Source organism: Homo sapiens, chromosome 12 (genome assembly GCF_000001405.40).
Source record: "Homo sapiens chromosome 12, GRCh38.p14 Primary Assembly".
Lineage (NCBI taxonomy): Eukaryota > Metazoa > Chordata > Mammalia > Primates > Hominidae > Homo > Homo sapiens.
The window spans coordinates 29,865,140-30,153,497 of NC_000012.12; the positions used below are offsets into that span (position 1 = coordinate 29,865,140).

The window sequence follows — 288,358 nt, forward strand, 5'->3', positions numbered from 1 at the left end:
ATTAATGGCAAGCTCAACATAGATTACAATTGTATTTTGACTTTCCGAAAATGTTAATTCAACCATCAATTGCATTAATGAAAGTAGAATACCTTAAAAAATAGGCCGGGCGTGGTGGCTCTTGCTTGTAATCCCAGCACTTTGGGAGGCCAAGGCAAGTGGATCACCTGAAGTCAGGAATTTGAGATCAGCCTGGCCAGCATGGTGAAACCCTGCCTCTACTAAAAACACACACAAAAAAATTAGCTGGGTGTGGTGGTGTATGCCTGTAATCCCAGCTACTAGAGAGGCTGAGGCAGGAGAATTGCCTGAACCCAGGAGGCAGAGGTTGCAGTGTGCCAAGATCGTGCCACTGCACTCCAGCCTGGGTGACAGAGCAAGACTCCATCTCAGAAAAAAGAAAAAAAAAGAAACCCTAAAACAAAAATAAACAAAACAGAGATGACATCTCTGCTGTACTTTATATGGGTCAAATCCTAGTCAGTATTGCATTGAGTTCTGATTTTGGATGAACATAAGAAAAAAACTGACACATGCAAGGGAAGTTAACCAGGAGAGTGAGGATTTCTTAAAACAACATTGCACAAAAAATTGAGGAAATTAGGGGCTTTTAATCAGAGAAAAGAGCAGATGCAAGGGTAATAATAGCTGTCTTCAAATATTTGTGGAGTTGTCATATGGAAGAAGAATTAAATTTATTCTATGTTGTTTAATCTATCTATAGGTAAGAAATGTATGGAATTTTCAAGGAAGCAGAATGTACAGAATTTTCCATTCGATATCAGAAAGAATTTTCAAAGCATAAATATCCATGAGATGAGTTGGTCAGGAGGACAGCAATTTATATCACTAATGCTGTTCAACATAAATATTTGAGTATTGCTTGGGTATATCTGGAATATCTTCGTTGTAACAGAAAACCAAGTCAGGCTAGCTAGCTCAAGCACAGAATACAAATTATAAGCTTATTAATTGACTCAAACGTTTCTCAAGCTCCTACCATAAACTATGCCCTGTTCTAGGTATTGGGGCAGTTAGCAAGACACACACACAAAATTAAATATCTCTGGCCTCAGGTGGGATATATTCTAGTGGGAGAAACAGACAAAAGGTACCAGGATGCAGTATACATTTTTCAGTTTGTAGAATGCCCAATGCCAAGCACTCAGATAGAAGGGCAGTTGGGGGCTGGAATCAAATCTGACCTCTCTAGCCAAGCCTGGAATCCCAGTGGGCTGTATTGTCAGCCTGGAGAAAAGTCACAGTTTTATAATTTGTAGCAAAGCATGAAATGTGCTGATGGTGGTCCCAAGATAAAATAATAAAATACACAGCATGTTAGATCATGACAGTGCTGTGAGGAAAGCTAAAGCATGGGGGAGGATGGATTGACTCTGGAAGGGCTCACTGGAGAGATGACCACTGAGTAAAGACCTGGAAGATATGAAGTTAGAGAGCTAAGGGGCAGAAGAGGGTCCATGGCATGGGGCCCTGTGCACCATGGCAATGAGTTCAATTTTTACTCTTGAATTAAACGGGAGACCATGGAGATATGGCGTGATCTGAGTTACATTCTGAGAGCATCATCTTGGCTGCCTGGCTGAGAACAGTGAGGAGAAGCAACAACAGAGGCAGTCTGTGTAAGAGGCTATGGAAGTGACCCAGGGAGGTGATTGTGGATGAGACTAGGAAACAGCAACACAGACATTCTGGCTATATTTTGAAAATAAAGCTAACAGGATATACCAATAGATTAAATGTATAACTCATTTAACTAGGAAGACCACGAGTGGAACAGGCATCAGGCATAGCTCAATCCAGGAGCTAAAACAATAAAGTCAGGACCCTATCTCTGTTTCTTTTGCAGACGGCTCACTATCTACAGCAAGTAGGATGCTCACAGAATACTTTACACTAGGCTGGGTGTGGTGGCTCCTGCCTGTAACCAATGCACTTTGGGAAGCTGAGGCAGGAGGATTGCTTGAGCCCAGGAGTTTGAGGCCAGCCTGAGCAACATAGTGGGACCCTGTCTCTACAAAAGTAATAATAAAAAAATTATCCAGGCATGGTAGTGTGTACCTGTAGTCCCACCTACTTGGGAGGCTGAGGTAGAAGGACCACTTGAGCCTGGGAGGTTGAGGCTGCAGTGAGCTAGTATCACACCACTGCACTCTTGTCTGGGTGACACAGACCCTGTCTCAAAAAGACAAAAAAAAAAAAAAAAAAAAAAAAAACAGAATACTTTACACTCATATTCCACTTGGTTAAAGAGAACATCTTTTCCCATGGCCCTGCCAGGTAGTCTCATAGTTATGTTTTGTCTTTATCGCCGGGTCAACAATAATGGCCAGGTTTGGGTTATATGCCCACTCCCTGTAAGAGTGGGAGGGTGGGTGGGGTCAGGCAGTGTCAGCTCCAATCAAACTTCAAGGAACATCAACACTTCCTGACTAGTCCAGAGCCAAGCCATAAGATGAGAACAGACTATGGAAAGTGGTAAATAAGCTATGCCCAGCATGGAGTGAAGATGTATCAGTCTATAATTTCCATTAAAGATTTTCTTTTCTTTTTATAAACAGGAGAGTTTCCCAGGGAGAATATTTTGAGGGTCTGTGTATTAGTTTCCTATTGCTGCTGTAACATATTATCACAAATTTAGTGACAACACAAATTTATTAGCTTATAGTTCTGAAGGTCAGAAGTCTGACACTGTCTGATATGGTTTGGATTTGTGTCTCTGCTCAAATCTCATGTCGAATTAGAGGAGAGGCCTAGTGGGAGGTGATTGGATCATGGGGGTGGATTTCCTCCTTGCTGTTCTCGTGATAGTGAGTGAGTTCTCATGCGATCTGATGGTTTTAAAGTGTAGGCACTTCCTCTTTCGCTATCTCTCTTTCCTGCTCTGCCATGTTAAGATGTCCCTGCTTCCCTTTCACCTTCTGCCATAATGGTAAGTTTCCCGAGGCCTCCCAGTCATGTTTCCTGTTAAGCCTATGGAACTGTGAATCAATTAAATCTCTTTTCTTTATAAATTACCCAGTCTCCGGTAATTCTTTATAGCTGTGTGACACTGGACTAATACACTGTCTTACCGGGTTAAATCAACGTATCAGTATCAGCAAGGTCTCCCTTCCAGAGGCACTAGGGGAAAGTCTTCCTTTTTGTTTTCCAGCTTCTAGAAGCTGCTTGCATTAATCAGCTTATTGCCTCTTCTTCCATCTTCAAAGTCATCAGAGTAACATCTTCAAATCTCTCTCTCTCTCTGATCTCCTGTCTCCTTCTTTTACCTTTTAAATCCCCTTGTGGTTACATTGGACACACTCAGATAATCCAGAATTATCCACTCATCTCAAATATTTAACCTAATCAAACTCACAGAGTCCCCTTTGCCATGTGAGGTAAAATATTTTCAGGTTCTGTGGATTAGCACTTGGACACCTTTGGGAGCCATATCCTGCCTATCACAGCATGCCATGTGCATAGCACATTTTGAAGTCAGTTGCTACATCCACTATTCCTTTTTTAGGATTGTAAAAATATTCACAAAATAATGTATTCCTGATAATGTAGCCACACTTACTCACCTAGGAGAGAGGCTCCTGGCCAAAGGTTGACCATCCAAACGACTGCTTCTAGAGTTCTTCCCGATGGAAATATTTTACCTGAGAGGGAGTGTTGTCAAACCAATCAGATCCTTTCATTTGGAATGCTTGAATTGAAGACATACCAAGAGTATGGCCTGTTAGGAGAGTGGTAAAGATGTAAAAATACAGGAAGTGAAAGCAGTAAATAAAAGCCATGAATTTTATTTACTGATAAAGAGAAGAGGAGACAGCCAGCTATGGGTAGTCCAAGAGAAAGACAAAGCAGGAAAGAAGGGACCAGAGACGCAAGAGCACAGTCAGGGATGCAGTGGACTTCTACACCTGGGGTTGGCCTCCTGCTGACCCCCAACCTGCAACAGCGGCTGTTGGACCATTAGATCTACCCGACTGCAACTAAACAGTTACAAATGAGGGTGCTAGTTCTCTACGTATACAGCAGCTTGGGGTTTTTTTTTTCTTCTTTTCATCTATGCCCACAATAAGCGTCCATGAACTGAGGTAGCCTGACTGTATCTCTCTTCCCAATAATCTGGAAGAATGTGACAGAAGGATAAGGCATGCAATCAGTCCAGTTAAGGCATTCAACGAGACACCTGTATCAGCCTGCAAACAATACAGATTATCTCCTTAAAATTTCACTACCACTTTCCCAATAAAGTTCCTCTCCATGTAAACTCTCTCTAGGACTTAAAATAATATTTATTTATTTATTTATGTATTTGTTTATTTATTTATTTATTTTTGAGATGGAGTCTAACTCTGTCACCCAGGCTGGAGTGCAGTGGCGCCATCTCAGTTCAATGCAACTCCGCCTCCCTGGTTCAAGCAATTTTCCTGCCTCAGCCTATTAAGTAGCTGGGGTTACAGGCACATGCCACCATGCCCGGCTAATTTTTGTATTTTTAGTAGACACAGGGCTTCACCATGTTGGCCAGGCTGTTCTCGAACTCCTGACCTCAAGTGATCCACCTGCCTCGGCCTCCCAAAATGCTGGGATTACAGGCATGAGCCACGGTGACCGGCCTAAAAGAAAATTCTTAAATGACCACATAGTAGCACCAAGGCTGCTGATGCTGCTTGGTTGTTTAGGGTGAAAATTCTGCCACCAGCCACACTAAGAACTACATTAGAACAGAGAGGAAGACAATGAAATTTTAAAAGGTGAGGGTTTTTGCATATCGAGGAAAAAAAAGAAATGAGCATTAAGGACTTGAGTAACATTCTTTGTGCATGTATGTGTGTCTTTATGTGCAAATATTTTTAAGTTAGAATCTAAAGCCTGTTGTCTTCAACAGAGGCCATGGAAGCAAGATGAGGGGTCTGGAATGAGGCCAGCAGAATTTGTAACCCCACCTTCTTAAGCCAAAACAATACTGACAGGCATAAAATTGGTATTTATGAGGTTATAAGTCTTAAAAGAGTATGTTGTATATACAAAGAAAAATGCCACCCACGAAGCTAATTCTTTTCCATGTCTGAATTCAGGCTGAAAATCTCTAGGGTAAGAAAGTCAATGTTGCTGGTTTTCAAGTTGTAGTTAACTTTTGGCCAGAGTTGGATAACCACCCTTTTTAGGCAGCAGTTTTTAATCTTTTTTAAAGTTGTAGCCCTCTTTGAATATTTTGTGTAACCCTCTCCTCTGAAAAGTAAGGTTACATGAAAAATTTTGCCTAAAATTTCAAGGAGCTTATCATTTCCTTGAACTACCATGGGCTCAAATTAGCAAAACAAAAGAAAAACTCTAAAATATAAAATGTAAGTGTGTATGCCTAGGTTATTCTACAGGTAAGCTAACTTCCATAGATACTATTTTCTGTAGCCTTATATTTGTTTTCCATTTCCTAAAGCTGCTTATAAGCATTTATAGATCTTTGCATAATTTGTGCATTTAGAGAGGATTTCTAAAAGGACACAACTGGAGGTGCCCTGGTCAGAAATGATTTAAAGAATGCTTCTTAAGAAGGAGGGTGGAGGAATGCTGAATAGGAATCAAATCTGTTTTGTTTTCTATATTTTCCTCTTGGCTATCCCAGCAGGAAGCCTGCCCAATCTAGTTCATCTTCGTTGCTTCATTTTCATAAAAACATTGAAAGTTAAATACTTGAGATCATTTATTCCAATACTTCTCAAACTTTTGTGCATCAGAACCATTTGGAAGGCTTGCTTAAATGCAAATTTTTAAGGTCGATCCTCAGAATATCTGATTGCAATCAGTCTGGAGTGAGGCCCAATAATTTGCCTTTCTAACGAGCTGCCAGGTGATCCTGATGCTGCAACTCCTAGGACTATGTTTGAAAGGTGCCGATTTCATCTGTTTTAAAGATGAGGGACTGAGACCTGCTCAGATTTCTGCTGCTTTCCCCCATTTTCTGTTCTACCCTCAAGATGGACAGATTCAGTTAACCTTTGTTGCTACCTTCAAAACTATTATCATTGAATGAGATGAGGTTATCAAATGCACCAAGCTCATTTCCATCTCAAGGACTTTGTACTTACAGCTGCTTTAGCCAAAAAAATCCTCTGTTCTTATCATCTTATGACTTTCTTCTTTTCTTTGTTGAGATCACTGCTCAAATTCTCCAGACTCTGCCTTTCCTGACCACCCTGTATAAAATAGATCCTATCACTCTTGATTTTCACACATCACATTCATTTTATTTTCAGTCTTTATGTCAACATGAGTCATGTGCTTATTGGTTAATTATCTATGGTTATCTATGGACATAGCTCTATGAGGACAGAGATTAGGCTTGTTCCCTGCTGTGACTCTAGCCCCTAGAACTGGGCCTGGAATATAGTGAGTTCTCAGTAAATACTTTTTGAAAGAATTGATGAATAAAAGTGCTTTCTTTCTTTCCTTTTTTTTTTTTTTTTTTTTTTTTTTTGAGACTGAGTCTTGCTCTGTCGCCCAGGCTGGAGTCCAATGGCGCAATCTCAGCTCACTGCAACCTCTGTCTCCTGGGTTCAAGCGATTCTCCTGCCTCAGCCTCCTGAGTAGCTAGGATTACAGGTGCTCACCACCACGCCCGGCTAAGTATTTTTTTGTATTTTTAGTAGAGATGGGGTTTCACCATGTTGGTCAGGCTGGTCTCGAACTCCTCGTAATCCACCCTCCTTGGCCTCCCAAAGTGTTGGGATTACAGGTGTGAGCCACTGCGCCCAGCGAAAGTGCATTTTTATAGTATATCTTATTCTGCTTTACATCCACTTGGCCTTCCTTGAATTTATAACTTCTCATACAATTTTAGTAAAAATTTTCCAGCCTTCTTTTTCAGTAGTTACTGTAACAATAAAATTAGGTAACAGTGTTTAAACACAAAGGAAGAGAAAAAACATTTATTTTAATGCAATACAAACTTGGCTCATTAGTTGAAGTGATTGGGAGACTACAGTCATCAGAGAAGACCACAAATGAGAGGAGTGATCTCTTTAGAGAACTAGAAGAAATTGGTATCTCACTAGCTGATTGCTTTCATTCATTATTGCAGTAAGTATATATTTATGGATGACTTGCTACATGTTAAGTGCCATTCTAAGCTACGGATACAGAAAATAAAAAAGAAATCACTGCTTTTGGAGAACTTTCATAGTACTAGAAGAAAGGTGGAGAAAAACGTACAATATAAAATATATGGTATACTATTAGGAAACAAGGGCTTTGAGGGAAAGAATGTGGAAGAAGGAATAAAGAGTGTACATGTGTGTGTATGTGTGCATGCGTGCATATGCATGGGTGTGTGTACAATTTTAAGTAGGATAGCCAGGAAAGACCTCACTGAGAAGGTGACATTACGAGAAGACTTAAGTGAGGGAAGGGGAAGAGCCATGTAGCTATCTTGGAGAACAGTATTCTGGGAAGGGAGTAAAATGTGCAAAGGCCCTGAGGCAGAACTATACCAATGGTGTGGAGGGAGCATGGAAGAGGCCAGAGTGGCTGGGGCTGACTGCAAAAGGGTGTAACAAGTAGGAGGTGAGGTTGGAGAGGGTGGGTCTGGACTGTGCCCTTTAGGCACAGTAAGAATGTGGAGCCACTGATGTGTTCTGGAGTTAGAACTTTATCAGGATCCGACTTACATTTTAACAGGCACACCCTGCTGCTGTGAGAAGAGTACTTTTCTCTTATCTAGGCTTTGGACTCCCCAGAAAGAAAATCTGAGTCTAGAAAATTTTAAAAACCCAATTGTTTCAGATTCTTAATGATGTCTGCCACAACACACCCTTTATTTAAAAATATTTACTGATCACTTACTATAAGCGAGGCATTGTGGGAAACTATTTTTTAATGTAGCAGGAGAAAGAAGCGAAAACCACCATTAATTGAGGGCCTTTAGTGCGTCTGCCAGGTAGGGCACCAGGTGCGTGACCGCTGTCATCACAGAATCTTTGCCCTCCTAGAGCTTTGGGTTAGCAGGGGATATAATGTGCACCGAAAACAATGGAGACTCTGTGAAAAGGACTCTGGAGCTTACAGATGAAGTGCCAATGGTTTTGTGAATTGGAACATGTCACATCTGAGGGGATGCTCTGTTTGCTCTTAAAGCAAGAGCAGAAGCACAGATGCAGTGAATCCCAGGGACTAGCAGGAAGTGAACGGTGGTGGGGAGCACAGAGGAGACGAACATGGCGGGCACAGGGGACCTATGAGAAGGGAGAGGAGGGGAAGACAGGAGGCCAGGGGAGTTGGCTTGATCTAGATCCTAAAGAAGTCCTACAGCCTTAGAAATGGGCACAGGAGCCATTGAAGACGTCTAAGAAGGGGACTCCATGGCCAAACCGTAGGAATCTGCAGGCGGGGGAGTCAGATGCTCCTAGATAATAGAACAGCAGAAGAACGATGGAGACGCTGCCTATAGGGAACTCTAGTCTGAAATGACTTCATGTTGATAGGAAGCATTTCTTGCTAACTTCTAAGCATAAGGTAACTTTCAAGTTTCACCTGAGTATTGCAACTTTTGCTTAGGGAAGGAGAGCCAAATGGGAATTTTTACATTGCCATTAAGACTCTGATTAGGGGAAAATTCCTTGGGGCAGACGATTACGTCAGCATAGTTTTTTGATTTATATTTTAAATAGTGCAAGTATTCCCAGAGGCCTGGTGACAGACAGAAATTCTATAAATATATTAAACTCAAACAATCTGCACACAGCTGCCAGCCTGAAGACTCCCACCCTCTTCCAGATTTAACCAATTTTTAAAGGCAATTACTTTTGGAAATTTTAAACATGCAGCTAATCAGTCTAAGGAAAAACAGAGTTTACTCCAATACTATTGCCAAGGAGCGTTTCCCCCTACACTTGTTTCTTTAGCATTAGAGTCTGGGGGCCCTGTTTACATCAAAAGCTCTTTGGAGGAAAACACACAGCTCAGGTAAGGTATAGACCAATAGGGCGGTGCAGTGGAATATAAATAGAGGTGGTGTGAGGTCTGCAGCCAGGGAGACCCAGGTACAAAGCCAAATCCCAACACTATCCCTTCCCAGTAATGTGGCCTTTGCCAAGTTACTTAGCTTCTGCTGTGAGAGGCAGAGTCATGCTTAAGGTCATGGCCTCCGTACCCAGATAAAGGGTTAAAACTCTTCCTTTGCTATTTCCTTGCTGTGTGGCCTTAAGAAAGTTATATAACCTCTATGTGCTTCAGTTTCCTTAACTGTAAAGTAATAATAGTATCTACTTCATAGGGTTGTTTGGAGATTAAATGACTCGAGTTCTGTAAAGTGTTTAAATTACTGCCTTGCAAGTCGAAAACTGCTTGCTCTTTTATTATTACTAAATAAAAAGGATATAATAACTCACAGGGCACTTCTACCAATTAAATGAGATCTTGAGAAAGATAGTATATCACTGTTTAGATGTTTATGTGGCTGGAATCCATAGTAATAAAATCAAATGCGACTTGCAAATGATTTTATTTTTAAGACTCATATGAGTAAAGGTTATTAGTGACTATAGGGAAGATAGTGAACAAATTATATTGTGTGAAAAGAGAAGTGGCTTCGGGTGGAAAATACTGGGTACTCTTTTCGACTTTGCTACTTGCTCTGGCTGTGAGAATGTGAGGAAGTCCTCTCTGAATCTCCATCTTAAAATAGAAATTAGGCTGTACACCTAAGCACAAGATTTCTACAATGATCTAATGTAATAATATATGTGAAAATTGGAGAGTGCTAACTTAAAGGCATCATTTTCGTAATAATAAGTATTATTAAAGATAATATTGTACCATTATTAAACTCCCAGGGCCTGATGTAGGTGCTCTTAGATACATCTGAGCTTTTGGGATAAATGATACTTGGCAAACATTTATCATATATAGAAAGCAATTTTCCAAATGAGAGATACTTTCTCTTTTCGCTGGCTACTGGCCATGTCATGTCTACAGAGAACTCTATTAAGAATGCACAGCTAATGTGAATAGTGCCTAAGAAAATAAATGCATTGTAGGTAGGAAAGTACTGCCACATCCAAGGCCAAAATGAAATGCAGCAAAAAGTCAGAATTGCTGTCTTATACCCTAATAAACTCATAAGGTTAATTTGCACATCTTGTTTTTTAAGCTACTGACAACATTGTGAGTCACACTTAGCAGTTACCATTAGGCCTGGGATTTAGAGGTACGGAGTTGAGACATAAAGGGATTGAGCTCAGTATAGCTGAATCTTTTCCACTGATGGCCCAAGAGAGAGATTCTTTTCATTATTAGCAAGTGCATGAAGGTATGGAAGAAGCACACTAAAGTTCAGAACTAGAATTTCAAATGACATATCTCAATTAGAGAAAATGCAGAGACAAAATTAGCATCCTCTCAGCAAGTTTCCCTGAAATCTGGGAAACTAGAGGGAGAAGAGGTAAAAGAGTCCACAAATGTAAGATGGATAGATCCTGGGGTCCTAGAGACAAGCAGCTGAGTAAGAGAGCACCATTCAGTTTAAGAACAAAAAAAAAACATCACAGAGCAGAGATTATAGGGCCAACCATTTCCCTGGTCATGAATAGGTTCGTTCCGCAACACTCTGTGCAAATTCTGTACTTCACAAATAAGGAGAGAGGTTGGAAACATGATTATAGGGGTTGAGAATTAAATTTGTGACAGAAAGATTAAAAGGAGTACTGGGATTCAGTCTAAAGTAGAGAGCAATGGAAAATAATGGGAAATTAATATTCTTCATATAAAGAGCTTTCATTCTAAGAATATGCCTGGAGGTTTTCTTTGGGAAAATCCTGAAAGGAAATGGTTTAAAGTTGTTTTGTTTTTTTAAATGAAGTTCAACTAGTTATATAATAAGGAAGGATGTAAATGTGACATAGTAAACAACAAACGTTTATCAAGTTCCTAAAATGTGATGAGTCTCTGATTCCTGTCTTCAAGGTCCTCACCATCTGTCCAGGGAGGTGGTGAGTACCGTGTGGACGGTGTTGGGTGAGGGAATGAATGAACTGGTATGGAAAGAAAAGGGGAACATACCTAACCTAGGAAAGGTGCTACCTTAGTCAAATTTTGAAGGTTGTGTAAGGCAAGGCAAGGCATTTAAGGAAGAAGAAATGGCAAAAGAGCTTGAGGTGACATGGGGTGCTTGTAAAATTAAAATATAGCTCAAAAGTATAGGCATACAGAATACAAGACAGGACCAAAAGTTAAAGTGGTCTCATTTATTGAGTTTTGATTTGTACGACATGCAATTTTCTTTTGTACACCATTTTGGTCAATCCTATAATAACTCTTGCAGCGTGGTTTTGTTAATCAAGGTTTTTAATGCAGGGTTAATAATATATAGGCCCTCAATTCTCATTGGTTTAGCACAATAGAGATATATTTTTCATCTCACAAGGTCCAATGTGGGTCATGCAGCCTGTGACACCCAGAACATGTGGACTCCAAGCACTTCTGCTCACAATCTATGGGGTAGAACATCACATATTCCCAACTTCACTGCAAGAGAGGAAGGAAGATGAAGAGAAGCACATGTGCATTTGGTGAGCACTAATGATCTTTGTTCTGGGTAGGAACTTGTATTAGTTATTTATTGGTGCATAACAGTATTACCACAACCTTAATGGCTTAAAAAAAACACATTTTTATTATCTCGCTTTCAGTGGGTCTGGATTCCAGGCACAGCTTATCTGGATTCTCTGTTTTCAAGTCTCAGAAGGCTGCAATCAATGTGTTGGCTGGGGCTGCAGTCTCATGTGAGGCTTGATTGGGGCAGGATCTGTTTCCAAGTTTATGTGGTTGTTGTCAGCATTCAGTTCCTAAGGTTGTAAGACTGAGGTCCTCAGTTTCTTGCTGGCTGTCCACTGGAGGTCCCCATTAGTTTCTTATGTCATGGTGGGCCTTCCCAACATGGCAGCTTCGCTTTTCAAAGGGAGCAAAGGATAGTCTCCCAGAAGACTGATGTTGCAATGTTATATAACAATGGAAGCAATAACTCATCATCTTTGCTATATTCTATTGGTTAGAAACAAGTTACACATCTTGCTGACACTCAAGAGGAGTATATTTCACAAGGTTGGGAGTATCAAGAGGTGAAAACAATTTGGAGCAGTCTTAGAGTCTGCTCATGATCATAGTACTATTATTATATCCCTATTTATCAGAAAAGGATATTGAGGCACAGGAAGATGAAATGATTTGTCCAAAACCTCACAACAAGTAAGGAGTAGAGCTGGAATTGTATTTCATTTTATTGTAAAACCCATATTTTAAACCATTACACTGTACTACCAGACTATGAAGAGTTTTCTGTTGTCATAAGAAGGTTGGATTTTTGTTTCCCATAGATGATGGAAAATAACAGAATCAGATTTTCATTTTAAATAGATCAATTGACTCTCAAGATTGCATTTGAAAAGGTAAGACTAAAGGCAAGAGCCAATTTAGGAGATTCTCACCAGAGTTCAGATGAGAGATGATGAGATCTTCAAGTGGAACACTAATATAAGGGATGGAGTGGAGGAGGCATCGTCGCAAAAATATTGAGGATGTGGGTAAAATTTGCAGGACTTGTTGATTCAGCGTTGGTGGTGAGGAAGAGAGACTATTCAAGGGTGAATCCTCAAATACTGACAGGTTCAATCATGATTTTCCCTCTCTTCTTTTACCACACTTCTCCTCATCCACTATACTCCAATTTTATCTTGTCTTATTCCTATTTCTAGGACACATTAAGCTTATTCTACTTCATGGCTTTTGCACTTGCTGGTCTCACTCCCTAGATCACTCTCTTTCCCTAAATCTCATGGCTAGCTGCTCCTTCTCTCTTAGGCTTCACCGTTCTCTCCACCAAATCACTGTTTTATTTTCTGCATAGCATGTATCATTAGCTAAAGCTATCTTGATATTTTATTATTGGTTTTTCTTTCCTTGCTAGTAACATAAACCCTTTGAACACAGGGGACTCCTTTGTGTTGTTCATCTTTGTAAGCCCAGGACCAAGAACAATGCCTGACATGTAGTAAGGACTCAGTGCACTAGAATGAATAAATAATTGCTTGACCAGGAGCAAATGGAGAGGAAACGTATTGAGGCATCTTAGAGGTCAAACAGCAGGCAAAGCAGGATGAGGTGTAAAAGATCTGAGAGAATAAAATGTTGTAGAGCAAGGGGGACTCCTAGAATGAAAAGTTTTAGAGAAAAATATCTGGAAAATAGTAATGGATAAGTTGTGACCACAGGAATTGATGGCAGATACAGAATAGAGGTGAATGTCACTAGAATGGGAGAGACCAAGGGACTGTGGGGCCAGGCTACTGACTCAGAGCTCTTCATGAAAGGCAATATGTTATGGCAGAAGAGGGGACCCAACAGGACTATGAGCATGGTATGGTCTTTGCTGATTGAAAGGGAAGCATCTGGACCTGATTGATGGGGAAAAGAACAAAGCTGATTGGGTAGGATTGCAATTGTTCTAAATGGGAGTTGATTTTTGATGATGGTAGAAATTCCAAATGGTCTTAACAACATGAGGTAGGCTCTGTTGCTATCCCTGTTTACAGGTGAGGAAAGTGAAGAGTAGATGAAGGAGTAAAGCAATTTGCTCTAGGCCAGACAATCTGAATCCAGGGTCTACATTTTAAATCATTATATAACTTAACCTTGGGAGCTGATCTCAGTTCAGAACTCATGACCCTTGACTCACATCCCAGATTTACTTCGGAAAGTTAAAAAAAAAAATTGTATAGTTTAGAGAGTAACAAGGCTAACCCACTCTTTTATAGTTCATTCATTTATCCCCAAATATCTATTAAGCTCCTACTCTGTATCAGGTAATGTGCTTATCATTTTATATTTAATATCCTTTTAAATAGTCTCAATCACCATATTAGGGCATTGTTAAGAAGTATTATTTATTTAAAAATTATACACTTATATAAATATATATAAAATTTATTTAAAAATGATTTTAGTATCTCCTACAGTGCTTGGTATAAAGTGACTCCTCCATAGATTCCAGTGAATTTACTTGACTTTAACATGTTTACAACAAGAGTGGTTGAACTGAAGGATGGTACCAGCACAGGTACTCAGTCTATGGCCTTTGTTCACGTAGCACTTTCTTCCGTAATTCTAAAAATTTTCTACCTGAGCACCACCTATGAAGGAGCTGCAAAATTCATTTAAATAGAGCCAAAAGTGATAGTTCAGCAGCTTCTGGTCCAAAAAATTTACATTTCTCCACCTATCAAATTATAGAGGGAGAGATGCCAAACTTTTATAGATTTTTAGTTCCATCAAATTAGTTTATTTTCTCTCTGCTTGCCAACCACAAAGTAAATTCTCTATCCCAATGAAAGCTTTATTGTTACAGGTATCATCCAGTCCCTAAAGACATCCTGAAATCATTCTGATCTCAGCAATTCCTGTTCTCTGCATACCCTTTTCAGACTGATCTTGTGAACACACTTCACTATTATTATTGCCTTGAGCATCTGTAACACTTTCTGGGATATGTATGAGATCACGCAGATCACTGAGGCACAAAGCTTCCAAAGTCAATGATGATGTAGTTCAGTTCTAGCATATCAACAACAGAGCCTGGTTCCCAGTAGGAATGTAATGCAGCCTCTTGACTTGCCTTTTCTTTATCTCATCCTTCTCTGTGAGATAGGATAGAAATGCAAATAGAGGTGAGTGTTCCCAGCTTTTCTCTCCACCAAATAAATTCAATTCTCTTTCTGCTACTGCTCATTTCTTTCCCCTCCCTCTCCTCTTGAGAATTCACTGACTGGTCCTATGATTTGTTGTGAGGCAGAATTAGGAAAATGGGTTGGAGGCTAAATGTCCCATCCCTATGAAACACTAGTGAAAAGTAATATGGAATTTTCTTTCCCAGACGCTCTTCTGTAGGGGGCAGCTGGCACTTGGAGAGTATGCAGGGGTGTGATGACAATGACGCGCTTGGGGTGGAGGTTGGGAAAGGGAAGAAAAACAGATGGCTGGAAAGTAGAGAAAATGGAGGAAAGGAGGTGAGTGACAGGCCCTGGGAGATGCAGGGTGTTAAAAAATATGAGAGGAAGAGAATTTTAGCAACAGTTGCCTTTGAATTTTGTCTTCTTCAAGAAATGTGAATATCAGGTTTGAATTCCTATCAGACTCTCCTTTGAATGTGATCCATTTTGAAGGGCCCACGTGGCCCATAGTTATAATGAGTGATGCACACAACAGGCATTTGTGAAACGTGCCTGGTGATCCCAAATATTATTATGCAGCACAGAAGATAAAAGTAAATAAATCACGGTAACAGAGACACGTATAGTTTAGCTAAGGGATAAAATGACAATATTTGTACATCAGTTTATAGCTGAAGAAAGTGTTCATTATTTTAAATTATTTTGGTGGAGGGCTATGTAGGACTGGTTATTTATACATTATCTCCATTTTATTTTATTTTTTCAATAAAGCATGCTTACATTTGCCTTATTTTATTTTATTGAGACAGAGTCTCACTCTGTCACCCAGGTTGAAGTGCAGTGGCAGGATTGCGGCTCACTGCAACCTCTGCCTCCTGAGTAAAAGCAATTCTCCTGCTTCAGCCTCCCAAGTAGCTGGGATTACAGGCATGAGCTACCATGTCCAGCTAATTTTTGTATTTTTAGTAGAGACAGAGTTTCGCCATGTTGGCCAGGCTGGTCTTGAACTTCTGGCCTCAATTGATCCACCCGCTTCAGCCTCTCAAAGTGCTGGGATTACAGGTGTGAGTCACTGCACCCAGCCTATCTCTATTTTTTTATTATTATTATAGGTTCAGGGGGTACATGTGCATGTGTGTTACATGGATATATTCTGCAATGGTAAGGATTGGATTTCTAGTATACTCACCACTCAAATACTTAATGTTGTACCCAATAGATAATTTTTCAACTCTCCTCCTCGTCCCACCTTCCCCCTTTTGGAGTCCCTAATGTCAATTTTTTTCCCTCTATATGTCCACGTGTACCCATTGTTTAGCTCCCACAGAACATGTGGTATTTGATTTTCTGTCTCTGAGTTATTTCACTTAGGATAATGGCCTCCAGCTCCAACCATGTTGCTGCAAAATACATGATTTTGTTCTTTTTAAAGGCTGAGTAGTATTTCATGTTGTATACATACCACATTTTCTCTATCCAGTCATCTATCGATGGACACTTATGTTGGTTCCCTGACTTTGCTATTGTGAAAGTACTGCAATAAACATATGGGTGCAGGTGTCTTTTTGGTACAGTAATTTTTCTTTCCCTTGAGTTATCTCTATTTTAGAGGTAAGGGATCTGAAGGTCAGAGAAGGCTTGACCGTGGCTTTCATCTAGTAAGTAGCAGAGTTAGAACTACAGCCCATTTGGGGAGCACCAAAGCTTGTCCTCTTTCTGCTTTCTCATACTATCTCTGAACTGAGAGGGAAAAATGGAACACTAGACAGAAACCTTCAAGCAGAGGTCCAAATTACGATGTATAAGTTGGGTTTTTTAAGATTACAAGAAGCAGAGGTACCCAGGTTACCTCTGTGATAAGGGTTTGTGATTCAGGGTTATGTCAATTGGCATGAATTGTCATCTCCTTCTTGGCTGTGCAATCACTCCTGGTCCCACCTACCTCATACTTGGCTAGAGAGGCCTCAAGGAGAAGAACAACATCTCTACACGCTTTGGAATACACCTTCCATCCCTGCATACTGTGGGAACTCCTTCTTCATATGAAAGATAATCTGATTGAGTCAGTCTTTTACCATTCCATATGAAAGCCCTTGATGCCAAGATTTCAGCCAGAGTCCAGTGGAGGTTTTTGGTCTCTTTCATGCCCAATCTTACCCATGAGTGATGCTGGCTTAGGCAACAGTCCTGGGTCAATCAGTGGTGACCAAGGTAGCAGAGCTGGTTATACTCTCTGAATATGGCTCAAGATGTAGTAACTCAGTGCACCGAGAACCTCTAGAGCTGTTTTCCTTCAGAAGAGAGCTTGGAGTATGTCATGCAGGTGGCTTCATGAACATTTTGCTAGGGGCTGGACCAATGGGGTACAATGAAGGAAAGACTGACTCAAAGGCTGATGACACCCAGGAGCCCTGCCATAGTGCTGTACTTTAAGAAATAATGAATGCATTATCCTTAGTGTTTACCTAGTCACAATAGAATCTCACTACTTCATGTTCTCTTATATTTTTGTCTTCCAAGCAACACTTATTTGAGTCATTATTCCCACTCTTCTGTCCCTCTGCTTTGCAACTCACAATGTATTGATGCAGATTCAATTTAATAATGGAAGAGCAATATTTATGCCATCTAATTTTAAATGATTATGGATGCAGCTGAAAAGCAGCAAACATTATAAATACATCACTTACCATTAAAAGGTGGCAAATGTCCCTGAAAGAAAAATATTTAGAAACTGCCACTACTTGCTTCACCAGTGTGTTATTTTATTTCCTATATTTTAAGTTTATAAGAAAAAACACAAGCAATCTTGTCTGTACCTCAAAGTTTGATTGCTTCCAAAATAAAAATATGTTTTTAAAAAGTAATACAGCACAAACAAATGAACAGTCACTATTACATTCAGAGTAATTTAATATAATTCAATTCAATTCAATACCACTGTTGTAAAGGAGGATTAAAGTCTCGACAGCTGCACTTGAAGTATAGCAATTAATGTAGTTGGAATTCAGGAATTTAAAAACTATCCCATTACATTTTGTTAAATCAAAGGATCTAAAAAACAGTTGTTGAATCATTATTGGATTAACAGAGGATTGTTGATGTTACATCATTTAAATCATAGGTCTTAATCCCTATAATAAAGTCAAGCATTACAGTGTTTGCAAAGCAGAAAAAAATCCCAGGAGTCGGGAGATCCATTTCAGCAACACTTCCCTGCTGTTGAGTTGGCACCAACTCACAGCAGTCTATGGAATGTGTTGATAATGTGTTTGGCCAGGGACGTCAGGGTTATTGGGGCTAGACTTATGGGCACAAAGTGATGGATAACCCCTGGACTGTGATTTGAGGGATTCTGGAAAGAGTATCTTGATCAAAATAATACCATCTGCCCTATGTCAGGATGTCCAAAATCCAGCCATTGGGGTTATAGTCCTTTGGGTCTTATGGTTTTTCTACACTTTCTGACATTTCTGTTGCCAAAGAGACCTGTTGATTCTTTCAAGATCCAAGCCTTGCAATTCTGGCCATTGTCACTACATAGATGGTCATTCAGCTAAGCATAGTAAAGCAGTGATTTCAGGATGGATAACCCAGAGATGTGATGAAGTTTAACAATCCAGACAGTTAAGCCTTTTCCATAATCATATGATATTTAAAAAAAGACTTACTAGCTAAATTCAAGTGCTACCACATTTAGCAAGATTTAAATGAATAACATGATACCTCTTTACATTAAAATTTCTTATCAATTGCAATTTGACTTATGCTTGGTTTCCAAATTTATGGTAACATTTTTCTTCAGATTGCACAGTTCTGAAGTTGTATTTCTGAACCAAATTTTATGTAATTGCTTTTCTTGGCAGAGGGAGATTTTTTTTCCTGGCTCCACTTAGGCTCAGAACTCATTCCCCTCTGGCACCTTCTACTTCTTTTCACAGGCTTAATGGTAAAGCTCCAAGGTGTCCCCTCTTTCTCTGTCCCTTTGACTTCTCTTGCCATGATTAACTGAAGAAAACCACCAAGAATTTGTGATAATCATGTATCAGATTTGGCTCTGTAAAAGCTTTGCCTGTTCACCCTCAGGATTCAGCTTGCCATGTGCACCAATTCCTACCGCACCAGTCTGCTCCCAACCCCTTGAGAAAACAGTTGACTGAGATGAGCACAAATCAGTCAAAACATCTGCCTCAAACCTCAGGCCAACTTCATTTTTCACATGTCTTTTGAAAGATTGAAAACAGAGTTTGAAATGAGTACAATGGCAGCATTTTTTTTTTTTTTTGGACACAGTTGTAGGACTTCTGGTAGGAAATCCTGCTTCATTCTGAATCTTCCTTCAGCTCCTCTTAAAAACCACACAGAAAAACACAAGGAATTTTTTAGAGTCACAAAATTTGTTTACAGTGAAATGAGGAGACCGAAAAACCTGCTAACTCCATTTACATGTAAGAGCTGCCAAGAGCAGCTGAAGTCAGCAAAACCCTGCAGGAATCCAGGTGGGAAGCATCAGGGAAGAACGGAAAGCAAGGAAGAGTCAGTCCTGGTACATCTCAGAAATCTCCAGAAAATTACTCCCTCAGAAGGGAAGTGTTCTACCCTGTGTCAGCAAAAAGAGTCAAACTCGGTATTTGAAGGGATTTATTCTGAGCCAAATATGAGTGACCATGGCCCATGACACAGCCCTCAGGAGATCATAAGAACATGTGCCCAAGGTGGTTGGGGCACAGCTTGGTTTTATACATTTGAGGGAGACATGATACTTCAATCAAATACATATAAGAAATACATTGGTTTGGTCCAGAAAGGCAGGACAACTCAAAATGGGGACTTTTAGCTTATAGGTAGATTTTTAAATTTTGTGGGTGACAATTGGTGAGTTTCTCTAGAGACCTGGTATCAGGGGAACCTGCCCCTGATAATTCAATGTTATTTCACGTAGGTTCTTTTCTCTTTCCCTAAGTGTCGGCCGGTCTGAGAAATAAAGGGAAAGAGTACAAAAGAGAGAAATTTTAAAGCTGGGTATCCAGGGGAGACATCACATGTTGGCAGGTTCTCTGTTGCCCCCTGAGCCGCAAAACCAGCAAGCTTTTATTAGCAATTTTCAAAGGGGAGGGAGTGTACGAATAGGGTGTGGGTCACAGAGATCACATGCTTTAAGGGCAACAAAAGATCACAAGGCAGAAGGTCAGGGCGAGATCACATGGTCAGGGAGAAACTAGAATCACTAATGAACTTCCACGTCCTGCTGTGCAGGCATTGTCATTGATAAATATCTTAACAGGGTTGAAGAGCAGAGAACTGGTCTGACTAGAATTCACCAGGCTGGAATTTCCTAATCCTAGCAAGCCTGGGGGCAGTGCAGGTGGCCAGGGGGTGTTTCATCCCTATCTACATCTGCAAAATGCAGACACTCCCAGGGTGGCCATTTTAGAGGCACCGCCCTGGGAATGCATTCTTTTCCCAGGGCTGTTAATTATTAATATTCCTTACTGGGGAAAGAATTCAGCGATATTTCTCCTACCCGTTTTCAGTAATAAGAGAAATAAGGCTCTGTCCTGCCCGGCCCACAGGCAGCCACACTCTAAGGTTAACTCCCTTGTTCCCTGAAAATCGCTGTTATCCTGTTCTTAAGGTGCCCAGATTTCATATCGTTCAAACACACATGCTCTACAAACAATTTGTGCAGTTAATGCCATCATCACAGGGTCCTGAGGTGACATACATCCTCAGCTTACGAAGATGACGGGATTAAGAGATTAAAGTAAAGACAGGTATAGGAAATCACAAGAGTATTGATTGGGGAAGTGATAAATGTCCATGAAATCTTCACAATTTATGTTCAGAGACTGCAGTAAAGACAGGCATAAGAAATTATAAAAGTATTAATTTGGGGAACTAATAAATGTCCATGAAATCTTCACAATTTATGTTCTTCTGCCATGGCTTCAGCCAGTCCCTCTGTTTGGGGTCCCTGACTTCCCCCAACAACCTGGGATCAATAGAAAGGAATGTCTGGGTTAAGATAAAAGATTGTGGAGACCTAGGTTCTTATTTGCAGAGGAATCCTTTAAGTACAAGGCTTCAGAGAGAATTTATTGTAATATTTTTTTATCAGACTTAAGGTCTGTGTTGATGTAAATGCCAGAGAGGTATAATGAGGCATGTTCGACCCCCACTTCCTGTCATGGCCTGAAACAGTCTCTCAGTTGGTAACCTTTAGAAGAGCCCTGTCTGCGCCTGGGCACAGTGGCTCACACCTGTAATCCCAGCATTTTGGGAGACTGAGGTGGGTGGATCACTTGAGCTCAGGAATTTGGAACCAGCCTGGCCAACATGGCAAAATCCCCATCTGTACTAAAAATACAAAAATGAGCTGGGCATGGTGGCACACGCCTGTAGTCCCAGCTACTCGGGAGATTGTGGCAAGAGAATTGCTTGAACCCGGGAGGCAGAGGTTGCAGTGAACTGAGATCAGGCCATTGCACTTGAGCCTAGTTAACAGAGTGAGACTCTGTCTCAAAAACAAACAAACAAACAAACAAACAAAACCCTGTCTGAGAAAGAAGTCCATTCAGATGGTTGGGGGGCCTTGAAATTTTATTTTTGGTTTACACTTGCAAGGAAACTGCTACAATAGGTGTTAGATCAAAGAAGTTACAAGTACTGGGAAAGCACGAGAATAAAAATATGGAAGGTTCTTCGGGGATCCAGAGTTGGCATAGTTCAGAAAGCATCAGCAAAATACATACTCTAAAAGTGTGGGGATTGCCTTAGAAGGCAAGCTCTGTCCCTCGGTTGCAGTAACTAGTGAAGGAACTAGAGGAGTGTAGGGCTGGTTGGAGAGGCTATCTTGAACTTCATTAAGTTCAGAGAGTCACAGAAATGTGGCTACACAACTGTATCATCTCTAAAGGAAACAGTTCTCCACTAGCCTAACAGAGGAGGTAGAGCTCTTGAGTTGCTAAACTAGGAAAGCTACTCTGGCACTTCCTCCTCCTCCTCTAACCCTCCACTTCTAACCTCTTGCAGACAGCTGATTCCTGACAATACAACAATAATTAATTTTTTAAAAGGAAATGTATAGTACTTATTGCCAAACACTCTAAGAACATTTGTGGGAAAGAACAGCAAGACCTTTTGATAGACATAAGTTTTTAGGAAAAGGTGCCATAGAGCAGACAATTAACCAATTTTTCATTAATTAAAAAATGAATAAATCCCAAATATGAACACCAAGATAGACAAACTCAGGGAAGAGAGGAACAGAAAACAGAAGGTGATGGCAGACCTCAGGACATAAACCAAGGGAAAAAATTACAGGCATACAAAGTATATTAGAAAGAGCACAAGGGAGATTTGACACTATTGAGACCACATTAAAGGACATAGAGGGTAGAAATAAGAAAAAAATAAAATAATGAGAAATAAAGTGATATGATAGACAAATAAGAGCTATAGTATTACAACTCTATATATGCTATAAAGCATAGCTTTATGCTAAAAAACATAGCTCACATATGCTTAATTGGAATTCCAAAGAAGAAAACCAAAAGAAAGCAACAGAATGAATATTTTCACTTAGAATTAAAGCATACTCAGGGCACACTAAGCAAGAGTTGGCCCAGAACCATCAACACTGAGTCACACCTAGGTAAGGTTGCTATCTTGAAATATGCAGCACAAATCCCTTTTGGAACCCTTTAAAGATGCAGAAAGGCACAAGGGTGAATAAACTCACTTTTAAAAGAAAGAAAATCAGGATGGCTTCAGACTTCTCCACAGAAACATTCAATACCAAAAGATAGCGAAGAACCAGCTACAGTGTACACAAGAAAAGAAAGTGAGTCAAATATTTTACATTCAGCCAAACCTTACTTTAAGTAAGAAGGGACATAATTTTTTTGTTTTGCTTTGATCTCATGTTTTAGAGAATTGGATTAATCAATCTGAGTTCTTTCTATACTCACATCAATGTTCAATGCCCCATCTTATTTTATGGGTGTGTGTATGCATGTGTATGTGTATATCTGTAATTATGTATTATGAATGTAGTTTGCCTATATGTTTCTACATTAGTATTTGGGTAGCATCTGTGTAATAATGTGTCCAGAATTGGTGGATTCTTGGTCTCGCTGACCTCAAGAGTGAAGCCGCAGACCCTCGCGGTGAGTGTTACAGTTCTTACAGATGGTGTGTCTGGGGTTTGTTTCTTCAGATGTTCAGATGTGTCCAGAGTTTCTTCCTTCCGGTGGGTTCATGACTTGCTGACTTCAGGAGTGAAGCTGCAGACTTTTGCAGTGAGTGTTACAATGCTTAAAGACAGTTCGTCTGGAGTTGCTCATTCCTTCCAGGGGGGTTTGTGGTCTCGCTGGCTTCAGGAGTGAAGCTGTAGACCACCTAGGTGAGTGTTACAGCTCACAGAGGAAGCACAGACCCAAAGAGCGAGCAACAGCAAAACGTATTGCAAGCAAAAGATCAAAGCTTCCACGGCATGGAAGGAAACCCAAAGGGTTACTGCTGTTGGCACGGCTGGCCTGCTTTTATTCCCTTAACTTGCCCCACCCACATCCTGCTGATTGGTCCATTTTACAGAGAGCCAATTGGTCCATTTTATAGAGAGCTGATTGGTCTGTTTTACAGAGAGCTGATTGGTCTGCTTTGACAGAGTGCTGATTGGTGCATTTACAAACCTTTAGCTGGACACAAGAGTGCTGATTAGTGCGTTTATAATCCTTTAGCTAGCACAGAGTGCTGATTGGTGCATTTATAATCCTTTAGCTAGACAGAAAAGTTCTCCAAGTCCCCACCAGTCCCAGAAGTCCAGCCGGCTTCACCTCTCACTGACACTTGCCGGACTTTGCGGCACCTAGCCCAGGCACTTTGGCAGCCCAGAGGGAGCTCCTCACAGACAAACAAGAGGAAAAGAGGGGAAGGGAGAAAGAGATGGAGACCCGCCATCGTGGCCAACGGCCCCGTGAAGAGGGAACAGTGGTCCACACATGGGGCCCAGCAGGCACCAGCAGGCTGTGCCCAGTGCGGGGTCCACCAAGCCCATAGCCCACCCGGAACCCCCCCCAGCCCACCAGCGCTGTGCGCAGCCTGGGCTCCCGCCCGCGCCTCTCTCTCCACACCTCCCAGTGAGCAGAGGGAGCCGGCTCCAGCCTGGGTCAGCCCCAGAGAGGGATCCCGACAGCGCAGCGGCGGGCTGAAGGGCTCCTCCAGCGCGGCCAGAGTGGACGCAGAAGCCGAGGAGGTGCCAAGAGCAAGGGAGGGCTGCTACCACGTTGTCACCTCTCAATAACATGATAAACTCATGGCCCCAACTACTAGAACCAGAATATTATACTAACATGCCTACCCACGGGCCCCTCCATCATGCCCTATCTCTCTGCCTCCCTACATCAGAGGTCAGCGCCAACCTCAATCATGTGTATGTGCATGTGTGTTCCTAAAATATATAGTTTTTAAAATTTGTTTTAACTTCTTGCAAAAGTTATTTTGCTACATAGGACCTTCTGAAACTTCAAATCTACTACTGCATCCATTACAAGAAACACAATTATTTTATATATCATCACAATAGTTAGAAACCACACCAGTTACTTGAGCAGAGAAATTTTATATAAAACACCAGTACTAGGTATAAGGTTGTTATCCACTGAAAGGGCAAAAAGAGAACTCTAAGGTATCATAGAAGAAGGAGCTATCATCCCCTATGGCTTAGAAAACAAAGGAAACTAAGGGATAAACTTAGAAAAGGGCCCCTGTGGGGCTGAAACTCAGATGTCTGAGGAGGCACTGCCCAATTGCTGCTGGTGCCTGACCCCAGAGGAGGGGCCTTCCTAAGGCTGGGACCCAGGCCTCTGAGGTGGAGTGTTACCACACTGGTTCTGTAAATAATGGAAGAATTACAAGCTGATTCAGCTGCTGCTGTGGGAATGAACTGCCACTGCTGCTGTGAAGAAAGATTGGCAGGGATGGAGGTCACAGGAACAGGAAGAGCAAATCCTTCTTCCTTCTCTAGCAAGGCAGTCTCCTCTGGCGCCCCCTATTGACGAAAGTCTTCATGGAGTCAGTTGGCAAAGCACACATCTGAATTTGCAGTCTCCTGCCTGCAGTCTCATGCGTTACATCAAACAGCCGATTATGGAAGGTGAATTTGGAGCTGAGAGGCAATCTCTTAATAAGTGGCACAACCAGTAATAAAGAAAAAAGTCCTTACAAGTCAGCTCAGAATTCTAAGATGCTATAAGAAAAACTGCACGTTAGAAGAGATGAAACATGGAACATTGCTGATTGGTTCATATTGTTGAGTTTAGCTGTAGATCATTCATTTTGATGCTATATAAAATTTCATTATGGGAGTATAGCTTAATTTATTCATTCTTTTGTTGAAAAGCTTTTAGATAATCTCCAGCTTTTGCCACTGTAACAATGTTGTTATGAATATTCTTGTTCATGTCTTCTGATAAATTTGTTAAGATTTTCTCTTGAATATAAATGTAGGCATGGAATTGCTGGCTAATAGGGTTTGTAAATGTTCAATATTAAAATATGTTACCAAACTATTTTCCACAGCGGCTGTACCAATTTACATGGCAACCTGCGATTGATAGATCCTATTGATGACATTCTCTCCAGGACATGGTATTACCAGATGGCTTTGAATATGTAAGAGCTCAGTGAAGCATTGCTCACAGGAAGGTGAGATCTAATGGAAAAGTTATTCATTTTGAAGAAACGACAAGAGGACACACTCCAGCCAATACATACATGACTGACTGGGAAAATTTTGGCAAAGGACTGGTGGCGAGAGGTCCAGTTTCATGTATCTGATTGCCTACATGACATCTTCCTTTGGATGTCTGACAAACGCATCACATACTTAGGGTGTTTTGATGGTGAAACCCCATCTCTACTAAAAATACAAAAATTAGCTGGGCGTGGTGGCGTGCACTTGTAGTCCCAGCTACTCGGGAGGTTGAGGCAGGAGAATCGCTTGAACCTGGGAGGCGGAGGTTGCAGTGAGCCAAGATCGTGCCACTGCACTCCAGCCTGGTGTCAGAGCGAGACTCTGTCTCAAAAATAAATAAATACATTAATTAATTTTAAAAAAAAGATGAACTCCTGAGAGTCTCACCAAACCTGTTCCTCTGGTTGTCTTCCCTATCTCAGTTAATGCCAATTTCATCTAGTTGCTAAGATGAAAATCCTTGAAGTCACCTTGCTTCTTTTTTTTATTATTATTATCCAAATTATCCGTAAGTAAAATCTTTTGGATTTACTTTCAAAATGAGTCACGAATCCAGTCACTTCTGATGAACTTCACAACACTGCCACACTGGTTCAAGCTACCATCATTCCCTCCTGGATTATGACAGCCTCTTAACTATTCTCCCTGATTCTGTCTTTGCCTCCCTTCAGTGTTTTTCTATGTCTTAGCAACTGCAAGGATCCTTTAAAAATGTAAGCCAGATCATATTACTCCTCTGCTCAAAATTCTCAAATGGATTCCTAACTTAGTACAAATGTGAATACACTTATAATCTTTTTTTTTTTTTTTTTTTTGAGACAGAGTCTTGCTCTGTCACCAGGCTGGGCTGCAGTGGCATGATCTCTGTTCACTGCAACCTCTGCCTCCCGGGTTCAAGTGATTCTCCTGCCTCAGCCTCCCAAGTACCTGGGACTACAGGTGCGCACCACCACGCTTGGCTAATTTTTGTATTTTTAGTAAAGACGGGGTTTCACCATATTGGCCAGGCCGGTCTCAAACTCCTGACCTCGTGATCCACCTACCTTGGCCTCCCAAAGTGCTGGGATTACAGGCGTGAGCCTCCGCGTCTGGCCATATAATCTTAAAATACATCTTTACAATCCTCTACAAGGTTCATGTAAGGTGGTACCCCATGAGCTTTCAACCTCACCTCCTACTACTTCGCTCCTTGCTGTTTTTCAAATGAGCCAGATATGATCCTGCTTAGGGCCTTTGCACTGGTTGTTCACCCTCCCTAAAATACTCTTTTCTCAGCTGTCTGCACAGTGCAGTCTCTCTTCAAGTCTTATTTAAATGTCATGTTCTCAATGGGTTTTTCTGCTTTCCCTGATTAAAATTACAAACCGCCTACTCGGCATTTGCTATTCTATGCTTTAGTGTTCTCCAGGGTATTTATTACCATCTAATACACAAGTAGCAGGTATCATTAAATATAAGAAACCATCAGTTACAAAAAACACTATAATTTTATGTCCTAGGAAATTAATTAAAAATTGGTGCCAATAAGACTTACATATTGCATTCTTATCACTTCAACATTATTTTATATTTATTGAAAGAGCTATTTTAGACAACATTGATTTTTATTATGTATCACTGTTGTGCAAACCCAACAGAAAAATATCAGCAGAACAAGTTGCTTAAATTGTTTAAGATATTACTAAAATTCCATCACATTTGGAATTCAGCTGTTTTAGATCATGGGACTGGTATTAATTGACTTGGGTGTTTTTCCACGTAGCCCCGTGCTTTGTGCCATCAAGAGCTTTGGTGATGGTGCATTTCTCAAGAGCACTCTACTGTTGTCTCCAGGATCTTCTCCCAAACTGCTGACTTCATTCTACAAGTTCTGATACACATGCTCAGGCAATAGCAACTATGTCCTACAGCTGACAGCCAGACTGACAACTGGCTAACAGCATCATAAGGCATGTATACATCTCTGAGATCTTAAAACGTGCAAATATGTGGATCTTAAAATAAATTAATCATAGCATTTGAGTTGCTTGTTTGTTGCCTGTCTCTCTAGATGAGCATGTAAGCTTGAAAATGGCAGGACTTTTGTTTGTTTTGTTTACTGCTATAATCTCAGCACCTAGCACAATACTTGGCACGTAGTTGTTAATTTCTTCTGCTATGCCAAGAATCATTAAATTAGAATAATGAATCATGCTTTCTGTTAGGTTCCACAAAACACCTGTGAGGTTGTGTTGAATGGATAGATGAATGAATGAATGAATGAATCCTCCCTACCCTGAACTATTCTTTCTTTTTAAAATTGTCAAAAACTTAGGACTTGTTCTTTAGACCACTGTGAGGCTCTTATTCTGAATTAGATATTTGCCATTCATGCTTTTTATAGTTGATAACAAGAGTAGGAAAATGGGTGGATTAAATACTATACTCTGAAATTGTACATCTTTAGTAATACTGTATCTGAGAACGCACTATTGCTTAAAAAGTGAATCAAAAACATTTATAAATAGAAACTGTCAATCGTCAGAGCTGGGAAAAAGATAAACATTGCTCAGATGAATAACTGGAAATTTTATTATGTCAGCATAAAAAAAAACCAAATTGACTTGGTGTAATGTCCGCTGATTTTGTTTTATTGTCAAACTGTCACCTACTCAAATGCCACATATTCTACAAACAGAATAGGGAGACAATTTTTATTAATTTGATTCATTTATTTAGAGATGAATTCTCACTATGTTACCCAGGCTGGACTCAAACTCCAGGGCTGAAGTGATCCCCCCAACTCACCTTCCCCAGTAGCTAGGACTACAGGCCTGTGCTACCATGCTAGGCCAGGAGACAAGTTCTAGCTTGGTTCCTTCATTTGCTGCCTTTAACATCTTGGTATATTTAATTAGCATTTGTTGGGAACCCACAGATACATGATGCATGCAAAATTACAGAAAAAAAGAAACAGAGAAGAGATAAGGACAGCATGCCTAGAGGGAAGATCATTTCAAATTCATTATTTAAGTCTAGATACTGAGACCAGCTCTTTCTGCACATTGTATATGGGAGCTAATCCAGTACATAGGAAACTTAAAATGTAAAAACTTACTTTTCTAGTGTAATCACACAAAACTTATAGTTATTATTTTCATTTTTAGCTAAATTAACATTTAAAAAGTTTTTTGGCAATTATATTATAGCTTTTAGCTGAATTTGCAGGGTTTGACTGAAATTTGGAACCACACATATTCTGTTGATTCCTATTGTATCAGTGAGCAGAGTTGAGATAAGAGAATAGGGATCTTCTACAGGAATCAAAGCAATTTGAGTGATGACTCTTTACTTTTCATCACTCTCAATATTTTTGTCATCTGAAATAGTTAATAATAACACAAACGAAAGCCTCTGGAAATTCTAGCATGCTCATCATGCATAAAACTCTTCTATAAATTTACTTTTCAGTGTATTGTCATTGTTATCTTCAAAAACAGTGAGGTGCATAAGGAATGGATGATGAAGTCAATTTCATATGTATGCCCTTTATGGATTTATCACTTTCATGGTTGTGCTCTGTAGCTACTGAGGAAAGTAATCAGAGAGACTCAGAAATCAACAAGTACTAACTACTTAAAGTGTGTGCCCAGCCTAGGGCTAAGTACTGAAGTGGAGGTGATTTGGGGAGAGGAATAAAGTTTGTATGTTTGTGTGTCTCTCTGTGTGTGTGTGTGTGTGTGTCTGTGTGTGTGTGTGTGTGTACACACATATATATCTCTATATATCTTTAAGCTGCTTTACCACTGAATTCCTAGCATCAATGCCTCCATATTCAATATGATAGGTAATTACATAGCATGCCTCATTTTAGAACCCAAAACATATGGAACTTTGGAATTTTTAAAGTTATTATTATTATTTATTTTAAAGATTTTCACATTTTTCCTCATATCCTAATAGCGTGTTCATTTTCACCATTGCATGTTTTTTACTTATACTTTCTCTTCTTTATGTTTCCTTGTTTTACTTTTAAAGTGCAAATAATCAGAATATATCAGATTAAGAAACTTTCCATCTCAAAAAGTCTAAGTCAGTATTTAATGAGTCTGGGATGGATAGCAAGACTGTTGTTAATACAAACTAATTTTTTAAAAAATAGTGGAGTAAGTTTGTCTTAGTCCATTTGGTACTGCTATAACAGAATCCTTGAGGCTAGGTGATTTATAGTGAACAGAAATGTATTGACTCACAGTTCTGAAGGCTGAGAAGTCTAAGATTGAGGTGCTGGCCTCTGGTGAGGGCCTTCTTGCTGCATCTTCCCATGATGGGAGGCATGACATGACAGAAGGGCAAAGAGACGGCAAGAGAGAGCAGAGAGCCAGCAAGAGGAAGCTAGACTTGTCCTTCTACAGGGAATCCACTTCTGTGATAACAGCATTAACTCAATCATGAGGGCAGTGCCCCCATAATCGAAATGCCTCTCAATTGGGTATCAAGTTTCCAATGCACAAGCATTAGGGTGCATATTCAAACCATAGCATTCTGCCTCTGGCCCCCCAAGTTTATATCCTTTTCACATACAAAATATAATCACCCCTTCCCAATAGCCCCAGAGTTTTAACTTGTTCCGGCACCAAGTTCAAAGTCCAGAGCCTCATCTAGATCAGATACAAGTGAGACTCAAGGTATGATTGATTTGTTTTGAGGTAAATTTCCCTCCAATTGCGAGCCTGTGAAATCAAACAAGTTATCTACTTCTAAAATGCAATGGTGGGACAGGACTAAGATGGACATTTCCATTCAAAAAGGGGAGAAATTGGCAAAAAGGAAAGAGTAACCGGTCCCAACTAAGTCCACAACCCAACAGGGTGAATCCTAAGGCTCCAGAATAATTTTCTTCGACTCTATATCCCTATTCCTGAGCACACTGTGGTGAGGGTTGGGTCCCCAAGGCCTCAGGTGGCCCCATCCCCTAGTTTTGCTTGCCTTAGGCCACATAGCAGCTCTCAAGGGTTGGAGTCTGGTGCCTGCAGCTCTCCCAGGCTGGTGTTGCATGCTGGTAGTTCTACAGTTCTGGAATTCTGGAGGCAGCCCTACCCCTGTGGTTCCACTAGGCATTGCTTTGGTGGGGACTCTCTGCAGTGGCTCTGCCCCGTGACAGGTTTCTGCCTAGGTCCCCTGTTGGATACATCCTTTGAAATCTAGGTGGAAGTAGCCATGCCTCCACAGCTTGCACACTCTGAGCACCTGCAGAAATAGCACCATGGGAACACCACCAACGTTTATGGCTTGCACCTTCTGGAGCAGTGGCATGACCTGCACCTGGGCTTGCTTGAATCATCGCTGTGGCAGCTGAGGGGCACTGTGAGGGAATGAAAGGAGCAGAGTTCTAAGGTGCCCCTGGGCAGGGAACCCATGGAAGACATCCTGGGCCCATCCCCATCCCGCCCCACACATACACACACACTCCAAATCATTCTGCCTTCTTAGAGCTCTGAGCCTGTGATGGGAAGGGCTGCCTTGAAGATCTCCAGCTTTCAGGTTATTCGCCTATTGTCTTGATAAATAGCACCTGGCTTCCTTCTAGCCACACAAATCCCTTTATCAAAGGGTCGCTTGGCTGCAACCTGGTGCTCACCCTTGCATGCTTTTTTGTTCTTTACATGGCAAAGCAGAACTTTTTGAAATCTTTATGTTCTGCTTCCCTTTTAAATATAAATTTTGTCTTTAAACCATTTCTCTTTTCTTTCTCTTTATTATATGCAGTTGAAAGAAACCATGCAGCTCCTTCAATATTTTACTTAGACATTTCTCCTACCAGATAGCCTTGTTCATGACTCTTAAATTCTGCCTTCCATAAAGCTCCAGGGAGTGGACACATTTCAGCTAAGTTCTTTGCCACTTTATAAGAAGGATAGCCTTTACTCCAGTTTCTAATACGATATTCCTCATTTCTGGCTGAGACCTCATTAGAATGGCCTTTAGTGTCCATATTTCTACCAACATTCTGATCATGACCACATAGGTGTTGTCTAAGAAGTTCCATACTTTTCCTACAGTTTTCGTCTGAGTCCTCACCAGAATTGCTCTGAACATTCCATTCAAAGCTTTTTACAGTTTGTCCTCCAGATTCTTCCAACCTCTATCCATCATCCAGTTCCAAAGCCACTTCTGTATTTTCAAGTATTTGTTATAGCAACATTGCACTTCTCTGGTACCAATATTCTGTTTCAGTCCATTTTGTGCTGTGGTAACAGGATACCTGAGACTGGGTAATTTATGGTAAACAGAAGTTTATTGGTTCAAGGTTCTGGTGGCTGGGAAGTCCCAGATCCAGGTGCTGGCATCTGCAAAAGTCTTCTTGTGTTATTGCATGGTAGAAGGACAAAGAGGGTGAAAGACAGCAAGGGGGAGCTGAATTATTCTTTTTATAAGGAACCCACTCCCACAATGAAGAACTCACTCCTATGATAATAGCATGAATCTATTCATGGGGTTGGTGCCCCCATGACTCCAATTAGCCCCCACCTCCCAACACCACAGCATTGAGAATCAACTTTCCTATATGTGAGCTTTGGGGAAAACATTTAAACCATAGTAAGGGTGAAAAAAAGAAACATTCAAAAGTATATTAGAAATTTGAGGGGAAATAGGTGTTGATGAACTCTGAAGGCTTATCAAAACTGTGTTAATGGCCTTTACAAGATCATGTTGTCTCATAAATATACTTTTTGTAATAGACAAGAGTGTACCTAACAAGATTTTAGACGCCCATCTAAAGTTTTACAGATTAACAAGAAATATGTGCCAATAAAAATACTTTATGAAGATTCTGGGGACAAGAAAGCCACCTTCCTCTGCTCTGGGTTGGTAATTGAATCTGAAGGTGGCTGCTGGAGGTTGACAGTGAAGGGCTGATGGTCCCTTCCCTACAACTTACCATGTGCACAGGAAAGGACAAAATTTCGTACTGGCCAAACTTGCATCCATACTTTCATTTTGCACATTCTTCCTTAATAAATGAATCTCTATGTCTAGGAATATATATTCACTGCTATAATTTTCAAAAGAGAGAATTAAATAAAAGTACATTCATACTAACATCTTCCCTTATGACTTGATTTTTTTTTGTTTAGTAACCAAATATTATAAAATTCAAAACTTAAAGTCTGCTATAATAGTGTCATGGAGTTAAATACTTTCCTTTGGGATCACATTTAGAATCTTACAAAGGCATGTAGTAGGAAAGTAGAATTGCAGTAAATCAATAGAAGTGCAATAAAGTAGTAGAATTGCAATAAAGAGATGTGCAAATAAATATTTACACTTTGTAGCATTTTTCTCATCTATTCAGTCATTAAGGTATGTGAGGATATGGAATCTAATTGAAAGTACAATCCGTTATTCTAATTTAGTAGTTCTGTGCATGGCAGAATAAAATTAACAGTGTCACCAAAGAGCTAAAATGAAGTGACGGCTCAACAAAAGACCTGGAGAGTCAAAAGCCTGAGTTATTATGTCACATGAACAATCATGTCCTTGTGTGGACACCCACATCCTATTTTAATCCCAGACGTTTCTGAAAATTAGGTTTCAAGTTGAATATAAACATACGATGTTGAGACGTTGAAAGTAGAAAGAAGAGAAAGGCATGTCCAGTCGTATCAATACTCTTGAATGATTTGGAGTGGGGCCGTTTTGCAGTAATGCCAGTCCTCTGTGCACATTCAACCAATCTATTGAGGAACTGTCTTTGCTCTGCATTTGTAAACTTTTGCAGTTACCAAAGCCAATCACTTATGGAAATAGAGTTGACCCAGTGAGTAAATAACAAGCACATTGAAAAAGATTACCTCGAGATAATGCCTAAAAATGTTTAAAAGAGAATCACCCATGGTTCTAAGTAGGGCTTTATGGCCACATAAATATAACCTATAAATTCAGTCATGCCTTCTCACTAGTAGGAAGTTTCATATATTAAAAACATAAGTGGCTTAATAAACAAAAAGGGGGAGGTAGTCACTGAGACCAAATCATAACAGACATAAACCTGAGTATAAGTTACTGAGTTCATGCTATAGCTATTCTTAAGCATAATAGTTTAAAAATATTCAAGTTACACCACTTAAGAAAAATTTACTTATCATAGGACTTTTCATTTTCAACCTCGCATAGAATTTTGCAAGAGAAGAAATCTTGGAGATTATCTATATCACCTATTTCCTCCTCACATCTGGTGCTAATTTTTCCTCTCCAGTCCTGCATGGGCAATATCTACCCTTCTATTAACAGCTCAGGGGTTGTATGTCTTTATATTACAGAATGTAAGAGAAGTATTGTGACTCTAATTAAGAAGGGTGATACAAGTTCAAGCAGTGCAAGCTATCGATTCTGTAGTTCTCAAATAAATAGAATGAAAGGTAACACGCGTATCTCACTTATTGAAATGAAAATCACACTAGTCATATATAGACTGCATAATTTATCGTTTTTCTGTTGATTTTCTGTTTCTAATGATCTTTGTGACACTTCCCTCTTTCAAAACAAAATGATCTGATTCACTATATGTTTCTAATGTTGATACCTTCATATTGCCCATAAATTACTACATTTCCACAAATTACTGAAGAAAATATTGAATCTTTCAGAATTTTGTAAGATATTTTAAACAATGGCATGGCTCATTAACACTGAATAGAAACCCTTAAAGCAGGTCATTTCTAAAACAAACAAAAAAAAAGTATAAACAGCAGTGATAAGCACAGAAAAATGCCAGAACTCATTTTGGGCTTCTGTTTAAAGAGACATACTCCAGGAAATAGGGGTGGAATAGGGAGGTTTTCCTAAATGTAGGTTCTAGGAAGCAGATTCTCATGGGCTGATGAATGCACCAGCCCCCACTATGATTCCTGCAGTACAGAAATTGTAATTTAAAAAAAATCAGGTTGTAAGAACTGTTTTCCAGTTTCTATTCCCACTCCTTCCCTGAGACCACAGCTCAGCAGCAATTGAAACACTAACGGGAGCAGTAGCTCTGATCCAAGAGAACAAACACATTTCTGAACTAGGGCAGATTGGTTCTCTGCATTCTGTATACACTGATAATGAGTGAAATAGAATGAACTTTGGAATCTTTCTCCACCACACACTAGTAGCACGATTTTATGTAAGTACCTTGACTTCCTGAAGCCTCTGTAAAATGGGAATAATAATGCTTAGCTTACACAATGGATGTCAGAAATTGAGCAGATGTGACACAATGTCTAACAAAGTGCTTCTCAGATAGTAGATGTTCAAAGACTATACTCTCAGAGATCATTTCTATAGCTTATTAAATAGTAGGTGTTCAATAGATTCCAGGTGCCATTCTTAAATTGTCAGATAGGCCAGTCTTTTGCAATGAGCAGTGTGCCCAACTGAAAGTGAATGGTATGATCTTGTTCTCTTTTTTAAAAATTTTACATTATTTATTTTATTATTTTTATTTTTTTAACTTTTAGGTTCAGGAGTACATGTGTAGGTTTGTTATATTGGTAAATTGTGTGTCGCAGGGGTTTGGTGTATAAGTTATTTCATTGCCCAGGTAATAAGCACAGTAGCCAACAGATAGTTTTTTGGTCCTCACCCTCTTCCCACCCCCAACTCTTAAGTAGGCCCTGGTGTTTGCTATTCCCTTCTTTATGTCCATATGTACTCAATGTTTAGCTCCACACTTATAAGTGAGAGCATGTGGTATTTGGTCTTCTATTCCTGGGTTAGTTTGCTTAGGATAATGGCCTTCAGCTCCATCCATGTTGCTGCAAAGGTCATGATCTTATTCTTTTTTATGGCTGCATAGTATTCCATGGTGTATATGTACCACATTTTCTTTAAGCTTGGAGGGCATCACAAATTGCTTCTCAACACTATGAAAGGAGAAAATGCTTCTATCTTATCACAAATTGGGTTAATGAACATAGAATAAAAGTGCATATAGGGCCACTGTTTAGGAGCAAAGTACCAGTTTGTTCTTTGTATCAGTTAGCTTTCCTGATTTCAAGCAACAGAAATAAACTCTGGCTAATGCACTAAGAAAGGGAATTTATTAGAAAGATTTCAGATTGCTCACAGAACTGAAAGGAAGGTGGGAAACTGGGTTGGCAAATAAAAGAAATAAGAGAGCTAGACAGCAGGAACCAGCACTGAAACTGTGTCATCGGGTGTCCCTGGCAGCACCACCTTCCTAGCTACCACCAAACACCATTGCCACCGGGCAGTGGATGCTGCCCTGCTTTGCATACTGCCTTCTCTGGATTCTGCAGCTTGGTTCCTGATGCTGCTGCCGTGAATAATTTCTAACTCTTGAATTTTTGATACATTCCCTTTGGATTTAGATATCTGGGTTGTCAAAATGGCAAATGTCAACTACATCTTCTCGGTGGCTTTCTTGGCAATAATTAGCCAAGTGTTGAAATACCAGTTTTAAATAGGCCTCTCCGAATAAGGAGAAAACGGCAGTTATTACTGTCTCCTCTAGAAAGGGAAGGTCACCTATTTAAATAATCAGCTCTCTCAGACTTCTCCAACTAGAAAGGCCATTTCTATTTCCAGGCATGATCCCTAGATTTTTGGAGAATCCCCTTATTACCTGAGTAAAGTCATTCTCAAATTAGGTGGCAGTGCACCTGGATGTCAACTCCTGAATAGATAAGAAGTTTCGGGGTAGGCACAATGTCTGCTTAGTTCAAAAACAGTACTAACATAGTACTAAGCAAAGAGCAGAGACCCAATAAATATTTGCTGAATAATATACTAGATTTGAAATACAACACGCAATTTTGCATTAGATAGTACTGTAAAAGGTACATTAAACGAACGCAATGCATAAGATGCATTCAAAATGCAATTTCAATTTTAGCTTCCGATGTCCTTTTAACGTGTATTTACAAGATATTTTTCCCTTTCCATTGGATAAAATCTCTGGCAAGCTCATTGACTGTCCTGATCACTATTAAATAGTAGTAAATCCCTTTAAGTTACAAAACATAATCTTGTTTTAGAAATTAGAACATCTCCTCCAATGTACTAATCTGTACTTCAGCCTTTATTTAAAGGTAAGACATCTCACCTCACCAAGGCCTGTCCTGCAGCAGTCAATCAAAGAATACCTGCCAGTGAGGAGAGACATTTGGGTGGGATCATGAAAGAGCAGCAAGGGAAATAGCGCCACCTTTTGTTGCGGCTGTTTTAAGCTATCTCTTTTGTGCGTAGAAAGCTTGGGTAAAAAAGGAGACTCGTACCTTTTTTAGGTGTGGGCACACCTGAATGTGTGTAAGTACTGTGTTCATTTAACTTCTTCTGCCTTCAGAAATGATTTACAGCCTTTTAATTATGAAGGCTTTTAAGGGTCAACCACAGACCAATAAAAAGGCTGGCCAACTGGGGACTGGCCTATGGCACCTATCCCTAACAACTCTAAAACCTTGGGGACTTTTTTTTTTCCTCCCCCTTCACTTTGGAAATATGCTGCTAGTTAATTTAGGCTTTTTCAAATACAACTCTTATTTAACTCGTGAAATAAAAATTTTCCCTGCTTCTACAACTAGAAAATGCCCTCAAGTAGAAATGAACACATCTTGCTGGCATACTTCAGTGTTGAATATGGAAAGAATCGACTCAAAATGAGCAAAAGGAAAACAAGTTTCTAAGTTGGTTTCCATTAGCTTAATGGTCTCTACTGCAGAAAGGGTTTCAGGTTTCTCATATGATTCCAGGAGGGTTGGTATATGAACTGCAGAAATACCTACATCTATGAAAATAACAGAGGAACCTTGGTACTGAATTAGGTGCTTATTCCCTATATTTTATGAAAATATATATTTTACACATAAAATATTTACCACTGATTTATTAGGTGTGATCATTGATAATTCCTGTAAAACAAGAACTTCTCCAGTTCAAAGACTTTCAGCAAGAATCACTACCACATAAAGTCCAACAAATAGAAATGGAGAGTATTTTCTCATCTACTTTCAGAATACAAGCTCTTTGCAAAAACCGGTAAGGTGACTTTGGTTCATCTGTGGTTGAGATGCTTAGTTGGGTGATCCAACTGATTCACTCTCCCTCAGGAAGACTCATGCCAACCCTTACCCTTTACCTTTATTTAAAATAGAAAAATGATGCGAATAAGAATATTGTCAATAAGCATGTTGAACATTTACAGGTCATGCAAAGTTAACCTAAGGAAATAAAAAGAAGAATCAAAATAATAATTACATATTTTTAAAAAGTTGGCACCTAACAATTTTAAAAACAGCATTTAGGTACCAATAAGTTTATAAATTCAGCCACACTGCTTGCAAATATAACACATCTGGAAATTCCTGTGGCTGGCCTGCCAATGCACACACCTTCTGTAATGCCCTGCTCTGATCCTCACTGAGCAGTGCCACCAGCAGCTGGTGGCAAGGCACATCCTAACTTTGCATAGCTGTCAGGTTTTGAGGGGTGTCTTGGAGGGATGAGGAATAAATAAGAGAATCTAGTGACAATTTTTTTTTTTTTTTTGAGACGGAGTCTCACTCTGTCGCCCAGGCCGGAGTGCAATGGCGCGATCTCGCCTCACTGCAAGCTCCGCCTCCTGGGTTCAGGCCATTCTCCTGCCTCAGTCTTCCAAGTAGCTGGGACTACAGGCGCTTGCCACCACACCTGGCTAATTTTTTGTAGTTTTAGTAGGGACGGGGTTTCACCATGTTAGCCAGGATGATCTAGATCTCCTGACCTCGTGATCCACCCGCCTCGGCCTCCCAAAGTGTTGGGATTACAGGCTTGAGCCACTGTGCCCGGCCTCTAGTGACAATTCTTAGAGGATAATGAATGATGTAATCACATCACAATGAAAATGGCTCAGGCAGTAAGATACAAAAATACAGCACCATTACAAACACGAGGCAGTGACACTCTTTCAGAGACATATTTCTGTGTACTCCTTTCAAAACATCAAGCTGTACACTTTAAATATATACCACAAGTTTTAAAATTAAACAATAATAAAAATATTTTTTTAGAAAAGGAAAAGAATTCTTAGTATAGCATTGTATGTTAATGCCAAATGAGTGATTGAATATATACTATAGGAGTTGAAAACCAAGAGAAATTTGTAGATGCTTAGATGATAAGGGCAAGATTAGGGAACAAGTGAGGCTTAATGGTGCCTTTGAAGGACAAACAGAAATTAAAGACAGAGAACAAAAGGAAGGACATTTCAGAACATGGGAAAATACAAGATTAAATATGGATATGGAATATCTGTATTTCAGGGTAGTAGATTCCAAACTTTGAAATCACCAAGGAAGATTTTAAGTCTTGGGTGAGGGCTGAAAATATGCAGATTAAAAATATACTTCAGGTACTTGCTTATTAACTCTGCAGGATAGCAAAGGAAATTTAAGACATTACAAATCTCTGGTTTGCCTAGTTCATTGACTCCTGGTCCCTCACTGTGTACTTAACTTTCTGCTGTTTCATTAACTATGGGTTCTTCCTAAATCAAGATTTTGGGAAGCACCTGTTATCTCTTATTCCCATTCTCTGATGAAAGTCTTAGACTAACTGTAGCATCACCAATGACTCCTCCACCAGCAACTCTTGAAATCAGTTCCTTTAAGTCAAACTTTCCTCTAAGTCTAATGAACTTTTCTGTTTGGGTGATTCACCCTAAATTCAGAACACCCTAAACCCAGATTTAACATTTTATCTAAAAAATGCTCTGTCTCCCCATTTCCATCACCAGTTCTATCATGCTCCCAATGAGTCTAAAATTTTGGCATCTTTGACAATGTCCTCTCTACCATCATTCATCTTGATTTTTAAAATGTCTTTTTTCTATATGCTTCTTTCCAGCCAATGTCACTCCAACACCAGGACAGGCCAATAGCTTGTCCCAAAATTAATAAAGGAGTCTTCTGATGCTCGGCTCCAGAGTCTATCTCCCTGTAGCTGTTCTGGCATGGAATTGCCTGATTGCATTCCTTGTGACACACTCAAGTCCCTGAGGTCATCACCCTTAAGAGAAAACAAAAAACAAAAACACTCAACAATATTCTTTTGGATGTGGCATAAAGATTACCTTAGTCCAGAAGCCCCAGATAACTTATCCAAGCCAACTGTGTTTTATTCTTTTATAAGAATCCATCTTTGGCTTATTCCCTAATAAGCACCTGAAGTATATTTTTAAAATGCACATTTTCAGGCCTCATCCAAGACCTAAAAGCTTGCTAGGTGATTCCAAAACTTGGAATCTACAACCCTGAAATATGCATATTCCATATCTATATTTAATCTTGTATTTTCCCATGTTTTGAAATATTCTTCCTTTTGTTCTCTCTCTTTAATTTCTGTCTGTCCTTCAAAGACTCCATTAAGCATTGCTTGTTCCCTAATCTTGCCCTAATCATCTAGTCATCTACAAATTTCTCATGACTTTCAACTACTGTAGTATGTATTTGATCACTCATTTGGCACTTTCATACATCACCATACTAAATTTTCTTTTCCTTCTTTAAAAAAATGTTTTTTATTATTGTTTAACTTTAAAACTTGTGGTATATATTTAAGGTGTACAACATGATGTTTTGATATATGCAGCATCCCTGACTTACGATGATTCAGCTTATGATTTTTTGACTTAGGATGATCTGAAAGCAATACATAGCATGTCCCTTGATTTATAATTGGGCTAGGTCTGGATAAACTCATCATACATTGAAAATGTCATAAGTAGAAAATGCACTTTTGACTTATAATATTTTCAATGTATGATGAGTTTGTCTGGGCATAGCCCCCATTCTAAGGTGAGGAGCATCTGTGCTTACGCACAGCGAAATGGTTACTACAGTCAAGCGAATTAACATATCTATCATTTTGCACAGTTACCCCCTCCCTTTTTTGTGGTAGGAGCACCTGAAATCTATTTTCAGCAACTTTTCAATATACAATTCTATAACTACAGTCCTGATGCTGTATCTTAGATTACTACTCTTATTCATCCTACTTATCTGCAACTTTGTACCCTTCAATGTATTGTACATCTTCCCATTGCCTTCCCCTTCTTTTCATAAAGTTCTTCCTCCTCCTCCTTTTTCTCCCTCTTTTTTCCCCCTTCCTCTTTGTCTTTGATAAACAAATATATGATACAATTGAGGATTTCTGTAAAACCACTTGCTTTATTTCTGACATGTATCTTTCCTTGGGTCTTCAGCTACTGCTTTAGTACTGGCATTAGGCTCTCTATTTTTTATCTCCCATAGTATACTGCACAGAGTAGGTGCTCAACAAATATTTGCTGAAATATTTAATAATGAGTGAAATAGGCTTGTGAGATATAATTGACAGTAGAAAAGGAAGCCTCTAACATGAAAGTCACTGACTAAAACAGACAGAAGGATCGTAGAGGAAACAGACAGTTAAGAGAAGGGAAAAAAAGCTTAAAATATCATTTACATCCTCAGTGAAATAGAAATAGACGTTGCATCTATAAAAGAAGAGAAGATAACATACAGAGATCATAAAAGAACCAAGAAAACCTTAGACATTGAAAATATACTAGCAAAAATAAAACACTCAATATAATGACTAGAACATAAATTTGAGGAAAATCTCCCAGAAATGACAACAGCATGAAGATTAAGAGATGGAAAATAGTAGAAAAAATATAGAAAAGTAGAGCTTCTGTTCAGGAGGACTACCATTAGAGTAATAAGAATTCTATAAAGAAAGAATAAGCAGAAGAAAAGTGAAAGAAATCCAGAAAATTCTGGAAAAAAATATGCAATACTGGAGAAGATGGAACTTCTATATGAAAATGCCTACTGAAAATTCATACAATGGATGAAAAAGACTCATATCAGGTTATATTATTAGGAACTTTCAGAACTGTGAGGACAAATAGAAGATTCTAAAAGCTTCCAGAGGGGAGAAATTAAAGATCACATATACACATAAAGGCTCAAGAATAAGCAATCCTAGAAACTAGAAGATAGTGGAGTTCTGAATTCCAGAGGAAAAAAATATTGATTTCCCATATAGAAGTTTTATGTAGCCCATATAGCATTTGAGTGTGAGGGTAGATAAAAAGACATTCTTCAACACCAACGATCTCAGAATACATACCTTTCATTCGTCGTTTTCCACTAAGCCTCTGAAGGATGTACTCCACCAAAATAAGGGAGTAAAGCAAGAAACAAAATACAAAGACTCCAGAACAGAAAGTATCTAACACAAGTAAAATGCAAAGGGAATCTCAAAGATGAGGGCAAAGGCAGCTGAGGCCATTATCCTAAGCGAATTAACACAGAAACAGAAAACCAAATACCACATGTTCTCACTTATAACTGGGAGCTAAACATTGGGTACTAATGGACATAAAGAAGGCAACAGTAGACACTGGAGACTACTAGGGAGGGAGCAGGGAGGGAGAGCAAGGGATGAAAAACTACCTGTTGGGATTATGCTCACTACCTGGGTGGACAGGATCAATAGTACCCCAAAAGTCAGCATCACAGAATATTCTTTTGTAATAAACCTACACATGTACTCCCAATTTTTTGTTGTTGTTGTTGAGACTGAGTCTCGCTCTGTCGCCCAGGCTGGAGTGCAGTGGCGCGATCTCGGCTCACTGCAAGCTCCGCCTCCCGGTTCATGCCATTCTCCTGCCTCAGCCTCTCGAGTAGCTGAGACAACAGGCGCCCACCACCACGCCCGGCTAATTTTTTGTATTTTTAGTAGAGACGGGGTTTCACCGTGTTAGCCAGGATGGTCTTGATCTCCTGACCTTGTGATCCGCCCGCCTCCGCCTCCCAAAGTGCTGGGATTACAGGCATGAGCCACCGCGCCCCGTCCATGTACCCCCAATTCTAAAATAAAAGTTGAAAAACAAAAAAAAAAGAATGCTGGAGAAAAAAAGATGATGGCAAAGGGAGATTTCAGGATCCAAGGATGACTTCTGTACAGCAGGCTTGGTGAGCACCCAAGAAAGATGACAGCCAGGGAACAGAAGGCTCTGGGAACAATCTATCCCAGATAAAACTAGTGGAATGCTTAAGGAAATGTAACCACAGCATGCTGCATGACTCAGCTATGTACTGAATATATGTAGACACAATATAAGGATCAAACAGAGGATGAGAGAAAGGTAGCGCCAATGTGTGTATGTTGGGGAGGGGAGAGAAGCATGTTATTTAGAAATATAAAGGTCAATGTCAAAGAGCTAGCTGAAAGAGTTGAATGTGGTTGCCATTCATGAACTTTCAGCTAGTGTTCTTCCACACAACTGAGACTTCTTAGTTGCAAGAGAGGAAAAAAGTATGTAGGGTTGGGGAAAAAGTTATTTTTCATAATAAGCATTAAGATTTACCTTTTAAAACTAAAAATAGATTTAACCTTGATTTTAAAATAATAACCCAGTGATGGCAAGGTGTGAGGAAATGGCCACATGCTGTTATTGAGAATAATATTGATAACATTGACGATGTTTATGGTAATAGCCGCAGGAACTAATATTTACATATCTTTCACTACATGCCAGGCACTAATCTAAATATTTTTAAATTTACTAACTTATTTAATCTTTACATCAACTTTATGGAATAAGACGATTTCTTAATCTCTACAGATGAAGAAAATGAGGCAAAAAAGAAAAAAATACATTTTTGGTGAGGTCATACAGCTAGTAAGCAGCAGTGCCATGATTTGAATATGTACTGATTCAGCACATTTTTGGAGCATTTGGGCACTATGTACTATCATTAAAACTAGCAAGCATTTGAGTCAGTAATCACATTTCAACAATTCAGGTTCAAAAATAACATAAGTGTATAAAGATTATATACATATATCCATATATTCACTTATCTTCCCTTGGTCAGAAAACCATATAGGTGATTTTATGCCATGACCTTCTCAGGGTATCACATTTAATAAGAGGTACATGATGTCTATCTTTCCCGTATTGGTGATGTAAACCTGATCATCCATCAAGCTGTCTGCTGGATATCTCCAATATAGAATTACTTTTTTCCTTTTCTTGCAATTAACAAGAAGTCTATGGAGAGACACTTTAAGATTATGCAAATATTCCACTCATTATAACAAATTTCCATAGGTTTAACATCCATTTGTAACCCTTGTCTGATCCAAGCTTTACTATGATGGTTGCAGAGTAATGATTTTCCAACTCTAGCACTATCGCCATATTTACTATTGACATATGGCAGTCTATTGTGAGCAAGAATACCTCCTTCTACTCCTCCTCCCTTCTTCTGTTCCTCCTTCCCCTAGTCCTTTCTCTTTCTGTCTCTCATTCTATCATCAGTATGGACTCATAAATTCTTATTTTTTCAATAGTTTTAATATATCACTATGCCTAATTATTTTGGTGTTCAAATTATTTGGTGTTCCAAATTTGGACACTGAAAGCCCCTTCAAGCTAGATCCTTTATTCTTGTGACATCTCCCATCAATTTATCGAACATTTATCTACTTTCTGGCATAACAAAATGTTCCAGGTCCATTTTATACCTACCTTTCCCCAGCCTGGAATCAGCCACTTCTACAGGGAGCTTTGGGAGGGATTAGAGTTAGAGATCAAAGTCTGAGAAAAACAGTGTTGAATTGAATGATTATGAAAATTTCTAAGAAAATAATTCCAATAGAGGACTTGGAATGAGAGTCAAATTTTATAGCAATAAATAATGAACAGATGGTGATTCTAAAGTGAGTGGTAGCAGGTGATTTTTCCCAAGTAACTCATAAAGGCAGCAAGGACAACCAGTTCCAAGGAGAAAAATTTATTGGAAAGGGATTCTCCAAGAAAGCTTTATGGAGAAACAATTTAAGCTAAGCCCACAGAATTGGAAGGGCTTAGAACAATGACTCCTGAGCAATGAACATGGTTTTAGGTATCACGTTCTCAGGCCCCTCACAGGGTTCATTCTAGTTTTTTCCATTCCCACATCTGAAACTCCAACAATGAAGAGGTATAGTCGCTGTTGTCAAGGTGTAGTGTTTGATACAAATCCAAGCAATTATTTCACATATTCTTAGCTACAGGTATGACAGTTTGCTTGTTTTGCACATTTATCTTGCCAACTCAAAGGAGGAAGGTCAAAATAAAGTCAATTTATCTTCCCTGTCTAATCCCACGCACATGAACAACAATAGTCCACTACTCCAACTTTGAAGTAAAAAATAGACTATTTCAGTTAATTGTCCTGACAACTGACATTTCCTCTTGAAGGCAAGAAACCTCACATATATTTGAAAATTATTCTTTTTCTTGTCCAAGATGGCTGAATAGAAACAGCTCCAGTCTACAGCTCCCAGCATGAGCGACACAGAAGAAGGTTGATTTCTGCATTTCCAACTGAGGTACCAGGTTCATGTCACTGGGGATTGTCAGACAGTGGGTGCAGTGCACCGAGCGTGAGCCGAAGCAGGGAGAGGCATTGCCTCACCCAGGAAGTGCAAGGGGTCAGGGAATTCCCTTTCCTAGCCAAGAGAAGGGGGGACAAATGGCACCTGGAAAATCGGGTCACTCCCACCCTAATACTGTGCTTTTCTGATGGTCTTAGCAAACGGCACACCAGGAGATTATATCCCACACATGGCTAGGAGGGTCCTCCACCCACGAAGCCTTGCTCATTGCTAGCACAGCAGTCTGAGATCAAACTGCAATGCAGCAGCGAGGCTGGGGAAGGGGCACCCCCATTGCTGAGGCTTGAGTAGGTAAACAAAGTGGCCGGGAAACTCGAACTGGGTGGAGCCCACCGCAGCTCAAGGAGGCCTCCCTGCCTCTGTAGACTCCACCTCTGGGGGCAGGGCATAGCCAAACAGAAGGCAGCAGAAACCTCTGCAGACTTAACTGTCCCTGTCTGACAGCTTGGAAGAGAGTAGTGGTTCTCCCAGCATGGAGCTTGAGATCTGAGAACGGACAGACTGCCTCCTCAAGTGGGTCCCTGACCCCCGAGTAGCCTAACTGGGAGGCAGCCCCCAGTAGGGGCAGACTGACACCTCTCACAGCTGGGTACCCCTCTGAGATGAAACTTCCAGAGGAACGATCAGGCAGCAACATTTGCTGTTCACCAATATTCACTGTTCTGCAGCCTCCACTGCTGATACCCAGGCAAAGAGGGGCTGGGGTGGACCTCCAGCAAACTCCAACAGACCTGCAGCTGGGGGTCCTGACTGTTAGAAGGAAAACTAACAAACAGAAAGGACATCCACACCAAAATCTCATCTGTACGTCACCATCATCAAAGACCAAAGGTAGATAAAACCACAAAGATGGGGAAAAAACAGAGCAGAAAAACTGAAAATTCTAAAAATCAGAGTGCCTCTCCTCCTCCAAAGGAATGCAGCTCCTCACCAGCAAAGGAACAAAGCTGGACGGAGCATGACGTTGACAAGTTGAGAAAAGAAGGCTACAGACGATCAAACTTCTCTGAGCTAAAGGAGGAAGTTCGAACCCAACGCAAAGAAGTTAAAAACCTTGAAAAAAGATTAGATGAATGGCTAACTAGAATAATCAATGCAGAGTAGTCCTTAAAGGACTTGATGGAGCTGAAAACCATGGCACGAGAACTACATGACGAATGCACAACCTTCAGTAGCCAATTCGATCGACTGGAAGAAAGGGTATCAGTGATGGAAGATCAAATGAATGAAATGAAGTGAGAAGACAAGTTCAGAGAAAAAAGAATAAAAAGAAACTAACAAAGCCTCCAAGAAATATGGGACTATGTGAAAAGACCAAATCTACATCTGATTGGTGTACCTGAAAGTGATAGGGAGCATGGAACCAAGTTAGAAAACACTCTGCAGGATATTATCCAGGAGAACGTCCCCAACGTAGCAAGGCAGGCTGATATCCAAATTCAGGAAATACAGAGAATGCCACACAGATACTCCTTGAGAAGAGCAACTCCAAGACACATAATTGTCAGATTCACCAAAGTAGAAATGAAGGAAAAACTGTTAAGGGCAGCCAGAGAGAAAGGTCGGGTTACCCACAAAGGGAAGCCCATCAGACTAACAGATGATCTCTCGGCAGAAACTCTACAAGCAAGAAGAGACTGGGGATCAATATTCAACATTCTTAAAGGAAAGAATTTTCAACCCAGAATTTCATATCCAGCCAAACTAAGCTTCATAAGTGAAGGAGAAATAAAATACTTTACAGACAAGCAAATGCTGAGAGATTCTGTCACCACCAGGACTGCCCTACAAGAGCTCCTGAAGGAAGCACTAAACATGGAAAGGAACAACTGGTACCAGCCACTGCAAAAACATGCCAAATTATAAAGACCATCGATGCTAGGAAGAAACTGTATCAACTAATGAGCAAAATAACCAGCTAACATCTTAATGACAGGATCAAATTCACACATAACAATATTAACCTTAAATGTGAGTGGGCTAAATGCTCCAATTAAAAGACACAGACTGGCAAATTGGATAAAGAGTCAAGATCCATCAGTGTGCTGTATTCAGGAGACCCATCTCACATGCAGAGACACACATTGGCTCAAAATAAAGAGATGGAGGAAGATCTACCAAGCAAATGGAAAACAAAAAGAGGCAGGGGTTGCAATCCTAGTCTCTGATAAAACAGACTAAACCAATAAAGATCAAAAGAGACAAAGAAGGCCATTACATAATGATAAAGGGATCAATTCAACAAGAAGAGCTAACTGTCTTAAATATATATGCACCCAATACAGGAGCACCCAGATTCATAAAGCAAGTCCTTAGAGACCTACAAAGAGACTTAGACTCCCACACAATAATAATGGGAGACTTTAACACCCCACTGTCAACATTAGACAGATCAACGAGACAGAAAGTTAACAAGGATATCCAGGAATTGAACTCAGCTCTGCACCAAGCAGACCTAATAGACATCTACAGAACTCTCCACCCCAAATCAACAGAATATACATTCTTCTCAGCACCACACTGCACTTACTCCAAATTTGACCACATAGTTGGAAGTAAAGCACTCCTCAGCAAACATTAAAGGGCAGAAATTATAACAAACTGTCTCTCAGACCACGGTGCAATCAAACTAGAACTCAGGATTAAGAAACTCACTCAAAACCACTCAACTACATGGAAACTGAACGACCTGCTCCTGAATGACTACTGGGTAAATAATGAAATGAAGGCAGAAATAAAGATGTTCTTTGAAACCAACGAGAACAAAGACACAACATACCAGAATCTCTGGGACACATTCAAAGCAGTGTGTAGAGGGAAATTTATAGCACTAAATGCCCACAAGAGAAAGCAGGAAAGATCCAAAATTGACACCCTAACATCACAATTAAAAGAACTAGAAAAGCCAGAGCAAATACATTCAAAAGCTAGCAGAAGGCAAGAAATAACTAAGATCAGAGCAGAGCTGAAGGAGATAGAGACACAAAAAAACCCTTCAAAAAATCAATGAATCCAGGAGCTGGTTTTCTGAAAAGATCAACAAAATTGATAGACCACTAGCAAGACTAATAAAGAACAAAAGAGAGAAGAATCAAATAGGCTCAATAAAAAATGATAAAGGGGATATTACCACTGATCCCACAGAAATACAAACTACCATCAGAGAATACTATAAACACCTCTACGCAAATAAACTAGAAAATCTAGAAGAAATGGATAAATTCCTTGACACGTACACCCTCCCAAGACTAAACCAGGAAGAAGCTGAATCTCTGAATAGACCAATAACAGGCTCTGAAATTGAGGCAATAATTAATAGCTTACCAACCAAAAACAGTCCAGGACCAGATGGATTCACAGCCGAATTCTACCAGAGATACAAGGAGGAGCTGGTACCATTCCTTCTGAAACTATTCCAATCAATAGAAAAAGAGGGAATCCTCCCTAACTCATTTTATGAGGCCAGCATCATCCTGATACCAAAGCCTGAGAGAGACACAACAGAAAAAGAGAATTTTAGACCAATATCCCTGATGAACATCGATGCAAAAATCCTCAATAAAATACTGGCAAACCGAATCCAGCAGCACATCAAAAAGCTTATCCACCATGATCAAGTGGGCTTCATCCCTGAGATGCAAGGCTGGTTCAACATATGCAAATCAATAAACGTAATCCAGCATATAAACAGAACCAACAACAAAAACCACATGATTATCTCAATAGATGCAGAAAAGGCCTTTGACAAAATTCAACAGCCCTTCATGCTAAAAACTCTCAATAAATTAGGTATTGATGGGATGTATCTCAAAATAATAAGAGCTATTTATGACAAACCCACAGCCAATATCATACTGAATGGGCAAAAACTGGAAGCATTCCCTTTGAAAACTGGCACAAGACAGGGATGCCCTCTCTCACCACTCCTATTCAACATAGTGTTGGAAGTTCTGGCCAGGGCAATCAGGCAGGAGAAAGAAATAAAGGGTATTCAATTAGGAAAAGAGGAAGTCAAATTGTCCCTGTTTGCAGATGACATGATTGTATATCTAGAAAACCCCATCATCTCAGCCCAAAATCTCCTTAAGCTGATAAGCAACTTCAGCAAAGTCTCAGGATACAAAATCGATGTGCAAAAATCACAAGCATTCTTATACACCAACAACAGACAAACAGAGAGCCAAACCATGACTGAACTCCCATTCACAATTGCTTCAAAGAGAATAAAATACCTAGGAATCCAACTTACAAGGGATGTGAAAGACCTCTTCAAGGAGAACTACAAACCACTGCTCAACAAAATAAAAGAGGATACAAATAAATGGAATTATATTCCATGCTCATGGATCGGAAGAATCAATATGGTGAAAATGGCCATACTGCCCAAGGTAATTTATAGATTCAATGCCATCCCCATCAAGCTGCCGATGACTTTCCTCACAGAATTGGAAAAAACTACTTTAAAGTTCCTATGGAACCAAAAAAGAGTCTGCATTGCCAAGTCAATCCTAAGCCCAAAGAAGAAAGCTGGAGGCATCATGCTACCTGACTTCAAACTATACTACAAGGCTACAGTAACCAAAACAGCATGGTACTGGTACCAAAACAGAGATATAGACCAATGGAACAGAACAGAGCCCTCAGAAATAATACCACACATCTACAACCATCTGATCTTTGACAAACCTGACAAAAACAAGAAATGGGGAAAGGATTCCCTATTTAACAAATGGTGCTGGGAAAACTGGCTAGTCATATGTAGAAAGCTGAAACTGCATCCCTTCCTTACAACTTATATAAAAATTAATTCATGATAGATTAGAGACTTAAATGTTAGACCTAAAACCATAAAAACCCTAGAAGAAAACCTAGGCATTACCATTCAGGACATAGGCATGGGCAAGGACTTCATGTCTAAAACACCAAAAGCAATAGCAACAAAAGTCAAAATTGACAAATGGGATCTAATTAAACCAAAGAGCTTCTGCACAGCAAAAGAAACTACCATCAGAGTGAATGGGCAACCTACAGAATGGGAGAAAATGTTTGCAATCTACTCATCTGACAAAGGGATAATATCCAGAATCTACAAAGAACTCAAACAAATTGACAAGAAAAAAACAAACAACCCCATCAAAAAGTGGGCAAAGGATATGAACAGACACTTCTCAAAAGAAGACATTTATGCAGCCAACAGACACATGAAAAAATGCTCATCATCACTGGCCATCAGAGAAATGCAAATCAAAACCTCAATGAGATACCATCTCACACCAGTTAGGATGGCGATCATTAAAAAGTCAGGAAACAACAGGTGCTGGAGAGGATGTGGAGAAATAGGAACACTTTTACACTGTTGGTGGGACCGTAAACTGGTTCAACCATCGTGGAAGACAGTATGGCGATTCCTCAGGGATCTAGAACTAGAAATACCATTTGACCCAGCCATCCCATTACTGGGCATATATACCCAAAGGATTATAAATCATGCTGCTATAAAGACACATGCACACATATGTTTATTGTGGCACTATTCACAATAGCAAAGACCTGGAACCAACCCAAATGTCCAACAATGATAGACTGGATTAAGAAAATGTTGCACATATACACCATGGAATACTATGCAGCCATAAAAAGGATGAGTTCATGTCCTTTGTCGGGACATGGATGAAGCTGGAAACCATCATTCTCAGCAAACTATGGCAAGGACAAAAAAACCAAACATCGCATGTTCTCACTCATAGGTGGGAATTGAACAATGAGAACACTTGGACACAGGAAGGGGGACATCACACGCTAGGGACTGTTGTGGGGTGGGGGGAGGGGGGAGGGATAGCATTAGGAGATATAGCCAATGTAAATGATGAGTTAATGGGTGCAGCACACCAACATGGCATATGTATACATATGTAACAAACCTGCACGTTGTGCACATGTACCCTAGAACTTAAAGTATAATAATAAAATAAACAAATAAATAAATAAATAAATAAAATAAAATAATAAAAAACAAAACCAAAAGTAGATATTAACAAAATTGATTTATAAATTAAAAAAATTATTCATCCAAAGTTTATAACAAAAATGGTTTTGAAAAACATATTAACCTTCTATCCATGTAATAATACAATCATTTAATTTTTTCTGATTCTTTTGAATTTTTGTTCATTTGCACATATTATTTTTATAAGGGTAAGCACAATTTGATATTCTCTACTTTACAATTAAAAACGTTTTCCCTACTTTGTCACATGGGCTTTCTAATCATGTTAGATCACATGCAATTGTAGTAAGTGAAATACCAAATATTCTGAAGAATTTTGCTATTGGTAGGCCTTTTCACCGCTATCAACAATTTGCAATAAACATCTTCGTGTATAAAATTTGAAAAAATAATCATTCCCTTATAATAAAGCTTCTGGAAGAGAAATTAAGCTTGATTGTGGTAGAGATTAAGTGGGGCCACAGTTAATGAGCTGACTTCAACCCAAGAAGTTAGAAGAACAATAGAGGTAACTCAAATAAATGAGAAATAAATATAACAGAAGTTGAAAATAGAAATAATTATACAATAGAGTGGATCAAACCCAAAGCTAGTTCTTTAAAGACTCATGAGGAGTACATGTTCTCTCCCAAAATAATTACAAAGTTGCAAAGAAAGCACAAAGAAACATCAGGAATGAAGCCAGAGATATAACTATAGCTACAGTTTAGAACTATACTACTTTTTAGTAGAATTATATTATTTTCCCCTTAAAGATAACCATATATTGGGGAAGAAACATTTATAACCTTTAAAGCACTTTTGAAACCTTAGAGGAGAACCACTATTCCAGTGATACTTGCAATAAACCCATATATTGTAAATATTTTCATGAAGAAATAGCAGTATCAAGCTCCTTGATATTTCCTATGGGCAAGGGTATTCATCTATGACTTGGACTTAATCTTGGAGTCTGATATACTGGAATAATGGAAAAACTTGCATCAGAGTGGTATTTAGTTTACTTCTTAACAGGGTTCAAATAATACACCCTTGGATCAATTAATACCATCCCTTTCCCCCACATCATCCCAAAGGTGTAATAAAAACTATAGCCACTCTTCTTCTGGTTCTGCAGAATTACATGAACCTCCTTTTGATAGCCTTCACCAAATGATTTACCTTGGAGGATTTATCACTTTTGAAATATCTCACCCCAGGAAGAGTAGAGACTCTGCCTCCATAGTCCTCTCAACTTTTGCATTTTTGGAAATAAATGACTAAGAGTGGAGGTATATCTCCCATTTACAAATGCAGAGCAACATACAAAGGTGAGCCAGGAGCTAAATCAAACATAAATCAGACTAAAATGCTTTATTTCCCCTCCTCCCTCTTAGTCTTTTCTTGCATTTTATATATTCTTCCATGGAAATGTAAATATCTCAATACAGAGTTGAGGGCACTTGTCCAAAATTATGCCACCCTGAACACAGATTGAGAAAAACTCATCATTGGTTTTGTTCCTACAAGGTCAGAATTCAGCCCCTCCCATCCCTTTTTGCTCTGATAGAGGCACCATCCTTGTCTCTTGGGATTGGGCACAAGTGCTGCTATGTCTGATCTTTTTCTTAAATTTCCTGCAGTTGTTGTTTTCCTAAACATTCCAGTTTGGCAAGATTTTCCTTTGTTAATTTGCTATCTGAAACCAGTGGCAAGATTTTCTCATAATAATATTTTGCAGACACTCAGTCCTCTTGTAACAGGAAGGGAAGGGACCCATTACATTTTGATCCATCAGACTGCTCTCATAATGGAACAGGGGAAACAGAAAATGCTGCCTCTGTGTGTAATGTTATCCTTGCCATTTCATGTTCTTGAAGAACTCATTGTTAGTTTTAAGTACCTGACCAGCTGGAGAATGTGAGCGAAAATAGTCATAGGACAAGGTTAAACAGCAGAAGAGCAGATTTTTTTCAATTCTGCTAATGAAAGGTATGAGGACACCAGGTGAACCTTCTGAATAACAGATGGGCTATTACATATTTTGTCATGTTCTAATCAACCAGAGTCTTGGCTAGAGATTCATATTCTTGGAAGGAAGGAAGAAAGCAAGGAGGAAGGGAGGGAGGAAGGAAGAGAGGAAGAAAATAGTTTTCTGAAACTGTAAGAGTGATGACAAAATAGTTCATGTTTTCCATACCCATTGAGTGGGGAGTTATTCCAATGTTCAATGTAAAGTAACTTTTAGAGTCTAGGTTAAGTGAAAATGTGAGTTTTCTAAAAAGAAAAGAACATAATAGTTCTGCAAGGTGTGTGGCAGTGCATACCTACCGAACACCTTAATGCAGAAAGAAAGGTACAGGGCTCTAGCCCCATCTGTCCATCTCTTAACCTGCTTAACACACTGTCCTCATCCTCTGTTGACCCCACCTCTTTTGTTTAATCCCCCTAACTCAGGTTAGGGGTCTGCCTGATCCTAGTTCATTGCCAATTAGTCCCAACTGCTAACTTTCTCCAGGCCTTTTCCAGCTATAAATCTATTTTCTCCCTTCTGTGGCTCACTTATCGTCTGGATCAATTTCTGCAAAGTCTCAGAGTTCATGTCTTTTGGTTTTCTCTATTCCAAAAGGCATGAGTTTTCTCCACTTTACTCTCTGCTTAAACTCACATATGGATGAAAAATGGCTATTCCTTAGATTTCAGTCATAGATTCAAGCAGTATTGCTTGGAGTGGAAGTACTGCGTGCAGTCAACCACTGCCATTTACTACTGCTTGCTGTGTTCCAGAGAAGGAACCAGATGAAAAGAGCCTGACACACAGGGCCTGACACACAGTGAGCACTCAGTGTTCTGCTGCCATTGCTACAACCCAGGCACTGTGTAAAGTGTCTGTTCCTCACAGCATCACTTGTCAAGGAGGTGAAAAGGAGGAATGAACAAAGAGTCTCCCCATGTTGTTGAGTGGAATCCTCAGGCCCTCTCTGTGCCCAAACACAAATAGCAAAGATATTTTAAGATTGCTCTTATCAATGAGGATTGACAAAATCCTGAATAACTGAGAACTTGAGACTGCTGCATTTCATTAGTTATTTTCAAGCCCAAAATTTGCCCTACGAGTATTTTTTAAAAATTTATTTGAGCTTAAGAACTACATGTGCAAGTTTGTTATATAGGTAAGCCCATGTCATGGGGGCTTGTTGTATAGATTATTTCGTCACTCAGGTATTAAGCCTAGTACTCATTAGTTTATTTTTCCTGATCCTCTCCCCCCTCTTTCCTCCCCCTCAAGTAGGCCCCAGTGTCTGTTGTTCCCATCGTTCTGTTCACGTGTTCTCATCATTTAGCTCGCACTTATAAGTGACAATATGCTGTGTTCGGTTTTCTGTTCCTGTGTTAGTTTGCTAAGGATAATAGCCTCCAGCTCCATCCATGTTTCTTCAAAGGACAGAATCTCATTCTTTTTTATGGCAGCATAGTATTCCATGACGTATATGTACCATATTTTCTTTATCCAGTCTACCACTGATGGGCATTTAGGTTGATTCTGTGTCTTTGCTATTGTGAGTAGTGCTGCAATGAACACACAAGTGCATGTGTCTTTATAATAGAATGATTTATATTCCTATGGGTATATACCAGTAATGGGATTGCTGGGTCGAATGGTAGTCCTATTTTGGGGTCCTTGAGAAATTGCCCGCTGCTTTCCACAATAGATGGACTAATTTACATTGCCCAACAGTGTATAAGCATTCCTTTTTCTCTGCAACCTCACCAGCATTTGTTATTTTTTGACATTTTAAAAGCAGCTATTCTGACTGGTGTGAGATGGTATCTCATTGTGGTTTTGATTTGCATTTCTCTAATGATCAGTGATGTGGAGTTTCTTTTCATATGCTTGTTGACCACATGTATGTCTTCTTTTGAAAAGTGTTCATGTCCTTTGCTCATTTTTTAATGTGTTTTTTTATTGTAAATGTGTTTATGTTCCTTATAGACAAATAAAGTCCTATGAATATTAGACGTTTGTCAGATGCATAGTTTGAAAATATTTTCTCCCATTATGTAGGTTGTCTGTTTACTGTATTAATAATTTTTTTCCTATACAGAAGCTCTTTAGTTTAATTAGATCCCATTTATCAATTTTTGCTTTTGTCCTACATGTATTTTCTGATATTTGTTAAGGTTTGCACTTATTGTGCAGTCAATTGAGAGTTTTCAAAATATGTTTCTATTATAGCTGGTTATCAACTGGAAATTTCCCTGAATTGTGGGCTCCAGTCTGGGGCCTTGGCATCTCCTTCTGTGATCACCCCAGGCTTCTCTCTTCTGACCCTTCGCTCAAAACCTAGGTGAGTGTGGCAATACTTACTTTCTCCAATTTCCCTTTAATTTTCTCTCACACATCATGTACTACCAGAAGCCATTAAAAATAGGTTCATAACCTTTCATTTAATATCTTAATTTCCTAAACCCTAAGGAATTTTTATCTTTCAATTTCTAGATGTTATTACTGTCATAGGACATTTTTTGCAGAGAAAATATAGCTTATGCTATGGCCAGGTTAATGCTACCAGTTGTTCATGGAAAATGTTGGTATCACATTTTTAATCTAGTATTTAGCCCCATCTCAAAATGTAAACATACTTCCTTTTATTACCAAATAATAATCTATGCCCCCAGCAGCTTCATTTCATCTCTTGGCGTCACTTCTCCTCAGAGTGGCACTCCCTCTTGTACCCTTACCAGAGTGCCAGCCCATCCCAAGTCTCACCCAGTTTCAGGGAAGGAGCAAAGCTGAGGGCTGGGGCAAGACAGCTTGTTGCACAATGTGCCAGCAGTGAGCTATTAGGTCAAGTAAGAATAATTCCCATCCATTAGTGGCATCAGCAGGACCACATCAGATGCAGTGCACCTAGTCTGCAGGCTTACTATGATTAAGATCAGGGTTCAAGTCATTGCGTCTGATGAAGGTTCTGCTCACATGCACCACTATGTTCTCTATTCGATCAAGGCTTGCCAGCCGCAGGTTAATGCCTACACCATCCTCTCCTTCCCCAGCACTGTGGCTCACCTTTCTGGTCTTGGTGTTTTGTTTTGTTGTGTTTTGAGTGGCCCAGCTTCTGTACAATGTAAACCCTGTCAGCAGGGGAACACTGTGTTCATCACAGCTGTAGGACAAGGGTGATATCCTTATCTCTGTCCTGCCATTTAATTGGTTTACATTTTGTGGCTATAGGCTGCAGAGCACGGAGGATGATAGGGATGAAGCCTAAGAATAGCTCATTTGAACCATATGAGTCCTACCCAAAGTCCTCTAAAGGTTTTCAACTTACCAGGCATAAAAGTCAAAGTCCCTACAGTCTCCTTCTGGGTCCTATATGACCTGGCTCTTGCATTCATAATCTGGCCCCTGTGATCTATGACTCACTTTTTATCACTTCCTTTCACTTGCTGTGTCTCAGCCATGTGGCTGGTACTTAGCTTCAACACAGGGCCTTTGTGCTTGCTGTCTGCTTTGCCTGGAATGCTCTTCCCCTAGACTACCATATGGCTTGAACCTTCATGGACTTTGCTCAAATGTACTTTTCACCAGGACTTCCCTGATCATGTAATTTACACTGTAACCTCTATGGAAGGGGGACGACAGAGAAGAGCACCCCTATTCCCCTTCCTTGCTCTATATTTCTCATGAATATTCATTCATGCACCTTTATGCCTATGTCTGTCTGTATGTACACGCATATTGATTGATAAATCCTCCTCTACTAAATAAAAGTCTCATGATGGCAGAATTTTTATTATTGCTCTATTCTCACTACCTCAAAGACTACCTGACATAAGATACCTTTCATAAATATCAGTTGAATAGATGGATGAAGGAATTGTGGTGAATCTTTGCTCTTATTAGGTATAACCAATATGATCCCCCTATTTTCAGTTCCTCTGAACAAGAAGATTCATCAAGTTTAGCTTTCACTATAGAACAAAGCAAGCTTGTTTACCAGCAAGAGAAAGTATTCTATACAAAAGAAAAGGAACATACTATTTGAAGTAGCACTTTAGTCTTGACATTTAGGTTATGCTGTGAGGAAAACTGAGCCACACTAAGTTCTAACACATGGTTTCTCAACCTTGGCCACTACTGATATTTGGAGTTTACTTAGGAATAAACTTGGTCAAGGAGGCAAAAGACTTGTTCTTTCAAAATTGTGTCAGTAATCAAAGAAATTAAAGCAGACATAAATAATTTGAAAGACCTCCCATGTTCACGGACTGCAAAATTAATATTGTTAAAATGTCCATACCACCCAAAGTGATCTACAGATTCAATAACATCCCTAAAATCCCAATGTCACTTTTACAGAAACAAAAAAACGAACCCTAAGATTCATATGGAATCCCAAAAGTCCTCGAATAGCCAAAGGAATTTTGAGCAAAAAGAACAAAGCTAGAGGCACAACACTCCCTGATTTCAAAATATATTACAGAGCTACAGTAGTCAAACAATATGGTACTAGCATAAAAACAATTGTATAGACCAATGAATCAGAATAGGGAGTTCAGAAATAAACACACATATACGGTCAAATAATCTTTGATAAGGATACCAAGAATATACGATGAGAAAAAGATTAGCCTTTTCAATAAATAATATGGGAAAATTGGTATTCACATGCAAAAGAATGAAACTGGATGGTTATCTTACACCACGCACAAAAATCAACTAAAAATGGATTTAAAACTTAAGCATAACAGCAGAAACTATAAAACTCCTAGAAGAAAACAGGAAAAAAGCTTCTTGACATTAGCCTTGGCAATGATTTTTTGGATGATACTAAAAGCACAGGCAACAAAAGAAAATAAAGTGGATTACATCAAATTAAAAAGCTTCTGCACAGAAAAAAGAAACAATCAAGATAAAAAAACAACCTATGGGATAGGAAAAATATAATGGAAAACCATATATTTTATAAGATGTTAATATGCAAAATATACAAGAAACTCCTATAACTCAAAAGCAAAGAACCTCAAATAAAAAATCCAATGAAAAATGGATAAAGCAACTAAGTAGACTTTTTTTTTGCAAGGAAGACACACAACTGGATAACAGGCACATGAAAAGGAGTTCAACGTCAATAATCATGAGGGAAATGCAAAGCAAATCAAAACCACCATGAACTATTACCTCACATCTGTTAGAATGGCTATTATTTAAAAAACAACAGATACACTTTGGCACAAATGTGGAGAAAAGAGACGCTATTGACAGGAATCTAAATTGCTGCAGCCACTGTGGGAAACAGTATGAAGGTTCCACAAAAAATTAAAAATAAAACTACTATATGATCCAGCAATCTCACTTCTGAGTATATATCCACAGGAATTGAATTCAGGATTTTGAAGAGATGTGTGTACTCCATGTTTACAGCAGCATTATTCACTGTAGCCAAGACATGGAAGCAACCTAAATGTCCGCAAACAGATTAACTGATGAAGAAATTGTGATATATACATAAAATGGCATGTTATTCAGCCATAAAGAGAGGAAATCCTGCCATCTACCACAACATGGGTGAACATGAAGGACACTATGCTAAGTGAAATGAGCCAAACACAGGGCTACATGATTCCACTTACATGATGAATCTGAAATAAAACTCCTAGAAGCAGAAAATGCAATGGTGGCCAGGGGTTGGGGAGAGTGGAAAATGGGAAGATACTAGTCAAAGAGTACAACATTTTGGTTACACAGATGAATAAGTCCTAGAGATATACTGTATAACTTAATGTCTATAGGTGACAACACTGTATTGTATACTCAAAAATTTGCTATGAGGGTAGATCTAATGTTGTGTCTTTATCATAGAAAAAATTAATAATAATAAATAAGAGGGTAAGAGGAAAGTTTTAGAAGTTGAATAGGCTTCTGGGATAGCTTGCAGATTGTGGCAATGGTTTCATGGGTATATACTTATCTCTAAACTAACCAAGTTGTATGCATTAAATATATACAGCTTTTTCTATGTTGATTGTACTTCAATAAAAATAGTTTTTTAAAAAATTTCCAAACATTGCCAATGTTCAATAAAATCCCCTCAGTTAAGAACCAGTGGTTGAATAGAGTCTTAATTCCCAGAAAACATACCTTGATTGATCTTTAATGATACTATCTATAAGTACATACAATTCTCTATGATCAGTAAAATCATAGCACCTATCTTACACAGACACATTCAAAACAAAACAAAACAAGGAGTTCATGCTATTCAGTATCTAGTTAACACGGCAAAGCACAAACTGCACTAATTTCATTTTTTAGAAATCTCTTTTTTTTAGTTTCAAATAACTGAAAGAGAAGATAACCTATGAACATTAAATTATTTGAGAGAAGAAAGATATAAGGAGAGAAAAACAGGAAGACACAGCTCATATAAAAATTACTTTTCATGCCGTGATGTGTTGGAGCCCACCCATGATCATCCAAGCCTGTGGTTGATCTTATTTCCATGACTGTTTTATAGCTCTAAATAAACTTTTAAAAACACATATATTTTCATGTCACAGAACTAGGTCCCAAGAAATTTGTGGAATACCACTCTCTTCACACACAAGAGTTTAAATGATGAATGCAATAATCATCATCATGGAACCAGCCACTACTAGGTCACGAATGACCTGTTTCCTATTATGTTCCAAAGTCCCATGCACAGCATAAGTTGCTGATTGCAAAGTGGATGAAACTGAAACGTGCAATTTCCCTGCAGAGCTAACGTTGTGGACAAAAAGAGGCAGAAGATGCCTACAGGGAATTCAGGCGATTTCTATTATAGTGCATCATTTCCCACTGGCTTTGACCTGTGAGAAAACTGGGATTTTCCACTGTTTTCATTATAAAAGGAGTTTGTAGTAAAAATTTCTTATTACCACAGAATCTAAGGGTGGTTGTCTAACCCAGCTCTCAACACTTGATGCAGTCATGCCTTTAACAATATCACTAACATGGTTATTTAGTCTGTGCTTAAATATCTCCATGTCCTGATGTTCATTACTTTCTCAGAAAGCTATTTCACTGGCAGAGTTTTAATTAATAGAATATCTTTCATTATTTTAAGATAAAATTTTCTACTTAGACTACTGTAACACACAATGAGTTTCTCCTGCCATATGAAAGATATTCAAAGGTTTAAAATGTGTATCATCTCTTCTTCCTATATTTTTCTTTTTGTGTAAAGAATCAGTATTGTATTGAGTACAATGTCTATATGGATTTTCTTTACCTATTTTGTCTGATTACAGTAAAAATATTCTCCCTAACAATTTTCCATTTTCATGGTGATCACCATAAACATATCAATTCAATAGAATAAAGACAAAAGTTAGTAGTTGCTATCAATTAAAATATAGATCGTACATCTTAAAATTAATAAATTCATGTTAATGTTTATTATTATTTTAACTATCAAAGTACAACTGAACAGATGTATTAAATAAGTAAAAATGCATTAAATAAACAAAAATCTTCCTTTACTTTTGTCTTATATAAAACAAGTAAATAATGAGAAAATATTCTCTTAACTGTAACTGTTAAAATAGACTTGCAGTGTGTATCTTTTGATTAATCAATATTTATTAAGGATGGGAGCAAAGTAGACAAAATCTTAGTTTGAAATATTAGTTGTGCCATTTATTATGTGACCTTGGACAAGTTACTTATCCATAAGTTGACTTATCTCTAGGATAGGGATAACAACAATACATGTCTTATAGGATTATTGTGAAAATTAATAATGCATGCAAACTTTTAGTTTTATTTTTAGAGACAAGGTCTCACTCTGTCACCCAGGCTGGAGTACAGTGGTGCAATCAGAGCTCACTGCAGTTTTGAATTCCTGGGCTCAAGTGATCCTTCCACCTCAGCCTCCCAAGTAGCTGGGACTACAGGCAGCCACCATGCCTGACTAAATGTAAAAGTCCTAAAATAGTGTCTGATACACAGTAAGTGATCAGCACAATTTAGCTATTATTACTAGCCCAATATTCTACTCTTTATATATTTATCCTCCATATAGTAATTATTAATATATTTGTTTTCAAAGCAACGTATTAATGTATTTAGTTATTTGTATATACATGTATATTTATATTTATAAAGAAAATTATGCTGTTAATTATAGAACATCAATTAGGAAGGTAGGTGTTAAAATATTTTTTAGATGTGGTATTATTAAAATATGTTTCAGATGTGGTATTGTTAAAATATTGTATACACACACACACACACACACACACCACATATGCAATGAAGTACTATTCAGCCTTAAAGAAGAGGGAAATCCTATCATTGCAACATGGATGCACATGGAGGACATTATGCTAAGTGAAATAAGCTGGGCACAGGAAGACAAATACTGCATAATCTCACTTACATGCAGAACCTAAAAAACTTGTACTCATAGAAGTAGAGAGCAGAATGCTGCTTACCAGAGGCTGGGGGCAGGAAGGGAGGGAACAAGGATTTGTTGGTCAAAGGGTACAAAATTTCAGTTATACAGAAGGAATAAATTTTCTTCTTTCTTTTTTTTTTTTTTTTTTTTTTTTGAGACAGGGTCTTGCTCTGGTGCCCAGGCTGGAGTGCAGTGGTGTGATCAGGGCTCACTGCAGCCTTGACTTCCCACGCTCAAACAATTCTCCCACCTCAGTCTCCAAGTAGCTGGGTCTACAGGTACATGTCACCATGCCTGGCCATTTTAAAATTATTATTATTTTTTGTAGAGACAGGGTCTCACTATGTTGCCCAGGGTGGTCTTGACCTCTTGAACTCCTGGACCCAGGCTGGTCTTGAACTCCTGGACCCACCTTGGCCTCCTGAGGTGCTGGGATTACAGGTGTCAGCCACCATGCCCATCCAGGAGGAATAAATTTTGAGATCTATTGCACAGCATAGTGATAATAGCCAAAAATAATCTATTCAAATCTCAAAATAACCAAGATATTCCAAATGTTTCACCACAAAAAAATGATGAGTGAGATGATAGTTATGTTAATCAGTTTGATTTAATTACTTCTCATTGTATATATGGAATATATATATCAAAACATCACAATGTACCCCATAAATATAATTTGTAGATTAAAAATAATATTAAGAAAAAATATGCTATTGAAAAAAGTATTTTTCAGGTAATAAGTATTCAAATAATTTCTGTTTCAAGACTGTCATGATTTTCTGTGTTGAGAGTTCAGGTTCAAATCTATTTCATCAAACGTCTCTGTACTAATTTTTTGTTAATAATGTTATTAATAATACTAACATTTTTAAAGTAATTCAGTATTTTGTAATGTAATTTGGTCATTTGAAATTTAACATTGCCCAAAATATAATTGTCTATTCATTTTTTTTTTTTCTTTAGACAGAGTTTCACTCTGTTGCCCAGGCTGGAGTGCAGTGGTGCGATGTTGGCTCACTGCAACCTGTGTCTCCTAGGTTCAAGCGATTCTCCTGCCCCAGTCTCCTGAGTAGCTGAAATTATAGGCAGGTGCCACCATGCCTGGCTAACTTTTGTATTTTTTAGTGGAGATGGTGTTTCACCACGTTGGCCAGGCTGGTTTCGAACTACCGACCTCAAGTGATTGGCCCCCTTGGCCTTCTGAAGTGCTGGGATTACAGGCGTGAGACACTGTGCCTGGCCATAACTGTGTATTCTTATGACCTCAATAACTTCAATAACCTAGTTGCTTTAGCAGGAAAAAGGAAAAGGCATGGTGTTTCTGTAACATTTATATTTATCTGTAAATACTAATGTGTGAGCCATGTATGAATCTTATTTCAGTGCTGTTGAATACCAACCTACAAGATGCTTTCCATAATAATGTAAACATAGAAGGAACATTTCCTCTCTTAAGAAACTTCCAGTTCTGTTTAGGATATTACAGACAATGCAATATATGATGGCTTTCAAGTAATTGATATAGACACTAAGTATTTTAAAAGCATAAGAGAAGCAAGGTCATTGTCAACAGGGATGGGCAGGAAGGGCTTCCTGAGAAAGGAGGATGCAACTGTTTCTTGGTGGATAAGTGGGAGTCAGATCAAGGTTGGGGAAACTATTCCAAGGACACAGATGTGAAGATATCCACAACCATTTATGTAATATTTCAGCAGGAGTAGAGTTATTGGGAGGGGAGAGGAGAAGGGAGAGGAGAAGCTGGTTTGAGAACAAAATGTGGAATGCTGTGTATACCAAGTTAAAGGTAGTAATTCTGAAGATAATCCAGAGGTGTTGTGGGAGCTTGAAAAAGAAAACAGAGGCTCATTTAGAGAAGTAAATTATGTCTGCTAATCAGAAATTTCATTTTACAAGCATGCGAGTGATCTTAGGTTTTACTGCATCAGTTTACATTAAGGCTGATAGAGTACTAATTTTAATTCATGGACTTAATGTCTCAATTTTACTAATTGTTTATATCTCAAGAACTTTGTCAAGAAGTTTCTATTCTCTTAGTTGATTTCCTTTTTGTAAAAAATTCATATATGACTCTAAGTTTCTTTGGTTTTTCTTTGGTCTACAGCATCAAGTGACCACAGAGTTTGGAAACTGAGACAAGTTGAGAGCTGATAAAATAAAAATATGCTTCTTATTCCTATGCATTAATTGGCATGGTGTGTGAAGTAAATGCAGTGAGGTGAGAATCAAAACACTCACATTATTCCTGACTTTCTCATTGAGAAATGATGTGGTCCTGGCAAATTCACAAATTTTCCATCTATGAGTGAGTGACAATGAGATATCCCTGATCACTTTACATGGAGGTCATGTGATACACCTGAAAGAAAACACAATTTGGGGTCAGACATTTGCCGTGACCATGTGCCTCTCAGTTCCAGGTGCCCACTCTGCCTCCAGTACCCACTGCACCCCAGCAGAGATCTCTTCAAAGCAAAAATCAGATCATGTTGCTCTTCTGCTTAAAACTACCACAATCTCCACTATTCCAAGGATAATAAACAAACTACGTGGCTCAGCCCTATATTTGCACCTCCCATCATGTTCCTATTCCCTCATTCTCAGTTCCTTAGATAGGCCCCATTCTCACCTTCGTAGGGCCATTATGTGTACAATTTCTTTGAGACTATGTCGTTCTTCATGTCATGATTGAGTACAGTCATAATTTTAATAGGTGATGGTGTGATTGTCTAACATCTGCCACCCATCTGGACTGTAAGTTTCAATGAGGACGAGTGAAGTTCCCTTTGCTTGTTCTGTTAATCCTACTCTATTCCTGTTACCTCCCATGATAATCTAGCACAACAGGCATTCAGCACATTTTTGTTGAACTAATTCATGAATTTAATGATTGTGTGACTTTTATAATGGAGATAATGATGATAGCTACTATAATATACAGGGTGGTTCCTCTGCTCCACAGGGTTTTTATAAGCTTTTTTACAAGGCAAATACAGGGCTATAGATTAGGAAGAACATGGCAAACAATTAAGCACACAAATATGAGTATTCCTCGTAATAAAAATAGCTGAAAACAAATTCAAATAATAACCCATAAAATTTTTATACCAAACATAAGCCAAGAAAATTTTAAGATGGAAATCTAAGGAATTAAGGGGGAACCAGGAAAAAAGCACTTATAAAATAGAATATGTCAACTAATGATATTAAAGATACCTCAGTCTTGTAAATGTGCAAATTGGAGAATCACTTAGGTACACACTACTTTCTACCCATGAATCCAAACAGCCTTAAACAATGCCCTTCCCTTCCTTGCCATGGTTGTCCCGCTTGTTGTAGATTGCTGACAAGGGGCAATAACATTCAAGTGATCCAGTCTCACAATGTGGTTTGTCATCTTTTCAGTTCCTATTGTCTGACCTATCATGGCCAAACCAGAGCCTGCAAAACCATTCTGACCTTGGCTTAGCAGATACTTTGGTATTACCTTACCAAACAAAGCATCCCTGAATAGAAGCATTCAGAAAACGTCCCTGACAAAAATGCTCAGCATCTATTTAGTGACTCACAGGGAGGGCTGTATGTACCACAGTTTATAGTTCAGTATGTATTCACATGCATGTGTATATGTGCATGTGTGTCAAGCATGTGTACAGCACGTGCATAGCATGTGCATGCTAGTCAAGCAAGCATGCCCCAGAAAACCCAGATAAAGTGCTTGTGCTTTTAAATAAAAGTTGACTATGTTAAATCATGATGCAGAGCCGCAGTGCTGGAAAACTTCATATGGTTTAAAGAGAAGAGCACCCTTGTAGGAAAAGCAGTTCATTGACTGCATATTTAATGAGAAGGAAGTGCATGAAACTGAAAAATTGAAATAAAAAAAGCAATTTTGGTGTCTATGGTTTTGGTGAAAGGATCTAATACTGCTGTTACTTTCACATTAATATTTATAAAATAGATCTGTTATGGATATTCTGGCTCCAGTTTTGAGGCTTATCACTGCCTCCCAATATTGCACATTGTACTCATCTTTCCAGCTTTATTTTCTGCAGTCTTCCACTCACCAGTGCCAGGAGGAGTTCCCTGTGTGCTGCAGCCTCCCTGTAAGTCTGCAAAGCATCTTCATATTGTCAGTGTTGTAATATAGTTCTTGCTCCCAAAGGAGATAATCTCACCTGTTTTCATGTCACTTACAGTGCACTAAATTGGCATTCATACTTGTCTGAAAACAATACATTTCTAAATGCTGTTAAAAATTTGAAAAGGACTGTCTGTAGACTGAAACTATGTTTTATTGTGATGTTTCAGCTTATATCTAGAAAAGAGTAAAAAATAAAATGATGCCACTACCTTCTGTATATGAGAATGACTCTCTCTACTGAGTTGCCAATATGGAAGCAGTACCTCAAGGAATCATCATCATCAATAAGGACAGACTTATTCTGCTAATGCACAGTCTTTTATATAAATCCCATTTAAAACAAATGCTAGCTTTTGTTAGACATATAGAGAAAACCACAACCTTAAATAAAATGTAGAAGAATGAATTCCAATTTTAGCTTCATTAACACCACGTTGTAATCAGCAAGCTGATCATCCATTAATTAGAATAGGATTTGTAGTGTTTTATTTCTTATTTTGAGAAAGGGAATCGATACTACTTAAAGTTTTGAAAATTGTTAATACCTAAAGAGCAGGTCTCTTCCAACTAGTGGAAAGGTTAATGGGCAATGTTTAGGTTTCTGAGCAACTTGCAAAGTGAAGAAAACGATCTTTATCATTCTTCGGCCATGAAGTTTTCTTCCAATAACCTGTAGAGTCTCCTCTGGTTCACCAGGACCATGTGATTGCTTGAGCTATGATTGATCGCCCATTAATAATGGAAATTGTGTGCCAGTAAAGTTTTTTTTTTAATACCAGAGCTTCCTTAATTTAAAAATGATTAATTATTTTAATTAATACCATCTCTCTTCTTTAGTGGGTTACACCATCAATTGTTGATTTTCTTCTTCCTGCCATGGTCTAACTTCACACCATCCACTATTTATGTCAATCACCAAAGAACATATATTTGGTCTTCAAACTCGTTTCCTGGCTTACAACTTCTAAAACCCTAAGAAACTCCAAAGTGATGTTCTTGTCTGCTTACGAGTTGACTGGTAGGTGGCAGCCTCTAGGTAGCTTCAGGATGAGTCTGGTCATGCAAACAAACAAACAAACCTCACATCTTTTTTTATTTGTGGAAGTTTAATAAATATGTTTACTGGCCAACATTCTAGTTAATATGATATTCTGAAATCATCAGTGGCTGTTATTTACCCAAGTCATTCTTGTTTTAGGTTAAGACAATTACAGATGGTCCCTGACGTAGGATGATTTGACTCTAATTTTTTGACTTTATGATGGGCTTATCAGGACATAAACCAATAAGTTAAAGAGCTCCTTATGACATAAAATGGAGTTACAGTTTCTACTGAATGCTTATCACTTTCACCATCATAAAATAAAAAAAACATAAGTGTAGGGGTGGGTTGCCCCTCCACACCTGTGGGTGTTTCTCGTAAGGTGGAACAAGAGACTTAGGAAAGAAAAAGACACAGAGACAAAGTATAGAGAAAGAAATAAGGGGACCCGGGGAACCAGCGTTCAGCATATGGAGGATCCCGCCAGCCTCTGAGTTCCCTTAGTATTTATTGATCATTCGTGGGTGTTTCTCAAAGAGGGGGATGTGTCAGGGTCACAAGACAATTGTGGGGAGAGGGTCAGCAGACAAACACGTGAACAAAGGTCTTTGCATCATAGACAATGTAAAGGATTAAGTGCTGTGCTTTTAGATATGCATACACATAAACATCTCAATGCTTTACAAAGCAGTATTGCTGCCCGCAGGTCCCACCTCCAGCCCTAAGGCGGTTTTTCCCTATCTCAGTAGATGGAGCATACAATCGGGTTTTATACCGAGACATTCCATTGCCCAGGGACAGGCAGGAGACAGATGCCTTCCTCTTGTCTCAACTGCAAGAGGCATTCCTTCCTCTTTTACTAATCCTCCTCAGCACAGACCCTTTACGGGTGTCGGGCTGGGGGACGGTCAGGTCTTTCCCTTCCCACGAGGCCATATTTCAGACTATCACATGGGGAGAAACCTTGGACAATACCTGGCTTTCCTAGGCAGAGGTCCCTGCGGCCTTCCGCAGTTTTTGTGTCCCTGGGTACTTGAGATTAGGGAGTGGTGATGACTCTTAAGGAGCGTGCTGCCTTCAAGCATCTGTTTAACAAAGCACATCTTGCACCGCCCTTAATCCATTTAACTCTGAGTTGACACAGCACATGTTTCAGAGAGCACGGGGTTGGGGGTAAGGTTATAGATTAACAGAATCTCAAGGCAGAAGAATTTTTCTTAGTACAGAACAAAATGGAGTCTCCTATGTCTACTTCTTTCTACACAGACACAGTAACAATCTGATCTCTCTTGCTTTTCCCCACACATAAGTTAAACCCATGGTTAAATCTTAGGCTGTCTGCTGCATTGCAAGCATTAAATGAATTTTTTGACTTAGAGTATTTTTGACTTACCATGGGTTTATCTGGATGCAATTCCATTATTAAGTAGAGGAGAATCTGGTAACAGACTACAGTTGTGCCTCAGCATTCATAAGGAATTGGTTCCAGGACCCCCACAGATACCAAAATGTGTGGATGCAAAATTTCCTTATATAAAATGGTGTAGTATTTGCATATAACCTATGCATATCCTCCCATATACTTGAAATCATTTCTAGGTTACATTTAAGATCTAATATATGTAAGTACTATATAAATAGTTGTCACAGTGCATTGTTTTCTTTATATTATTTATTTTCCAATATTTCTTATTCTCAGTTGGTTGAATCCATGGATCCCAAACGGTATTAGTCAGAGTTCTCTTAGAGGGACAGAATTAATAGGATATATATATATATACACACCCATATATAAAGGGGAGTTTATTAAGTATTAACTTACATGATCACAAGGTCCCACAATAGGCTGTCTGCAAGCTGAGGAACAAGGAGAGCCAGTCCGAGTCCCAAAACTGAAAAACTTGGAGTCCTATGTTTGAGGGCAGGAAGCATCCAGCATGGGAGAAAGATGTAGGCTGGGAGTCTAGGCCCATCTCAGCTTTTCACGTTTTTCTGCCTGCTTTATATTAGCTGGCAGCTGATTAGATTGTGCCTACCAGATTAAAGGTGAGTCTGCCTTCTCTAGTCCACTGACTCAAATATTAATCTCTTTTGGCAACACCCACATAGACACACCCAGGATCAATACTTCAATCCAATCAAGATGACAGTCAGTATTAACCATCACAAGTCCACCCCTTGTCAACTTGAACCCATACACATCTCCTGAGATCATACATAATCTTCAAATAAAGTCAATAATAAGGTCATAATTATGCCTAATGTAATACAACTATCCTTCACACAACCAGAAACACACCAATTCCAAATACTATTACATAAAGTTAACAATATTTAAATGCTAATATGAAGTCAATAAATCTCATGTCACCTCATAAAGGAAAAGGCAATAAAATGAAGATATTTTCTTAGTACAAGTGTATACATGCACAAACATGTTTTTAGGCAAAAAAAGAGGAAATACACTTGACAGTTACAGTCCTCGTTTCTGCAGCTGGTCATGTGGTCATAGCTGGTATTGATGACTACCTTCTTCTACTAACCATTCTGTATTCCCTTTTCCTTCAGCAAGAATCTCAACATGTCATGGTATTTTTCCTGGTGGAGTGACCCAAATCTTCATTCCTGAAGGGTCTGTGTCATTTGTAGTTCTGCCTGGATTGGGCTGTTGAAGTTTCCCATTGAATTTTCCCACAGGGCATGGTAATACTAAGAGACTCCCTAATGGATCTCCTGTATTCCATGTGTACTCTTCCTTACCTCTATTGTGGAGTAATAGACTGATTTCATCTTGAAAGTCTGGATCAATCACCCCAGCCAACACTATAACTCCCTTGTTAGCCTGTTGACTTAAAAGTAGGAGGAGCCCAAAGTGTCCAGGTGGCAATCTTAACTTCCAGTTTATTGGAAACATTATTATGTCTCCAGGTGGCAGCATTCCTCCCTCTGGAACTAAGACCTCTAGGCCAGCAGAACGTAATGTCATGGAAACAGGAAGTAAAAATTTTGCTAATGGATCACTAGGGATGATGGTGAATGGTGCCACTTCTACTTCCACCCCTTGATTCCTGAGCCCGTGAATCCTGGCTATATGAGAAATAATACCATATATTGGACGCTGATTCAGAGCATACATGGCCTTCTGGAGAACTTTGCCCCAGCCCTGCAAAGTATTGTCACCTACTTGGCACTGTAATTGTGACTTCAAAGGGCTGTTCCACCATTCTATCAATCTGGCTGATTCAGGATGATGGGGAACATGGTAAGACCAATGAATTCTATGAGTATGAGCCCACTGCTGCACTTCTTTAACTGTAAAGTGAGTGCCTTGGTCAGAGGCAATGCTATGTGGAATACCATGATGGTGGATAAGGTATTCCGTGAGTCCCATGGATGGTAGTCTCGGCAGAAGCATTGCGTGCAGGATAGGCAAACCTATATCTGGAGAAAATGTCTACTCCAGTGAGGACAAACCTCTGCCCTTTCCGTGATGGAAGAGGTCCAATATAATCAACCTGCTACCAGGTTGCTGGCTGATCCCCTGAGGAATGGTGCCATATCGGGGACTCAGTGTTGGTCTCTGCTGCTGGCAAATTGGGCACTCAGCAGTGGCCATAGCCAGATCAGCCTTGGTGAGTGGAAGTCCATGTTGCTGAGCCCATGCGTATCCTCCATCCCTGGCACCATGGACACTTTGTTCATGGGCCCATTGGGAGATGACAGGAGTGGCTGGGGAAAGAAGCTGAGTGGTATCCACAGAAGGGGTCATCCTATCCACTTGATTATTAAACTCCTCCTCTGCTGAGGTCACCCATTGGTGAGCACTCACATGGGATACAAATATCTTCATAGATTTTGACCATTCAGAGAGGTCCATCCACATACCTCTTCCTCAAATTTATTTGCCACCAATTTTCTAATCATGCTTCTTCTAAGTCCCTGACCATCTAGTCAAACCATTGGCTACAGCCCATGAATCAGTATATAATTGCACATCTGGCCAGTTCTCCTTCCATGCAAAGTGCACAACCAGGTGCACTGCTCGAAGTTCTGCCCACTGGGAAGATTTCCCTTCACCACTGTCCTTCAGGGATGTCCTAGAAAGGAGCGGTAGTGCTGCAGCTGTCCACTTTCGGGTGGTGTCTGCATATCATGCAGAACCATTTGTGAATCAGGCCCTAGTCTTCTCTTCCTCTGTCAACTGATCACAGGGAACTCTCTCATGAGACCATCGGTGCAGGCGAGAGAAGACAGGGTGGCAGGAGTGGAGACCATGGGCATTTGAGCCACTTCCTCATGTAACTCACTTGTGCCTTCAGGACCTGCTCGAGCCTGATCACATATATACCACTTCCATTTGATGATGGAATGCTGCTATGCACGAACCACTTTATATCTAGAATGAGTCAGAAAGCACCCAGTCCATGATAGGCAGTTCAGGTCGCATAGGGAGGGCCAACTGTATTGTAGAAAGAAAATCATCCTATAGCAAATTCCAAAGGTGTGTTTCAATTAAGTTTCAATTAAGCTTGAACACATTAATTGATATATTGCCCTAAGTATATATCAGTTGAACCTTGAAAATTTCTTTTCAAAACATACATTTTTGTTTTGCTAGTGTTTCTTCTGATAGGACTTTTAACCATAGGATAAGGCCATCTTGCCTTTACCTAGAGAAGTGTATGGATTTGAAGTCTTTCATTTGTATGATCTCATATGATCCTAACGGTTTTTTAAAAAACCACTTAGCTACCTGAAATTCCTCTTGGGATGCAAAAGATCTAAATAAATAGACAAAAATTACCATTTTACAGACACAGAAACTAAAGAACAAAGAGGTTAAATGCCTTGACAAAGATCTCAGGGCAAGTGAGGTTCAGGGGAAAAGCAGAATCAGTTTTTTCTAGTCGAGATAATTTTCTCCAAAGAAGCATCCTAGTGAGTTGTATGTAGGTAACTGAAATTGCCTACATACAATTTTCCCTAGTGGAATGTTCATTTTCTGTACAGTAATCTTTTCAGGTGTGCTATTTTAGAATGCAAGTTTGACTGGCAGGTAACAAAAACAGGTCTATCTACAGATACACAGTAAGCGGCGGTGGGGAGTTAGGGGAACTTCGTAAGTATACAAACATAAAGGCAAAGAGAAAGAATACTGTTGGCAAGATAAACAGTGAGCTGCTTTAGGGGTTTGTCTGTTATTGAAGTAGAAGAGGGCTAAACTAGTAATTCCCTTGAAGACTCTTCTGGTTTTGATTTCTTAAAGTGCATAACTATTTGTATTGTGTTACTAACAGGTCAGCACATAGAAATATACAACAATTTTAAGTGTAAATCAAGCAAACTTCTTAGGCAGGTCAATATTAAATAAATTAAAAATATAACTTATAATCCTGAAAACAGAAAAAAAACCTTCAAATTTACCAGAAAATAAAAACCTCTGTGTGTAATCGAGGTTGGTAAAATAATGAAAGTAGAATTTTACTGCAAGGCTGAAAGTCCACTGGGTAATGAGAATGATGTTATGTTTTTGCATTAAGCCTAAAATTTGTCTTTTTATTATTTATGAGTATTCATTATATTCAAGAGTATATGTGGTTCTGCCCAGATCATAAAGCAAATAGAATCCCTTCCCATATAGGGTTGCTTTAAATAAACAGCAGCAAGAACATTTTAGAGAGTGCCTGATGTACAAGCACATTCTATCCATTATAAGGTATAGTAAACGTAGTTCTATAATGTATATTAAATAAGAAAAGAAAGAGCAATGCTGGAGGTTTGTTCATCTATAAAAAGCTAGTGTCTACCCTGTTTCTGAGTCTAGATTTAAATGAAATTTCTGCATCATGGTAGAGGAACATTTCCTCATTGTAGATTTATAAAAGCTTCTATAAATGAGGTAAAAAGAAGTCTGCTGCTCAATAAATCATCAATACTAGTTCCTGCAGCCTGGAGGGTTTTCTTTAGGGATATGATTGTAAGAACTGGGCAGATTTTACTGAGCTGAACTTGGAGAGCTAGAGAAATCATGGTCCCAAGGCACAATATGGCTGTCAACATTCTGAGCATCTTGCCGAGCCCTCTGAATTTTATTTCTGATGCATTATTTGGGTTACTGCCATTTGCTAGATAGCTAGACCTGATCAGTGTTATCTAACCTCAACAGAACAGGTTCTTCTTAATCTCACCTGTCAGTGTCAGCTAAGAAACTCCATAGTTGTGTAAGTCTGAGCTCTCTAGACAATTTTTTATTCCAGCATAATTCATGTCTTTGCCTTCTTTAAATTACTTCTTTCAATGAGAACAACAAAGAAAATACATGAAAAACTTAAAAAATTAACACTAAAATCTGCACTGGGGGGTGTGGTGGGGGAGGAGAGAGTAAAACAGGAAAAGAACTAATATTCACCGAGCAACTACTGTGAACCAGGTGCTATGATTCACTCTATAAATATAGTGGACACTTATGTCAATATTAATTATTTAAAAATACCAATAATGCATATCCATGTTTATTTACTTCAGATTCAGTTATTGAAACCCTTCAATGACTTCTGGTTTCAGCTGGAAGATGTAGAAAACTGGAAAGAACATCACTTCCATTCTTACAAATAGAAAAAAACTGGGAAAACTGCAAATTAATGGCCTTTCTTGAACCCATCAGATAACTGAGGTTGCAGGGCAAATAACCAACTCAAACCAGATGCCTACAGGAAGAAACAGGACTTGAGCATGGGGAAGAAGCTGGCAGGTACCCTATAAACCAGCAGGAAAATCAAACCAGAAATGTTCACAAATTACTAAAGGCTGAGCATGGGCCAGCTGGGAGAGTGAAGCCCCTGGGGACCATGGACTTGGGAAGGTGGTCCTACATCTTTGCTGAATTTTCCTCCAGGAACATCACCAGGTTCTAGCATGACAAAACTTCCAGTCCCTGTTTGCGTGGGACTGAAGGGGATCCTGAGATGTAGGATATGCAACTTCATAACCAGGACAAGGGCCGGCCCTATCAGGATTTCACAGGAAAGATTGTGGAGAATCTTGGGGAAACTCTCTATTCCTGGGGAGGAATGAGGGAAACGGAGGAAGGACAGCCAAAACTCATCCAAGCCCCTCTCCCCTTTCTCCCAAGCACTAATCCTACCATTATGTGTGTATAAATATGTACTTAAAAAAATCCACAGGTACTTTGTATCTCAGAAAACACCCTTACGAACAAACTTGCTGGAAGTGTTTCTCTGAACAAATTAAAATCAGTTCTCTCACAAGATAAATTCCTAACACAGAATATGAATAAACAATACTGCAATTATTATTATTATCTGAATTAATTAGTATTGCCTTAATTAGTTAATCACTATTACCTGAGTTAATCTTACTTCCCCTGGCTTTTTGCTGCTCTAAAATAGGCACAGAGAGCACAGATTTTTATCTAGCACCTCTCCCTCCTAAACTGCATTACTCAGCTAGGTTTCAATGAGTAATGCAAATTTTGAAGTTCAAAATTTTAAGAGGGGACTTCAAATTTGCACACATATTAAGATCAAATAACTACACGTCTAAGTTCCATACCCCCAAGAGTAGTCTTAATGATTCTGGTTCAGTGGAAAATGTCCTCATTATTTGTCTTCCTTTCCTTTCACTCATGACTCTGAATTGCAAGAAGGAATTAAGACATCATTTTTAAAAAATATGAAGAGAAATCACTGAAGGGAGAAAATACATGACATATATTTAAAATCAATTTATTGTTTTGTTCTTGGCATAGGCAGTGCATTTATCCTAAGTAATACTATCATCTATGTATTGAAGCTTGATTTCAGGTAGTCCTTCTTTCATTTAATGAAAATGAAATCTGTCTACTGATAGTGCTGTGCTGGATCTAATTGGACACATCTATTCCCTACTTTGTGGTCAGTGATGTCCTATTGGTGTTGCAGGACTTTTCCTTAGTTCAGCTAAATATGGGGTCCTTGTCTGTCCCATGACCATGAAAATTTAGGCTCACAGACAGTTTGAAGGGTGAGTAAAGTAGGATTTTATTGGATGAAAAGGAAAAAAAGGGGGAAACAGGGACTCTCCGCAAGGCCAGGGTCCCCTGCTAGAGTGCTTCCCGCCTCACAGTTTGAATCCCAGGTTTCAACACAGGAAGAGGAGGGACCAGGTTCTTCCCCACTGCAAACTGCATGAACTTCCCAAGGACCTACCCCAGTGTGCAGGCTGGTGGAGGGACCCCCTCCCACCTGGCTGTCTCACTGGCAGACTGAAATAGGCCAGGGCAGGAGTATTTACACCATGGAAATTAGAAAATGCTACACTTAGAAATGTTAACATGTAAATATTGTTTAAAGATACTCTCTAATAACAAATATTTACTGCATAGAAGGGAAGGAGCTGGTATTCCAAGCTCATGAAGGAGCCATAGAAAGTGAGGTGAACCTGAGGCTGTCACCACTGGAAGGTCGTTCTAGTGCCCTGCCATCATGGACATGTGCTGAACCACTTTCCAGAAGTATTTTCACCCTACTTAATGACCGGTCATAAGTTATCTCTCATGAACCAATTTTTTTCTCTGAAATATACTATATCCTAAAATAGTACACTTCTGGTATATTAAGGACTGTAGTGGGTTGAATTGTGGCCCCCAAAAAGATATGTCCACATTGAAATCCATGGAATCATTGAATGTATCCTTATTTGTAAAAAGGGTCTTTGAAGATGTAATTGATTAAAGGATTTGGCATGAGGTCATTCTGGATTACCCAGGTGAGCCCTAAATCCGATGACAAGTGTCCTTACAAAAGATAAAAGAGATGAAGACAGAGACAAAGAGAAGGCAGTGTGAAGACAAATGCAGAGAGTGGAGTGATGGGGCCACAAGCCAAGGAAGCTGAGGAGAGCATGGAGCCACCAGGAGCTGGAAGAGGCAAAGAAGAATTTTTCCTAGTGCCCAGAGGGGGCAATGGCCCTGCCAAAACTTTATTTCTAACTTCTGACCTTTAGAACTGTGAAAGAATAAGTTCCAGTTTTTCTAAGTGATTAATTTGTAGCAACTCATAATGGCAATCACAGATGCCAAAGGGGATTAAGACATTTTAATTATTTCTTTAAGGCACATGCTATCCAAGATCCACTAATTCAAAAGATATAATGGGTATGCAGTCTCTTTCATCTTCTATCTTTTCACTGATTTCCTCTGGAAAACAGTCCTCTCCCTCATCTGTTATCAATATGGGCATTTCCTGAGAAACTCACATTCAGTATCTGCTCTCTACTTCATCTTTCACATATGGCTGAAATGAATCATTTAATCTGGCATTCTCTCCACCCCCCTACTCAGCAAATGTTGGCTCTTTTCTAATTTGGGGTTTTCTCTGCAGCTAGCAGTGTGTGATCAATACAAAACTGTGACAATTTAAGCAAGAGGGAAATATCACTTTAAAGAGGAAATGCCAAACATTATCAAATAAAAGCTCAAGAAAAAGTGTGACATGAGCCAGCAGCCACAGAACTACAGCACTGTCAGGAGAACATGAAAAGGGAAAAACAAAAACAACTTTTTTTCTATATTTTGCATACAATGGAAGTGTCTACTTCTCCAGGCTCATCTCATGCCATTTTGTCCAGCATTCTCTATACTTCCAGGCACAGTAACTGTTCATATTCCTGGACACTTTCAGCTCAGATTTAGTTTAGACTGACTTGGCCATCATAGGATAGTATGAGTGGCTGTGAAATATCTCATACCTTTTAACCCCCAAATTCTACTTTTTGAATCTGTCTTAAGTTAATTATCAAAAATCCATCTTTAAGTTGTCACATTAAGATATTCATTTCCACAGAAAATAGAAAGGGATCTAAATAACCAACAAGAGGATACTGATTAAATAATTTCTAATACATGAATTTAGTAACTACTAAGTAGCCACTAAGATGGTATTTATGAAGGTCATGTAGCAACATAAAAGACATGCAAATTTTATATAATATAAAGACAAGACAATAGAATAGGTTATAGATTTGTAAGTAGTTTAACATATATATGCATATATAGAGAGAATATTAATTTTCTATTGCACTATAACTAATTAGCACAAGTTCAGTGGCTTAAAACAACACTCATTTATTAGTTCACAGTTCTGTAAGTTAGAAGTCCTGGGTTCAGCTGGGTTTTGTGCTTAGGGTCTCACAAGGCCAACGTCAAGATGTTGGCTGGGCTGGGTTCTTATTTAGAGAATCAGAGGATTAATTTACTTATAAGTTCATTCAGGTTGTTGGCAGAACTTAGTTCCTTGTGTCTCTATGGCTGAGCCCCCCATTTCCCTGCTGGTTATGGCTGGGGTCCTGCTCTTTATGGGCCACCCACATTTTTTCTCATGTGGGCCCCTCTATCTTCAAGCCAGCAATGGTGCCTGGAATCTTTCTGACGTTTCAAATCTCTCTGACTTCTCTTTCCTTCCTCTTCTGCCTTTCAAAGATCTCACATGACTAGATCTGGCTTGCCTAAATAATATCTGTATTTTAAGGCCAGTTGACTTGGGACTTAATTAGATCTGCAAAGTCCCTCCATAACAGCAATCCCAAGACTAGTGTCTAATGGAATAAGCAGAGATGGGAGTCTTAGTGGGGCCATCTTTAGAATTCCTTCTATCTATCTTCCTGTACAGGGAGGATGAATTGTACATGCAAAATTTGGTCTAGGTGTGCACAGCTTAGGAAACAATCAAGAAAAATGAAGTCAACCTATGTAATAGAAAAAATATAATGGAAAATCATATCTAATAAAGGGTTACATATATATGCTTGTGTATATACGTATCTCCACAGTACATAAGGATTTCATACAACTCAATAACAAAATACCACAAATAACTTGATTAAAAAAAAAAGAAGCAGAGGAGTTGATAGACATTTTTCCCAAAAAATACATACAGATGGCCAACAGGTATATGAAAAGGTGCTCAACATCATAAATCATCAGAAAAATACAAATCAAAACCATAATGAGATATCACAGGACACATATTAGGATGGCTATTACAGAAAAGACAAGAGATAACAAGTACTGGTGAAGGTGTCGAGAAAAGAGAACCCTTATACACTGTTGGTAGGAATGTCGATTGGTAGCCATTATAAAAAATAATATGATGTTTCCACCCAAAATTTTAGAAAGAGCTACCTTATGATCCAGCAATGCTGGGCTCACCTCCATGCTCTGTATCCATCCGTCTGTCTCACTCCTCCCTTTTGTTCAAGTCTATCAATTTGATGATGCCTTACTCTAGGTCTTCTTGATACTTCCACGGAAATATCTGTGGAATTTCTGAAGACATTAATAAGAACCAATGTAAGAATATACTTGAAGGTATTATGTAACTACTAAGTAATACTATTGTTATAGAACAGCACAATTATTAAATAATTATGGCTAATGGAAAAGGTCTCAGACCATTTAAGCCTAATATTTTTCTAATTTTTAAAAATTGGAAATGTGAGTTCCAGAAATAACAGATTAATGGACACCTCAGTCACAGGCGAAATATTAGAAGGAATTATGATACCCATGGTTTTTTTGGTCACTAAGGGTAGGAAATACGATCAATAGAAGCAATAAGAACAAGTCATTCCAAAGTAACCATAATTTTGATAGACTTTGTTAGCTTAGATTAGGGAAATGCTTTCAGCAAGGAACCAGACCAAAAAAAAATCTCATGGTAATTAGCATAGATGAGACTAAGAACTGTGAGTTGGATGATAATAAAGTAGGTAAATTCATAGCTGAATGAATAACTGCCTCCAAAAATCTTGATTAAAATAGAGGTCAGTTTGAAGAGAAGAGTCCACAGACAAGCCACAAGCTTACCATCAGTGCTGCTCCATTTAATACTTTTAATCAATGACTTAAGTAAATATTCAAAAGGCATTCTTATCAAATTTGTAAATTAAAATAGCTAGAAAAGCTAATTAAGACGATGATGGGCAGAGTAAAAATCAAGAAATCCCAGGAAACATAAAGTTTCAAGCTGAAATCAAGAAACTGAAATGAAATACAGCCAAATGTGAATGCTTTCACTCAGATTTATTTCACCATGGTGGCAACATAGCCTAACAAAAGTTCACATTAAAACAACAACAAGAATAGAGATTTATGTTGGCTGCATCTCCCATCTGAGCCACAGTCATGTGGATGCAAAAAATATTTGTTCAGGGTAGATTACAGATCATTCCAGTGCCAAGCAAGTAAATGTTCTTTCATTCCCTGAACTTACCGAACTACAGTTTGAAAGTTATTTTAGATTCTGTATACCATGTTTTGAGGGGAGAAATAAATAATCTGAAGGCTAGGCAAGGCAATTTTACCAGAAAGATAATGGTATGGAAACACAGGTATATATGGAACACACTTTAAAAAATAGAGCATTTGGTTTAGGAAAGACAATTAGAGAAACTATGTGATAGCTATGCCCCAAAACTTAATAGGCTTGCAGGTGGAAGAAGGGCAGGGCCCATCAGGTGTAAATTACAGGGAGCTTGATTTCAGCTAAGTAAGTATAGGGAAGAGCTTTCTAACCATTTGATTGGTCCAAAAATAGAATATGTTTCTTTGTGTAACAGTAAGATGCATCTTCCTGGAAGTTTTCAGGCAAATGCTGGATAATTCCCTTTGCAGTGTGTTATATATGGGATTCCTATATTTTGTAGGAGGTTGAATTCAGAAAAGAAAAATAATGCTGATGTATGCTATTGTCCTTATAATCCTCTTTTCTCTCCGTAACTGGATATGCACGCACATCTACAGTAAGCATGGACAGTGTATGTGTGGACAGACAGTGTCACTGAAAAAGAACAGGTGGCTAGACAAAAGACTTCACAAGTTGTGACAGATTGATGAAAATTTGTAAACAATGATTTCATATAGTGTGGGTACCTGAAATGCTGGGATGATAAAAAAAAGTGGTAGCATCACAAAAGGAATTGTTTGTTTCTAAAGGATGTTGGGTCAAGAGGGTTTTTTGTTAATAGATTATCTGTACTTTGCATGGGTATAGGAGTATACCCCAGTTATTACAGAATTCAAAACATGATGATGTAATCATGAAAGTCAGAGAGGGGTGGCTGATCCTGAGTCATGCCCACTGGTGGCTATTCTGCCTCTTTGATGCTAAAGTCAATTGCCCAAAAGGCTTAAGAAGAAATCTTTCTGATTTTGCATTTATTTTTCAGATCTCATAGCATTTTAGAGTCACATTTAACATAAGAAAGATTTGCAAGGGATGCCACCTTTGGATATAGAACAGGATTATGGTCTTACTAATTCTCTTTTTCTTTAAATTTGCTTACAACTTCGAATATGTGAAATAAACACTTTCATATCAATTTACATTTGAGGTTCACTAAAATTAAATCTATCATATTATTGATTGTAAAATATGACATCTATCATTTCTTAAACGTAAATGAAGACAAAAATATTTATTTTTTATCTTTTAAAAACTTCCATCTTCTGAAAAGTTTTCAATAGTAAGATGAATGCAAAGATAAGCAAAAAGAAACTGAAATCAATTTCAAGGTCACTCAACTTAAAACAGTAACTTTTCAGCAATGTGGAGTTCACCAACTTAGAATCATAATCATTCCAAGGTTAAGGTTCAATTTTGCATTATCTGAGAAGGTTCGGTTAAAACTTCAGAGTGTTATTGAAGACATAAATCCATTTTAAAATATTTAGACTTTATTTGCACTGGGAATACAGTACTAATTATAATAGAGATTTATGTCATTCATTACAATATTGATTTGTACTGTGTTGATATTGAAGGGGATAAGTAGCAGGAACTGATGAAATTTTGGAACTGGAAGAGAAAAATTAATTTTGAATAGTTTTTAGTCTTTGAAAACTGAGACCTGGAGAGGTCAAACCTCTGCTGTACCCCATGAACCTGGTTACTGGGGGAGCTAGATCTAAAAGCCAGGACTCCAGGTTCACCATCGAATGCTCTGTACATCACATGGAAGGGTAAATGAAATCCAAAGTACACTAAGTCAGGAAAAACTGCACTACAATGAGTGCTTGGCGTATACAACGAACCACATGAAGCTCTTGAGGGAGAAGTAAATACACCAAAAAGCATAGTGCTTTTCTTCCAGAAATGGATCATCTTAGCTCAGGAGACAAGCCTGCAAACCTAGAAATCAATACAAGATTTAAGTCACGGTTCAATATGTTCATACAGAAACTACATGACTAGTTTGCTCATTGATGTATGTACCAGAAATGTTTCAAGAATACTGAACAAAGTTGGCGAGGTGTAAGAATGCTCTTTGGGGGAAAGGGACGTTGAACTGGATCTTGGAGAATGGGTGGAATCATGGAAGATGACATCATAGGAAGATGAATCTGTATGAGTAAATATAAATCACATTCACATCTGTAAAGTATTCCCAAAATACACGAGTGTGTTATCATTTCTATTTGGTAAGAGTAATTTTTGTTTGGGAGAGCAATTACATGTTTATCATCTATCCTTGCTGAGTTCAGCGAGGGAAAAAGAAACAAACTGGGAACTATTAGTTGCATGCTTTACTCATTTTTTTTCTTACCCTTATGTCCTTTCTTTCCGCAAAGGAATTGAAGCAGCATGTGAAAAGCTAGATAAAGATTGTATAAAATTAATTACTAAGGGAAAATAATAAATGCAGGAGTAAATGTAAGACTACCCAACAGAAAAGCACAGTATACAAGGCCATTCATCAGAGTCACAGATCCAGCTAAAAAAGATGCTTATCCGTTAGGGAAAAACAGATCTATAATTCAGGAGAGGGCATTTGTCCTTGTGTTTGCATAGAGAAATCACCTGATGATGGACTAGGTGATGGCCTTACCATCTCTAAACCTATAACTCTAATGAGTAATTCACATGAATATTTCTTATAATGCTTCTCAGCGCAGGACAAGAACATTAGCTGGAGCACAGCCTGCTAAAAGCAATTTTATGAAGGATGCCAAACAGTGTGCCTTGCATGCCCCAGATCTCTGGTGATCTGGACATCTTGATACAAGAGTAAAATTTATAACACCTACAAGAGGGGAGAACTACACATTCTTCAGTCTGTGCTCATTCATTCCTGCCACAAATTTAATTGAGCAGTTATTATGTGATGGTCACTAGGCAGATCGCAGTAAATTATATTCTATTGCAGGGATGAATAAAGCAAATGAGTAAGTGCTATATGATGAATGCTGTGAAAAAATCTAAACCAGGAGGTGGTGTTGCTATTCTGGAATGAGTCTTTATAAAAGCACTTTTACATATGATAATACTTGAGTAGGGACATGAATGAAATGAGGAAGGAAGGTATAGGGATATTTGGGATAAAAGTGAGCATAGAAAACAGCACAAAACCCTAAATAATGGTCTACTGAAATAATAGCAGGAAGACCAGTAGGCTAACCTCTTTATAAATCTTACGTCTCAAAACTGGGTTTTGATGAGAATTTCACAGAAGAGAGTTCCAAGGATGTAGTCTCTGGTGAGAACATGTACTGGAAATCTGCTCAGCTGCAAACTAAGGAACATGTCATGTTCTTGAATATCAGCCAGGTAGAGGGCAGGGTAAGAGTCCTTTTTGAAAATAAAAGAAGGCCAGGTGGGCCTGGAGACGCTCACAAAAGTGATAGATATTGGACAGAACCAATATCATCTGCAAAGAGCAGTTGTGTGTCTACTTCAATACACTGGCAAATGGGTGCAGGAGACCCAGTGGTGTATACCACAGAGCACAGCTGACCTTATTTTAGTTAAGATATATTTTTAAAACACCCTCCTGCTTTAAAATCCCATACCACAGCCATGGAAAAGTCTCCTAAAATATCCATAGACTGTCCCAATTTCTTCCAGGATTAACTGACTACATATTATAGTCTTATGTAACTGACCTACTGCATAGAACCATTTACTAGCTATGAGCTGATTGAATGCTGTGGGGCATCTGTCAAAAAGTTGAGTTCGATTTTAAAGTTATTATCTCTGGCAAAAAAAAAAATCATAGGATCTCTTGTCTATTTGGGGTACTTCTTACTATTATCAAAACTATGTAATTGTTTTAGAGAAGATGATTTATATTTTTAATCTCAGTAGCAGGGGACATGCATCTAGAATATTGAAAAACAGCGTCAAATCATTTACATAAAAGTAAAAAAGGAGGAGAAGTAAACCACACGTGTAGGGGGCCATTAGAAATATTATCTCTTAGGAGGCCATCATCACAACCTTCCATGATCCTCTAAGAGGCATTAAGGTGCAAATTTTATAAGAATATAAAATTCGATCCATTTGAGTTGTGAGGTAACCAATTCCTAAGCAAAGCCTGAAGAAAGATTAATAAAAGCTGCAAGCAATCACAGCTTTTATTGTTCATGAAATACTTTTCCCCAAGATGATAGAGAATATATCAATAAAATGAATTATCCTGACCTAAAACTCACCTACTCTAGAGTGGGAAATATTTGTGTAAGAAATCTAGACTTATAATTTTTATCAAAAGCAAATGATCATGGTGATTAGTGTCAGTTAAGAGCCTCCAAATTAAAGCCATTATATGAAAATGTGTATTTACAGAAATCTTAATTTATACATTTTATAAATCATCACTTATAAAAATTGACAATAAATTAAGAAAATTGTGTGAAATTAAATGGAAACAATTACCTGCTCATCAATAAAGCAGCAGAGCTTGAATACCCATATGCAAACTCTGGACCATATTTAATTAAACACTTTAGTAAGGTGTCTTGGTCTATTTGCACTGCTATAACAGAATATCACAGACAGGGTAATTTATAAAGAGGAGAAATTTATTTCTCACCGTTCTGGAAACTAGCAAGTCCAAGATCAAAGCACTGGCAGGTTTGGTTGTCTAGTGAGGGCTGCATCCTCTGGAGGGGGAGAATACTGTGTCCTCACATGGCAGAGGAGCAGAAGAGCAACCTAACTGAACCCTGTGTGAAGGCTCTTTCATAAGGGCCTTCAATCGCATTCACAAGGGAGGAGCCCTCATCACCTCATCACCTCTTAACAGCCCTACTTCTTAATACTATCCCATTGGCAACACCTGAATTTTGGAGGGGAGCCACTGAAACCATAGCAATAAGCTATCACCTTTCTGCTATGGTTTCAGTGTCTTTTCCTGAGATCTGTAGATTATTAACAACACTTCATCTAAATACTAAGATGTTTTCTCCTGAGATCTGTATATTATTAATAACACTTTGTCTAAATACTTTGAATAGGCTTCAATACTTCATTGCTTTTCTTTAAGGCTAGTGATTTACTATGAATTTCCCCTGAAGTCAATTAAACCAGGCTTTCTCAAGGGGCCAACAAATTCTCTCCCTCTGAATGTTCAGTAGAAAGAGATTTTAAGATTCAAGTGAGGCTGCAGGTAATTCTCCAGTTTTTCTACTGCATTTCTGCTATGCTATTTGGGAATATTGTTTGGTATTATACAAGTTATTCACAAGAGTTTCACCTGACCTTCAGCAGAGCATCTTCCAGGGGCAATACCGGTGTCCTCCAGGCCGGTTCCACAATGCTCTGGAAGATGGTTGGGACCCTAAGGCCGTAATCACACCACTGCAGGCTGTACTCCAAGGGTGCAAAGACACCTGCCAGGGACATGACTGGCCATGTATCAAGGATGGATAAATTTCATGCACAATTTATGAAACGTGAGGCATGTGCAACATCAGCAGAAAAGAAAGATCAGCTATTCTAATGCTGTATTTTTGTTGGAAGAAGCTACCTCTGTCTCCCACTGCTGGCTCAGAGGAACCTGGCCCAAGTCCTAGAAGTGACCACTTTCTTGATGAAGATTTTCTTTTGTTGGTGCTGCAGGGAGCCATTATCCAGGTATTAATAATTGTCTTTACAGCCAAAACATACAGACATTGGTTTCCTAGGCTATTAATTGAACCTCACAAATGCTGCTTGAGCCCCTGCTCAGTGCTGGGCACTGTCGTTGGCATGTAGGGGAGTGAAGGGTGGAGCCCTCTGAACAACAGAGAGCATCTAACCTGGGCTTACTATTTACAGTAAGCAATCATTTACTGAGCATCACTCTGCACAAAGCATGTGCCTACATTGTTACGTCAAGCTATTCGTTTAACTCTCACAAGATCTCATGAGCTGAGTATTACCATCCTGTTGCTATTACGCCCCTTTTCCCCGTGAGATGCTTTGGACTTGGGAAAGTGAAGTGGCATGTATGGTCACATGGCAGTCCTGACTCTGGGTGCAGTGTCTGCATCCCCTGTACCCTTTCATTCTTAACAAACACTTTCTTCTCCCAGCACCTTCACTGCACAGAATGCAGCTCATCAACGTCCATCTTGGCATCACCTGGAGCTTGTTACAAATAAAGGGTCTTCTCAAGGATCTAGAACCAGAAATACCATTTGACCCAGCAATCCCATTACTGGGTATATACCCAAAGGATTATAAATCATTCTACTATAAAGACACATGCACACGTATGTTTATTGCAGCACTGTTCACAATAGCAAAGACTTGGAACCAACCAAAATGCCCATCAGTGATAGACTGGCTAAAGAAAATGTGGCACATATACACCATGGAACACTATGCAGCCATAAAAAACGATGAGTTCATGTCCTCTGCAGGGACATGGATGAAGCTGGAAACCATCATTCCCAGCAAACTAACACAAGAACAGAAAACCAAACACCGCATGTTCTCACTTATCAGTGGGAGCTGAACAATGAGAACACATGGACACAGGGAGGGGAACATCACACACCAGGGCCTGTTGGGGGGTCGGGGGCAAGGGGAGGGAGAGCATTAGGACAAATACCTAATGTAGATGACGGGTTGATGGATGAAGCAAACCACCATGGCACATGTTTACCTATGTAACAAACCTGCACGTTCTGCGCATATATCCCAGAACATAATGGAAAAAAAAAAAATACAGGGTCTCAGGCTTCACCCAGACTCACTGACAGACTCTGTACTTTTATTTATTTATTTATTTATTTATTTATTTATTTATTTATTTATTTTTGAGATGGCGTCTAGCTCTGTCGCTCATGCTGGGGTGTAGTGGCACCATCTCGGCTCAGTGCCAGCTCTGCCTCCTGGGTTCAAGTGATTTTCCTGCCTCAGCCTCCCAGGTAGCTGGGGTTACAGGTGCGTGCCACCATGCCTGGCTAATTTTTTTTTTCTATTTTTAGTAGAGATGGGGTTTCACCGTGTTAGCCAGGATGGTCTTGATCTCCTGACCTCGTGATCCACCCGCCTTGGCCTCCCAAAGTGCTGGGATTACAGGCGTGAGTCACCATGCCCGGCCCAGACTCTAACAAGATCCCAGCAGGTTGTCTGCCTGCTGGATTTCAGTGGAACCACTCCATGAATGATCAAAGCAGCAGAGAGCAGCACCTGCTACAAAAGCCCCACCTCTCCCTTCTTTGCAGGATGAAATTCTGTAGAGAGAAAGCTCATTTTGACCCATATATTTTTGTTCTTTAGTGCCCTCATTACAAGGTGATTGCATGTAGAAGTCAGTTTGCTCTCACAGACCTTGGAAAAAATTGTATTTCCCATAAACAGACTTTAGATGTAATGATTCATTTTAGCAAACATTTATCATGTCTTCTGTGCCAGGCACAGTGTGAGGTGCAGGCCTTAGTGATTTCCCAAAGGAAGTGGCCAAACATGCTACTCCCTGCTTATTGGGATTCAGCCAATTCCTGGTCTTAAAGTTGTTTGTTTATAAGAAAATTGTATCTGCAGTTCCCTTAATGCTGCTTTCTTGTCAATTCATTCATTAGTTAACAGACATTTAAAGAATGTGTGCAAGACACTACAGAAGTCTTTTTTGTTTATACATAATCAGCTTTTACATTAAAGTATACCCTGAAGTAATTCTTCAATGAGCACATATTTTTAAAATGAAGTTTTTTGTTGTTATTGTTGTTTGAGTTCTGGCAATTTTATTATGAATTTTATGGCTAAGAGAGTTCTTCCAGTTTAAGTATTTTGAAACTTTTAACCAATTTCTTCCTTGAAAATCTGTCTCAAAGAAGAGTAAACTTAGAAATCAAATGATGAGGCCAGGCACGAAGGCTTACACCTGTAATCCCAGCACTTTGGCAGGCCAAGGCAGGTGGATCACGAGTTCAGGAGTTTGAGACCAGCCTGGCCAACATGGTGAAACCCTGTCTCTACTAAAAATACAAAAATTAGCTGGGCTTGGTGGTGCACACTTGCAATCCTAGCTACTGGGGAGGCTGGGGAAGGAGAATGGCTTGAACCCAGGAGGCACAAACATACACTGAAAACATGATGCTAATGGCTCTTGCAGTGAGCTGACATCGTGCCACTGCACTCCAGCCTGGATAACAGAGCAAGACTCCATCTCAGAAAAAAAAAAAAAAAAAAGAAAAAGAAAAAGAAAAACAAACAAATGCTGAAACTTTGTAGGATTTATTGGCTCCACAGCAATTTAACTTGAAAGATTTTCAAATTCAGCAGAAAAATAGAAAAGACAGCAATTTGATAGTGTTTAATTTATTTGATTTTATCCAAGGACTGACCTCTTACATAACAAGCCTGTTAGAGTACCTGGCATTTCACAGGGGTGATGAATTTAAATATTTCAGATCCCCATTAAACATTTATTTGTCATATCAAGATGTATTTTCAAAGTCACTCACTGGACACTCTATTTCTTTGGGGGAATCTGTACCTCTAAAAAGCCCATGAAGGACAGATTCACTACAAATAAAAGCATCCCATCACGTAACTTAATTTGGCCTTGGAGTGTTACAGAATGCCAAGCCTTCAGGTACAGAGAATATTTCCTCTTAGATCTACATTGCAGACTGACTCTATGTTGGCTTGGGAGCTTTTGTGGAGTCAATAGATACTGAAGACCAACAAATTTGGTTCACACCACTTTGAAAGATGTTAAAAAAAAATTTTCTAAAGAAGTCATCCATCCCAAGAGGCGTGTTGATGGTAATTGATTATCTTTTAATCAAATGTTTTTAGGTATATTTACAGACAATAAATGTGTGCAATTCTGTATACAGTTCCATGAGTTTTCATAAATAGATATATACCCATGTAACCGTCACCTCAATCATTCCCATCACCCCAGAAATTTACTTATTTACTGTCCATTTTCTTTCTCCCAGATACCATGCTTAGTGATCTATAATGTGTCACAATTCTCATTAAACACTTTGAAATAGACAATAGTACTTCCTTTCCAAAATAAAAAACGAAATGGTTAGGGAGATCATAGCATTTGCCCAGTCGCTGAGCTACTTACTCAGTGACAACACTGAAATGCCTGACTCCAGTTCCTTAATCAGACCTGATCATATTAACCTATTACAACTCCTTGACCCCAGTGATCTGCGCATAGTGGCAAGTCAACAAATGTTTGCTAAATAGATAAAAAAGAGTGTTACAATTTTGTATATTTCTAACTCTTAGTATATCTCCCTATATAAGTTATCCTGTTTTCAAATGATGTTGGTGAACATTTTAGGTACTTTGTTCATGTGTCTGGATTGGTGTAGCCTTGCAAATCGCAGAGACATGTTCCTAAAGAAAGCAAAGTAATCCCTACTTCACTTGGAATAATAAGAAACTAAAAATTAGAACCTCCAATTATTGAGCATTTACTACTTGCCAGGCTCTGCTGTTTACCCTATTCCCATTTAGTGTTCAAGAGCACAGTCTCTAAATCCTGACTTCTTGGGTTCAAATCCCAACTCTCCTTCTTATTAGCTGTGTTTTTCAGGTATATTATTTTAGATTCATATGTTTCAGTTTCTGTATCTTTGAAATGGGGTAATAATAGTACCTACATAATTCATGAGAATTAAGCAGTTGGAAATGCTTAGAAAAGTGCCTGGCATACACTTCTCAAAAGAAGACATTTATGCAGCCAAAAAAACACATGAGAAAATGCTCAACATCACCGGCCATCAGAGAAATGCAAATCAAAACCACAATGAGATACCATCTCACACCAGTCAGAATGGCAATCATTAAAAAGTCAGGAAACAACAGGTGCTGGAGAGGATGTGGAGAAATAGGAACACTTTTACACTGTTGGTGGGACTGTAAACTAGTTCAACCATTGTGGAAGTCAGTGTGGCCATTCCTCAGGGATCTAGAACTAGAAATACCATTTGACCCAGCCATCCCATTACTGGGTATATACCCAAAGGAGTATAAATCATGCTGCTATAAAGACACATGCACACGTATGTTTATTGCAGCACTATTCACAATAGCAAAGACTTGGAACCGACCCAAATGTCCAACAATGATAGACTGGATTAAGAAAATGTGGCACATATACCATGGAATACTATGCAGCCATAAAAATGATGAGTTCACGTCCTTTGTAGGGACATGGATGAAATTGGAAATCATCATTCTCAGTAAACTATCTCAAGAACAAAAAACCAAACACCGCATATTCTCACTCATAGGTGGGAATTGAACAATGAGAACATATGGGCACAGGAAGGGGAACATCACACTCTGGAGACTGTTGTTGGGTGGGGGGAGGGGGGAGGGAGAGCATTGGGAGATATACCTAATGCTAGATGACGAGTTAGTGGGTGCAGCGCACCAGCATGTCACATGTATACATGTGTAACTAACCTGCACATTGTGCACATGTACCCTAAAACTTAAAGTATAATAATACAAAAAAAAAAAAAAGAAAAGTGCCTGGCATATATGAGGCAATTTGGGGGTTGGAGGGGGAGTTACTATTATCTATCTCATTGAAACATTTTAAAAATTTCAATTAAAACCTATCTTTCCACTTTTAAAATTACATTCCAAAATCAAGGAAGATATTGTGGTTCATACTGCCCCACAGAAAATTTAAGTAACACTTCAGAATAGTTTTTCCCTGTGTAAGAATTTTCAAATATCTGAACAGACTTTTGACAGAATCTTCATATTATATCCACGTATAAAATACATGTAGAAACCACAGAATTGCAATAAATGTAAAATAACACCACTAACAAACTAGAGTCATTAACTGTGGAAACCCCATTCTCAAGTAAACACTGAGGTGAGGGAGTCTAAATGGCAAACCAATAGCTCACAGTCCACTCAGCTGACATTAGAGTCAGGCAAAGATGTGAACCTGCATTTTGTAGAGTGAATATTTAGCTAAGAAAAAAATAAACAGGATGGTGAAAGACTGAACATTTTTCCCCTAATATCTGTTCTCGCCACTTCTAGTCAACATTTTATTGCAGGTAACAGCCAGGGCAATTAGGTAATAAAATAAAATAAAATGCATTTGGATTGGAAATGAAGAAGTAAAACTATCTGTATTGTAATATCTGGTAGATAGAAAATCCTATGAAATCCTCTAAAACTATTAGAACTAATAAATGAGTTCAGCAAGTTTGCACCATACCAATATCAATGTACAAAAATGAATTGTTTTTCTATACAGTATCAATAAGCAAACTTGCAATGAAATTAAGAAAACAACACCATTTAGAATGGCATCAGAAAGGATTAAATACTTAGGGGTAAACATAACAAAAGACATGTTAAACTCATATTCTGAAAATTCCAAAACAACATTGTTAAAAGAAATTACTGAAGACCTAAATAAATAAAAAGAGATTCAATGTTCATAGATCAAAAGATTCAATATTGTTACAATGAAAATATTCCCAAAATTAATGTACAGATTCAATGCAATCTTTATCAAAATATTGGCTGAATTCTTTGCTTGAACTGACAAACTGAAACTAAAATGTATATGGAAATTCAAGAGACCTAAGGTAGCCAAAATAATCATAAGCAGGAAGGACAAAGTTGGAGAACTCACACTTTCCAAATTCAAAACTTACTAAAAAGCAACACTAATCAAGACAAAGTGGTACTGGCATATGAGTAGACATGTAAATCAGTGGAATGGAATAGAGAATCCTCTAATAAACTCTCACATTTACAATTAATTGCTTTTTGACAAAGTTGCCAAGGCAAGTACATGGGGAAAGAATAATCTTTTCAACAAGTGATGTTGGGATAGCTGGATAGCCTATGCAAGAAAATGAAGTCAGACCCTTACCTCACACCTCACACCATATTCACAAATTAACTCAAAACAAATCAAAGACTTAAATGTGAAAGCTAAATATACAAAACTATTAGAAAAACATAAGTATAAGTCTTCATGATCTCAGATTTGGCAGTGGTTTCCTAAATATAACACCAAAAGCATAAGCATCCAAAGAAATATAAATAAATTAGACTTCACAATCAAAACTTTTGTACTTTAATGAACACTACCAAGGAAGTACAAAGACAACTCACAGAATGGGATAAAAGTTTTGAAAATTATATATCTAATAAGGGACTTATATCTAGCATATATAAAGACCTTTTATAACTCAATAAGAGGAGACAAGGAACCCAATTAAAATATCTGAATAGGATCCTGCATAAGCAAAGGGTATGACTAGATATTTTCCCAAAGAAGACATATGAAGAGCCAATAAGTACATGAAAGAATGCCAAACATTATTAGTCAATAGGGAAATGCAAATCAAAATTGTGATGAAATACCTCTTCAAACACACTAAGATGGTTATAATGAAAAAGTCATATAATGACAAGTGTTGTTGAGGATATGGAGAAATCTAACCCTCAAACACTGTTGGTGGGAATGTAAAATGGTATGGCCTCTTTGGAAAGCAATGGCAGTCTCTCAAAAAGTTAAACATAGACTTATTTCACCCAAAAATTCTACTCCTACATACCCCAAGAAAACGGAAAGCATACATCCATACAAAACTTTGTCTATGAATGCTCATAGAAGCATGATTAATAATAGTCAAAAGGTGAAAGTAACCCAAATATCCAGTATATCCATACAATGAAATATGATATGGCAATAAAAAGCAATGGAGTGTCAGTATTCATGCTACAGCACAAACATACACTGAAAACATGATGCTAAGTGATAGAAGCCAGTCATAAAGGACCACCCGTTGTAAGATTCCATTGATAAGAAATGTGCAGAATATATAAACCTATAGACACAGAACATAGATTTGTGGTTGCCTAGGGCTAGGAAGGATGGGGGGACAATGGAGAGTGATAGCTAACAGGTATGGTGTTTTTTTCCTGGGGTACCAAAAATATTCTAAAATAGATAGATAGTGGCAATAATTGCACAGTTCTATGAATATACTAACATTACTGAATTTTATACTTTAAATGAAAGAATTGTGTGGTATGCAAATTATATCTCAAATAACTTCTACAAGAATCAGAAACATAAGGGCACAGTAAGTTTAAAACTAAAAGAACAGGAAATTATATATTTTACAAGCTGGAACCCAAAGAAAGATGGCCTGGCTACACTACAATCAGGCAGTAAACTTTAAGGCAATGTATATTACCATCAATAAAGAAGGACATTTAAGTATGATAAAGAGGTCTATCTACTGATGATATCATAATTTTAATTTGCACAAAACCAGTAATAATAGCTTCAAAATATATAAAGGAAAAATTGATTAAAAAAATAGAAAGTGATGCCTCACACCAAAAACAGAAATCTTTAATACTCACAATAGCTAATAGAATGAGCTCATGCACACACACAATCAGGAAGTATACAGATAATTGGAATACCACAATTAACAAACGTACCTAACTGACGTTAGAGAACACCCTTGCCAACAATGACTGAAAATACTCTTTTCCAGTGCATAATAAAACACCTAGCAAAACTGTCCACATGCCAGTCCATAACGTAAACATCAACACATCTCAGAAGATTAAAATCAATCAGAGTATGTTTTTTGATCACAGTGGAATTAGACTGCATATTATTAACAGAATAATAATTAGAAAATCTCCAACTGATTGGAAGTTAAAAGCACATGTCTACATTTCATCATTAGTTCAAGTAAGAATCATGTTGGAAATTAGAAAATACTTTAAAGGAAGTGAAAATGAAGATGCAACATACTAAAATTGTTAAAGTGTAGCTAAAGAAGTGCTTAGAGTGAAATTTTAGTATTAAATGCATGTTAGAAAAGACAAAAGACTAAATTGGTGATTTGAAATTCCGTTTCAAGAAAATAAAAAAGATACAGCAAATCAAGCCCAAAGAAAGTAGACAAAGAGTAATAATAATAATAAATAAAATAAGAAATAACAATAATAATTCCTCTATCCTAGAAATGTATTTTAAAAGGCTGTATGTAAAATGGTTGGCACAGTGCCAGAAGCATAGTTAGGCTGCAATACACATTAGTTAGTTATTTTTATTACCAGCACAGCAACAAGAAAAATGGAAAGATCCATCTCATTTCTCTTCAGGGGCAACATGTGCTTTTGACAGTGTCTGTTTTCGTTGTGATATCCTCTTCCTAGTGGAAAATCAGCTCACAGAGCTTCTGGTGGAAATTTTAAGTGAGCATGGGAAGGAACAAGTGGAACTAACATTTATTGCCTCCTTCTATGTGCCAGACACTCTGCTAGGCACACTGCTCATGTTCTTTTATTCCACCCTTACAAGAACCTAGAGAGGTAGAGATTCATCAGCACATTTCACTTTGGCCACTGAGGCTTCTAGAGGTGAAGCATCTAACCCATCATTCAGCTGGTGAGGGCAGAGGCCGGATTTAGCCATCCGCCTGAGCTTAAACCCAGGGACATGCATGAAACTGAATCATCAAAGTATCCCTTTAGCTATGAGGTAAATGAATCCTGGCTAAATCAGTATATTCTTAGCTGCCTTCCCTTTTGGGTCCCAACCTGGGAGCATTGTTTTTATGCTTCCCTCAATCCCAAAAGCATTTAACATATATATTTGTGTGCATTTTGGAGTGACGTTGGCTTGGGACTAATCTTCCTCCAGCCCACCTCCAGACACTCACAGCAGCAGAGAACTGGCCCTTCATATGCAGGAGCAAGGCACAGTGTGGAAGGTGTCCTGCTGCCTGGGTGCAGAGCAGTGACCTCACCCAGCTGATGATAAAGGTATGAAGAGTCATTCCAATAGAGCAGGAGTGAAGGGGAGACACTCAGGACTAACGTTTCCTCAGGACCTACTCTGTTCCAGGCCACATGTGAGGTCTGTGTGTGAGCTGCATCTCCATGTCTGCTTCTCTATGACTAGACAGGGTCAGAACTTTCCATCTTTCCATTCCTCAGTTTCCAACTGGGGGGAGAGATGTTAAAGGTGGCTGAAGTTTGACTACGCACACAACATAGAGTGAGCACCCCACATCCTCCCATTGTTGCTACAGTGACCCGAATCTGATACTGTAATCCACTGGGGGTGGGAGGGCATGCAGGTAATCGATCACTTAATGGTAATTATAGTAAGTGTGATCTTCAGATTGAAAAAACAGAATTGTTCTTCAACACCACATAGTATGAATCTGTCCCCATACAGTTCTGTGTGGCTTCTGTAAAAGGTCAAAAGCTATAAAAAGCCAATAAACTGGATGCTATATTTCCATTGCATTGGCCAGAGATGTGATACACAGCCTATTATCCATTTTTTCTTTCTGTATGAAGAACGCATTCAGACTATATAGTAGAGTTATTAGAGAAAACGGATGCTTTAAGAAGATACCCTTCATCAGACTGTTTAGAATTTAAATCTCAAAATTTGGTATTTTAGAAAAGTACTAATATCTAATTTAATCAATAAGTTCATCTGTCAGACAAAAGAAAGCAATAATCTTTTTTGATTGAAAGCGACTTTGTTTTGTGATCCAGCCCCTCCTTCTACCACAAAAGAAAGACAACCAAGATGTAGTAATCTAGAGGGCTTCCCAGCATGCCAGGGTTGCTGCTGCCAAGCCCATGACCAAATCCTTTTATTTCTGCTACTGGCATTTCCTAAATTCTCCCCAAATGTCAATATTTTTACAAAACAAGCTATGTGCTGTCACTTTAAATAAATGTGTTAACAGCCTTAAATAGAAAGCTAAACACTTTATCTAAATTGATAAACTAACAAGTCATCATAACCAAAAGAAAATGTGAAGAAGCTGCTTTTGCTAAATTTCTTGTTCTTAAGACAGAGCCAGGGAACTGAGATGGTGCAAATGCTTTTAGTCATTCAACACATGAGAAAGAAGATTCACTGCTGATAACCAAAGGCAAAATTCCCTCTGAAACCCTCTGAAATATTTACTGGAAAAATTTGCACCGTGTGATCATAATCTAATTTCTAGTAATTGCTCCTTCTATAAAATCTATGATGGAGCTGTTCCTGGTCCCAGTACCCAGCTTTCAGAGATGTGACCTTTTGGAAGTCTCTGGGGGAAACACAGAGAGTGGGATGTAGAGGGTTGCTAGCAAAACATTGGGAAATATTTTATTTATGTCATGATAGACATTTGGATTCATGGGACCAAGAGCATGATTATTTCTCACCTAACCAAAGGTGGACAATCAGAACAGAATTTTTATACGAAAGAAAAATTTATCTTGCCATTGCAACATTTCCCAGTGCCATGGTTCCCCCCCACCACCTCCTCTCATCACCAAGGCAACCAGAGTTATTATGGAAAGTCAGCCAGCCACTGTGCCCTTGGCTCACATTTCCACAGAGAAGTTTTTTTTTTTTTTTTCCTTCGTTAGCTCTTAGCATCTTGATACACTGTCTGTTATCAAGCATAAAATGATCAGGAGAATCCTACTTAGTAGTGTTTCTCAGAATGTAGTCTCAACCCCACTTACATCAGCATCATGTGTGAGGCTTACGAATGCTGATCCCCAGATCCCTTCCCCAGACCCGTTATATCATTGAGGGGCCTAGGGATATGCATTGTAACAGGCACTCCAAGTGATACTTAAGGCTCTAAAATGTAATAACTGCTGATATAAGGGAAAGGTCATAGAGGATTATAATTCCTTACCTATTCATGCTGTTTAACTGATAAGGAAATGCAGCTTTCTAGAGGGAAATCACATTGCTTTATGCCGGAGCAATTTATACTTTTAACCGCTTGTCTTGTTGAACCAGGATCCCTGGTTCCACCCAGTGCCAACTGAACACTCTTAACAAAAGTCCTGAGAGTCATTAGTGTGTTGTCCTCGATACCACATAGGGCAGAGATTAAAAAGCACATTTCACTTCAGCCACTGAGGTTCCTAGAGGTGAAGCATTTAACCCGTCATTCAGCTATGAGGGCAGATCCAGGATTTAGACAGCCACCACCCTAAGTCTAAACCTAGGGACATGCACTAAACTGCATCATCAAAGCATCCATTTAGCTGTGGGGTAAATGCAACCTGGCTAAATTGGGATATTCCTAACTGCCTTCTCATCCAGGTCCCAATGTCAGAGCATTGCTTTTATGCTTTTCCTCAGCCCTGAAAGAACGTAGCACATATATTTGCACACACTTTCAAGTGGCCCTGGCTTGGGACTTGTTTTTTCTCAGCTCACCTCACACACTCCTGGCACAGAACTGGCCACACATATGCAGAAGCAAGGAACAAGGACAGGTGTCCTGCTGCCTGAATGCAGAGCAGTGACCACACTGAGCTGATGATAAAGAAATCAAGAGCTATTCCAAAAGGAGTGAAGGAGAGGGACTCAAGAATAACATATCCTCAGGACCTACTCTACACCATGAATCATCAACGATTCAGGGCATTCTTTTCTCTGACTTCAGACCAAAGTGGGCCTGTGGCTGACTGGACAGAGTACGTACTGAAGTGTTATGTACTTGTATAGCCATTCAACCATTTTTATTGTATTTATTTTTTTCAATACATATGGCCTAGAGATTTCAGATGTTATTAATACGGAAAAACGACCATTAGACTTTGTTACCTATAACATTTACCTGGCCAATTAAGACAGTATTTTAGTTTACTACATTTTCTTTCTGACATCTGCTAATCCAGTTCAAATAGTTAATATGATACTCCTTACAGATGGAGTCTAAAACCATATTTGGCTTCTGGTTTTCTTTAATTATTTATTACATAGTCAAAATAAATGCATTAGGAAGTTTTAATGCAATCTGATACTATCCCAGAGGTGATCTGTATTGTCACAGTGAACAGTCATTCATATTATTAAGAAATTGCATAATCTTTTTCTGAAATTAAAAAAAAATTACAGGTACATAGTAGGTATATATTTTTATGGGGTACACGAAATACTTCGATACAGACCTGCAATAAGTAATAATCACATCATTTTATATGATTTTGAAATATCCTTTCTCCTTTTACATTTAAGTAACCCTTGAAAAACTAGTCCAAGAAGCTTGCTTATCTCCCTAAAATAGAGGTTCCAAATGGCTCCTGTGTTTTCTTTTTTGAAAAAACAGCTTTATTGAGATATAGTTCACATACCATACACTCACCCCTTTGAAGTGTAAAATTCAGTGGCTGTCAGTATATCCACAGAATTGTGCAACTGTTACCACAATTTTAGATTATTTTCATTAACCTCCAAAGCCCTGCAGCCCTTAGATGTCACGCCCCAATTATCCTTCCCCTACCCTCTCTGCCTGGGTAGCAACTCCTCTACTTTCTGTCTCTAGAGATTTGCCTGTTCTAGATTTTTCATGTAAATGGGATCTTGCAATATGTGATACTTTGTGACTGGCTTCTGTCACTTCACATCATGTTTTCAGTGCCTATTCACGTGGTGACATGTATAATAATAGTCCACTTGTATTTATTACTGAATCATATTTTATTACTGCATCGCATTCCCTTGTATGTATACACCACACAGACTCTTTGTCTATTCATCAGTTGATGGGACATTTGGGTTGTTTCTACCATTTGCATATTATGAATAATGCTTCTTTAAGGGTTTGTGAACAAGTTTTTGGGTGGATATATAGAAAAATAAGCATTCTTGTTCTTTTATAGATAAGTCAGGTTTACAGAGAAACTTGAATATGAGGAAATTAAAAAGATTTAAATGAAACACATTTTAGATGACCCAGAAGAGTTCCCACTTTAACCAAATTCTTCAATGATTTCCTTTGTATTCCCTCAAGTTGTATTTAGGTAGATTTGTTTTTCCACTGCCAAGTATTCGGTTTGGCCGGAGGGCTGGGTTTATGCGGTTTCAGAGTGTAGTGAAAACATAGCCACAGAAAGTGGCTGGATTATTGAAATCCTTAAACGCTAAGGCTTTTTTTCTTTCTTTATTATTATTATTATTTTTTTGGCAAGGTCTTGCTCTGTCACACAGGCTGGAGTGCAATGGTGCTATCTCAGCTCACTTCAACCTCCATCTCCTGGATTCAAGCGATTCTACTGCCTCAGCCTCCCAGGTAGCTGGGACTACAGGTGCACTCCACCACACCCGGCTAATTTTTATGTTGTATTTTTAGCAGAGACGGGATTTCACCATGTTGGCCAGGCTGGTCACAAACTCCTGACCGCAAGTGATGTGCTCGCCTCGGCCTCCTGGAGTGCTGGGATTATAGACGTGAGCCACCGTGCCTGGCCTGCTAAGGTTTTTTATGTGTGCAGACAATGGGCAATCATGGATTATCTCTGATGCCCCTACATTTAGAGGTGGTAGAAGAAAAGTAATGACAAGATGCAAAGGCTGCAGAACAGTAACACCGCATGAGCAAAGGAGACAGCTTCAAAAGGAGGGCCATTCAACAACGTCACATTCTTCATCTCATAAAACTCAAGGATTCTGCGGGCTGAGAGAACTTACGTATTCACAAGGGATGTTCAAGAAAGCAGCTTGAACTGAGTGGGTGGGAGGAAGGAGAAGCAATGAGTGCTGACTCCTCTTCATGCCAAGATAGCAACTTGGGAGTGTCTTCAACATTTTGAAGCTAGGAAGGGGGACAATCTGAAGACATGAGAAAAGGAGCAACCATCATGGATGGTGGGGTTGTGGGGAGGAATAGAGAAAGGAACACAGGTGGAAGTGCAGTCTTACAAAAATAAGACAATTTGTTCTCCCAATAAAGAGCAACAGAAGAGGGACTCAAAAACAGGGACACTTTGAGGCAGAGTAAAGGTAAAATGCAATTATTCAGTTTGAGTAACCTCAATATTTTTAGTTAAAACTAAGAGTGATTCTTTCTGGTACTACATGTATGTATATGGCAACAGGAGGTATATATACCAAACATATATCAATATGCTAGACAATACTTGGGAGGTACCAAAAGCCCACAAAAGATGAATTGATAAGAGTCCTAAACCGAATTCTATTTATTATTAGTGTTTTTTTGGGGGGGACATTGTGAAAATCCCATGCACCTCAAATTTGTGATTTTGATTCATTACTAGTTGGAAGCTCCATTGAGGGTTAGGGAAAGTAGAAAGCAGGCAGTGGGGTACTCACTAGAGTCAGAGGGCTACTGTGACAGTTACAAGGACAGGTGTGACCCTTCATGGGGGACACCATATGTGCTACTCAATGGCCAGGTAAGATGAGAGATGGACTTAGAGGTTGCGAACACAAAGAAATGTTGAGGCCAGAGATTTGGACAGTTGGAAAGAGCGTGGTAAAAAGCAGAGATGATGGAGTGAGGAGGAGAAACACAGGTGCTTCGGGAAGGAAAGAAGGAAAAACAAAGTTAGGGCCTGAAGGAGGAAAAATGAGCACAGAGAAGTTGAGAGGGTGAAGATATTAATCATAACCCTTTTAAAGATCCAGGTCAATAGGAGAGAGGGTGGTGGAAAGGAAGAAACAGGAGAGATAGGGGGTGAAAGTCAAAGAGGAGCATTTCCATATTTAGTCATTAAGGAAGAGAAGACCTCAGTAAAGAAGAGGTCAGTGCCTTGGCCATGCTGGTGAGTGCTTGAAATGGAAGAGATGAAAGGCCATAGCGTGCAGAGTGTAGAGGAACTGAGGGACCAGGACTGGTAGCTACTAAGGATGACAGAATAAGATAGAGAGCAACAGAAAACTATGGCCCTGATGCTCAAGTCTGTGAGGATAAAAGGAGAAAGTTCAGGACACTGTGAGATGGCACTGATAAGGACTGTGACTGCTATGAGATGCTGGAATAATCTTCAAAAATGCAGGAAAAAACCCTAGAAAGGGCAGGTGTGACTTGGACGAGGAGGGGAGAGGAACATAATGGGAGTGAGATGAAGAATAAAGACGACTGGAGGCAACCTGGATATTCACGTGTCACTGTGTGTGTGTGTGTGTGTGTGTGTGCACAGAACTTGCCAATCCCAGAGTTCTAATTAGAATGTTGGCATGACAATGTGGTCATATCCATTGGGTCTGGAATTTTGGATTCTTTTGAGTCTTCAGGAAGACAGCAGGGAAGAAGAGATCTGCTGTCTTGTTTCCAAGCTTCCTTTTTTGAAATGAAAAGGTTGTATGGCTTGTTCCAAAGACAAAAAGAAAAATACTCCCCCAAATACTTAAACTGATTTCAAAAATAATGGTTGTCATTTTTTTCTTGATCCTTCATTCTCGTTAAAATCAATTTGCTAAAGAATCAGATTAAAGAAGCATTAAATATATTGCATTATCAAATCAGTCTTCTATACTTCTTGATTAATTAACTGCTACATTTTCTTCTGAATTTTTTCTAAGGTTTATTACAACTACCACCTTTTATATAACAAAAAGATTGTTTTTCTTTCATCTTTGGTTTCAAAAATAAACCTTAACAAATATTTTACCCGAGTATCCATAGGAATGATTTTCTCATGTCCCAAATTTAAAAATTCTATTACATTTTCCTGGCCTTTATGGACTTCTGCTTAGCCATACACAATAATTTTAATTTTGCCTATTTTCAGGAAAAGATTATTTTGCTATAGATTTATTTATAAACAAAGCCAACAGTGATTAATGTAAAGTAAGAATATCAACATGTGGACGTAAGGATGGAAACAGTAGACACGGGAGCCTCCACAAAGGGGAGGGAGGTAGGAAGGCAAGGGTTAAAAACCTACCTAGTGGGTGCTATGCTATTTGGGTGAGGGGTTCACTAGAAGCCTAAACCCCAGCATCACCCAGTATATGCACAAAACAAACCTGCGCATGTATCCCCTGAATCTAAAATTAAATTAAAAAAAGGAATATCAACATGAAACCTATTCTTTATCAGTCTGGAACTATGTTGTACAGAATCTTAGCAGACTACCTTCTAGGTTCATGGACGAACCCAAATGTCTGTGGAAGAAGTTAAAGTGTTTGGATAATATTCAGAGTTCAGTTACTGTGAAAATATTCAGACCTAGTAAATTGCCGTGTGGTTCCAAGGACCCAGTGAAATGTGCCCCCAGAGCTCCAGATTTTTTCCATAGGAATGGAATGTTCTGATAGGCCCTCATCTTTAGAGTTTCTAGGCTGGTCAAAGCCTCACATTTATTTCCATAAATGTCATTAATCTTGGACTCTGGGAAGTATTCTAGCCTCAAGGTGGCTGCAGGGAAACCGCAGAGCATGATGGTGAAACAGAGCTCAGAGTGAACAGATCTTGGTTCTATTCTCACATCTTCTTTCTGGGACCTCAGTGCACAATTTCCTTACTTATAAAAGAAAAACAGGCACAGTCCTGTACCTTGTGGGGGTGTCCAAATCTAATCTAAACTGCTTACATCCAGGAGCTAACTTTAATTCTTAGAATAAACATGAGGGTTCAGTTATTTTTTTAAAAAAAAGGACAATAATTTTACAGGACACAATTTAAAAAGTAAGCAGCATTCTGTTGTGAGGTACAGGAATAAAAAAAGCCAAAAGAGAATCAAGTCAAAAATCAATTTAAGATATAGTCATTGCTTTCAGACTGTGATCTACTGCTACTTAGAAGGAAATATATCTTTAAAAAAGGTGGAAAGAAAGCTCAGCATTATTTAAATGTTGTTTAGCCCTGCCTGTTTTCTGGGTCACCTCTCGCTGCCATTCAGAGGTGGTGGCTTGGGGAAATATAAATGAAATTCAATACCTCCTTCAGGAAGACACAGTTTGAAGGATGCTTTCTTCCAAAGAGGAAAACACAAATCATTCAATTTAAATACAATTTTTGGATGGGAAAGCTACTTGGGCAGCATGGATCATGGAATGTGAACAGGACGAGGAGTCCAAGGGCAGTGATTCCATCCTGGTCTGCCACAATCTGCACCAAGGTCACATGAGATCTCTAAGTCTTGGTTTCTGAAACTGTAAAATGGGGAGAAGGATGATAATAATTGCTATGACTGAAGTTACCCTAACTCTTAAATAAGGTAAAAGACATGAAATAACTCTGGAAAGCAGAAAGTATTACATCCATCTTAACTATTATAACCATTCTAATCAACTGGATTAAATTCTACACTGAAATGTACCCATTCTACTTAAAAAGCAAAACCAAACCAAACAAACAACAAAACCAACCAGACTGTAAACCAGGTGACCATCCAGGTCCTGTCACCAATTAGTTGTGTGAGTTTATACCAGTCGTTTATTCTCTCAGGGCCTCGGTTTCTCTTACAGGATCATTCTCACAGACTGGCAAGATCCTCATGACATACAGACCAATCCACACTTTGAAAACAACAAAGTGCTATGTAGCAGGGATAGTCATCAAATTGACTTTACCAAAATAGAATTAGAAAAAAAAAAATTCCTATGTTTTGTTTGAACTGCTTTTTATTGTCAAAAGGAGACATTTTCACCATCCAAAATATGATATTTTTCTAAGTTGGACTCACGTGTATTAATACAAGAAAACAGTTACTGGCAATTTGTGTTAATTGAAAAAGAAAGAGCATAGTATCGATCTCTTGCTTAGGTCTTGGCAAAATGAAATTTAAAAGAATCTCTGCCATCCTTCTCCTGTACAGCCACACTCAGCACAGTGTTATATCATCACTGCAGGGGCTCTTTCCTAAGAATGAGATGGCACTTTGTAGCCAGGCCATTAAACCTGGCTTTTTTTGAAAAGAATTAGCCAAGAAAAAAAATGCACATTTACATGGTACTTGAAATCAATTTTTTCATTATATTATGTGATCCGGGGACCCAAATAGGCATGAGAAGAAAATTTTCCAGCCTTCTTGTTACTTGGGCTTTAAGTAAAACATATTGAGAAATAGCTATAACTTTAAAAAATAAGCCCTAAGAACTACAGATGAAGAAATAAATGGCCATAAAACCTAAAAGCAGTAGAGTAAAATAATAAACACCATATAATCTTACAATCTAAATAAATGCTAAAATTGCTGCACTCATGTTTTTCATCTGCTGATTTCCTTTTATTCTATGAAGGAGGTTTCTGGTGCTGAAATGGCATTTCTGTCTCAGTATGCATTTCTTCATCCATCCTCAGTGTTCATCCTTCTCAATTTCTATCAAATAGTACCGAGTTTTCAACTTCAGTTTTTTAAAAAAATTACTGATTTGTATTGCTTAAATCTTCTTTAATAGTATAGTAATGGGATTTTTCAGTGTGTGTTGCATCCCCTTCATTTTGTATTGCATCAGGAGAGCTGAGGCCATTTTTGAACTTAAAACTTACTTCACATCCATGATAAATGTTATTGTCATGCACGATAGTAAAATTATTTCATAATTAGCCAACAGCAATGTTTCCACTTAACAGGATTAAAGAAAAACGTGAACACGCACACACACACAGACACACACACAAACACATTAGTAAAAAGCACATGCCTCTCTGTGAATATGATCCCAAGATTCAGGGAGTAATCCAGCAGGTGGAGAAGATGCATTTATACTGCCATAACCAAGGCAATTTTGTCAATTCCATTATGGAGAGGCTGGAAGAGCACAAACAACCCATTAAGCTTACGCGGGATCTGGTGAGAGCCCTTGACAAAACATTAATGAAAGACAAAATTGAAGGTAAACACAATAATTAACGCCAATGCATACTGAGCTAGGCAACCATGACCTTATAGGAATGGACTGGGATAAGATTATATCTGCTTAGAATAATGACAATTTTTAGAATAATTATTCATTCTGATGGGATAAAAGCATTTATAGGCTAAAAATAAAAACCAATTTTATTGCCTTACCAATATTAGTTTATTAAATTTCAAATTTTAAAAGAGAACCCTTTAAAGTTTTTTATTTTTGTTTCTGAAGCTTTAAACTCAAAATACATTTTAGAGAACACTTTATTGTTACTTTTAGTTTTCTACTGTGTAGATAAAGCAGGATATTACAGTTAGCATGGTATGTGATAACTGAATTTCTAATGAGTTATTTCAATTCAGTTAAAAACAATCATCGATGTATCTATTAAATACAATTGATAATTAAATCATCAATTATCTGTTAAATAACTCATCTATTGAATGGATTATTTGAATGCAGTTAAGAGCAATCACCAATTATCTATTAAATACCAGGGATCCCTGGGCAAGTACTGGAGGATATGCAAAAATGAAGAAGCATATTTCTTTTCCCCTAGAAGTCTGTAAATACAGAAATAATTTCATTATTTGTGTGAATTCTCAGTTTCTCATGAGGCATATATAAATATATAAATAATCCATTACTTTTTTTATTCCCACCATTTTGTTAATGTTTCTGTCTTTTTGTAGTAGTTGTTTTCATTCTGACTAGGTTACAAGTTAAATATCATTACTGTTACTATTATCACTAACAACATCACCCACACACCTAAGGTTTATATTGATAAATATATAAGATTCAAGACTCCAATCTAACCCATTCTGCAATGACGTAACTGCATTATCAACTCATAAACATGGCAGTAAGCAAAAACCAAAACTCTATCCCTAAAGGCAAAGTTATCACTTATGATCTCAGCTCACTTGTTTGTTACTCATAACATAAGCTGAGTATGATAACTGAATTATAATCCTGAACGATTCTCCCAAATTATATCCCTTGGAACACTTGTTTTGAGAAATACTTTTCCCCCAAAAGCATTCCTTGGGCAATGCTGTATTCATCTTTTCTTCTTAAAAAGTTTCACATGGCTACTACAATAAAGAAATCTATTTATCTTTGTTTAACCCGCCATTTTCTAAATTTCTCTGACCAATGGACTTTGCATTTCCACCTCACTCACTTAAGAACAGCCATGGACAACCCTCAGAAGTAGTATTTTCAGGAAGCCATGTTAAGAAATGTTGACTGAGAAGAGAAAGAATTAATTCAGATGGATATTACAGTCCCCAAAGCTTGAAAACTCTAATTATTCTGCCTGAAGAAGAGACTGTGACACCATAATTAAAACTGTTGAAATTACAGCGCCCTTGACATTCCATTTCCTTAAAGATACTTCCAAGATGTAAAATGTACCTAGCTGAAGGACACTGACAATATCTCTTTCTCTGTTGTGCCCATTGTTCAGGACACTTGTATGGTGGGAACAAAAAAAAAAGTGAAAATGTTAAGCCATTTGATTGTACATCAAGCTTTAAGGTAGGCACATTTGCTTTTTCTTTTGTCTCTCCATATTCCACTATCAAAATCAAACAATGGTGAGTTTCATCTCAACAAGAAAATTGTTGACATAAAGTATTAAAATAAGTAACCATCCAATCATGTATGATTTGGAACTACTAGGCAAAAGCTACCAGCATTAAATACATTTCAAGTTCTTGCATTAGAATATCCTTCTTGCCTCAGGGGCTGAGTTCTGGGCCTGGTGGGGCTGCTGACCACTACTCATGTAGTGCTATTTGTACAAGATGGCAGAAGTTCCTTGGGTAAAGAAACTACATTACTCAGAGAGAAAAATGTACACAATGTCTGCCAAAACGATTCTTAACTTTTGATTTTCTTTTCTGTTTTATTTCACTTCTCCTTTCTGCCACTGGACTCTGCCTGGAATGATATATTTTTAGAGCACTGAAATCCTACTAAAACACTTTTAAAAACACTTAAGCGATGCACAATTATGTGGGTAAAAAAAAAATCCAATAGGTCAACATTCCCATTGTTTAGAAGCAGCTGCAAAGGAGGACTGGCTGTACGTCCACCGGTACACCATGTTTGCAGGAGTTGAGGAAGCAAAGGAATTTGCTTACTTCCTTAACTCAAAACTAAAAAGAAGCCAAATCAGCACCATTATATGACTTAGCTGTTTTTGCTGCATTTAGAGTAGATGTAGCTGGCATTTAGTAAGTTCCTCCCATCTCTGTCACCCACCATACTAGAAATAAGCTTATGAGGCTAGCTTTTAACGCAGAAATCTAAGATAATGCCTAAGTCATAAAAACAAGATCAGTCCTTGTCAAGTTCCTAGACAATTAAATGCCATACTTCCCCTGACACACACTTCTGCCCCATCTAAGATGAATTTAATTTGGGGGCAGAAGGAGTTTCTATTAAAAAGCCAAAGAAGACAAGCTGCATGAGCTTAAAAGGACTACACAAGAGCTTAGGAAGCTGTTTTGGGAGACATAGGAGAGGCAGCCAGACAAAGAAAACACATTGAGCCTTAGAAAGGCTCACTGCTTCTCTCTGGACATCTTTAATTGGCAAAGAAAGCTCAAGGGCCTTTTTATCCCTCCAACCACACTGTAGGAAGTAACTAAGGGATAGCAAATTTCAGGTGCCATCTCTGAGAGGCAGCTAGTGGATATCATAGCTATGGCTACAGCACAAAATACTCTTGTGCTAACCCACTCTGGCCTTGCCCTAGAAACTCTCCTGGACAGTTTGTGTTTAAGAATTCCTTTAGTGCTTCTTGGCCATAGTTATGACTATAGTGCAGCCAGGACTGTAATTCAAAGTTTGATTGATTGATTCATTGATTGATTGATTGATGTATGCTAAATTCAGCTGTCTGGCCACTGACAGATTCAAGGAGTATCCAGGAAACGCGGTGAGTTAATCCCTATGCTGGTTGTTTCCTTCAGATGCACAGTAATAGAAAGCATCCCTGGGACTCTTTCCTCTTTCATCATAGAAGAGCACAGAAGGCCTTTCATATATCCTGAGCTCAAAGACTGACTGCAGCTGCAGAATCATGAGGCTTACAAGGAGAGGACTCCAGCATGGCCATAGTTAAAGCAGGAACTTTGCTTTAACAATTAGCCCTGACCTATTAAAAGTGGGACTGCTAGTATTTATAGCAACTTCCTGATTCTATTACCATGCACAGCCCTCCATCTGAATAATGTGCAGATATTTTTTATTCCTGGTAATGGTAAGGGTCTGGAAGCAATAGCCTCTCTCACTAGGTATCTGATTAGGTGAAAATTCCTTTGGGTTTTATGTGATCATCGTGGTGGCATTGCATTAGTTATGAAACAAAGCCTAACTTCATTTGAAGAATTCTTCAATAATCAGGTTAAAAAATTACTTTTAATTTTGATTTTCTATAAAATATATATATTTTTAAAACAGCCACCTTTTAAATGTACTGTAGACCCATGCAGACACAAAACACACTTTGTGTATTTATCCTTTAACTAAGCCTTTGAATTAGATCGGGGCTTGAGGTCTTCAGAAGTGTCAAGGGGGTATTTTCTATAAAAACGATGAATAATTCAAGAGATGTCTGTCAGAATAAATTTAAGTTCATCTTGATTTTGACTGCCACAGGTATGTCACACAAAATCCTGCTGGTAATTATCCCCTATCCCATCTTTAGGAAAAAAAACAAAGTGTTTCATCTATATAACTCAACGAATGCTTCACTGAACTGAAACAGAATAGTGATTTTTAAGCTCTCTTTTGAAGACCATTGTGAACAGCCACTGTGTAGTTTACTTTTCACCGTCCTAATCAACATTTTTATTGTTTATTGTGACTCTCTTACTATTGCTTTTCCATTTTTTTCCTGCGAATTAAGATTTTAAAATTAATTATAAGATACTGTGTTTGATGTTTTAAGGAGTCTTGCAGTGGAACAAAGTTTATTTTCATTTAAAAGCCACAATAAATATAGAAACATAATTGAGTGGCTGAAGGAAAAGGAATAAGTTAGGAGTCATAGAAATAATCTCTAATCCACTGAGAATTTTAATCTTTTAAATTAAAGCATTAGAAAACTTAAAGCCTTAATATACACAACTCCGGTAATTTAAGGTGCTCTTTATTTGTACCTAGTACCATTTCCTTAATCACAACTAGTAAAATTAGCAGGCAAGGGCACTGTTATGCCCTTCTATCCTAGCCACAGTCTCTGTGACGTATGAATAGGACATAATTCTTGGGAGGGAGGAGGTGCCTAAGGGAAAAACGAAAGGAAGGAAACACAACAACAAAATAAGTCCAAATAAACTATGACAATAGGGCTGATACTTTATATTTGCATTATATTTTACAGTTTATGAAGTGTTTTTCCATTCATTCAATTATTTAGTCTTCACTATTCTTTAAAATTATTATTGTCCCTACCTTACAGGTGAGGAAACCATAGCTGGAAGAAATTAAGTAAACTATATATCATTTAAAAATACATAAATTATTATTTTACTCATATTACTAAGAACTAGTGTTCTTTAAAGAAAGTATAAGGAGGATAGTGTCTCTAGTAAATCTATGAGTTTTTCAAAAAGATGATTCAGTTAAACTTTCAGGGATAATAGCCCACTAAGGGGATGATAAATACATAGCTACTAATTAAATCTTCCACTGGGATAATTACTTAACTTCATTTCATTGGCCAATGTATTCAGCTTTTAGGGGCCAGTTCTCAGAGACAGAAGTGAAATCAACTCACATTTCAAGAAACTGGGCTACTGAAATCTCATTTCTGACATAGTATGAATTTCTGTCCCTGCCCAAATCTCATGTCCAATTGTCATCCCCAGTGTTGGAAGAGGGGCCTGGTGGGAGGTGACTTAATTATGAGAACAGACTTCCTCCTTCCTATTCTCATGATAATGAGTGAGTTCTCAGGAGATCTGGTTGTTGTAAAAGCCTGTGGCACCCCCAATCCCCTCGGCCTCTTCCTCCTGCTCTAGCCATGTAGGACATGCCGGCTTCCCCTTCGCCTTCTGCCACGATTGAAAATTTCCTGACGTCTCCCCAGCTATGCTTCCTATACAGTACAGCTTACGGAATTATGAGCCAGTTAAACCTCTTTTCATTATAAATGACCCAGTCTCAGGTAGTTCTTTACAGCAGTGTGAGAATGGACTAATACAATTTCTTCAGTAGGAGATTTGTTTCCTATTATACAACATGAATATTACATCCCTGAAAAATATGGCATTATGGAAAGCCAGTTCAGAATAGATGACATTAAGAAAGTGTATAAAACTTGGCTTTCTACATCTTATAGAAAATTGTAAATAAAAATACATATTCATTCAGCTCTATTATTCTTAATGTCAACCAAAAGTCCACAGGCTGAGGTCAGAAAACAATACAGTGGGACTATAATCCAGACAATAAACAAAGATTACTTATTGATGAAACCTATATAATTAAAGTTTAATTATATATTTGATTTCAGTCATTTTCTTTAGATTTTCAAATAATCTTTTCAAAACCCAAAGAGTTTGGTCATTTTTTATTATTTCAGCAACTTTCTTACTCCTGTTTGCAATTTCCTTTCTGAGTGTACACACCATGATTTGTCTGATTGCCATTCTTACACATTAATTTATTCAAAGTTAACTATGCTTAAAATAAGATATTTATTTACTATTTCATATTGAAAAAAATCAAAGGGAAAATATGACTAGTCTGTGATCTTAAACTGAACCTTGTTCCCGCCATAACATTTGAATTATCAAGTCAATAAATCTCCCTTTGATAAAAGTAGGTAATCTTAATGGCCTGCCTCTTAATCATTATTAATAATTCAGATAGTCACTTTCTGCTATAATTGTACTCCTTCTTGGTCCATAATAGACAGATCCAAGAAAATTCTTAGGTGATTTAGGAAAGTGTGACACATTCTCAAATGAGAGGTCGGTCCACTAAATAACCTGACCTCACACAATGAGTTAATACAGATGACTTCTAGGAATGACCTAGAAGGACTCTGTCCTGTTTATTTTCCAAGACAACTTACACTTAGACCATTGCTGTCTGTTTCCCTCCAGGGAATGAATTTTGATAAATAACTGAATTGGCCTGATAGCTGAGGGGTTAACTAAGTACCAGTGGGTAGGAGAATTATTGAATGAAATTCTATTTTTAAATTGTACTTCTCTGCTCTTTTAAATGAAAAATAGTGACCAGTTTCAGCTTTCTAAATATGGCTAGCCAGTTTTCCCAGCACCATTTATTAAATAGGGAATCCTTTCCCCATTTTTGTTTTTGTCAGGTTTGTCAAAGATCAGATGGTTGTAGATGTGAGGTATTATTTCTGAGGGCTCTGTTCTATTCCATTGGTCTATATCTCTGCTTTGGTACCAGTACCATGCTGTTCTGATTACTGTAGCATTGTAGTACAGTTTGAAGTCAGGTAGTGTGATGCCTCCAGCTTTGTTCTTTTGGCTTAGGATTGACTTGGCGATGCGGGCTCTTTTTCAGTTCCATAGGAACTTTAAAGTAGTTTTTTCCAATTCTGTGAAGAAAGTCATTGGTAGCTTGATGGGGATGGCATTGAATCTATAAATTACCTTGGGCAGTATGGCCATTTTCATGATATTGATTCTTCGTACCCATGAGCATGGAATGTTCTTCCATTTGTTTGTATCCTCTTTTATTTCATTGAGCAGTGGTTTGTAGTTCTCCTTGAAGAGGTCCTTCACATCCCTTGTAAGTTGGATTCCTAGGTATTTTATTCTCTTTGAAGCAATTGTGAATGGGAGTTCACACACCCCACTGTCAAGGTTAGACAGATCAATGAGACAGAAAGTTAACAAGGATACCTAGGAATTGAACTCAGCTCTGCACCAAGCGGACCTAATAGACATCTACAGAACTCTCCACCCCAACTCAACAGAATGTACATTTTTTTCAGCACCACACCACACCTATTCCAAAATTGACCACATAGTTGGAAGTAAAGCTCTCCTCAGCAAATGTAAAAGAACAGAAATTATAACAAACTGTCTCTCAGACCACAGTGCAATCAAACTAGAACTCAGGATTAAGAAACTCACTCAAAACTGCTCAACTACATGGAAACTGAACAACCTGCTCCTGAATGACTACTGAGTACATAACGAAATGGAGGCAGAAATAAAGAGGTTCTTTGAAACCAATGAGAACAAAGACACAACATACCAGAATCTCTGGGACACATTCAAAGCAGTGTGTAGAGGGAAATTTATAGCACTAAATGCCCACAAGAGAAAGCAGGAAAGATCCAAAATTGACACCCTAACATCACAATTAAAAGAACTAGAAAAGCAAGAGCAAACACATTCAAAAGCTAGCAGAAGGCAAGAAATAACTAAAATCAGAGCAGAACTGAAGGAAATAGAGACACAAAAAACCCTTCAAAAAATTAATGAATCCAGGAGCTGGTTTTTTGAAAGGATCAACAAAATTGATAGACTACTAGCAAGACTAATAAAGAAAAAAAGAGAAGAATCAAATAGATGCAATAAAAAATGATAAAGGGGATATCACCACCGATCCCACGAAATACAAACTACCATCAGAGAATACTACAAACACCTCTACGCAAATAAACTAGAAAATCTAGAAGAAATGGATAAATTCCTCGACACATACACCCTCCCAAGACTAAACCACGAAGAATTTGAATCTTTGAATAGACCAATAACAGGCTCTGAAATTGTGGCAATAATCAATAGCTTACCAACCAAAAAGAGTCCAGGAACAGATGGATTCACAGCCAAATTCTACCAGAGGTACAAGGAAGAACTGGTACCATTCCTTCTGAAACTATTCCAATCAATAGAAAAAGAGGGAATCCTCCCTAACTCATTTTATGAGGGCAGCACTATCCGGATACCAAAGCCTGAGAGAGATACAACAAAAAAAGAGAATTTTAGACCAATACCCCGATCAACATCAATGCAAAAATCCTCGATAAAATACTGGCAAACCGAATCCAGCAGCACATCAAGAAGCTTATCCACCATGATCAATTGGGCTTCATCCCTGGGATGCAAGGCTGGTTCAATATACGCAAATCAATAAATGTAATCCAGCATATAAACAAACCACATGATTATCTCAATAGATGCAGAAAAGGCCTTGGACAAAATTCAACAGCCCTTCATGCTAAAAACTCTCAATAAATTAGGTATTGATGGGACGTATCTCAAAATAATAAGAGCTATCTATGACAAACCCACAGCCAATATCATACTGAATGGGCAAAAACTGGAAGCATTCCCTTTGAAAACTGGCACAAGACAGGGATGCCCTCTCTCACCACTCCTATTCAACATGGTGTTGGAAGTTCTGGCCAGGGCAATCAGGCAGGAGAAGGAAACAAAGGGTATTCAATTAGGAAAAGAGGAAGTCAAATTGTCCCTGTTTGCAGACGACATGATTGTATATCTAGAAAACCCCATTGTCTCAGCCCAAAATCTCCTTAAGCTGATAAGCAACTTCAGCAAAGTCTCAGGATACAAAATCAATGTACAAAAATCACAAGCATTCTTATACACCAATGATATGGATATGATTTCTATAAAACCACACACCACTATGTATTTGCAATATGTGCATTAATTGTGATTGCAGTTGTTTCCATTCTGATCCTACCCCTGGGGGTTGTGGGGCTGTGGAGTTTGGCTCTGTCACCTGTAAATGGAGCAGAGCTTGTCCAACTGCAGAACCTCTGGGTGGTGGCACTCAGCTGCCTCCACAGCCTTAGTGAACCCACACGACGCTGAAGCTCCATGCTCTGCTTCTCTCCTATCCTTTTTTCATTTCCCAAAATGATTTTCTTCACTGCTGTTAATGGCTTTCTACTTCCTCCCGTCAGTCAAGATATCATCCATTATTTCTCCGTCACTAACCCAGTGACATTCGGTGACACTCGACACAACTTTCTTTTACACTGTGTACTTTTGGGTGTGAAAGATGAGTAGCTGTCTCTCTGTATTTCGAGACTATAAGAGAATGTGTGTTGAGAACACTTTAAGGTGTGTCAATCCTTCATTATCCAAAGCAGATGATCTCACAGGCACCTGAACAATTTTTCTTGAAGCCTCTCTAAAATGCCAGCATCAAGTGGAATTCCAGGCATGCTCAATTTAAAAGTCTACATCTAGCGTTATAATATTCAAAGGTCAGTCAGGTTTCTATGTGATAGGTCAATGTGCTCATGAAACCTTTCTTGTTATAACACTTTGTAGCATAAATAGCACTTTGGTTAGTGGCCTGACTCAGGGAACAGACAGTGGTAGCAAGAAAAGTAGGTACCCAGTCAATAACCATCCTTTGAAAGACACAGGGAGGAGGCGCATTTCCTGCATTCCTTCTCTAGCAATTTGGACAGGGCAGAGGTTCTGCTTTGGGCAAGACTAGATTAGACCTCCTATCTGGAACCCCAAGTAGATAGGTTAGAATAGCCACTTATAATCCTCACAGAAATCTTGAGTTCTGAAAAGTTCTTTCACGGAAAAAAAAAAATGAAAAAAATCAACCAAAAAAAAAAAGAGTCTTTGTACATCTATACACAACTATAAGGAATATCAAAATAGCACTTTTGAATATTCTGGGATTATGAAGTTTTCAATCACCAAATATTATCCTACATGAGAACCTAGAGTGTTGGAACATACAGGAACATGCAGACTTTCCTTGTTTTTCTTACATTTTATACAATTTGATTCACTGGCAGGCAGGGCTATACCTGTGGTATGAGTTCCAGGGGCCTCACGGTGCCCTGTGTGGCTGGAAATGAGGGACCCCAGAGTTAGCAGCAGACGATGGGGACAGAGAAGGGACAAGTCAGGCAGGGCTGATAGGGCTTTCACTCTGCATGAGGTGGGGGTAGGCAGAACTCCATGAATGGAAGAGTGACTTGAGCCTTCACTTGGAACCTCACACGGAAGAGTGATCCATGAATGTCCATTCAACTGTGCAGTGAAAGAAAGGTATGAGACCAAAACCAAAACAAACCCTTTAGAATAAAAAATATGTGATTTACTTTACAAGTGCAACCTTTATGAATTTAACATTCTAGTTCATTTTTAAAATGAAACACTTAACTTCTTTTTTGTTGTTTTTGAGGCGGAGTCTCACTCTGCTGCCCAGGCTGGAGTGCGCTGGTGCAATCTCAGTTCACTGCAACCTCTGCCTCCTGGGTTTAAGCTATTCTCTTGCCTCAGCCTCCTGAGTGGCTGGGATTACAGGTGTGTGCCGCTATGCCCGGCTAATTTTTGTATTTTCAGTAGAGATTGGGTTTCCATGTTGGCCAGGCTGGTCTAGAACCCCTGACCTCAGGTGATCCACCCACCTCCGACTCCAAAAGTGCTGGGATTACAGATGTGAGCCACTGCACCCAGTCTTCATTTCTTTTATTTGATGAACATCCATTTACTAGTTTGCTAGACTTGATGCAACACATATATTTATGAACACGAAGAGAAAAATAATTTCAAGTCTCTAATTGTAACATCATAAAGGATATTTGGGGGTCTCTGTAGATGAATCCAAAAATGGCACCACCACTCCAAAGGGGAACTCCTCTCTGCTTGTTAAACCCTGCTAACAAATGGCATTGGTATTTTAGTTCTTCCAGAAACACATGGCAGCTGGGATCCAAGGCCACCTATAGCTATAAGAGGGCTATTTTAAATGTTCTTCCAAATAAGCAAAGACCTTTTAAGAATATTCAGTTAATTTTAATCTTTAACATTCATATCAGTAACTTCATTGACTGAACTTTTGCATTTAAAGTTGTAATAAAATAGTATTATTAAGTGATATCATAGGATATCATTGAAGAGCAGATTAATTTATAACTGAGATTAGATTTTTGGAGATTGCATTACAATACAAATAATATGGTGTTTTTTCAATATCCAATCATTTGTTACTTTGTTTACTAAATCCACATTTATCACAGTTTAATAGAATTTTTTTACAGGAGAAATGACAAAGTTTAATATTAATGGACACTGTTCTCATGGAAAGTCTCTACCTTATGTATTAAATTAATTTTAATCAAAACAATTTCAGTCCTTTCCTGTCTCATGTGCTAGCAAATTAAAAATGGAAATGAAGACTCCTTACTCAAAAGCATTATTTCTTCCTTTTAGTTTACCAGTAGAAAGTCAAGGACTTGAAACTCTTTGAACACATTTTTCTTCCAGCTTTGTTGTTGTTGTTGTTGTTGTTCAAAAACTCAGTAACAGATAGATAGAGAATTGACCAGACATTTCCAAAAGCCCTTTGGCTGTGCAAGTACATTTGGGTTTCCTTCAGAGCATGACAGCATATCCCTTATTTGTCCACAACAAACAAATCTTATTTAATCTATACATTTTTGTGCTGAAATAAATACTTTTGCAGAAGGAAATGACCTTCTAGGTTGACTGAGGATCACAGACATTTTATCAGGTTGCCCATGGCTGATAACCAAATACTGTGGCACATGAGCAAATTGTGTAGACCCTGGGTACAACACGATCTTACGGGAGCAGAGTTGGAGAAAGGGCATCTAGATGAACAAATGTTTAATAGAACCTAGACAATCTGCTGTTGCAGCATTGAAACCTTCGTAACCACTCAAGCAATAGAGAATTTTATTTTACATTCCTGGATGCAAGGTTATTGATGACCAGCCCATATGAATCAACCAAAAATTGAGTCACATGGAAGAATCTGAATAATAGTGAAACTCATAGTTTGTACTACTAATTTACCTAGGATGTATTTCACCTATAATAGAAACTCTTAAACAATTCCACTTATCATGTCACCAGATTAACAGACATTCTCATTTCCTCTGTAAAACATACTGTGGTTGCCCACAACCTAGTAAACATTCTCTAGTAAGCCTGTGCACTTCTGCTCCCACTGTATTGAGTTGTACAGTTGCTAAGAGTCAGCTGAGTTGGTTCCCAAAGTTAATCCTGTTGTACTTCCTATCAATATTACATAAATTAAATTATCTGAAAGTTGGTAAAATATAAATGTAAAAAGGACTAATTGCAATTTTTATGAAAATTATGCAAGTGAAATGGAAAGATAACATCATGATGAGGAGGTTGCTTAAATATTTGTGCTATTGAAGCAGGTGTGGGTAAGATAACTGTAAGAGACTGGAAGAAAGTATAAAAATCGAAGTTTTCTAAACAGATTGAGATGCAACTGTGTTTCTCATTCCACTTCAAAGCTATCAAAATTGATAATCATTAGTTATCATTATTGGTGGGGTTTTCCAAGAAAGATGAAGTGGTATTGTATTAGTTCGCTTTCACACTGCTAATAAAGACATACCTGAGACTGGGAAGAAAAAGGTTTAATCGGCCTTACACATGGCTGGAGAGGCCTCAGAATCATGGCAAGAGGCTAAAGGCACTTCTTGTTTTGTTTGTTTGCTTTTTTGTTTTTGAGACAGAGTCTTGCTCTGTTGCCAGGCTGGAGTGCAGTTGCGCAATCTCGGCTCACTGCAACCTCCATCTCCTGGGTTCAAGCTATTCTCCTGCCTCAGTCTCCTGAGTAGCTGGGACTACAGGCGCACGCCACCATGCCCGGCTAATTTTTGTATTTTTAGTAGAGATGGGGGGGTGGAGTTTCACCATAAAAGTACTTCTTACGTGACGGTGGCAAGAGAAAATGAGGAAGATGCGAAAGCGGAAACCCCTGATAAAACCATCAGATCTCGTGAGACGTATTCACTACCATGAGAACAGTATGGGGGAAACTGCCCTCATGATTCAAATTATCTTCCACGGGGTCCTTCACACAACACATGGGAATTATAGGAGTACAATTCAAAATGAGATTTGGGTGGGGACAGAGTCAAACCATATCATGTATTCTAACCAATAGAATTTTATTCAAAGAAAAGCCCTTGGCCTTACATTAAAATGTTCATGAATAAATGTCTGTTTGCTCATTTTAGGTTAAAATGAAATGAAATGTTTAAGGTCACATATAATTTGTTTCATCATTCCCTACTTTAAAAATTAATCAGCCAACTGTTGGCCAAGTACACATCACTTAGGGGGTTACTTCTGTATTTTATTCCAGCAGTTTTTTTGTATTACTTCTGTGGTTTTCTTGGATGACTATTTTGAAGTTCTTGTGTAGGAATAGTGAGTTGATTTTGAATGGTAACTGGATGAGGAAGATATGTTTAATTTATTATTTGCATCCATTGTAATGGAATGATAGAATGATAGAAGCATTTCTCAGGATGACTGACTTTTTATTATTATTATTATACTTTAAGTTTTAGGGTACATGTGCACAACGTGCAGGTTTGTTACATATGTATACATGTGCCATGTTGGTGTGCTGCACCCATTAACTCGTCATTTAGCATTAGGTATATCTCCTAATGCTATCCCTCCCCCCTGCCCCCACCCCACACAACAGTCCCCAGTGTGTGATGTTCCCCTTCCTGTGTCCATGTGTTCTCATAGTTCAATTCCCACCTATGAGTGAGAACATGCGGTGCTTGGTTTTTTGTCCTTGTGATAGTTTGCTGAGAATGATGGTTTCCAGCTTCATCCATGTCCCTACAAAGGACATGAACTCATCATTTTTTATGGCTGCATAGTATTCCATGGTGTATATGTGCCACATTTTCTTAATCCAGTCTATCATTGTTGGACATTTGGGTTGGTTCCAAGTCTTTGCTTTGTGAATAGTGCCGCAATAAACATACATGTGCATGTGTCTTTATAGCAGCATGATTTATAATCCTTTGGGTATATACTCAGTAATGGGATGGTGGGGTCAAATTGTATTTCTAGTTCTAGATCCCTGAGGAATCGCCAAACTGACTTCCACAATGGTTGAACTAGTCTACAGTCCCACCAACAGTGTAAAAGTGTTCCTATTTCTCCACATCCTCTCCAGCACCTGTTGTTTCCTGACTTTTTAATGATCGCCATTCTAACTGGTGTGAGATGGTATCTCATTGTGGTTTTGATTTGCATCTCTCTGATGGCCAGTGATGTTGAGCATTTTTTCGTGTGTCTGTTGGCTGCATAAATGTCTTCTTTTGAGAAGTGTCTGTTCATATCCTTTGCCTACTTTTTGATGGGGTTGTTTGTTTTTTTCTTGTAAGTTTGTTTGGGTTCTTTGTAGATTCTGGATATTAGCCCTTTGTCAGATGAGTAGACTTTTTTTTGTTACACAATGGCTCCAAACGAGTCACTCTGCCCTGATTTCATAAACTTGGGTAGTATCTTCTAATATTAATTTCATGGAGTGATAGAATATGACAAAAGCAATGCTGTACAACTATGAGGCCTAGGCTTTAAGGGGATTGGGACCTTCTGCTTTTGCTTGCCTGCTTCCCTGAGATGCTGTGCAAAGATGCTCAAGCTCTCCTCATGGATCTCTAGCCATGTACAGAGAGAGACTCTGGAAGATAAAAGACCACTTTGAAGAAAGAAAGACCAGCCAGCATCCATTCATTCCAGTCACCATAGATGAGGTGCTAAACATATGAGCAAGTCCATCTTGGATGCCCCAGACCCAGCCGTGACATCAGCTCACTGCAAATGCATGAGTTTGCCCAACTGACACCACAACAAGTAGAGACGAGCTGCCCAGCTGAGCCCAGACTGATTGTAGAATTTTCAGCAAATAAAAAATTGTTTTTTTAAACCACTAATTCTGGGAGTCGTTTGGTACACAACAGCATGTAACTATCCCCAAACTAAATAGTTACAAAGCCTTGAAGCCTCTGGCAGATGGTTCTCTGATTTCCTGAAATATATAACCACAAGCTATAATGCGCTAGCATCAGTAAAAATAAGAAAGTTTGCCCCCCCACCACACACACAAAAGGAAAGCTAGTACTTATGCTTGTTAAAGCTTTAAGAAAAGAGTTCTGATATTTTTTTAAATTTAGGTTTTAAATTAAATCCATAACCGTAGGGGCAACATTTTCCAGGGGAGATTTTGCTCATACTGCAGAAATAAAATATGCTATGCTAAAAAGGGAACGGGCAGCAGTAATTCTGAAATATTTTTAAAATAAAGTAAAAAGTCAAAGAAGCAGAATGGTCATCCTGTCTATCAATATTGTATTAATTTGAAAAAATATAAGCAAGGCAACAGATTGATTATTATAGATTACTATAAGCATGATGTCAAATCTAACTATTGTCTTTGAAATCAGTGTGTCACTGTAGCGGTAACAAACGCATGTTAGAACTGGTTTTTGATAGTATAATCTTAGCCCTGAATTTCCCCAATTATTATCCTGCCTGCTGTGTGTGTATATGGAGAACATAAAAAATGCTGTAGTTAAAATGGGAATGGGACAAATAGGAAGGGGTATAATCTCTCCCTCAGGAACCTCTACAAAACCAGTAATATCAAAGTAAAGACAATCTTCCAATTACTTGTGTAAATAACCATTAAAATGATTAATAGTCCTTGTGTTTTTTCCATTCTCTCTAGTGCATGTTAAAAGGTCATGTTTTATTTAGAAAATGACCAACATCATTTGACTATTTGCAATAAGGAGCTCCACACAAAAATGATGTTGTCAAAGCAGAAAGTATTTTCATCCTGGTATGAGAAGATAAAATATTTCAAAAATTACTATGCAGTATATTTCTAGCTTTTTTTTCATTTCTCGAGAGACATGTTTCTTTCCAGGAGCATAGTTGATAAAACATGATTTATTTTTATAATGTAAGCAGAGAAAAATTGAGAGTACCTAACCAGCTTCAATAATCCTGTAAAATTAACTACTGGTGATTTTTGCTAATTTTATATCCTTATTCTGAGCTTTGATTTAAGGATAGCATTATTTTTCTGTTTGAATCTGACAGAAAAATACACTTCAATAATAAAAAGAATTTACTAAAACATTTCTTTCCATTCTATAGTTTTCAGAGGAACATAATACTCTTCTATTCACTCAAGAATGCCATTTAAATGACTAAATTTTAATTAATTGTTAAAGTTAATATCACCTACTCTGTGTCCGTTCAGTTTAGAATGACATTCTCTAATAGCCAAAGTATGAGATATTCATTACAGAACATTTGGCAAATAAAATACCTTAAAGAGAAAATAGAAACAAGAATAATCTTATAACCCTGAGATAGTCATGTAAATTTTGGTAAACTGTCTCCCAGTGAAGATATATGAATGTTTAATACATTTTATATATATGTTTTACTCCTCTATAAAACATGAAACTTTGGTCTGATTTTTTTCTTTGTAATTTATATTTCTCTGACAGTTGGGAAAATTTTTGATGAACACTTTGTTTTTTTGAAAGAGACTTTATTTATAAAACAGTTTTAGATTCACAGCAAAACTGAGTAGAAGATATGGAGATTTCCTGTATACTGGCTGCCCTCACATATGTCTAGTCTTCCATGTTATCAACATCCCCCACCAAGTAGTATATTTTTTACAACTGATAAACCTACACTGACACATTGCTGTGGTTTGAGTGTGTCCCCTAAAACTTCATGTGCTGAAAACGCAACCCTCTGCCTTCATGAATGGGTTAACGGATTAATAAGGGCTGTGCCCTCAAGAATGGCTTAATGCTACTATCACAGGAGTAGGTTCATTATTGTGGGAGCGGCTTTGTCATCAAAGCAAGCTCTCTCTGGTTCTCTTGCTCTTGACCTCTTGCCATGTGATGCACTCTGTCATCTTATGATGCAGCACGAAGGCCCTTGCCAGATACCAGTGCCAGGCCTTTGGACTCAACAGCCTCCAAAACCATAAGCTAAATAAACAACTTTTTTCTTTATAACATACTGTGTCTGTAGTATTCTGTCATAGCAATAGAAAATGGATGAAGACATACATCATTATCACCTAAAGTCCATTGTTTACATAAGTTTACTCTTTGGTTGTAAATTTTGTGGGTTTAGAGAAATATATAATGATATGTATTCACTATTATATTATCATACAGAGTAGTTTCACTGCCCTAAAAATCTTCTATGTTCTGCCCGTTTGTCTCTCCCTCTCCCCCTACCCCTTGAAAACCACTCATCTTTTTACTTCTTCATAGTTTTACTTTTTAAGAATATCATATTCTTGGAATTATACAGTAGGTAGCCTTTTCTGACTGGCTTATTACACTTAATAATATTTACATGGCTTGATAGCTTTTTCTTTTTAGCAATAAATAACATTTCATTGTTTGGAGGTACCACAGCTTATCTCTTCACCTATTGAAAGAGATTCCAGATGCTTCCATGTTTTGCCAATTACAAATAAAAGTGCTATAAACTTTTATAGCACATGCAGTTTGTGTGTGTGTGTGTAGACATCAGTTTTCAACTCCATTGGGCAAATCCCAAGGGCCACAATTGCTAGATTGCATAGTAAGTGTATGTTTAGTTTTGTAAACAAACAAACAAAACCCTGCTGTCTTGGTCCATTCTGTGGGTTGCTATAATAGAATACTTAAGGCTGGGTAAGTTTTTAAAGAAAAGGGGTTTCTTTGGCTCATGATTCTGATGGCTAGAAAGTCCAAGAGCATAGGACTGGCATCTGCTTGGCTTTTGGTGAGGGCTTCCTGCTGTCCCATACATGGCAGAGAGTGGAAAGGAAAGCAGGTGTGTGTAAAGAGACCAAACTCAAGAGACGACCTCACTTTAAAACAACCCATTCTCATAGGGATTAATTCATTCTTGTGAGAACTAATTCAGTCTTGTTACCTTCTTGGGTGAGGCATCTTAAGGTTTTTGGTCCAGTTTTAAAATTTGGTGTTTTTTTTTTTTTTATTGTTGGGTTTGCAAGAGTTCTTTGTGTATTTTGGATAGCTGTCCTTTATCAGAGGTCTTGTGCAAATATTTTTCCCAGTCTGTGGCTTCTCTTTTTATTCTCTTGAGAGTGTCTTTTGCAGGTCAGAAATTTTTAATTTTAATAAAGCCTAGCTTATTATTTTTTTCTTTCACAGATTGTGTCTTGGGTGTTGTGTCACTGCTGAAGCCTAAGTCATTTAGATATTTCTCCTATGTTACCTTCTAAAAGGTTTATAGTTTTCTGTTTTCAGTTAGGTCCGTGACTCACTTTGAATTAATTTTTGTGAAGGCTGTAAGTACTGTGTCTAGATTTCTTTTTTTGCATGTGGGTATCCAATGTTCTAGCATTATTGGTTGAAAAGACTATCTTCTCCATTCTATTACCTTTGTTTCTTTGTCAAGATTAGTTGGGTCTAGTTATGGGCTCTTTATTCTGTTCCATTGATCTAGTTGTTTATTACACTGTCTAATTACCGTAGTTTTATAATAAGCCTTGAAGTCAGATAGTGTCAGCCCTCCAACTTGGCTTTTCTTTTTCAGTATTGTGTTGGTTATTCTAAGTATTTTTGCCTTTTTTCCACAAAATTTAGAATCACTTTGTTGATATCCAAAAAATAACTTGCTGGAATTCTCACTGGGATTGCATTAAAATCTATAGATCAAGTTGGGTAGAATCGACATGTTGTCAATATTGTACCTTCCTATCCATGAATATGAAATATATCCTTCCATTTATAGTAATCCCCCATTATCCTTAAGGCATATGTTCTAGGAGCTCCATTGGGTGTCTGAAACCATGGATAGTACAAAACCATATGTATAAAGATGCTCTTAAACTTATAATACAGTTAAGTCATGATAAACTCATTGTAAGTTGAAAATATCGTAAGTCAAAATGCATCTAATACACCTAGCCTATGGAACATCATAACTTAGCCTAGACTAACTTATATGTGCTTAGAACATCAATTGGGCAAAGTCATCTATGACAAAGCCTATTTTATAATAAAATGTTGAATATCTCATGCAATTTACTGAATACTGCACTGAATGTGAAAACAGAATGGTTGTATGGATACTCGTAGTATGATTTCTACTAGATGCATATTGCTTTTGCACCATCTTAAAGTCAAAATATCATAAGTGTAACCATCATAAGTCAGGGACTGTTTTGTACTATGCTTTTTTCCTAACAATACATACTTATAATAAAATTTAATTTGTAAATTAGGCAAAGTAAGAGGTTAACAACTCATAAAAAATTGAAAAATTATAACAATAAACCATAATAAATATTAAGTGAAGGTGGTCTCTCTCTCTCTCAAAATATCTTATTGTACTGTAGTCATTTGTTTTTAGACTGTGGTTTACCACAGGTAACTGAGACTATAGAAAGTAAAATGATGGATAAGGGGGGGTCTACTGTATTTGAATATCTTTTGATTTCTTTCATCAGAATTTTGTAGTTTTCTTCACACAGATCTTGTACATATTTTATTATATTTACATCTAAGTATTCATTTTAGGGGTATCATAGATGTCATTGTGTTTTTATCTTCAAATTCCACTTGTTTGTTGCTGGTAAATAGGAAAGCAATTAACTTTTGTATATTAATGTTGTATCCTGCAACCTTGCTATAATTACTTTTGAGTTCCAGGAGTTTTTTTTTTTTTTTCAGTTCTTTCAGATTTCCTATATAGATAATTATGTCATCTGCAAACAAAGACAATTTGATTTCTTCCTCCTCAATATGTGCACCTTTTATTTTGTTTTTTGGTGCTATTGTATTAGCTAGTACTTTAGTAAGATATTGCAAAGCAGTGAAACAAAAACATCTTTGCCTTGTTTCTGCTTGTTTCTGATAGTATTAAATGCAGAAGAGGATTTACCCTGCTTCGTCTTGCTCACATTTGCATGATTCAAAAGCAAAGTTTATGTATCAAGTTGCTACAAGTTCAAAATTAAACACATTAATGATCTGAAACATTTTCAAGATGACTGCCATGAAAATTCAGTATTGTGATTGTGATGGTTAATACTGAGTGTCGACTTGATTGGACTGAAGGATGCAAAGTATTTATCCTGGGTGTGTCTGTGAGGATGTTGCCAAAGGAGATTAACATTTGAATCAGTGGGCTGGGAAAGGCAGACCTACCCTTAATCTAGGTGGGTACCACCTAATCAGCTGCCAGAGTGGCTAGAATATAAAGCAGGCAGACAAACATGAAAAGACTGGCCTGACCTAGCCTCCCAGCCTACATCTTTCTCCCGTGTTAGATGCTTCCTGCTCTCGAACATCAGACTCCAAGTTCTTCAGTTTTGGGATTCCTGGCTCTCCTTGCTCCTCAGCTTGCAGATGACCTACTGTGAGACCTTGTGATCATGTAAGTTAATACTTAATAAACTCTCCTTTATATATTTATCTATCCTATTAGTTCTGTCCGTCTAGAGAACACTGACTAATACAATGATGTAAATGGAGTACCCAAGAGCTTTACATTCAGTTGTGGATTAACGCAGTATCCAAATCTTTGCTTCCCCAATAAGTCATATCATGTTTTCTATACTGCCTCCAGGTGGAAAAATATGAGGAGAGTGTCAGAACTATTCATTTTTAATCAATATAAATATGCATATGGATTTTTAAAAAGTCTCACATTTCCAGCATGGCAATAAAGTACTATCTCATTTTATTTTAAATCTAATGTAACGAATCTGGTAGAATATTTTAATTGCTATAAAGTATTTCCATGTAAATTCTTCTCAAGCTGTGAGTGCCTACTGTATACTGAATTGTGTCATTAGTGATTTTTCAGAAAAATATCCTGAGAACTCACCATTTTTTTTGAGATAGGGTCTTGCTCTATTGCCCAGGCTGCAGTGCAGTGGCCTGATCATGGACCGAAGTGATCCTCTCACTTCAACCTCCCAAGTAGCTGGGACCAGAGGCATAAGCCACCATACCTGGCTAATTTTTAATTTTTTTTTATAGAGATGGGGTCTCCCTGTAGTGCCCAGGCTGATCTTAAACTCCTGGGCTCATGTGATCCTTGCACCTTGGCTTCCCAAACTGTTCATATTACAGGTGTGAGCCACCATGCATAGCCCCAAAACAACCACCTCCTGTTTACCTCCATGTATTCAACTGGATGTTACATTTTCATTTCTTAAGGAATAACTACAGAAATTTTTATATATAAATACAGAAAAACTAAAATACAAGATAAGTTGGCACATTTAATAACAGACTTAAATACTGAGCACAAACTTGAAGTGCAAGAACTATGCCACTTCCAAGGGCATATTCATTGTCAAGAAAGACAAACAAACAAAAAAACATGTCATATACTGGGAGGAGATGAGTGAAATACACAATGGTCTGAAAAGTATAAATGTGTATCATGCACTTATTTGAGGGCAGTGGTAGACTGTTTCCCTGTTCAAAACCTGGGCTTTCAGGAAATTACCATGGAAGTAGTGTACTTAGGCATTACAGGCAGAGTGGAACTTCTGAGCAAAAAAATAATGAAAACAGACAAAACCATAACAATTAGAAATTTGTTATTTTACATTACGCCTTTACTCATGGCTTTATGAACTTGCATTTGAAATGGTACTTTATCTCTATGAAAGCCATGACTTCCAAAATAAGTGAAAATGTGATTTATTAAATAAGCCTGTACTCAAAACCATGGAGAAGTTGTGCTCATTCGAACAGGCCTGCTACCTGCATATGAATAAAATGCCTTAGCTTGTAAATATAAGTTTCTTTGTATGTGCCAGAGATGCAGATAGAGCTCACACAGGGTTCTGTCATCTTACCTGAGGCATCTTCTCAGAACACGGCAGGGCCCAATTATAGATCTGACCCAATTATAGATCTGAGGGCACACAAGGGAAACGTAACTCTCCAATTATCAGGCCAATCTGGCTTTCCTAATTTAGGGTGCATTGGGCAGAAGACGCAACAGCACTGCTTCAGAGTTAGATCCTGCAGAGGATAATTATAAAAGTTTATCCTTCTAGGGGGAATTCCAGCATTAGGTAAACGCTTTCTTCTTTTCATGTCTATCTTTTCTAAAAGGGCAGCCTTTTTAATCATGGATATTTGATGAAATGGTCTCAGTTAATCAATGTCAGTACAATGAAACAAAGGATTAAGTTATTTTTAAAAATGAAAATAGCTTGTAATCACAACCTCCTCTGCAAAATAAAAAAAAAATTAGCTATAACATGCAGAATAGCTTTAGTCTCTGCTTTTATTAACTTGATTATTTCCTCAATTCAAGTTTCTTCCATTATTAGAATCAATTCAATGGTGAATATGAAGGTTCAAGGTCTCTCTCCACCTACATGTTTTTGCTTTCGTTTGCACAAATCTCAGGGTCTCCATGTTTAGAAAAAAAGCAAATGTATTCCAGACCTTGAGGCTGTGCAGGGGATTTGTGAATCATCTCAAGGACACAGTTATGGTGGGAGGTAAAGTAGGGCTTAAATGAGGTAATTATGACATGCCTGGCCTGGACAACAGTGTGAAGAGTACAGTTGTAAGTAATGAGAGAAGAGAGGAAAAGCTAAAGGCATCTGTGAGCCCTTCTTGAACAATTAGAAGGGGGACACGTCTGAAACCAGATGGTTTAGCCAAATTAATTTCATGCATTTCTCTGATCTGAAGTAATGGGTACAGTCATTCAATATATATGCAGGTCCCATTACGTGCCAAACACTAAGCTACATGCTGGGGACAGTCAGAGTTCTGTAACTGAACCCAGGATCAGCTGCGCTGTGCTCAAAAGTGAAAACCCGAGACAAAAGTTAGTGGGAGGAAAAGCAGGTTTATTTGGAAAGCCAAAACCTGAGAAGGTGGTGGACTAGTATCCTCAAGTACCATCTTAAGTCAGTGCAAATGTCGTGTTTATGAATTTTGTTGTTGTTGTTGTTAAGGGCGAGGGAGAGGAGGGGGTTGAGATCAAGAGGTGACCAATGACTGCAGACATCTGGGCACCAGTGGGGATCCAAGGAGGTTGGGAACTTCTTTGTCCTTTGTCAGGTCACAATGCTCCTATAAATCTTCAGCAAAACATAGTTAGTTGTTGACGTACTTCTCCTTTAATTTCAGAGTTAGATAGTTTTAAAAAGGACATGGTGTTTGCATAGTATCTCAGGGCTCTAAAATTATCCTAGCCTATATGCAGGAATGGGTAAAGGCCCCTTAAAAAATGGGGTTAGCTCTGTTAGATCTTTTGTTGTTTCACTGTTATAGTTTCTACCCTCAAAGAATTTACATGAGGACAGGAAATATGGGCAGTTAGAAAATGGCCTGTCAGGATGGGTGATCAAGGTCTTTGGGGAGCAGGGAATAGGATACCTCACCCAAACGTGGGGACAAGGCAAGTCTTTCAGGAGGCAGTGCCAGCCAAGCTGAGACTTGAAGAGGAGGTAGAAATTGGCCTCTAGGGGAGGAGCCTTTGGAGGGCGGAGAATGTCTATAGCAGAGGAGCCAGAGAGAAGATAGCATGAGGTGGTTGAGGGACTGGAAGAAATGGTGGATGGCTGTATCATAGGGGAAGGTCTGGAAGTGGAGCAGCCCAGAAAGGACCTTATGAGTCACATTAGAGAATTTGGGATTTATTTTGCAGGGTGGAGAGTCACTGGATGACGTTAAATAAATGAGTAAGACTTCTTGTATACCCTTCTAGAAAGGCAGCTGTGACTGCAGGTAGACATGGATCACAAGAAGACAAGACTGAAAATGACATCAGGCCTTATTTCAGGAATCTAGGAAAGAAAGGTAATGTCCAAAAGAATTACCACAATCTTAGTGGCTCAAGACAATGCAAGTTTATTATCACCTCATTCTGGTGGCCTGAAGTCAGTCAGCAGGGCTGTGTTCCTTTCTGGAGTCTGTAGAGAAGAATCTGCTTCCCGGCTGCTTCCAGGCTGTAGAGGCTGCTGCATTCCTTACCTCATGGCTCCCTTGGTCTTCAAAGCCAGCAGTGGCTGCCCACTGTTTCGCATAGTGCCTTCTCTCTGGTTCTGGCTCTTCTGCCTCCCTCTTCCCCATTTAAGGGTTCTTAGATGACATTGTGCCCACCTGGATAATCCAGGCTAATCTCCTTATCCTAAGGTCAGCTGATTAGCAACTTTAATTTCATCTTCAGCCTTAATTCCCCCTTGCCATGTAACAACATATTCACAGGTTGGGGATTAAGGTGTTGACATCTGTTGGGGGGCATTCTCCTGCCTCCCACAGTGAGATAGAGAAGTAGAAGATTCAGAAAGCAGGAGTAACAAACTTAGTGATAGATGATTTTTTGGAGAACACTCTGCCTGCTCGGTCAATTCAGTTTGTTCCTCTCTTCTTTCCTTCATTTACTCATTACTTAGAGGCTTGCACTATTTTTTCTTAAATAGGTGGCTGACCATTCTTTACAAGAGGGAAAATATAAAGAGATCAGAGCAGAAGTGACTTAAGGGAAAACCTGAGTAAATGACCAAGGTTTACCTCTAGAAATTGTTCTGGGATCTCCAACGCACCAACAAAGTTGTGATTCCTGTGTTTTAGTCATAGTCTTGGTGACTTTACTCTGAAACACTTTCAGGGAATCATTACCATTCACCTTTAATAGCTCTTTAGAAAAATCCCAGTAATTACCCATAAAATATCTAGTTTTAAACAACGTAACTCCCTGGTGATATGTCCAATATAAATTACCACATTTCCTCAATTCTAAATATATATTTTCCCACATTATAATGTTTCTAAAATCAGGATTGATGTGGACATTTAATATAGTCGGTGTTTTCTTTCTCTCTCTCTCTCTCTCTCTCTCTCTAAAGCTGTTTATAGCTGATGAGTTCTTACAATTAAGGGAATATGGTAATTGCGAAATGTACTTCTAGCTTTCCTGTTGTACTAGTTTATTAGTTATATAAGGGTTCTTTTTTGTCAAGACTGAATATTATTTTAGAGGAATTGATCTAAAGACAGTTAAATATAAGCTGAATAATAGCCCCAAAAGATATGAGGTCTCCATCCATAGAACCTGTGACTATTACTTATATGTCAAAATCTTTGCAAATGTGATTAGGTTAAGGGGCTTGAGACAGAGAGATTATCCTGGACTCTCAGGGTGGGTCCTAAATGCAATCCCATGTATACTTATAAAAAAGATATTTGACACACATAGAGGAAAAGGTCATGTGAAACAGAACAGAGAGAGATTTGAAGATGCTGACTTTGAAGAGTGGAGTGATGTGGCTACTAGAAAAGGAATGCCAGCAGCCACCAGAAGATGAAAGAGGCAAGGAACAGATTCTCCCCTTGAACTTCCAGAGGGAGTATAGCTCTGCTGACACCTTGATTTTTGGCCCATTGATACTGATTTCAAACTTCTGATCCATAGGACTATGACGGAATAAGTTTCTGTTGTTTAAAGCCACCAAATGTGGGGTAATTTGTTACAGCACCCACGATAAACAAATACAGCAGCTTTTCTGACAGTAAGTGTGACGCAGAACATTCCTATCTTGTGATAATAAAACAATTCCATGGGGGCCTAGGAGACTTTTATGTTTAATCTTAGTTATGCAAATTACAGTTTTTTCCTTAAATAATTCAGCCATTACAGTGAACTTTGTGATTGTCTCTCTGGTAAATATTCCACTGCACCCCTCACCCTGCCATGATGTAATAGGCACAGAATCTGTACAGGGAAGTAAACTCCACCTGCAATTCTAGGGTGGGCTCTATCTATCCATTTATTTATTTATTTATTTATTTATTTAGAAACAGACTCTGTCACCCAGGCTGGAGTACAGTGGCATTATCTTGGCTCACTGCAACCTCTGACTTTTGGGTTCAAGTGATTCCTCCCAGGTAGCTGAGATTACAGGTGTGTGCTACCACACCAGGCTGATTTTTTTTTCTTTTTGTATGTGTATATTTTTTTTTTAGTAGATACAGGGTCTTGCCATGTTGGCCAGGCTGGTCTCAAACTCCTGGCCTCAAGTGATCCACCCACCTTGGCCTCCCAAAGTGCTGGGATTACAGGATGGGCCACTGCGCCTGGTCAGCTCTATCTATTATTTAATCTACCCATGTTAAACCCATTTCCCCAACCACAGTGCTTGTCTCGGTTATGGCAGACAATGTTAATAAGCAAATGAAATTCTCTTGGACATAGACGATGATATAGAAATATGATCCAAATCCTACTAATAAGTTATGAGATGTTTGAGAAAAATGGTTCCTCACCCTTTGCAAGAGTTGTTTTTTTTTTCTCACTGGATATGAACAAGGAAAAAGTTGATGGCATGGTAGGCAGAATGGAGAGATGCAAAGATATGGGTTCTGGATGACAATGTTGATATATTAGATTCTTTATTGAGTATCTATCATGGCATAAAAGCTGCTTCATACAGATTATATGATTATTTAATCCCTATAACAATGCTTTGAGGCATGTTACCAATCTTGAATCCTGTTACATAAACAAATGAGCTCCCTTTAGTATACATACAATACATACATTCACACTGATACACCTAGATACTTTTGTGTGGGGTAGGTGGGGAGGTATGCATCACTGCCTGAAGTCACCAAGCACTGAAATCACATTGTAGCATGAGCAGAAAAGTCCTCCTTGATTTTCTGCAGTACAAGCCTAATCAGTCCCCAACTCTGAATTAACCCAACTTTCTGCTTTCTCCTGGATTGTTTATATGGTTTGGATATTTGTCCCCTCCCAATTGTATGTTGAAATTTGATCCCAGCATTGGAGGTGGGGCCTGGTGGAAGGTATTTAAATCATAGGGGCAGGTCCCTCATTAATGGGTTGGTGCTTTTCTCATGGCAATGAGTGAGGTTCAATGAGTGAGGTTCATCTATTAGTTCATGAGAGAACTGATTGTTAAACAGAGTCTGGTGTCTTCTTCCTCTCCCTCTTTCCTTCTCTCTCTCCAAGTGATAGCTGCTCTCCTTCCCCTTCTGCCATGATTGGAAGCTTCCTGAGGTTTTCACCAGAATCAGAGGCCAGAACCATGCTTCTACAGTCTGCAGAACTGAGAACCCGAAAAACCTCTTTTCCTCATAAATTACCCAGCCTCATGTGTTTCCTTTATAGCAATATAAATGGACTAAGGCAGATATCAAATATTGTTAGTGAAAGCTATGTAACTGAATAATATGACACCCTATAACCCCATCGTTTTCCACTTCATTTTAGACATGAGTGCTGCTCAGTTATTCCTTCACTTGCTACTTGCCAGCTAGCATTCAATTCTCTAATATAATTCCAAACATTTATTGCTTTCCTCTATTGCCCCAACCCACCTGATTTTCCTGTTCTCAGCAGAAGACCTTGCTTATCATGTCATAGAGATGAAGGTGTCACTTGTGAACATCCTCAACAAATTCACCCATCCTCCTTTCTCACTCAGTCATGGGTTACAGCTGGGTTCAGCTGTTCAAGGTTCTCTAGCTCTAAATTAGTTCCCATGGTTGTCTATTAGCCCAAGCTCCGACATTCTGCAGGGACTGTGCACTAACAAGGGAATACTGAACTCATTAATAGCTCTTCCCCTCATTAAAATCTTGCTTTTCTCCTTGTATTCCATATTGCTGTGGTAATTGGAAATTAAGGAAAATGGAGGTAGGAATGAATGGGTGTAGGAGGCAAAGCATTGAAATAGCTAAATCAGAATTCTCTGTCTTGAAAGACTCAGGAAGTTATGGGAATTGTACTGATTTCTCCCTGACTGAATTAGGAAGGTGGAACTAACCTATCAACAAGGACAGCAACAGAGCCATGTCAGCTCCCTCATTTACATCTTACATAGTGGGGAATTATCATGGGTGGACTAAGAAGCCTATCATCTTTTACTGGTATAGAAACACTCCAGAGCACTATACAGGAAATACCCTAAGCTTTGCTAAGTGAATAAATAACAGGTTTTCAACCACTTTTCATTGAGGGTATCAAGATACAAGAAGGCAAGCATCACATATTTTATACAGTTCCCTAATTCAATAATCTTCCTTAGATTTTCCCTCTCCACAGCCCCCTGTCCACTGATTACCTTCCCCAGAATCATTGCCCAACTACTGTTCCTCCTCTTATTGCTGCTGCAGACATTAGCCTCAACATTCCTATGGCAGACAGTACGATCTTCCCCGATCTCCATCTGATGAAATCCTGCTCACCTCTCAAAGTCCAACCCAAATGTTATTTCTTCCATGAAAACTATGGTGACTTCCCTTTTCTGCTCATCTTATCAGAGAAGATTGGTCATCTTGGTCACCAGCCTAGTGCTCCTACTCCCAATTACATCCATACATGATTAGTCAGTACAGGCAAATCATTCTTATTCAGCTTTGCACTCTGGAAGTGGAGGGGCAGAGACATGATATCTTCGTCTTTATAGCTCCTCTTCCTAACACTGCTGTTGACACTATTATGTTGAAATGAGTGTTCTAAATATAAGAATACACATATATAGGCATATTCCCACAAAGGTTTGTAAGTTGTTCATAATTCTCAGGAAACACAGCAAGTATAGGTGCCGGGCATTGTTGTGTTGCAAAATTCCAAGAGGCAATGCAGTTTGAGTTAGGGAAGTTGTGAATGGGGAAAGACAGAGGTGCCACACACTGAGGCCTAAAGAAAAAGCACAACCCTTGCTACAGCCCTTTTGCTATCCCTTCAAGTCAGTCCTGAAATGACCTGGGAGAACAGTGCCAGACAGAGAAAGTTGCAAATTGGCTCATCTCCACTGTGGACTAGGAATGCAGTGAGCTGAGATACATACATGAAAAGGGCACAGAGATGATTACTTTTCAAAGGTACATAAAACACTTAAGTTGAATAATACACGAATATTTCAGTATCACTAAATTCCTCACTGCGTTAAAATCTGTCATCCATTCAGCAATAGATGGTTTTGAACTTATCATTCTCATATTTCCAAATTGGCAAATATAAAAAGGGTTCTGCATGTTTACTTCCTTGATTTTCTTTATTTTAATTTTTTAATATTAGACTTAAAAATGTTGTGGGTACATAGTAGGTGTATACATTTATGAAGTACATGAGATGTTTGATACAGGCATGCAATGTAAAATAAGCACATCATGGAGAATGGGGGTATTTGTCCCAGCAAGCATTTATCCTTCGAGTTACAAACAATCTAATTACCTTATTTTATTTTAAAATACACAAATAAGTTATTATTGACTATAGTCATGCTATTGTGCTATCATATAGTGCCCAGTTCTGCATCTTTGTTTAGACAAAACTTTGCTAGTCACAGCACAGATTGTGCTGATAGTGGACTATTGATAAGCTTTACTTGGAGAATCGAATATTGCCACCTTTCGTTATCACTTCCGACATGCCAAGCACTGTGCCAATCACTCATATAAATGCAAGTAGGATTGTCCTTGGACTCACAGGTAAGGAAAGGAAGGCTTTTCTCTAAGAGGTTGGATGATTTATTCAAGGCCACAATCCAGCAAGTGAGAGGCCAGGATATGAAACTCAATCTGATGAATGTTACAGCCCCTGCCCTTAATTACCAGGAAGAGCATAATGTTCTCTAATGAGGTGCAGGAGGTGCAGCCACCCAAATGCTGCCAGAGGTTGCTGCTGGCAGGAGGGGGATGTGAAGCTTTCCTCGAGTAGAGGAACTCCCCTTCTCCAGACCTTTCTCAAGTCTCACAGAAGCATGTGTTTCATTTTGTCCTGTTTCCTGTGGAATTTTCCATCAGCAAGGACACAGAAATAGGAGGTTAGAACTTTCTCTGTCTGCACCTCCATGCTGAGGCCATCATTCTTGAAGGCAACACAAGGGAGGTCTTTTGGTCATTTGCAGCTGCTTCAGCTTGAAGGGCCCTGTTTGCCTTTTCCTGGGTATCAAGCCTTGGGATTTGCACTTCCAAAAATGCCCCTCCTGCCATCTCTCATGGTCTTCAATCTCTAGTTTCACCTCTTTGAGGCTGTCCCCTTTGCTCCCATAGGTTCCCATCCTTACCCCAGTTAGAGTCCCTACACACCATATCCAAATCACTGGTTCACTGATTTCCCTCAGCGGAATGGAAGTTCCTTGGGGTCATGATCTCTGTCTTCTTCACTGTCCTATCTCTGACACCTAGCACAGCGCCTGGCACTTCGTGTGAGTTCAGCAAATAATATTTCCTTTATGAATGAATGATTATTTCGTATTAACTGTTATCAGCTATTGAGGATCTGAGGAAGGAAGGATCAGAACTGGTAGGTGTTATTTTATGGAATAGGGAGAGGATGGTCATCAGGGAAGATTCAGGACACAAACTGCTATTAACACTAAAATCAAGGAGGAGCATTGCATCAGGTTTGGGGAGTCATAGGGCTAGGTTAGTGCAGAAAATGAGGTATTCTCCATAGTCATAGGATACATGGTGCCTGTTGTGATGGGGAGGAGGCAGCATGAGAAGGAATGGAATAACAGAAATCAAGAAGAAAATACTAGAAACAAATTTTAAACATAAAGTATATATATTCTCTCTGTCTCCCTATATAGGTATATATATAATATATATGAAAATAATCATATGTATACGATTATTGGCTCATGTGATTAGGAGGCCAAGAAGTCCCATGATCTGCCATCTACAAATGGAGAAAGCTGGTGGTATAATTCAGTCCAGGTCTGAAGGGAGAACTGGGGTTGGTGGTGGAGGTGGGATGTGCTTGTGTAAATCTTGGAGTCCAAAGGTCCAAGAACCAGGAGCTCCAACGACCAAGGGCAGGAGAAGATGATGTCCCAGCTCAAGAAGAAAGAGAAAATTTGCCCTTCCTCTGCCTTTTTCTTATATTCAGGCCCTTGAATGACTGGATAATGCCCATGTACATTGTAGAGGGCCATCTGCTTTACTCAGTCCACAAGTTCAAATGCTAATATCTTCTGGAAACACCACAGATACACCCAGAAAAAATGTTTTGCCAGCTATCTGGACATCCCTTAGCTTAGTCAAGTTGACATGTAAAATTAACTACCAAATTAGTTAATTTAATGAGACCATGTTTCTTAGACCTTTTACAATAAGGTAAGAACGATGGCAGTTTATATGTGTCATGCCCTGCCCTATTCTAAGTACTTTTATACATTCTGTTATCTTTATAACTCTGTGAACTATGTACTATCATTTCCAAATTGCAGATTAAAAATGGAGCACAGAGAGGCTGAATTATTTGATTGAAGTCACACGCTGGTAAGTGGTAGAACTGCAATTCCAACCCAGGGAGTTTGATTCTAAGTCTGTTCCCTGGCGCAGACTGAGATAGTCACAGTGGGAAATATAAAAGTAGATAATTTTGAGAACTACATGGGAGGAAAGAGTTTGGAATTGCTGTTGGTTGGATTTGAGGGGGCAAAGTGAAAAGGGCAGGCAAGAGGGAAGGATAGTTAATAAGAAAGAGGAAAAAATGAAAATGTTTTATTTTTGTTTACCTGGTATTTTGAAGATTGGAGAAAAAACATTTTCAAATTCTGTCATCTTATTTTACTCCAAACAAACGTAAGGGAATATAAACTATGACTGTAACTGGCTGGATACAGCAGTCATCACTGATGCTAGGAGATAACAAAACTAGCTTCTTGCTAATAAAAAATAAAGCTCCTTTCAGCTATGATTATAAATATATACTTTTACTTACATTGGGCATAGGTTAGGTTGGAAAATGTCCTCCTTTCCCAAGCAAAATAAGTAATGAAGTTTAACATCTTTTACCTTTAAATAACATATGGATTAAACCTTGGCTCCTCTTTTTACTAGCTTTGTTAATTTGAACAAGTTAGTTGCCTTATTCTTCATGGGATTTCATAGGTTAAATTTACAATATGTAGAAATCATCAAGTACAATGCTCACACACAGTAATTGCCCCCATAAATGGTATCTATAATTAGCAATAGCCAGCTTGATGAAAGCCAAGTACTCTGTTCTTGTGGTCCTTGTAGTTCTTGCCAGTGGAAGCGCATCACTCACAAAGTTGAAGGGGGGCCTTGTGGCTGTCTCTCCTGAAAATGCATCAGACAGTGGGATTTTTTTGTGTGTGTTCAAAGAAGCTCATTTGAAAAGGCTGAAACTTTACCCAAACTTGGATTTTCTCCAACACAAAGGCTTATGCTAAGGTATTCAGTAAGATTGCATCTAGTATTGCCAAACAAAACCACTTCACATAATTAGAGAGGCCTTGGTGGAGCCTTATGTCCCAGGAATGGTTGAGTGGGTTTATAGTTTGAAACAGAAGAGAAACTGAAGTAGGGCTTCACCCAAAATATCATCTTCACCCAAACGGTTGACACTTCTGCTACTTTTTTGAAGTGGCTCATGAAAAAATTGGCAGGTAGCTCCTCAACATGCAAGTGGGTGGAATCACTGACATATAGTACTGCAAGCTATTGGGTTTTGTTCATCATGTCTAATTTGAGGTATACTCATCCTTCAAATTTTAATTCATGCTCACAAATAACCTTGAAGACTTGGTTGGACTTGCCTGCTCTTTCACAAACCCTGACCTTGCTTCATTTGTATCACCTGCTATCTCATTACCTGAAACGGACTCAGAGGTCTGTGCCCCAAATTTCCATCTCCCACAGGGCAGGAACACTGCCTCACCTGTTTTTGTATCTTAGTGGTTACTTCATAGAAGTAGTATTAATAGCTTCTATTCTTTTTTTATCATATAGCAGTTCCAAATATGATTTCATTTTATGTTTCTATGAGGTAGACACTACTATGACCCCAACTTACGTATGAGAAATGGAGGCACAGGTGGCTAAGCTAGAAAGGAAATTCAGGTCAGGTTATCCCACTCCAGTCCCTACATAAACCAATGCACTAGATTATACTTCACAGCCTGTGTGGATTAATCCTCACATTACTCTTCCTGAATAAAATAAGAGGGCTTGAGAGAGTAAGTTTACTTAAAGTCTCAGGACTTGGAATAAAAGAAAAAGATAGGTTTAGTTTCTAAAAATATTGATAACCTTGCTCTTCACATTATACAAAATTCTTTCATTTGCTCATAAGCAGCCTTTTGGGTTACACATTCTCTTTAATCACATTATATGTAATGGTTGGGTTTCTACAATCAACTTTGGACTTACTACATATTTCCATCACAAAGAACAGAACCATACTAGGTGCAACATTGATGAGATATCTTTGGATTATTGGCATCATCTATGGAAGATTTGAATAGCAATCATTAATCCTTGACATAAAATGTGGCTTGCCAACAATTCAGTCCCCAAGGCATGGCTGCTGTTAGACTGTGGGTACCTTTATTGAGACAAGAGTCTACCATGAGACAGAACTATCGTAAACTTTCTTTTAAAGGCAGCAACATGTAAAATATGAAAGAAAATCTTAAGCAGAGCCTTAAAAAGGTTGAAGTACTGAATGTCAGCATATCTATGTTTACTGAGTGAACTCGGTACTGGATAACCTGAGGGAATGAGGCCATTAGAGTCTTTGAGAACTGAATGGAGACCTACAGTGTGATAGAGACCAGACACAACCCATGGCAAAGGGCTGGGAGAGTCATCTTAGGTGATAGGCCCAGCTGAACCCCTATCACACTGCTTCTCCCACTGCATTCCTAAAGACTCCTTTCATAAAATCTCAACAGTCATTAAGAAATAGAGCTGGTATCTGACAATACATGGAAGGAGCTGCTTTTCCACCCACTTTAGAGAAATGGCTACATGTGACATAGAGCAGAAGATGATGAGGACAATAATGATGATGATGGTGGTGAGTGTTCACTGAGTTCTTACTATGTGTCACTTACTCGCTGGTTTAATTACTGTCACCCCAGCATTTGTAGGGTCTGGGGCAAGAGTAGAAATGGAGGTCACATGACCTATTTTGGTCTACTTCAAAATTATTCATCAAGATAAACAGTTATAAACTACGTTCTGTTTTCCTATTTGACAAATATTCCTTCATAAAAACCTGAAAGGCCATGAGTCTGGGAGTTATGCCTTCTCACCCTCCTGAAAGCTCTGTATAGGAGTGTGGGAGCACAGGAAAAGACAACCTCAGTTCACCTCTTTCTCTTCCCACTCACTCTGTGCAACTCTGCAAGGGGACATAAGTGTGTACAGGTCAACATCCAAGTCCACAAATCCAAACACCCTTGCTAACTGCTCCTCCTTCAGGAGGAGAGATGGTCGCACAGGCAGGGTAGTCAGCTGATATGGTCTGGCTCTGTGTCCCCACCCAGATCTCATCTGGAATTGTAATCTCAATTGTAATCCCCATGTGTTGGTGGAGGGACTCGTGTGAGGTGATTGGATCATGGGGGCGGTTCCCTCATGCTGTTTTTGTGATAGTGAGTGAGTTCTCATGAGATCCAACAGCTTTATAAGGGGCTCTTCCCCTTTCACTCTCACTCTGTCTCTCTTCTGACACCTTGTGAAGAAAGTGCCTGCTTCCCCTACCACCATGATTGTAAGTTTCCTGAGGCATCCCCAGCCATGCGGAACTGTAAGTCAATTAAACCTCTTTTCTTTATAAATTACGCAGTCTCAGATATATCTTTACAGCAGTGTGAAACAGACTAATACATCAGCCCTCAGGAAGCCAGATGCAAAAAAGAAGCCTGCAAAGGCTCTGAAGCAGATGTAAAGGCATTAGGGCAGGAAGCTAGAGTTCAGGTGCCCAGAACTCGTTCTAGAAGGAGTAACATGAACATGAACTGGAGGATGGGGCAAACAGTTTTTTGACACCTCTCCACATTTCCTAGATTTCTCACCTTGGAGGAAAGAACACTACTATGGGAAGGTAAAAATGGTTCCCTCTGAATTCCAGAGCCCAGGATGAAAACCTCATGCCCGGGTCTGAAGTATACTGGCTTTATATGAATCATCTAATTGAACATTTTACTGCTTTTAAAATCCCATGAAATCTCTACTGTTATTATCCTCTTACAGATGAGAAAACTGAGACATACAGGAGCTCAGTAACTTGCCTACTAGTGATGGCATCTGATAAGGGTAATCTGACACCAGAACATGTCCCATAATATGCTGTAACTTAAGAACACTGATATAAAATAAAAACTAGATAATTTCTTCAAAACCACTGCTGTGGTTAGAATGTGTCCCCAAAGTTTATGTGTAGGAAACTTAACCCACAGTGCAACAGCGTTGAGGGGTGGGACTTTTAAGAGGTGATTGGCTTATGAGGGCAGAGCCCTCATGAATGGGTTAATGTCATTATTGTGGGAGTGGGTTCATTATCATTAAGAGTAGGTGTGTTATAAAAGTGTGTACAACTCCCATCTTGTGCTCTCATGGTCTCTTGTCTTTCCACCTTCTGTCTTCTGTCAGCAAGAAGGCCCTCACCAGATGGCAGCACCTAGATATTAGACTTTCCAGCCACCAGAACTGAGAAATAAATTCTTTATAAATTACCCTATCTGTGGTATTCTATTATAGCAACACAAAATGGGCTAAGATAACCACTGAATTGAGATATTGTTTAAAGAAATCATAAGTCATATAAAATAATTTTTACTCAGATTTGAAAATATCTTGGCAAGTTTCACGTTGCTTAAAATCCTAAAATAAATCAGAGATTAAGTTGCTTCTCCAGTGCAAAAGATCTTTCAATGTCAAGTTCAATCCAGACCTCGTCAGTTCAAGGTATTTGGAGAAGCACTCTCTCTTCATCCTTAAGGGCAAGGCAAAGTAAGGCTTTCTTTAGAAAATAGAAATTCAAGTCAATAAGAAACAACGTGTTTTTCTGGGAGATGAAATCAGAGTTCAGCTGGTCCTGGTTATAAAGAAAATGCTAGGATGCTGACCAGAGCCTTCCATACACAGCACAAATGAACCACTAACATGCAAGAACCAAAAGACAAGCTCTGGTTGCCAAGTGTTTAGTTTTGCCCCATACTGTGAAGATGCATTTAAAATATATTTTCAAAGTATGTTTGAGAAACACCACTGCAGTCCGAGGGAGTGGAGTGATCCCTGGCACATAAACATAATCATTCATTTGCCAACTAATCGTACCTCTAATTTTGGATATGTTCTTATTGACAAGCTGCACAGAATACAGTACTTAAAATAAATAAAAATACTGTGCTTTCCTTTCTTAAACTTTTATGATGCACAGCCAAAGATGATGTATCAAAACAAGCAAATTAGCAACATTTGACTCTTCAAGTTAGAATAAAACAATTTTTAAGCCAAGTTTTAAAACCTGTCATTTTAAAACTTTGTGAGCATTTAATTACTGTGTAAATTGTACAAATACACTTCCATTAATTACTCTCAGATGTTTTTAAGTGATAAAAGAACACTACTTTCCATTTTAATTTATATAAACCACTTTCTAATTTCGGTTCAAGTATTTCAAATTTTTATGGTTTCGCTATGGCTTTCCTTTTTGATTTAATTACATGCAGCTAAAATATCCTTTTTTTCTACTAAAGAGTACTGGAATTCTACCTTTTTTCATGCTAAGAAGTTCACAATCTGCTGAGAGTACCTATAAATAGCATTAATGATATGAGACAGATACAGTACTACCATTTTATTGTTTAAAAAACAAATCAGTTAGGAACTGTTCCAGACTAAAGAGACACTTCAAATATATGCAATATTTGATCCCAGCCTGGATCCCGTACCAGAGTGATAAAAATGCTATAAAGGACATTAGTGAGTCAATTCATAGAATTAGAGTGCAAATGGCATGTTAAAATATCACATGTGTATATATATAAAGGAGAGATCAGGCACATGTGTGGGAGAGTTCAAATGATAAAGAAAATGGAGTTAAGTATTAGCAAGAGGTGAATCTGGGTAAGGGGTATATGGTTTTCATTTTACTATTTTTATTCTTGCAACTTTTTGATAAGTTGGAGATTATTTCTAATAAATAGTTTTCTAAAATGGCAGGTTATAAAATTTTTTTCTCAGCACTTTTTTCCCTGGAAAATTCTTTCGTGGATTCACAAGCTTAGTTATGTAACTGTAAATAAATGTTTAATATTTACTGCCCTTGGCTTATTACAGTCTTATTTGGTTCCAGCTGAGTCTAGGGAAACCTAAGAGCCTATGCGGCAGCAGGCTTAGCTGGAACATTGGAGAAGTCAAGGAGAAGTCGTGCTTGGGGAGAAAGAGGCCAGGCCTGGCTTCCCTCTCCCCCAGAACCTTTCCTCCCAGCACTAACCGTTGGAAGTGCTGAGTCTTACTGCACCGAGAGGCGGCAAGTGGTTTGCACTTTGTCAGTGCTACTACATGAATGAGTGAGTGAGCAAATAAAAGAACAACTGCAAGAACAATAACCAATCTTTTAAGTTATTTTATGTAAAATGTAGGCAATTGACTTTCACTTCTGGGAAAACAGAATAGACATACTTTTTCCTATTCCTACTGCTAAACACAACTAAAAAGCCCAGATATTATAAATAAAACAAATCTAAGAAGACTCTGAAAGGTGGTGAGATAAAGGCAGAATGACTAGGAATTTTGGGACTCAAGGAGTGACACAGTGGTGAGATCTCTGGCTTTTCTCTCTGCTTTATATATCCCAGATTTGGAAATAGGAAAGTCAGCAACTCAAAAATGCCAACAAGGATGAAAAAAAGAAAAAAATAAAAAGCCCAATGAAAGCCTGCTCTCTCTAGTTAAAGGACAAGGAAAGAGGCAGCCAGATAAAACAGAAAACTTTTAGCCATTGCTCTACTCTAGCCAAACACCACAGGAAAAAAAAAAAAAAAACTGGCCCACCACCCATGCCAACAAATGCCAAGTGGAGAGTCTAGACTTTAACCTTCTCTGGGCTGTTAGGAGCCGATTCAGTTTGCCCCCTACCTGACCTGCCTCCCATTGAGGTGGTATCAGAGAAGGCCAAATAGGGAGCTGGGACATTTATCCCCTCTGAGTGACAACAAATCCTGTTTTTCCCCTTACCTCCTATGTCAGTGGAGACCACATGCATGGGGAGGCTGGGCTTCTACCTCCACCCAGCAGTAATGAGGCATCTCTCCGTCTTCCCCCTGGGTGGAGTCAGGAGAGGCCTAATGGAGAGTCAAGAGTTTTCTCACCAACCAGTGGACATGAGGCAGCCCCGACTCATGTAGTGTCAGGCAGGCTACAGGGGAGCAGTAACCAGGCACTCTTTTTCCTCCCAGCTAGGAAAGTGTTAGTGGAGACCTAGTGGGGAGTCAGGAGTGCCACCTCTACCCAGCAGTAACGAGGAGCCTTCCACCATTACCGCATTGGGTATCAACAGAGGCCCACTAGTATATCTGGAATTCGAATCCTACCTGGCATTAACAAGATGGTGCCCCCACTTCCCTTGTCAGAGAGGTGTCAAAGGAAGACAGCTCAATCTGAAGGTTGAAATAAAATCCAGAGTCTTACAACATAATACCCCAAATATTCAGGTTCAATAAAAATTACAAATCAAATAAAGAACTGGGAAGATCTCAAAATGAGTGAAAACTGACAACTGACAGATGCCAACACTGAGATAACAGCGATGTCAGAAGTATCTGACTAAGATTTTGAAGGAACTATCATTAAAATGCTTCAGTGAGTAATTATAAACATGCTTCAAGGAAATGAAAAAATAGAAAGTTTCAGCAAAGCAATAGACAGTTTCAACAAGGAAATACAAGATGCAAATAAGAACCAAATAGAAATTTTGGAACTGAAAAATACAATAACTGACAGAAGAAACCTCACTGGATAGGTTTGAGGAATGGAGGGGACAGAGGGAAGAATCAGTGAACTGGAAGGTAGAAAAATAGAAATGACCAAATCTGAAGTTCAGAGGAAAACATAGACTGAAAAAGATGAACAGCCTCAAGGACCTGTTGGATTATTCCAAAACATTGAATATTCATGTCATTGGGTTCTGGAAGGAGAGGAGAAAGAAGGTGAAGCTAAAAAGGGATTTGAATAAATTATTGCTATAATATTTCCAAATTTGTCAAAAGACCTGAACCTATAGATTGAAGAAGCTGAGTAAATCCAAAACATGATAAAAACCAAAGAAATTCACACCAAGGCATATCAAAAACTTCAGAAAACTAAGACAAAGAAAAAAACTCTTGAAACCAGCCAGAGGGAAAATATGCATTACCTATAGGGAAAAACATAATTTGAATGCCCTTAGATTTTCCATCAGAATCTACGTAGGCCAGAAGGAAGCAGAAAAACATGTTTCAAGTGCTGAAAGAAAGTGCAGAAGGAAGTAGAAAAACATGTTTCAAGTACTGTCAACCTACAATTTTATATCCACTGAAAATATTGTTCAGGAATAAAGGGGAAATCAAGGCATTCTCAGAAGAAGGAAAACTAGGACAATTTGTCACCAGCAGATTTGCACTAAAAGTATGGCTCAAGGAAGTTTCCTAAACAAAGGAAATGATAGAAGAAGAAAATTTGGGACATAGGAAGAAAGAAAGAACATGGTAAGCAAAAATATGGTTAAATAAATAGACTTTCCACACTCTTCTTGAGTTTTCTAAGTTACACTGAAGCAAAAATTATAGCACTGTCTGATATGGTTCTAAATGTTTGCAGCTACAAGATCTATGAGTTCGCAGCATCTATGCAGAGGAAAGCAATGAATTGTCTGATGAACTTGAGAAAAGAAATAAAAAAAAACTTCAGAGGGAAAGACCAAACTAAAAGGAATACATAGAAAATGTAAATTTAGCCATACACATACACATACACATAGGTATATACAGATACAGAGGGTGATCCAGTGGACCTCAGAACAATGAAATTGTATACGAAGTCACTTAAGGATGTTTTCAATAGAATGGCTGTTTGACAAGCCTGAGCTACTTTTCCTGCCCAGGGAAGAACAAATGGCACTGTGAGATATCAGACAAAGCATCCTGCTCAAATCTTCTACCCGATTCCTGGGCTTCCTACTGTACCTATGACCTGCCCCTTTTAATCCGGGACTACTTAAGTCATTTCAGAAGGCTCAGTCTTGTACAGTTCCCAACAAATATGCCTTATACAGAGGATCATAGTCTAACTCAACACTCTAGATAGAGCACCACTCACTCTCTTGTGCAGTCTGACCCTGGTCTGGAGCCTCTGCTCAGTTAGTTATTAGGCATTAGGCTTCAGCCTGGTTGTGGAGTCCACCTCATGACCTTGTATGGACAGATAGACATCTAACCTGTTCTTGTGAACTGCAGCCTCTTTTGGTAAGCCACCTGTACTGTCCTCTCTAGAAGAGGGGCATCTGACATTGCTTGTATTGTCCTCCTCAGTGGCCAAAGCCCCATCTCCTCCTGAAACATATTCCTTGTTGCTGCTTGTCCATGTGAACGTCTAAGCATTGCCTGTTCCTGCTGCTTATAGGGACACCCCATAACCTCACAGTGGAGGCTCCACACCAAAGCTTCCTGACCACTGTCAGGCCCTCCAGAGAGCCTATCTTGTGGCAGATGGATTTCCTCTCTTTCCTGCCTCACCTCAGAGGAAGCATCGGATTCCAGATCCATGCCTTTCCCTTCTGAGTCCATCTGGCTTAATCTAATCAAACATAGGCAGACATGTCCAATGTATGCAGTGGGGAAATCCCACATATTCTCGACTATATTACTTTGTATAACACACATACAGACACACACAAACACACACAGATACACACACACATTGAACTTTGGAGATGGAAGGGGCCTTAGAAGTTAGACAAAGTGGTGGTTCCCAGAATTTTAGATTTTCCACATAAGTAGAATGAAGAAAAAAAAAAAAGAGGAAGGGCAAGGAGAGAAAAGGTATTTTGCCCTAACAAGGGACGTCAGATTTTACCATTATTTAATAAGAGAAAGGGCATTGTTAACAACGTAGGATAAACAATCTCAGAATGTAAAAATGACATAGATAAACTTTATAAAAAATTCACTATATTGTCTTTTTCTTCTTGTTTTCATATTTCACTTGGTCTCACACTCCTGAAAACTTTTTCATAGCCTAAAAATGTTACTCCAACCAGCAATGGGGAGTCACTGAGCAAGGCCAAGCCTCTTGTTTCATAGATGAGAAAATGATTCATTTATTCAGGATTACTAAACAACCAATGGCCTACTGGGGCGCACCGATTTCTAGTTCAACGTTTCTTTTACTACATTTGCTAAATTCGGTTTCTGATCATGATAATGATTTCCATTTTGGTGGTGATATCAGCAACAACTATATTTAATCTCAATTAACCATCTATCTCCTCCAAGGATTGTGAAGAATCAGGGGTTCACATTCATCATTTATAGAGGTCTCACCAGAAGAGGTCTTGCATTTCAAGTAACAAAAATAGTGTGACTTCAACAGTAACATCCCTGATTATGTATTGTAATAAATAGATACTGCAGCATTGTTTTTGTAGAGATTCTTATTTGGTAAAAATTTGCTCCTTAAATTGATTACCAAGGTTTGAAGATTTTCTCGTAACTAAGAATAACAGAGCTCACTCTTCAAATTTTTCCATGTCTCGTGTGCATGAATTTAAAAACTAAGCAGTCAAATGGCATCTCTTTCTAAGCTTATAGCTATTTTTAATTTTTCTCTTTCTCTAGCAATATTATCCAATTTCTACTCTCATATTCTGTGTTATTTTTGATTAATTCTATCTAGAGATGTTGTTTCAGTTTTTCTCATTCCAGTCTATTTTTCCATTCCTCTCAGCCATGTTTTCCCAAAGTAGCTTAGGAATTTGCTCTTTGGCACTGAAGTGAATAAATCACCCTTAATCTGGCATGTGAATGCATATCTGATCACATTCTATAATTTTACTTTGAGAACCCTCATCAACTATTTCTGCTTCATTAATCCTAAGAAATTTTGGACATTTAGCACAGTGTAATGTGGGTTTTATAAAAGACAAAAAGAGGCATAAATATGTAATCTTAGCATAAGAATAAGAGAACAAAGTTTTGGAAAGAATAATCCAAGCCACAAAGATTCCTGCCTGTTCAAACAGGACACTCATAATTCCTGCTCTTTTCTTTTTGGTTTTAGAAAGATACACACAACTCTTGATGAGAAACCAGTTTGCTCACTAGCAAACTTTGCCACACAAAACCAGACAACATGAGGTTTTGATCACAAGACTGTTGGAAGGATCAAGTTTTGATCACTTCACAGAGTTGAAAGAAATTAAATATTTTACTAAGTTTTACAATATAACTATACAGGTTAAGTGAACTATATAAATTAACTGGATAATTTCCAAATATAGTTTGGAGGTTAAGGAATTTGGCATTAAACAAAAATAAACATTCCAAGTAGGCTATGTAAGAGTGGTGGCACTAGGCAAGTTACTCGACTGATCAAAGCCACACTTTTCTCTTCAGTATTACCTACCTGATAGAACTGACCATAACAATGGCAATTATAATTAATGAGCATTTATGGAAACTTTACTATTCTAGACAGTGTGCTAAGTATTTTAACCCTCAAAACACCTCATTATGATGAGGCTTGAAGTCATTATCACAGCTGGTGAAGCTGGGGTTTGAATCTAGAACCTCTGACTGTAGAAGCCATGCTCAAAACACCCATTAAAATGGGTATTATTTGAGGTAATGAACATAAAGTGCTTAGTATTATATCTGACATTATAAGGGCTTAGAAAAAGTTTGTAGTTATTTTTAATATCAGAATTGTTTGAATTATACAAAAGAAAATTAATATAATAACATTTTAAGGGATATTATAGCTTATTACGTGTTCTGGTTAAGTGTTGACAACCTGACAGCCACTAGATTCCTTGAGGACATGCACTGAGTGCCATTTTCTTTCTTAGCCCCAAATTCTAGTACTGAGTGCCTATTTTAGAGTAGGTCTATAAATATAAGTTGAAATAAAAGTTTTCAGAATGGTCATAAATATTTAATGAAGTCCACATTTAATCTATCACAAGCATCGAAACTCCCAAAGAAAATCTGGGCATTAGCAGCTGGCCTAGAACAAAAGTCCCTGTCTCCTTTCGCCTGTATGTAATAAGGGTACAGCCCTCATTACTGGCAAGGGTTCCCAAAACTATTATTCTAAGACACATTTAAGATGCAAAGAACTTTGTCTTATTTTTGCCCTTATCAAATTGTATTGATTAAGTAACCATCTGTTTCCAAAATTGTAGTGAAGTCATATAAAACAAGGTAAGGGCTGACTGCTCCCTAAATAAAATCATTTGAATAAGACACTGAAAAGTCTCAAGGGAGTTGGAGTAATTGATTGTTAGGAAATAAAAAAGTTTTGATATCCATTTAATAAATGGATAAATTTGATAAATTTGAAAAAACTTGATAAATTTACGTTTTAAAAGTGTCTTAAATTTTTTTTTAAGAGGCAGGATCTCACTATACTGCCCGGGATGGACTTGAACCCCTAGGCTCAAGCAATTCTCCCACCTTAGCCTCCCAGGTAGCTGGGTTGAAATCCATTTCAAAGTAAAATATATGGTTTTGTCATTTCTAATTCCTAGTTCAACATCAGAATAAAAAATTATTTCTTCAAATTATTTTGGTTTATAGCACTCTCTTTCAGTAAATGTCATTCTGATATATCATTCATAAAGTAAATCATTACAGAGATTGTTTAGTCAAATGACCCCATTCCAGTTTGCTGACTGGAATGAAAGAGAAAATCAGGAATTAACAAGACAATTAAAATTTATTTACAAGGCACAAGGAACTTTTGTGTCTTGCTTATAATCATACAGCCGATTAATGGAAGAACCAATTTATCTCCTGATTTAGGAATTTTCTAGGCATCTGAAGAGGAACTCAGGATGATTGCAGGTTAATGAGACAAAAGACAAGCTTCAGAACAGTACAAATATTCCAAATCTAAGTGGCATTATGTAATCACCAATATCTGAACACTGTTGTAACTTTAAAACCTTATGTTTGTCAAGGCCAAATTGGCATGAGATTTTCCTTGTTTTTTTTTTTTTTTGGAAAAAAGAAAGATTAGTTAAAATGATACATAATCAAACACAATCATTTTATGCAAATCAACATAGACAACTACTTCAATTACATTTCAGAAAATGTACATGTCTGCTGAAAAACTTTGCAAAAACTTTTGCTGCTGAAAACCTACATGTACTCAAATCAATATTTCAAATTTGCTATAAATCTTTCAGTTGTGCACAAACCATTATAAATTAAAGTGAATGGGCTTGAATTTCATCTTGTACAACAGTCTGTGAGGCTGTTTTTAAAGCCATTGTAATAAAAACCTTAAATCCTTATAGACCTAATTTTTATATGCACAAAAGTTGTTCTCTCTGAACAAATAAATGATGGTGATGGACAGCAGATCTCATTAAAGAGGAAATCAAATGCAATAATTATGTAGGCATGTAAAAGACTCTCTTGGCCACCACAAACCTACCCGAAGAAGAGTTTGCTGACTGGAATGAAAGGGAAAACCAGGAATAACAAGTCAATTAAAATTTATTTATGCTCCAGTGTAGCAGATTGTATTTTCTAAAAATGGCACAGCAGTATTTCTGGTCCCATATGCTCCTTCTTGAATTTGAGTGGAGCTTTGTGCCTAAATGAATGGAAAGTGGCAGAACAGATTCTGCATCATTTTTAAGGCTGGGTCATAAAGGAGATAGGGCAGTTTGCCTGATCCCTTTCTCAGGATGCTTGCCATTTGAACTCAGCCATAACTGAGGAAGCGCGAGCCCCTGGAAGAGGCCACCTAGAGGTAATCGCGCTGACAGCTCCAGCCCAGCCCGACCTGTGAGTCAAGGAGCCCTGGAATGTTTCTAGTTCCCATCTTAGAACTGCCCTAGCTGACACCAAATGGGGCAGAGATGAGCTATCTCCACTGAGTCCAGCCTAAATTGCAAATTCAGGAGCAAAACAAATGTTGTCATCATAAGCCACTACTTTCATGGTTTGCCACTTGTTTATTGATAACCAGAACATCCAGGTTTTGAAAGGTACAGTCAGGAAGGAAAAATTAATTTTTATTTAATTCTTTATTGGCTTTCAACTGTCTCCACATTTTTAAATTTTCATTGAAGGGCAGGATAAGTAAAGACCAATGTAAACCTTCAGTGTGCTGGATTCAACAGAGAAAGCCCTCAAATGAAAGCCTGACACCTCAACATTCACATGTGGGACACAGACACAACATTACCATCCAAAAACATCAGATATTAGTATAATAGAGTCCCTAGGCTGAGCCTAAGTAAAACCCTAATCAAAGGAGACCCTACCTTCAACAGCCTCATTCTTTGCTTCCTGCTCCTTTCAGCCTCACTGTTCCCAAGGCACCTGGTTCTTCCTGGCAGCAAAACAGCTGGAAATTTGAGTCACACTAAGGCAGCGTGGAATATTTAAGCAGTCTTCTCAGATGACTTATGGGGGAAGAGGAGAAGCACAAGGAGAAGCAAAGCTGTATATAAAGAAAATTGATTATTAATGTTATTGGTTTAGGTGCCAGTCTGGGAGAGTGTTTGAGCTGGAGAGTTTGCTTGCCACCTGATATAGACTGAATAATTTTATACCCTTTAATTTCATAAGTTGAAATTCTAACCCCCAATGGGAAGGTATTAGGAAGTGGGGCCTTTGAGACATAGTAAGGTTTAGATGAGGCCATGAGGGTGGGACCCTCATGAATGGAATTAGTTTCCTTATAAAAGGGATCTCACAGAGCTCTCTCTCATTCTGTCTGCTGCGGAGGATACAACGAGAAGTCAGCAGCCTGCAGTCTGGAAAAGAGCCCTCATCAGAACCTGACCATGCTGGCACCCTGATCTTAGATTTCCAGCCTGTGAGAAATAAATTTCTGTTGTTTATAAGCCATCCAGTCTATGGTACTTAGTTACAGCAGTCCAAATGGACTAAGACAGCACCTCTCAATTATATCCATAAGTAGGAGCATACTAGGCAGAAGTCAGAATGTACAAAGACAGGAAGACATAAAATGCCACAGTGCATTTAGGGGCTATTCTGTATTTTTTCAGTGTAATGTGGCAAGAGAGGAATGGCAGAAAATTGAACTAGACATGTGGGCAGAAGAGAGAAAGTAAGGGTCTTGCGTTCCCTGCTGTGGAGTTAACCTTTCTGCAGTGGCCATTCAGAATCTGCCCAAGAGTCCCATTGCATAGGAAGAAAGTGCACAGATCAAGAGGCAGCAGGTCCAGAAGCAAGTCGTGGGTCTGTACTTTTTCTCTTCCTGTCTTTAGATGCCTACGGAGGCTCAGGGCTCAGTGGGGCTGAGTGATTGCAGAGACTCTTCAGCCCTGAAAGTCCGTGATCTGTTATGTTACGCCATCATGTGTGGCCATGATGAGACAAGGAGGGTGGAGATTTCAGTGTGAGCTGTGAGCTGTGGAGGCCACCAGTCTCCACTTTTTCTAGGGCACTGGCATGAAGATGCAGGGAGTGAATCTGTGTTTTTCTTTACTTTTAAAGCATTCAATTAAAGACCGTGACAAAATACCCAAATTCCATGAGGATAATTTTGGAAAATAATAATAGTCATGAATTCTTCTTTAACATCACATTCTACTTTTCACCACATTATTTTTCTTCCCTCCTCCCCAATTAGCCAAGTTGTTTTTAAAATATTTAAGATGATATTTCTTTAAGTTGCACATGCAACTGCCAAGTAAAGAATTGGAAAATTAGGCAAAAATATGTCACTGAGATATGTCTGCATATTCAAGGATAAGGAACACTGGGAGGAGAGCCCACTCTTGCTACTGGGATCAAACTTTGATCAAAAATTGGTTAAACATTTTTATATCTTATTTTGACAAAACCGTCTAAAAAATTACAGCTTATTTCAGCCAAATAAGTTCAGATGAAACTCAAACACACTGTGAGGGACCAGAAAGAAGGCATTTGTGGCATTTTCCAAAATAAACATAGTGCATTCATATCAGATAAAAGAGACCAATGGAAATGTACATATTCCTAATTACACTAAGAAGGGAAGAGATATGAGAATTAAAACAGCTAATGATACAGCCAACTTTGACACAGTATTTGTCTGCCCTTGATTAACCATGTGACTTTTAAATTTTTTAATACTTTATTACCTACATATTAACAAAGTTGATCATTGCTGACCTATTGTACCTCAAGTAAGCCTGTGAAAATAAATGGTGTGATATTCATAGATGCCCTGTAGTAGGTATTAGCGAGCTTGAATTTCATTTTCTAGCTCTGGCAAGTCTTTCTGAGCTGTAAGGAGGTAAATATTTTTTCTCAACACTCCTGTCAGGGTTTCCTAGGTGACTGAGGATAAGCCCAGAGAGTCGCTCAGACACCAGCAGCACAGCCACACATCTGGCCAGGCAACTCAGGGAAGAGCAGCAGGTTTTCTCAGGCTGTAAATCACTGCAGAGGAAGCCCAGCTTGGGGCTGAAGAGTCACCTGAAAGCACAGCTTGCAGAGCACAGGGCACATTGGGGAAACACACACAGAGACACAGACACAAGCAGACAGACACACAGACACATACACAGAGATATAAAATGTGTCTGCATATGTACACAAAGGTACACACACACACATACACATACATATGCACAATCCTCCTACACATACACAGACAATACAGACATGGACAATCAGACAGACACACACAGATGCGTACACACCCCACACATCTCCATTCATGTAAATGATGAAGGCAGACACAGATCCATGCACATGCCCACACATGTGCACAAAGATAGGCAAACAAACAGATGCACAGACTTATACTACCCCACACGTATATAGACAAGACAGACATGGACAGACACACGTACATATACATCCACACATGTACACAAAGACATATATGCACACAAACGTGCAAACCTGCACAGAGACAGAAACAGACACACAAAAATCCACATAGACACCCAGACCTACTCACTCTTCCCAGCCACAAGTCATGGCCTGCAGTGTGGGGTGCACGTACAAGAGAAGCAGCAGCCACCCTACCCCATACAACATGAACTTCATCCACTGCAGGCTGCTGCCTTCCCACAAAGGCAGAAAATAGGCCTCATAATATTAATTAATATTATTATTTCTAATACAACATGTTCTAACTCTAAACGGGATCCGGATGTATTTGGGGTGTGGGGTTATTTCTCACAGTTGTGCGCATAGCACAGTTATATTTCAGTCTTAAGAATTTATTTGGCAGCTCTAGGCTCTAGCTGTCTGCATCCAATTTATCCATCTTCCCGTGAGCTGATGACAGTAAAGCTTCTCCCTTCAGGCCCTGGATTAAGACACTTGCCAAGCTGACAACCAGTACGGCGAGTCTCTGCTTACTTAGACTCCCCACTGGATTTACTTCAAAGCCCACATATTCTGAAAATTCGTAATCTGTCCCACCAACATGTATTAGACACAGCGGTTCAGAAAAGGTTTGCCCAACAGGTATGAGGCAAAACCTCAACACACAGACAAGCCTGCAATTAGGGGGTCACAGCATGCCTCTCTTGGGTCTCCTCTCCTTTCTGCCTCTCTTCTCGCAGCAACGAAGATACTGCTTCTTTCCTCCTTGCCATCGATTACAATCCATAGAGTGAAACTCGGAGGATACAGATCTAAACAGCATATTTGAGTTTTTATGTTGTAGCAAGACAGTGGTGACTTTGAGCAAACAGGTCATGGAAGCTTTAGATCTTCCACTCGTCCTTTGAGACTCACCTTCCCTTATCCAGGAAAGCTTCCTTGACTACACTACTCCACACACACCTCCCTCTCCACCACCCACCTCTTCAAGGTATTTCCAGTACCCAGTACAAAATTCTATTGTTGGTCTTAACTCACTGCTTTCTATCGTTTATGTTGCTGTGTTTTCTGTTACTATGTAAGTTTCTTTGGGGCATGCACCATCTATTCAAATTTCTCATCTCAGGAGCAGGCACATACCTAATAGGTCCTCAATAACGATCGTCCTACCACATCAATAACAATGTGATATGCTAGGAAAAATCAGTGGCTCAGGTTGTACGTTTATCACCAGGATTTTCAGGCACTAGTGTGGCTCTCTGGAACTTCTCACTAAGGTTCTCTTCCATCTCTGTAATCCACTAACACACAGTAGATGTGACATGAGTTGAGGTGGCATCTTCTCAGGCTGAGTGCACAAGAGTGTCTCATAATAGTTTAACAGAATTGACACTTGCAGAAAATATTTTTCATCAGCGTAATGCATGTGCTGTTTGAAATTTTTTAATTGTATTCATAGTTCTTTGTTACTCCTTATTCCCTAATGACTATAATAACTTTTTTGCTTAGAGGAATCAACATGTCTAAGAGATATTTCTTGTTTTCATTAATCAAAACAAGCTTTTAAATAGAAAATGATAAGTATTTTTGATCAACTGAAACTCACCATACATCATCAGATTGTACAATTCTTTCTTGACATTCTTGAGAAATATGTTCATAAATCCAGTAACATGAGATTGAGCCATCAAATAGGATATTTGCTAGTTAAGTGACTCCTATTCATGAATCTTGCAGCCTGGCAATCTAAATTTATGCCAGGTACTTAAATTCTTATTTGATCCTCGCAGCAAAGTGATAGAAGTAAGTATTATTATCTACATTCAAAATTGCTATATGTCTTAGTTCTTTGGGTCCTATTAATTGAGTCAAGCAGAGGGCCAGGTTTATTTAAAAGATCACAAAACTTTTAATTCACTAACCTTATACTTGTTAATACCACCAATGAATTAGCCTTTACAATTTTGCAGATTTTATAATTTACAAATTTTACAATTTAGCTTTTCCAAAGGCCAAATTTCTTCTGCAAGAGGCACTACCACATGCAATAATGATCAGAAAGCTGAAGATAGATGAAAATTCAGAGTGTTCAAACAGTGATACTTTACATTGCTGTTCTTGGGGCCAGAAGCAGATCTCTATGTATCACCCTTTTGGTTTGGTCTTATTTTGTTTTAAATCAGTAGGATTAAAATTCTCAAAAACTAGGTCATGAGTTTAAACTCCTTACCTCTTGAAAATTACAATCAGTACATTTTATTATGCATAAATTATACCTCAATTAAAGATAGAACTGTTGATCTTCCAAGAGCAAAACATGACTTTTCTGGGTAAAGTAGGGTGGGATAGTGCAGCTATAAATTTTTTTTTACTACAAACATAAATAAACAAGTAATAGCTCTTTATAGAAATGTGAAATATATTCTGTTTATATGTTTTCGAACGTTCAAAGGGAAGCAAGATGCAGCCTTTTTCACTTCTCTAGAAAAGGCAAGATGGGAAAAGGACAGAGTGCAGCACTGAAACTCCACTCACAGGTTGAGTTAAGCAATTGCTAAGGAGAAGCAGGAGGACTTTAGTGAATTATAAACATGAATAAATCTTTTTCCAATTGGAAAGAAACCATTTCAGGGCTTTGTGGACATCAGGGGAGTATCTGATAACATGAAGTTACTTTATCGTCATTACATGTGGTTACAGTCAGAAATGGGGAAGCAAGCAGAGAACTCTGTGCATGTGCAAACGCACACACATGTGTGTTTTAAGAAGACAGAAAAAGGAGATGAAAGGAGGAGGTTGGCCTCAATGTCCTATCAGATCTCTTCCAAATTATAAATTCTATAAGTGCTATGAGGGTTAGACTCAGACAAGTCAAAGGGAAGAAACCAAACCCAACAATAAACAAACAAATAAAAACAAAACATCTAATAAGCTGCAACTGGTAGACAGTAAGAGAAAAACTATCATCTCACAATATAATTCTTATATGCCTTATACCTTCATGGTAAACTTACCGGGTAAGTAAAATTATTCCTACTTTAAACATATAGAAACTGCAGCTTAAGGAGATTAAATAATTTAGCCAAGTTTATCCAAACAGTGAGAGACAGTGCTGGTTTCCATTTGATGTTTGCGTGACTCCAAAGCCTGTCTTCTTCTCACAGCTTTCTGACTTTAGCCCCCAGAGCCATTCTCAAATATGGAAAGTAATTTCAGTCTGTCTACTGCTTGTCTGTTATGTAGCCAACATGCACTCTGCCAGCAGATGAGACACTGCAATGCAGGGGCTGCGAGGCAGACTGGATCATGGTGTTTTAGGAATGTCTCTATACTGTGTGTCTCTAACATGGAACATTATGGCTTTACTTTCCCAGCTGAATGCAGACATAGCAATGCTATAACCTAGCGAGATGCAACTATACTACATGTCAAGAATATGAGATCGTGGATATTAGTCATTTGTTGGATGCACAGTTTGCAAATATTTTCTCCTGTAGTTTGTTTACTCTGTTGTTAGTTTCTTTTGCTGTGCAGAAGCTCTTTAGTTTAATTAGGTTCATGCTCAACATCACTAATCATTAGAAAAATGCAATTTGAAACCATAATGAGATACCATCTCACACCAGTCAGAATGGCTATTACTAAAAAGTCAACAAAATAACAGATGTTGGCAAGGATGTGGAGAAAGGGAATGTAAATCAGTTTATCTCCTGTGGCAAGCAGCTGGAGATTCCTCAAAGAACTAAAAATAGAACTATCATTCAACCCAGCAATCCCATTACTGAGTATCTACCCAAGGGAAAATAAATTGTTCTACCAAAAAGACACCTGCATTTGTATGTTTATCACAGCACTATTCACAATAGCAAAATCATGGAATCAACCTAGGTGCCTATCAGCAATGGATTGTATAAAGACAATGTGGTACATATACACCATGGGATACTACACAGCCATAAAAAATAATAAAGTCAAGTCCTTTGGAGCAGCATGGATGTAGCTGGAGGCCATTCTCCTAAGTGAATTGACGCAGAAACAGAAAACCAAACACTGCACATTCTCACTCACACATGGAAGATAAACAATGGGTATACATGGACATAAGCAATATGACAGTAGGGATTCCAGAGAAGGCAAGTGTTGAAAAACTACCGATTGGGTACTGTATTAGTCTGTTCTCATATTGCTATAAAGAAATGCCTGATACTGGGTAATTTATAAAGAAAAGAGGTTTAATTGGTTCATGGTTCTGCAGGCCGTATAGGAAGCATGGCTGGGAGGCCTCAGGAAACTTACAGTGATGGTGGAAGGTGAAGGGGAAGCAGGCAAGTTTTATATGGCCAGAGCAGGAGGAAGAGAGAAGACGGGGGAGGTACCACAGACTTTTAAATAACCAGATCTTGTGAGAATTCTATCATGAGAACAGCACCAAACAGAGAAATCCACCCCTATGAACCAATTACCTACCACCAGGCCCCACCACCAACTTTGGTGATTACAATTTGAAATGAGATTTGGGCAGGGACACAAATCCAAACCATATCAAGAACTATGCTCATTATTTGGGTGATGGGCACAATAGGTGTCCAGATCTTAGCACTCAGAATTATGTAATGTATCTATGTTACAAACCTGCACATGCACCCCTTGAATCTAAAAACAAAACAAAACAAAACAAAAGAATATGAGGTGTTTACCAATTAGCCTGTCCCATTAATTTACAGGATTATGTTAGCACTCAGCATCTGGAATAACAGGCACAGGCATGTGTCTGCAGCCTTAATATTTTACCTTAGGAATAAAAACAATTATATAAGAATATTCTTCTCTTTTTATTTATCTTAACATACATAATGCAAATATTCTGTTGAAATTGCTCTTCTCAATAAGAAAAGCTAGAGAAGGCTGGAGAACATGTACATTCCAGTAACCACAGAGGCTCTAGGAACAAACAGCATGGTTGGAAATCAGCCAGGCGGGATAAAGGTCTTCCTAAACATTGAATCCATACAAACTCCATTACTTGTCATCACAACTACAATGTTTCCCTTTAGTACACAATTCTTCACTCCATAAAGTTTTTTTGTTAATTTCTCAGTAATACCTTATGATAATCTTCTCATGATCTCTCAATCTTGTAACATATTTGTTACAGGGTATTATACTTTTCACTAGAATCACATAACGTTTGCTTTAGGATTCTGACTTTGCTCAAATTAAGTAAGCAAGCCTTGGGCCAATTATTCTACTACTAATAAATAGAAAGTGCATCCATTTATTTGCTCACTGAACAAATATTTTCCAAAATCTAGTCTATGCAAATCCCTCTCCTGGCACCAGGGATACATTGGTGAACAAAACAAAGTCCATGGACTTTACATGATACAGGGGAGCTAGACAACAAATAAATTCACACATGCACAATAAAATGTCAGATAGCTGTAAGTGTCATGACAGAATAGCAATCCAGAAAAAGCTATGTGGGATGACAGAAAGTGCTATTTTAGGCAGTAGTTAGAGAAAGCTTCTCTGAAAAGATCATTCAAGTATAGATCTAGATTAAAATATAGGAATAACCAAACAATTATAAGGGGAAGAGGGAAGAGCATTTCAGACAGAAGAAACAACAACTGCAAAGATCTGAGGTCTGTTGCTAGATGGCATTTTGGCTGACTCTCTGCTATGATTATAGAAAATAAAATCATCTATCAGACCTCTAATCCAAAGTCAATATGAAGCTTCATTTTCCCACAGTAGATAATGTACATATACAGAGGCAAATATGAACACATACAATTATTATAGTGTTGCAGTTTGAGGGACTCCAGCACAAGGTAGTGTATTCATCAAAACTCTCCAGAGAAACAGAGCCAACAGGATGTGTACATATATAGAAAGGGATTTATTATAAGGAATTGGCTCATGGGATTACGGAGGTTGACAAGTCCAAATCTGCAGTGTGGGCTGGCAGGCTGGAGACTCAGGGAAGCCTATAGCGTACATGAGGTCCAAAGGCAGTCAGCTGGAGAATTCCTCCTTGCTCAAGGAGACTAATTTTTGTTCTCTTTAGGTTTTCAACTGTTTGAATGAGAACACACACACACACACTATGATGGAGAATCTACTTTACTCAGTGTTCACTGATTTAACTGTTACTCTTATCCAAGAACATCCTACGAGTTGACACACAAAATTAATCATCACAGGCAGTATGGCTTCTGGGGCAACAGGAGGGGAATGTGTGCTGAGACCAGGCAGTAAATGCCGGGTATTCATTCACTCAGGCAGGTGGAATTGGGAAGTCTAAATGGTGGTATTGGTCTAAGAGAGATATGTTCACATGTGGCAGGAGCAAAGACAGCTGGGTACACTAAGCATCGAGCAGGAGATGGGATGAAATACCAGGACCCCTGTCACATCCACATGCCAGGCCTGTGCTCAGAGCCAATCCAGAGCTCAGTGGGAGGAGGAAGGTGCACTACAATTGAGGAGCCGCTTAGAGACCCAGGCCTTACATCTTGTTCAACACACCTCAGTCTGGTTGGCAGCAAAGGAGATGATGATGGTCAGGCAAGTCCTAAACCATGAAATCGTAGGTTCAGAATGCTTAAATTTGCAAGTGGAGCCATTGGTGAAGTTAGATTTGATTAAATGGAGAAAACAGGGGTAGAGAAAATGAAGAGAGCTAATGTACATCTGTGCAAATTAGACGCATTCATTAATAGTTTTGTTCCTATGAAAATGTATATGCCTGGCACAAGTAGCCTTCTGTCATTACTTAGTACTGCTCAGGAAAATATTTGTCCACCAAAATCTTCTGGGTCACTCTCACTTGAGTCATTCATTTGTCACTAAATTTCGACACATAGAAAATGTCTTTATTCTACCAGCTAAAATCAACAAACGACAGAGACTAAAATTCTAGTTTTATTCACTTGGTGAAGATACTAGTAATTTGGAGCAATGTTTCCTTAAGGCAGATAAGAATTCAGCAAGCTTTATTCAACAAACTTGCAGAGAAATTTCTGGTTTACTTCCAGGACACATTGTATGAAAGAAACAATAAATCTGCTAAGCATCTATCTTAGCTGCTCAGAAAAATGTGGGAGATTTATTTGTATAACTGAGCTTTGCAGGGAACTACTATTAATAGTGTAGTTGATTCCTATTATGAATCAAAGTATTATCCAAAAGTAAAGTATCTCGTAAATCAAAATATAGTGTATCTCTTTGGACAAGATCTACTTTCCTACTTCTAAGTACATGGTGATAAAGTATGATGGATTGCTTAGGTGCTTAAGAAGTAGTTAAAAAGCTATTTTCAAAATAAACTCACTTGAATGAATAGTCTCTCCACTTTTAATTGTGCCCTCAAATACCTGCATTCTAATGCTTAGACAGGAAATGTTAACAGACTAATAAAATAAAGAAAAGATCCTGTGTTTTAAAATGTCTCAAATACAATCATGTGCCACATAATGGGACTTTAGTAAGTGACAGACCACATGTATGATGGTGCTCCCTCAAGATTATAATACTGTATTTTTACTGTATCTTTCTCATGTTTATACATGTTTAAATAAGCAAATACCATTGTGTTAAAATGGCCTACAGGATTCAGTGCAGTAACATGCAGTGCAGGTGTGTAGCCTAGGAGCAATAGGCTCTACTATAATATTAGTCTATTTTCATACTGCTATGAAGAAATACCTGAGACTGGGTAATTTATAAAGAAAAAGAAGTTTAATGGACTCACAGTTCCACATGGCTGGGGAGGCCTCACAATCATGGTGGAAGGAGAAGGAGGAGCAAAGACACATCTTACATGGTGGCAGGCAAAAGAGTGTGTGCAGGAGAGCTGTCCTTTATAAAACCATCAGATCTTGTGAGACTTATCCACTATCATGGGAATAGCATGGGAAAAATCTGCCCCCATGATTCAATTAACTCCCACAACATGTGGGAATTATGAGAGCTACAACTCAAGGTGAGATTTGGGTGGGGACATAGCCAAACCATATCATTCTGCCCCTGGCCCCTCCCAAATCTCATGTCCTCACATTTTGAAACCAATCATGCCTTCCCAACAGTCCCCCAAGTCTTAATTCATTCCAGCATTCACCCGCCTATGAGCCTGTAAAATCAAAAGCAAGCTAATTACTTCCTAGATACAATGGGGGTACAGGCATTGGGTAAATACACCCATTCCAATAGAAAGAAATTGGATTGGCCAAAATGATGGGGGAACAGGCCCCATGCAAGTCTGAAATCCAATAGGACAGTCATTAAACCATAAAGATTCAAAATGATCTCCTTTGACTCCATGTCTCACATCCAGGTCACAACGATGCAAGAGGTGGGCTTCCACAGCCATGGGCAGCTCCATCTCTGTGGCTTTACTGGGTACAGCCCCGCTCCTGGCTGTTTTCATGAGCTGGCATTGAGTGTCTGTGGCTTTTCCAGCTGCATGTTGTAACCTGTCAATGGATCTACAATTTTGGGGTCTGGAGGACAGTGGCCTTCTTCTCACAGCTCTACTAGGCAGTGCCCCAGTGGGGACTCTATGTGAGGTCTCTGACCCCACATTTCCCTTCTGCACTGCCCTAGCAGAAATTCTCCATGAGGGCTTCACCTCTGCAGCAAACTTCTGGCTGGACATTGAGGCATTTCCATACATCCTCTGAAATCTATGTGAATGTTCCCAAACCTGAATTCTTGCCTTCTGTGAACCAGCAGGCCCAACACCATGTGTAAGCCACCAAGGCTTGGGCCTTGCACCCTCTGAAATAATGGCCCAAGCTGTACCTTGGCCCCTTTTAGCCACTGCTGGAGATGAAGCAGCTGGGATGCAGAACACCACATCACAAGGCTGCAAAGAGCAGGGGGGCACAGGGTCCAGCCCAGGAAACCATTCTTTTTCTCCTAGGCTTCCAGGCCTATGATGGGAGGGTCTACCATAAAGGTCTCTGAGAGGCCCTGGGAACATTTTCCGCGTTGTCTTGGCAATTAACATTTGGCTCCTCTTTACTTATGCAAATTTCTGCAGCAAGCTTGAATTTCTCCCCAGGAAATGGGGTTTTCTTTTCTGTTGCATCAGCAGCCTGCAAATTTTCCAAACTTTTATGCACTGCTTCCTCTTGAATGCTTTGCTGCTTAGAAAACTTTCCCCCCAGATACCTTAAATCATCTCTCTCAAGTGTAAAGTTCCACAGATTTCCAGGGTGGGGGCAAAGTGCCACCAGTCTCTTTGTGGAGCAAGAGTGACCTTTGTTCCAGTTCCCAACAAGTTCCACATCTCCATCTGAAATCACCTCAGCCTGGACCTTACTGTTCATATCACTATCAGCATTTTGGTCAAAGTCATTCAATAAGCCTCTAGGAAATTCCAAACTTTCCCACATCTTCCTGTCTTCTTCTGAGCCCTCCAAACTTCTCCAACCTCTGCCTGTTACTTAGTTCCAAAGTTGCTTCCACATTTTTGGGTATCTTAATAGCAGTACCCCATTCTACTGGTACCAGTTTACTGTATTAGTCCATTTTCATACTGTTATGTAGAAATAGCTGAGACTAGGTAATTTATAAAGAAAAAGAGGTTTAATTGATTCACACTTCCACATGGCTGGGGAGGCCTCACAATCATGGTAGAAGTCAAAGGGGGAGCAAAGGCATGTCTTACATGGTGACAGGCAAGAGAGCCTGTGCAGGGGAACTGCCCTTTATAAAACTATCAGATCTTGTGAGATTTATTCACTATCACAAGAACAACACTGGAAAAACCTGCCCCCATGATTCAGTTACCTCCCACTGGGTCCGTCCCATGACACTTGGGGATTATGGGAGCTACAGTTCAAGATGAAACTTAGTGGGGGACACAGCCAAACCATATTAACTATATAGCCTGGGTGTGTAGTAAGCTCTCTACTACCTAGGTTTGTGTAAGTCCGCTCTATGATGATAGCACAAGGACAAAATCACCTAACAACATATTCCTTAGAACATATTCTTGTCATTAAGCCACACATGACTGTATCTTTATTTTTCTGAATTCAGACATCCATACACCTATTTTCACTGTTTCATGACATTAAAAATGCATCTTTAAAAGGACTGCCTTTTATCAACTTACATCTCTTAAACATATATAAAAAAGAAGTTTTTCACAATTCATATGAGTCTTAAAATTGTATTAAAGAGTGAACACCTAACACATTAATTACTAGTTGACAGTTATTTCTTTCCTAGAAAATCCCTCTAAGAACTTTAAGAGTTTCAGACGCAGGAAAAAATAGGGTAAGACTGTTTCTCCCACAACTCTCGGCATTCAATTATTTCTACATAAAGATATTTAGTACATAGTGAAGACCTAAATCTATAGGAGTGAGAAGAATGACCCAAATCATCCAAAAAAAAAAAAAAAAAAAAAGACTGTAGTGAACTGGAATAGACAGGAAATCCCCAGCATTCCTTCCAATGAGTCACTTTTTAATATAGAATACCAAAGTTCTCCTGTTGTGAACCAAGATAAGCCAATTTGACCATCTGCAAAAGGCCAATGCCTTTGTGAAACCTGTAGCCTCTGGCCATGAGTCAGTTGAGATATAAGAATGAAAGAAAGTCTTAGACAAAATTCTGCTGGAATGGAAACATTTATTAGCAAGTAGATACAAAAAGTCCTATACCACCTGCTTTTGTAAGCTCAAGAGCAAGCTCTTGTAAGCTCTTGTCAGCCTGCTCTGCCTTCAGGCTCTCTTACAAGAATCTTGAATGACAGATTCACTCTGAGATTGTCCAGTACTCTGAGGCAGTACCAGCTCGCCTTCTAGTCAAATCTGAGCTCCAGCTCTATATCTATAAGGCTGCTGGGCCTTTCTCTTTTAAGGGCTATGGTGCCGGTACACTCTTGCCAGTCAATTGCTTGGTTTGCCCAGTACTTATTTCAATAATATAAGATTATTTTCTAACAACCTTCCTACTGAGGAACATACTCTGGGATGGATTGGAAGTGCTCGTGTAGACTCTGTGATGATTAATTTCATGTGTCATTTCGGCTAGCCTATGCTGTCCAGTGGTTTGGTCAAATGCCTGTCTAGATGTTACTGTGAAGTTATTTTTTAGATGTGATTAACATTTATAATTAGTAGACTTTAAAGAAGATTACCCTCCATAAAGTAGGTTTGCCTCATCCAATCAATTGAAGACCTTAATAGCGAAGACTAAAGTTTCCTGAGGAAGAAGTAATTCTGCCTCAACCCTGCAACATAGAGTCCCTCCTTGTCTGAATTTCCAGTCTGTCCTAAAAATTTCAAACTTGCCAGCTCCTAAAATCATGTGAGCCAGTTCCTTAAAATCTCTCTCTCTCTCTCTCTCTCTCTCTCTCTCTCTCACACACACACACACACACACACACACAGTTTCTCTAAATAATCTAGGTTAATTTAGATCCCAAAGGAGCACAGACTTGATTTGGGTACTTCACATGCTAGCTAAATGCCTCTAAAGTGCACTTTATTAAAGATAACTTATTTCACACACTTTCAACATAGTGTTAAAGTAAATGACCACACAGACAATATACCATCTCATTTGTGTGTGTTTCTTCCCTCACTGTACCTTCTATTTACTCTTTTGGCCTCATTTCAAATTGAGAGTTAAACAGATACTGAGAGAACTTCTATTCAATGTATCTTTCCAGGTACGTTTGTGTAGTTCTTAAAAGATTTACTCAAGAACTTGAAAGCTTACTACAGTAATAATAAGTATGTGAAGAGTATATAAGGTGAACCTTTGGCTTTTCGTGGAGAAGCTACCATGTAATATAATAGAGAGTAAAACTCTCCTCTGCCTATTATAGCATCTCATGAATGGCCTTGGAGTTGCCTCTCACTTTATTGTGAGTCTGCAGAGCCACAATCATTACTGTAGAAAAAAAAAAGCTGTGCTTGTTTATAATTATAACTTCTGCCTCTACTCCTGGTATCAAAAGTAACGTACTCAGAAACCAAAATGAGAATTATCTTTCCATTCATTTCTGGTCCTGAACACTAACTGTTGTCACTCCACTGCAGCTCACTGGAAACGTCTAAAACTAGAAGATATATGGTTCCAAAGAAATTTTTATTTAGGTGACTCTTTAAAAAGTGATATCTGCATGGAGTTTTGTGTTGTTGTTTTTGAAAGCAGGAATATGCAAGTGAGAAAATTTTCAAACATTGCACTAAAGTCCACTAATTTATCTACTACCTTCAAATATCAACATAGCTCAAAAATGTCACACAGAACACCAATCCCAAAAGATGCCTCTAGAAAAATGGGTTATAGAATCAAGTTGATTTTAGAAATGCTTTCACTGTACATGCCCCTACCTCCATCAGAAATGCACAAAGCAGAGACCATAGTGAAGGCCCTGTGAAACACTTCAGTTAAAAAAAATCTGCTTACCTTTTTTAACTATATTTTAAATATATATTTTATAACAGAATACTTTGGAAAACTTTTCTTAACAGTCCAGAAAGTGCTGAAACATACTTTGAAAAATGTTGACATAAACTATCCCAGACACAATGAGGTTAAAAAGAAAAGTTTCCACATTAGGAGATTCTATAACTTCTCTGAAGAAGTTATCTCAGTGTCTGGCAGACAGAAAATCTTTTCTGTGTCTGAGATAAATCTTCCATGCATCCTTTTAAACATTTCCTTCTGTTTAGAACTCAGGGAGAAGAACAGCTGGTCACCATTTTCTATGCAAGAAATCATTATTCACTTAGAGACCTTTATTAGGATATCCATCTACATTCTTTGCCACAATGGGAATAAGTACAATGATTGAATCTTTACTTTTCAACATTATTATTTTACAGATGGGGTCTCCCTATATTGTCCAGGTGGTCTCAAACTTTGGCTTCAAGCAATCCTCTCACTTGGGCCTCCCAAGTCACTGGGATTACAGGTGTTAGCCACCATGTGTAGCTGAGTCTTTCTTGGGTATTCCTCTCTCATAAGTGTTAACTATCTGTTACCCTACTCAGAGCCATCTACTTTTTCCATTACCTTTTAAGTCAAACAGACCATAAATTTACATATTCTACCAGAAATGTGGCCTGCACTTGGTACTATGATGCTTACAGGTTACTGTGGAGTGATACCTTGTATGGGAGTTAAGTTCAAAAGTCAGCAAATAAAGCAAAATCATGTAGAGTCAAAAGTACTCTTGAAACCCTATTAGAAAGCTTGATGGTGGAGGGGGACAGGCCATATGTAAAGATGCCCCAAAGAGATACCTCGCCCTCTAGATCTGGAACACATGGCTATATCAAATAAAATACAGGAATTGGCTTTCTTCTCAGAGGTCATGTTTTATGAAAAATGCATATCTTTAAACACTAGAATCCTGCTTATACTTTGAGGGCTCACAGGAACTAAAATTGACTAAGAGAAGGACAATTCCATATCTCTCACCTCCTGCCCTCTCCCAGGGTTGCCTTCACTAAGGGCAATAGCAACAAAGTTACCCACACTATTTAAGTTGTTATTTTGTTCCCTCTCTTTCTCTTTTATTTCTGCATTTGGTTAAAAAATGGATCTGGTATGTTGAATTTGTATAAACTTGCATAGGATGCAGTCACTCTATGTCAAAATGTATTTTATTGTTATTGTAGTTTAATTTTAAAAATCTATTCAGCATCTTCTAAGTACAAGGCAAGATGAGTCATTATTTTCTATTTAGTTTTATTTCAATACAATAACATTTAACAAGCACTCACTATATGTAAGGAGTAGACAAAAACATGGCTATGACTCTACCGCTTAGGCTCGGAATTCATATCTTTAAACTATACTTTAATTTCTAGGACACGTGTGCAGAACGTGCAGGTTTATTACATAGGTATACACGTGCCATGGTGGTTTGCTGCACCCATCAACCCTTCATATACATTAGGTATTTCTCCTAATGCTATCCCTCCCCTAGTCCCCCAACCCCCAACAGGCCCTGGTATGTGATGTTACCCTCCCTGTGTCCATGTGTTCTCACTGTTCAACTCCCATTTATGACTGAGAATATGCGGTGTTTGGTTTTCTGTTCTTGTGTTGGTTTGCTGAGAATTATGGTTTCCAGCTTCATTTGATGGTGATATGCATAAACAAAACTAAAATCCAAATAGGACTGTATTAAGTCCTATTAATAAGTATTAATATCATATTAGGTATCATAACAGGACAGGAAGGGAAGAAATTCATTTTGCTTAAATCAAGGAAGTGTTGCAACAAGAAAGGACACTGGAATCAGGTCTCATAAAACAAGCTGGATTTTACTAAATACAGAAGTGTGTGTGTGTGTGTGTGTGTGTGTGTGTGTGTGTATGTATGTCTGTAGATGTAAGGGAGGAGGGTAGAAAAATTTTATGCCAATGGAGCAAAGAGAAGACAAGTAGACTTGAAATGAAAAGTCCAGGTAAGAAAGAGCTCAAAACCTGGAACTTCTGTGTTGCTGCAAGGTTGGGTAAATGAAAGGAAATAACCAGAACTGAAACTGGAAAGATGGTTGGGACCAACCAGTGAAGGCCCTGAATGCTCTGCTAAGGAATATGGAATCGAAAACAAAGGAATCATGACTATCTCTTGGCAGGGGAGTGGCATGTTTAGATCCTACTCATAGTGGAGTGGATGAAAGGCAAGTAGGGAAAACCAAACTCCTCAAGGCAGCTAGTAGGGCTTATTCTAGCTTTATTTACTACACTTAACATAAAATCGAGTACTTTGTCTTATAATTTTCCACTGGTTTTCTTTTTTCTTTTTTTTTTCTTTTTTGCTTCCTGCAGAGGCACTGCCCTGCATATGTATATTCCTCCCACTCCCATAAAAGCTGCCTGCTTTCCTTGAATTCTTTGCCAGTTTTATGGTAATTTTTCATTTCCATCAAGTTCTCAGAACTACCATATGGTTCAGCACATACAGCTACATATGTAGCTGCTAACTGCAACTAGTCATGCTACTGAGACGCTGGTCTCTGTCCATGGGAGACACAGAAAACATAAGGGGGAATGAATGATTAATGGAAATAGTGGACAAAACCCTTCCACCTCACTTCTGTGTGAATCTTCTTGAAAACTTTCCTATTTCCAGCAATAGTGCTCCTAGTAATATAGAACCACTAATGATTTATCCTCTATCCTCCCAAGAAATACACATCCAATAGCAAATAAATGCCAGGTTCTATTCTAGGTTCTCTAGGATACATTAACAAGGAATAGAGAGAAAAATTCCCTGACAACAATCTAGCTGGGAAGGGAGATTGTCAGGGAGTCAAAAATTAGCAATAAATATAGTAAGTCAATTTTTCATCATGTGACAAGGTGAGAAGTATAATGAAAAAAACAGAGAGAGAGAGCAGATAAGGAGTATCAGGAGGGTGGCATGGGAAACCTGATCAACATCATTAATGATAATGAAAATGAAAATTACAATGACATGCCACTTCAAACCCACTAGATTAGCTAAAATGAAAATGATTGATAATAGCAAATATTGATTAGGATTAGGATTTGGAGAAACTGCAACTCTCCTACATTGCTGTGGAGATGTAATGTAGATCAACCACTTTAGAAAACTGTCTCAGGCAAGAAATGATGGTGACTTGAAATAGGGTGACAGTGATGGAGGTTGAAAGACAGAATGTATTTTTAAAAACAGTCAAGAGGATTAATGATGGATTAAATGTATTAAGTTAGATAAATGGAAGTCTATGACAATCTACAATTTTTGATCTGAAAAACTAGAACAATTGGCCTGGTAATTACAGGTTTGGGTAGTGGGAATCAGAAGTTCAGTTCTGAATATAGCAAATTTGAGATACATATTTTATATGTAATAGGAGATGGAATGTAAGCAGTTAGATATGAATCGGGAGTTAAGGGGAGAAGTCTGAACTAAAGACATCAATGTTGAGACTGACACTGCGTAGATGATATTTAAAGCCCTGAGACTACATGAGATCCTCAGAGAGAGAGAGAGAGAGAAGATCATTGAGAGGTTAGAAGCCCATGGACCCTGGGGTGCTATTGTTCTGTGTTACTGTTGAATTTAGAATTCAGGAAAATGAGGATGCTACTGAAAAAAGGTGTCCAGTGAGGCCCAAACGAAACCTAAGTGGACAGTGAAGACAAGGGAAGGAAGTGTCTCAAAGAAAAAGGAAAAGTGAGCTGAGGCTAATAATCCTGAAGGGTCAAAAGGAGGCTGAGAATTGGCCACTGGATTTGAAAATGAGATGGCTGGTCACTTCAGTAAAGTTACTTTCATGGAGTGGTGAAAAGAGAGCCTGCCTGGACAATAAAAGAAGGGAATGAGAGGTATGAAGGCAATATATATATATACAATAATTGTGAAGTTTTTCTGTAAAAGTGGAAATTAGATATGAGGTGGTAGTTGAAGGATGATGTGAGACCAAAGGGTGGTTTTTACAAGTGTAAGATATTGCAGCATGCTTGTATGCTAATAGTCACGACTCAATAAGTGCAAGAAAAGCAATGATGCATGACGTTTGAGTAAGTGAGAGGGAATGGGCTGTAGCACACAAGAGGAAGGAGAATGCATGGTCCAGATGCAGGTGAGCTGGGACATTTGGTGGTGAGAGTTTGTGAATGTCCCATTTTGATTATTTATATTTTTGTGAAAAAGAAAGGAAAATCATCACCTAAGAGTGATATATGTTGGAGATTAAGAAGGGATGAAATTATTGTCTAAGAACGAAGGAGAGTGAGTGGGCCAAGGCAATGGGCAGGGTATCAAGGGAGTACCAAGGGCCCACATGAAGTCTGTGGTCATGGATTTAAAGTGAGAGTATCATAGAAAAGGCAAGTGACGATTTGTATCACATAGCAAAACATGACATAAACACTATTTTGGATGGGCAATGATGTAAAATCTTCAGATATGATCTCTTTTAAGATAAGATGCAAATCTATGTTCTATATTTTCCAACAGAGTCAAGTCTACCCCACCAAAAATGATTTAAAATAACTTCAGCTTTGGAATATGCAGTAACTACTAATAGGAGAATGTATCAATAACAGAGCAGAAAGTTAATCACATAAATGATAGACCGGCAGATGGAGAAGTCAACTGAGTCTGAGCTAGGTAGAGAAAAACAGCAGTGAGCTGGCTAAGCATGAAACCAAGAGGCCTCATTGAAGCCTAGTCCAGAGACACAGTAACAATTACAATGCCCAAGGCAATGGTGGTTGTAGATGACCTGACAATGACAAGTCCTGGTCACAGCTTTCTATACGATAAGAGTCGTTACATGACACAGCACCTGGGCCGACTGATGTATAAACTATAAAAGCTCTACATGTAATAGCATGGAAATAATTTTTGTTAACTGATGTTACAAAATACAAAGTGTGGTTCTTGGATAGTGAGGGAATTGCAGAGGAACATAGGCTGGAACGGAAAATATTATCAACTTTGTCATGGAACCATCACTACAAAATGTGGAAAATATATTCATTCTCTTTCCCTAGGTAAGACCTTTTTTTTCTTAAAATATGGTATTTATTCTATCAGGTTTCCCAATGGCTTATTCTGCAATTTAGAAGTACTACAAAGTATCCTACATGCCATAAAAATATATAAACCTTTAATATATTAGATCCAAATACAAGGTGTCTTCCTGGCAACATCAATGTCCAGTTTCATTCTGCATGTCTTTGGTCATACAATAGTCTATTCTATTATTCTATAGGCATTTTTCTAACCCACTCCAAATCCATTTTGCAGTGAGGTACGGATATAAATACAAAGGTAAACAATGTAATTGTATTACTTGTGTATGCATGTATGTTCTTGCATGTGTGTATTGAGAGGAATGTTTGTCTGACTACCTCCATGTGCCAGTCTGATCTTCTGGAGAGAAAATTGCTGGGAGGCTGTGACATGAACCAGTGTGGAGGCAAATTAATGACAAGACTGAGAACTGGCATGAAGAGAAATCCATGAGATGACAAAGCCACCTCTTTAAGTGAGGAGATGTATTAGCTGCACCCAACCTCCACCTACCATTTCCACTACATTGTTGCTAGTGGTCCCCTCCATTGGTCAAGCTGCAGATTTGTCCCCACATGGACATAATAATTGGCTTGTTTCCCCAGTGCCAAAGCTATAGCTAACGATTTGTGCTAGTTATGAAGGGAATGATGTGAAAGAAGATGAATAGATGGATGGATAAATGGATGATTGAATGAATGGATGGATGGGTGGATTGATGGATGGATGGATGGATGCATGGATTTGGACAGATGTTCACCTCTACTAGGAAAAAAAGCCTTCAAATCACTTTTCCAAGGGGGACTTCACTGCCTCATACCATGAGTAAAGGACATTGTTTTGGTCTTTATAAGGCAAGACAGGTCTTCTCTTCTACCCCTAACCCACCCAAGGCTCTCCATTTACAAGTACACCCATGATTGTAAAATACATAATAATGAAAAAAACCCAAGACACCATGTGAGACTGTAATGAAAACCAACACCAAATAAATTACTCATAAGTGAAAGTTAATTCTGTTTCTTCTTGTTGTGCAGGGAAGCCACATTCAATGACGTAGGCAATAGCAAACTATAAAAATAGATCCAACGACATTAATTTTCCCAATCAAAATTACAGTGGCTATTTTCATGATTTATGTCACTATTTATTGCAAATCAACATGGCTAGACCAGCTTAAATCTGCAAGAGTCATAAAGAAAATCCCTAGTGCATGTTCAGACTATGGTCCTCATGGGGTATAAATATTAACTGCTGGTAGAAGAAAATGGAATAATCAACTTTTATATCTTTAATTTCCCTTTATCACCATAGTACAGACATTCCAATGGAGTGATTATTCTAATCCTAATAGTCAACAGCAAATTAGTTCATTTTAAAAAGTATTGCTTACAAAGAACACAACCAAAATCTAAATTCCTAAATTACTGTTTTACACAATGTAATACATGCTTGAATTCAGTCTTAGTGCATGTAGAATGGGTATAGGAGGAGGATCTGACGGAGAAGTATGGAATAAGCCAAATTCTGTACCCAAATTCTCATTGTTATTCCCGCTAAAGGGCACAGTTTCTAGAGATGCAGCATGGAGCTGTTTTGCGACAAGTAAGAAGCTGAGCTTGAGGTCTTAAATTTCTAATGCTATGAAGAAATGATACAAATTAGAAACAATCCCTATAATCAATCTGCAACTGTTTCCAGAGAAAAGCTAACATAGTTAGTTCTTCGACCCAATCATGGACAATATCTTTTTTGTTCTATGAATAGAATGGCAAAGCTTTATTGAAATACAACAGAGAAGGCTTAATTACAACATATACCATGTTCATGGATTTGAAATTTCAATATTTTTAAGGACAGTGTTCCCCAAATTGATATTCAGATTCAATATGATTTCATTAAAAATACCAAAGGGTTTTTTTTCTGTGAAACTAATATTTATATGAATCAAGGGGAATTCAGTTTAACAGATATCATCATTTATAATAAATAATAATTGATTCAATATCTTATCAGTTTAGGAATAGTCAAATTGATCAGAGAACAGAATATAGAATCCAGGAAAAATATGTATATGATATATTAGTCTGCTTGTGGTGTCATAACAAAATATCATAGACTATGTGGCTTACAAAACATTTACTTCTCACAGTTCTAGAAACTGGAAATCCAAAATCAAGGTGTGACTAACTTGTTTCTTGTAAGGGCCTCTTCCTGGCTATCTTTATTTTATTTTATTTTATTTTATTTTATTTATTTATTTTTATTATTATTATACTTCAAGTTTTAGGGTACATGTGCACAATGTGCAGGTTAGTTACATATGTATACGTGTGCCATACTGGTGTGCTGCACCCATTAACTCGTCATTTAGCATTAGGTATATCTCCTAATGCTATCCCTCCCCCCTCCCCCACCCCAAAACAGTCTCCAGAGTGTGATGTTCCCCTTCCTGTGTCCATGTGTTCTCATTGTTCAATTCCCACCTATGAGTGAGAACATGCGGTGTTTGGTTTTTTGTCCTTCCGATAGTTTACTGAGAATGATGATTTCCAATTTCATCCATGTCCCTACAAAGGACATGAACTCATCATTTTTTATGGCTGCATAGTATTCCATGGTGTATATGTGCCACATTTTCTTAATCCAGATAGACTGGATTAATGATAGCATTGTTGGACATTTGGGTTGGTTCCAAGTCTTTGCTATTGTGAATAGTGCCACAATAAACATACGTGTGCATGTGTCTTTATAGCAGCATGATTTATAGTCCTTTGGGTATATACCCAGTAATGGGATGGCTGGGTCAAATGGTATTTCTAGTTCTAGATCCCTGAGGAATCGCCACACTGACTTCCACAATGGTTGAACTAGTTTACAGTCCCACCAACAGTGTAAAAGTGTTCCTATTTCTCCACATCCTCTCCAGCACCTGTTGTTTCCTGACTTTTTAATGATTGCCATTCTAACTGGTGTGAGATGGTATCTCACTGTGGTTTTGATTTGCATTTCTCTCATGGTCAGTGATGATGAGCATTTTTTCATGTGTCTTTTGGCTGCATAAATGTCTTCTTTTGAGAAGTGTCTGTTCATGTCCTTTGCTCACTTTTTGATGGGGTTGTTTGTTTTTTTCTTGTAAATTTGTTTGAGTTCATTGTAGATTCTGGATATTAGCCCTTTGTCAGATGAGTAGGTTGCGAAAATTTTCTCCCATTTTGTAGTTTGCCTGTTCACTCTGATGGTAGTTTCTTTTGCTGTGCAGAAGCTCTTTAGTTGAATTAGATCCCATTTGTCAATGTTGGCTTTTGTTGTCATTGCTTTTGGTGTTTTAGACATGAAGTCCTTGCCCATGCCTATGTCCTGAATGGTATTGCCTAGGTTTTCTTCTAGGGTTTTTATGGTTTTAGGTCTAACGTTTAAGTCTTTAATCTGTCTTGAATTAATTTTTGTATAAGGTGTAAGGAAGGGATCCAGTTTCAGCTTTCTCCGTATGGCTAGCCAGTTTTCCCACCACCATTTATTAAATAGGGAATCCTTTCCCCCTTGCTTGTTTTTCTCAGGTTTGTCAAAGATCAGATAGTTATAGATATGCTGCGTTATTTCTGAGGGCTCTGTTCTGTTCCATTGATCTATATCTCTGTTTTGGTACCAGTACCATGCTGGTTACTGTAGCCTTGTAGTATAGGTTGAAGTCAGGTAGCATGATGCCTCCAGCTTTGTTCTTTTGGCTTAGGATTGACTTGGTTATGTGGGCTCTTTTTTGGTTCCATATGAACTTTAAAGTAGGTTTTTCCAATTCTGTGAAGAAAGTCATTGGTAGCTTGATGGGGATGGCATTGAATCTATCAATTAACCTTGGGCAGTATGGCCATTTTCATGATATTGAGTCTTCCTACCCATGAGCATGGAATGTTCTTCCATTTGTTTGTATCCTCTTTTATTTCATTGAGCAGTGGTTTGTAGTTCTCCTTGAAGAGGTCCTTCACGTCCCTTGTAAGTTGGATTCCTAAGTATTTTATTCTTTTGAAGCAATTGTGAATGGGAGTTCACTCATGATTTGGCTCTCTGTTCGTCTGTTATTGGTATATAAGAATGCTTGTGATTTTTGTACATTGATTTTGTATCCTGAGACTTTGCTGAAGTTGCTTATCAGCTTAAGGAGATTTTGGGCTGAGACAATGGGGTTTTCTAGATATACAATCATGTCGTCTGCAAACAGGGACAATTTGACTTTCTCTTTTCCTAATTGAATACCCTTTATTTCCTTCTCCTGCCTGATTGACCTGGGCAGAATTTCCAACACTATGTTGAATAGGAGTGGTGAGAGAGGGCATCCCTGTCTTGTGCCAGTTTTCAAAGGGAATGCTTCCAGTTTTTGCCCATTCATTATGATATTGGCTGTGGGTTTGTCATAGATAGCTCTTATTATTTTGAAACACGTCCCATCAATACCTAATTTATTGAGAGTTTTTAGCATGAATGGTTGTTAAATTTGGTCAAGGGCCTTTTCTGCATCTATTGAGATAATCATGTGGTTTTTGTCTTTGGTTCTGTTTATATGCTGGATTACATTTATTGATTTGCATGTATTGAACCAGCCTTGCATCCCAGGGATGAAGCCCACTTGATCATGGTGGATAAGCTTTTTGACGTGCTGCTGGATTTGGTTTGCCAGTATTTTATTGAGGATTTTTGCATCAATGTTCATCAAGGATATTGGTCTAAAATTCTCTTTTTTGATTGTGTCTCTGCCCAGCTTTGGTATCAGGATGATGCTGGCCTCATAAAATGAGTTAGGGAGGATTCCCTCTTTTTCTATTGATTGGAATAGTTTCAGAAGGAATGGTACCAGCTCCTCCTTGTACCTCTGGTGGAATTCGGCTGTGAATCCATCTGGTCCTGGACTCTTTTTGGTTGGTAAACGATTGATTATTGCCACAATTTCAGAGCCTGTTATTGGTCTATTCAGAGATTCAACTTCTTCCTGGTTTAGTCTTGGGAGAGTATATGTGTCGAGGAATTTATCCATTTCTTCTAGATTTTCTAGTTTATTTGCGTAGAGGTGTTTGTAGTATTCTCTGATGGTAGTTTGTATTTCTGTGGGATCGGTGGTGATATCCCCTTTATCATTTTTTATTGCATCTATTTGATTCTTCTCTTTTTTTCTTTATTAGTCTTGCTAGCGGTCTATCAATTTTGTTGATCCTTTCAAAAAACCAGCTCCTGGATTCATTAATTTTTTGAAGGGTTTTTTGTGTCTCTATTTCCTTCAGTTCTGCTCTGATTTTAGTTCTTTCTTGCCTTCTGCTAGCTTTTGAATGTGTTTGCTCTTGCTTTTCTAGTTCTTTTAATTGTGATGTTAGGGTATCAATTTTGGATCTTTCCTGCTTTCTCTTGTGGGCATTTAGTGCTATAAATTTCCCTGTACACACTGCTTTGAATGTGTCAGAGATTCTGGTATGTTGTGTCTTTGTTCTCGTTGGTTTCAAAGAATATCTTTATTTCTGCGTTCATTTCGTTATGTACCCAGTAGTCATTCAGGAGCAGGTTGTTCAGTTTCCATGTAGTTGAGCAGTTTTGAGTGAGTTTCTTAATCCTGAGTTCTAGTTTGATTGCACTGTGTTCTGAGAGACAGTTTGTTATAATTTCTGTTCTTTTACATTTGCTGAAGAGAGCTTTACTTCCGAATATGTGGTCAATTTTGGAATAGGTGTGGTATGGTGCTGAAAAAAATGTATATTCTGTTGATTTGTGGTGGAGAGTTCTGTAGATGTCTATTAGGTCCACTTGGTGCAAAGCTGAGTTCAATTCCTGGATATCCTTGTTAACTTTCTGTCTCGTTGATCTGTCTAACGTTGACAGTGGGGTGTTAAAGTCTCCCGTTATCATTGTGTGGGAGTCTAAGTCTCTTTGTAGGTCTCTAAGGACTTGCTTTATGAATCTGGGTAGTTATTTAGGATATTTAGCTCTTCTTGTTGAATTGATCCCTTTACCATTATGTAATGGCCTTCTTTGTCTCTTTTGATCTTTGTTCGTTTAAAGTCTGTTTTATCAGAGACTAGGATTGCAACCCCTGCTTTTTTTTGTTTTCCATTTGCTTGGTAGATCTTCCTCCATCCCTTTATTTTGAGCCTATGTGTGTCTCTGCACATGAGATGGGTTTCCTGAATACAGCACACTGATGGGTCTTGACTCTTTATCCAATTTGCCAGTTTGTGTCTTTCAATTGGAGCATTTAGTCCATTTACATTTAAAGTTAATATTGTTATGTGTGAATTTGATCCTGTCATTGTGATGTCAGCTGGTTATTTTGCTCATTAGTTGATGCAGTTTCTTCCTAGTCTCGATGGTCTTTACATTTTGGCATGATTTTGCAGTGGCTGGTACCTGGCTATCTTGTAACAATCAAAAATCTACCATTTCAATATCCAGCTTATGTTAACAATTCTATTGATTTTGGAGGAGTTAAAAAAATGAGGAGACTGGCTCTTCATTTCTTTTCCCATTCCTGTATCCTTCTGCCTTCATTGAGTACCACTCTACCCCTGACACTCTGCTTCAGCCATCATCTCCCTCTTGCTCCTTGACTATGTCAGCCATGCTGCTTCTTCAGAGCACTGGCACTTTCCCTCTGCCCGGAATACCCTTCCCCACATGTATCCAAATGACTCATTCCCACACTTCCTTCTGGACTTGTGCCAAGTGTCATCTTGAGAGCCCTGTCTTGACATCTCTAAATCATTTATCAGCACTTAATTCTGAGACACATATATAGAGTTTTCTTTATTGATTATTCCCCTCCACTATAATCCAAACTCATGAGGCTAGAATCTTTATTTTACCCAATGCTCTTATCCCAGCAATTAGACAAGTACCTAGCCCACAGTAGGCTCACAACAAATATTAAGTGAAGGAAAGAGAGAGAAAGACTTCATTGGTCAAGGCGAATTTGATAGGATTGAGAATGAAAGAAACATTTTGTCTAATCTTCAAGACTCTATGTATGTGCTTTCTCATCCAATAAAAGAAGGTCTTTCTGGTAATGGATTCCCCACCTTCTCAAAAATTTTAAGGATTATAAAATAAATCTAACCCAATACACTAAACACAGTGTACATATTACTGAAAAATTTCTAGATCAAAAGAGTTGTGCTTATTTTGCTGACAATTTTGCACATATTTCACTTTTTTTTAAACAGAAGAATGTCCATAAAGCAGAACCTTTATTTTCCTAAAAGTTTAGCCCAATGGATGATAAAAAATAGAGCTCTTAAAATCATCACCTTAATAACTAGTCACTGCACATGAAAAATAGCATTGTCAGAAATAACAATTGAGGCAAAAAATAACCCACTGCCAGAGGTTAGTAACTAGCAGGAGAATCTGACATTTAAGGGCCGATTCTCGTCTCTCTTTCAATGTATAAATAAACCATGAAAGACAGAGATCTGGCCACAAAAACATGTGAGAGAAGCCAAACCTCTGTCTCCAACCTTTGAACAAACAAAATACAGAGAATGTAAGTTGCCTCCAAGGATTGCCTGAAGCATTAGTTAATCTTTGCAACAAAATTTCAGGATGAAAGCCACCATGGAAGGGCTAAATCTTACCATCTCAATAAAGAATACTTTTCTTTCTTTCTTTGTGTGTGTGTGTTTTTGTTTTTTGTTGTTTTGTTTTTTTGAGTCAGAGTCTCACTCTGTCACCCAGGTTGGAGTGCAGTGGCGTGATCTCAGCTCACTGCAACCTCTGTCTCCCGGGTTCAAGCGATTCTTGAGCCTCAGCCTCCCGTGTAGCTGGGATTACAGGTGCACACCACCAGGCCCAGCTAATTTTTTTGTATTTTTAGTAGGAACAGGATTTCACTATGTTGACCAGGCTGGTCTCGAACGTTTGACCTCAAGTGATCCACTGGCCTTGGCCTCCCAAAGTACTGGGATTACAGATATTAGCCACTGCACCCAGCCACTTTGCTTTATTTTTAAACACTGCATTAGAAATTATTTTAAAAAGATTCCACCAAAAGCAAAGCCTTATTGCCTTCCAATGAGAAATTTCCATTCAGTCATCATGGTAACAAAGACACTCTGGGGAGGGCCAAAGCGTGCCAGAATGTGAGTTTGCTGCCATCATAAAGTTCCACATTTAACACACCTGACCAAGATGACAGCCTGTGGGGACTCACTACTTTACTTAATTAGCTGGAGGGAGTCAAGGAAACCACTTATGGCATAGCAGTCCAGTGTTCCACTCTATGTGTTCCTCAGGTTCATTATAATATAGCAGATGTACCAAACCAGGAGCTCAAGTCAGATGTTAACAATTCATATTTATTCCCAACATTTCAAGATGTTGTTGCGTGTTGGTTTCCCTAAAGCAATATTTTTCAAAGTGTGGCTTCTCTACTCTCAGAATCATTAAAATCCAGGAATGTGTTAGAAATGCATATTTTCAAGGGTCACCCCAGATTTACGGAACTGGAAAATTTGGGAGTGGAGTCCCCACAATCTGCTATAACAAACCCCACAGGTGATTCTGATGCACCACTTTATAGTTATATTTAGCTTACATCACAAAGAAAAGATCTGGCTATCCAAATCCCATTGAACAGATAGTTGACGTTGCTAATTTATGTTTGTTTAGCAAATGTATATTGAATGCCTGTCACATGGTAAGCACTGCTCTAGAGGCTGGAGATTTAGTAGTGAACAAAACACACAGACCTTGACCTCATGGATCTTATATTCTAGTTGGAAGAGACAAACAGTAGACAAGATACACAAATCATATGATATTTCAGAAAATGGTAAGTGTTATTGAAAAAAGAAAAGCATGAAAAGAAGATGGGTATTTTGGGAGAAGAAACATGAATCCATTTTAAATAAAATGGCCAGGGTCTGCATTACTGGGAAAATTAAATTTGAGCTTTGGCTTATATAACTAATTAGTATGACAGAGTTTATTAAAGGATGGGTTTTTTAGCATTATTTCAAAAAGTCCATTTATAAATAGATTTACAGAAGTATTTACATTATGGTTCCATTTAAGTATGGATGTTCTAAGTACTTTACAAAACTTTCAGAAATAAATATTGTTTTTATTCAAATCTTAGTTCTAAATTTATCCCTGCTCTTGCTCTATTTGTATCTGTTTAACTTTATTTTTAGTACTTAAAATTATGTTATCATTATATTAAGTCAAATATTTAACTTAAAAGTTAGACAATTGCAAAATAATGCATATATATTAATTTCAAAGTTTTGATCTAATTCTCCTAGAGTTGATAATAAACAGACAAAAGAATGCTACAGTGAAAGTGATCCTTTAACTACTAATAGAGCCTTTTAAAATAGGGGTTACCTATCAGTGACAGCCAAAAGAGAAAAAGTTTTGTAGTTAGGAGAGTAGACTCCATTTAGACCTAGACCCCTAGGGAAAATGTTAAAGAGTTGTTCTGGAATGAATGTGTCCCTCCAAAATCCAATGTGTCTTAAATCCCAGTGTGACTCACAATGGGAAACAGGGCCTTTCAGGAGGTAATTAAGGTTAAATGAGGCCATAAGACACTAATCCAATATGACTGATGTCTCTATAAGAAGAGGAAGAGACACAGGAGTGTGTCGCACAGAGAAAAAAATTATCTGAGGACACAGCAAGAAAGCGGTCATCTACAAGGTAGGAGGAGAGACCTCACCAGAAACCAACCCTGCTGGCATACTGATCTTAAACTTTTGGACTCCAGAACTATGAGAAAATTAATTCCTGCCGTGGTATTGTTATGGCAGCCCAAGCTGACTAATACATGACTATAAGCATCTCTTTTTACATGTAGAGAGAGTTCATTTGCATTTAGAGAAAATCTCCTTGAATGCTGCTAAGCATTGCAGACTTCACCAGGTCATCATGACCAACAGAAGGATGGTGGCAAAATCCCACTGGTCCTGTATGGCACCTCACAGACGGATATTTATGGCCTGCTGGTAGTATCATGGAGTCGTGGTAAAAGTAACCACGAGTTGAAGGCCAGGAGGTAGGAATGAAAAAGAGAATAATTAAAACACAACTCATAATCACCTCATTTGTATTAAATAACATTTCTGGAACTGATAATATTATCATAAAAGGGAAGATAAGGGAAGATAGAATTTATTTATTAAATAGATCCATTTAAATTTGTGAATTTATTTATAAATTTATTATTTTTTGGTACATCTAGTAGTTACGATGTTAGGTACTGACTATTCAATAGTACACTAAAAGAAGACATAGGGTTTTTAAAAACACATATTAAATAATTTGCTTACAAGCAAATATGTTACAAAGATAATTGCTAAAAGATAAAAAGTTCTATAAGAGCATATGATGGGGTCTTACCTTGATCAAATAAAGCTTCCCTAAGAAAGAGACATTTGAGCTGAGCAGTGAAAGGACATTCTAACTAGAGAGAATGAATTCTGGCGTGGGCAAAGTACAGAAAGCTCCTTGTGAGATGAGATGGAAGAATCAGCCACAATAGATCATGCAGTTGTAGATGAAGATAAATGTTTGAGGCTTTGTCCAAAGAGCAGCTGGAAACCACAGAAGGAGCACGGTGGTGGTGGTTTGGGTGGTGGTGTTGAAAGGAACTGATACGATTGAATGGGCATGAATTTATGTGAATAATAGTGACTCTAGGTGACGAATGTGTAGAAAGAGGCAGAAGTAGACACAGGAGCAAAGGTAGCTTGGACTAGAGATGGGGCAAGGAGGAGAGGTGGGCTATCCAGTATGTGTGTGTGGTTAATGTAAAACAGGAAAATGTGAATTAAACCTGTGAGAAATTTTAGTGGGAAAATATGTAAATGGAGGCAAAAGGCACCATGGTACTCAGAAAGCAGGAAGAGAGGTTCAGAAAAGAGAATGGTTTGATATTGGTAAGTGATGTGTCACTCTGGGAGATGTCCTCAGTACAGTAGTTTCAACATGAGATGCTTTGGGGATGAAAGTGCCGTAACTTATGCAAGTTGTCTATGCATCACCCTAAGAATAAAATGGTGACCTTCGGGGAAAGGAGACTAAATCTATATGATAAGGTGGTTTAGCTAATGGGAGCAGGATTAACCATTGGGTCACCCATGGCAGTAGAAGCCAGTGGCACCCCTTGAAGTTCCCACTAAGTCCAGGTTCACATGTGTCCTTGACATTACTTGTCTTATCCAAATTGTCCGCCTGGTGGAACAATCTGCACCTCTGGGTTGCCACTTCTGACCTGGGTTCCTGTATCTCCCATCCCACTATAATTCCTCTCCCCACTGGCCTCTAAGCTTCCCATAATGTGCGACCTATTTGGCCACTGGAAACAGCAATTGTAATAAGAAAAAGCTAAGGAGAGATTAGTGGGCTTGTTATGGTCACTTGAATAGTATCTGGAATACTGAAATTGAAAACTCAACTGAATTTTTAAAAAATTCTAAATAGGTCAGTATGGGAAGGGGGATAAAACCCACATGTGGCATAGCTGGCCTTCAGAAGCGTGTTATCAACTCCTGACATCACTGGTAAGAAAGGGCAAGTGAGTCCAGAGGCAGAGGTTGATGGATAGCAGGGGTAGCTTGAAGTGTTTATCTCATTTCTGTCTTCTGTCTGTGATTAGGCACTAAGGTGAAGTGGAAGACATTCTAAGAGCCCCACCCCCACCCCCTTTACAGCTGAAAAGATATTAAATATCTGTATTTAATTTTGATCAGTTGGGACAAGCTTAGTAAGCATCTGTAGTAAGCTAAACAGTACTACACCCTATGAGGAATGTAAAGATTAATTAGACTAAGCCCTTGCCCTCAAAGAACACATGAATCAATGGTGAAAAATAAGAATGTTCAGCAAATAAAAAGGCAGAGTGTAAAAACAGGTCAATTTGCATCTAACAGAGATTCTTTGGGAGGGATTCCTGAATTGGGATATATGTCAGACCAGATTATTCTAACTTACCTTTCACACTTAACAATCAATTTATCTATGAATCAGCTTCACACATAGCTATAGATTTGGATCATTACTCTCAGCTCTTCCCACCTGATCTCCTCTCATTTTCTCCTAGTCCTCCAGGGTGGGCAATGGAAAATCATCAATGATTATCAGGGTAGGAATCAATGCATTGGATTATTCACTCCCCCATCCTCAAAGTCTAAGAGTTAAATCAATTGAAAGATGCAGAAGGTGAGGATGTTTCAGTAGTGTTTCTCACTGTGGTATTATTCTTTATAAAAATATTAATGTATAAATAATGCAGTATATACTGATTCCAGTTTTTTATTATTATTTTTACATCTTACCTTTTTTTAGACTTGGAGCTATGTTTTCCTCACTGACTCAGGGGTCACTCTGGGCTTGTTTTTGTACAGACTATCTAGACCAATATTATGTGTCTACCAGTTAATTCAAGATTCCTTGTGAGTTCGCATTAAAATCTACAAAGATAAGGGTTGAACCACAACAAACTCTCAGAAAAACCACATAGTTTTGTCATTAAGTCATTACCTGAACCCAAAAATTGTTTTTTTTAAATAATAATCTACCCTTCTTCAAACAATGGATCAAGAGTAATGGCTACTGAATTTGTAAAGTAAAAAACTTATGGAGGATTTATAATAGATGGGTAAGGCTGACAACACCTGAACCCAATGATCAATAATAACATTACAAAAAGTGACACAGACAACCAGATATGTGCCTCCTAACAGGAGTTCAGAATAACATCTAGGGAGTAGTCTTGCCAGAAGACTGCGGTCAAGCCTCCTGATCTACAAACCAGACTGTAAGAAATACAGGACACAGAACAAGATGTTAAATAAAACCATGAGAATACAACAGCAAAATCTAGACTGGGAAAATCTATAGAAATAAACGATCAGTTTCTCCAACAACTATATTGTGATGGAAAAAAAAGAGCAAGAGAGAAGGGAACCTATAATTACAAGAGAATTAAGTGACATATAGACCAAATACAAAATACAGATCTTGTTTAAATCCTGATTTGAATAAACATCTATAAAAACTATATGAGGCTTGAGTTGGATATTTGATGAAGTGAATAATCTCAATTTTTTAAGATGTAGTAATGGCAGTTGGATTACATTTTTAAAGAAATCCTTGTAATTCAGAGATCAAACTAAAATATTTATACATGAAACAACTTAAATGTCTGGAATTTGCTTCAAAATAACTCAATGTTTCAGAAAGGAAGAAATAGGTAGGAGTATAGAGAAAATAAGATTGGTCATGAGTTGATAATTCTTGAAGCTAAGTATTAGAGTACTTGGAGGCTTACTATGCTGCTCTTTTTTTTGTTGTTTATGTTTGGAATTATCTATAATAAAAATTATCCAAAGGAAAAAAAACATTAGGGGAAAAACGGAAGAGAGATACAGATATACTAGGAAGAAACAGGAATATCCTTTATCCAAATGGATGTCCCCTTTCATTACATGTATACTGTGCTGAGAAAATTCAAGACACAACCTACCTTTCAGTGCATTTGATGTCAGATTAATGTTGCTTAAAAATTCTTTCAGTACTATTTGAAATATGATCACAGCATTTGGAAAATTTTGAAAATTTAAACAGATAGAAACTGCAGTGATTAATTTTATGTGTTAATTTGACTGGGCTAAGGGACAACAAGATATTTGGGAAAACATTATTTCTGATTGTTTTTGTCAGGGTGTTTCTGAAAAATATTGGCATTTCTATCAGTAGACTGAGTAAAAAAGATCTGCTGTCACCAACATGGGTGGGCAAGAACCAATCCGTTGAGGAAAATCTGTTGAGACATTGTTTTCCTGATGATCTCAGGAATTTGAGTCACTTAAAAAAACAGAAGATTTGGGTTCTGTTCTGGCTAGTTCTTTATCACCTCTGGGCTCCTATCCAAATACAGCAAAAAGGCGAGCAAGGGCGTATTCTCTCTCTCTTTTGGAGCTGGGACATCCATCTCCTCCCGCCCTTGAACATCGGTGCTCCTGGTTCTTGGGTTTTCAGACTCCAGAGTTTCTACCAACCACCCTCTCTCCCCCAGTACTCAAGGGGAAACCCTTTGTTTCTTCACAAATCCTATAGAAACTCTTTGTTTCTATGAAGACACAGTAGGTTGATCTATTTTATAAGCTTGCTTCTTGAATTACACCACTGACTTTCCTGGTTCTCCAGCTTGCAAATGGCATATTGTGGGGCTTCTCAGCCTCCAAAATGGTATCAGCCAATTTGCATGATAAATGTCCTCTTACATGTCTCTCTATATATCCTGTAGGTTCTTTTTCTCTGGAGAAGCCTGACTAATACAGAAGCCATTTGGAATCACTCCAAGAGTGAATTACATTTCAGGGGGTCTATTTGAACTAGCTGTAATCAGCAACTCAAGTATTTCTTTTTAACTCATTGCCTATGAATTACATTTCAAACTAATCAACTTGTTTATTTCTGCTAAAATTTCAGAAACTAAGTGATTAGCTTAAAATTTCTGTCCTGCCCGGTCTTTTTTTTTTTTTTTTTTTTTCTTAAAAGCAATTTTCTACCACAAATTCTGCTAAGGGGAAGAAAGCCATTAAAATATATTGCCAACAAAACAGAATATACAGCAAAAATAAGCCAGGAATTAAGCATAAACGATTTAGTCATGCATTTTCGTTGGTTAGTCAGAAAAAAACTAAAGAAATTCACAACAAAAATACATGAAAGGAAAAGGGAGGATGAAACTGTGGGACAGTTGGCATTCATCCACTGGCACTTAATTAAATTGTCTGGCCCCCTTAAATTCAAATCATTTTAATCAAGAAAATAAACATTAAAAATCCAGAATGAATTAAATTCAAAAAGATAATCAGAGCTCTGTTGTTTTGCCTTTGAGAAAACTTTTCAGTGAAGAAATAACAGAAGCCCAAAATAAATATTTCCTTGTCATATGAATATGCCTGTGATAGGTACATATGCAAGTACATTTTAAAACATTCAAGCAGTAATTGTTTGCTATAGATAAGAATATTGCTGCTCAAAATCAAAAGATCCTTGTGATTCTTTCACTTATAAACCCTTTGTTTCTATAAAGACGTAGTAGGTTGATATATTTTATAAGCTTGCTTCTTTATGGGGGAGCACATTGTCTACTTTGTCAAGGACACCAGCCTCAATTTCAAATAGCTTTAAGACCAGCATGCAGCAGCTCACCCTGCCCCAGCTCCTTCTGCTCTGCTCACCAGGCATTGGCGATCTGACCTGCCTGCCTAGGCTGCCCTCTGTTTTTGCCCTCACCACTCCAAGTGTTAGCACAGATGCTTTAAAGGGCCTCCAGATCTCACCTGGCACCAGCTGCAATAGGTTGATGCAGGTCTCACTTGCTTTCTGCTCATGAACATCCTTGGCAACTCATTATCTTGTCAGTAACCTTCTCCAAGACCAACCAAAGAAAGTTACTATCAGCACCTTTCTTCTCAATAGAACCACAATATTAAAATAATCCCTTCAAGTTTGGAAATACTTCAAGTCTGTACTTTTGCTCTTGCTGAGGTCACCTTATTGTCTACATTTCTGCAAAAGTACCTGCGATCCTTCCAGAGCAGGCAGATTGCTGGAGTTCAGGAGTTTGAGACCAGCCTGGCCAACGTGAAATAAACTTCTACATCTAAGAAATTCTAAACCACACACTTACCAAAAAGCAAGTGAGCCCCTCTGCAAAACGTATAGTTGGTTCATTTCTTACATAGAGTCTTGTTCTGCTCTATAAAGCATTTAACATTTATTTTAAATCTATATATTTCTTTTCTCTCTGTTTTCCTTCAGCAACCTTGTACTAATATACACTCAGCATCAGGCCCAGGCCTCCAGACTTCTAGAAATGAATCTTGTTTATCTATTAAACAATGCAGTAAGTGGGTCCCATGTTTTCTGGTTTACAAAGCACTTTCGTATAAGAATCATCTGATACCAACAAAACCCCTTAAATTTTACAGTGGAGGAAACAGCCAAAAGAGGTTGTTGTGACTTTCTCAAGGTCACTCCAAGCACACAGCAGGGTCCCATGTAACACTAGGTTGTCTGGCTCCAAATCCATTCTCTCTTCACTGCATCATGTGGCTTCTCATTCCTACTTCTTAATTCTTATGGAGAATGGACAGGGAATATGTTGTGTCAAGTATTGCTTCTGTGAAGGTCCCTACCTAGACCCTGGCTGTTCATTTAGCAGTGCAGTCCAGGTGAACTTGAGCTTCCCTGGCACTCAGTCAGGACTGACAGGAGTTGACAATGAGCATAGAATCGCCTTTAACATCACAGCCAATAGAGAACGACACAGCTGAAAAGTTTTGTTAGAGCCTCACACAGCAAGAAATACAATTTTAAATTAAGAGCTTTACACAGTGTTCACTAAATCCTGGCATTCTTGTCATTATGAGAACTATTTTTGCCATTATGTTCCAATTTTTGAAGAAAAGGATTTTCTCCTCAACTTCCGTAGGCTTCTCAGCAGTTGAAGATTTTAATGGAAACATAATACGTAGGATTATGTCATTTTCTTAAAGAAGTAAAAAACCAATTACATTGGATCAGTATTTTCCAACTTCTGATCCATTATCCAGAGACAAAGTTTGTTACCTTCAACATCTCCTTCTCAGACACCTTCTGCAGAGGCAACTGATCTCCTCTTCACCTTATCTTGATTTCCTTTCATTTCTAGGATTGAAGATTTTAAAAAATGAATAATCCACCCTAACACTGTGTCATGTGAGTTTTAAAACTAAAAGAGCAAACAAGATTACTTCTGTGAATACAGCACTAACTATATGAATACAGAGCTGCACTCATATCTTAGAGGATGTTGTTCTACTCATGGATCCCCAAAGGGGTGACTCTAGAAATCCCAGAAACAGTTAAGCATCTTGTTAGATACACAGATTCCCAGGCCCAAGCCCAGGATGTACTGGTCCAGGGACCAGCAGCATCAGCATCACCACCTGGGTACATTTTAGAACCACACATTCATAGGTGTGAGGCCCAGAAATCAGTGCTTTATCAAGTCCTCCAGGTGATTCTGATTCATGGTGAAGTTTGAAAAGCACTGATTTAAACAGGAGAATAATCTCAATTCAAAAAAGCGTGTACTGAGACCCTCCTAGTAAAGGCCCTGGGTTAGTTGCTGCAGGGAAAAGGAGAAACTCATTTTGTACTGTATTATTTTTTGAATGTTATTTTTCTTCAAACGTTTATTGAGAAGTTACTACGTGCTAAGCAGCCTGTTACAGGTTCCTTAAGATGTAAATGTTAGAAAGATACAATACCTAGGCTCAAGGAGCTTACAGTCTACTAAGACTTAAAGCAGGGGCTTGGCAAATTTTTTTCTGTAAAGGGCCAGAGAGTAAATATTTTAGGCTTTGCAGGCCACATGGTCTCTGTCGCGATTCCTCAGCTCTGCTGCTGCGTCGTGAAAGCAGCCATAGATAATATGTAAATGAATGAGCATGTCTGTATTCCAACAGAACTTCATTTATGGATACTAATGTCTGGATTTTATACAGTTCTCACATGTCATGAAATATTATCCTTCTCTAGAGTTTTTCAACCATTTAAAAATGTAAAAACAATTTTGGGGGCCTTACAAAAAGACATGGGGGCCAGATGTGTCCTGTGAGCAGTTGTTTCTGGTAGAGTGAAGCCAGTAAAGCAGTCACAAAGAAAATATGAGGGTTCGAGTCTCTGTGACATCATCAATAGAAAATGGAAAGTCAGGGGAAAGCTTTTTTCCAAGGAAAAGTGGTGAATGCTTTCTCAGTAAATAGTATTTCCTGTCATTTCCTATCCTGTTGTTTTCCTACAAAATAGCACAAGCCATTTCTTATATTTCTCTAGAGCAGAAACAGATCCACCCACTTAAGCAAATCTATTCCATCTCCTCATCCACACTATATTTCAAAAATATAACACAGTATTAAGGGAGGTCCTTATGTTCTTTCCCCATGGATCCAATTGTATCCATTTATTTAGATACAAAAGACAACGTTTTCAATATTAAAAAAGGCAGAACATCTTCCATCAAGCATATACCACACTACTTACATTCTCCCTCAATCACAAGGAGGCGGAGATTGGCCATGTTACACACAACGTTCGCGTCTGTCTGTAAAACTGCTGAATTGTGTTGTCTACTGCTGGCTCCAACATTTTGCAGGATCATAATTAACTCAAGATTTTTGTTTGTTTGTTTTTCATCTGAGCTTCCCACTGTTAAGTGTCTAAGAGTCCAGTTTTTAAAGATTAATATTCACAGAAATATAAATGCTGCTACTCTGACAGAGCAAGTGACATATGATAAGAAAGTTCAGGCAAGAAGTCCTGGAAGCAACAGAGAAGCAGCAGTTGCTAGGAGTAAAAGAAAGGATGTTCCCAGAAAAGGAAGAAGCTCATGAAACAGCTTTGAGCAGGATGGACCTTGGTATATTTGGGACACTGAAAATAATTTAGGATGGATAGTGCCTAGTGGTAAAGAGGAAGGGCAAGGGAGGAGTTGTGTCAAGAGATGAGCCTGAAAAGATCAGCAAAGGCCAGATTACAATCACATACCTTGCCAAGAAATATTAATCTCTACCCTAAAGGTTACATGAAATCACTTAGTATTTTAAGCCAATTAGAAAAATCAAGTGGCAGCAGTGTGGAGATGGATCTGCAGAGGGACAAGAGCTGGGGCAGGGAGACCAGTTAGGAAGATATTTGCAGTAATCCAGGTGAGACAGGATGAGGGCCTTCACTAAGGTGTTGGCAGTGGGGAAGGGGATAAGGGGTGAAATTCTAGAGAAATTAAAAAATCAAAACTATAGGTCCCGGTGATTGCTTGACTGTGGCAGGTGTGAAGAAGTGACAGTAGTCAACATGATTGCCAGGTATTTTGGCCTGGACAAGTAGTAAGATGATGGAACCCTGGCGGCTTCTGTAGGCAGGAGGAAGTTGTTCAGAGACAGCAGTTATTCCTTGCAGGTTGTTAATTTGTAGACTGCCTTTCACTTTTGCTCTAACCAAAATACAATGACTCCTTTATCCTTTAACTTTTCATTACGGTTTTCTACACAACTGGAAAGTAGACACACTTATAATTCAATGTCATGTCATTCAATTAATCAGCATGCTCTATTCACTACAGCTTGGAAAAGTTATTGATCAAACATGTGGAAATGCTGACAGCCTACAGTTGGCTGCTTGAGATAAAACAGAAATGTGAAAGATGAAATGATTCTTGTCACTAGCATATTTTGAATAATTGTTCTTGATTAGTAGTGGTCCCCTGTGTGGTTCGACAGGCTAACTGATCAAAATTAAGAACGCAAGTTCCAAAAGTCATCCAAACTTTTGGGAACATAAACTCCATCTAAGTTATGCTGTTAACTCTTTTTAGGAAGTACTCATGCTGCTGGTCTTCCGAGTGTCCCACTTATAAGTGAGCAGTGAGATCAGTTATCAACTCAGCACGACTTCAAAGGGTCAGGAAGATGCTCTTAGAGTAACATTAATCTATCTCACTGGAGGAAGAGAGAATCTTTTCTGCTTAATTAAAAGCTGTAGCATTAACTTAAAAGTTAGGATGTGATAGTAGAATGATTTCAAATTTTATAGCCAGGATAGCAAAGTTCAAGGACTGACAATGCTATATGACTAACAGCAAGTCACTGAACCTCTTGGACTAAGTTTGCTCATTTGTAAATTTGGAAACCATTTGCCCATCCCACTAAACACCCAAGGGCTTTGCAAGGTTAAAAAATAGGTAACAGTTGGGAAAGCACTCTACACTTGTAGAATTCCTATGTGTATACAAATTATCACAATTACTATTGCCATTATTATTATCACAACTCTTTTGGTTAAGTCCTATAGTATGGAGAATTATTCTAGAATAATGCATCTGAGATGAACATGAGGGAAAGATGAATTGGGGTGAAGGACACTCTTTGCCTTCTCACATAAACATGACTCAATAGTTTCCCCCAGTCTCCCAGTTCAGCTAAGGCAAAAGAAAGAAAGTTTTGAAAAGAATAGACAAACAGGTGACAAGCTACTTCCTCCTAGCTAAGTGCAAAAAAAGAGAAAATCCAAGAAAGAAGGAAATCCAGAGAGAAACACACAAGATGATACAACTAGAAACAGGAAAACACAGCAACAGCAGCAAATGTCAACAAGCTACCCTAGAACACAAGTTAGATTTTTGAAAACCCTTGTTTTAGTAGTAGGGCAACTACTACAGGGACAAAAAAAAAAAACTAGAAAAACACCGATCACCTGAAAATGACTTTACATGATTGTAGAGTAATTTACTCTGAATACTTAAAAGATTACCAAAACAGATTACAAAAAACGCTATAAAAACTTGTGTGAAATTTATAAATCCTATAAAAGATGTCACATATCAGAGCAGTCCAGTAGGAGCAAAACCAACATCCTGAAGGAAGAAATTATGACGGTAAAAACAGACTAACAGAGCAAGTGAAAGCACAGCTAAGTTACACAGCTAATGACAGAGAAAAAGAAATCACAGAACTCAGGAACAAACCAACAAAATCCAAACTGAGAATAATCAGAGTACCAAAAGACATAGAAATGCAAGCAAATTGTCAACCTTTCACAGGTAGTGAATTAAATATAATCTTATAGAACGTCAAGACATCAAATTTTATAGAACGTCAAGACATCAAATTCTAATACGGAGATCTTGAAGGAATATGAAAATCCATTTGGGGACAATCCTCATTGAAATGCATCCCAGCACCTACTTGTCACATTTTAAAAGTTTGAAACAAAAGAGCAGAATAATATGAGGTCTTGAGAAGAAAGGAGAGAAAGATGAAGATGTAATTAATGGGATATTTTGGATTGGTTTCTATAGAATGCATTGCCTGAGTACATACATTTAGAGAGACTGCTATAGAGAAGTCAATGGATAAAATTTTCATGAGAGCCCTCTGCTGAGAAATACTATTACTTTTGTTTGTTTGTTTTTTGACAGAGTCTCGCTCTGTTGCCAGGCTGGAGTGCAGTGGCACCATCTTGGCTCACTGCAATCTCTGCCTCCTGGGTTCAAGTAATTCTCCTGCCTCAGCCTCCCAAGTAATAGGGATTACCAGCGTGTGCCACCACACCCAGCTAATTTTGTATTTTTAGTAGAGAAGAGGTTTCACCACGTTGGCCAGGATGGTCTCAATCTCCTGACCTCGTGATCTGCCCATCTCAGCCTCCCAAAGTCCTGGGATTACAGGCATGAGCCACGACACCCAGTTGAAATGCTATTACTTTTATAAAGTGTGTATGTCTGTATTCTTGGGAGTTAAAAGTAAGGTCTGGCAAATGAATGACCCGAAGTATTAATTTTGCCATAATTTCACAAAAGCAATAATATTTTTTCAGGCCACCAGATGAGAAGAAATCATAACCAAATTTATTTGGCAGCTAAGATGTCACAGTTTGGAAAGCAGTGAGTCAGAGATCAAAGAACAGCAAGGCAGGCACTTCCTTACTGATGGTGTGTCTGGAATTGGTTCCTTCCAGTGGGTTCTTGGTCTCACTGACTTCAAGAATGAAGCCGCAGACCCTCGCGCTGAGTGTTACAGCTCTTAAAGATGGTGTGTCCGGAGTTTGTTCCTTCAGATGTTTAGATGTGTCCGGAGTTTCTTCCTTCCAGTGGGTTCGTGGTCTCACTGACTTCAGGAGTGAAGCTGCAGACCTTCGCAGTGAATATTACAGCTCTTAAAGGTGGTGCGTCCAGAGTTGTTTGTTCCTCCCCATGAGCTGGTGGCCTCGCTGACTTCAGGAATGAAGCCACAGACCCTCACGGTGAGTGTTACAGCTCATAAAGTTAGTACGGACCCAAAGAGTGAGCCGCAGCAAGATTTATTGTGAAGAGCAAAAGAACTAAGCTTCCACCATGCGGAAGGGGACCAGAGTGAGTTGCCCACTGTTGGCTTGGGTGGCCAGCTTTTATTCCCTTATTTGGCCCCACCCATGTCCTACTGATTGGTCCATTTTACAGAGTGCTGATTGGTCCATTTTACAGAGCGTTGCTGGTGCATTTACAATCCTTTAGCTAGACACAGAGCGCTGACTGGTGCGTTTTTACGGAGTGGTGATTGGTGCATTTACAATCCTTTAGCTAGACACAGTGCTGATTGGTGAGTTTTTAGAGTGCTGACTGGTGCATTTACAATTCTCTAGCTGGACAGAAAAGTTCTCCAAGTCCCTACTCGACCCAGGAAGTCCAGCTTGTCAGGCCTCTGAGCCCAAGCTAAGCCATCATATCCCCTGTGACCTGCACATACGCATCCAGATGGCCAGTTCCTGCCTTAACTGATGACATTCCACCACAAAAGGAGTGAAAATGGCCTGTTCCTGCCTTAACTGATGACATTATCTTGTGAAATTCCTTCTCCTAGCTCATCCTGGCTCAGAAGCTCCCCTACTGAGTACCTTGTGACCCCCACTCCTTCCCGCCAGAGAACAACCCCCTTTTGACTATAATTTTCCTTTACCTACCCAAATCTTATAAAACCGCCCCATCCCTATCTCCCTTCACTGACTCTCTTTTTGGACTCAGCCCGCCTGCCCCCAGGTGATTAAAAAGCTTTATTCCTCACACAAAGCCTGTTTGGTGGTCTCTTCACACGAACACGAGTGAAATTTGGTGCTATGACTTGGATCGGGGGACCTCCCTTGGGAGAGCAATCCCCTGTCCTCCTGCTCTTTGTTCCATGAGAAAGATCCACCTACGACCTCTGGTCCTCAGACCAACCAGCCCAAGGAACATCTCACCAACTTTAAATCTGGTAAGCGGCTTCTTTTTACTCTCTTCTCCAACCTCTCTCACTATCCCTCAACCGCTTTCTCCTTTCATTCTTGGCACCACACTTCAATCTCTCCCTTCTCTTAATTTCTGTTCCTTTCCTTTTCTGGTAGAGATGAAGGAGACTCATTTTATCCATGGACCCAAAACTCTGGCACCAGTCACAGACTCGAAGACAGTCTTCTCTTGGTGTTTAATCATGTGGGGACGCCTGCCTGATTATTTACCCACGTTTCAGAGGTGTCTGACCACATGGGGACGCCTGCCTTGGTCCTGCACCCTTAGTGGCAAGTACCACTTTTCTGGGGGGCAAGAACCCCTCCAACCCCTTCTCCTTCACCCTTAGTGGCAAGTACCACTTTTCTGGTGGGCAAGAACCCCCCAACCCCTTCTCCCTCACCCTTAGCAGCAAGTACTGCTTTTCTGGGGGACAAGAACCCCCCAACCCATTCTCCTTCAACCTTGGAGGCAAGTACCACTTTTCTAGGGGGCAAGAAACCCCCGACCCCTTCTCTCTGTGTCTCTACTCTCTCTTTTCTCTGGGCTTGCCTCCTTCACTATGGGCAGGCTTCCGCCCTCCATTCCTCCTTCTTCTCCCTTAGCCTGTGTTCTTCAAAACCTAAAACCTCTTCAACTCACATCTGACCTAAAACCTAAATGCCTTATTTACTTCTGCAATGCCGCTTGAACCCAATACAAACTTGACAGTGGTTCCAAACAGCCAGAAAATGGCACTTTCAATTTTTTCCATCCTACAAGATCTAAATAATTCTTGTCGTAAAATGGGCAAACGGTCTGTGGTGCCTGACGTCCAGGCATTCTTTCACTTATCGGTCCCTCCCTAGTCTCTGTTCCCAGTGCAACTTGTCCTAAATCTTCCTTCTTTCCCTCCTGCCTGTCCCCTCAGTCCCAACCCCGAGCGTCACTGAGTCTTTCTAATCTTCCTTTTCTACAGACCCATCTGACCTCTCCCCTCCTCACCAGGCCGAGCTAGGTCACAATTCTTCCTCAACCTCCACTCCTCCACCCTATAATCCTTTTATCACCTCCCCTCCTCACACCTGGTCCGGCTTACAGTTTCGTTCCGCGACTAGCCCTCCCCCACCTGCCCAGCAATTTCCTCTTAAAAAGGTGGCTGGAGCTAAAGGCATAGTCAAGGTTAATGCTCCTTTTTCTTTATCCCAAATCGGATAGCATTTAGGCTCTTTTTCATCAAATATAAAACCCCGGCCCAGTTCATGGCTCATTTGGCAGCAACCCTGGGATGCTTTACAGCCCTAGACCCTAAAAGGTCAAAAGGCCGTCTTATTCTCAATATACATTTTATTGCCCAATCCGCTCCGGACATTAAATAAAACTCCAAAAATTAAATTCCAGCCCTCAAACCCCACAACAGGACTTAATTAACCTCGCCTTCAAGGTGTACAATAATAGAGTAGAGGCAGCCAAGCAGCAACATATTTCTGAGTTGCGATTCCTCGCCTCCACTGTGAGACAAACCCCAGCCACATCTCCAGCACACAAGAACTTCCAAACGCCTAAACCGCAGTGGCCAGGTGTTCCTCCAGGCCCGCCTCCCCCCAGGAGCTTGCCCCAACTGCCAGAAATCTGGCCACCAGGCCAAGGGATGCCTGCAGCCAGGGATTTCTCCTAAGCCATGTCCCATCTGTGTGGGACCCCACTGAAAATCGGACTGTTCAACTCACCTGGCAGCCACTCCTAGACCCCCTGGAACTCTGGCCCAAGGCTCTCCGACTGACTCCTTCCCAGTTCTTCTCGACTTAGTGGCTGAAGACTGACACTGCCCGATCACCTTGGAAGCCCCCTAGACCATCACGGATGCCGAGCTTTGGGTAACTCTCACAGTGGAGGGTAAGTCTGTCCCCTTCTTAATCAATATGAAATCTACCCACTCCACATTACCTTCTTTTCAAGGGCCTGTTTCCCTTGCCTCCATAACTGTTGTGGGTATTGATGGCCAGGCTTCTAAATCTCTTAAAACTCCCCAACTCTGGTGCCAACTTAGACAATATTTTTTAAGCACTCCTTTTTAGTTATCCCCACCTGCCCAGTTCCCTTATTAGGCCCAGACACTTTAACTAAATTATCTGCTTCCCTGACTATTCCTGGACTACAGCCGCATCTCATTGCTGCCCTTCTTCCCAATCCAAAGCCTCCTTTGCATCTTCCTCTTGTATACCTCCACCTTAACCCACAGGTATGGGGTACCTCTACTCCCTCCTTGACGACCAATCATGCACCCCTTACCATCTCATTAAAACCTAATCAACCTTACCCCGCTCAATGCCAATATCCCATCCCACAGCATGCTTTAAAAGGATTAAAGTCTGTTATCACTCACCTGCTACAGCATGGCCTTTTAAAGCCTACAAACTCCCCTTACAATTCCCCCATTTTTCCTGTCCTGAAACCAGACAAGTTTTACAGGTTAGTTCAGGATCTGCGCCTTATCAACCAAATTGTTTTGCCTATCCACACTGTGGTGCCAAACCCATATACTCTCCTATCCTCAATACCTCCCTCCACAACCCATTATTCTGTTCTGGATCTCAGACATGCTTTCTGTACTATTCCTTTGCACACTTCATCCCAGCCTCTCTTCCCTTTCACTTGGACTCACCCTGACACCCATCAGGCTCAGCAAATTACCTGGGCTGTACTGCTGCAAGGCTTCACAGACAGCCCCCATTACTTCAGTCAAGCCCAAATTTCTTCCTCATCTGTTACCTATCTCAGCATAATTCTCACAGAAACACCTGTGCTCTCCCTGCCGCTCATGTCCAACTGATCTCTCAAACCCCAGCATCTTCTACAAAACAACTCCTTTCTTTCCTAGGCAAGGTTAGATACTTTCGACTTTAGATACCTGGTTTTGCCATCCTAACAAAAACATTATATAAACTCACAAAAGGGAACCTAAATGACCCCATAGATCTTAAATCCTTTCCCCACTCCTCTTTCCATTCCTTGAAGACAGCTTTAGAGACTGCCCACACCCTAGCTTTTCCTGACTCATCCCAACCCTTTTCATTACCCACAGCTGAAGTGTAGGGCTGTGCAGTCAGAATTCTTACACAAGAACCGGGACTGCACCCTGTAGCCTTTTTATCCAAACAACTTGACCTTACTGTTTTGCCTAGCTCTCAAGTCTGCGTGAGGCAGCCACCACCACCGTAATACTTTTAGAAGCCCTTAAGATCCCAAACTATGCTCAACTCACTCTCTACAGTTCTCATAACTTCCAAAATCTATTTTCTTCCTCATACCTGACACATATACTTTCTGCTCCTCGGCTCCTTCAGCTATACTCACTCTTTGCTGAGTCTCCCACAATTACCATTGTTCCTGGCAAGAACTTCAATCCGGCCTCCCACATTATTCTGGATACCACACCCGACCTTCATGACTGTATCTCTTTGATCCATCTGACATTCACCCCATTTCCCCATATTTCCTTCTTTCCTGTTCCTCACCCTGATCACATTTGGTTTATTGATGGCAGTTCCACAAGGTCTAATCGCCACTCACCAGCAAAGGCAGGCTATGCTATAGTATCATCCACATCTATCATTGAGGCTACCGCTGTGGCCCCCTCCACTACCTCTCAGAAAGCCGAACTAGTTGCCTTAACTCAAGCCCTCACTCTTGCAAAAGAACTATGCATCAATATTTATACTGACTCTAAATATGCCTTTCATATTCTGCACCACCATGTTGTTATATGGGCTGAAAGAGGTTTCCTCACTATGCAAAGGTCCTCCATCATTAATGCCTCTTTAATAAAAACTCTGCTCAAGGCTGCTTTACTTCCAAAGGAAGCTGGAGTCATTCACTGCAAAGGCCATCAAAAGGCGTGAGATCCCATTGCTCTAGGCAACGCTTATGCTGATAAGGTGGCTAGACAAGCAGCTAGCTTTCCAACTTCTGTCCCTCACGGCTAGTTTTTCTCCTTCACATCGGTCGCTCCCACCTACTCCTCCGCTGAAACTTCCACCTATCAATCTCTTCCCACACAAGGCAAATGGTTCTTAGACCAAGGAAAATATCTCCTTCCAGCCTCACAGGCCCATTCTATTCTGTCATAATTTCATAACCTCTTCCTTGTAGGTTACAAGCCACTAGGCAGTCTCTTAGAACCTCTCATTTCCTTTCCATCCTGGAAATCTATCCTCAAGGAAATTACTTCTCAGTGTTCCATCTGCTATTCTACTACCCCGCAGGGATTGCTCAGGCCTCCTCCCCTCCCTACACATCAAGCTCAGGGATTTGCCCCCGCCCAGGACTGGCAAATTGACTTTACTCACATGCCCCCAGTCAGAAAACTAAAATACCTCTTAGTCTGGGTAGACACTTTCACTGGATGGATAGAGGCCTTTCCTACAGGGTCTGAGAAGGCCACCACGGTCATTTCTTTCCTTCTGTCAGACATAATTCCTTGGTTTGGCCTTCCCACCTCTATACAGTTTGATAGCAGACCGGCCTTTATTAGTCAAATCAGCCAAGCATTTTTTCAGGCTCTTGGTATTCAGTGAAACCTTTATATCCCTTATGGTCCTCAGTCTTCAGGAAAGGTAGAACAGACTAATGGTCTTTTAAAAACACACCTCACCAAGCTCAGCCACCAACTTAAAAAGGACTGGACAATACTTTTACCACTTTCCCTTCTCAGAATTCAGGCCTGTCCTCGGAATGCTACAGGGTACAGCCCATTTGAGCTCCTGTATGGACGCTGTTTTTTATTAGGCCCCAGTCTCATTCCAGACACCAGACCAACTTGGACTGTGCCCCAAAAAACTTGTCATCCCTACTATCTTCTGTCTGGTCATACTCCTAATTCACCTTTCTCAACTACTCATACATGCCCTGCTCTTGTTTACACTGCTGGTTTTCACTGTTTCTCCAAGCCATCACAGCTGATATCTCCTGGTGCTATCCCCAAACTGCCACTCTTAACTCTTAAAGTAAATAAATAATCTTTGCTGGCAGGACTATGCTGAATCTCCTTAGGCACTCTCTAATTAGATGTCCTGGGTCCTCCCAATTCTTAGACTTTTAATACCTGTTTTTCTCTTTCTCTTATTCCATTTAGTTTTTCAATTCATACAAAACTGTAACCAGGCCATCACCAATAATTCTAAATGACAAATGTTTCTTCTAACAACCCCACAATATCACCCACAATATCACCCCTTACCACAAAATCTTCCTTCAGCTTAATCTCTCCCACTCTAGCTTCCCACGCTGCCCCTAATCCCACTTGAAGCAGCCCTGAGAAACATCGCCCATTGTCTCTCCATACCACCCCCAAAAATTTTCACCATCCCAACACTTTACCACTATTTTGTTTTATTTTTCTTATTTATATAAGAAGACAGGAATGTCAGGCCTCTGAGCCCAAGCTAAGCCATCATATCCCCTGTGACCTGCATGTACACATCCAGATGGCCAGTTCCTGCCTTAACTGATGACATTCCACCACAAAAGAAGTGAAAATGGCCAGTTCCTGCCTTAACTGATGACATTCCACCACAAAAGAAGTGAAAATGGCCTGTTCCTGCCTTAACTGATGACGTTATCTTGTGAAATTCCTTCTCCTGGCTCATCCTGGCTCAAAAGCTCCCCTACTGAGCACCTTGTGTCCCCCACTCCTTCCCACCAGAGAACAACCCCCCTTTGACTGTAATTTTCCTTTACCCACCCAAATCTTATAAAACGGCCCCACCCCATCTCCCTTCCCTGACTCTCCTTTCGGACTCAGCCTGCCTGCACCAAGGTGATTAAAAAGCTTTATTACTCACACAAAGCCTGTTTGGTGGTCTCTTCACACGGACGCGAGTGAAACAGCTGGCTTCACCTCTCAATGGTATGTAATATGTAACATATAATAGAAATTGTTTGGTAAGTCAAGTCCAATCTGATGTGGCAGATAACACTTGTTCTTGTCCATCTGTGTCTTTCGACTGTCTTGTTTTTCTGGAGACTGAAAGCCTCAAGGAACAAGCTATGTCTTACTATAGACGAGAATTACCTGATGCTCAGATTTTAGGCACAAGGCAGGCTCCCAAGGAAATCAATCAGAAAAGACAATTTTTCTATTGAAGACTAGAGGTACATTTTTAAAATGGTAGCAAACCTTAAAAAATTATCTATAATGTCTCACAGCTAAAAAATATCCCAAAAGAATAAATGGAGAGTTTAAAACAATTAAAGATTTCAAGGACTTGAAATCTACTTAAGGACTTCTTGAATGCAAGATTAGGAAAAGAAATGGTTAGAAATATCAAACAAAACAGTTAATTAGATCATATTTTGAGAAGCACAAAATATAAATAATATTTTTAAAGTGCTCCAAACTATGTCAGAGGTAAAAGCCAGCATGGAATTTGGGTTTCATATCACACCCAAAAAGATATTCAAGATTAACTTACTCTGTTGAAATATATATTAAAAGTAATGATAACTACGTCAAAATATGTTGTTAAGGATATATAATCAGATTGGCAGATGATCATTTCAATGGAAAATAAAAAGTTTCAAATCAACTGCAGAACCATCATAATAAAATGGAATAAAAAATAGTAAAGAAAAAGTAACAGGGCAAAGGAAGTAGTAGAAAGCTATCACTTAAAACGTATAAAGTAAAAAAATTAAACTCTAATAACAAGCATAAGTCACTGAACAAAATTCAATAATCTGATGTCTATAAGAAACACACTTAAAATTAAAATGTAAACGGAATAAAATCCAAAAGGTAATTTAAAGCCAGCCATGCCTGTAGAAATACAAAAATAAAAATAAAAAAATTTAAAAAGGAGATTTCTACTGTGGCACAAAAATTTTAGACAGATTAACAAGTTACTATTGTATTTTTCACAAGAAAAACCTGAGACAAATTAGATTTAATAGGGCTTATTTGAACAAAGAATGATTCATAAATAGGGCAGCACTCAGAATGAGAATAGTCTTAGAGAGCTCTGCCTAGCAGTGTGATCAGTGAGATTTTATAGCCAAGATATAGGAGCAAAGTAGGTAAATCACCAGATTGGCTACAGCTAGGCATTTGCCTAATTTGGGCATGATGGAATAATGTGGCTGCATGTGATTTGTTGAAACTTGGCTGCTTGTGATTGGCTGAAACTCAGCTCTTTGTTATATCCCTTAATTAGGTTTTGGTTTGTTTACCTACTAAGATAGCAGTTTGTTAAGTAGGAGTTCAAAGTACAGAGCTAGCTCAGACTGATGTGTTCAGGAAAAGCTGAGTGTTGGGAGGGAAACTGAGGCAGGGCTTGCATAATGTCCTCTGGAACGTGTTTAGACTTGCTGACTCCTTGCTTCTAGCCTTGCTAGGCTCCTAGATCGATTGTATTTCCATTACCTCAAGTAGCAGAACATGTTCCTTATAAATGCTGAACCATCACAGCTGTAGATCATGCACCTGCCCTTTTGACCGCCACATTTTCACCACCTGTTTACCTGTTGGATTACCAGTAAATAGCATGGGCTCCCAGAGCTCAGGGCCTTCACAGCCTCCATGATAGTGATGGCCCCCGGTCCCAGCTTTCTCTCTCAAACTGTCTTTTTCTCAATCCTTTGACTCCGCAGGACTTTGTCACCCCCATGACCTGGTGTTGGGTCTGATCACCCCAACACTGATGGCTTCCTGCTTAAATATATATTAAACAAGTTAACTTGCATATAAAGTTATATTAAACAAAAATATTTTAACAATGTTGCATTTGTATATGCTAACCAACATAGTAACAATATATTCTGAAGAAAAAGGATTAAAAATGGCAAATATATTGTTCCCGAAAACTTCATTAGTTTATAATGTTAGGCTTAGTAGACACAAAATTAAAATAAAAATATGAAAATTTCAAAATGGAATCAAACAATAATATACAATAACTGTAATAGTGAGAGCTTAATGACAGCAGAACCTTTTTTTATTAAGTTGACAGACTATTTTTCAAAAATTGCTCAGATATTGAGATAAGAAAAACACAACTGATAAATATTAGAATGGCTGAAAATCTGTATGTTTTATAATTTTTTGTTTTAAAACACTTTAAGGTGAAATTTACATAATGTAACTAATAATTTTAAAGTGAACAATTAAATGACAACCACAATTAGTCATATGTTTTGCAATCACCACCTCTATCTAAAAATTACAGAAAATGAAGCCCTGTGGAAGCAAGAGCCAGATAAGGCTTTTTTTCTTTTGCCATGTGCATATGTGACTATGTATTTTATAATGAGGAGGATTTTTTTCCAAGGCTTTAGGGACCAAAAAAAATTGTAAACATAATAACATTAAAAACAACCATCTATGGAACACTTCCTTTAGACCAGTCACAGTGTACAGGACATTACAGGTTTTATCTCATTCAGCCTGTGTGGAGCCTTCAGCTATCCGCAGTCTAAACCGCTATTACTCTCACCTTCTGCTAAGCCACATGTGATAGAAATTGTGTGGCCTATCAGATAACTAGGGTAAAGTTGGAGGATTGGCATAACACTCCTGGAGGCTTTTGTTAAAAGTCCAATTTGAAAATAAATTTGTATGACAAAATAGAAAGCTTATCATTTAAATCATTCTAAAGTGGCTAAAACAAACATCCAAAGAAGCTATTACTACTGTCTGGTTTTCAGATACAAGGGAAGAAATTTGAAGTTTGACCATTTTATCAAGCGTGGCATCATATTATTTGTATTATGTGAGACATCATGTTTTTATAAACAGTTTTAATGATGTAGAAATTAAGATGTTGAGCTTCATTAATACTTGACTTTATCCAATGGGATCTAAATCTGCTTTAGTTTCACTTTCAGATAACTGCCTCTAGCTCTTGATATGCTATTCAGAATTGGTTTTAGATGTTTTAAAAGAGCATAAAAGAGAATTTATCGAATGTCCATAAATATATTTTTATAATTATTGTTACAATCATTATTGTTAGCATGGTGACAATAAACATCCTTCAAAACTTGTCCCTTACAAATGAAGCCCTTCTATTCCTAGTAGACCTCAAAGTGAAGATGAATGGAAAGGAACAAAATGTGTCCCCAGATAAGCTAGTTTAGCATTATTTATACAGCCCTCATATGCGTTCAATATGTCACATATGATATACAAATATACCCTAATATATCTTATGGTATCATTCAGGTTGAATATTCCTTATCTGAAATGCCTGGAACAAGAAATGTTTCTGATTTTGCATTGTTTCTGATTTTTGGAATAGTTACATATACATAATGAGAGATCTTGAAGATGGGACCCAAGTCTAAATAAAAAATTTTTGTATGTTTCATATACACTCTATACACATAGACTGAAGGTAATTTTATACAATATTTTAAATGATTTTGTTCACAAAACAAAGTTTGTGTGGATCAAACTATATACAAAAGGAAAGGAGGCCGGGTGTGGTAGCTTATGCCTGTAATCCTAGTACTTTGGGGAGGCTGAGGTGAGAGGATCACTTGAGCCCCAGGAGTTTGAGACTAGCCTGGGCAAATAGTGAGAATCTGTCTCTACAAAAATAAAAATAAAATTCAAAAAAAGCAAAGGTGTCAAATCTCAGCCACTCAAGTGAACAGTCTATGACTGTTAGGCATCATCATTATTCCTGACTCTAAATTCACATGCCACCAATAATCAATCATTTTTTGTGCTTATTCATACGTAAGTACTTAACAGTAAAAAATATGACATACCATTAACACACTGAAAAAATCACGTGCTCATGGTAACTTACCAGCCCGGTGACTTCACCGGAACACGTGTATCAGCTGTGAAACAACAACAACAACAAACAACAGCAGGCTTTCAGCCACCACCTACAATGCTGTGTTTTGATTAATAGGTTACTGTGCACTGTATTTTATTTTTTTAGGTGAGAAGTAACATCAGAAGCAGTTGAGACACCAGGAATTGGGTGCTCTAGGGATGATGAGAGAATCTGCTGGATGGCTTTTAACAATGTTTCCTCCAGAGCCTTCTGCCTCATTAACAATGGTTTTTATTTTAGAAATCTCTCTTTGATTTTATAAATGGACATGATTTCTTGTTCTGTTATGAAGGCATTGCTGCTCCAGTCCTTCAATACGTCCATCACATACTTTAACCATGTTGTCTATAGACACTTTATCTGCAGTGTTAACAGCATCATCTTCATTGTCGCTATTATCACCATTACCTTAATTCAGAATCTTTTTGGCTATTTCACTATTGGTCAACGAATGAACAACTGGAGTCTCATTCAAGAAAGTTTTTTATGTTTATTCTCCATCAATCTAGGGATAGCCTAGTCACATGGCTGAATTAATGAAGTCACACTTAAAGGAAAGCACACAGTATAAACTTTATTTTTGATAAGAATTTCAGCGGAAAGATGAGCAGAACAGCTGTCAAGGAATAACAAATCTTGCAGTTATCATCTAGTCCAGCCTCCTCCCTGCAGAGACAGCAAGCTGCTGGTATAAAATGATTGTGAAACCAATCAGAAAAGGTGTCACTGGTGATCCATGCCTTTTTGTTAACATAATAATAGACTGGTAAGAAATTCACTTCTTGAAAACAGAGAAGGCACAAGCTTTTGCATATTACACCGATTTTATTCTTACGCATGCCTGACACATTAGCACATACATCCCAGCATAGTTATTCTGTCTTTGGCATTCTTGTAGAAGCTGTCTCATCAGCTTTAGTCAGTGTCTTTCTTGGGCAATAACACTAAAACAGTGATGTTTCATCAGCATTATAGAGTTGTTCTGGTGTCAGATTTTCATCAGCAATGATCTTGGCAAACTCATCAATGAATTTTTTCACAGCTTCATGAACAACAGATGCTTTATCACCACAATTTTAAAAAAAAATGTAATACCATGTCTTTTCTGAGCCTGTTGAATATTCAAAGCTATCTTTTATTCTCAGTTCATCTTGATAGATCTTTGCTTGTTTCATGATCAGCATACCATTAAGTGGCATATGTTCACTGCAACCCTGACAGATCCACTCTTTCAATACACGATTGAGATCTTCATGTTTAGCTGTATACGATTTTCTAATGTTTATTAACTTCGGTTCATCATTGTCAGCATAAAACTTCAACAATATGTCCTTCTGTTTCTTCAGGTCATATGTAGTGGTCATTCCAACACCATACTCTTCTATATGATATTTCACTCTTACACTGCTGTCTAGTTTCACCAACAGCATGACTTTCTGTGCTTTCAATAAACACAAATGCTTCCTCTTTTCTTATCACTGTTACCCCTATGGGTATCTGCAGACATTTGTGACATTTTCAACAGTATCTTTGCACCACAGAGGAGAGAATAGGCAAAAAACACAGGGAGTAGTCCATATAGGTCTTGGTCCCACGTGAGCCATCGTGGGGAATCCGTCATTGTTGTGCCTGGCTTGCACATGTGCCAGTTCATTACCCTTTTTGGATGCACTTGCATGTGGGAATCTGGACATGTGCAGAAAAGATATACTGTAGCTGAATGGAGTTGGACGGGTTTTTTTTTGGTCCTTGGGGACTTTGAATAAACTGTGAATAAACAATAAGATAATTCAATTTCATCTTAATTTCACCTTTTAACAATGCCCTCCTTCAGAGGAATCAAGGTAATTAGCAAATTTGTAGTGAGCTTGCGTTTTGACTCCTACCCATCGTATGAGATCAGGTGTGGAATTTTGTACTTGTGGCATCATGTTGGTTTCAGATTTTGGAGCATTTCAAATTTTGAATTTCCAGATTAGGGATGCTCAACCTGTTGTTTAAACAGTCACTTAACCAAAGTAACAATACCACAAATTTCTATGAAATCATTATCATTGATCTAGAACCATTGGTCAACATTATTCCTTGTTCTAATACTTCTAGAACTCTTGAGCACAAATAACGTATCTTTGCAAAAATAGCTGTTCATTTCTATTGCCACTCTAACCTCTTTACAACTTGAGTTGAATGTGACTATTTTTTTCCTTACGTTACAAAACCAAAATATAACATAGTAGGATTATAAAAAACTATCCAACAAATACCTAGATGAGGTTTCAAAAATGTTATTTTTACTAACTTTGCCAAACTGTAAGGCAAAAATGAAATGAGATTTTCTTGCTGTGAAAAGAGTAGCCTGAGTCCTTCCATTGTCCACAGACAGAATACAGCAGCACAATGCAATCACCTTCAGAGAACAAAAAAATGTGGCTAATCAATAACCACATTTAAGCACTGATCCCAGTCCAGAAGCACAGCCTCACCAAAGACTGAAACCTAATCATAGACTATAGAAGGCTTTCCCTCCTCCTCACCTTACCACCACATTACTAAAGACCTATTTACAGCGATAGGTCTTAGAGACAGAGCAAGCATCAGAACCAGACTCAGATAAATCAGGGATGTTGGAATTAACAGACTGGGAATTTAAAACAACTATGATTACTGTGCTCAGGGCTCTAATGGGTAAGGTAGACAGCAGGCAAGAACAGATGGGTAATGTGAACAGAGAGATGGAAATTTTAAGAAGGAACAAAAAATGCTAACAATCAAAACCACTGTAACAGAAATGAAGAATGCATTTGACAGACTCATTAGCATGCTGGACATAGCTGAGGAAAGAATTTCTGAACTTGAGGATAGCTCAGTAGAAACCTCCAAAACTGAAAAGCAAAAAGAAAAGACTTTTTAAAACACAGAACAAAATATTCAAGAATTGCGGGACAACTATAAAAGGTGTAACATACACATAATGCAAATACCTGAAAGATGAGAAAGAAAGGAACAGAGGAAATATTTCAAACAATAACGTTGAGAATTTCCACAAATTAATGTCAGACATCAAATCACAGCCAGGAAGTTCAGAGAATGCCAAGCGTGATAAATACACCTGTTAGGGGTGGCAAATATCCGAATTACTGACCGGCCTGCAGCAATCTCACTTCTTGCCTCCTCAGAAGAAAGAATTTGACGGAGAGACATAAGTCAGAAAAAGAGACTGAGACAAGTTTCAGAGCAGGAGGGAAAGTTGATTGAAAAGCTTTAGAGCAGGAAGGCCGGGCGTGGTGGCTCACGCCTGTAATCCCAGCACTTTGGAAGGCCGAGGCTGGCAGATCACGAGGTCAGGAGATCGAGACCATCCTGGCTAACACGGTGAAACCCCGTCTCTACTGAAAATACAAAAAATTAGCTGGGCATGGTGGTGGGCGCCTATAGTCCCAGCTACTCGGAAGGCTGAGGCAGGAGAATGGCATGAACCCGGGAGGCGGAGCTGGCAGTGAGCTGAGATAGCACCACTGCACTCCAGCCGGGGTGACAGAGAGAGACTCCATCTCAAAAAAAAAAAAAAAAGAAAGAAAGAAAAGAAGAGCTTTAGAGCAGGAAAGAAAGGAAAGTACAATTGGAAGAGACCCAAGTGGGTTCTTTGGAGGCCAAGTGCCCTGTTTAAACTTGATGCTAGGACTTTATATGCTGGCCCACTTCTGGTGTCTTATGCCCCTTTCCCTTTCTCCTCCCCTGGGGTGAACTGCCCACGCGTGCAGTGCCCTCCATACGCTTAGAAGGTGGGCATGTGCAGCATGTTTAGGAAGTTGTATGCATGCCCACCTGAGGCTTTCTTCCCTTTTCTGATGGAATGCCCCCCGAAGGCCACACTCTGCCATTTTGTCTCATAATGTGCATGCTCGAACTTATTCACCCGATTCCTAAGATGCTATTGAAAGGTGATTATCAATTTCAAGTGTTTTTATCTGTTCAGGAAATTGCCTCTCCCTAGTGCCCGCTGCCAATTATCATTTTTAGAGACACAGTGTGATAACTGCTGAACCATCACCTGATGGTCACCTGACATTCCTGGTGAGTGGTGGAGGAATCCCTTTCCTGCCCTGTTCATGTCTCGCTAACTAGCTACTGTAACACACCTAGGTGTAGCATTTTCAAACTATAGAAAATCAAAGATAAAGAAAAAATCTTAAAAGAAGTCAGAAGAAAAAAAAAGAGCAAAAATAAGAAGAATATCTAACTTATCAGAAACTATGTGTATTAGGATTTTCCAGAGAAATAGAATTGATAGGCCGGGCACGGAGGCTCACTTCTATAGTCCCAGCACTTTGGGAGGCCGAGGCAGGCAGATCACGAGGTCAAGAAATCGAGACCATCCCGGCCGACATGGTGAAACCCCGTCTCTATTAAAAATACAAAAATTAGCTGGCCATGGTGGCACACGCCTGTAGTCCCAGCTACTCAGGAGGCTGAGGCAGGAGAATTGCTTGAACCTGGGAGGCAGAGGCTGCAGTGAGCCAAGGTCTCACCACTGCACTCTAGCCTGGTGGCAGAGCGAAGACTCTGTCTCAAAAAAGAAAAAAGAAAAGAAAAGAAAAGAAATAGAATTGATAGTATATACATACACTCACATATATATATATACATACGTGTGTGTGTGCGTGTGTGTATTGAGATATTGACAGGAACAAAAAGAGATTGAGATTTGTTATGATAAATTTGATCACACAGTTTTGGAGGCTGAGAAATCCGTAATCTGTCATCTGCAAACTGGAGATTCAGGAAAGCTGGTGGTATAATTCTAGTCTAAATCTGAAAACTGACCAGGGGAGCTGATGATGTAAATCCCTGTCCAAGTGCAGGAGAAGATTGATGTCCCAGTACAAGTAGGCAGGTAGGAAGATAAAAGGAGAAAATTCCTCCTTCCTTTACCTTTTTGTTCCCTTCAGACCCTCAATGGATTGCATGATGCCCACTTACATTGGGGAGGGAAATCTACTTTACTGAGTCCACCTATTCTCATGCTTATTTATAAACAGGAACAAAGGACAAGGGCAATGAATAGAAACGGTAACAAATATGGTAGATATTAATTCAACTATATCGGTAATCACTTTTTATGTCAATCGTCTAAATGTACTAATTAAAAGATAGAGATTTTTAGTGTGGATCAGAAAAACAAGACTCAACTATATATTGTTGATAAGAAGCTTATTTTAAATTAAAAAAACACTTAAATATTGAAATTAAATGGGTGGAGAAAATATACTATGCTAACACTAATTTAAAAAAAGCAAAAGTAGCTATATTAATTTCAGGCAGAGCAGACTTCAGAGCACAGAAAGCTATCAGGGATAAAGATGGGCATTATATAATGATAAACAGTTAATCCATCAAGCAGACATAGAAATCCTAAACATGTATGTGCCTAGCAACAGAGCTTCAAACTATGTGAGGCAAAGCTGACAGAACTTCAAGGAGAAATGAATCCACTATTATAATCAGAGACTTCAACCCCTCTTTACCAGAAATGGGCGGATCTAGCAGGCAGAAAATTAGTAAAGACATAAAGTAACAATATCATCACCTGGATATAATGAAAATCTATAGACTACTTCCTCTAACAACAGCAGAATATCCATTCTTCTTAAATTCACATGGAACATTCATCAAGATAGAGCATATTCTGGGCCATAAAAAACACCTTAACAAATTTAAAAGAAGAGAAACCATACAATATCTGTGCTCAGACCACAGTGGAATTCAACTAGAAATTGATAATAGAAAGATAGGTGGAAAACCCTAAAGAACTTGGACATTAAACAGAATACTTCCAAATAACACCTGGGTCAAAGAATAAATCTCAAGACAACATAAAAATAGTTTGAACTAAACGAAAATAAAAATTAGACTTAAAATTTGTGGAATGCAGTTGAAGGCAGTGCTTATAGGGAAGGGAAATGCGTAGCACTGACTATTAGAAAAAGAGAAAGATTTAAGATCAATCACCTAAGTTTCCATTAGGAAACTAGAAAAAAAGCAAGTTAAATCCAAAGTAAGCAGGACAAGAGAAATAATTAAAAAATTGAAGCAGAAATCAATGGAAATTAAATCAGGAAATCATTAAAGAAAATCAACAAAACCAAAAGCTGGTTCTTTTGAAAAATGTTGGGTTAATAATCATATTATGTTAGCAACTGACATTAAAAATAAAAAGAAATGTTTTTATATGTAACTTGTGAAAGGAAAACAAAATCTTGGGACCCCAAACTCACTGTGCCAAAGGGAAAACTTTAAGTGTGGACACTGAGTCATGCAGAAAACTGCCTTTTCTTTTGTTCCTGAACAGATAGCTGCAAGATAGAAGGCCACATATCTCCCAGGTGGCCTCCGTAACCCTGACAAGGTAAGTTAACAGCTTTTCTTCACAAGTATGGGACAAAGACAAGACTAGAAAACTTTCCTCTACCCACCCTGAGACAAAGGCATATTTGACTTCTTTCTCTACTCCATGTTTACTTTATCTTATGTAAATTGCAGATTTACTGAGCATTGGACAAATGCATAATTGACTGTTCCTCTATCTCCTCCTTCCACACACAACATGTGGATTCAGTGAGCTTTAATCAAAGCCTCACAAGCATGTGACCACTTACTTTACTACATACCCTCTCTCTTTTTTCCTTTTTTCCCTTTAAATATTGAAGCCCTCTAAACTCTCTTTGGAAAAAGTGTTGGCCACAGATCCTACCGTGACTTGTGTCTTTTTTTCCAGAGCACGTCCTCAACCTTGGCAAAATAAACCTGTAAATTACATTACATACTTTTGATAGAAAATATATGAGAAAGAACAATATCACACAAAACTAGCTTCCTAAACTGGCTGATCATGACACTTCAAGAACACAAGAGAATGACTAGTTTTCTGTGACCATTATTATTAAAATTCAGAATCATGAAGTGGACCAGCAAATATCCCTTCTAAGATCAAGTTATTTGCCAGGTGCCATGGCTCAGGCCTATAATCTCAGCACTTACGGAGGCCGAGGCGGGCGGATCATTTGAGGTCAGGAGTTCAAAACCAGCCTGGCCAACATGATGAAACCCCCTCTCTACTAAAAATACAACAATTAGCCAGGCGTGATAGTGGGCACCTGTAATCTCAGCTACTCAGGAGACTGAGTCAGGAGAATTGCTTGAGCCCAGGAAGTGGAGGTTGCAGTGAGCTGAGATCATAGCACTGCACTCCAGCCTGGGTGACAGAGTGAGACTCCATCTCAAAAAAATATAAAAAGTTATTAGACTCCATTGAAGAGCCTATTAAATACCCCAAATCATGTCTGTGAGCCAAATTAAAGTATGAACATTCTTTATCAGACAATTCAAAAGCACGTATGTGCTTACATGGCTTATGACCAAAATAGCCCTTTAAAAAAATAGCTTCATGGAAGCAGAAATTTCTATTGCTGCTTATAGCCATATACCTGCAACAGAAAAGAAAAATTTTCCCAAGCAATGTTAAGCATCTACCACATACATCACATTATTCTTTCATAAGCAATATGTGTTTGCCTTGAAATATGTTTCATTCAATTCATATTATTTGTGGGAAGCTGTAAAGAATTGAAACTAAGAGAGTGTGGCCTCGGGAGCCAGGCAATGAGGGTTTCAATCCTCAGCTCTGCTGCTTACAGCCTGGGAAACCTTGGGTCAGTTTCACCTCTCTGCACCTCTATGTTGTTCTCAATTGTAAAATGGGAAGAATAATAGTATTCATTCCATAGTACTATTCTGAAGACTTAAACTGGTATTTTGTTATTGTATGTCACCCAAACAGATCTATCTCTTATGCTTACAAAGAGGGGATACCTGTGAGGAAGAACATGTGGTGTTTGGTTTTCGGTTCCTGTGTTAGTTTGCTGAGAATAATGGCTTCCAGCTTCATCCACGTCCCTGCAAAGGAAAGGAACTCATTTTTTATGGCTGCATAGCATTCCATGGTGTATATGTGCCACATTTTCTTTATCCAGTCTATCATATGGACACAGGGAGGGGTACATCACACACTGGGGCCTGTCGGGGGGTGGGGGGCAGGGGGAGGGAGAGCATTAGGACAAATACCTACTGCATGTGGGGCTTAAAACCTAGGTGATGGGTTGATAGGTGTAGCAAACCACCATGGCACATGTGTAACTATGTAACAAACCTGCGTGTTCTACACATGAATCCCAAAACTTAAAGTAAAATGAAAAAATAAATAAATATTTTTTTAAAAAGAGGGGATACCATGGTTGGGTGAGGTTATGTGATTTCCCTGTAGTCGCAAAGTGAGTAAGCATCAGAGGTTGGCTCGGTGTGCACCTGCTTTACAGCATGTGTCCTTATTTTTTCTGGAATCTTTGGGACCACACTTGCTTAGCAGAATATGATCTTCCAGAGAGAAGCAGGAAGACTGTGTGGACCCTAGACCTGACACAGCACACAAACACTTGGTTTGTGTTCAATATACAGGCTGGCTGAACAGGAACACTAATGGGAAGAGGAAGGAGGCTACGAACAGCACAATTGCAGGTTATGTGATCATTTACTTTCTATTCAATGTCAAATTTTGCATAAATTCTTTGGCTATGCCCTGAGGTAATTACTATGCACAAACTACTTGCAAATTAACTACATATTAAAGGGCATAGAGCAGACAAAAGAGTTATATCTTACCATAAAAGTCTGCAACCATTTCAGTCCACCTCCCTTTTGCTGTCCATGCATTTTTACTCCATCACCCCCCACCACTCTTTATTTAATCCAATTTTTCTTCAGAAGATTTTTTTCCCACCTCTCTCAAAGTTTTGCTCTTGAATGAGGTCTCTCTGGGAAAATGTTTCTGTAAGACTTCACTTACCAGAGTGAGTTAATATAAAAGAAACTTCTATTTTAGTACTTAGAAAATATACGGGGCCTTGTGTATAACAGTTAAATGTACCCAAATGGCACTGAGAGGTGATGACTAATTTACTCAGATCTCGTGTCTTCGTTCCTCATTCTTTCTCCCTCACGTTCCAATATCAAATTCCTTGTAATCATACTAATAATACTGACAGAAATAATACCTACCTAGAAAACTGACTATTTAAATATTTAAGAAATGGAGAAAATGAGGAGAATCTGGAACAAACTAAACTGAGTCCCTTTTAGCAAGCTCTGGACTGAATTCATCCCTGACCACCATGTTTATTTGTTTTTGTTTTGTGTTTTCTGTTTTTGTTTTTGTTTTTTTTGAGACGGAGTTTCACTCTGTCGCCTAGGCTGGAATGTAGTGGTGTGATCTGACTCACTGCAACCTCTGTCTCCCGAGTTCAAATGATTCTCCTGCCTCAGCCTCCCGAATAACTGGGATTACAGGCGCCTGCCACTACACCCAACTAATTTTTCATATTTTTAGTAGAAATGGGATTTCACCATGTGGGCCAGGCTGGTCTGGAACTCCTGATTCACCCGCCTCGGCCTCCCAAAATGCTGGGATTACAGGTGTGAGCCACCATGTCAGGCCTCTGACCACCATGTTTATTAATTATCTCACCTTTCTTCTGTTAGCCCCCTACAGTGGGCTTGGTAAAGAGGAAGCTCAGAGACACTGCCAGCTCTCCCCAGACAGGTGCAGCTCCTGTCCCAAGAGGGACTTAGGGGAGTCAGCAATCTCTGAAATTATAAGTAGCAGTTTGCATATGTTTTCATCTATGTGTTTTTCTGAGGTAAAAGTCTCGCACTGATCTTCAATCTCAACATGATCTGTGATCTCAAATGGCTGAAGCCCCACCTAAGTAACCTCTTCCTCTCAGCTCCGGCTCCTTTATGGTACCATTTTCATGTCAACACCACAAAGACCAAACTCTGGGTACTTTGCAATTTCTTCACAGTATTGAAATAAATTATAGCAGGCAGGTCCAGAGAATGACAGTGTGGGAAAACGTGCTTGGGAGGACTGGAGTTGAATGGGAAAATGCTCCTGAAAGCTCATTTTCTCAACTTCTTTTGTTTATTTATTTTAATACAGTGATGAAATTATAAGGGCTTCCTTTGTTCTAGGAAAACAAACTTTATGTTTGGGGATTTTGTTTAAAATGTTCTATTGAGATAAATTTCTCAAACTCTGGTTCTCTGACAGCTTACTGGGATTGTCACTTTAGGAAGTTTTATTTAGGAGGCTCCCCCTTATTTAGCAATTCTTCTTCCTTGAGAAATTCCATTTCCTCAAGAAGTGAATCTAATGTGACCAAGTAATTTACTCTTAATTAAAAAGTTAGCTTCCCATAGCAATGAAAGTCTAGAATAATGGAAAGATTTGTGGCTGAAGAAATTACCTCTGTTTCAACATTTCTATTTCTATTTCTATTTATTTAGCAACCTATAATAAAATAGAAAATAACCCAAAATGGCATGGTCTTTTCCCCACCCTACATCAGAGGGTGAAATTCTTAAATTCCTATAGAGAACACTCCAGGGGTTGAGTTCTCTAAATCTCTTTCATCTCCTGTCTTACCCCTACAAAATTGGTCAGTGGGATTTTCCTCATCATTCTATCGTATATGATCAGCACACCTGGAAATTAACAACAAAAGCAAAAATAATAAGGAACTATTTGTATATACCAGACACTGTTATAAGTAATTTAAATATATTAACTCACATAATATAATTCCAGGAGCCAAATCATTATAGTTCCCATTTTATAGATGAGAACAAATACCTAGAAATAATAATCACTACATCAGATATTCTTAGCTACTTAATGCAATCATGAGATAAAGAACCTGAATGCGCTGTGTAAACATGAGGTACTATTTAAATGTTATTAGTTACCTTTCTATTTCATTTATGTTTTATAGGGTTTGCTGCTGCAAAGGCAGCCAAGTTGCCCCCTCAAAAACCATCTCAAGCTCTCTGAGCGTGAACATTCACCTTCCTAGTTCATCAGATTCCAAACTTCAGGGCCATATATTGCTGCTTCTTAAAGTTCCCCCTCCATAGTTAATCAGTACTCCCATCCCATTGATTCTACCTACACCAAGGCTCTTGAGGCTCTGCTCCCTTTTGTATTTGCCCCGGAAGTTATTCAGTTCAGGTCCCTGTTATCTCTCACCTTAATTACCTCCAAGGCCTCCCTCACTGGCCTTTCTTTTTTAAAAAGCAAATGAACAAACAAAGAACAGATCTAACCAGGCCCTCTCTCCCCTGAATATCTTCAGTTGCAACCATTGCAATCAGATTGGGCAAGACATTTGTCTGGGTCAAAGCATTTGAGACCTAGTTCTAATTCCACTTATTAGGGATTAATTATTGATTCTTGAACGTGTTATTTCACTGCTTTAAAGCCAAATTTCTTCTAGTATGTAATGAGATTATGTAGCATTTGCCTTGTTTATCTCATAGGCTGTAAATATTAAAACAACAATAATGTATAAAAAAAGCTCTTTGAAACTATAAAATGTATTTCCAATGTGTAGTTTTTACTGAAATTGAAGTCCAGGTTTCTTGACGTAGCATTCAAAACCTCCAAAATCTGACTATGAGCAGTATATCCAAATAATCTCCCAAGTCAGATATGTCCAAATCCTCCATGTCTTCTGGGTCCTCCCTCTGTACTTTGAGACCTTGGAATATACAGCTTCCCCTGCCCAGAATGCCTTTTCATTCCATGGCCTCTTTCAGATACTTACTCATTCTTTAAGACCTAAATAAAATCCAATTTTCTCCAAGACACTGTCTACAATTCCTCAGCAGGAATTAATCTCTCCCTTCCCTGGACTTTCATACCACCTAGTTACCATCTGTGAGCTCTTACTATATATCTGACATTGTGCCAATGCATTTATCTATCTCTGCATATTATCCTTGATGCATATAACTATATAATCCTCTATGCATAATCTTCACAGTGACCCTCATAGATGTCATTATTTCCATTTACAGGGGAAGAAACTTACTATTAGAATGGTCGATACCTTGGTCAAGTTTACATGAAGTTTAAAGAGCAGGGCTGGGTTTGACCAGGTCTGTCTCCCCTTGGAGCCTCAGATCTTGACTCATCCTTTGTGTCTGTGTAACAGTCTTACCACAATCAGCCTCAGAATAGTAAAAAATGCAATTCTCCATCTCTCTCACACAAGTTTGTGAGTCCCTGGAAGGCCACTCTTATTTCCTATTCATTTGTACCACCAAGTGACTAGTATTTTCCTTCCACATAACAGGATGATCAATACATCTGGACTGAAATGAACTTATGAAATCTTTATTGCTCCAACTGTAACTTTCTCTCCTATCCCTGCTAACCCTCTCACTCTCTTCTTTTTTCTTTTCTTGCTATCCAGTACTAAACCCAAGTGAATAATTCTCCCAGTTTAGAAAATGGATAGCAGGCAGAACTACTTGGAATTAGGGTGAAAGTTTTTCCCACCTTAATTCCTGGTGTTTAAAATGAAAATAGTCTATTAGAGTCTCAAATCCTTCACAAAATATAGAAACACTTGATAATTTTTGCCTAAATTTTGAGTAAGGTAACCAACATCTCATTCATTACAAAGAGTTGTTACCATTTTACATTATACCCATAAATCATAAAGAACTTTATATAAAATTTCTTCCAAAACATTAATCATACAAACATAATTTTTCTTATTTTTTCACCCAATAAAGGAGAAGAGTCACATCTTCTAATGAGAAAGAGTTTGAATTCAAAGTTTTTAGAATAAAAATTCAGAAGTTCTATTTTCTTGTGAATAGTAGGAAAAGAGATTTCTCAGCTGACCAAAGTAGCAAAGACACAGCTCACATTAGGAAAAATTATAGCTTAACGAAAAAGAAAATTTTAAAGTCTATGGGTTCTCTCTGGAATGCATTCCGTTGAATCAATGAAGTGCCTCACAAAAACCTTAATAACCAATGGTATTGTACAGAGGAGCAGAACAACCTTTGATGTCTCCTTTGATTTTCAAAGGCAGATTCTGAAGGGAGGAAGAGGTCCAACCAGTCAAAGAAAGCACTCACAAATGTCTAGACTACACCAAGGATCAAATTAACCTTCAATATCCCGTTCCATAGCTATGATAAAATTTGTCTTCCTGAAACATTAGATTGTTATTCCAGCATGTTACTTATAAAGAAAGGATTGTGCACAAGAAAATATTTCCTTTTGTCATATCAGGAAATGTAGAAACAGGGAATATGGGAGGCATGTGGAAATATAATTTCAGTTCTCTAAACCAATTTGAAAATCATTAAAGGGATGGCAGTGGAAGTTTCAATATATTATAATTAGAAGGGACCATAGCCTTAGAGATAAGAAAAATGAAGCCAGAGATATCAAGTGACTTGTGCAAAGTCATACAGTCATTTAATGTCAAAGTGTCGAAAGTCAAGGTGAAGTTAGGTTCTTTATGCTCAGTGCAGTGCTTTTCTCAATACACCATACCATTAGGTTAGTCAGAGAACCCAGACTAACAATGTCCATTCCCTCTACAATCGATAGCTTTAATTGGTTTTGGTGATAATGGCCATACCTATCATTAATAGTCTCAGAGATGTTTCGATTTAACAACAATGTCTGGCATTGAGTGCATTTCATATGTACTTGTCCGTGTGTGAAGCACGTTGTATGTTTTGTCTCATCTAATCCTCACAATAGCCACTGAGGCAGAACTCTTCCCCTTCTTGCAAATGAGGCTTAGAAATGTTCTCCTTCAGGAACCCAGAGCTGGTAAATATAGAGGTAGAACCCAAACCCAAATTCAAGGCCATCCACTAATTTATACCCTATAGAAGTAAAATAAAAGCCACTTTACCCAGCATTTTTCAACGTATCTTTTATTCACTGGCATTTCTGCATGTCTGTAATGTGATAATTATTGGTTTTTATTAAAAAACAGCAAACTCACGCATCTTTGATGTCTCCATAAATGGTTCCTCGCACAAAATCAGTATACAATAAATATCTGTAAAATGAAGAACAAACTGAAGCAGTATGCAGTCCTGAAGGGACTTCTGAAAAATATTTTAAAAGATAAACGTATGTCTTGGCTACTGCAAGGTAAAACAGAACCCCATGTAGAATAAGCGATTCAGAAACCCTATGCGAAAAACTGTTGACCACAGGGAGGGGGGCACACAGCTAAGAAGGCAAACCCTAGACCAGCTCGCTGCACTTTAGTTTAAGACCCACTAGTCAGCTAGCCCCAAGGGTGCAGATCTACAACCCAGGCAGAGAGGAGCTGCAAGCAGAAGATGAGATCGCTCAGGAACAAATGACCTGAAAGACTGACGCTGAAGCTAACGCATAAGGGATGATGAAGAATTCATGATGTGACTAGAAGACAATTTAGAGGGAAGAGCATATACAAAAGCCTAGTCTCTAAAGAAGTCAAGGCATGGGGAAGAAACGGAAGGAAATTCAATATGAAGATCAACAACTGGCATAGTGCTGAGAGGTGAGACTGGAGAGATGAGGAGGGATCAGAAGAAACTGAGCTGTGGAGGCTTGATAAGGAGTCTGATGCCCTTTATTTTGAGGGGAGTGGGGAGCAAAGGAAGAGCTTAGGCAGACAGATTACATGATCAAATCTCAAGCAAGAGAACATTAGCAGCACGTAATATTTATACAGCACCACTCTGAGGACCATGACAGGGGGCATCATCATGATGCAGAGTAAGAGGTATCGAAGCAAGGCCCAAGGGCCAGAGAGTAACAGCAGTGACAGAAGCCAGAATAAGAGGTGGACAACAGTACCTTGGGGGATCACCTGAGATATAATCAGTAGAACTTTTAGAAATATCGAGGAGGCTCCAGAGGTAAGAAGTAGAGATTCCCTTAATTGTGGATAAGCCTAAGTGAGAAAGACATGTTATATGCATATATCAATATGATTTAAGTGCTAAGTATTTTCTCAGTGCATTTTAATCTTTTGCCATTTGGTCATTAATTTGTTAAGTATGAGATTTCTCTATTATCTGAAAACTTAGTTTGCCACAATATGAATCACTCACATAAGTATATACCTTATGTATTTCTATATCATTTTGTAGGTTATATAGGGCTTTTCTGTCCATTTTCTTAATCTTTGAAAGATCCTTGTGAAGTTGACAGGACAGCAAATACTGTCTTTATGTTACAGATGAGGCTCACAGAGGTAATGTGGCCAGGGCCAGTGAAAAATGAACCAGAATTTGAATCTTGTCATGTCCCTTTAGCTACATGATCATAAGTATATAGAATTTAGTGGGATTTTTCTTCTATCTCATCTGTCTAAGCTTGTTGCAAACCAGAAACTTCAAGGATCCCATGCAAACAATATTACTACCACTTGCAGCACGTACTCATGCAGGTATCTAAAGTTAGTACTAAGACGATTAAAAACAGCCAATGCTGCTGTAATTATATTTTCTGAATCCCTAGTTGGGACATAAGGGCCAATACATTATAGCACAATGAAGCTACTGAAACAGAATATTTGACATCGAGGCTGTCTTGGAAAATTGGGAATATACCACCTTGCAATAATAGTAATAATAAAAAATAACATTTCTTGAAAACTTACATTTTGCAGGAGAATTTCCTAAGTGCTTTACTTGTATTAATACATCAATCCTCAATATAACCCTATGATGTGGGTACTACTATTGTCCATATTTTACAGAGGGAAAACTGAGGCACTGAGTTGTCAGTAACTTGCCTGAGATCCCACAGCTAGTAACTATGTAAGTAGAGTCAAATTGAAGCTTAGGCCATGCTGAACCAGAACCCTTGCTCTTAACCATCAATACTCTACTACCTCTCTCCCATTCTTGGCAGCAAAATCTCTGTTTTAACCCTCCTAGGAGGATACTTGAACTTCAAATACTATTTCCAGAAATACAAATACATCAATGATGCCTGTTAGAAGAATGATAACTCAGGATAGCAGAATATCGCTGCTCAATTTGGTAAACCAACCAAAGAATGGCTATAATTTCATTGCTCTGAAGATGACGAACAATCCAGATGCAATATTCAATTTGAAAAACAAATATTGAGAAGCTACTCAGTGCTCAGCCCTGTGGTAGACCTAGAGGTAATGCAAAAGACAAAAATTGCATTTATGAATCTCTGACCTCAAGGAACATCAGGCATGCATGAAAGAAATGCACGAAGCCAATATTTAAATAACAATGGTTAATATGTAGTGAATGCATACTGAGGTGCCAGACACTGTTCTAAACACATGTACTTTTTAAAACCTAACAACATCCTAGGAAGCAGTTGCTATTGTTAACCCCACTTTATAGAAGAAAAACTGAGGCACCAAAAGGTAAATCCCCTTGCCCAGGGTCATGAATCCAGTAATTAGCTGAACTGATACTTGAACCTGTGCAGCCTGGTTCCTGAACCCATATGCTCAACACTAGCTCTATTTCTCTCTATCTATCCCAATTTTGTGCTTACAATAGGGTGAATAATTTAGGTTAGAGGTGGATCTACAATCCAAGGCATCTTAAGTTTAAGGCAGGAGGAAGAGAATGCCTCACCTAAGCCTTAAGCCCAAGTCAATTTTGCCAATAAAGCTTTCAATAGAGGGTCCCGAAGCAGGAATATGTAGTGGTTATCTGATTCCCAGTTTGCTACTGTTTCTCTTATTTACCTTCAGTAGCCAAGAACACTGCTTGGAAAAGGAGCAAGTAGCAAGGCAAGTGTGGGTTCACCTTCCTATCAGTCCTCCTTTGGGTACCTCAAACCCAGAAACATTCCAAACATTCACCAACAGGTGAACAAATAAACACATTGTGAGACATTTCCATGTAAAAGAATACTCAGCAATAAAAAAAGAACTGATGCAACAACATGGATGAACCGCCAAGCAGTGATGCTAAACAAAAGAGGCCAGATGCAAAGAAGTACACACTATATGGTTCCATCTATTTGAAATACTAGAAAAGCAAAATTTCATCTATAGTGGTAGAAAGCAGGTCAGTTTTGGGGTAGTCTGGGGACCAAAAGAGGGTTGGGGGGATTGACTAGGAAGCGGCATAATAGACTTTGTGAAGTGATGGGAATGAGATTCTTTTGGGATTGTAAAAATGTATGTATTATTTTAGTAGTGGTTATATGGCATATAAATTTATCAAAGCTCATAAAAATGTACACTTAAGATGGGTACATTTTTTACATGGGGCTCTGGATTTGATTCTGGACCAGAAAAAAAAGACATTACTAGGAACACTGCAAATTTTGAATAAGATGTGTAGATTAGTTAGTATTATCGTATCAATGTTAATTTCCTAGTTTGTATGATTTTTTTGTAATTTGTCTTTAAATCTAAAATAATTTCAAAATAAAGAGTTAGAAAAATTTTAAAGCATGGTTTTCATACACTGAGTTCACACCAGAGCCAAAGAAGATCTTCTGGAGCCTTAGCTTCCTTGAGACCACAGCTCCTCCTCCCATAGATTCCCTCATAGTTGTGTTCAAAGCCTGTCAGCAGAGTAGGTAACCATAATAAAACACGGCTCAATTAAACGGGTGTAAATAATGTTAATAAAAGAGAAAAGAAGCCCTTTCTTAGCCCAAACAAAACTCATGCAAAGAACAGGTCACATCCCTCCCTCTCCTTCCAATGGGGTTTTATGGCATGAGAATTTGCCTATCATTGTAGATGGGGCCGGAAAGTAGAAAAGAAGTCATTCTCTCCACAATCTTACCAAATACCTTTAAAATTCACTCTTCCTACAAAAAACAAAAGTCACCAGGCAATGAAGGATAGTGACCCCTGAATGATGGAAAATAATTGCCCTAGCTTACTGGCCTAGAGAGAGAGTCTCTAGGCAACAGTGCTGAGGGTAGAGGTGGTACCAAGGTAGAGCCCTGTGGTCTCCCAGATGGACTTGGAGCTGGGAGTCCCAGGAGGCTACAGTGGCAGTGGCAGTGGCTAGAGATCAAAGGGCACAGCGAGGAGAAAGTTGTGTGGAGAAAGAGCTCTGTAGATCTGTAGCTAGACCTCTGATTATTTTTACCTTAGACCAAACTCTACAATGTTAAAAACAGCCTGTGGATTTATTTTAAGCCTTCACGTTTAGAATATCTAGCATGTGTTTTATTTTATTTTTTTATTTTGAATTTCACTCACAGATCCTTGGGGGAAAGCCACGCGTAAGATTTTAGAGTACAAATAAGAACCACATTGACCCTAGCACAGAGTATTCAAAACATGTATACCAACATTATCCATAGCAGGATTTTAAAGTTCAATTAATGTGTCTATCAATATCATGGAAATCATGTGTATATCATATTCATGGTATGTGAAAATGAAATACATATTCCTTTTGGTTATACAAATGTTGAAACCTTCTCCTAATTTTTCTGTAGACCTGGGCATCTATATTCAAGACACGCAAAGAAAGTTTAAGTTGGAAAGTTGCTGAGGAAACTAGAAATTCTGGTCTGTCCTATTATTTAATATGTATGCATCCTTGCTGGTAATTTAATATTCTTAATCAATTCAACCAAAGCATAAGATATTTACAATGCAAAAATCAGAAATCAATAAAAAATACTATGGTTGAAGTTGATCCACATCTATGATGCATCCTGAAATGAGGAAGTCTGTCTGCAGAATCCCAGTCATTCACTCTGGTCTTCAGGTGGCCTGGGTATGGGAGTGAGCAGTGGTTATATGCCACATAGACAATTATGAACAAAACAGAAATCAAATTAATTCCCAAACTACTTTTCTGTCCTTATCACAAAGTAGATTTTTTTTTCTTTTTCATTCAGATATTGTCCTGGGTTCTTGTATGTATTAGGGTTCTCTAGAGGGACAGAACTAATAGAATATATGTATATATGAAAGGGAGTTTATTAAGGAGAATTAACTCACATGATCACAAGGTAAAGTCCCACGATAGACTGTCTGCAAGCTGAGAAGCAAGGAAGCCAGTGGTGCATCAGTCTGAGTCCCAAAAGCTCAAAAGGAGGGAAGCCAACAGTGCAGCCTTCAGTCTGTGGCCAAAGGCCTGAGAGCCCCTGGCAAACCACTGGTGTAAGTCCAAGAGTCCAAAAGCTGAAGAACTTGGAGGCTGATGTCCGAGGTCAGGAAGCATCCAGCACAGAAGAAAGATGAAGACTGGAAGACTCAGCAAGTCTAGTCCTTCCACGTTCTTCTGCCTGCTTTTATTCTAGCCCCACTGGCAGCTGATTAGCTTGTGCCCACTCAGATTGAAGGTGGGTCTGCCTGTCCCAGTTCAATGACTCAAATGTAATTTCCTTTGGCAACACCCTCACAGACACAACCAGGAACAATAGTTTGCATCCTTCAATCCAATCAAGTTGACACTCAATATTAACATTGTATTACACAGACTACAATTCATAGTAGTGATTATATATTGATGGTCCCATATGATCTTCACTCTATCTAGATAGGAGCTATTATCATGGTTTTCATTTTCTGAAATGGAAATGGAGGCAGTCACACAGCAAGCCACAGACACACAGCCCCAGCTGATTCCCACAAGCACAAGCCTTTATCCACCGCACTGATCCACCTCTTCCTAACCCCTGAACAAAAACTACAAACTGGTCCATGCTACTCATGGACTGGGCTTCCTGATGACAGCTGTTTTGATTCTTAAAATGCTTTAATCAGGACCCCTTTGGGCCAACCGTTTAGTTTTGGTTGTGTGACTGTGCATGTTTCTGAACCTTTTGGGCCTCTGTTTCCAGAGTGACCTCTCAATCTAAGCTCTCAAATAAAAAGGTGGCCACATTACTACAGGGGCAGCTTGATGTGGTGAATTCATCACAATTGAGGGAGGGAGACAGGCTAGTGTTGGCATCCTAGCAGTTAAGTATGAGCTGGGAGACTGGGCTTACCCAGGTCTCAGGTGACACAGCTGTAAAATGCTCAGCCTGATTTATCCCTTAAAGACTGTTAAAAGGAATTAAATGAGACAATGTGTGGCTCAACACAATGCCCAATCATTTAAAGGCACCCAAAGTAGCCATTATTAGAACAGTTACCATGGCTCTACTAAACTTACTAAATCTATAGTCTGTGCCTTCTGGGGCCACACATAAATAGAGAATCGCCTTCTACAGCCTGGGAGTGAAGAAATCCCACTCGGGTAAGTACAGAAATGAGACAATCCCTCTTATGTCTGTCAATCTCCTCTTTCCTGGGCAGAAAAAGAAAATGTAACACAGAAATGTCCTAAAAGATAAAACTTAATTTGGCTTTCAACAATCTTTGTGTTAATTCAGCTTGCATGCTGAGGTCAGACCACCACAGCACGGTGGGGTGAAGGAGCCCAGCTAAGATGACAAATAGGGATAGAAATGCAACCCACGTGCTCCCACTGGAGGCTGCATCTGTCTTGGAGAGGGGAAGACTTCCTGATAATGCACAAGGGTGCCCTGCCTACCAACTCATGGGTCCACCAAGCCTCATGCTCACACCTCATTCTAACTCACACACCAGTGGCCCTGAATATTATTAGGTAACACTTAAAGAATATACAGTTTCATATTGTTAAGGAGCCTCACAGAGGCTTGTTAGCCTAACATTTCCATTTTGTTTACAGCCAGTTTCCTTTTCTCACTGATGTACCATCACATTGGTGCTGTATCAATCACCAAATCACATGTAAATTGAAGTTCAAATCGAGAAAGTGTTGGGTTTGTTTAATTATGTAGGGACAGTGCCTTTCTTGTTTGTGTTTACTGTCCCAACACATTGCTTTGCACAGTATGTATTTAATTCAGCAAATCGAATTTATGAAAGAAAAATTCCAATCATAGCTTGTTTTCTAAAAATCTGACTAATATCATGGTCATATTTGTTTTTTTAAAGATATATTTTTGGCCTAAACCTGAACTTATGCCCCAATCAAATTCCTCTGTAAAATTTTCTCTGTAACATTTCAGACTCTAGAGACTAAATTGCCTTCCACCAACAAGTTGATACAATGCAAAGAGTAAACCAATAAAGACTAACACAAAATTAAAAAAAAGAAAAAACATGACTCTCTTTATCTTGCTCTTAACATGTTTCTGAGATCCATGACTTTTCTACTGTGTATAAAAAGTTTAACCAAAAGCAAGTGTGTTTCCAGTGGAAAATGAACACTAACTGGTTTCAGCACATTAATTCTGAAAACAGGAGAATAGTATTTTCTTATGCACACTTTATGGCTGACAGACAAATTTTTTCATCAGATTGAAATCAGCCAATATAACATTTTTTACATTTTCATTTTATTAAAATAACAAGAAGAAAATGAAGAGATGGAACAAGAATCTAATAACTTCTGACACTTCTCAGAATAAACTAGTATGTGCAACCAAATAAGTTTCAAAGATTTTAATTAGTGGTCTGAAAAACCACTTGGTTACATACTGTGGAGGTTCATATTTTAAGAGCTGAATTCAAACATTGCTCACACCATTAACTTAAAGGATTTTGTCATTAATTTTTAATTATACCAAATCTAACTACACAGGACATAGAGTGACCCATAACATTAATCTTATTTAAAAAGACAAAGCAAAATAAAATCATAAAAGTTGCATATAGATCATGATTTTTAACTTTTTGAATCACCTTTCTTGGATAACATTTACATGAAATAACATGGACACATTTCAGGTCTACACTTAGGTAGACGTTGACAGATGTGTACATATTCATCTCCTTCAGAAGGTACCCTGTATCCCCCAGCAGTCATTCCCGACCTCCCCCTGTGTGAGAACCATTCATCTGCTTTTTGTCAGTATAGATTAGTTTGATTCTTCTAGATATTTGTACAGCACATACTTTATTGGGTCTGGCTTCTTTTACTCAGTATTATGTTTTTAGGACCAATCCATCTTGTTGTGTGTATCAGTCATTTGCAATCTTTTATTGCTGAGTAGCATTCTGGTGTTTGTCTGTGCCACAGTTTGTCTATACTTCACCTGTTGATGGACTTTTGGATTGTTTCCACTTTAGCTATTATGAGTAAGTCTTCTACAAACATTCACATACAACCCTTACTGTGGACACACTTTTTCATTTCTCCCGGGTAAATACCAAGGGAGTGGGGTTGCTAGGACTTACGTTAAATATAAGTTTCCCTGTGTTAAAGACTACCAATTCTTTTTCAAATAATTTTACTATTTTACACTTTACCAGAAATATATGCAATCCAGGTGCCTCACACCCTCACCATTGCTATTGTCCTAATTTTGACCATCCTAGTGGGCGAACTGTGCTCTAGTGAGGTTTTATTTTGTATTTCCTTGGTGACTCATCATGTTGAGCATCTTTTATGTGCTTATTGGCCACTGCCACAAATAGATCTAGTTTTATGAAATGCCTGTTCAAATTGCATGTCCATTCTTTTCAGTTTGGTTGTTTGGCTTCTTATTATTGTGCTGTAAACTTTATATAATTAGAACAAAGTCTTATGTCAGACACATGCACTGTAGATATTTTCTTCCAGTTTAAGGTTTGCCTTTTCATTTTTATTTCTTGAAGCTTTATACTTTAGTGAAGGACGGTTTATCAGATTTTCCTCTTATGGTTAGTTCTTTGTCCTGTCTAAGAAATCTTTGACTGTTCCAAGGTTTTTTATTTCTTCTGAAAGGTTTATAGATTTTGCTTTTGTGTTTTTGTCTGTACACCATTTAGGATTAATATCTGAATAGGGTGTAAGGGAAGGACTGAGGTTCTTTTATTCCTCTTATTAGGATATTCAATTTTCACAATACTATTTATTGACAAACCTATTTTGTTCTCCATGAGATTCTCTTGATATATCGATTGACAAATCAGGTGTGGGTGCTTCTGGACTTTATTTGGCTGCACTGCTCTGTGTGTCTGTTATAGGCCAAAACCACACTCCTCTGGTTACCATATCTTCATAGTAAGTTTTAAAATCACAAGTTGTAAGTTCTCCAACCTTTTCTTCTCATCAAAATGTTTTTGCTATTCGAGGTTCTTTGAATTCCCAAAACTTACCATTTTAAAATTTAAAAAGAAATTTTTTGTAAATAAAAATCCCCTGCTGGAATTTTTATTAGAATGTTGTTGAATCTTTAGATCAAGTTGAAGAGAATCAACATCTTAACCATATTGAAATTTTTGAATTATGAACACAACAAGGAAGCCTTTCCATTTATTTTGTCTTTATTGATTTTTCTCAGCAGAGTTCTGTAATTTTCAGCATACAGGTCTGGTATGTATTTTGATAAAATTGTGTGTAAATATTTTATGGTTTTGCCTATCAAAAAATATTATTTTAATTTCATTTGCAGTTGCTCATTCCTAGTACATGGAAATATCATTGGTCTTAGCATACTAACTTTCTATCCTATTACCTTCCTAAACCTATTTACCAGTTGTAGTAGGCTTTTTTTTTTTGAAAGAGAGAGAGTCTTTTAGAATATCTAGGTTCATGGTCATGTTGTCTGTGAGTAACTCTAGTTTTACTTCTTCCTTTCCAACTTGTATGCATTTTTTTCTTGCCTTATTATACTTTCTAGGACCTCTAGTACAATGTTGAATATAAATGGTGAGAGCAATGATTTATATCATTTGTCTAATTTTGTTCAGGCTTTCCCCACTAAGTAAGATATTAGTTGTAGATTTTTTCTAGTTGCCTTTTATTAGATTAAGGAAGTTCCCTTTAATTTCTAGTTTGCTGAGAGTTTTTTAAAATCATAAATGGATATAGCATTTTGCTAAATGTTTTTCTACATCTACTGAGATGATCATAGGTGTGTTTTCTTTATTTTTTACCTTATTATATTTATATGGTTAATTTCATTAATAGATAAAACAACTATTTATGGTGCATGTGTATGTGTGTATAATTTAGTGGTGTATTATCTTTATATATATATATATGGCCAGATTCAATTGTCTAATACTTTGTTATGCATGATGACTATAATCTTGAGTATGTCCTACTTTAAGCTGTGTTCACATTGTCCAATTCGTCATCCACACTCAACTGAAACTGCATGTTCCAGTCACTGACAACCTCCAAATAGCTAAGTGCAATTACCTTACTTATTTTTAGTCTTTGATTTCATTAACTTTGCTGTAATAATTTATGCTGTTGGTCATCTTCTCCTTCCTGAAAATTCCGTTCTTTGCTTTGCAGACCTTGTACTGTACCTCTTATTGATCCCTGTAATTCTCTCTGATTCTCCTATGAGTTCTCCTCTTTCCTCCTGCTTTTTTAGCACTTGGCATAAGATCTATCTTGCTGTGTCTTTTACCCTTACATGAACATGTCCCTCCTCCCTGGATTCTACTTCAAGTCTCTCTTTACGTAGTATTTAGAAATACTATTGAATCAATAGTATGGACCAATAGTATTTCCATATATTAGCCATGAGCAACTGCAAAATGAAATTAAAACAATATATTTATAATAAGCAAAATATAAAATATTTACAGACAATTTTATCAAAATACATACCAGACCTGCATACTGAAAATTACAAAACGCTGCTGAGAAAAACATGGTGTCCTGTCACAACAGATGTCCAGAAAGGATTTGTGCATGACAACAAGAATGGATTCTGAAGACTTCTCTAATATTTCTGGGGGATTTGGTCTCTACGCATGACTTATATTATCTCTGCTCTGAGGACATTTATAAATAAACTCTTCATTATTATGTTTTTAAAAGAAACTTCATAGGAAAACCAAGAAGATACCTTTCCTCTGTAGCCGTTCCAGTCTCTGACTTGGTTGACCCCCACAAAAAGCAGTCAGACTTCTGCATGGACATTCTTGCACAAACATGTGATACGAACCGTTATGTTATCAAATTCAAATCAACATCTCAGTCTTCCCAGCATATGAACAGATCTTCAGTATCATGAACATCTGATTTTGGTTTAATATGGATCCTGAGAGCCCAGCTCCTATCTGCAAAGTCAAGATATGGGGAGAGAGAGGGTTAACATGTCATGGCTGGAACCAACCCTACACTCTATAGCTGTGAACAATTAGGCCTGTCAATGTTCCCTTTGCAGAAACTCCTGCTACTTTATCGGGACTAATAAGCAACAGAATTTTGACTTTTTGATAGGTGGGGTTATAAATCTACCATCAAGGCTGAGAGAGGACAAGATGAGTTTATATGTACAAGTAGAATCTTTAACTCTGGACCCTACAAGATACTCAAGCTAGGAATGCCCTATTTGTTCCAAGACAGGAGTGGCATGAGATGGAGGAACTAGATCTGGAACAAGAAATTATTTTCTTTTAACAAATTTCACAGTAGAGTATGTAACAGCTGCACAGAGCAAGACCCCTGAATTTCTCTGATAGGTCAACCATATAATATTTGCTCATGTGAAATTCTTCCTTTCACATGTCTCAACAATATTTTATTGCTTTCACTGTATTTTGTAAGTTGCTTTTTACACATTTTTAAATATGAAAATTGATACTTGAACTCTTGGAAGAGAACACAGAAAAGATTAAGAAAACTTGAATTTTGGTGTATCTTATTACTAATAAAATTCTATGTGTGAGAAAAAAGTTTTCTTAAACCATAAAATATTTTCAATGAATATCCTTGAGTGCCATTTTATTTGTAAATTCTCCATGTTTAATTGAATAAATAGATAAGTAAAGCTTCTCACTGCACATTAGTTTAACAAAATGCATAGAATTATGACCAAAGTTTTGTTTGCAAAATTAATTCCTTTCTAAAAGCCATTAAGTCTCCAGTCGTTTTAATCCATCTTTGATATGAGTGACCGAGAAAAAAGTTTTAAACTGTTTCAGTATTCATCCAGAAGTATTTACTGTTTCCTCATTGTTGGTCAATATCCCTGTTCTTAAAGTGTTCTGTTTGGAGAGATTTTCTTGAATATCTTGGTCTTTTCTGATGTCCCTTTATAGAAATTTACTCTGCCACATCTCTGCTCCACTATTATCACCCATCATGATTCCAGAAAGATCTTTCTAGACCATGAATCATTCCTGTTACTTCCTCACTTAACAGCTCCACATTTTCCCGTAAAATTAAGAATAAAATTCAAATGCCTTCCTATGACATACACAGTACTTCGTGATTTGGTTCTAACATCATTTCTGTCCCTCTACATTTATAGAGATAGTGATCTCTGTGAGAGCAGGAACTTCGTCTACAATATTTTTTATATCTGTGTCTCAACATCACCACTAGCACTTAATATTTCTGGATGGATGGATAAATGAATGAATAAATGACATTGTGTCTTTCAGGGCCTCCTTATTTGATGGTGTGCTCATTAGAAAGAGTTAATATGATGTTTGCAAAGATGAGTATTCACTTCTGGATGGGAACCTGGGTACTATGGTAGATTTGCATATCTATTGTCAATTACATTCTGTATACATAATAATTCCACAAAAAGTGAATTGTTGAACAAAATAGAATGTTGCCTATGTCCTCTACATATTCTTTTCCTATGTGTTCTAGGAAAAAAAAATCAATCTATTAAGACCATTTGTGTATGGCAGTTAAAGAAAATGTAAAATGAATTAAATAACTCAGTTTATGGTGCCCAGATAATGCCACCAGCTTTCAGAGGAAGATGCATCTGGTGGCCAGGAAGAGTTTCATGGAGAGACTGAAAGCTGCTCTGGCATCTGCAAGAAGGGAATAGGTTAGGTGTGAGGCGAGTGTGCATCTCCCAAAGGGCAAGAGCTTGAGCAGCCAGGAACACTAAAAGCAGAGACAAGAGCAAAAGTAACACAATCCCAACCATTATTCCCTTTATGTTGAGACATTAGTATAATAGGATTACATATTCCTTCTGCCCAACAATTCCACTTTAATTTTATTGCCATTCTAAACTCATTAAAAATATACTCTGGCTCCTCTCTGAGCCACAATGCTAATGAGGTAGCACGATTAGCATCAGAGCTCAGTCTGAAGTAATTACTTCTAGCCACATTTTGGCTTCTTCACTGAATATGGAAAAGCGAAGAAGTGATTCTGGAAGTACTTTAACAGGTTTTAAAACAGATGCTTTCATTTGGATCACTGACTCTAGGAATCGTCAACCACTTGGGAACAGTCATCCATAAAAATAATTATTTCTCTTCAAAATGAATGACTAGAATCAGTTTCCTAGTTGCCAGAATTTTATCATTAACACTATTTGATGACACTCTCTCTTACGGTGTTTTTGGTAAACTTCAGTTCCTGTGCTGTGGTTTCTCATTCTACAAAGCTGGTCTCTTTCTTTCCTTCTCTCTTTCTTCCTCTTTTTTTAAGTTGATGGTTTGTTGTTGTTGTTGTTGTTGCTCTTATTGATTTGTGACAAAAAAGAAAAGAATAAGGAAAATGAATCCTAAAGGATACGGTTAATTTATGATTTGTAATGAGGGGAAGGAGCAATGATAAGAGAAAAAAGTGAACGTGCTTATTTGTGGAAAGCATGTAATTGGGAGTAGTGGCACACGAAGGTTATTCTATTCCTATTCCCGTATTCTTAAGAACATAAAACAGTTACACCTTGGGCCATCTTGAGTCTCATGAGGCAGACATGCTGGGGCATTAGGGGAAAAAATTACTGGGCAGAAGGCTAAATGTCCCAAAGTAAATACAATGTGGATGCCTGGAATTATGCTGCGGATATCTTGGTTTTAGAACCACGCTACATATGTGCAACACCCCAACTCTAAAGGCCCCTCTGCCATGATGGGCATGAAGATTCTCCTTGCTTGGCTCTGTTTCTGCTCCAGCCATCCTCATTTTCATTACGAGGTTCATGGGAGACACATATGCTACTTGGCCCACAGATATTCTGTCTCCTAGAATGGGCTTGCTTAGCTGCTATTATGTAATTCCTCAGCATCTCACCATTTGCCCACCTCCACATCTCACCCTCCTCTGCTCTCCAGCTGGAGCATCCTTGTGTCACAAGGCCATGTATCAGAGCTCTGCTACTCCTCCCCGCACTGCCTTTACTCCTGTTTGAAAATCATTTCCCCACCAGGTGTGGTGGCTCACACCTGTAATCTCAGCACTTTGGGAGGCTGAGGCGGGCAGATCACGAGGTCAGGCAATCGAGACCATACTGGCTAACACAAAACCTCTTCTCTACTAAAAATACAAAAAAAAAGAAAAAAAGAAAAAAAATCCTTTTCCTATCACAAATTTCCAACAGCTCACTAGCCTGGCCCTAGTGGGCCCCTTGCCCACTTACATTAGGCCAAGCACTTGTTTTTTGTGCCTGAGGGGAGAGGAAATGGAAGACTGCACTGCAACTGGGAAAGTCCACAGACTCTTATGTTATCCTTGGATTGGTCTCTGCGTCTTGTGGTCTTCCTCTCTTTTCTTGCTGGTCTTGCTCTTCAACTGAACTTGAGATGTTCTCTCCCCAGTTCTCTCTACAAATCCTCCTCCAAGTCTCCTCTGCACTGAGAAGCCTTCCTTTCCTGCAGCCCGCTCTCTCCCCGCTCCTTCTTCTTCTCCTGCAGTACTTCACTGGGAAGTAGCGATTTGATATTCCCTTTTCCTCTATGAAACTGTAAACACTGGAGGATAGCAATCATGTTGTATTGTATTTTTTTTCTATTTTCTATTTTCTATTTCTACAGTACTTGCATCCATGATGATAAGTGTACTTCTTTACAACAGATATAAAATGAGCCTCAGTTAGACACTAGGCACTACAAGACATACATTCATTCAACAACTATGTTTGGGCCCGGGTGCAGTGGCTCACGCCTGTAATCCCAGCACTTTGGGAGGCTGAGGCAGGCAGATCACGAGGTCAGGAGATCGAGACCATCCTGGCTAACATGGTGAAACCCCATCTCTCCTAAAAATACAAAAAATTAGCCGGGCATGGTGATGGGCGCCTGTAGTCCCAGCTACTCGGGAGTCTGAGGCAGGAGAATGGCATGAACCCAGGCGATGGAGCTTGCAGTGAACCGAGATCGCGCCACTGCACTCCAGCCTCGGCTACAGAGCGAGACTCCATCTCAAAAAACAAAACAAAATAAAACAAACTATGTTTTAAGATTCTATCATGCGTCAGGCAGTGTGCTCAACACCGCGGTGACCCTGGCATCCTGCAGTTTCCAGTCCAGTGAGGAAGACATCACACAAATACATAATTTGCAAACTGTGATGAAATTGCCACGGAGAATACAGAATACCATGAGTTTATAACTGGGTGATTGTACCTAGTTTGAGGAAACATGGTTTTGCTTTGGCACAGTGAATTCAGTAAACGAGTGAGTCAAGGAACAAATCCTTATGCAAGACATAATGCTTGTGCAAGGATATGCCCAACAGACTTAATATACTTTATTTACTAATTAAATCCATATGAAAGACAAAGAGAGGAACTACTAATCATAATCAACGAAAACCATAAAGTAAATAATTTGATTGGAAGTAACTTTAGAGATCATCTAAAGCAGTGCCCTTAAAATGTCAGAGACTCCCTTGAACTTCGATAAACAAATGTTGCAGACAATTGCAATGAGACCCCCTAAAGCCCATGGATGCCTTGTTAAGGACTGCTGCTCTAAAAGCACTTTTTCCCACAATCCTTGTAGGTATATGGCATAACGTATAGTCAGAGCATGTTAGAATTTTCCAATCAGAGCTATAGCATACCCAGAATAGAAAGTCCTCTGAAAATCTTTGATTTGTTCAATAAGTTCCAAAAAAAAAAGATCCTTGAAAAAAAATCCACAATAGTTGAAACCTAAATTCAGAATATATTCTCCTAAGCCTTGCTTTTTGGGAGATGTAATAAAGGAGAAGTAATCTATAAAAAGACACATCCACAATCTTTAGAACCTTTGCGAATCAAATCAGTATCCTAAATAGGAACAACGTCAAAACAAAATGTTACCTTAGTTTTCTTCTGAATAAAGTGAGCTAGTTTGTGTCTCTAATAAAGAGGGGAATAAAATAAAGTGCTGTTTCTGACAAGTGCACATCCTTCCAGATCAGTTCTAGAAGCAGGAAAAAAAATAGCGAGGAATGCTATTGAACAGGTGTAGATCAGCAAAATGAGAAAAAAAATAAATCGTTTTTGTTTCTTTTTGCACAATATAACAATATCAATTTCTATTCCATCTATAAAGAGAAAGTACATGTATGATTTTTCAAATTTACAGAAAAGTTTCAGCGTTTAGAGATGACATTTTGTAGAGCTGTTTTAAAAACATATGACTATGTTCTATGGAGCTAAAATGTCTGGACTCAAATAAATGAGTCTGAATCCTTTCCTAACTAAGAAACTTTAGATCTACACGTTTAACCTTCATAGCCTGTTTTATGTTCTATAAAATGGGAGAGATAATAATAACAACAATAGTAAGAATAATCTCATAGGGCTGTGTAAACATTAAGTAAGGTAATCCATGTAAAACATTTGGAACAATACTTGGCATGAAAACAATGCAAGAAAGACAGTAGAAAGGAAAAAAAGAACAAGAAAAATAAATCTTCAAATTAAAAAGGGTTGAGTGAAAACAGAACTTAAAAATACAATTTACGAGAAATAAAAGCCCTGAAGAGTTGTGAGGATTTTACAGATGTCAAAAAGGAAGAGGCAAAATATGAAAAAGAAATCAGAGAAACTCCTCACCCGTACCGGCTTGACTGAGCCTGTTTACCTGTTCTGGGGACTTCTTTCAGAATTCAACCCCCAGATGGCAATAGAAACCATGGTGATTGGATGATACTCTTCTGGCTCTATTTCTGCTTTACAAACTTTGCTTTAAAATTTACAAATGCCTTTCGTGTCCATTTTCCAAAAAATTTAATAACTTAACTCAATGTTTATTGACACTGACCTGTAAGATACGTTTCCTGGGGTTGCTCTGAATCTGACATAACATCTGCAAAACATAGTAAAAAGCATAAAATGCTATCCAAATACCTCACCATCATGTGAAAATATATGTGAGGAAAATTATGCACAGAAAGATAGGCACTCAGCATGAGGCAAGTTGTCTTGAACAAGTATGACACGGTTAATTTGCTAAGAGAAGGACCACCACCAAGTTATGATCAGCTCCAAAAAGGTTGTTTTAACAACTTTGCACCAAACAGAACAGGCCCCTCACTGGCATAGTGTGCACAAACATACTTTCTCCTTCCTCAGACAATCAGAGTTTAGAGTCGTGTTCTGTTCCCATCGATTCTACAGAACAACATTCTTTAATCAGTTGCTGCCACAATCTGACTGGCTTCCAAGCTGAGCTACTCCAAATGCAGTCTGCACCACCTTGCCAGGGTCTTCAGACAATCTTCAGGCCTGTTAGGACACAGCGGATCCCTTGCAAGTCATTTGGCTCCTAGCACTTCCTGTGCATGCCAATTTAGTCTGCAGGTTGCTCTTTCTCTGCAGCCATTAGAACCCCATTTCCATTCCAGGAACCACGTGACTGAGAAACAAAATGATGCTGATGCCCAATGTTTGTCATCAACCTGGCCCTCAAATGTCCTTGGCAAAACCTACCTGAACTCTTAAGAGGCCATTTTCAGAGCAAGAAATATAAAAATTAAATATTTTACAAGGTAAGAAGGGAAAGTATTTACATAGCCAGTAGTTTTACATGATCATTTGGAGGGAGGAAATAAAGGAGCGTTCGAGGTAAACAGATTTCTGTTTTTTTCTGTTCAAAATGTTGTTTCTCTATTCCTGTAAACCTATGGAAATGATCTGCGTTGTCCTGCAAGTTCTCATGCCAAAAATTTAAATGCACTGGAGTAGGATGTTGGAGATTGTTTTTTAACTCAAGCTATAAACTGCACATGACAGTATATTTATAACACAGCTATAATGAGGGAGGCTAATGGAGTAGTTGGAGCATACAAGGGAAATATGCAGAAATTTGGGGTCCGGAGGCAGGGCATGAAAACAACATGTTGAATTTCTGCATGCCCTTAGCAAAATGCTCCTGAAGCCAATTTACAAAGCGGTCCTGTATCTCCCAGCTCCTCTCAGATACTCTTTCCATGAGGCTCCCCTACTCTCAAATATATTACAGCCATCCCTGAAAAACAAACAAACAAATGAACAAACACTGCATGGAAGAGAATCCTAAAATTAAATGCCATTGAATGATCATTCATTTTACAACCGAAAAACACTAAAAATATCATGTGTTTGAAAGCTACTTTTTATGTAAAAATGTCCAAACAGGTTAACCCCCTGCAAACAAATTTTAGTTCATAATATGCGCTCAGTCATAACAGCAATGATTTTCTTCCCCATCTTATTTCCTTCTGTTTACTAATAGGCCCTGTCTGAGTGCCCCTACCCTATAGGAATAAGAATAGAGAGCTCAAGTCAGGAGACATTCCTGATTCAAATGCCTGGTGGAAAAGAGGGCCCCTAGACCAAATTACTTAATCTAAAGCCCTCGTACCCAGGCCACACACAAAGACTTACCACGTGTATTGTTTCCTTAAAATGACTTGTCTGAGGTCAGCATTTCAAGCACCACACTGTTTCTCCTTCCCAATAGCTATTTCTACCACTTATAAAAGGAAGGCAAATCTTTCCTTCTCCCAGGATATCACAAAGGTCCACTGTCCCATAGGGTAAAAACCTCCTGAGGCACCAAATAGATGTATGTATAATCCAAAAATTGGTGTTCTGGTTACAAAGAAAAATGTCTGGAAAGAGTAAGGAAAAAACTTTGATTAGTGAGGTGGTCTCTAAATCTTTGCTTTCATTAAAATTGAACAAGGTCATTTAGTGAAGAATCATTAAAAATAAAACACGAAGAGATGGTAAACAATTTTTTTTGGCATGTGTATCAAATTGAGTGATTTTGTTATACATTAAGGGAAGAAAAGCTTATTTCATTTCCATCTGCTAATTTATGTAAAAACATTTCTCTGTGCAGTGTTACAATGGAAAATAGAGATTGCACTGACGCTGAGCTCATTCTAGCAATAACTGATGTTCATGAGACATTTCCAATAAAATTTTACCTTCTTTGTATGGCAAGTATCAACATGAAAATAACAGCAACATATATTGAGGCTTACTATGGGCCCTAACTGTTGTACCTATTTTAACTAATTGAACTCTGTTAACATCCCTATGAACTAGATATTATTTTTACCTCATGTTGCAGTTGAGGCAATAGCTGCCCAGGGCGGTTAAGAAAATTGCCCAAAATTACACAGTAAGGCAGAGCTGAGTTTTGAGTTTAGGCAGTCTGATTTCAGAATCCGTGTTCTTAACCATAACCCTGTGTTGTCTCAATGCATGTATAATAAATATATTTAGTTTGCATTCAGAACCAAATCCAGAAACTTTTTTTGTATTTCAAGCCTTATGATCATAGTTAATTTGAAATTTGAAAATGGATATATAAATTTTTATTGCAGAAAAATATGATAGTCAATGAAAGCTATTCGATTAAAAAAAGTATTACATTAGAGTAAAGAGTATAATGGAAGTGAAATGAAAATATAAGTTCAAGGACAAAAAAGACATAAAATTTTAATTGTAAAAGTAACAGTCTTACATGTTTCTCTTTTTAAAAGGATTTTATTGTGAATACCTATAAATCCATCACACACTTTATTAACATTTTATTGTACTTGATTATCACAAATATTTCCATCTGTCCATCCATACATCCTTACAATTTATTTTTTAGAAATGGGGGTCTCGCTCTGTGGCCCAGGCTGGAGTGCAGTGGCACCATCATAGCTCTGAGCAGCCTTGAACTCCTGGACTCAAGCCATCTTCCCACCTCAACCTTCAGCGTAGCTGGTATTAGAGGTGGAGCTACTGCACCTGGCTTCCCAATTTATTTTTAAAGCTTTACTAGGTTACAATTTACATACCACAAATTTTTCCCACTTTAATATGTGAATGCAAAATTTGAGGTTTTTTAGTAAATTTATCACAATTTCACAACCATCTTCACAATCCAGATTTAGGACACTTCCATCACCTCCAAAAGTTTCCCTGTGCAGTCTACAGCCAGCCTCAATCCCATCCCTAACCCTGGATAACCACTCACCTGCTTTCTGTTTCTCTACTTTTGCCTTTTCTTTTCATATGATTAGATTTCATATAAACGGAGTCATCTATTATGTGTCTTTTGTGGCTGTTTTTTTTCACTTAGCACACTGTTTTTGAGTTTTATCTGTGTTGTTGCATATATCAGTAGTTCATTCCTTTCTATTGCTGAGTAGTTCCCTTGTGGTGTAGATATGCCAAATCTTCTGTATCCATTCACCAGTTGATGGATATTGATTTGTTTCCAGTTTATGACTGTGAAAAATGAATAATGCAGCTATGAACATTTATGCACAAGACCTTTTGTGGGCCTATGTTTCCATTTCTTTTCGGTACATATTTGGGAGTGGAATTGCTGGGTTGAATGAGAAATGTTTAACTTTTAAGAAACCACCTGCCTATTGGCTTTATCATTCCACTGTACATTCCACCAGCAATGTCAGAGAATTTCTGCACTTCTTCACCCAAATTTGGCATTGACAGCCTTTTAAATTTTAGCCATTCTAGTGGTATGTAGTTGTATCACATTGTGGTTTTAATTTGCTTTTCAGTAGTGACTAGTTATGTTAAGCATCTTTTCATGTGCTTACTAGTAAATTATATACTTTGTTTGGTCTATTATAATCTTTGTCCCATTTCTTAAAGAATTTTTTGTCCTCTTCTCATAAAGTTATATGAATTATTTGTGTATTCTGAAATTCTTTATTAAATATATAATTTGTAAATATTTCTCCCAGTCTTTAAATTGGCCTTCATTTTCTAGTGGTGTCCTTTGAAGAGCAAAAGTTTTTAATTGTAATAAAGTACAGTTTATCAATTTTTTCTTTTATGGATGCTTTTGATATCATACCTAAGAAATCTTTGCCTACTCAAGGTCATCAAGATTATGTTCCTTGTATTAGATTTATACTTTTAGATCTATTTTGTGCTATAATCAATTTTGTGTTAATTTTGGCTGTGGGGAAAGAAGGGTCTAAGATCTCTATTTTGAGGGAAAGGCAGTGTATACATGTGGTTAGCCAACTGTTTCAGCAGAATTGGTTGGAAAGGCTCTCCTTTCCCAATTGAAATCTCTTTACATGTTTAGCAAATCAATTCAACATCAAACTTTTTTTCCTGGTGTGTCCATTCTGTTCTATTGCTCTATAGGTCTGTTTTTATGCTAATACCACAGTTTTGAATATTGCAGCATTATATAGTGAGTTTTAAAATCAGGTGGTATAAGCCCTCAAAACTTCTCTTGTTTCTCAAAAGTAATTTGACAATTTTAGATCCTGCTCATTTCCAGAAAAATGTTAGGATCAGATTATCAGTTCCTAGAAAAAAGCATGCTGGGATTTTGATAGGAATTATATGGAATCTATAGATCATTTTGAGAAGAACTGCCATCTTCACAATATTGAATTCATCAATCTACAAAAATGATATCTCTCTCTATTATTTATATATTCCTTAATTTCTCTCAGCAATAGTTTATAGTTTTTGGTATACAAGTCTTGCACTTCTTTTGTTAAATATATTCCTAAGTATGTTATTCTTTTTTAAGTTGTGATGAATGTAAGGGTTTTCTTAATTTTGAGATTGTTGCTTGGTAGTATATAAAACCACAATTCATTTTTGCATATTGATCTATATTTTGCTACCTTGCTAAACTCTCTTGTTAGTTCACTTTTTTGGTAGATTCCTTAGGTTTCTCTACATACAAAATGATATTATGTCTATATAAAGGCAGTTTACCTCTTTCTTTTTAATCCCTATGCCTTGAATTTCTATTTTTTGCCCTTCGCACTGGTTAAATTTCCAGTAAAATAGGCAATAAAAGTAATCAGAGTGGACATCTTTGGCTTCTTTCTGGCCTTGTTTAAAAGAATTGTCTTTCACTATTAAGTACAATGTAAATTGTACTCCACTTATCTGTTGGAGGAAGTTCCCTTCTACTTGTCATTTTAAAGTTTTATCAAAATACATATTGAATTTTTTTCAGATGCTTTTCTGTATCTCTTAAAATTATTGCATGGTTTTTGTTCTTTATTCTATTAATATGGTGTATTATATTTATATTATTTTATTTTCAGATATTAAACAATTTTGCATTCAAGGGATAAACTCCACTTAGTCATGGAGTGTTCAATTTAATTTGCTGATATTTTGTTAATACATTATGTGTCTATAGTCATGAAAAATATTGGTTTATAGTTTCCTTTTCTAGGATGTTTTTGTCCAGTTTGATATCAGATAGCTATCTGAAACAGACTCATAATATGAGTTAGAATGTGCTTCTTCTATTATCAGAAAGAGTTTGTGTAGAATTGTTACTTCTTGGTAAATTTTTGATGAAATCAAAAGTGAAGATATCTAGACCTGGGCTTTTCTTTTTGTGAAGATTTTCAGTTAGCGATCTAACTTATTTTCTTTTTTATTAATATTTTTAATGGACAAATAAAAACTGTACATATTCATCACATACAACAATTTTTTTGAACTATGTGTACATTGTAGAATGGCTATATCAATACCTCACATACTTACTTTTTTGGTGGTGAGAACACTTAAAGCCTACTCTCAGCAATTTTCAAGAATACAGTACATTGTTCTTAAATGTAGTCACCATGTTTTACAACAGATCTCTTGAACTTATTCTTCTTATCTAACTAGAATTTTGTATCCTTTGACTAATTTCTCTCCAGCCTTTCCTTTTTGCTCCAGCCCCACCCCATCCCCTGGTAACCACCATTCCACTGTCTATTTCTATGAATTAAACTTCTTTATATTCCACATACAAGTGAGATTATGGAGTGTTTGTCTTTCTGTGTCTGGCTTATTTTACTTAATAGTATATCCTCCAGGTTTATCCATGTAGTTGCAAATTATTTATTTTCTTAACATAGATATATTAAGGTTTTCTGTTTCTTCTTGTGTCAGTTTCAGTAATTTGTGCTTTTTAGCAATGTTTCCATTTCACCAAAATTATCTAATTTTTTGGCATAAAGTTGCACTTAATAGTTCCTTGTATTCCTTTTAATTTCTTTTTGCAACGACATCTCCATTTTCATTCCTGATTTTAGTAATTTGTATATCTTTTTTCTTCTTCATCAGTCTAACTAAAGATTTATTAAATTGTTGGTCTTTGTAAATAAACAATTTTTGTTTTCACTGACTTCCTCTATTTTTCTGTTTTCTGTTTTATTGACTTCTACTGTAATCTCTATTACTTCCTTCTTACTACTTATTTAGGGTTTAATATGCTCTTTCTTCCATAGTTTCTTAAGGTATTTACTTAGATTACTGATTTTTAGATGTTACTTCCTTTCCAATATAATTATGCAAATCTATGAATTTCTCACTAAGTACTTCCTTAGCTGCACCCCATAATTTTTGATATGTTGTATTTTTATTTTAACTTAGTTCAAGATATTGCATAACTTTCCTTTTTATTTCTTCTTTTACCCATGGGTTATTTAGAAATGTTTCTGTTTAATTTCAAAATATTTGGGAATTTCCCATGTTTCTTTTTTGTTGTTTATTAATTTAATTCCGTTGCAGTCAAAGAACATACTTTTTACAAGCCAATCCTAAAAAAAACTATTGAGACTAATTTTATGACCTAATATATGGTTTATCCTGGATAATGTTCTGTGTATGCTTGAAACAGAAGTACATACTGTTATTATTGGGTGAAGTGTTCTATACATGGGAGTTTTGTCTAGTTAATAGGGTAGTTTATTAAAATAGGGTAAGTAGTCTATTCTGCCTGATCTTTTGTATAGTTGTTTTATCAATTACTCAGAGATGAGTATTGAAATATCCAATTGTAACATTTGAATTGTCATTTTTCTCTCTTCAAGCAGGTCAGATTTTGCCTTGTATATTTTAGGGCCCTTTAAATGGTGCATGTACAATTATAATTGTCATATATTTTACATATACTTACCCTTTAATCAATAGCAAATGTCATTCTTAGTCTCTATTAATCACTTTTTCTTAAAGTTTACTCTGTCTGATACTAATATAGCCACTCAAACTCTTTTTTGGTCACTGTTTCAATGGCATATCTTCTTCCATCCTTTTATTTTCAACCTATTTGCATCTTTGAATCAAAATGTGGGATTTATAGACAACATGTATTGAAAGTGCATCACTTATAGACAGCATATAGTTGAACCATGTTTTATTTAATTTACTCTGATAGTCTCTGCCCTTGGATTAGAGTGCTTCATCCATTCATATGTAATGTCATTAATGATATAATTAGATGTATGTCTGCCATTTTGCTATTTTTTAATATTTGAGTTATTTTGGTGCATCTGTTTCTTGTTTCCTGCCTTTTATAGAATTAAAAATATTTTTAGTTTATCTTGTTAATTTTTGGACAATCTTGTAGCTATATTTTTTAAGTTATTTTTTAGTGGGTGCTCTAAGTACTAAAATATTTTCTATGTTTTTAGTGTAATTCAAAAGCAATTCATGTGAAAACTGCTTTCATAGAAGTAGGGGACATTTAATACAGTATTTACCCTGTTAGTAACAAAGTCTCCACCACCTTCACAATCTTAACACAATCCCAGAGAAGAGCTTTCTAAGATTTCTAATAGCTCTCTTCCACCTATTCCAGATTTTCAGCTCAAACAGTAATGGAGCATTAGCCAAGAAAGACATATGGACAGAGACAGAGACCAACTGTGTTTCTCGTCAGGATTTTTGTAACAGTTGTGCCTTATAACACCCATCACCAGATTTATAACATTTTCAAATACACTGCACCTTAAATTTCTTAATAATCCTGAAAGTTCCATTCCTGTAAGTGTTAGGCATAATCATCCTAAATCACAACTGGGATAATCATTGAGTATCCGTGGCACATAATAAAAACATCCCTGAACACAGACCAGGAAAAAGTAGGAAGCCAACTTATTCAATAACCCAATATAGAAATCACTCTAAAGATGGAAAGATTTGTTTCTACTTGAAGATTAAATATACACTTTAAAGAGAATCCTGTCCAACTGTCGTCATGACTTGTAATTAGCCCTGAGTGTAGTTAAGACATAATGAACTACACAACAATGGAACTAGGGAAGGAAACCACCTTCTCCACCACCTTCCTGGAGACACTGCTGAGCATGATAGCGTGTAACACTGCTGCTCTGGCCTGGTTAGACTGACAGCATCATCAAATGCAATTAAATTTCACAAAATGTCAAAATACAGCAAGAAAACCATATCACATAATGTCACAGTAGCTCTACATCTGAAGAAATTCTTTGCATAATTTATTGAGCATGTGCTATTGCACTGCATGATCAAAGCAAAAGGAAGAAAAAGAAGCAAGGGCCACTAATGTGGGCCCAAACTGACCACCTGAAACACAAAGCTGTGATTTGCATAGTGATCATAGGGCTGTGGATTACAGTACATCAGAGCCCTAAATCAGAGGTACAAGCTTGGGAACCATACCAGTGAAACTGTCTTTGGAGCTTAGGTTATAAGAGGGTTTATCACTTTCTATTCACGGGGCCTCCCAGCTATTATCAATGCAACGCAGTGAGTCTGAAGCAGAGCACTGACTGGCCACAATGAGTTATGTATTTTCTTTTGGTCTAATAGAAACTTTCTTTGAAAAGAAGGAGCTTTATTAAGATGCTGGAGGTTTCTTCACAGGAATATAACAATATTTGGCTGAAATTACAGGATGTTAAATAAATGACTCAATGTGGTACCTTGAGCATCAGTCTCCATTGTTAGAGCCAGCACCCTAATCAGCTGTGACAGGGAGTGAGGATCCATGGGGCAGAAGGGAGCAGAGCCAGATGCTGAGAGATCTCAGAGTTGGAAGGAAACAGCTGACAGCAGAGTACATCCTGTCAGTCCAGAAGCTCAGGAGCTGTGATCTGAATTCAGCACGCGGGGAGGAGGAGGCCACGCACACCAGCTTCCTTCTCTGTAGCCTCCTGGACAGTCACCGCCAGGGAAACGCCAATGACAGCTAAAAGGAGCTGCCCACATGTGGGAAGCCAGGGAGTGCAGGGTTTTACAAGCTTGAACAGACCTTAAGAATCACCCAACTTGCTCATTTCACACATCAGGCAAAGGGATGGCAAAGAGATTAATTGCACTGAGCTACCCAGAGGCTTATCCTTAGGACGCAGACCCCACATTTATAATCCAAGTCGTCTATCCCTTGCCACTCAAAGCAGACGAGCAGCATTTGGTAGAAATGCTGACTCTCAGATCTGTCTTGGGCCAAATGAACCAGGAATTATTTTGAAACATCCCCAGAAAATTCCCATGCATATGAATGTTTTAAAAGCACTTATCTACACCACAGTTTAACTCTTCCAATCCAGCAAAGCACAGATTCTGGAGACAAACTCCGCCAGTTCACATCTCAATTCCTACACTTACTAACTGGGTGATCTAGGCCAAAGTCTTAAACTCTCTGTCTCTCAATTCCTTCTACAAACGTGAGGCTTAAGTAAACAAACGTGTAGAAAGTGCTTAGCACGATGCCTGGCATAAAGTCAATTCAATGTAAGTTTTAGTAATTATTGTGTGTGTGTGTGTGTATATATATATACACACACACACACACACATTTTTTTTTTTTTTTTTTTTATGAGATGGAGTCTTGCTGTGTCACCCAGGCTGGAGTGCAGCCGCACTGTCTCCGCTCACTGCAAGCTCCGCCTCCCGGGTTCACGCCATTCTCCTGCCTCAGCCTCCCGAGTAGATGGGACTACAGGTGCCTACCACCGCGCCCGGCTAATTTTTTTATTTTTAGTAGAGACGGGTTTTCACCGTGGTCTCGATCTCCTGATCTCGTGATCCTCCCGCCTCTGCCTCCCAAAGTGCTGGGATTACAGGCGTAAGCCACCGCGCCCGGCTGTGTTAATATTTTTATTTATAACGACTTGCAGAAAAAGCACAGCAGAAAAGTAAGTTATCAACTATTTTAGCATTATATGACTCTGTTTCAAAATACGGATTAAATTATGCAAGGATTTTAAAGCTTGATTGGGTGACTCCCCTGTGTTTTTAAAGAATAGCATTGTCTTCTGGCACACTGTGAAAGGCTGCATACTATCTTGTCCTTGCTTCGTACTGCTGTCTCATCTTTGCCACAATGTCCACAAGAGTTCGGGATTACCCAGCAGGGCAATTCAGCATGTTTAGGACGCCCACAAAAAATGGCTACACTTCCATCCCAACCACCATAGAAATGAGAAAAGTACAGCTCTATTTTAATTTTGCAATCAGAAAATCTGGACAAAAATTGATTTGACTTTTTGCATATGGGTAAATTTTGGGTTACTTCAAAACGTAAGATCTCTTTCCAATTTGTATACATGTTGTTTCCCTTCCTCACCTAATTACACAAGCTAGGAAAAAGTAAAACTTATTTTTAATTACATGCCTTGGGGGCATATTTACAGCATCTAATGGACTTAGATAGCTGCAACCATTGCGAACTATTAATAATTTTGCCCCGGTATTATATTATCTCCCTTCTATTCGTTTTTATATGATGCACTGCCAGCCTAAAATGTCTTTCTCAGTTATAGCCAGTGTCAATACCCTACAACCATAACCCACCAGGAACACAGCTGTGACTGCACACATTGAGTTTATTGCTCCTCATTGTGGAAAAGGAGAGTGCACACCATGGGGAGACGTGGGGCATCTAAGTCCGAACGTTAGAAAGGACTTATTATAAGATTTGGGCTAGTATTTAGTGAATATGGGTAGAAAGGAAGGGCTTTGCTCAGGACTGAACGCTGTTAGAAGTGAGGGTAATTCCATGATGGAGCATCTCAATAAATCTTATCTATAAGGCGGGAGAGATGGAACAAGGCTAAATCTGTAATTTGTAAAGCAGCAGCAGTTGGCCAGGTGTGGTGGCTCACGCCTATAATCCCAGCACTTTGGGAGGCCGAGGCAGGTGGATCACCTGAAGTTGGGAGTTCGAGACCAGCCTGACCAACATGGAGAAACCCTGTCTCTACTAAAAATACAAAAAAAATAGCCAGGCGTGGTGGCGCATGCCTGTAATCCCAGCTACCCGGGAGGCTGAGGCAGGAGAATCACTTGAATCCAGAAGGTGGAGGTTGCGGTGAGCTGAGATCGCGCTATTGCACTCCAGCCTGGGCAACAAGAGTGAAACTCCATTTAAAAAAAAAAAAAAAAAAAGGAGCAGTCACTCATATTATCTAGGATAGAGGAATATTTGACTATTTTGTGGTTTGGACAATCTTCATGCATCTGTCTGTGTTCAGACATAATTACAGAGTGCTATTGTCTTTGGCTTGATCCATCCAAGCACAGATCCATCAACATTGTCTGATGTTAATGTTGTGTGAAATTGTTCATATGCAACAGAATGTCAAGGCCCAGCTGTGTGTGCCCGGCCAATTCCTCACTCAGGGGCTAGTTTTCTCACCAGGCAAACTCTTCATTATTCAAAGTTCAAAAAGGTCTCCCAAAAACACCACCGACTCCTCTCCCTCTGAATTAGGATTTGTTCTTAGGCCTCCAATTGCACAGTGTGTGTGCCACTTATGGAGCTCATGTCAACCAGCCTATCCAGTCTGTTTACTGCCCTGTCTCCCTACTACATAAGGAACTCTTGCTGGCAGGACATTTAATCTGTGTTTGCTTGGTGTCTTTGTTTCTCCTTGAGATCTTTCCTCCATCCTGGTTCACTCTGCTTTTTGTCCAGAAGACTACCCTATACTATTTACAACGACAAGCTCCCATGTCCTCTGGCTTGCAGTTTGAGTGCAATGGAATGCCCTGACAAGACGTGAGAGGAAGGGAGGAAAGGAAAGTCAGTGTATCATTCGTGTTGCCTTAAGATGGATGTGTCACTCCTTGCACTTCTCAAGGGGACATTTCTACAAGACTCTCTCATTCCAGGTTTGGGTAATTGTTGTGTTCTTTCTTCCTGTTAGCTCTAGGGGTGATAATGTGTCCGGAATTGGTGGGTTCTTGGTCTCACTGACTTCAAGAATGAAGCCACGGACCCTTGCAGTGAGTGTTACAGTTCTTTAAGGCAGCGTGTCTGGAGTTTGTTCCTCCTGATGTTCGGATGTGTTCGGAGTTTCTTCCTTCTGGTGGGTTCATGGTTTCGCTGGCTCAGGAGTGAAGCTGCAGACCTCCACGGTGAGTGTTACAGCTCTTAAGGCGGCGCATCTGGAGTTGTTCGTTCCTCCTGGTGGGTTTGTGGTCTCGATGGCTTCAGGAGTGAAGCTGTAGACCTTCACAGTGAGTGTTATAGCTCATAAAGGCAGTGTGGACCCAAAGAGTGAGCAGCAGCAAGATTTATTGCAAAGAGCAAAAGAACAAGACTTCCATAATGTGGAAGGGGACCCGAGCATGTTGCCACTGCTGGCCCGGGCAGCCTGCGTTTATTGTCTTATCTGGCCCCACCCACATCCTGCTGATTGGTCCATTTTACAGAGAGCCAATTGGTCTGTTTTACAGAGAGCTGATTGGTCCGTTTTGACAGGGTGCTGATTGGTGCATTTACAATCCCTGAGCTAGACACAAAAGTTCTCCACGTGGGTCCCCACTAGATTAGCTAGATAAAGAGTGTCAATTGGTGTATTTACAAACTCTGAGCTAGACACAGAGTGCTGATTGGTGCATTTACAAACCCTGAGCTAGACACAGAGTGCGGATTGGTGCATTCACAAACCCTTAGCTAGACATAAAGATTCTCCAAGTCCCCACCAGATTAACTAGATACAGAGTGCCCACTGGTGCATTCACAAACCCTGAACTGGACACAGGGTGCTGATTGGTGTGTTTACAAACCTTGAGCTAGATACACAGTGCTGACTGGTGTATTTACAATCCCTTAGCTAGACATAAAGATTCTCCAAGTCCCCACCAGACTCAGGAGCCTAGCTGGCTTCACCCAGTGGATCCCGCACTGGGGCCACAGGGTAGAGCTGCCTGCCAGTCCCGTGCTGTGCCCCCACACTCCTCAGCCCTTGGGCAGTGATGGGACTGGGCACCCTGGAGCAGGGAGCAGCGCTCGTCGGGGAGGCTCCGGTCGTGCAGGAGCCTGCAGCAGGGGCGGGGGTCGGGGGAGGCTCAGGTATGGCAGGCTGCAGGTCCTGAGCCCTGCCCCCTGGGGAGACAGCTAAGGCACTGCGAGAAATCGAGCACAGCAGCTGCTGGCCCAGGTGCTAAGCCCCTCACTGACCGGGGCAGGCGGGGCCGGCCGGCCGCTCCAAGTGTGGGGCCCGCCAAGCCCCTGCCCACCCGGAACTCCCGCTGGCCTGCAAGCGCCACCCGCAGCCCCGGTTCCCACCTGCGTCTCTCCCTCCACACCTCCCCGCAAGCTGAGGGAGCAGGCTCTGGCCTTGGCCAGCCCAGAAAGGGGCTCCCACAGTGCAGCAGCGGGCTGAAGGGCTCCTCAAGCGCAGCCAGAGTGGGCACCAACACCAAGGAGGTGCCCAGAGTGAGCGAGGGCTGCAAGGGCTGCCAACACGCTGTCACCTCTCAATAACAGCAACTCTCCACTTACTAGCCTAGGGTACTCCACCATCACACCATCCTCTCTATGGCTATAAACCTGCCTTTGTGAACAAATCCTCCTCCAATTATCTTTACGTAAGTGTGCTTTCTTTTTCCTACTGAGGATGTGACTCATACATTATGTTTCCATCTGATTACATGCCTTCTTTTCTGTCAGCTGCTGAGAATAAGACTCTGATTTCACGGGTATACATTCTAGACCTAGACAGTGAATGGCACTCATTTGACTGGATGAATACATTTATTCTTTGCATTAAATCTTTCCTTTTTTTCTGTATTTGGTGTCTTCTAGGAGGGTGTCGAAGAGACTGTTTGTTGTGTATGGCAGATATTCCTGAGAGGTGTAGGGCCAGTGTGTGGAACAAGCCACTCAAGGGGAATATTCCTGGAATCAGTGGCTGGGTGTCTTCAGGGAGCAGGAAATCCCAGAAAGCATGCTGTAAATTGAATCAAAAGCTGTAATTATTTTAGTCTAAATCCACTTAGCTGTATCTAATAAATTCAAAGACACTGAATATATATTACCTGAGTCGATGAGACTTAAGAAATGAATAAAGAAAGGCGGTTTTCGTCGCTTGCCAGTCAGATTGAATGGCCACATGCAGTAAAACCGCCAGAAGTGGCTTTTCCAAAATGCATTTTGTAGAAAACAGCCACATTTCTTCATCAAAGAGAAAGAAGGGTTGTGCTAAGTGTATTATTATAACATATATGACTTAAAATCCCGGGCTTGAGCACCTTACAGAACCATTTTTCCACATCTGACTAGTTTCAACAAAATAATGCCCATACCTAGAGAGGAGGAGATACTATCATGTCCTTTCCCCCACTTATCCTTTAAAACAGTCAGAGTTGCTGCAAACAAGCAGAGATTCCACATTTAAAACCATCTCTGGGACAGATCACTGAAGGATGACAGCTCTGGCATCTGCAGCTGAGGACGGTGGGTATCAGCAAGAAGATGATTTAATTATTTCTTGATGCCAAAGGAGGTTTCACCTGATTGTTTTCCAGCTGTTCCATATTAAAATAAATTGCACACATTTAAAAGAGCCAGTAAACAGGGTAGTAATGATTCGTATGCTCTCACATCTTAATAGTAAACTTTGTACAGAATTATTTTGGGTATAAATAAGGCAGAAAGCACATAGAGAAATTCCACTAATAGGTTCAGAAAGTGAGAAAAAGCCTGTATGAAAAACATATGTATATATTATTTACATATAATTTTTGTATATTAATTTATATGTATAAATTATACATATGTATATATATATACCCCCATATATATATATATATATATATATTTTTTTTTTTTTTTTTTTTTTTTTTTTTTGAGACAGAGTTTCGCTGTTGTCACCCAGGCTGGAGTGCAATGGTGCGATCTCAGCTCACTGCAACCTCTGCCTCCTGGGTTCATGCAATTCTGCTTCAGCCTCCCCAGTAGCTGGGATTACAGGTGCCCGCCACCACACCCAGCTAATTTTTGTATTTTTAGTAGAGACAGGGTTTCACCATGTTGGTCAGGCTGGCCTCGATCTCCTGACCTCAGGTGATCTGCCCTCCTCAGCCTCCCAAAGTCTTAGGATTATGGACATGAGCCACTGTGCCTGGCGGAGAACGATATTTTTAACTATCTCTTTTATGCAAGGAAATATAACAGTTATATAAAACAGATACATTCTTTTTTTAAATTTCAACCTTTACTTTAGATACAGGGGATACACATGCAGGTTTGTTACATATATACACTGTGTGATGTTGAGGTTTGGAGTATGGATCCTGTCACCCAGGTAGTGAGCATACTATCCAATAGGTAGTTTTTCTACCCACTCCCCTATCCCTTGATCCCTCCCACCTCTAATAGCCTTGATGCCAGCTGAGGCTTCACCTGATTGTTCTGCAGTGTCTGTTGTTCCCATGTTTGTGTCCATGTATGCCCAATGTTTGGCTTTCACTTATAAGTGAGAACATGTTGTATTTGGTCTTCTGTTCTTGTGTTAATTCACTTAAGATTATGGCCTCCAGCTGCATCCATATTGCTGCAAAGGACATGATTTTGTTGTTTTTTTATGGCTGCCTAGTATTTCATGTTGTATATGTACCACATTTGTCTTATCCGATCAACCATTGATGAGTACCTAGGTTAATTACATGTCTTAGCTAAAATAGCTGCATTCTGTCTTCTAACAATATGTGAAGGTAAGACAGGAAGATATTCCAAAAAGAGGAAAGTCATGGTATACCTGGAAATCTGAGATGTTCTTACAAACATCATCTCTGTTAGTATATGAAATAGGAATGGATTCTCCCTATTTCTAGGAAATGTTTAGAGAAAAGATTGAGAAATAAAAATCTAATTTTTTTCTTTTTTTCAAGACAAGTCTTGCTCTGTCACTCAAGCTGGAGTGCAGTGGCATAATCTCGGCTCACTGCAACCTCCACCTCTCGGGTTCAAGCGATTTTCCTGCCTCCGCCTCCTGAGTAGCTGAGATTACGGGTGCATGCCACCACACCCAGCTAATTTTTGTATTTTTAGTAAAGACAGGGTTTCACCACGTTAGCCAGGCTGGTCTCGAACTCCTGACCTCAAGCAATCCACCCACCTTGGCCTCCTAAAGTGCTGGAATTACAGGCATGAGCCACCTTGCCTGGCCTGATGTTTTCAATACTTGATCAGTGAACTGTAGTTTCTACTAAAAGATTTAATTCAGCAAGCACAGCAATGGTGTGAATAGAAGCCTAAATGTTTAGCAAAGCAGATATATATTTAAACACACACAACAACAACAACAACAACAGCATAATGGCAAAATATCAGGGAGTAAATATTAAGTCCTTAAAAGAAAAATGTTTTAAACTAGATAACAATTTTAACCTACACGGCTACAGAGATAGCTTGCTTCTTGTGCAAACAACTGCTGGAATAAGACACAATAAAACTATCAAAATCTAATATCAATTTTACTTCTAAATTATCTTTCTCTCATTTGTTTGGATGAAGTCAGGTAATTAAATAATATCACAATTTATACAAAATGTTATTTAGCATGAGGACTACTAAAAAGATACATAAGAGAAATGAAGTGCTGCTTAATAACTATCTATGGTATAGATGATTTTTCTCACTTTGGCTGCTGCACTTTGTTTCACACTCAAGGATTTGGGGTCCCCAGTTGACCTAAGTCTTCCAAACTGGTGTGTCAACTCCACCATGATCCTGGCATATCCCTTTAACTTTCTGCCTTTCGGTTATAGTTTTTTCCTTGGCTATATATTTTTTGCATTAATTTACTTTCTTTTCATTGAAATAAGATGATGAAGGCTTTTTATTCTAATATCCATAAACTCTGACTCATGCTATAATTTTACAATAAATGTGTTTTGTGTGTCTTAAAATTGTTTTTCCAGATTATTATATTCTTTTCCTGAAATTAGTCAATTTCAATTAGTCAATATTTATTAAGTTAGACAGTGTGGAAAGAAGGATTGATGGGGGTTAAAAATGGAAGACTTCGAGGGCTTGTTAACCTAAGAATACAAACTGGCAAATGATAATTGCTGAATAAGGAAGGCAATAATAAGTGCTATAGGTTTCCAGATAGGTTGCAATGAACTGGACAGGTGTTTTTGTTTTTTGTTTTTTGTTTTATTATTATACTTTAAGTTTTAGGGTACTTGTGCACAACGTGCAGGTTTGTTACATATGTATACATGAGCCATGTTGGTGGGCTGCACCCATTAACTCATCATTTACATTAGGTATATCTCCTAATGCTATCCCTCCCCCCTCCCCCTACCCCATGACAGGCCCCAGTGTGTGATGTTCCCCTTCCTGTATCCATGTGTTCTCATTGTTCAATTCCCACCTATGAATGAGAACATGCGGTGTTTGGTTTTTTGTCCTTGCGATAGTTTGCTGTGAATGATGGTTTCCAGCTTCATCCATGTCCCTACAAAGGACATGAACTCATCCCTTTTTATGGCTGCATAGTATTCCATGGTGTATATGTGCCACATTTTCTTAATCCAGTCTATCATTGATGGACATTTGGGTTGGTTCCAAGTCTTTGCTATTGTGAATAGTGCTGCAATAAACATACGTGTGCATGTGTCTTTATAGCAGCATGATTTATAATCCTTTGGGTATATATCCAGTAATGGGATGGCTGGGTCAAATGGTATTTCTAGTTCTAGATCCTTGAGGAATTGCCACACTGTCTTCCACAATGGTTGAACTAGTTTACAGTCCCACCAACAGTGTAAAAGTGTTCCTATTTCTCCACACCCTCTCCAGCACCTGGACAGGTGGTTTAAAAAAAGTATTAAATGGATTGTTTTATGCCAAAAGAAATTATTGGGGAGAAGGTGTGGAGATGGATGGCAATACTAAAACCATTACAAGCAGAAAGGACAGATACATTACATAGCAGAGAGGAAGGGGATGTGGTGAGAGCAAAGTACTGCAAAATGGCAGTGGGAGATGAGACTGGAAATGTGGACACGAGGCCAATGAGTGTACAGCTGCCGGAGAAAGACAGTGCAGGGGATGTCATCACAGGCTCTCAGGTGCCTATGATGTCCCTTCCAATCCTGGTTCTTCCACCTATCAGCCTCAGTTTCCTCAACTGCAAAATGGAGATGATAACAGCAAGTAGCCTCAGAGAATTCCTGTCAGTATTGAATAGGAGAACTTCTTCCACAGTGCATACTGTATCAAGGGATCAAAAAAGCATGAGTTCTTATTATTCACCACATTGGGTCTTGTTGGGTCTTGTTGTGTCACCATTAGTGAGGTCTTGCTCTACTGTGACATGACAAATCACACATCTGGAAAACAATACCCATTACCCTTTTCAGATGGAGGAGGCCACTCTTCCCACATCCCTTTCATGCAGGTTTCTCAACACAGTTTAAAGTCAGTCCAACAACACAGATTTGAACTGGTCTCCTCTTACCCAGCCACAACATCCCATTATCCCCAACAGCCTCCAGGACGAAGCCTCTCACCTCTGTACTCAGCTGGAGGTTCCCAACAGTGCTCCAGTACCATCTTTTATATATGCTGACCTTCCCAGTACAGTGAACAAGACTTGAGTCAAGAAAGACCTGGATTCAAATAGTGACTGCCTGTGTTACTCTTGACAAGTTATCTTCTCTGAATTCAACTTTCTTACATTTAAGACATGTAAATAATAAAAGCGTTTGTGTATGCTGTTGTGAAGCTTAAATGAGATAACTAAAGCAGAAGTATCTTACCAAAAGAGTCAGACACAGTGGCTACACTACAAACACTTCAGAGCCCACTTCATGCCGGGTCCTAGGCATTGTCTACTTTAGTCATCATAACAATCCTATGAGAGAGATGCTGTACTAGCCCTATTTTCCCTGTGAGGAAGCTGAGGTCTAGAAGGGTTAAGTAACTTGAGTCAAAGATGGAGTGGGTGCAGCACTGCATCTGAACCAGGCCATCTGACTTGGCTTCATTCCCCCCTTCTGAGAACCCCAAGGAGGAAAGTGCATGCCTGAGTGTCAGCTCCCCCAGGCCCAGGGCCTCCCTGACTTCATCGATTCATCCATGAGAATGCCTTTGGTTAACAGAAAAGCCATAATCAAGGGAAATCCCTTGTGTCATTGTGAAGTTGTTTACTTATGATCCTGTGTTTTATCCTTAAGGTCAGAAGCTGCCAGCCATTGCTAGTAATACAGAGAGGCCGCAAGAGTCAGGCTAAGGTCTCAGCTGTTCCCCCCAACTCATGTCTCCTTTCCATCTAAAGGAATGAATTTTGATCAAAATTACCATTTCTAAACACGACTGCCTCCACTTTCCTAGCTGTAACCTGACAACATTTGCAATGAAGTTGGCTGTATGCCTCAGCATGAGCCTTCACCATTTAGGAGCTACTTTCCTAGTTGACCCCTCACTCCCTAACAGTCCTTCCCTCAGGTTCTGCGCCAACGGTAGGTTTTCCATCCTCCACACCTCCTACTTATTCTCACACATTTCAATCTTGCTCTGCTTACTCTATCACGTATCTGGGGAACTTCCCATTTCTTTGATCTGACAACACAAGGCCTAGCTTTCTTAAATGGCAATTTCCACAGAATATTAATGGAACTGAAACTGTTCTCTTATATTTCTTTGAAGACCTATATCCAGCATATCACTGGGGAAAATAAATATAACTTATTTCTGAGAACAGGGCTCAAATATTTGTACTTTTTTTGTAGTATGGTAATCAACTACTCTGTTTTACTCCCTTAAGTATATGACATGTCTTAAAACATATGTTGAAACATCTATTCCTTCACCAAGTAGTGAAAAGCGAGCTGTTTAAAGTAGGAGTCACTCTCTAACTGATCCAGGATAACATTTCATCTTTTTTCCTCTTCCACGTGCCTCCTGTACCTAGAGAGAGGGGAAGTATGATTCCGTGGGGATGATGTGTTTCTTCTCAAACACTCAGCTGAGTTGGTCTCTCTGTGATGAGGCCACACACCTGCGCTGGCCTGAATAAGTGTGGTTGATCTGATTTTGCACATGGTCCTAGAGACACAGCATATTTTTCATATAAATGAATGAATGACCTCCACCAAGGATATCAGAACGTCTTACATTTCCCTCACAATTTAATTTTTTTTTTTTAGGGCTGTCTCAGTAAGCAGATGGGTGACCTACATCCCTAAGTGAAAAGATCATGAAGTATTTTGAGAGTTCCACAAATCAAACAAAACTAAAATAGTATTTTGAATCACATTATGGAAATAGCTGAAGAATTAGTCTTTATGCATGTGGCCCATTCCCCATATTCATGTTGAATTGCCATTATCAATTTTTAACGAACTTTAATTTTCTTTAGTTTTATTTTACTTCAATTTCACTAGTTGGTAATTTGTGTTTCTATTTTCACTCACTTTGCTTTTTACAACTGAAACAGTTATAATAGATGTTTCTAACAATCACAGACCCTCTGCCTCAAGACATTTAGTGGTTTCAGTACAACCACTTCAAGCCACACTGTTTATGGAAATGACCTGAGACCTCAGAGATTATTTTAATTCGGTGTAAACATTGCCAGACATAATTTGATGGATCTGTATGTGAATTTTGTTTCTTCACGGTATTTAACTTCTGTCACCAGCGTTAGCCTATTCTAGGCTAGTAAAAAAATGTGTAATTGTTAGATAACCAATCATATCACCTCTGTGGTTTCCTGGAACCCAGCACCAGGCTGAGCCTGGGTTAGGTGGGAATAGGTGAAGCCTATGGCAGAGGGAGAGACCAATACCTGCTCAGAAGCCTGATGAATGGCACATGACCCTCAAAATCCATTTAGGCAGTACCATCTTTAAGGTAAAAATTCGGCCCACCTCTGGAATTATGAGATTTCTTGCCACAACTACTTTCTCTTTATGTAAGTTGAGTAAGCTGGTCATGAGAATAGACTAGGGGGTCTACCCTACTGTGTGGTAGAGATTTCCAGCTCTACCACACACTAGCTGCTTGATCCTGAGCCTCAGTTTTCTTGTCTGTAAAATGCAGATAATAATATTACCATCCACATGAGATTGTGGTTAGGGTTAAATAAGTGTGAAGGCATTGAGACCAGTGCATCAATATTGTGAAGACTCAGTAAATGTTAGCCAGTGCCATGGTCAGTTTTATGTGTCACCTCAGCTGGGCAAAGAATCTACTTACTCAATCAAACAATAATCTAGTGCTGCTATGAAGGTGTTTTTGTAGATATACAATTAGTTGACTTTAGGTAAAGGAGATTATCCTTGATAATCTGAGTGGGCCTCATGTAATCAGTTGAAAGGCCTTATGAGCAAAACTGAGGATTTCCCCTGGGAAGAAGTAATTCTGCCTCCAGACTTCATTGCCAGCCCCTGCCCCAAATTGTCCAGCCGCAGGCCCGCCCTACAGATTTTGAACCTGTCTAGCCAGAGCCCACAGTTGTATAAACCTATTCAAGTACTTGAGAAGACCGGACATGGTGGCTCACACCTGTAATCCCAGCACTTTGGGGGACTGAGGCAGGAGGATTGCTTGAGCCCAGGAGCTCAAGACCAGCCTGGGCAACATAGAAAAACCCCGTGTCTACAAAAAATACAAAAATTAGCCAGGTGTGCTGGTGTGCACATATAGTCCCAGCTACTCAGGAGGCTGAGGTGGGAGGATCAATCGAGCCTTGGAGGTGAAGACTGCAGTTAGGAAAGTTATCATCCAGCCTGGTTGACAGAGCAAGACTGTCTCGAAAAAAAATCTTGACAAGAAGTTGCATCTCATTATTCACTAGTTATGTTCTGTAAAGTTGCCATGAACACTGAATTAGTGAATACAGACCCATTGCTCCTACAGAAAATACAGGGTTAGGTTCCTGCAAGCTTCTGGTCACATTTTCATCAACCAATCAGTACATAGCTTTGTTTACCTGTGTTTCTGACACCTTATTTAATATATATGTATTAAAAATAATGAATTGCACAATCTTTGAATGATTTAAAGCCAGGGGCTTTGGAAGCCATTTGCATGATATAGGTTCATTTGCCAATATCCTGGTAAAACAAACCAGTAACACTGGCATTGAAAGTCTTCTCCTTCACATAATTCTTTTGTATAATATTTAGCAGATTTTTTTTTTTTTTAGCTTTTGTGGGTACATAGTAGGTATATGTATTCATGGTGTATACAAGATGTTTTGATAAAGGCATGCAATGTGTAATAAGCACTTCATGGAGAATGGGGTGTCCATCCCCTCAAGCATTTATTCTTTGAGTTACAAACAATCAATTTTCACTCTTTCTTTTAAAATGTACAATGCGGTTATTATTGACTGTAGTCACTCTGTTGTGCTATCAAATAGTAGGTCTTATTCATTATTTCTATCTTTGTATACCCATTAACCGTCCCCACCTCCTCCCCCAACACCCCCACTGCCCCTGCCAGGCTCTGGTAACCATCCTTCTACTCTCTCAGTTCGTAAGTTCACTTGTTTTTAGTTTTAGATCCCACAAATAAGTGAGAATATGTGATGTTTGTCTTTCTGCATCTGGCTTGTTTCGCTTAACATAATTATCTCCAGTTTCATCCATGTCACTGCAAATGACTGGATCTCATTCTTTTTATGACTGAATAGTACTCCGTTGTGTATAAGTACCACATTTTCTTTATCCATTCATCTGTTTATGAACACTTAAGTTGCTTCCAAATCTTAGCTATTATAAACTTGGTAGATATTTTAAAAATTATTCTATAGTCTCTTGATCTACAGAATCTGCTTTGCCTGCAAGTTTAACATTTTTCACGCTATACTGCTTTTTACATGTGTGAGCCAGCCAGCTCTAGCCAAGAAGGGCTTAAGGTTTTCCTGGTTCTGGGTAACATAACCTTACCTTAAGTTTCTCTATTTTCGGCCTCACAACAGTGTTGTCCGGTATGTTTGTTTGTTTGTTTGTTTGTTTGGTCTGTCATTATCTCATGAAGCCAGAAGTTTAGCCACTTTTCCATTTTTTCTATAGCTTCATCAAAAACTATAGATGTTATTTTAGTACTTTTCAGAGTGGCCTCATATACAGAGCAGTGAATGTCTTCTTTTTGCTGGATGTACTGTATAGCTGAGTCATTAACATTGAACTCACAGCCAATAGCACTATAACTCATGCCTGAAGGAAGCTTATCTAACACATGTATTTTCTCCAAAAGGCACATTGTGGCCTTCTTGTGCACTTAGGAACAGGAGGCAGGCAGCGCTTCAGCACAAGGTTTGGGGGCATTTTAAACAGTGAAATCACCCAAAAAAAGCATAAAAATGTGAAAAACATGGCACTAAATTGACTGCAAAAAGGATACATTTATAGTGTTAGAGCTGGAACAAGAAGGCAGAGTATTGCTTCATTCAACCTCAGCTGTCCTGGGCAATTCAAACTTTTCTCTGCTCTGTGTATGTCTGTGAATGACCATGAAAGAACCATGAATACGAATTTGGAGATCACAAAAACACTTTAGTAAGTATTGATACAGGAGGAGAGCAGGGAAGTACTGGGAGGAGAAGGGTGGGGTCTCTGGCAAGGGCTCCACCCTCAGGCCTATGCTCACAGATCTAGGTGAAGACAGGCATTCCTGCCTTTGCACCCAAATGTTGCATTTTCTAAGACCACCCTGGCCTGCCATTCCCCCATCCAGTGCCCATAAAACCCCTGAGGCCCTAGCAGGCACAAACATAAGCAGCTGAATGTCAACAGGAACACACTGGTAGAAGAGACACAAGTGGCTGCACGTCAAGAGGAACACATCAGCAAAAGGGCACACAGGCAGCTGGAAGTCGAGAGGAGCAGAGGTGCGGAAGAGCGCACTGAGAGGCACCAGAAGACGCCGGCCGGCCATTGACCAGCGGAACGACATGGACCCTGAGGGGAATATGGCTGGGGCGGTCAGAGAAGAGTCAGGCCACTGAACACCCGACTCCAAGAGAAAACCACCTTCCCACTCCATCCCCCTTTTGGCTCCCCATCCATCTGCTGAGAGCTACTTCCACCGTTCAGTAAAACCTTGCACTCATTCTCCAAGCCCACGTGTGATCCGACTCTTCCAGTATACTAAGGCAAGAACCCTGGAATACAGAAAGCCCTCTGTCCTTGAGATAAGGCAGAGGGTCTAATTGAGCTGATCAACACAAGCCACCTACAGATAGATGGCAAAACTAAAAGAGAACATGGTAACACATGCCCACTGAGGCTTCAAAAGCTGTAAACATTCACCCCTAGACACTGCCGTGGGGTTGGAGCCCATGACCACAACCTGCCCGTCTGCAGGCTTCCCCTACAGGTTTGAGCAGCAGGGCACTGAAGAAGTGAGCCACACCCCCATTGCATGCCCTGTGAGGGAGATAAGGGAACTTTTCCCATTTCAGTGCGTATATTTGCAAATATGGAATCTGTGAATACTGAGGATTAAGATATACATATGTTTCTTCTCCTGGCTCTATTTCTCTGGTAGAATCCTGATGCAGCTAATATTATTAATTATTCTCAATATTCCTGTAATACCTCAGAGGATTTTTTAAATTGGAATTAAGTATTGTATTTGAATAGCAGGTATTGAATAAATATGAATAAATGTTTGCATAATTAAACTGACAGAAACGTCTATGTTTCATAAAACATTCTGGCATAAAATGTGATGGGAATAAAGGAAAGTTCAGCCACATGTAGCTTGGATGTGCATCTCACCCGGTGAGGTGCATCATTCAGTCACGGTTGGCTCAGTTGGGTCCTCCAGGACAGCATGATCAGAAGAGTAGCATCCACCCACCCAGATTGAGAGTCCACTATGCAGCAGATATTGCCCCACAGTACATGGTAAGATAAGTGGGGGAAAGAAGAACAAAACATCTACAAGAAAAATAATGTCATAAACAATAACTAATCAGCATAATTGAAAAAGCAAAGTACATGGGTAATATGATAAGTAAAGGGAAATGTATCGCACCTTAGAAGGGAAGGAGATTTTAAGCTAAGGGAGATTAAGGGTGGGGTCTCATAAGGTGTCTGAATTTCAGGGTCATTCTAAAGGAACAGCACAGTGGCTTGCAACAAAAAAGGGTGGTCATGCTGAAGACAACCTGTGGTAGTTTGCTGAGAAAATGACCACTTAAATGGTTTCTTCACAATATGGATCCAGGTTAACAGTAATTTGGACAATAAAAAATTGAGAAACAGAGCTATCAAGAAAAACACTGCAAATGAAAGAACTGTAGCAAATAGCATAAAGGGACATACGTTTTCATTAACATAAGATGCACCCCGAAGGTATAATTATCTATAACTGAAATTGCAACATTCTTAAAATGTAGGCAAATTTTCCTACAAGTACTAAGAGCAATAAAGAGAATTCTCACAAGAGAACATATAAAATGAAGGACAGATGTTTAGTATAAATATATTTGTCTTACAGAGTCAAAGAAGATGTCTTTTCATTTATTTTATTTGGATTAGAACACACCAGAGGGTTGTTCATGCTAAATAGCTTCTACATAATTTTTTCCATTCTGATAATCTAAATATTCCAGGGGTAACTCAGTAAATATGATACCTAGAAGAATGTCTTAGTGAATGACCAGTTAACAACAATTCATTTTTCTCATTCAGCAAACATTTATTGAGCATTTAACATGAGCCAGCCACTATCCCAGGAGTTGGGAATGCAGTAGTGACCAAGAGACCTAAAGCCTCTGAATTCATGGAGTTTACACTCTACTAAGTAGTAAAAGCAACAAAGAAGCAAGAATTACAGGTGGTGTTAAGATTAATGAGGAAAATAAAACAGGGTGATGAGATAAAGAATGACCTGGTACTGCTTTAGATTGGGTAGTCAGGGATGGCCTCTCTGAGGCTGAACATTAGTTGAGACCTGAATGATAAGAAGGACCTGAGCACACAAAGATCCAGGGGAAGAGCATGTCAGGCAGATGTAAGTCAGCACAAAGGGCTCTGTGCAGGGATGAGCTTGGCGTGTTCCAAAATCAGAAAGAAGGCAAGCATAGGTGGAATGTTGTGAGCAAAGAAAGGAGTGGGGGAAAATGGCATCATAGAGGTGTGCAGACACCATTCAGGAAGGCCTTTTTGGAAGGATGAGGAAGAGACATTAATTCCAAGTGGAAGCGGAGTCAATGGAAGTATTTCAGCATGATATTGATTATTCTTAAAGATCATTCTGAAGGGTGAATAATGGATTGCAGAAATTGAAAGACCAATTAGCAGCTTTTAATTTAAATTCAACAAACATATGATAGCTTAGGTTAGGATATTGGCAACAGAAGTGGAACAAATTAGACAAATTTGGGATACGGTTTGAAGGTATTGTTAAGAATTTGGTCAGGAAAGGGGGAAATTTAATATTATTCTCAGATTTTTGACTTGAGTGACTGAACAGATGTTGGTATAATTTTTGAGATGAGGAAACTATGAAAATATTTGAGGAAGAATTTGGAAACATCTATTATATATCTGACTAGAGGTATCAAGTGGACATTTGATTGTATGGATCTAGTGTTTAGGGGTGGAGATAAACTTGATGATCAATAATTTGTAGAGAATACGTAAAGCCACAAGACTGGATGAGAGCACTAAGGAAGAGAGTATAGAAAAAGAAGAAAAGAAACCTTGCTTCAGAGACCTGTGGAATGCCAACATTTAGCAGTCAGACTGATGTGCAGTGGTGTGCAGCACCTAAAATGGCTTCTAGTGATCTTCATCTACTGGTATTCATGCTGTTACCTTGTCTCCTCCAACAATGAATAATAGCTGGCAAGCATGACCAATACAGTACCGTAGAGGTGATAGTGCATGACTTTCAAGGTTTGATCATAAAAGGAATTGCAGTATCCACCCAGCTCTGTTTGTCAGCTCACTTAAGGGAAAGCCAGCCACCATGTTGTGAAGACACTCAAGCAGCATCACATGCGGGTGAACCAGGCCAAGTTAGGCTTCAGATGACTGCAGATCTCTGTGACATCTGACTGGCAACCCCATGGGACCCCAAGTCACTCCCAAACTCATGACCCACAGAAACTGAAGAAAATGAATGATTATTGTCAGTTTAAGCCACTAAGTTTTGAGTTAACTTCTTAAGCAGAACAGGTATTGATAGAGTAACAAGCAAAACAGATCAAGGAAACGAAGCCAACGTTTCAGGAAGACGACTAGGAAAACCGAGGCAGTAGAGAAAGAGTTGTAGGTTTGAAGAGAGAGGAGATGTGAAATAATCATTTGGGAGAATGGGAAATGGATCATACTATAAAACTCAGTAGGACTGGTGGGTTGCATTGAGACCCCATTTGAGATTTTCCTTTATAAATCTTCAGACTCATGTGGGGTTTTTTTCCCATAAATATTTAATGGCTTGGATTCTGACAGAGTAGGCAAGAATTGGGGATAGAGTGGTAGTTTTACCAGATGAGTATAAAGAAGGAACAGAGGAAGAAGAGAGTTGACATTATTGCAAGAGAGGGATTATAAAGATAGACCATAAGCTTGAACGTGGGTAAGAAAGATAATGAAAATATGGAAGGCAACTGAAAGTGAAAGGTAGGAGGACTCGAGGCTTAGAGTCCTTGTTGGAATGGAAGAATGCTGGAAGGAAGTATCAGAGGAGACAAGCTAGAAGGAAAGGAGGCAGTGACTAGACATTAGTTTGCTTAAAGCTGAGATTTTAGATGCACTATAGACATCGATGGAGATGTCTCCACCATTATAAGGAAATAATGACAATTATTTTGAAAATAACGTTTAATATTTATTAGATATGTACTAGATGCCAGACCTTCTTTTAAAAACCACTGATGGGCCAGGCGTGGTGGCTCACGCCTATAATCCCAGCATTTTGGGAGGCTGAGGCAGGTGGATCACTTGAAGCCAGAAGTTCAAGACCAGCCTGGGCAACATGGCAAAACCCTGTCTCTACTAAAAATACAAAAATTAGCCAGGTGTGGTGGCTCACACTTGCAAACCCAGCTACTCAGGAGGCTGAGGTATAAGCATTGCTTAAATCTGGGAGGTGGAGGTTGCAGTGAGTGGAGATCACGCCACTGCACTCCAGCCTTGGTGACAGAGCGAGACTCTGTCTCAAAAAACAAATAACAAAACAAAAACCATTCATGCAGTATCATTTCTCCTCACAAAACCTTAATTTTACAGATAAGGAAACTGAGGCATGCCCCAAATCATACAGCTAACAAGTAGCACTGTTGGGGTTGAAACCCAGGCTGTCTAATACAGAACATACACCCTTAACCAGTCTGTCACAATGACTAGAGGAGTGGGTAGCTAACAACAGCAACAGAAAGAGGTATTGTATGGTGATTTTCTTTTTGAAGGAATGTAGAGGAGAGAGAATGAGGTGCAAATATAGGATGGCTAGTCCATATCCAGTTGTTGAGATATGTCAGCAAGGTCAGTCTGGTTGAGGGATGTCCAGGATAAGGATGAGATGAGAATTTGAATGTTGACACAAAATCTGGAAGGCTTGGGCTTCTGAGAGCAATGGAGGCAAATGGAAATTAGGTGCCTACTAGACTGGTCCTGTCATTCTCTTCAGATGGGGGAATATGGTGCCCCTAGGCAATGTTTCTCATTTGCAGTTCCAGGGACATGATGACCCAGGGATGAGTGAAGGATATCTGCTGATCAAGTGTTAGGGACTCTGATAATATCAAGTCTAGGAATTGCTTCCATGATATCTTTGCATGAAGATGCTGAAAGGGGCTAGAAATTTAGGGACAAGTTTAAGGATTATTGAGACTCTTGTAATCTGAGAAACAACTTCCTACTCTGAGTCAATCATTAGGAATTCAGGGTTATTACAGCATAGATGAGTAAATAAAAATTGATATTCGGAGAAACTAGGTCATGTGATACCTTAAATAATTAGGGGACCAAGAAAGGGTAAAATCCGGGGAGTCCTATAGTGTATTTTCTTCTACTTCCAATACATTATTTTGAGGAAATTGTTTGTTTTGACTAACCAGAGATTGAAGCAGTTTCCTGGGTAATTTAGGAAAAATAGACAAGTTCGCAAAAAAATAACATATCAGTGGGAGTCTACATGCCAAACTCGTCAAAGTTCTTATCCCTGAAAAGGGAAAGAAATATGATTTGTAAAAATGTAGTTAATGGAGACATTAGATGTACCTGCCGTGTTTCATTTCCTGGAGGGACTTGGGAAGAAGAATTATAAATGTTCAAAGTTATTCTTTTGGGGTAGTAAGAATGTGAGTGTTTGTTTTATTTTTCTGTATACTTTTCTTCAGTTTTTTAACTCTTCAGAAAAAAATAGGAAAAGCAGCCTGTGAAATAATTATTAAAAATTATTAAAAATATATTTCAATAAGGAATCATATGTTCTAGGTAAAAAGCTAAAAGGAAATGTTTTATGGAAACATAAAAATTAGGTTACAGGACATTTTATTTCAAATAGGAGATATGGAAGACTACATTTGTCTTTTCCTCTTCCTTAAATTAACTGCCTCACTTTTTTTTAAACTTATGACACATGAGTGCACAACCATGACCAATTGCAGTGAAACGTCACTTACACATGCCCATAGTGAATGCTTGCACAGGCATGCATTCACTTTAAAAAGTGAATGGCCAAAAGCCCTAAAGTAATCATGACCTTGCAAAAAAAATTAATCCTCCAAAAACGTTACACATAAATTTATTTCACTGGGAAACAAAACAATCCAACAAAAAAAACGCATCATATATATAATCAGGACCCAGGTTTTTATTTCATCAGCAAGCTGGCCATCATTCTATAGTCCTTCAAAGATGTATTTGAGGGCTGCTTAGAAATGGAGTGTGACACATACACATTTTACTTCCAGGTGAATAAGGCTCTTCTGAAAGGTGCTGAGCCCAAGGCCCTGGACAGGGAAATTTCACTTATCGCCACATAATGATGACTTGGATAAGAGCAGAGCATATTATCAGTGCCTAACGGGTGTAATATGTAGGCTAAAGCCACTCAGAACCCACAGGATAGGCAGAAAAAAACAGATTAGAACAATGCTCTTCATGTCTGTTGAGCACCTTCAGCTGTCTGAGGAGATCATGAGGGGGTTCTGTCTCTAGGACTTGGGCCGCCTACAGAGTGGAATTAGGATCTGGGTTCAAACCAAGGTTTAGGTTCAAATCCTGGATCTTCCACTTTCCATCCATGCAACGACTGTGCAAATTACACAATCTCTCTGAGCTTTGCCCTTCACATGTTTAAATGTGGCAAAAAAGGCCTGCTTTGTAGGGGCATAGTGATACTGAAATGCATAAATTTCCTAGTTTAAAGTAGACAATCCATAGAGTTCCTCTTCCTTCTCAACAGCAAAGAGCTAACAAAGCATTCATCCAAAACTCTCAAGAAATTAAGTAATAACATCTTAGATGTATTCGGCAGGAAGCTTATCTGATACTTTACTCTCTCCCATTCCCTATTCCAGAAAAAATTAGTCAACTTCATGAGGATTATTGTACAATAATAATAACAACAACATCAATAAATGTGTATTGAATGCTTTAAGCTGTGCTGGGCCTTTTGCTAACTATTTCTATATTTTATTCCATTTAAACCTAACATCTGCCTAAGGAGGATGTACTCCAGTATTCCCATTTTTGGAGGAAGAAATAACCTAAGTTTACACTACTAATAACGGAGAAAGCTGAGACTTGAACCCAGTACTTTTTTTTTTTTTTTTTTTGAGATGGAATCTCACTCTATCGCCAGGCTGGAGTGCAGTGGCACAATCTCGGCTCACTGCAACCTCCACCTCCTGGGTTCAAGTGATTCTCCTGCCTCAGCCTCCCAAGTACCTGAGACTACAGGCGCCCACCACCATGCCCAGCTAATTTTTGTATTTTTAGTAGAGACAGGGTTTCACCATGTTGGCCAGGATAATCTCAATCTCTTGACCTCATGATCTACCCACATCGGCCTCCCAAAGTGCTGTGATTACAGGCGTGAGCCACCACGCCCAGCCTGAACCCAGCACTTCTGACTCCAGAGGCTACCTGCCTAATCACTAGGCTATGCTAGTCCATCATAATTAAAAATAAATGAGAGGAAATTCCAGGACCACTTTTCAGAAAAAACAAAATATGCAAGGGCACCTCTTCAAATCATTATGTAAATTTTCTTATGTGAAAACTAAACATTATTTCTTACTGTTTAAGTCCTAATTTTAACAGCTTTGATACCACAGGTTTTGTCACATCATCTTGATCAAAGTGAATTACCTACAGTTAATAGCTGCAAACTGATGTTGAGCTGCACTTGCTATATCACTTTTGAAAACACAGTCAACATATAAGTAGAACTTCTCAAGGAACAAGCCAGAAAAATACCTTTGTCTTGCATCTGTTCATTTTCATTGCCAAGTAAATAAATAATCATCTGCTCTAGTATAAGGTTTATCAACTGCCTGGATGCAACAAGAATGAGTTAAATTCCAAGCCAAACCATGTAATTAGTTGAGTCAGGTACACAAGGATAATCCAGACAGAAGTGGGCTTAATAAATGGCTTTTATTTTAATTTTCACTGACAGAGCCACTAACGAAATACATTCTCTACTCTCTTCCTCCTTCTTCAAGGAAATTCAGATATGCCTTTATCAGCATTAACTAGCTGCTATTTCACTATTAAAATTATCAAAACCAGGTATATCAGGCTTTGAAAATGAAGTTATGAATGTTTAATGCCTTTGTAATTAGAAGAAAACAAGACATTGGTGCCAATGCATTCATTTTATTCCCAATTACCAATTTTGTGGGGATGTATTTCTCCTCTTCTGACCAATGTCTCATATCTTACTGGCCAGTAGACAGCTCTCATTTTACCCAACTAGAAGTGTTTAGAAATGATGATATTAATTAGAAGCTAAAAACCAAATTATATACTTATCATATTGAATAAATATGAAGGTGTTTATGAATTGGTGTGTTCTTTGGAAGAAAATTAATTGTTTAGATGCATAATTCAATTAACAGGTATGAGTAATGGCATAGTATCTTCATTTTGTGGAATAGAAAAGCAATTGCACCCTGAAAGCTCTTGACACCATTTTTTAAATATTAAAATTCTCTCAGGCTATGAACAAGTATAAGGAAAATTTTAGGTGATAATCAATATTGAGCTTTCACAAATATGTGGCATTCGATTATGGTAAAAATATGGGAACTATTGCTCTGTCATTCTCAAAAAAGTTACCATTAAGTGGCTTGAATATTTTTAATTTTCACATTTAAACAATATGTTTCTTGGGATTTATGATCACTTTTTGCTACATAGGTATCTAAATCAAAGATGACCATGCCACTGCACTTGTTGCCAGGGACAGGCGGCCCCTTGGGATCACACTCAACATTGTCTATGACAGAGTTCCTCATTCTGCCCACCACTCCTATCCTGAACTCTTTGTTGTTACGTTCACACATTTTGCAGTTGCATACTCCTCATGTTGTTTGTGCTATGCTTTCTGCCTAGAGACTTTCCCACCTTTCTTCAGTTCACTATCTTTTAAGAGTCAGCTCCAGCTAAACTTCTCAAGTTGGGTAAGATGCTCTGTCCTGTGGTTCCATAGCACTTTGTGCATACTTCCATTATTGCACTTTTTATTTAGATGGCTTTCCAACTAGGGTGTGAACAATACCTGACTCACGCTGGACCAATCAGTCTCTTCTCTGAGAACCTGGAATCAGGACACAGAAATTCTATTTCATCTTTTTTAGAGACTCAATCTGAGAGGCCTTGAAAAGCTGGGATGGAGGTGACTTTACACTTACCAATTTAGGGAAAGCCAGTCTTTGAAGAGGGGAGGAAAGAAAGACAACATGGACTAAAAGCAAAGAGAAGCCACAGTCCATCAAAAGGTGAAAAACAAATCAGTTTGACATTACTATTTGCTGTGTTCAGAAACTAAGATTATATACCCACCCTTGGTTTCTATGAGATTCTCCTGTTTCCTTCCAATAAAGTCTTCATTTTTGCTTAAACAGTTTTGAAAGCATTTTATTTTCTAACAAGCAAATGATTACTAAGACATTATAAGCAGAAAGTGATAAATATATGTCTGATAACTAAATGAATCAATGAGTGCCTTTTAATGTATTAGGTCAGCAGGAGGAGTCCCTCTCAGCTCCCAATACCCAGCAGATCTTCAAACTTTTTACCTGCCATTGAACGAATAACAATTTTTAAAAGAAGAAAAATGGCAGTGCAGTTTCATAGAATCTGGATATAGAAGGAACTTGGAAGGTATGCAAAAACATTACCTCCTCCAACTGCCACCACTTTAGAGTTCATAATCATCCTATATCATAATAGAGCTCAGGTTTCCTAGCAAACAAGCCATTTTTTTTTCTCTTCCACCTAATGTGCTTTCTTATACTTTTGACTGAACCACAACCAGGGAAACATCTGTGCTGCGATATTAGCTTTCAGATGAGTAAAACCAGAGTGGTTCTACAACCTGCAGTTTTTGAAAAAGTAGCAATGAGTGTCAATGATAAGAGTTCAGATCTTAAAGACATTCTATTCTCTTTGTTTTCAACCATGATAACACCAGTACCTTCTGATTAAAGGATCAGAGGGCCTCTCAATCTCAGCCTTTCTAAGTGTTTCTCCATCATTTAGAATTACAAATTAGAGTGGTTTAATGAAGCATTATTGGAGTGAAATAAGCTGCATTGGGGATAAGATTTTGCATAAAAACAAAATTACAGTTATCAAATTAAATCCTATGAAACTACTAATGACACTCTTCACAGACTTAGAAAAAATGATTTTAAAATTCATATAGAAATAAAAAATGTCTGATATAGCCAAGGCAATCCTAAGCAAAAAGAACAAAGCTAGAGGTATCACGTTACTGACTTCAAACTATACTACATTGAATACGTGTGGCTACAGTAACTGAAACAGCAGGGTACTGGAACAAAAACAGACACATAGACCAGTGAAGCAGAATACAGAGCCCAGAAGTAATTCTGCACACCTATAACCATCTGATCTTAGATAAAATTGACAATAAAAAACAGGCAATGGCAAAAGCACTCCCTATTCAATAAATGGTACTGGGATATCTGGCTAACTGTATGCAGAAGTTTGAAACTAGACCCCTTCCTTACACCATAGACAAAAATTGACTCAAAGTGGATTAAAGACAAATCTAAAACCCAAACTATAAAAACCCTGGAAGATAACCTAGGAAATACCATTCTGGACATAGGACCTGGCAAAGACTTCATGATGAAGATGCCAAAAGCAATTGTAACAAAAATCAAAATTGACAAATGGGACCTAATTAAACTAAAGAGCTTCTGCACAGAAATATAAACTATCAGCAAAGTAAACATCCTAGAGAATGGGAGAAAATATTTGCAAACTATGCATCTGACAAAGGTCTAATATCCAGCATCTATAAAGAACTTACACAAATTATCAGCAAAAAAACCACAACCCCATTAAAAAGTGGATAAAAGACATGAATGGACACTTTTCGAAAGAAGACATACAGGAGGTCAACGAGCATATGGAAAAATGCTTAACATCACTCATGATTAAAGAAATGCAAATGAAAACCACAATGAGATACCATCTTACACCAATCAAAATGGCCATTATTAAAAAGTCAAAAAATAATAGATGCTGGCAAGATTGTGGTCAAAAGGGAACACTTGTATACTGCTGGCAGGAATGTAAATTAGTTCAGCCATTGTGGAAAGCAGTTTGGCAATTTCTCAAAGAGTTTAACAGAATTACCATTTGACCCATCAATCCCATTATTGGATATATACCCAAAGGAGTATAAATCGTTCCACCATAAAGACAAATGAATGCATATGTTCATTGCAGCACTATTCACAATAGCAAAGACAGAATCAGCTCAAGTGTTCATCAATGGTAGACTGGATAAAGAAAATGTGATATGTATACACCACGGAATACTATGCAGCCATAAAAAAGAATGAAATCATTCACTTTGTTTGTAGCAAAATGGTTGAAGCTTGAGGCCATTACTCCAAGCAAAATAATGCAGGAACAGAAAACCAAACACCACATATTCTCACTTACAAGTGGGAGCTAAACACTGAGTAGATATGGACACTAAGAAGGGAACAACTGTTACCAGGGTCTACTCGAGGGTGGAGGGTAAGAGGAGGATAAGGATCAAAAACTCCTATCAGGTACTATCCTTATTGCCTGGGTGATTAAATGATCTGTACACCAAATCCACATGACACACAATCTACATATATAACAAACCTGAATATGCACCCCCTGAACCTAAAAGTATTTTTAAAAAACATTTTAAGCCAAAAATATATACATTCTTCATACTTGTTCCTCATGCAGATCACATCACAATTTCTTTCACAGTCACAAATAAAAATTACTTAAAGGTAAATGCAAAGCAAAAAATAAAGATCTATGATAAAGAATTAACTCAGTTACATAAAAAATCTATGATAAAGAATGTAACTCAGTTACATAAAGCTCTATGATCAATAACTAAAATGCATTGATTATTCATTAGGTTCAGAAAGATGCCTGATCCTAACCTAATACTGACATTATCCTTCCACTCACCCAACTCTAAATGGTTGTTTTTGATTTGTTTTGCTTCTTTTTCAAATTGTGATAAATTAATTGCCTCCATCTCCTAGAAATCCAGATTTATGTTCTCTTTAAATATTTTACCAGTACTTTGGAGGTTAAATTTTTAAGGGCAAATATTTAATGTGGGTCTCCCCATGCAGACACCTGCTTAGAATGATTTCAAAATAAATGTGCATTTTATAGATTATATATAAATAAAGATAACTATGACTTGCATAATGTAAACAGTATTAGTATTTGTAAATTCTAGCTATAAAAATATCTTCCTATGTCAAAATAAGGTTCATCTACCTAAAAATGGGTAAACTATGTCTTTGTTGATTTCTTGCATTTCAACTTAGTGATTTGTTTATTTAACTAATGCTGTTTTATTCAGCAGAGACTTTAGAGATGTCAAACAGGGTATTTTTTTCAAGCTGTTAGTCATAGAAAAATAAAGAATAAACACAAGCAGGTATTTTCAATCAATTCTCATCTGTTGAATAATTACAACCTTCTGTGAGGAGTTAGCATTAGCATAAGCTTCCCATGCACATTCTAAACACTGGACTTTATAACATTACCCCAGAATACTTTTCTTTTCATTATCTATTTCTTTATACTCTGTGTTTTCCCTTTCAAAGGTAAAAGCTCATAGAAAGAGTAAAATATCTTATATCATAAACATGTCAAACCAAGATTATATTATTTTCCCTACTTAATTCAATAAGTAGAGAAAGAGGAAACATTGTAGAAACAAAATGGTTCTTAACAACGATTCTTCAACGTTGATTTGACACAAAACAAACATGGGGAAATCCTAGCACTACCGCTTATAAGCTGATTTTATGTACCAGGTTGTTTGTTTTAATTCTTTTTTTTTTTTTTTTTTTTTGGACGGAGTCTTGCTCTGTCACCAGGCTGGAGTGCAGGTGCACGATCTCGGCTCAATGCAACCTCCTCTTCCCAGATTCAAGCGATTCTCCTGCCTCAGCCTCCAGAGTAGCTGGACTACAGGTGTCAGGGGCACATGGCAACATATTCAAGCTTATGTACATGACATTTGAGTTCGGGGCATGGAAAAATACTGAGGCACTGTGTGTATGTTATTTGTGCATGAGAATGTAACTCCTTGACCCTGAAAACAGGACAAGAGTGGAGTGTGTGATAAGGAACGCTGAAAACAGCCTCCTGAGAATGAGGTTTGAGCGCTTTTACGAGGCCATAGGTGTCTCAGGACCTGACCTCAAAAAGCCATCTAGCGGATGTTTGTAGTTTAACAAGTTCTTTCAATAAATACTTGACAGAAGGATGGATTCTGTGGTGGCACTCTCTCAGAAGAGCTGTCCCCTCCCCACTCAGCTGGAATTGTCTGAGAACTCATTCTTGGCGTTCTCTGCAAGCTATAAGCTTTGCAACAGGTGCGCGCCACCAAGCCCAGCTAATTTTTGTATTTTTAGTAGAGTTTCACCATGTTGGCCAAGATGGTCTTGATCTCTTGACCTTGTGATCCGCCCGCCTCGGCCTCCCAAAGTGCTGGGATTTCAGGCGTGAGCCACCGCCAGTGGCCGGCCAATCCTTTTTACATACTACTTCATTTATTCCTCACAACAACCCTAAGGTGTAGGTACTAAAATTTTTGGCATTGCACACGTGAGGAACTTGACACACAAAAAGTTTAAATGATTCTCCCTAGATCATGTTTCTGGTAAATGGTGGTGCAGAATAAAAACCCAGGCATTCAGGCGTGAATGAGTCCATGCTCTCAAACACTGAATACCGCCTACTTCATAGGCTTTTGTTAAAAAAAAAAAAAAGAAAAAAAAATTTAAATACAGTTGACTGTTGGATGACTTGGATTTGAACTGCGTGGGTCCACTTCTAGGTAAATTTTCTTTTACCTCTGCTACCCGGACACAGCAAGACCAATCCCTCCTATCCCTTCTCCTCCACAGCCTACTCAGCATGAAGATGATGAGAATGAAGACCTTTATGATGATCCATTTACACTTAATGCATAGTAAATATATTTTCTCTTCCTTATGATTTTCTTAATAGCATTTTCTTTTCTCTAGCTTATTTTAATGTAAGAATACAGTTTGGGAGGCCGAGGCTGGTGGATCACGAGGTCAGGAGATCGAGACCATCCTGGTTAACACGGTGAAACCCTGTCTCTACTAAAAATACAAAAAATTAGCCAGGTGTGGTGGCACACGCCTGTAGTCCCAGTTACTCGGGAGGTTGAGGCAGGAGAATCGCTTGAACCTGGGAGGCAGAGGTTGCAGTGAGCCGAGATTGTGCCACTACACTCAAGCATGGGTGACAGAGTGAGAAAAAAAAAAAGAATACTGTATGTATTAATAATACATATACAAAATATGTGTTCAGTATGGCTTCTGGCCATTAGTAGGCTATTAGTAGCTAAGTTTTTGGAAAGTCAAAAGTTATACATGGATTTCCAACCATGCAGGGGGTGGGGATCATCTCCCCTAATCCCTGTGTTGTTTAACGATCGATTGCATATGTTAAACAATCAGCATAGCTTCTGACCTTTAGTAAGTACCCAGTCCAGGGTAGTTATGGTGGCCACCGTCATGGTTATAGGTTGATAATTATGATAGTTAATCACAATTCTTGTTACTGGATTACAAACTAATTTTTATATTTTAATTCGCTTTTATATCCACAATCTCATTTTCTGTCTGCTGAAAAAGAATGGCCCTCTTTGTGATTTTTAAAATTGCTTCAAGCATGTGTTATTTTTGGCATTCTGTCACAAGCCCTCTACAAATATAATATCAGTCAATGGTCAAAGAATGTGATACATAATTTTTAAGAAAACAAAAACTGTAGAGTTTTTTAACAAAGTAATTTGGTACTATAGGCATTTGCTGCCTGATCTAGAATTACATTAGCATGAGAAAACTATCACTATATCTCCTGAGTTTTTACAATATAAAGATAAACTGAGATTATTTTCATTACAGTCACAACTTTTCAGCATACTACATTAGAAAGAAGAAATAAGGAGAGGAGAAAGAGACAGACAGACAGACACACACAGACAGAAGCTGAACAAATTATAAAATACAAATCTCTAAGTTGTATTTTGCAAAAAGGTAGAAAGATTTTTGATGATCTTAAAATCACAGCTTTTAATCAAAGATTAAGAATTCCAAATAGTAAGCATTTAGCTGATGGAAAAGCTTGAAGCGTAGGTTACTCCACAAAGAAGCTATTCTGACACTGATGAAATTGCATGTCAACCAGAAATGCCTACATTCCAGTAGTATCTCTTTAAATATATGCTCCTGAACATATATTAGAAAGTGGATGCCTAACTTTAATCATTTTCAACTGAGAACAGAATGAATTTATCTTCCTTTGTCTGAAAATCATATGGGTGTTGAAAATTGCCAAGCTTCAATATCCAGTCAACATTAAGCAAAATGAACCAAGGATAGCAATAGCTAGAACCATTACCAAATGCTACCCATAAATTAAAGAAATGTTGTCTCCTTAGCATGTGATTTACTTGGAAAGCTTTTAGTGCTAATTTCTAATGGATGCCAAAAGTTATTTTATTGAGACGAAGCATTTTAGTGTTGAGTTCAGTTCCAGTACCAATGCTGTTTCCAATAAGCTTTCAGATGAACACTTCAACATAATTCCTGTTTTGCTACATATTCTGGGGACTCAATTAGAAAGAATGACAACATTCCTGCATTCTCTGGATTTCACTATAAAGGAATTTGAGAGTCCAGCTTGGGTAAATCAACCAACCCAAAAAGCACTGGAAGCAGGGCTCTTTAAGACTAAACCCTTTCCCCTGATGATAATCGTCAAAGGAAGTTATCTCATAACTAAGAAAGCTAGCAATACCAATATAATACAGGTTTTATAAATTTCCTAATGGCTTTCTTCATTTTTGTTTCTCCTATGATACAATAAGGTCATCTGGGCATGATCCTAGTTAAATATTTCCTTCCCTACTTAAGAACATTTTCCTGGGCATCAGTAATCACCCAAACCCCTCCCCAGCGCCTTCACATACACTAAACATGTCTCCGCCTCAAGGTACTAAGTGCTAACAAAGTCTATAGGCAGCTCATTTTATTTAAAATAATTAAATTATAAATAATATAAAAATTTTGTACACTGGATAAAGACTGGAAAAGCCTATAGAAAGATCTGAATTATTGAATGAAAATGATAAGATATATTATGAAAGGTGTTCTGAAAAATTATATATATGTATATACACACATACATTTTTCAAGACAAGGTCTTGCTCTGTTGCCCAGACTGGAGTGCAGTGGCAGGATCATAGCTGCTGTAGCCTTGAACTCCTAGGCTCACGCAATCCTCTGGCCTCAGCCTCCCTCTCAAGTAGCTAGAAATACAGGCAAGGGTGCCCACCTAATTTTTAAAAATTTTTTTTGTAGATACGGGTCTTGCTACATTGTTCAGGCTGGTCTTGAACTCTTGGCCTCAAGTGATCCTCCCACCTCAGCCTCCCAAAGTGTTGAGATTACAGGTGTGAGCCACTCTACCTGGCGGAATACATGATTTTTAAAATAATCAGGTTATACTGACATCCAAAGAGTGACAGCTTTTCTGAGAATAAATGGACATACATATTTGCCTATGGCACAGTAATGGAGGAAGAGACCACTATTATAAAAGAAAGAAAAAAATAGATGAAATTGTAACAAATTTTCATATGCTGATTGTGGACTAGTCTGTCAGTTGGTAATCTCTGGGAGACCCAGAATTAAAGCGCCTGTTCATTCATCAAGTTTTTTCCAGAAGTCTCTATCACATGCTCACAAGATGGGGCAGAGATGGTGCCTGGAATAGCCCTCTCTCAATGGGACATGGACACTAAACCCCATCTTACATGAAGTAAAATCAGGAAGACAGTGGGTATAGAGTAGGAAACTCTCCTGCCCCTGGTCTCTAACAAAGGTACACTGGGGTGGAGGGAGGGCTAGCAGCAAAAGCCACCTGCAGCTGAGTGAGGGATGGGAAAGCTGCTTGAACCCAGCGTCCCAAGCCAATATTAATAAAAAGAGAGGCCTGCCACCACTGGGAGAGTGGTCGGACACTTGCCCTCACTCAAGAGCTCCTTCCAAGACCCCTCATTCATAGAGAGCAGACTACGGCTGTAGAGGATGAGGAGGGTGTGTAGTGAGGTCAGAAGTCTGAAGCACTAAGAAAGTACACCTCCTAAAAGCATGCGAGCAAGGCCTTCCTAAGACTGAGGCTAAATAGAGAGAACCAAGAGAACCTTGAATCTCCACCAAATAACATGCAACAGCAATCCACTGCTTGGGATGGAACAAGACCGTGGGAAAAAAAAAAAAAAAAAAAACATGCAGCTCAGGCATGCAGGGCCTGCAGAAAGCTGAGAGCAGAACAGAAACACTGAAAAGAGCCCTGCAGTCATACAGGCCTCACTCTAAGCACAAAGAAGCAGCAGCAGCCACCGCTGAGGAATTTGAAGACTGGTGCACTGAGAGTAACTACAGCAGCATCAACAACAAACCCAGCTCAACCACTGATAACAACTGAGGGCCTGCCAGAAGAAGCAGTGTGCTCTTTTCAGCTGTCATTAACCCAGAAATGACTGAGATGTTGAAACTATCAGTCAGCAACTTTAAAAGAACTATAACTTATGTGTTAAATGGTTTAGTGTAAAAGGTGGACAACATGTATTAATAAATGGGAAATTTCATCAGAGATGAAATCGCTAAAAAAGATTCAAATAGAAAATCCAGTGTATACATAATGGAGAATTCTTTCCAGGCTTATCAGCAGACTGGACACAATAGAGAAAAGAATCAGTGAACTTGAAGATAGGCTGATAGAAATTATCCAAACTCAACCACAAAGAAAAATAGTAAGGAAAAAAGAACAGATTATCCCAAAGATGTGGGGCCATCAAATGGTCTTGCATACATATACTTGGAGTACCAGACAAAATATAGAAAGGGGAGGACAGGACAGAAAGAGTATCTGAAGAGGTAAGCTTCAAAATTAATGAAAGAAAACAAACCATAGATCCAAGAAGTTCAGAGAATCTAAGCAGTATAAATACCAAGCCAAGCACATCACAGTCAAACTGCTAAAACCATACATAAAGGGAAAATCTTGAAGGTAACCAGAGAAAAAAAGAAACATTTCCAGCAGAGGCACAAAGATAGGAATTAGCACAATTTTTTTTATCAGAAATCATGTAAGCAATAGACAATGGAATAACATCATGAAAGAATTGAAGGGAAAAAATCTGTCAAGCCAGAATTCTGTTTCTAGTGAAAATACCTTTCTAAAATGAGGGTGAAATGAATTTTTTTTTTCAGACAAACAAAATCTGAGAGTAATTATTTGCCAGTAGTCCAGCATGACAAGCAATGCTAAAGGAGGTTCTTTAGGCAGAATGAATGTGGTATAAGATAGAAATTTCTATTTACACAAAGAAAGAAAGGGTACAGGAAAATAAAAAATGTGGGTAAATATAAAAGACATTTTTCCTAATTTTAATATCTTTAAAAGATGATTGTCTGAAGTCAAAATAGGCACAGTATCTTTTGTAAAATATATGGGAACAGTAGGACAAAGGACAAGACAGAGGAAATGGAAATAAATGATAGTAAGATGCTTACACAATACGGGGAAGGCCATATTATTGAATCTGGACTGTGGTAAGATAAAGATATGTAATGCAATAGTTAAAAAGGAGACTAACTAACAAACTGATATAGTTTGGATATTTGTCCCCTCCAAAGCACATGTCAAAATGTGATCCCCAGTGTTGGAGCTGGGGCCTGGTGGGAGATGTCTGGGTCATGGAGCGAATCCCTCTTGAAAGGCTTGGTGCCATCCCCATAGTAATGAGTGAGTTATTGCTCTATTAGTTCATGCAAGAGCTGGTTGTTTAAAAGATCCTGGCATCCCTCTTGCTTCCTCTCTCATCATGGGACATATCTGCTCCCCTTTCACCTTATTCCATGAGTAAAAGCTTCCTGAGGCCTCACCAGAAGCCAAGCAGATGCTGGTGCCATGCTTGTACAGCTTGCAGAACTGTAAACCCAATAAATCTCTTTTCTTTGTAAATTATCCAGCCTCCAGTATTTCTTCAAAGCAACACAAAGCAGACAAATACATAAGCCAATAGGAGAGGTGAAATAGAATCATAAAGAATTCAAAAGAAGACAATAAAAGGGAAACAAATGAACAGAGAACAAATAGGGCAAATAGAAGACAACTAGTAGGATGGTAAAATTAAATATAAACATATCAACAAAGAAATTAATAGTATAAGCACCTCAATTAAAAGGCAAAGATTGTCAGATTGGATGAGAAAAAGCAAGACCCAATTACGTGCCGTCTAAAGAAAACCCACTTTAATATAAAGACATAGATAAATTAAAAGAATGGAAAATATATACCATGCAAATACCAATCAAAAGAAAGCTGGAGTGGCAATATTAATAGCAGAATATTCCTTAATGTTCTGAATAAGGAACACTACTGTTGATAAAGAGAGGCATTTCATGACACAGGAGTTAATTCATCCAGAAGAAACGATAATTCTAAATGTATACACATCTTATTACAGAGTTCAAATACACAAACAATAGGTGATACAACAATAGTTTTGTTGATTGGTTTGGTTTGTGCCACTACTCAAATGCTGTGACAAAGTGACTGCACCCTTGGTACCCATCACCACCACCACCTTTCTGCTTCCCCAAGTTAAGTGATAATGGTCTTGACGTAGCCATCAGAAGCTCTACAACTAAAGACAAATATTTTTACCTCCCAAGAAAAGAAAAATTTTCATACAAACATGTGTCCCTGGATGTCTTTAAACAAGGAAATTTTGAATCAAACTGAATGAGAGGAAATGCCAAGAAACACAGATAGAACTGTGGGGGGAAGAGATAAAACTTCCAAAATTAGAAATTTGATCTACCTTTATGACATTGAGTTCTAAGAACATTTACTTATTAAGTAGGCTTAAATTTGTATCAAGATACTTTAAAATGAAGGGATTAATATGTTAAGCAAACATGAATCCACAGACATCACTTATCTGGTGGCTATCTTGTCTGTGGAGACTTATTGTTTAACTTCACGCCTATGCATTCCATTATTTCATTCTCACAGGCAGGAGCTGAATGAAGTCAGAAACTTCTCATAGGAATTCAGTCAACAAGGAAAAGTGCTTAAAATAAGGGAAGGAGAAATAATGGTTAACAACAATTTCCTTCAGAAGAAAGTGTCATTATTTATTAATAATATATTATTTAGTCACAGATTTTTTTGTTACAAATTGCACCATCCTAGCTCATTGAACTTTTCTTGTAACTAATATGATGCCATTAATAATAGTCTGAAATATTGTTGGTTTCAGGTTAAACACTTGTATTAATTCATTCTCACAGGCTATAAAAAAAAAACACTGAGACTGGGTAATTTATAAAGAAAAGAGATTGAACTGGCTCACAAATCTGCAGGCTGTCCAGGGCGGCTTCTGCTTCTGGGGAGGCTTCAGGAAGCTTCCAATCATGGCAGAAGGGGAAAGGAAAGCAGGCATGTCTTACATGGCCAGAGTAGGAGCAAGAGAGAGAGTGGGGAGGTGCTGTGCACTTGTAAACAACCAGATCTCGTGAGAACTCTATCATGAGAACAGCAACAGAAAGGGAAATCTACCCCATGATCTAATCACCTCCCACTAGGCCTCACCTCCAACACTGGGGATTACAATTCGACATGAGATTTGAGCAGGGAAACAGATCCAAACCATATCAACACTCTCATATGGAATAAAACCTTAACATTCCACTTTAGGAGGTTAAGCCATATGAGGATCGTTTATACAGTGTTTTCTTCTTTGAAGAGGAAGAATAAAGCATAAGGTATATGAAAATGAAATACTAAATTGCCACTTGTGTGTAGTTACTCATTCCAACAGTGTTATCCAAAATATTTGTATGCCTCCTCATCTCCCTTAATTTTATATACCTTACAATTTCACTTTAGTGCCAAACATGAGATTGTTCTCTAAACCCAGCCCTGTCTCAGTAACTTGATTTGCATGGTTTTGTATAAGGTAATTAAAATAAATAAAGACTTCTGAGATTCACTGAGTGAAAATCTAACCAATGTTTCACACACAAAAGGCCAAGAATAAGCCCATTTTAAGTAAAAACGTCATGATCATCAATCAGCTAACTTCCAAGAGAGCAGTATTTTGTTGCATTGCTCTATCTACCCAGCTGCTAGAGTGAAGCCTGACACAAAACAGACACTCCACAAATATTGTTAAATGAGAGAATGTGAGAGGCCCTGCAACACAGAAAAATAAATATCCATGAACTCACTGAACCAGGAACCATCTGAATGCATCCTGTGATGACGGTCATAGAAGTATGAAACACACATATAAAAATCAAGAAGAAAGAAAATAAAGATAGGGCTTCATATAGAAATCCCTGAGCCTAGAATGTTAAAGGAAAACATTGTGTGGATTAATTTGGCATATCAGTAGGATGGGCAAAGATTATTTAAATACAAGACATTTCTCAGGGAAAAAGTAATAATAATAAATTAAACTTCTTTCAGAGCTCTGTACACCCATAGTCCAGGGTTTCTAGTATAGTCAATTCTACTTTTAAGTCAATCACTACAAAGAAAATAAAATTAGTAAACTAAATAAATGAAATAAGTAGAAAAGAATTTTCCTCATGTTTATCGATATCTGTAACCCATATTTTATTTACCTAATAATGTATTTAGTCAGATTTGTGTCCACTTCAGAGTAATGAGCTCAATATAATTTCACCCTTAGCGTTTTGCTCAGAAACAGGTCTCACAAATCAACTTAACAGCAACAAAAATAGCAGAAAAAAACCCTTGCATCACTTCATCACGTCATTCCCAAACTGTGTATCTCAGAATCTTGGATCCACCATTTCTCACAATGCATTCATGCTTTGCTATAGACTGAATTGAGATCCCCCAGATTCGTATGTTGAAGACCTAACTTTTCCAATGTGATGGTGTTTGTAGATGGGGCTTTTGGAAGGGAATTAGGTTTAGATGAGGTCATGAAGGTGGAGCCCTCACGATGCGATTAGTGCTCCTAAAAAAAAAGAGACAGCAGAAGCTTGCCTTTGTCTCTCTCTCTCTCCCTCTCTCTTTCTCTCTCTCATGAGAGCACATGGAGAAGGAAGCCATCTGTAAGCCAGGAAAGAGCCCTCATAGAGGAACCAAATGGACCAACACCTTGCTCTTAGACTTCCAGATGCCAGAATTGTGAGAAACAAGTTCCTGCTGCTTTAGGCTCCCGGTTTATGATATTTTGCTATGGCAGCCCAAGCTGACTAAGCCATGCTTTCAGGAACATAATAGGAATAATAGCAAAGCAGAGATAACCATGCTACAGTCCCGCTGTTGAATAGTTAGCACTGTATTAAGGGTTTGAATAAGCACTGTCACATTTAGTCTTTGCAACCTCTCCCGGAAAAAGTATCATTGTCATTCTCGTCTTACACATGAAGAAATTGAGGCTCCAAGAAGTTTAAAAAAATGCCCAAGAAATATTAGAGTCATGATTTAAACCAGGGCCTGCTGACTGTAGAGTCAGAGATCTTAATTCCTAAACTATATCACTCTTCAGACTTTTTACTAAGCTCAATTAATCCACCTCCTGATACCAAAAAAAATAAAGATTTCAAAATTTTCATGAATACTTTGACATTTACATGCAAAATTATGAATGATTCTTTTCAAAAGAAGGAAGGTGCCCTCCTTACCCACAAACGTGACAACCTTGAGAACTTCTGTCCCAGTTTCAACAGTGCTACCTGTTGTAATCTAATTATCCCACTCTCTGAAATTGCTAATGTTTGGGGAAAAAACATGAAAATGACCTCCGAAGTCCACCACCTGACTCCTCACCTAAAGTAAGTCCTAGCCAGGACTCTGAATTCCAACCTGCCTAATGTATGGCCTAATGATTAAAGTACATGTTCCAGACACACACACACAAAAATGCTACCACTTACTCGCTTCGGAACCTCAGTTAGTGGTTGAACCCCTTGGATCCTCAGTTACCTAGTATGTAAAATAAGATCTATGCTATCTGTCCCAAAGGGTCGTTGTGCTGGTTACATAAGACAAGATACTTAAGTGCCTCCAAAACCCCCGGCACTTAAGAAGCTGTACCACATGTTTGTTCAAGAAATATTAATCATATTGGCCACATATCCCTGTTGCATGTTCTTATCCTGCATGCTTTTTTATGGCAGTCATCATAATTGTAATCAAGTATTCATGCACCCGTTTATGTGATTCTGTCTCTCCACTAGATTATTAGCTCTTCAACAACAGGAACCACACCTGTTCGATTCTCAGCTATATCCTTAATACTGGAAGAGTGTGTCATACACAAAATAAATATATGCCAAATGGATGGCTGAGGGAAGAATGAGTGAATGAGTGTTCCCACTTATGCAGAGATGCTCAATGTGAGGGCTGAAAGTTTCTTAAAGAGTGCAGAATTGGAAAATGAGCTTTGAGCCTTTTAAGCTACATATCAGCAAAATAATTCCTTCCACAGACTTGGAAGCTTGTTAGGATGAAGCTTTGAAAAAAGAAGCCTAGCTCTATAGAGATGGGATGAAAAAGAGAAAAAGTGTAAGCAACATTGGCTGGAGAGTCACAAGACCATGAGAAACAGTAATTCATTGATGAAATTAAAATAGCTGCACCAGGCAAGAGAGCATTCGTAGTCAGTTGTCACATCCATTGTTGTCAGTGAGCAAAGCAGAAGGGAGTTAGGAGGCAGCTTTGTTTGGTTACATTAAAAGACTTTATTTTTTAGAGCAGTTTTAGGTTCACAGCAAAATTGAAAGGAAGATACAGAAAGTTCTCATATACCCCCTTCCCCCTCAATACAGAGCCTAGAGGCAACTTCTGAGTTCCTGTGAGAAGGTGCCTTTGAGAAGAGGAAAGCTTGCTCTCTGATAAGTAAAACTGGCCTACCAATTTCTATATTGTGTTACAATTGTTTCATTGGTTAAGAGGGAAGAAATGAAAGAAAATCTAATATGTGCCCAAGGGAGGTGCTTGAGCTCATGGCATTTGGGTACTGGGGCATTTGGCATAAGATCCATGATTGAGATGAACTTGGGTTATAGTGATAACTGCACTCTGCCTTTTACATGTGACTCCTTTGTGAGGGATTTACAAAGAGCCAACAGAGCAGCAGGCTCTATTAAATGATCTCCAATTATCAGCTTCACAGGAAGGAAGGTGATTAAAATTTAATGACATATCCCAGCTTGTTGCCATTCAATAGAGCTGCTGTCATCTTCCTGTCAAGGAGAATAAAGAAGTGGGAAATGTTTGAAAGAAAAAAAGAGGAATATTTAAAGGTAAAATTCTTTATCTGACAAGGTAGAAGAATAAATTAGCCATGTAAAGAAAATTATCAAAAGTGCATTTGCCTTATAATTACTAACTTAGAGTCTGCATGTCAAATGGTTACTATTTATGGATTTAATAGGGAAAAGAATTCTCAGTATGTGCTTTGACTTCTAATATGCTTAGTCATGACATTCTTATTAATACTCCTCACATTAAAATCCCTATGCTTTGTACATTTCTTAGTTAAATGGGCTACTAAACTTGTGATTTAGTTTGAATATAGTGTATGACAATAAAGTAACAATTTGCCTATGGGGTTCAAACTGACATTCTGTGGAATTGCAATAGGCAAGTTCCAAAACCGTTTGGGGCAGCTTCTTTTCCAGCAGCATCACTGGAAGAAGTAAACACACTCCAAGGTAAGCAGCACCCGCGATGTAGATCACTCATTTGGGTACATTTGTTGCAACTGAAGTACCCGACCAGGGGGTTCCACCCTAGGAAGGCAAAGGGGGCTCTAAGAAAGCCCTAAAGAGAACTCATGTCAGACTCTGGAAAGGGCAAGGATATGGGCACAAGGCATAAATAGTTAGAAGCAAAAAATGTGTGTGTAGCAACTTTTCACTGGTCAATCTTAAGCTATAAATTACATCAATGTGACTGCGACATGTGACAAACACAATAGCTTTATCTCTGTGACTAATTATCTGAAACCAATTTTGCAGTGAAGCAAATCATGCAGGCTACAGGATGAATCTTTGAAAGCCTTGATTACACCTAGTCTTCATACCAAGTTATCACAGAAACAGATCTCAGGGCAGCACCTACCTATTGAGAGCCAACACCAGCCAATCTGGATAATCCTGGGGCGAGCATCCTCACCGGCCCCATGTGGTCCTAGATCACTGCTCCAGTCAATGGGGTGCCTCTGTTTTTTCTCTTTCCCATCCCCAATTTCTCTCTTCCTCTCTTTTTGTATCTCATACCAGTCAATTGTTAGAAACACCTGCAGGCATGGCCTAAGTTCGCTAACCACACTTAGGAGCTTGCAGTTTAGGAAGAGCAGTTGTGCCCTCGAAAGTTCAGAAAGATGACCACAGAGCTATGGGGTACACGCCCTGCGAATAAGTCACTGTGGTGGTCACTGGTGCGCACCCAGAACTTCTTTCAATAGGACCTGCTGTCCCAGCTGTTGGGAGTACTGATGGCTTCTTTTGAGATTGCTTCAGTGGAGCCAGGCTCAGTGGCACATGGCTGTAGTCCTAGCTACTAGGGAGGCTGAGGTGGGAGGATTGTATGAGGCCAGGAATTTGAGGTTACAGTGAGCTACGTTTTTGCCACTGCACTCCAGCCTGGACAACAGAGCGAGGCCCTGTCTCTGAAGAAAAAAGAGATTGATTCAATGGCAGAGCACTGCCTCATCCAAAGTCACATCCCAAGGTTATGTCTCTTTCCAGAGCGGCTAACAATCAATGACTGAGTAATGAGGGCAGGTAGAGGTGTTGTTGATCTCAAGAGCACTCTACCATAAGCATCATGCAGGTGAAACATGCAGATTCTGCTCTCAGGGACCCAATTTACAACACCTGGTACCATAAATGATCCCAGGAAAAACTGTCCTAAGATGGGGTTTTGGAGCTGGATCATGGATCCATGCCCAGCTAGCAAAAAGGACTTCTCTCTGGTGCTAGGTAATGCACAGATAGCCCCTGACATAGGGCAGCAATTCAATTCTTAAAACTTTCAGCAGTGGTCAATTGGGATGGTATACTAGTAGAAGGAAGTATATTAGCTAGTGTCCGAGATATATAGGACAAAGAGTGGCTACAAGGATAATAGAATTAGTTGGCCATTGCTATGCTAGATATTACAGAGGAGGCAGCAGTGGGAGTGTGTGTGGGGTGGTTGAGTAGCTGAGTGATTAATTACTGATTAAAAGTTATGCGTGAAGCCAAAGAGCTTCCTTGACAGATTACAAAGAGGTTTCACCCTTGCAGATAAGGCAGAGAAAGCTGAGAACCAGACCCAGGATGTAATTGCCAGAGCAGCTGAGTCCTAAATAAAGTTAAACTCCTATCCAAGCAAGAGCTACTATGCCAAGGTCAGATCCTTGCTTGGAAAAGGATGGGACTATGACACACTGGATGAAACATCTCAGTTGATGCCCACCAAAAATTTTAGATCCCCAGACCAGAGTCCCCAGAGCTCTCTGAAAGCTACAGAAGCAGCCCATTCTTACCTATCCAGAGCTAACACTTCTCCTATCCTTGCTTGAAGATGATACAAAGAGCTCTCCCCTCTAGCAGATAATATATATCCCCTCAAAAAAGAGACTCTACCAGAGCTGCTGCAAGTTCCAGCCAGCTTGGACAAACAGCGGTATACATGAAATTGCATTCTGAGGGGGCTTGGTCAAGAAGGCCAGAACATAAGGTTGGATTTTTAAAAGATTAATTTGAGAGTATTCTCCTGGGAAATAATACCTAATCCGTTGGCAAAGACCCCAGTAGATGGTGTGAACTTGCTACTAGCAAGGCTTCAAAAGGCATGGAAGAAGGCAAGACCCATGCTAAATGAGGTGAAAAAGTCAGAATTGGATGACAGATGGTGGAAAGTGGCTTAAAGGCTGAAAGAAGAGGCACACTGAAGTGGTTATACAAGGTAAGGCCTGAAAACCCACCAGATGATTATGTTTCTTAGGAAGGCCTGGAGGGTGTACAATTTGCTAGGGCCATAGGAGCAAACTAGTGAGAGGGTAGGTCAGGGCTGATGGGAGGAGAGACCATTACACTGCTAGGCTCATGGACTGCAATGCAGAAGATAGCATCTTGAAGCAGTAGAGGCTACTGAGCAACACTTAGGTGTCAAAATCCAGGTGAGAGTAATTATAATAATGAGTAGTAAGGCTGAAATCAGGGGGACTTGAGGAGAGTTATTGTGATGGTTAACAGAAGACAGTCTCCTAGAGGCCAAATAGGCAACAAGAATATGATTCAGTTTGCAGCATCAAAATAAATCAAGCATGGATTATGAGGAGTTTGAGGGTGATGTCTCGTATAAAATGTCAGAATCTTTTGCAGAATTTCCAGACCTGAGCAAGTTTTTGTACAGAGAATCCATTGACTGAGGAAGAAGGTAGGTCTGCAGAAGGAAGGAGCTCTCCAATACCCTCTAACACCACAGTCAAGTGTACACAGAATTTATTGCCCTGATCCTTCCCTAAGGGGACCTATGGCCATTTATGCTAGGGAAAGATACAAATATTTTTAGGACCACTGGAAACGGTCTGAGTTGACATAGGTACCTGGAGTCCTGAAGAATCATCATGGCCTGTCTCTTAGAATGGGGGTAATGAGAGTCAGGTAATACGTGGAATCCTACCATGCTTTTGTTCATAGTGATTCCACTGGATCCACAGGCCCACCTCGTGATCATTTCTCAAATCCCTGAATATATAGTCAGAATAAACATACTTGATAGGTAGGTACAACACCCATGTTAAATCCTTAGTCAATGAAGTGAACACTATCATAATGGGGACTAAGAAATGAAAGCTACCTCTCTCCACAGATGGAAGCTTTGCTATAGCCTCACTTATGGGGTACCCTTGAAAAACAGTGGCCAGAGAAAATCCTCCCAATGAGGAGCAGCACTTTGCATAGTGCACCTGGTTATCCACTTTGTATTGAAGAAAAGTGCCCAAGGTTGGAATATATATGAAATTATGGGGAGTGAAAATGGCTTGGGTGACTGGTCAGGATTCTGGAAGGAAAACAAAATTGGAAAATCAAGGACGAGATGTCTTGGGTAGGGACATGTGAAAGGACATATGGAAGTGGGTATGAAGTGTGACCTAAATTTGCATGTTAGTGCCCACCTAAGAGCACTAAAAAACCAATCAGTAGGCTGGGTGCGGTGGCTCATGCCTGTAATCCCAGCACTTTAGGAGGCCAAGGCAGGCGGATCACAAGGTCAGAAGATCGAGACCATCCTGGATAACACGGTGAAACCCCGTCTCTACTAAAAATACAAAAAATTAGCCGGGTGTGGTGGCAGGTGCCTGTAGTCCCAGCTACTCGGGAGGCTGAGGCGGGAGAATGGCATGAACCCGGGAGGCGGAGCTTGCAGTGAGCCGAGATTGTGCCACTGCACTCCATCCTGGGCGACAGAGGGAGACGCCATCTCAAAAAAAAAAAAAAATCAGTTGTTATCAGTGAGCCTCTATAATCAGCTGTCCCAGTGCTGATGTGGTGAGCATAGGAGAGAGCCTAGGCAGCAGGGATGGAGGCTGAGTTAATAGCATGGGTCCAACAGCCCACCAAAGGGCAATCTAGCTCCTGCCACTGCAAAAGATCCACCTGCCTGGACAGAGACCAACAATGAGTCTTTAATACAGCACATGACTTCAAGGAAACTAAGCTGACAAATAATTTGTAGTGCCAAGCTGACTATAACAGATTCCTTCTACTCTGAAAAGGCAAGAAATTCATTCTGAGTGAAATAGACGAGTATTTTATGCTTTCCTGCCCATAGGACATATGGGCTGTCTGATTTACTGTCACAGGATCCCACATAGCATTGCATCAGACTAGGGCACACACTTTGAATAAAGGAGGTATGAAAGTGGACCCATGACAATGGGATTCACTGATCATATCACAAAACACAGCAACCAGAAGCTTCCAACCGAACATAGCATCGGAATGGCTTTTTTTTTTTTTTTCAGAGTCTCGTTCTGTCACTCAGGCTGTCAGGCTGGAGTGCAGCGGCGCGATCTCGGCTCACTGCAACACCCCCCCGACCCTGGGCTCAAGCAATTCTCTGCCTCAGCCTCCCAAGTACCTGGGATTATAGGTGCCCACCACCACACCTGGGTAATTTTTTGTATTTTTAGTAGAAAGGGGGTTTCACCATCTTGATCAGGCTGGTCTTGAATTCCTTACCTTGTGATCCACCTGCCTCAGCCTCCCTAAGTGTTAGGATTACGGGGGTGAGCCACCACGCCCAGCCAGAATAGCCTTTTAAAGGCATAGTTGAAGCAATACTTGGGGATGCAATATTTTACAGTCTGGGGCACCACCTTTCAAGACGCAGTACACACGGTAAATTGAAGTATTTTATATGGTGCCATATCTCCAAAAGAAAGAATACATGAGTCCAGGCATCAGGGGATAAGAAATGGAGCAACACCACTTCCTATCACTCCCAGGGACCAGCTTGAGAAATTTGTGCTTTTCTCTTCATAAATCTGGGCTCTGAAGGTTTAGAGGTTCTCATTCCTAAATAGAGATCACTTTTGCCAAAGGATACACAGAGAATCCTGTTGAATTATAAACCATTACTGCTGACTACTCACTTCGGATTTCTTATGCCAAGGGACCAGCAGGCAAGAAGAGTCACGATTCTAGCAGAAGAAATATTTCCTGATCAACGAGAGGAGGTAGGGTTGCTGTTACACAATAGACGTAGAGAGGAATAAGTCTGGTGTCCGATCAATCCACAGGGTACCTTTTGGAACATTTTTGGCTAATTTTTACTGTAATTGGACAAGTGAAGCAACCTGGGCCTTATAAGGGCATAGTGATCAGGGCTCAGATTCCTCAGTGAATAAGATCTGGATCCCAACACTAGGTAAGCCAGTAGGACCAGCAAAGATGCTAGCTGAATGTAAGAAAAATCTAGAACGGGTACTTGGAAAGGGATATGAATAGCAATTGTGGCCCTAGGACCAGTTTCAGCAGTGGAGCTATCACTTCATTGTGCTAACCTTCTTCTTCCAAGTTTCCCCAGGAAGAAGTCCTCTGGAGTCCTGATAGAGCTGGTCCCAAAATAAATAGGAAAAACTGAATTCAGGTTGGGCGCAAGTGGCTTACGGCTGTAATCCCAGCACTTTGAGAGGCCGAGGAGGGTGGATCATGAGGTCAGGAGTTCAAGACCAGCCTGATCAACATGGTGAAACCCTGTCTCTACTAAAAATAAAAAAAAATTCGCCGGGCATGATGCCATGCAGCTGTAATCCGTGCTACTCGGGAGACTGAGGCAGGAGAATCACTTGAAGCCGGGAGGAAGAGGTTGCAGTGAGCCAAGATCGTGCCACTGTACTCCAGCCTGGGCGACAAAGCAAGACTCTGTCTCGGGAAAACAAAAAAAACAAAAAAACTGAATTCAAGCAGCAGGAGGAATTAACTGCCCAAATCTCTCTCCAGTGAAGAACTCACCCGCTGCTGAGAATGCTGTTGGCAGATAGCTTTTAGTTGTCAGACTACTTAGCGATTGCCTCAGCAGCAGAGCACTGCCTCGCCCAAGGCCACCTTCCTTCCCAGGGTGGCCCACGTCCAGCGATGAAGGTAAATAAAAGCCTGGCATCTCAACACAACTCAGGGAAGCTCTGCAGGGTGCTTCTAGCTAGAATCTCTGTGGGGTCAGCCCAGGCTGTCATTAGGCCAAATAGTTGGCACACATCACATGCCAACTTCTCCCTCAGCCCAATCCTGCTTTCCATTCCTCCCTTGCATAGGTATTGATCCCAAAGACACTCCTTAGTAAACACTGGCACACTAGACTCTAGTTCAGAGTTGGCTTCCCACACACCAACTTCAGTTTCCTCAACTATGAAGTATTAATCAATCTCACAGGGAAACCATCAAACGGCATATTCTCCATATGAGCACTTTCAAAACCATAAAGACATACAATTATAATGCTACAATTACTATTGTTATTATTTAAATAATTATGCTCCCAATTCTTTATTCCTTATATTTTTCTAGTATGATACAGTTTTTGATCCTGCTAAAACGTGAAACCTGTGTGGTTCTAGCTCTAGGGTGTGGTGTATTTGCTATGCTGAAATGGCAAAAAGGGTTTTGGGGACAAACATCAACCTTACTTTGCCTCCACAAAATAAAAAGCTATCTGGTACTAGCACTTTTTTAAAAAGTTATTGGCTTGTATCATGTTGCCTATGCATTGCTATAGAAGCCGGAAAAAAAATCCTTTATCTACCCTCACAGATTTTTTAAATAAACAAAACACAACATTAACCAAAATAAAACCACTGGCCTTAATCAGGTTGTTCTTTGCCATCAGTGCTAACTCAGTGAAGCAGGAGTGGTTACTACCTGTTCTCTCCCTGGGGGTGAGCAAACAGTCTTGCTTTGCTCTATTAATTAACTTATAGGCAGGAAATGGGTGTCAAATAGGCTAGCATCTCATCTCTGTAGTCCTGTAGTCATAAAATGTAGTCAATTGCTTTGCAAATAGCCAGCTGCTTCAATCTGTTGTGGATGATCTGGGTAGAAGATAAGGCAAAAGCAGTCTGGATGAGGTAGCTACTCTCAAAGTATCCAGTGGCTTGATCACCTATGAAAACAGCATTAGCCTACCAGTTTGATATTACTGTCATTTGCTTAATGCCAGACCCTGAGTTCACAGACAATTTAAGCAGTTCACAATTGACCTGTGAATGGAGATTCAAACACAATTTACCCATTTGCTGGGCCACTTGATATTGAAACTCTGCAGAAAACTCTATCATCGATACTTTCCCATCACCTGCATCACAGACGGTTCAAAGCCATCTGTGATGACAAATTTCAGTCATCACCTTCTCTCATCTGAGCATGCAAAGGCAGCAGCCCACAGCAGAGAAGGTCATCTGGTTGGAAGATGTCACTTAGGAAGTCTGCCAATGCCCATCACAGAGCCTGAAGCAAAGTAAAGGTGCACATGATAAATTTCCACTGCAGGGGAACAGTCCAACCTCCACCTCCCCTATCCAGACCCTTTCTGAAACCTCGAACACTTAGTAAAATAGGATGGATAATTGCATCAAACACTGAAAGCAAGCTGAAATTTTTGGTTG

At 38.8% G+C, this 288,358-nt stretch overlaps 2 long non-coding RNA genes across 5 annotated transcripts, besides 3 other annotated features; one reads left to right on the plus strand and one right to left on the minus strand.

Annotated features, from left to right (window-relative positions):
* Positions 1-3,598: 3,598 nt before the first annotated feature.
* Positions 3,599-186,357, minus strand: LOC105369715 (uncharacterized). Of its 4 annotated transcripts, XR_001749060.1 has the most exons (6): positions 186,302-186,357; positions 185,301-185,378; positions 148,613-148,791; positions 77,785-77,901; positions 6,102-6,209; positions 3,599-3,739 (listed from the first exon to the last, which is right to left on the minus strand). It is a non-coding gene; the product is annotated as an uncharacterized LOC105369715 (long non-coding RNA). The 4 variants fall into 4 exon arrangements; XR_931474.1 differs by lacking the exon at positions 6,102-6,209; XR_001749061.1 differs by lacking the exons at positions 3,599-3,739; positions 6,102-6,209 and adding an exon at positions 63,644-63,751.
* On the plus strand, positions 8,358-25,424 carry LOC105369716 (uncharacterized). The gene is made up of 3 exons (XR_931477.2): positions 8,358-8,523; positions 11,432-11,576; positions 25,311-25,424. It is a non-coding gene; the product is annotated as an uncharacterized LOC105369716 (long non-coding RNA).
* Positions 19,726-20,352: an enhancer, noted in NCBI's record as "OCT4-NANOG hESC enhancer chr12:30037798-30038424 (GRCh37/hg19 assembly coordinates)". NCBI's record gives its function as "activates a minimal SCP1, AML or CMV promoter by ChIP-STARR-seq in primed H9 embryonic stem cells {active_cell/tissue: H9 hESC(primed)}" and the evidence as "EXISTENCE:reporter gene assay evidence [ECO:0000049][PMID:30033119]".
* Positions 84,138-84,354: a silencer, noted in NCBI's record as "fragment chr12:30102210-30102426 (GRCh37/hg19 assembly coordinates)". NCBI's record gives its function as "represses an EF-1alpha promoter that drives an FKBP-Casp9 reporter gene in an ReSE screen in K562 erythroleukemia cells {active_cell/tissue: K562}" and the evidence as "EXISTENCE:reporter gene assay evidence [ECO:0000049][PMID:32094911]".
* Positions 160,344-160,513: an enhancer, noted in NCBI's record as "experimental_28029 CRE fragment used in MPRA reporter constructs". NCBI's record gives its function as "activates a minimal promoter by MPRAs in K562 erythroleukemia cells, with activity observed for both the introgressed and non-introgressed 12:30178501 variant alleles {active_cell/tissue: K562}" and the evidence as "EXISTENCE:reporter gene assay evidence [ECO:0000049][PMID:34662402]".
* Positions 186,358-288,358: the final 102,001 nt, after the last annotated feature.